This window comes from Scleropages formosus, chromosome 12 (assembly GCF_900964775.1).
Source record: "Scleropages formosus chromosome 12, fSclFor1.1, whole genome shotgun sequence".
Taxonomy (NCBI): Eukaryota; Metazoa; Chordata; class Actinopteri; order Osteoglossiformes; family Osteoglossidae; genus Scleropages; species Scleropages formosus.
The window spans coordinates 16918843-17161316 of record NC_041817.1 but is presented as its reverse complement, the minus strand read 5'-3'; the positions used below and the strand labels follow the sequence as shown (position 1 = coordinate 17161316).

Below are 242474 nucleotides of genomic sequence, written 5' to 3'. Positions count from 1 at the left end.
AGTAAGACAATTACACCTGTATGTTTTGGAAATGAGAAAGCCAGAACAAAGAATTTTAAGATCCCTGCCTGAAAGAGGTTTTATATTTGATATTGAAAAAATCTTAAGTGTAAGTACAACTGGGTGGCTTGGCAAGTGGCATTGTTGTCTCACAACTCCTTGGCAGCGTGAGAGGATGTGGCCTTTGTGTTCAATCCCTGCTCAGTCTGTATGGAATTTCCATGCTGCCCCTGTGATTGTAGGCGTTTCCTCTGGGTACTCTGGTTTCCTCCCACAGTACAAAGACTTGTTTCAGTTGAACTGGTGACTCTAAATTGCTCCCTGTGTGTGTATGAGAGAGAAAGCAAAGCAACTGAGCTTTGCTCTGGTGTGCAAATAAGTGACTGACTGTAGGAAGTGTACTATAAATTTTCCATACCTGTAAGTCTTCTTTGATGAAATGATTTCACCTAAATACCACATAGTAGTATAGGTATTGTTAGCTGCTTCAGCGAAAAGTGTCTGCTGCATGAATAAATGTACCTTATATCTTTTTGTTAGTCTGAAAAGTATTAGTATTGTTCTGAAGGGTGACTTGGTGGTTACGGGTTCTGCCATGCACTCAAAGGATCTGCCTTTGAATCCCAGTCTTTATGTGTGATCCTCAGTCAGGTTACCTTGAAGATGACCCTTATGTATCACTGGGTAAAACACAGCTAGTTGCTTAATGTTGTATGATGCCTTGAAGGAAAAAAACACCAACTACACATATACATATATACATACACATACACACACCATGTCCACAACCGCTTGTCCCGAGCGGGGTGGCGGTCAACCAGAGCCTAACCTGGCAACACAGGGTGTAAGGCTGGAGGAGGGGACACACCCAGGACAGGACGCCAGTCCATCTCAAGGCATCCCAAGCAGGACTCGAACCCCAGACCCACCACACAGCAGTCCCAGCCAAGCCTGCTGCCCCACCCCAACACCAACTAAATAAAATCAGGCAGGAATTGATGTCTATTTTGCGCCATTGCCATGTTCACAGTACGGGGTGCAGTAAGGAAGACTTTCTGACCCTTGCACCAACCCCAGCCCTAGCTCTAACCCTAACCTTAGCTCCAACCTCAAACCTAGCACAAACACTCACCATAACCTTGGCTCCAGCCCTAACCCTAGCTGCAACAATAATCCAAGCTGTAACCCTAACCCTAGCTCTAACCCTCGCTCCAACCCTAACCATACAATGAATCTTAACCCTAGCCCCGGCCCCAACCCTAGCTCCAACAATAATCCAAGCTCCAACCCCAACCCTAGCTCCACCACTAACCATAGCTCTAAAGCAGCAGCTAGGTGCGATACTTTAGGAGTCCTGCTTAACCTTTACAAAAGCTACATTGAACTTTAATATCTGTTCTGAAAAACAACCCAACAAATTGCTCAGTGTAAAAACCAAGGTTCCGCCATCATCAAATGGAAACAACTTGATACTGATGAAAGGACACTACATCAGCAGAGTTGTGCCTGAGACTTTGAACTGAATGCTTGTGTACAAAGCGGCACCAACAACGGAGCTGGAAGACTCGGGAACGCTTTTTAAGTATATTGGTGTGGCACAGTGACACAGCGAGTAGCACTGCTGTCTCACAGTGCCTGTGTGGTACGAGAGAAAGTGGGTTCGATCCCCGCTCAGTCTATGTGGAGGTCGCATGTTCTCCCTGTGCCTCCATGGGTTTCCTCTGGGTGCTCTGGTTTTCTCCCACAGTCCAAAGACATGCTGTTCAGGTTCCCCTATAGTGTGTGAGAGTCACAGAGAGAGTGTGTGTTCCACTGATGTAGGGATGAGTGACCCATTGTAAGTAGTGTATCTAGCAGTGTAAGTCACCTTGGTAAATAAGGTGTGTGAGCTCATAACACTACATAGTATCCATTGTAAGTCGCTTTAGAGAAAAGCATCTGCTAAGTGAATAAATGTAAGTAAAGGTGCATGCTCCTTACCGCATGCAAGGGGGCCACCGATGGGGATCGGAGGCAAGCAGATGGACAACGCATCGACAAGGGATGACCGGGAGACCAACGTGGGTCGGGATGGACAGGCATGGGACCACACATTGAAGGAGGCAGCGAAGGCATGCCTGGACACACGGGGATTACAATCTCTTCTGGTGGACAAAACGACACGGGCCTGCCGAGGGAGAGTTGCGGGTTACAAAAACCTCTGGGCGCTGCAACAGAGACACGGGGGGGGTAAGACTGGGGTCCTTCTATACCTGGTGACTTTTTGTATTGTCTCTCACTGTTGATGTGATTGTGTACATTGCTGTCTGTACCACTCTGAATAGTTGGGCCCCACATTGTGTTAGTTACTGACTGATATTTATTATTCCTATTACTAATAGTATAATAAAAAATGGTAAGTTTGCAGAATAGATTTGATGTTTTAACGCAACAAAGGGACCTGGCGGGGGTAAGCAGTCTTAAAGATAATAATGGACAAACACTTCATACCCCACACTGAACAAAACATTAACCAAAACATACTACAAATTAATACAGTCCATGCACCACTTAATCATAATAGAGGAATGCCTTAAAAAGGGAGATTTTCCTAAAGGCATGATGAGACAGGTGACCAAATTAACCGAATTTATTAAACCTTCATCCCCTAACAACATCACGTCACGGAAAGTGCAAAAAAAAAAAAACACGGAAACTGGATGAAAAATAACGTATATACTCCAGGCCCATTATGAAGGCATAATACACACAAAAACCCACTTCTGACTTAGCTAGGGAGGCAGAATGGGAGGTGGCGGTGAAGGGGGCAACAAATAGATACAGACACAAATTAAAAGAAGAAACACAGATCAGAACGATGTATATCCTGGGTCTTAATAAATGAACGGAAAACAGTGAGGAAGACGGGGTCAGAACAGTAACCTGTCCGGGGCCGGCAAACGGGCACCGGACATACGCACAAGTGCCAAACGCGGAACAGAACACAGTAGGAATGGGTAGGACAGGTAAAACAATAGTACAAGTACATAGGGAGGCAGACACACTACCTTGGGCTCCACAGGACAGACAGAGCAGAACAAAAGGAAAAACAAAGCAAACAGAAAATGGCTACAGTGAAGTAAATAAGCAGAATGACAAAGGGAAGGAGATGGAAGGAATGGGCAAGGGAACAGGTGGAAAGGGACAGAGGTGTACAGGACCCATAAGAACCAACACCAGCGTAGGGTCCCAGGAGGTAGCAGTAACTGAGGCCCTCCCAGAGAGCAGAACAGCTGTGGAAAAACAGACAAGCGGAGAGGGAAACAGACAGAGTACAGTGGAAAGGACACAGAATTTACTGAAACTAGAACAGGCCATAGACGGCAGTGCAACACTCGGTACAGAAAGGGGTGTGGAACAGGAGCAAACCGATAACATAAGAAACATGCACAGGAGCCAGAGCCCCCTCCGTCAATTCGGAGGAGGAATTGGTGCCACAGACTGCAGTAGCACTTCGGGCACCTGCACGACACTCGGCCACAGAAAAGGAAGATTGCAGAGTGGAAATTAGAAGTAAGGGAAGCGACCGTAATTATAGGAGATGAAAATATAGGAAGAATAGTAGGCACCACAACGAACGGTTCAGGTAGACAGTTACCCAGAGGCCAACTTCCTTCAAATAGCCAAAATATTAGAAAAAAACAAATGTACACCTCCACACAGAACAGGTAATATTAGCTGCAGGACTTCATAACCATCTGCAACAACCAGACAAGACAGTTATCAAGCAATTACAGGACATGCGAAGGGCGACAAGGGAAACTTTCCCGAATGCCTCCATACACACGCCCCTGATACAATACTCGGACATGTTACCCAGGGAGCAACAGAACACAGGACGCAATTAACAGATACATTAGCTTGCACCCTAACCCTGGCTCCACATCTAACCCCAACCCTAGCTGAAACCCTAACCCTAGCTCCACCACTTACCATAGCTCGAACCCTAACCCTAACTCCAACCCTCACCGTAGCTCCACCACTAACCGTAGTTCCAACCCTAATCCTAGCTCCAACCCTAATCCTAGCTCCAGTCCTAACCCTAGCTCCACCACTAACCCTAGCTCCAACCCTAATCCTAGCTTCATCACTTAACCCAGCTCCAACATTAACCGTAGCTGCAATCCTCACCCTAGCACCAACCCTAACCCGAGCTCTACCCCTAACCTGAACTCCAACCCTCACCGAAGCTTCACCACTAATCGTAGCTCCAACCCTAACCCTTGCTCTGACCCAGATCCTAGCTCCAACCCTAACCCTAGCTCTACCCCTAACCCTAACTCCAACTGTAACCCTTGCTCTGACCCAAACCCTAACTCTACCACTACATCTAGCTCCAGCCCTAAGCCTAACTCCATTTCTAACCCTAGCTCTAACTCTAACCCAATCTCTAACCCTAACCCTAGCTCCATCACTTAACCTAGCTCCAACCCTAACCCTAGCTCTAACTCTAATCCTAGCTCCAACCCTAATCTAAGCTTCAAGCCTAACCCTTGCTCTGACCCTAACTCTAGCTCCAACTCTAACCCTAGCTCCAACCCTAACCCTAGTTCCACCACTTACCCTAGTTCCATACCTAAAACTCACCTCAGGCCTAACCCAGTCTCCAACCGTAACCCTAACTCCAACCCTCAACGAAGCTCCACCACTAACCGTAGTTCCAACCTTAACCTTTGCTCTGACCCAAACCCTCGCTCTACCACTAACCCTAGCTCCAGCCCCCACCCTACCTCCAACTCTAACCCTAGCTCCTACTCTAACCCTAGCTCCAACCCTACCCCAAGCTCTACCCCTAACCCTAACTCCAGCCCTAACCATATCTCAAACTCTAACCCTAGCTCCCCCACTTACCCAAGCTCCAACCCTAACCCTAGCTCTACGTCTAACCCTAGCTCCAACCAAAACTCTTGCTCTGACCTAAACCCTAGCTCCAACCCTCACCCTAGCTCCAACCTTAATCCTAGCTCTACCCCTAACCCTAACTCCAACCCTAACACTTGCTCTGACCCAAACCCTAACTCTACCACTAAATCTAGCTCCAGCCCTAACCCTAACTCCAACTCTAACCCTAGCTCTAACTCTAACCCAATCTCTAACCCTAACCCTAGCTCCACCACTTAACCTAGCTCTAGCCCTAACCCTAACTCCAACCGTAGCTCTAGCCCTAACCAAAACCCTAGCCTCAACCCTAATTCAAGCTGTAACCTTAACCCTAGCTCTAACTTTAACCTTTGCCCCAACCTCAACCCTAGCACCAAAACCTATCCCCAGCTCCATTCCCTGTCCTAGCTCTAATCCTAAAATTAGCTCTCACACTAACCCTAGCTCCATCCCTTACCTTTGGTCCAACAGTAACCCTAGTTCCAACTGTAATCCAAGCTTTTATCCTAACCCTTGCTCCAACCCTCAGGCCCAGAAACTCAGAATGGAGTTGAAGTAAACAGAAAAAAAATGTTAGGATGTTCCCACTAAACATTTCAGAGCAGAGGTCCCACCTTTGTTTTCTTGAAACCCGCCTGGTATGTCTTGTTTACCCTGTGTGTCAACTCACCTTGACACTGTTCACCCCGTGTTCCCAAAGCAAGATACACTGGCCTCTCGTGATAGTCGGGTCACACAATTTCACATTATCCTATCTATGCATGTCTGCCTGTTTATTTGCAATGGCATTTTCATGTTTTATCAGATGCAGACTAAAAGCGATCGGTCTTTCTCTATCCATGGCATATTTAGCACTCAAACACACACAAAGAAAAAGTTGGCAACCAACTTAATCTGGCTTTCAGTTTTTTCAGGGGTATGTGAGAGTAGATGATGAGTAAAAACTATGACATTTCCTTTATTTCTGGGACAAACAGTTGTCATTCAATGGGACTTTTTGGAGACATACACTCATCACTTGTATAACAGTGCCTAGTACAACAAAAAAGCTACAATTTTCTTGTAAAAATATATGCCATTTTTCATACACTTTTTTTTTTTTTTTATACTGTACAATATATTTTGCTGATTCCGTAGCCATTTTGCTTCCAGAATGGCTATGTTATGATCAACAGGATAACTGCTTCTATGATGTGTTTTGGGACAGAGATGAACACTGTGAAACCCGAAAAGTGAAATAATCGGACAGGACGAGAAAATACTGCACACAAATTCGGAGACGGGGTCATCAAGTGTCAAACATTTGTTGGTAACAGTAGCTGCATAATGTGTGTGCTTTGCAATGTGAAAGATATAAGCAGTGGTCTTGTGAAATTTCTTTACATCATGAAGATTTGTGAGCCAAAATGTCTCTTGAAAAGGTCTCAAAATAAAGTGCAAAAGACCCAGGGGAAAGTTTCAAAGAAAGATAAATTAAAGAAAAAACCATTAAAAGATAAATTGCTGCCCAGACACTTTCTTTTTTGCTGTTCTGAACGAAAAGGGTTATTTAATTCTCTCATAATGGGAATTTGCTTAAAGCAGTGCTTTCATGGTACAAATTAACCCCCCTTATGAGGAGGATGAGTAGATTTGTTTTCATTCTCATTTTCAGTTCTGTCAGTTTTTTAATCTTGTATTAAAAAAATTGAAATTTATTAATCTAATATTAATTTTGTATGGATGCCAGCAATAACTATTTTGTTGTTGTTGTTATAGCTGCATCCAGGACTTTTACAGAATATAACGCATAAGTTAATTGAGGCTCATCTGCATTATCAAGCTTTTATTGATTGTGACTTAGCGGTAAAATGACTGCATTCATGAAGAAATCAAACTATGCGCACACTTCTGGTGGCTGCAAAGTGAGGAGCTGGTGTGTGCAGAGGTCAAGGTAGTAGGACCCATCATAACCCAGGTAAAGAAAGCGTGTCAATGCTCCCTGTCTCCATTCATGACTAGAGCCTATAAAGCAGTGCAGAGATGAAGCACTATAATTCCCTCAGGTGAAAACAATGTTTTAAAGACATTTTCCTGGACATTCTTTGTAAATTATGCAAAGCCTTGTGTTTCTCTGTTTACGTGTACCGGCCTTTGTGTGCATTTGGTATGAAGCCACACGGGTTTGCGGAGCACATTACTCCTTGTAATAGTTAAACAGTGCAGCAGGGGACAGTGTTGCTCTTTACTGCTCATCGGGCCACTCTCCTCAGCAAACTAGCGTCCCTGAAGAAGACATACGCTATATTATAATGCTTAATGTTCTATAATTACTTTATTCAGCAACGGTTTCTACAGCACATGTAGCAAAAACATTTTTTTGCGGTGGCTGCAGTCAATTTGATCTCGGACGGCATTCTCGATGGCAGCGGCCGTCTTCGGCTCGACACGGGCCTCTCCCGCGGCTCCGATGACGATGCGCTCGGGTTCAGGAGCTGCGGATCTTGTCTGCGTGCCAGGACTTAGTAGCTCCTGCGGTCGAACGCGGTTCGCTTCAACTTTCCCCTCATTAAATATAAGCACGGTGCGTTTCAGGTGAAGCCGCTCCATCCGCATCTGTGTCCGTTTAGCCTAAGAAGTGCAGTGAACGAACCGCCACTGATGTGTACAACTGAAAATTGCTGCTTCTCATGTTATAACCTCACTTGGCAGGAGCTGGTGCAAAACTTTGGGGTGGCAGTTTGTAGGAATGATTAACTGAATTAATTTAAATGCCTTTTCCCCCTCCTTTGTGGTTTTATAAGCACCTCGGTTTAAGTCCTCCACAGAACAGGGACACGTCATAATCCACTCCTGACACTGAGGTCACCAATTTTATCAGATCATAAAAAGTGACAAATGGTAAATTGTGTCACATTCTCCTTACGGTGCTCCTTATTACCACATCTTGTGAGGAAATTATCTTCATTTCTGGACTAAAATGACTTTTTGCCATATTTCTTAGTTATTTCTCAAGTAAAATTTTCTTGGACAAAGTGCTCTTTTTTTTCCAGCTACCTCTTGTTGGTGTTTGATCGGGTGGAACAGTTACTGATTAATTCCTGAAAACCTACGAAAGCTCTAGCGCGGTAACTTGGGCTGCGTCTCCCGCATGACTCCTTTACTCAAAGGTGCAGGAGTTGACTTCATCGCAGAGGTACGGGACCCGGGACTGCTCTGCTCGCTACCGCGTTCCGAAAAGGAACGTTCCGGTTAAACGGCATGGCAGCAGCAGCACCGTATCCCTGGACAGTCTGTCCCTGTCGTCCTCTGACTGACCCCGCTGCCTCCTGCTTCCACCCAGAACCTGTCCCCCGCTGGAGCTGAGCCCGATCACCATGGAGAACATGGTTTGAGTCCCAGACGTTCGCAGCAGTTTGCGTAATTACAGCGAAGCAGCACTGTGATTGCGAGGCCATTACGCATCTCACAAAAGCAGAGGGAGCGCAAGGCTCTCGGGCAACAAAATGAACTGCGGTGTCGACTTCGCCTGCTAAGTGTGCAATAACGAGGGAAGGCGCGCATTTCCAGACGATGTTTAGAAGAAAAATTCTGTGGATTTTGTATAGCCTGCACATAATGGTAATGCCACAATAGCTGTGGAGATGAAACACAATTACGAAAATGTCATACAAACATGGAAAATGCAAGATGATGACTAGATAATAACAAACGTTAGGAATGAACTGCACAATGGAACAAACAGAGGGATAAAACAACATGAAGTCAAGTCGGTCAATAGAAGAAATAAGACTGTATGAAAATCAGAAGGCGATAAACCCAGAATAACATCAGCGCAATTTCATGTGATATTGAATTTGAAGATCTGCATCGGCTACTAAGCAACACAGCAAGGCTACGCTTCTCCCAGGGAAGCATTGCTCCTGGCTCTCCTGGTCCCCTCTTGATCCAAACCCCCCGATACCCACAGACGAAGGTGAGCAGTGACCTGCTGATCCTTGTGGTGAAACGCTGTACCTCTGTGCCTTGCAGTAGAGTTGCTCTTTAAAGTAGAGCAGCAAATGAGGGTTCACCTTGGAGGCCCAGAGAAAACAACTGCTGCACCCTGTCTATCTCAAACCAAAAGTGTCACCCTGGAGCAGTCCAGTACCACATTAGGTTACGTTTATTGATTCAGCTAATGCTTTTCTCCCAAGCAACTCACAACGTTAAACTACTTTACAATGATTCACCATATTTATACAACTAGGCAATTTCACTGCAGCAGTTTAGGGTAAGTACCTTGCTCAAGGGTATTACAATTGGAGGTGAGATTCAAACTTACCACCTTCTGGGCCGGTGGCAGCAGCTCTAAGCACCAACCAGATTAGAGACTGCATAGTACAATGCTTGTTTTGCACAGTTATAAGGATTCCTGCGGGATGCTTTTCTACAAATGGACTCAGACGTACAGCTGTGCCTCTTATAAAACTGCATAGTTTACTATGGTTAAGAAGTACAAGAGCAGGGCCTCTCTCGGGACTTAAAGCTCAAATTCTGAGAGGTGAGTTAAGTTGACGCACATAGCATTGTTAGCTACAACGCTAACCGCTTCAGTAAAAGATGAACTGTGGAATAAGGCGAAAAGGCAAGCGGAGCTGGGCTCCTGAGCAAAAAGGTCTGGAAGAGGAACATGCATGTGTGCGACTGTGTGCGACTGTGTGCCCCCGTCAGGCCGCAATCGGCCAGCGTAATAAGATTGCAAAAAGAAAAATGAGGCCGCAGACCAGACCGCGCCCCTGTGCCGGAACGGCTGCGGCGATGGTTTCTCTGCAACATCCACAGAACCAAAAAGAGACGCTGTTCGCCGACAGCTTCATCTTCACGCCGGACGGGAAGCTTGACCCCGTTCTAGTTAGCAGGGTGGAAAGGTCTTGCCAGGTTGGTGGCCCTGCCCCGGCGGAGCATGGAGGAGGCCTTGACTGCATGAAAATCAACAGTCAAGCTGCTTCTGAGGATTTATGATCGTGCTCCGCGCAGTGGGAGCAAACAGAGTCCCCAAATCACAGCGGCGCTCAGGAAGTTTGGCACTGAGCTGAGCTTCTGCCAAGGACCGGTGTAGGAATGATCCATCTGGTTTTATTTCCGTTTCATAGCTCAGAAGAGGGCGCTGGCTCATCAAAAAATACAATTTATCTGAACAGAGAATCCCAGGTACGGTGGTGTTTATATGGAACTAAACTATAGAATTATGGCAAAAACACAACCGAGGAGATGTTTGGCGTAAAGTGTGTAATATGAATTTGTGAAAGAGAAAATGATGCCTGAGGAGCTTTGGACTGAGCTTGTTAGGAGGTGCAAATCTAAAGAAGGTTATAAAACTGGAGTAGTTAAATGCTTGTACAATGCGGCAATCCAGAATGTGTCACCGTGTCGAAGACGAGGCAATCCTACCAAATGGAACGAGTGAGTCGGCAGCAACGCTGTCAAAGAGCTCCCGGGCTGACGTGAGGAATATTGTCAGGAGACGGAGAATCCCTTCAGCTTCACGCTACGCAAAAGACTAGCTGCAAATCATACCCAGAGTTTTCTAGAGGATATGTAGCGGACCCTGAGTCCGTCAAGAAGATTGTGTGGTTTGTGACAAAATTTTAAACTCTTTACCTTGACCACAGCACACTATATTTGGCTCAAACCAAACAGTCTCTATCACCCAGGTAACAGCAACCCCACCATCACATATAGTGGTGGTGACTTCATGCTCTGCAATTGCTGCTTGGCAGGAGAGCCTGGGAAGCTTGTTGCCATCAAGGCCAAGAGGTGTAAAGTTAAATCGTGGTAAATCCTGCAGGATAACAGTTTTCAGTGTGGCAGGAGAGCTGCATTTTGGGTAAAAATTCAGTGTCCCATTTGGACATGACCCAGAATCCATCCATTGTCGACATCCATTTGTCCTAAGTGGAGTCGCGGCGAGCCGTATCCTAACCCGGCAACACAGGGTACAAGGTTAGAGTGGGAGGGGACACACCCAGGACGGGACACCGGCCCAGAATATTTACATTTATTCATTTAGCTGATGGTTTTCTCCAAAGTGATTTACAATACTAATCTACCTTCAATTATTTAGAGATTGATACAGCTGAATAACTTTTTATTATTTTTACTGAGTGGGTTTATTGATTTTTTTTTTTTTTTTTTTTTTTAATTTTATTGTTATTTTTAGGGGTATGTACTTTGCTCAAGGGTACTACAGCTGGAGGTGAAATTAAAACCTGCAACCTTTGGGTCCAAAGGCAGCAGCTCTAACCTCCACACTACCAGCTTCCCCACATATTTTGCAAAAACTATGATGCGATGACTTGACAAGAATATTAGTATTTGGTAATAACCCTGCCTAACGTGGCTTCGATCCCTTCAGTCTGTGTGAAGTTTACGTGTTTAAACTTAGTGTGTTTCCTCTCAGACCGAACACGTGAGGGTCAGGTGGATTGGTGTCTCTAAATTGCCGTGTAACCCTACTCAGGACAAAGTGGTTACTGAAACTGGAGGGAGAAGAGATATGTTGAATATAGTGTTACCGAAAGGGAAAACTGAAACGTTTCTAGTTATAGCTTAAAAAGCTTGAAATTTGACGAACTTCAGTACTTTCTGGAAGCACTGCATACGTGTTCCTATATTCCGGTATATAAACCGGGAAAAGACAAAAGTGGGGAATGTGTTTGTCGGTCAGGGAAGAAAAATCTTGTGTGATAACGTTCAATAGCCCGAGCCTCTCTCGCTCTCTGAGGGTTCACCGCCCCATCACACCACCGTGTAATGCTTTATATTTAGCCTTTGTCTCAGGAACGCTTTGATCCAGCAGTTTTTACGCAGAATCGATGGAGATTAAACTCTTCGCATGCTGTAGTCTTCATAGGCGTTCGTTAGCGCTCTTCCCAGTTAACGAATCGCGCTGTCGGACTGGCATGGGGGGTGGGGTCCATGTTGGGATGGGATGGGGCGTTGTTTCAAGCCCTTCCTTTGTGCTTGCCTCATCATCTTCATCTGCGTGACCGCCCCAGTTTGTCCTGTAGAAGACCGAATGAGGCGAGTCCTGGCCGTCTGCTCCTCGTGCGTACAACAGGAGGCTTCGCAACGGCCGTGCGGAGCGACAGTAGAATTTCACTACCTCGTACCTATTGTTTCTAGCGACGCAGAGAACCCCATCCAGGCTGAGGTGCTATTGTTCGTAGAAAAACATATCTGTCGAACAAGACTTGAGACATAAAATATGCACACCGGCAGTCGTGGGGGGAGGGGGGGGTCACACTGAGGTTAGGTGTGAGCTGCAGTAGAAACGCATAGCAGCTGGAACAACTGTTGGGTGATGCAGGCTCGATTTCCTCGAACCCGGTCCGTGTTTTTTTTTTTTTACACGCTTGATCTGCTGTTTGTTTATGAATCCCAAGGCTCAGGCTGTTTTGTCTCAGACATCAGGGAGCCAAACAGCATTTGGGTTCTCGATGAAGGCCAGCATCTTCCTATGGGGGATTGGCAGGTTCCCTTCAAAGGCTGTCTCCGGCTCACCGCGTTCTGATGACAGGGAGATGAATGTGCGCCGCAGCCTTCACTCAGCGGCGCTATTCATCCTCTGCAAAGCAGCACTGCGGTTTTAATAGCAAAACATGCCATAATGGACACTTCACTGGCCTGATTGTTGAGTAAGAGAACTTCATGTTTGTTTTGGTGTGGACCTCTGTTGCTGCAGTAAAACTATCCCTGTGAACTGCTCCACAGTTAACAGTTCTCTGGGTCACTGGACCTCTTTTTTTTCGGGATCCTTCTTCTTGGAGCGAGCGATGGCGGAGGCGAACCCTGCAAAGCGTACAAAGTGTTTTGGTACGGCCCACGGGCCTGAAGCCAACACCCTGCCGAAGAACTTGTGCGGTCTGCTGTCTGGCAGGCAAACGTACCCGCATCACATGAGATATGCGTGTTTGAGCTCATGGGATTTCTCCACCATGAGGTTTAAATGCATCACAGAAGCAGAGTTGACCCAGAGCTAGTTTTATACCATAATTCTCACATATGTGTCAAGTGTTTGTAGGGAACATGTGCATTTGAAAAACGTTAAAATAACTGCTTTTTTAACGCATGTAACTGTGCAATATCTATCTCATCAGTTTTAGTATCAGACATATTGACTGAGCTCCTTGCAGGCAGTGATTAGGGTCCTCAAGTTCTGTCTCTTGAGTGTGCTGCTGTGACACAGTGATGATTAGTCAGTAAGTGCTCAGGACCTCAGTGTTGAGTGATGCAGTTGGTGACATAACCAGCCATTTACAGCACCCTAAAGCTAAGCAAGGCATGCATTTATACATCCTTCACAATCTGTCATTTTTCTGTAAATTTGTGTCTATTTTTAATGTCTTGTGTTCGTTAACCACTCATCTAAGACAGGATCATGGGGATCTGTAGTTTATTGGCAGAAATGCTGGGTGCAAGACAAAGACAACCTGCACAGATGTCAGTCCTTTGCAGGGTAGACACACACGCACACACACAGACAATCATTTACTTAAAGTAAAAGCAATTTAGTCATCACTTAACCTGTAACATATCTTTGAACCATGGGAGGAAACCAGAGCAGGCACAAGAAACCCACACAGACATGAGGTGAACATGCAAACTTCATACAGACTGAACATGATTTGAACCCACATTTACATGGCCCAGGTGCTGCGAGGCTGCCGCACCACCCATGTCCATTCAGAATTGCAATAATCGCATATTAAGTCGTTCATCTGTTTTAAGAGGTTTGCTGGTCAGTCAAAAATGTTTTGCTGTCTTATGTGACAAATGTAGGACTCCCCTTCTCATGAATATAGAGAACAAATCAATGAAACAATGTTTTTGAACTAAACACGGGGATGCTACTGGAAAGAGTCTTGTGTCTTATCCCCAGTAAAGAAGAGGAAATGCTCTGAAATCTGTTCCCCTCTGCGCCGTGCGGGGCTAATGTCTGGACAGCAACGTTTCATCGATACACACCATTTGGGCCATTGAGTGCTCCTCTCCACAGCCATTAGGCAAAATAAGAGGGACCAGATTGTTTCCTGATTGTCTGAATCGTCAAGCCAGAAGGAAGAATTAATTCCCTTCGTCTGTTAACATGCTCAGAGTTTACCAGCATGTCTGTGAAATCTGAAAAAGAAAAACGGACTTTTTGTCCAACGGAACAGCTTGATCGTGATGGGTGTGTACTTCCGTAAAGTGAAATGCATGAGATCAATAGATGCTCGGTGTATACACAGGTGGGCCTTAATGAGATCTCTGGTTTTGCACGTCCCCCAATGTCACGCACAATGATCACGTGAAGAGCGTCCACATGATGAATTGGAACACCCCCTCTGTACATATGCGATACTTTTATCGTTGCTGCGATCCCGTTGTGCTAGTTGTGTGTCCGAATGCTGCTTGAACTGCTGGTATTATGAGTCAATTAGGAGCTCATTAAACACGACTGAGCCGAATTAAGGACCCACAGTAGCAGCTTCAGTTACAGACATGTGGCACAATAACCCTTCAGGGGTTTAGGGAAGTAAAAAGGCCACTTAATTTGCCTTTTCCCCCTTCCTGTTGTTTATTATATATACAAACCAACACATTTTATTAATAATCAGTTATTCTGGCTGGACTGGGGTGCGGTGACACAGCGGGGTTGGCCGGGTCTGGTGTTCGAGTCCCGCTTGGGGTGCCTTGCAGTGCGTTGGCGTCCTGTCCGGGCTGCGTACCCTCCGCCTTCAGCCTTGCGCCCTGTGTTGCCGGTTTAGGCTCTGGTTTGCCGCGACCCGCTTGGGACATGCAGTTTCAGACTGTGTGTGTGTGTGTCTGGCTAGTACAGGAGCAAAGATCATAGTCCTGATGCCTCACGGCTCACAGGCTGTGGGTCCATGTGGATTCAAATGAAGCTGTCTATGTGAGGTGCTCTGGTTTCCTTACACACTCCTAAAACCTCTATTTCAAGGGATGGCTGCTAGTGTGCTGGTTAGAGCTACTGCCTTTGAATGCAAAGGCCCCAGGTATGATTCCCACCTCCAGCTGTGGTACCCTTGAGCAAAGTACTTACCCTAAACTGGTCCAGTAAAACTAGTCAGCTCTATAACTGGGTAAATAATTGTAAATACCTTAACATTCTCAGTTGCTTTGGAGAAAGTGTCAGCTAAATGAATAAATGTAATTCAGCTGAATACGTTTGGACCTGTGTCTCATTCAGGGTGTACCCTGCATCAGCTCCTGTGTTTGTGAGATGGGCTTTGGAAAAACACAACTGAGCACTAAAGCGCTTATTTATAATGGACCAGCGGAAGCCATGTTGCTTTAGTATTGCAGTTTTTCTCTCCAATACGTTGCTTATTAATAACCCTTACGTTGTTCCTGCATTAGTACTTCTGAGCTGTGGTCCTTCCAGTGGTTTTAACTGGGGCGATGTTGAATGCAGCCTTTGACGGAAGAACGCAGCTGTACCACGGTCTGTTCTTCGGACACGTGGAAGCCACACGCCGTTGCACTCGTCGTCCTGTTGCTATGCTCAGCTGCTGAGAGACACTTAAGAGAGTCCCGCTCTCAGGGACCTCTGCTCTCGCCCGCTATCTGGTCCACAGGCACACATGGATCGCTCCAGGTGTGTGAAAAAACAGCGATTATGGAAGTGTGTTATTGCCTAATACTCCTGATGCAGAGTAGCGGCAGCCGTTAACCATCCGCTGCCTCCCCACACACTGGAAATAAACAAAACTCCTATTGTCCTACCAGGATAAAGCAGAACATTTGCACATTTGCTTATTAATTACGTCTGTCAATGGCAATCTGAACAGCTTTAATTCTTGGAAGGAAGTTGGATATTTAGTCAAGCACTTCAGATGCAGTACCTTGATTGAGGGTACAACAGCAGCACTTTATCTGTGAATCAGACCTCTCGCCTTCTGGCAACGCCTAATGAGCCCTGCAGAGCTGCCAACAAACGAATGAGCTCCATAAATATTAATACAGAAACGGCTCTCTGACGCGCACATCGTTGCTGCTGCTGTTCTCCACAAGGCTGCTGAATGTCCTTCCTAACACCATGGGTTCACAATCCTGTGTGTTCTTTCATACAGTATATGAACATCTTGATGCCACAGAGCAGCATCCGGAGCGAACGTTACTAGCAGCCACCTTCGATTTAAATGGAAAGTCAACTGCATGCGTGATGTATGGTAGGGGGTTCCTGCAGTTTCACTCAATATTTGAACATTTTGCACGACCAGTTTGATTACCAATCAAATCCTTTTCTCTACACGCCTTTTTAATTGTTTGGCTTGTGTGTGGTGTGATGCGTCGGCAGCCGAAAATACACACCGGTTTGTAATCCATGATTATCATTAATGATTTGCAGTTATTTGTGTTTAAAAACAGGTGTGTGAGGTTGTGAGGTGGTGGAAGTAAGGCATGCATTGTCTGCTGCGGTTGTTAGTGGGTGACCCTCGCATACAATTTTAGGTTTTCCAAACTGCCCCGCTCTCCCTTTTTACCATTTTTGCAGGTCTATTGTTTTTTTTTTCCCTGCAGAGAATAACAGTCAGCGTCCGAAAATTGTACTGAAAGCACATTTAAACCTGCATAATTGTCATTACATTAATAATGCCTTGTTTAAGGTGTGTGTTGCTTTTAATCTGTAATATTATTGGAAAATAAGGTTTATCCTCATCATCGCCATGAAGATGCTTTCAACCAGGATGGGAAGATTCAAGATTTGTTTTGTCATTCCACACACTCGCAGATCTACAAGACAGAATGACGTACAGTCCCCCGGGCCTTGGCGCAACGATATACTCGACAGACGGCGGAACATCGCAATGACGTATAAGTGCTCGTTGGTGGGGCAGGCAAGTGGTAATCACTTAGCAGATGGAGTAAAACAAGACGGGGGTACTACAGGTACGCATGTACATAGATACAGAGGTGTAGGTATAAAAATTGGAACGGTGTAATAGCTGAATTCACGAGCATAGCGGTGCTTACTGGAAGCTCACGCTGTTTTGGTACTTTTGGAATTCCGCTCGGTCACCAGCCATGCCTGCATTGACAGCAGCACGACCACACAAGATACAACAGAGCCGGACCAAGAGGTCCAGATCCTGCGCAATACCCCGACACATAAGAGACTGCCTTCATACCGTCAGAATTAATGCAGAACAGGGAATAGGCGATGACGTGTATATATGGTGTGGTATTTTGTGAAATGATGAGAAAACATCTATACTACCCAGCACACGCTCTTGTTCATGAGAGAGGAGAGTGAACTATGCTCATTTTTGCACTGCTGTCTTTGTTCACAAATCTTGATGTGCTGTATAATTCGAAATATCTCTCACGGGCAGGATTTGTGACGAGACCTTGTTCACTCGCTTGACTGTTGCGATTACTATGCTGATGTGAATTTTCACTGTGGCTTTTTTACCCAAAGCTGCCTGCAAAGCATTACACTACTTGTGGTCTTTCCAGGTTGCTCAACGGTCTTTGTTTTGGGGTGGTGAGGCAACAGTGTCTCGCAGGAGGGAATGGAAGGATACTGTGGCATCTTGGATCCCTCCCACACAGACAGAAAGGACGCACAGAACATCTCAGTGGCCGTGCTGCCCTTCTTACCTTCTCCAAAGCCACAATTTACAGCTGAGGACCAACTAAATCATCCAAAACCGCCTCTGCAGACCCGCCTCCCACTGCTGGCAGGGCATTAAGGATTACTTACTGTCAGGCCCTTGGTGAAGTATTTCAGTCCAAATATTGCCATTGGCAAAGAAGCATGAAGCCAGGGAAACTAAATCTCCAGTTCCATTGATAATATTTCCAAAAAAAAGGAAGAACATTCAAGAAAACAATTTAGGTTAGTATTTTTCAAAGTGATACACGAGCGAGCGCTGGCGGTAAAGAAGTCAGCAAAATTCCACGCGCATGTCAGAGGGTCTGCCGATGTGCAGGTGGTCCAACGTTTGCTGGAGAGGAAGGATTCTCGTCATTGACACCGTGTTGCCCTGGCTTCCAATTACATCTTTCTCCAGTGACGGAGGTGCCAATTGTCTCCGTTCAACATTTGTGGTACCTCACCAAGCATGACATTCAAATGTTACATTTTCTTCATATCCAGTGATCCCGAAGCCAACTTAATGGTGTCCTCCCCTTTCATAGAATTACGGAAAATTAATACTTGAGAGTTTAACGCTCTGTCTTATCTGGACTGTGGGGAAAAAAGTACGTTCTTAAAATCCAGCTTATTGAAAGAATAATTTCTGGTATAGAATACGAAAGCTGTGAAAAATGCATTGCAAACCCTTTAAAACAACTGTGACCTGTCAACATTTTGCGAATTTTTGCAACAGCGACTGATGCAATAGGGTTTCCAATACCATTGATTAATGGCATAACTGCTGTACTTGGGCTGTTACCGCCAAGCTATAAATAATCAGAGTTTCAGAAAAAAAATGTCAGTTTGCAAAAAAAGGGGAAATTAAAGAATTTTGGTTAGTAATGAAATCCTCAAGAGCCATGTTAAGTACGTTCCCCAAGAAATAAATAAACATGATGGGGAAAATTACAGCAATTAAACCCTTTTTAGAGTAGACAGCATGCAACACCCATTACCCCTTGTTTTTTTCCCCTGTTGAGCAGAGGTACTACATATATGACACAGCATCACCCTTCCATTAATGAGCTTTTGAACAATTCTCAACTGGTGTCGGAACCGAGGTGCCCGGTTCCCTTGGCAGGGCTTTTCAGACCCCTCAACCATGGTAGGTCTTCTGAGGAGCAGGCATAACCCCACTCCAGCCACTAAGTTCTGCTGTTGTTATAGTCCAGCATCTGAGCCGGAAGCCTAAAGTAATAGCCCCTTCACAATTGCTTTGGTGGCTGTGTTTTCTCTTCTGCATCGAGAATATATTCTGATACTCGCACGTGACACGTTTACATCACAATTACATTGTTAGATGGTCGCATCATCCAGCAGCTGCTGTAGATCAGTGGCGTGCAAACCTGTTCCACCGGCTTTCGCAGCTTGTGTGTGTGTGCACTGCTGAGGAACAAATGAAAACACCTGGAGTGCACATCAGGTTGCCAAGTACCTTCACCCACCCCAGTACTGCCACGGTGGAACAGTGAATGCTAATATCATGGCAACCTGAGCGGCAATTGAGTTTGCTACGAGAAGGACCGAAACCGCAGGACAAACAGCTGTGAGTTTGAGGCCGAACCAGGGCCCGCTCTCGTACATTTACATTTATTCATTTAGCTGATGCTTTATTCCCAAGTGACATACAATGACTTACCCACTTACACATGTGGGTGATTTTTACTGGAGCAATTGAGGGAACGTACTCTGCTCAAGGGTACTACAGAAGGAGGTGGGCTTCGGACCCGCGACCTCAGAATCCAGGGGCAGCGGCTCTAACCACTGTGCCGCATGCTGCCTCGTACATGACGATCAAAACCATGAGCTGATGCCTTCACACTTCCAGCGCAAGAAACCTGCTAGAAATTAAATTGTAACCAGAACACAAGAGGGAATTCGAACAGTATGCTGCGTGTTTAAATTACGATGGAAAGATTTCCCATTGCATTCCTTAATCATTGCGCAGTGTTCACTTGAAAAAGAGTGATGATTAAAAATACTGTCTATGAAGCAACTTGCAGTTTGCAAAACAGATTAATGTGTAATCATAAACAGATACGATGTGTATTGAGACGAAAAAGGGTGTGATCTTGAACTCCGTAACCTCAGTATTCCAGCCTAACTCTGCTGTCTTTTTGACAAGGGTGCGAACGAAGGCCTAATGCGAGAGTCTCGGCGCCCGTTTGTTACCCAGCGCCCACCGTGCGCGTAACACGGCAAGCGAGAGCGAGGTTATCCCCATTCCCCATAAAGATGTGCTGCTGCATAAATAATGAAGCTCCCTGTATTGTTTTTATTACCTTTTTAATTACATCTATCTATCTTCCTGGAGTTGTATCTTAACGGTTTACGGCGCGCGCAGTTTCACGCAGAGAGCTTCGCGCGTAAAGGCCTGCGCCCAGCAGCCGTAAAATGATTCAGTTTGTTTGTTATTGGAAAAGGCGATCCTACTGCGACACGTCACATTTCGAGCAGGATGTCCAGATGTTACAAGGCCCTGGATGGCCACAAAACTCACCTCTCCAAGCTTCTTAAAATCCAGACCACCCACGTTGCCCTAAGACACTGATGTCTCAGCAGAACCTTAGAACTTTATGCTCTCATTTCCACCTGTCCTTGCTTTTTACTCATTAATGCCTTTCTCTGTTTTCCAGGATAGATAAAGAATTAATATAGCACGTGACTGTATGAAAACACAAACGTTCCAGTTCGCCGCTGACTTGGCTCACCTCGCCTTACCTCAAAGGTCGGTTTTTACATAAGTATCTGAATGCATGTTAATGGACTTCTCCTCCAAGAGACTGTGACCATCATCTGATGACACAGATTGAAATGTGTCATCTTGGCCTCGTCCTGCTCTCCTCTCCACAGATTGCAGCACAGATTGGGTCATTAACATATTTATATCTTTCTTCCTGGAGATGGTGAAATAGAATGTGGCATGAGGACATTCACTGTAATTTGCTCCTCACGATGGAGCGCAACAGCAACAGACATGCTGTTTTGTTCCATTCCTCTCCCCGGCGGAATCATTCAGACCTGTCAGCGAAATGATGCAAAGGTTTGATGGTAGAACATTGTAGTCAGTGAGAACTTGTTATAACCTCTGGAGTTCTGGGGTGGGAATAAGTGAGATGACTCCAGCATTTTTCTCTTCGTGGAGTGGATCGTCTCCGAGTGGCATCTGTGAACTAAAGACGAAGGCACGCCGCGAGCTGACGGACTGTGATGAGCAGAGATACCTATCCATACATTTGCAGAAAGCTCTCGTCCAGCGCAGTCCAGAACCTATCCTGGAAACGCAGGGCGTGAGGCGGCATCAGTCCGTTACAGGGTTAACACACACACATACACACACTCACTCGCAAGCTACAGGCAATTCAAAGGTACAAACTCATCTGAAGTTCATGTAATTGGACTGTGGGAGGAAACCAATGCAAGCAAAGAAGAGAACACACGCACTCAACACTGACCGAGCCACATCCGAACCTATGTCGGAACCCCGAACCCAGCGCTAGCCTCCGGTCCGCTGTGCCTAAATGGAGATATGGCCTATGCATATTGGTACCGTCTAAACAAAGTAAATTACTGAAAAAGCACAGAATTTTATGGTCACGGGTACACCTGCCACATATTGTGACACTTACAGATGAATGATCGGTCTATTCCGGGCACCAGAGGACGCCGGAAAGAGCGTTAGTTGCCATGTTATGTGTTCATTCCAGACTGATCACAAAGTGGTATGGAAAGAGCTGTCGGGTGGGTGTCTGGTTCAGCTCTTATTGCACCTTCCGTTTGATGAGTTGCTAATTGAATTCGTACAATTGAGCATCATCAAAATGCCAGGAGACTTTTTGATTATAGATCTGAAACCTCCACAAATTACGAACAGGACTGAGCCGGGAATGCGTGCCTAATGAATATTATTACCCGCTTTCATTATGTGAATCGAATCAAGAAAACATCAGCTGGCACTCCAGAGTCTAGTTTGCAGATGTGCGTTGCCTTTTTGCAGTTTACTTCCGCACCCCTCCAACTCAAACGGGATGGTCTCCTCAATGCCTGTGATGCTGGGCTTTAACAGTGTTGGTTGGTGGTGTGGGGGGCGCGGTGGCGCAGTGGGTTGGACCATGGTCCTGCTCTCCGGTGGGTCTGGGGTTCGAGTCCCGCTTGGGGTGCCTTGCGACGGCCTGGCGTTCCGTCCTGGGTGTGTTTCCTCCCCCTCCGGCCTTACGCCCTGAGTTGCCGGGTTAGGCTCCGGTTCCCCGCGACCCCGTATGGGACAAGCGGTTCTGAAAGTGTGTGTGTGTGTGTGTGTGTGTGTGTGTGTGTGTGTGTGTGTGTGTGTGTGTGTGTGTGTGTGTGTGTGTGTGTGTGTGTGAGCGATGCTGCATCTCATATACTTGCACTGTGCAGCAAGTGTGTCCGTTCTGCACCTGTTAAATTCGCAGGTGAAAGGGGGGCTGTTTGTGTCGTGCTTTGCGATTCTGTAGCGTGTTCAGAGGCACGGCCTTACCAAGGCTTCGTTCCATCGCAGCACTTCGCCGGGCCCGTTCAACGCTCCTGCCTCGCCTCCATCCATCAGAGAACCTGACTGGAAAGCTGTACGTTTTACAGATTTGACGTCCGACATTTACGGAGATGCGCATAATCCGGACAAATTGGCTGTCTGCATGCGCGCGAGCGTCCCACGCGGAACTGGGAAGGATCTTCGCCATAATGATCCCCCCCCCCGTACGCAAGTCACTGGCACACTTTGTCTGTGCGAGACCCCTTTAATGATGGTTATGGGTGTTAACTGTCAGCCTCCTGACACGATTCATCTGCGCGTTCCGGGGGACAAATGACTATTAGCAAGTTTTATGCCCACCCCCGCCCCCTCCCACATCCCGAGGATAGGAATAACATCTCATTATACAATTTTTATTTAGCTCCGCTCATTAATTAAAATGTTACATGGCGAACAAAGAAACATCTAATTAAACAAAACAGGATGGCTGCCGTCTCCTTGCTGCTGGTGTTTGACGTACCTGGTGCGTGATAATTAGAGAAAACCAATAAAAAAGATGAACCGCCCCATAAATGTTCTTGCTGCAATCCAGCACGTCTGACACTCTGCCCCAAGAGAGGGGATCTCATCCGCTTCCAGCTGGTGTTAGCGCACAGTGTCTGGGTCCTGCCGTCACACCAGCGGCGGCGGTGTCGTCTCAAAAGACGCCATGCTTTCCGTGCGAAGTTGTGCTTCTCTCGTCCTTTCCGAGACGAGCTTTCGGCTTTGGGGAAGAATAAGAGCTCTTCCAGCTTCTCTCTGCTTGGCTGGAGTTCCAAGCACTGCGGTCAGAAGCACTCCAGCTTTGAGTGCGGCGCATACTCCTCGCACGCACACTCCCTCCAAGACCTGCTGTCCACCAGCTTGAGGAACCAGCACTTCTGGGCACAGAGGCAGACGTGGTTCACTCAGCTCAATGGATGGCAAATTTTTTCCACCGCGCTGCCTCTCTACTGAGTGAGAAAAGGCTAACGTGTCTCGGGGTTCGGATCTTCGCGTTGGCACTCTACATGGTGACAGAGTTGACGAGGGACGCGAAGAAGAGGCCACCAGCAGCGAGCAGACACGAGAAGGTGTCTCTTCAGAAGGCCCGCGTGGAAGTGTCCGAAAAGGATACAACACAGAAGCTCATTTGTGAACTAAACCAACGCACTTGCAGTTGTCCGCGTGCGTGAAAAGACAATGCGTGTCTCTTCATGATCTCCCTCGGTGATCTGAGAGACCTACGAATACGCTTTGTCCGTTTAGATATCGCCATGGGTCTTGGCTGAAGTTCAGTGGTACGGAATCCACGCAGAAATGAAGTTTAAAATCTTAGGTCGGCTTGAGAGCGAAAAACCTGCGACTGAACCCTAGAAATGTGCCGGCTGCAAGAAAGCAGCTCCCACAGAGACCAACTGCTTAGTGTCTTGATGGAAGGGTGAGGAAAGCAAGACAGGAGGCCAGCATGGAAACATTTACATTTATTCAGTGATGCTGGTGCTCATATACTGCAAGTGAAGGTACGGGGTCAGTGACAGCGCTGTTGCTCAGTGCTACTCTAGCAAAGTCCTGTCAAATCAGGCGATCTGCTGTGTGCCTGTTCTGGGCTTTGTCTCTCGCAAGCCTCCGTCTGTCACCGGCTCTCATGCGCCGCTCGGCACGCCAGGGGTACCGCTATATGCAGGTCCGGTCTGGCTTCTGTCTGCCGTCTGAGTCTCACGCGAATCGACAATTTCAAGATGTCTCAGCCAGCGCGGCTGTTGCCGCCGCGTTGACCGTCCAGGGAAAGTCCCGGCAGTCAGGTCTGACAGGGCCGAGTCCATCGGGCCCGTTATCCTGACCCCGCAGCCCATCCCCCGCCCAGCCGCCTTTCCACAATCGGCTCCAGACAGAGGCTGACAGCTTCTCAGAGCAAACCCAGATGACATCATTGCAGGCTCAGCACATTTCAGTGCTCCTGTATTAAATATTTCATCTCAGAGTCACCATAAACTGACTACGTGTCTGTGTCTGCTGTTTGCGTGTGTGTGTGTGTGTGTGTGTGTGTGTGTGTGCATTGGAAAACGGAAACGTCTAGAAATTAAACTAGAGGTTGTACTTCTGCAGATAACTCATAATTATCTGTTCTGGTTGTTAGAAGTACCTGCTGGAGATGTGAATTTCACTCTTTTCTAAAACTGAGGTATAACCAAGGGTTTTAAGAGAAATTAGCAATTTTAATTGAAAAAATGTAAATTATAAGTATACGTCTTACAGACAAGGCCATTGCAAACACTTTTTTCTGTTCTCGTTTTGTGTTGTGTAAGTTGATCAGGAATTTATGAGGTGCCCCAGGCCCTGAAAACCAGACCTGATTTTGAATTCCCAAGATGACAGATGGGGTGTCTGACTTGTTTTGTTTGTATGGATATCCATGGCTACAGCTGAGCTTTATCTTAGCAGTTTTTCTTCTTGCTCTGTGTCAACAGTGTCCTGGCAGCCTGGATGTGTGTGACATTGTGCACATTGTGTGTGTGATGGACCATTGGCACAATCTTCCGCAGAGGCCTTTTGTGTGTGCTGTCATGGCCATTGTTCTGCTGTAGTTGGTCACCTTGAGAGCTTCGGGTTTTCTGTTGTCTAGTTCTACTCAGAGCAAACTCATCAAAGGCCCCCAACCGCAGGAGACCAATTGAAGAGCGCCAACTGCAAAACATGGCAGAACACCAGTCGCAACAAACCAATCACAAGACACCACTGATAAAACGCCAATCACAGCAATCTAATCAAAACACACCAGTCATGAAACATCAGTTCCAAAGTACCAGTCACAAGACACCACGCACAGAACACCAACCTTAGAACACAAATCGTGCAACACCAATCCCAACATGATTCCTAAGATGGATCACCCGATCAACACCGCTCACGTCACGCCACGGGTTGTTGCTGGGGCCGAACTCTGTCAGCTGAAAGGTGTTTGGAGTGTGTGCAGAGACTCTATTTAATTCTAAAGGGCTGACCCATGCCATGGTTGTCACTGACCCTAATACCGATTGCTTTCACTCAGGTCAGCAGTTGTACCCCTGGCTCAGCGGAGCCCCTCAAATCTGTCACACACTTTCCATATATGAACAGCCCCTGGTAAATGAAGGTTCTGAGCTGAAATGGAGCGTTTAGTGTACGAGCTCTAGGGCACCTTCAGGAAGAACACTGGGTGCCCTCCCAACGTCAAGAGGGTCCTGGACTGTGTCTCAGGAACACTCCTCGAGCATTTCCTCTTCACCGGCAAATGCTGGAGGGCTTGTTGGCCACCTCAGCCCAGGCTGCTGTGAATCACACACACCTCCTGTCAGTGAAATGACAAGTCATAAAGCAAGACGCTGCTTCCTCACTATAGGAGAGGGAGGGATCTGGGCCTCGGAACACATCTCCGGTGTAGGAATATACATATAAGTACCCTCTTCCCAACACACACATCTGTGACATTTCACAACACATTACATTTTTTCAAGGAATTTTGCCCAATTTAGATTTTTTTCCCCCCATAAGCTCAGGTATCAGCTGCTTCAGGGTTGAGACTTGGCTTAGACTTAGGGTAAAGAAACAGACAGAAACCATTACTCCATCAGTACTCAACATCCATCTGCACAGCTACACACTGCTAAAGGTTGGGTTGCCTTGGCTGCTCTCTTTAATACAGTTATTCAGAAATGGGAGTGTGGGTGAATTCACTTTAGTTTTTGTGTTCTGCATGTGGCCATAAGAGCCCCTGCTATTTTTGTATTCGATCATCCAGGGTTTTGGTTTAATGCCCCTGCTGGGTTTATTCTAAGAATGACACAGAGGCAGCAGTATTTGCTCTGTTGTTTCTGGTTTCAGTCTGTGGGTTGTACTAGAGATCTATGGAAAGGGGAAGTGGAGTGGTGAACTCCCCGGGGATTTGCTGACGTGGGAGACCTCAGATCCAAGTCGTACTGTATCACTGAGTAGGCACTGTGTGGGTTTCCAGTCTGTGGATATATGGAAACATTAATTTTCATATTTTAGAACGTGTAGCTGTCGAGGTGATAAGACAAAAGCTGTATAGAGAGGGGACCACATTGCACCTTGGAGATAAAAAGACTGGTACAAATGGTACTCAGTAAGATTATTTGCACTGTTTGAAGTTATCAGTGGAATTTCTTGAGGCAGTGACTAAGCTAACAGCCCATCCAGGTCAACAGAGAAGAATCTTTAAATAGTTTACTGAATCCAAAAATGATGAATAATGTCATTAATGAATCTCTGGATTTGGCCTAAGCCTTGCAGATGACCACAACCACTGTGGTGAAGATCTGGCAGGAACCCCTGAAGAAATGATGGAATATCATAGACTCACCTTCACACTCGGACTCCCTCCTTCTGTTTGAAAGACAGACCGTCTCCCCATCACACTGTCACAGCTCTCTTAATTTCTGTGTATGAAGATTAGACGTGTCATCTAGCTTTCGAACTGGCGGAAGGCAGAAAGTCAACGCCGTAGGGTTCTGTACCGTGAAGCCAAAATACAGCAGATCAGGCATTCTTAGAAAAAGCAAATGCGCTGCATGAACACTATCTGCTTTTTATATACGACATTGACTATTATACCATTTATATGTACTAAACCTGTGCTGTTTTAATCAGAGGAACAGACTGGTGAGAGGAAGCAGAGCAGGCCTGGGAGGATACTGTAAACCAAATGAGGCCCACGGCAGAACGCAGGAGTGCCAGATAATGAACCCATAATTAGTACAACTGTAAATAGGCCCAGAGAGGAGTCCCTTGCGTCCCATTGCTCTTCCTCTTCACTCCCTTCGATTCTCATTATCAGGGCAGGTTCTCGCAGGGCTCCGGGATGAGCAAGTACTGAGGAGTGGTATAGAGTCGGTCTTCCCAGAGAAGGAAAGCACAGCACAGTCTGACAGTCTCTGTGAAAAGGGGACTGTAATACACACACACACACACACACACACACACACACACACACACGCACAATTATTGAGACATTTGTCTAAAGCGACTTACATTTGTATAGCTACCTATTGCATTGGAACAGCATTGAAGCGTGCACTCTATCTTTACTCAACATCCTGCTGGCTGCCCCACATAGCAAAAATTGTGCTCAAAATTCTTTACTGTTTACGCAACAGAAATGACAAAAAATACTCTTGGAAGCCGGTTGAGGATGAGTGCAGGCGGCTTGCTACGTGTTAACCGGTGTCGGTGTGACGGAGCTGACATGGCTGTTAGTTTTCCACTTGCCTTTCCCTGAGTAATAAATAACAGCTAGTCAGGGGCCTGAGGGCAGAAATGGGACTGTTCTGCACAGCAAGGAACACATAGAGGAGGAAAGTGGAAGGCAGGTCTGAAAACAGCATGCTGATCAACCCCTTTGTTCCATTTCAATGTAACTTTGTTTACAGGCTATAATTTGAGCCCCGGGAGACACTAAATTGGCTGTGTGGTGTCTTCAGCCCTGCTTCCAATAATCAGGCCCCATCTGGTGGGGACTACAAGAAGCAGGTATCCCCCCACCCCTCAGCATACAAGCATACACACACACACACACGGACACCTGTCCCATAATACCAGACACCAGCTGCTCACAATGCCTTTAATGAGATTGGGGGAGCAACCGAAGGCTCCTGTCCACCAGGGCACCATGCTCCTTCCATCCGCCACTGTTAACAGCTACTTGGGCCAGGAAACAGCAGATTCCCCGCATCCCACTCGGCACATGAGCTGGAGGATGTGGAGATCCCGAGGAGGGGCCGGATCCGAATGGGGCCACAGAACGACACCTGTTCACACAAACTTAAACGCTAAACACATACTTGCTAGCCAGCACACAAAAGCACTTAATGGATCGTTGAGAAAAGATCTAGAGCCATGTACACCAGAAGACCATGCTCGTGTGCTGTGGTGCTCAAAGCGAACCGGGGCCAGAAAGATGCGGTCTCTTCTGAAATAAAATTATTTGCTGAAATGCAGTTATATGTTATAACATTCAAATGGCCTCGTTAAAATAACTGTGAAATGGAGTCATATGAGAACAGGGAGGGTGTCAGAAAGGAAGATCCGGAAGGCCTGGATTTCTCCTCTTGTTTATCTTTGCACTGTTTATGGGCCCATGGGGAGCAAAGGGAAGTTCACAGTGTTTTCACATGAGTTTCATTGAGTCTGAGCAATTCTCTGTCTGCTGGAGGCCAGTCATCACACAGTCATTAACATGACTTATTAAGACTTTTGTTTTTGCTCTTGATTCATTCATTGCGCCCTTCTATTTTCAGTAGATTTCTCTGTCGGCCGCAGGGAAGACAGCGAAGCTCGAGAGAGCATGGGAAAGGCATACGCCATAAAGCATGGCTTGACAAATGGTTTTTATGAGCAACATCCTACACTTAGTACGATGTGTGGACCTCATCGCTGGCGACGGCCCCCTCTCATCTACCCGAACTTTGTCTACGCTCTTAGGAACACAACAACCTGGGAAATGCTTCACTGAGCATTTATTAAAAAAAAAAGAAAAAAGGTAAAAATTACCCAAAATACCCCCTGGAGGAGAGGAAGAGAGAGGAAATGTGCGGAGGTGAGTGGGCAGGGTTTTTCTCCTCTTCTTGCTGAGCAGTTAATTTGCCCCGGTGGTAACGGACAGGAAACACAGGGCGGTGTTGGGAAAGGGAGACATTTCCTGCCAAGGGAGACAGATGGAATAATAAAACATCCCCAAATTCACCAGCGCTCATTTCCATGAGATTAGTGGAGGGTAAAAGGTTGTGCTGGTGTCCAGGGCGTTCACATGTGCCAGTGAAGGATTCACACATTCACACTTCTTTATGCCTGGTGAAGCTGTATCCCATATGTGTAAAACTGAGACTTTCTATTTCAATAGTTACATCAGAGACAAGGTACTTAGTTCTAAACTTTGACGTTAGTAGGCGTTTTGGAGTACAGAAAATGCTAAAAACAATTGAAAATCTCCATTCTAAATCTTCAATCTTGACCATCCCAACTTTTCCCAGAGAAGGTGGCAAGAGCATGTCCTTCATTCTAATGGTGCAGAAAAAACAGTAAGAATTAGAAAGAAAGACTTTGCCTTTAAAAAGACATGGTGGCAGCTGAGGTTGTTATTTGAGGAAGGAAGCATGTGGGAATGGGACAGCCCACTTCAGGCCTGAGTTATTAACCAGCTCTGAAGCAAATGGCGTAATGGGCCCACACCAGGAGGTACAGATGCCTTGTTTACTGCCAATGCTGTTAGTATGGTACAGAGCTGTACAAGACCCTGCTGCTGGAGGGACCACTAGAGTCTCCTGTCATCTGTCTCTCCATCATGGTGTGTTTTATGTGATGCCCCACTGGCATCAAAGAGCATGCTACCGTTACTCCGTGTCATACACGATGATATTATGAACCTACCTTCAGGAGAAGATGGCATAAAACTGTGGTTTTGGCAAATGATGCGAAAATGGTTGTGGTCAATAACGATGGTCCTTGGCAACATCCTAGTTTTGACTTCAATGCTAGTGTAACAAAGGAGCTGGGTGGACAGTGGGAGGGGAATGAGAAGTTTTTTCTCCAAGAATTAACATCCAAAGACGACCTGGTCACATTTAGTTCGATACCCTTTATTATCTGCCAAATTTTCGCAAAGGAAACTTTTTGGTTAAAGAGCATCTGATGTACGATACTGGTGTAGACCGCTGCGATATCTCTGACGCCGGAGAAGGCAAGGGACGGACGGATGGACGGATGGACGGACGGACAGACAGACGTGGCATCGCTCACACCATGAGCATACTGGCAAGAAACTAGCCAGTAACAAGAACTACTCAACTTTTCATTTAGGGTAGATGTCCATAGAAAAATGAGAAGAGTGAAAAGAGAAACTTTAGGGTAAGGAGACCATATTTCACATCACCTTTAATCCTGTGTCACTAGTGCACATACAAGCCATACACCAAATTACCCATAACCCACCATGTCCCGAGGCAGTGCTCTATGCTTTATAACAGGCCCCAAATTAATCTCTGTCATTAATAATTCAATCGAGCCAGTTTTGTTTAATAAACAGTTTGTCAGTGATTTATTGTAGAGGGGCTCTAATTTGATTGCAGGAACAACAAGGCGGATATGCACACAGCTTGCTGTGTGGATAAACAGAGATGTTATTGCCAGTTAGCGCAGTGCAGGGACCGGGGCTGGGGGGTCTCGCAGGCATTTGAGGCAGAGCTGGTGACTCGGGCTTTCTTGGGGGGGCACAATTACCCCCAAATGACTTAATCAGCCCTGATGGATGACTTGCATCTCCCTGGCTTGTTTGGAACGTAATTTCACAAATACAATAACGTTAGGGAAATGATGGACTGCGTAATAGCTTTTCTCTGTGTGTTTCTTCTCTCTCCACTTTCTCCCTACCTCATTGTTCCTCTTGATGCGGTGTCGTTTCTCTTATTTGGAAAATGTAAAAGCGTGCTCATGAGCTCTGCATAGGCTGGAGGGAGGAGCAGTGTGTATGACAAACATGAGAGGGGTGCCTAACATGAAAAGACAGGGTGGGACTCCTGTCACTTCACCCCAAGCAAGGTCTCTGAAGGCAAAAATGTAGCCCCCTTTTTGTCAAATTAATGGAATGTCTGTTACACTGGGCACTGAATCGTGCTGTTGAGGTGGCAGCTGAGGTCAGGGTGTACTGGGCGGAACAGCACGATCGCTGATCCCATGATCCCTTCCTCCGTTAATTTTGAACATGTTCCGATCCACAACAGCCTGTAAATAACCATTAAATCAGTGCTTTGGGGGCGTAGAGGTATTAAATACTGAAGGTAATTTCAAACAGTTTATCATTAATATAAAGAGAGTGCCTTCTATCCTGCGGGGGCGCAGTGGCGCGATGGGTTGGACCACAGTCCTGCTCTCCGGTGGGTCTGGGGTTCAAGTCCCGCTTTGGGTGCCTTGTGACGGACTGGCGTCCCGGCCTTACGCCCTGTGTTGCCGGGTAGGCTCCGGTTCCCCGTGACCCCGTATGGGACAAGCGGTTCTGAAAATGTGTGTGTGTGTGTGTGTGTGTGCCTTCTATCCTGCTGATGTCTGGCTGCAAGGTGCTCACAGCTGATCTTCAGAGTCACTGCTGCTGTGGAAGGCGAGCTCTGCACCACACCTGGGTGGGGAGCTGACAATATGGGCTGGATTTGAGAAGGCTCACATGAACCTAAACTATTCTTTCAGGCAGTGACCTCATACTCCACACTGTGTTCATGAAAAGCCACGCTCACTTGTGCCCACCTTTTGTATCCATCCCTAAATTAAAAGGGACCGCACGGGCATGGCTGTGAGTGGCTTTGGCGTTCCCTAGCACTAGGTGGCACTATGTGACCAGGGGTGTATCCTAGCAAAGCGACTCTCCCACCCTCCCATGCCTTAGGTCTTTCATAGCCTGACCGCAAATATGGGGCTCTGCAGAGGTGAACGTGTTAGACCGAGCTCGTCACATTGGCCAAACTGTGTTCTTTACTCCGATTACATGAAATTCAGCCACAAAAGGGGAATAGCACTGATCTGGCATGTCAGTGGTACGAGAAGAGATGAGTTGAATTGTAAATCCTGCTCACTGTCTAACTCAGCCAAATTCTGTCTGGTGGACAACTTGTCCGTCTGGTTTCCGGTAAATCTGTTGAGGTACAATCAGTCTTTTCTCTGTGTTTCAGTCAATCAGCCAGCAGAACAGGCAAGAAAGAACATGTTATCCCCACAATTGTCTACTAATATCTTTTCACACTGCAAAATGTTTGTGTTCTGCAGTTTACTCAACGCAAGCCTACTTAGGATGGATGTTAATTTTCTAACACGTCGACATAAAGATAAATGTTTACAGGTGCGGTGCAGTAATACTAACAAATTCAGCAACACATTTTCAGGGTACAGAACTGCATCTGTCCCAGTGGCAAAGAGCATTGAGACGAGTGGTTTGTGCCGGTGCCTCAGTAGCTTTGGCCTGGTCTCACTGCAGTGAGCTCTGTGCTGCCAACCCTTGGAGACCCCAATGTGGGAGACCATGACAATGAACAGAGATACACCATTTCCGTATTTGGAGAAGAAGGACTCCAGCTAGATAGATAGAATTTATCAAAAAAAGCGTTTTTAATCCTGAAGAGCGTCACATCTTGGGTGTACCCACCTGCCTTGCGCCCAGTGATTCTGGAATATGCTCCAGACCCCCATGACTCTGATCAGGACAAGCTGTTAATCAAAGGAAATTATGACCCTCAGATGACCCTTCATGTAGGCAGAAGAGTTGGCCTTGGGTACAATTCAAAATGACATAGTTATGTCATAAATTGCAATATTGTGCACAAGCCAGGTTTGACCCCTTTTGTATTAGTTAGACTGCATTGTTAGTGCCATTGATATCTGACGTTGCCATGGCAATGGAGTTCTCATTGGCACACGATGATGAATGAATACCCCTTGCTCCTGCCTTAGGGTGTATCCTACGGGGGGTCGGGCTGAATCACGGGGACCGAATTCAGCCCCCGTTGAGCAACTCGTCTACATCCCCCTCCCCTGCACCCGCCACTCGATGCACACTGACTGCGCTAACTCAGAGTCGTGATTGGATATCCCGCCGGCCGCAATCACCCAATCAGGAGCTACAAGTCCCGTCCCCACTGAGCCCATCAGAGCCTCTGCTAGTCCCATTGTTCCGGAGTGTTCTGTATTTATAGGGCACCGGTCTGCTGCATTCACCTTCTCAGCGTGTTGCTGTTGGCTGTCTGGACGGCAGAACCGACCTCCGGTTATAACCTCAATCTGCCAGGCCTCACGAAGACAGGGGGTGGTTTGCCCGAATGGGGCAAGTTCTTTCGTCCCCAATTTGCAGGAGTAGCAGTGAGGTCTGTGATATTACCGAGCACACGGGCTAATTAGCTCTGTGCTCCAGCTAATCCTTCGGCCCTAATTGGCGTAATTGCTTTTTCGAGTGGAATCGTGAGCCTTAGATATGACCTGCCACTTGAAATAAAATTAGGACTAGAACTGAGCTTCCTCACTGTGGGAAGGAGGTCCAGTCTCTGCTGTGTCTGGAACGGGGTTATTGTACAAAAACTAAAGTGCAATGTGACTCGGATAGCAATCGCCCTCACTTATTTTTCTGCTGTTTTCATATTAAGAAGCATTTTTCCTACCCAGTGAAATGTGGCAGAATTTCATAACCGCCTGATGATTATAATTAATTTCATCAGCTGTAAATATTAAAGGCTTAGCAGTACCGTGGATGTATATAGTGGCCACACTTTAGAGCGTGATCTACGGGATTTATTGCTTGATCAGTGTGTCATTACTCCTTAACAGGATGAGAGACGAGGACCAGCAGGAAGGGAGTGCGATGAAGACCGGCAAAATAAAGTTATTGGGGCCATATCAGTACTGTATGGGGGTGAGCAAATGGCAGCTTATTGAGGCAGCCCTGTTCAATAAATCGCTCATTTACACATCTCTACCGGCCATGTCATATTTCGTTACAAAGCATTCTTTATTTTCCACAGGCAAACCCCCATTATAGCTGGCTTGAATCTCAGCATGGTGACCGAGAGCTGTAATGAGGGTGGTGGCTGTAGCAGGGTAGCTGGGGTGGAGGGATGGAGGGGTAATCATGTGGAGGGGGGGGTCCGCATTGTGCCATTATAGTGGATGAATACAGGCGTAGCAAACGGGAGGCTGGGAAACATTAAAGAGCAAGGAGCAAAATGCATCATCTCACTAAATGACTCAAGTTCTTCCTTTATTATACATAAAGGGACAAAAGCTAATGAAGACCCCTAATCAGGCCCATTGCTCCTCAGGCCCTGCTCTGCCTGTCCGCATCCCTGTTATGAAGCAGCCATGTCTTGCAGAGATATCTAAATAGGAGAAGTCCCCCCATTCTGTCGTTGGTCTACATGCAGGCATCCTGCTCCCCGTGGCTACCGGGTCCGTCCACGGTGGGTCCGAACTGTACCCCCTCTTTGAGCAGGACCCGCCGATGTATTTGCGTGGAGTGTGACTTAATTATGGCCTGCGTGTGGCAGAGAGCGGCTTGCCAGAGGTTCCTGCTCAACGATCCTCAGAAAGGGCCAGGCTCCATCTACCCCATCAGAAAAGCAGACTTGATTAAAAAGGCATTAATTAAACCTGAAAGCGTCCACCCTGGAGAAGCGGTCTCACTTGACCATTCAGACAGGGCCCCAGATTTAACCCTGTGCGGAAGCCTTTCGGAAATCCGCCGTCAGGAGGGGGCGGGAGAGACAAAGCAGAGACTCTGTCGGAGCCTCCGGAGTAAAATACGTCTCATTTATACTGTCTTATTCATCTTCGGCGCAGCCATTACTAAAGGAGATCTTAACAAAGCAGCCTAACATTATTAAAGACTTTGATCTGCAAATGGGCATACTCTTTTCATGATCATTTTATTTTCCAAAGAATAATAGAGCTTTGTCCATGAGTGGATCTCTGAACCCAGCTAAAATTAAGAGCATATATAGATAGAGGGTGTAAAAAAAAAAAATCGTTCAGCCTACCCAGTCAGGTATCTCTCAGGCTCTTTGCAATGCATTAAGAACATGTGTTGTTTTGACTTGGAGGAACACGGTGGCAGTCATTGCCATACGACTGTATTTTACATCATGTGCTCCTGCCAATTACGAGCAGCAAATGAAGACCGATCTTCCAGCGAAGAACAGGCTTCCTGTCGCTCCGCCACGTGTTGAGCTTGACGAGAGAAAGGAACCGCGCGCCAGCGTGCGCTAGGTGCGTGTGTCCGTTAGTAACCTCGCCGAGCACAAATAATCAGGCTTCATATATTCATAAAAACCTTTGTTTAGTTTCCTCTGTCTGACAAGACAGCCTAATTCCCCCTGCGCTGCTGATTAACTGCAGAGAGAAAAACACTTCATGTTTCCTTTGAGGAGATATGTCCTTTGCAGATGGAAAAATAAAAAAAGCTCCGTTCTACGCGAAGGGAAAAGCCGGGTGGCTTTAGTTCACATTTCTGAAAAAACAGTGGTATTGAACCAAGCTCTGAAAAACAGAAAAGAGTTAAGAAAACACTACGGTATGTGACATTTCAGCCATGCCTGCCTTTTAAAGATCTTGACATTTTGGTGTACAGTTTAATAATCAGAAATATAAATTACCATGTTGATTTGTTGTGCTGTCTCACAGGCCTTTTTAACAGGCTATGGATTATTCCTGGAGTGAGGACAGCAGGCCTCCCCTGGCGCTTGGTCTTCACCTGCTGTGGCTCTTCTCATGAAACCTCTAACACGTCACAAAAGGCTTTCTGGTGCACTCTTTCCTGGCCTTCTGCAAGCCCAGAGATGGGGGCGGGGGGAGGAGGACAGGTCTGACCTTCACTTGTGTTCAGTTTCGTAAATCACACTGTGGAAGGAGGAAGAAATTCATTGAAGGAAGTTCTCCAGAACATTCTGTCCTTTTCTTATGTTATTCTTTATGAGGCTGCCTTGATGCGAAACAGCTGTACGTCTCTTAGAACACTAGCGTTATGAGAGGAGAGGAATAACAAATGCGGAAAATTAGCCGGAAAATTAACCTTTTTTTTTAACCAGTGGAGCTTTGTCTCACTGTTGACATGGTGATGTCGATATTGTTTGACAGTGGTCTTTATTCGAATTGGCATCCTATCCAGTGAGTACTTGGTACTGGATGGATGGATGGATGGATGGATGGATGGATGGATGGATTTTAAAACCAGAAATTAAACATGAGATTGTAGATTGAAATTGTACAAATTATATGTCATTTAAAGTCACTGAAGAATAGGCTTTGATTTCTTGATGTTGACATTTTTAAGTTTTGTCAAGTGTTCCTATACTCTTCTCCTGCATGCTCTATGCTAAATGCACTGCGCTGGTCTTTCTGTTTCATTCATTTACCTCATTAGGTTAAGAAATCTACAAGGCAAAAAAAAACCCAGATAAACAGACCACTGTGCTTTCATCCTTCAAACCTGCCCAGTAGCTTCCTACTGGGATCATTCTCAACAAATGCAGCTCATAATTCGAAATTGTACACCAATAAAGCACTAAAATTGTTTCAAGCCAAAAGTAATATTTGTAATGTATATTTAAAGAGATAAAACTGTATGAATAGATGTATAATTAAAAAATATACTTCATCAGGTATAATAAATTAGACTCAGAAATGTTCTGTTTTCTTTATAGGTTCGTGTTTCATAAGTAGTACTATATTTGCAATAATTTAAGATAATGGAGCACGCATATTTAGTAATTTAGTCATTTAAACAGTGTAGAGACATACTACTGACTACCCTTTGTTTGCCATATGAAAAACTGATACTCCTAATAATCTTCTAGGGGGCTGGGGGGGTTAACAAGCATTCATATTTTTTATGTGTATTATTAAGTATATCATTACTCACATTAGTCTCACATTCATGCTGTCATAAATTAAGTGTTACCCGTGAGTTAAACGCTGGCAACATAGCCTTGGTTTATTCACGGATTTCATTGCCGCACTTGAGTCCACAGAAGCCCCATTGTACGAGCGCGAAACGCATCGCGCCGGGTGCCTGAGCGGATGCTCCCCATCAGCTCTGGAATGTGCAGTGTTGTGTGTACAATGGCTGGGTTTAGTGGGCAGAAACCAGAGCTGTCAGCTAGCACGCCACAGCATTCTGGAAAGCCACCCCCTTCTCCCAGTGCCCAACTGAGCAGCTTAGTTCCAAACAGGATTTTCACAGGAACTTGTGCATAAATGTTTAATTAGCAGCAGCTGCTACACAACGCATGCCGCACCGAAGGATCCCAACCGGGTTCTGGAGTCACATGAAACTTTAAGCTTGTCATCACATGGTCCGCTTGACATTTTTAAACGAAGAGGAATGGAGAGCGGCAGGTTCTCGCCGAGTAATTTCATTGGGCGGCTACTGCTGCTGTTTTTTTCTGGCGGTACTCTATGAGCCTTGTTTCACACTGTACCTTGTTGGACTAAATGTGGCTGTTGGGGTAACATTTTACAGAGACTTGAGCCTTGAGATTGGATAACCTGAAATCGTCTTCAACTATTGACCCTGTCACGTGCATTGAAATGTTAACGCCGCTGTGGAAGAGGCACCTTTCTCACTGCATGACAGTGTTGATGATATGGTGTATTAATGTGCACTATGTTCCTGGAGCCCCAGGCTGCCCCAGGCTGCCCCAACTATGTGCTGGGACTCAGCCAGAGTGATAATCTGGTGGCGAGGCCCCCATTTCCTTTCCACAAACACACCCCATACCTTCACTCCACGCACAAATCCCATGCTTCTGGGAAAATAATCCACTGACATCCAATTTGCTGGACGGATTTTATTATGACAAGGCAATTTGTCTGGATGGAGAGAGAAAAGTCTTAACCCAAACTTAGAGCCACTCTCCCAACCTGTTCTGTTCCGAATGTTGTTGACCAAAAAAAAAAAGAAGAAAAAAAAAGCAAATTATGAAAGTGTCACCTTTTGAACCAACAGGGATGGAGCGAGGTCGGGTTTGAAAAAGGTTTATTGTCCTTTGGTCTTGCTGGGAGGTTTCAGTGGAACAGCAGTAGCCCGTTAAGCCAATTATCCAGTCACACTCCTGGGCTCCCTGGGATGCTGGTGCTGGAGTCACGTGGCAACTGGCCGACCAACAGTAATACTGTGTCATCTTCACCTGAACGCCTCCTTGATTCCATGGAGACAAAGAAAAAGAACTTTAACACAGAACCCAGGGATTTTGAAGAGATTAACGAAATCATTCAAATTTTAAAATGGGCTGTTTTGTTGTCTTATGTATGTCAGGGGTTAGCAGCAACACACACACTTATCTGGCTGCCACACCAATTATGAGATGAATGCAAAGCTTAGCGACATGCCTTCAAATCAGAGCGAAGCTCAAAGGCATCTCTCCCTTGGACGTTATTGAAGTTAACGCTGGAAACTGTTATTTTCAGCTCTTTCTAAAGATCCACTTGTGTGCAGAAGCTTAGCAGCTTACCTCAATTCTGGAGTTTCACCCTGATGCCTGGAATCCAACCCCCACCTCCCATATTTATTTTCCCAGCCCCGTTAATTATAATTTCTGCCATGATTGTCAGGAAGTAGGGTTGCGTCAAGCATCTTTCCCTAGTGTACATGGGTGGAGATCAGGTCAGGACTGGTCCGCTGCACGTCTCAGAAACAAAGAGGAGAAATTATCCCTCACAGCAGATGGAAAAGAACTGCAAGCATGGTTAAAATCCAGGGCTTCTCACCTCTGAACAGAGTTGTTTCCCTGGGAAAAGAAGAGAGGAAAAAAAGGAGATATGGGAAATGATTTATAAACACAGCAGAAACCTGCCTTTTTAAAGCTTCTTTTCATCTCGCATTCTTTTTTTTTTTTTTGTTCCGAGCTCCACTGTGACTTGGATTGGAGAGATTGAGGGAGGGAGAGAGAGGGAGAACAGGCCCCGCTCCCCTTCCCACATGACGCTTATAAACTTCAAACCTGTCTGTTTAAACCCGAGACACGTCCAAGGTCAGCTTATCCCCAGCTTCAAAGGCACAAGAGAGACGGCAGGTCATGTCAGGGGAATGCGAATCATTTCAATTTTCTGACCGAAAACGATCGGTCTTTCTAATCTCTGCTGACACCTCGCCCCTTTGGAAGTGCTGGGGAGAGAAAGTGCCCAATTACAGTGTTGTATGTCCTGGAAGACGGACCGGGTGGAGCTTTACCAAGCATGTCTGGGAAGACAATAAATTGGGATGAAATCAATGAGTGACACCATGCTGTCCTCGCATGTCGCAACGTGAGTGCGTGCAGTTGTTTTGTCGAGCATTCACTGAACAGCTTCATTCATTTTTCGGGAAAAAGGATCATATGTCGGATTTTACCCTGATAAACCGAAGGTTAAAAATTGCAAAAATAGCACTGGAGTGAGGCGGCACCGTGGTAAAGCAAGGACCGCTGCCACCTCACAGCACCTGGGTGGTATGAGAGAATGTGCGTTCAGTCCTTGCCCAGGCTCTGTGGAGTTTGCGTTTCCTCCAGGTGCTCTGGTTTCCTCCCACAGTCCACAGACATGCAGTTAAGGTGAATTAGTGATGCTAAATTGCCCTTAGTGTGTGAATGGGTGACTGACTGTTTATGTATGGCTACCACGTGATGGAGTGGCGTCCCGTCAAGGGTGTACTTCCCCTCAGACTTGAGCCCAATGCTTCCAGGGTAGGCTCCGGATCACCGTGACCCTACTCAGGACGAGCAGTTATCGAAATTGGATGGATTGGATGGCTGAGTACTGGAGTGAACTTAAGACGGGTTAGAGCTCATTATATCCTCATTATATTTGTGAACTTGATGTCAATCAACTCTTGAATTTCCTTTCTTCATAACATCACCTTGTAACTAGATATGGATCCAGAACCTTGAAGGTTCTGTTGGTCCAGTGACATCTTTGAACTAAGTTTGAGCTAAAAGAAATCATTCTGACTCCCCTTGAGCGACAGCTATTCAAGTTATGTTTTTCCAGAGAACTTTTTATTTGTTTGCAACAGTGTTTGACTTGCACCTTCAATCTGAAGAGAAGTGCCCTGAATTCACAATGAAAATCACTGAGAAAGGTGATACTCGGGTGTCATGATCTTGCACGCTGCGGACAATACATTTCTTCCAACAACACACTTTGAAGACACTGTCAGAAATTCAGGCCAACAGTGAATATAATGGTCCGAAGAGTTAACGCTACCCAATTCAGCCCGGTGACACTATTCTCTGGTTTCAAAGAGTCACCTCCAGAATAACTCTTGCAACCTTTTTGGCAGTCAGGGAATGCTTTTTCAAACTGTTAATCTGGGACAGAATGGGAATATATCGGGACAACTAAATGTAGCAGTCCACCAACATGTCTGTATTCCTTCTTTTGTTCATTATCAGAGAGCATTTGTCCAACACAGGGTCATGGTGGCCCAGAGTCTTTCCAACAAAGAAAGGGCATGAAGCAAAGTACATGCTCGGAGGGTCACAGTCTATCACAGTCCATCGCACTCCATCGCACACACTCATTCGCCCACATAGCCACCAATTCACTTGAAATATGTCTTTGAACTGTGAAAGGAAACCAGAGCACACAGCATTACTCACTGCACCACCTAGAATGACTGTCTGTTTCCACAAATACTGTTATGTGTATTTATGGATCTGTGTGGACATTTCTTCTCTGTTAGGTCTGTTTGTTTAACTAAGTACGGTTAATTGTACACTGTTTGCCCCGAATGTCTACATGTGGCGTGTAGATGGGGGTGTGTTAGCCGGTCAAGTGAGGCCCTTGGATGCGAACTGAGCAAAAGTGCTCAGAAGTACGAACATACACGCAGTTGGTCCGGAACTTGTACCGTATACAGCAGATCTGTCTCAGACCCTCACACATCCTCTTTAGCATTCTTGGATGTCTGCAGATGTTTTTCGCAGATCCAGGAGCCCATAGTCTGACGGTTGTGACTAAAAAGCTTCCACGTGGCAGTACGTTTACGACTGCAGACTGCGGAAAGACCCAGAAGTCCGCAGTGTTTGTGAAATGGAGAGGGGACACTTGCTACACACATCCTAACTGTCAGAGCTCCACAACGCAAGCCCGCCGGGCACACGGCGAGAGGAACACCTCAGCAATTCGCTCCCGCGTATGCCATGCGAAGGGCGGGATTTATTTCCTCTTAAACTGTGCACGAGATGTACATGAATGAGAAGGTAAGGAAGAGCGGAGCGACCCCATCCTGAACTCTCTTTCGGTGCACTTTTACTGTCCCGCACGTGCGGTCGGCTCGTTGAAGATTTACGGCCGGAGCTGCCTTCGCGGCGCGACCCCAGCGCCCGCCCGCAGGACCTCGTCTTTCTCCAGGCAACGCGGCTCTCCGGCAGCGGTCTCGTAGGCGACCCCACAGATGTTAAAGCGGCAGGGCTGCACATTTCACTGACCTTAACCCTGTCTCCCTGTGCTTTCTGCCAGTCAGATGGACAGCGTTAAATGGCCGGAAATGGCAACAGCTGTCAAGGCAGCTCAGACACTAACGCCACCCCACTGGGACCCTGGCTTTTAGCATGTGTGGCGATATAGAGCAGGGGGCCGTGGCTTAGAGACCCCCTTGTCTGAGAGAGCTCCTCGGCGGCTGTGCCCTTTTGCCCTTTTCTAGTCCCCCGGCGCCCCCGATAGCACCCCGGTCAGGGCAATAGGAGCTCTTCAGTCAGTCAATCAATCAGTCAATCAAATTTTCATTAATGCACCGTGTTTGTACAAGCACGCTGTCACAAAGAGCCTCATAGTACATTTTCCAAAAGGAATCAATATGGAGAAAAAAAAAAAAAAAACCTGTCCCTTGCCTGCGTGCACAGAGGCTTTTCTACGAGTGTGTGCGGCGCAAGAGGCCTGAGAGCGGGTGGTGGTCGCTCCTGCTCCTCGCACCAGAGCGCTCCGTCACGCCGCTAGCTGTCACTCGTACATATGTGACTGCTGCGTCGCGGTTCTCGCCATTAGTCCTAATCAAGTCGAGTGTTTTTAATCACCCTCCCCTCCTCCCAGGCTGCCCTAAGAAACACATTAATGTTCAGTGAATCAAAATAATTGTCTCTGCTCTTCATCTACATATACATCTGCCCTCTGGTGACAGGCGTGAAACAACAGAAACCGCAGCTTAACCACAGAGGAGCTCAGGTCTGTGCCTGTGGATTCATTTACATACTTAATTGCAGCGACACGTCTGATGAACGGACTCCCACGTTCACCTCTGCTGTTCGCGCTCCGTCCTGCAGAGCAACGTCGCCGGGACACCAATTAATACAAGTGGGAAAAAGGAAAAGAATCCGGGTGCAAAGGGAGGCACGCAGCCTGTTTAGAGCAGCACTCAGACTGTCTCCACTTTATTCTGTTCATGACAATGACTATTAGTTTGTATTACCATTACTTACTGGTAAGGTTAGACAAGTTCATATAATTTATATAAAGTAAATATTATATTGAATGAATGCTATTATATCATATATTTATGTAGTAATATTTCATTGTATTTTACTATATACGTAGAATACCATGTTGTAACGGTAACGACACCGGTGAGTAACAGTGTGAGGCGCCACTAGGGAGCACCATTCACCACGAGGACATCAGCAGTGTCTCCTAACCTGCTGCAAAGCTTATTATTGTTATGGTATTCTGGGGTACGCCATACCGCTTTGCCCGTTTTCTTTCTGCAGCCTTTGGCGAAATGGGGGCCCAAGCTGTAGGTCTGCCACTATTCACTCATCAACCTTCTCAACATTCCAACGCAAGCGTTTGGAGGTGGACAATTCCATTTTCCACAATCACTGCATAGAACCATTGCTGTCATTTCTGAAACAAGTGCAACAAGTAATTTCTGCTTTCATATTGAGAAGAACGAGCAAGAATGAAACATTCCCATAAGCGTATCATTTTTTTTTTTTTCTTCTCAATTAAGAGACGTTGTAGTCACGTTTTAGATATGACAGTGTTTCCACACTGGGAAAGAGAGTCACCAGAAATAAACAGATTTCCAGACAATGGAGTAAGAGGAGTCGCCTGTAACCATAGTGACGCAGCTCTGCTGATTGTCAGAAGCAGCGGACAGGCAGACGACAGCGAGCCCACGGAACTCTGTCCGCTGCCGCCAGCAGCCGGTACGGCTCGGACCGGAGACCCACTCTCGCGCTCGTCCCCGGAAATGGGTTTTCTGAATCATCGGTCAGTCCGCCAAGCTGAACTGCTGGTCCAGGACCTCCTGCTGTCAGACTGCAAGGTTTCGTCTGAAAACTACAACTTCGGATCTTAATTATTATGGCTGTACTGGAGTTGGTCGTTACTGGAGAGGAACATGCTGCAGTTTGAATTTCTGCAGCCTGTCAGGACGTCTGCGTCTGTGCACGTGTGCCAGTTATCGTGCGCTCACGTGTCCGTATTGTGCGCATTTGGTCTCCGGGAAGCGCAGGCCCCCTCCGTACATGCCCCTGTTGCCCATTCCTTCTCTCCCCAGCTGTGTGATTCAGCGCCGTAAATGGGAAATATATCACAGTGTGAGCCTCAACAAATTGATTATTAATGAGGCTGTATTCGCATTATGGCCTTCAGCGAGGGTCAGGCACACGACAGGTTAAATTTGCTGCTATACTAACAATCCCGAGCAGCGATGAGGCAAAAGATTGGCGGGCTTCGTTGGATTCGTTTTACCGAATCCTCTCTTGCTTTTCCTCCTGGACTCCACGCTCAGATATCTCAGATGAAATGACTCATTCAAAGATGTGCTGGACTTTCATTTGACTTGACATCGATGTAATGTAATCTGGCTCCTGAATGCCTTTCTCTCAGGAGCTGTGAGGCGACGAGACGCGTCCGGGGCTGTGCCGCGTTGGCAGCCGATAAATTTACATATCTTAATTGACTTTGTTTGGTGTGCAGAACGCCACGAACCCAGAAAGAGCCATGAGCAGGGATCCCTTTGAGATCGCCGGAGATCCATGCGGTTCCCGCGTGAGTCCCTTCTGCGTTCTCCAACGCGGCTCCTCCGCACAAAGGAATAACACGCCAAAATGTTGAAATGCTTTCATTTCTTGACAAAACGGGAAGTGAGGGACACCCCGGGTCATCGCATTACACTTCCGCACGGATGGACCCTACAGCCACTGTTATTTGGCCCATCGTTGTTCATGGACCCCAGCTGCGTTGTTGGGGTCATCCACACCACAAATCAAAACACAAACAAGATCACGCTAAAACGGTGGTTTAACAGCTGGCGAAGGGGCACTTAATGATGATTTAAAGGCAGAGCATGTGGTGCAGCAGGTGGGTACGTGAACCTGTAACCTGAGGGCTGCTTGTCATAGGGCGAGAGAGAGAGAGAGAGAGAGAGAGTGTCTTTCCATCCCTAAGCAATTAGACTTTGGTTAAGTCTGAGATCCCCTGAAAAAATGCAGTCTGTAAAAACAGATAAATTGCAAGTGTGTTACATCAGCTACTCAAAATAACAATAACTGTAATTAAGCTGTTTTAGGAAATTTTTTGTGCGTGCGTCTGTGTGTGTGAGAGAGAGAGAGAGAGACCCCAAGTGTGGCACTTTGTATGAAGGAATGAGAGAGTTACCTTTGTGAAATTATTGATTCTTATATTCCAAGACGGTGTCTTCGTTCATTGGATGCAGGTTACCTTAAAGCAGCGGTCCTCAACCTTTTTGGCACCAGGGACCGGTTTCGTGGAAGACAATTTTTCCACGGACCTGGGGGGGGCGGGATGGTTTCGGGATGAGTCAAGCGCATTACATTTATTGTGCACTTTATTTCTATTATTATTACATTGTAATATATAATGAAATAATTACACAACTCACCATAATGCAGAATCGGTGGGAGCCCTGAGCTTGTTTTCCTGCAACTGGACGGTCCCAGAATGTTAATCACCTGTTGCAATGAACCCGTAATTTAAGTAGGACTCTTGGTATTTTCTTTTAAACGCAGCTTTCTTTTTGTTGGCAGTCTTAGAGTCTTCTGCTGTCTCATCACTGGGTCTTTCCCCCTTTTCGAAGAAGCTCTCCAGCGACGTTTGTTTTTTTACTGATTTAGGTTTAGCTTGCGGGCTTACCAAAACCGTGACTGAGACAAGTGCGCAGTGCGGACGGAAGTGGTAAATAAAATAACGGGTGGGCCACGCGCGGACTAAAATAAGTGTCGGATTCTGACTTAAAGCCTGCCACCAAATGCAGCTTAATTGTCACTTGCCACTCACCGATAGGGTTTTGATATGAGTCTGCAAGCAACTGATTTATTGTGGTCTCTGTGCAGTCAAACCTCTCTGCTAATGTTAATCTGTATTTGCAGCCGCTCCTCAGCGCTAGCATCACCGCCTCAGCTCCACCTCAGATCGGCGGCGGCATTAGATTCTCATAAGGAGCGCGTAACCTAGATCCCTCGTACGCGCAGTTCACAGTAGGGTTCGCGCTCTTATGAGAATCTAATGCTGCTGCTGATCTGACAGAAGGCGGAGCTCAGGCGGTAATGCGAGTGATGGGAAGCGGCTGTAAATACAGATGAAGCTTCTCTCGCTCGCCCGCCGCTCACTTCCTGCTGTGCGGCCCGGTTCCTAACGGGCCGTCCGCGGCCCGGGGGTTGGGCACCCCTGCCTTAAAGTACCTGTGATCAATGAGACCTCAGTAGGAGGTCAGAGCTTTAGCTATAGAGCACCTAAACTGTGGAATAGTCTACCAGTTACTGTCAGAAATGCCCCGTCTGTTTCTCTTTTCAAATCCGGACTAAAGACTTACGTGTTCACTCGGGCATTCCACCTCGAAATGTAATTCCACCTGCCTTGGTTGTCTTTACCACCTTTATACAAATGCATATTAAATTGACTTACATATTGACTCACAAATTGACTTACTTAGTAATTACAAATTGCTAACTTCGTTTCTTCTTCTTGTTGAGCACTACCTCGTTACATAAGACCTGAGGAGGGCGGCCAGTGGCGATAGACGAATATCATGCTGACTGAAGATGATGACCAACTGCCACGATGGACGAGATGTACCACGCTGAGTTGGGGATTCAAGATACCTTATAGCAATAATATTATTATTACTTGTTAACCGGCTTAGAATTGTTACAAAATTTTTAAACACCCAGGAGAGGTGGGCATCTACTGGCTCCTGGTCCCCCCCCCACATTTAGCTGGCACTTTCTGCCAAAGTAACTTACAATTAGTCACACATTTATACATGCTAGGTAATTTTACTAGAGCAATTGAGGGTAAGTACCTTGATCAAGGGTATTATAGCTAGAGGTAAGGCTTGAACCTGCAACCTTTGGGTCTAAAGGCTATCACAATTATCACTATGCTACCAGCTGTCCCAACCTCTTGCTCAATTTTCCATTGGGAGTTTTTGTTCCTTTTCTCCATGGCCAGTAGGCATACTTATAGCTCTATAAAAGTATTGGATTATGGTAGTCATTAGTCAGCAGTGTTCTTTGTTTCTTATATGATCTATTTGTTTTTTTTTTTTTTTTTTTGGCCTTATGCCTGTGTTAAAATGCTCTGTGTCCCTGCGTGAGAAGAGCGTTCTATAAAAATAAATTGAATTGAGGGTTCCCACCTCCGTCTGTCTCTCTTCTCCCTCGCTATGCTTGGACATGTGTGACCCTTTCACATCTTCATTCATCTCAACCGGAAAGGCAGCGTTTGCAGGCCACCCCGCCAATCCACAGGTCTACTCCAAACTCCTGGATCTTAGGCGTGTTGAAGGCCTTATGTAGATGCGCTAATCCCTCGGTCCCACATTGCCACCCATCATGACCCCCCCCTCTGCTAGAGACTCGCTGTCTGCGTGTTTGAGGGACTCCACAAAACGAGTGGATTTCTGACACGTTGCAGGTGTAGAACTTCTTTAAAAGTGTCTTGTGATCGTGAATCAGGAGGCAGAGGAAGTGACAGAGACATGAAGGTCTCATGAGGAATGTTGGCATCTCATCTGCAGAGTGAAGGTGCACAACACATGTTTGAGAAGCACCACCGCAAAGGAGTCAATGGAGGTGGGCTAACCACGTTTTCACTTCACACGACAGTGTTTCTACTTCCCGCTCCATTCTGTGAACAACAAATACAACATTTCGTATTTAGGTTCCCAATAAATGTGGAACTTAATCGTCAGTGTTAGTTGTATCCCAAAATTAAACGAACGGCAGAACCCCCATGGGAGGTTGCCATGGTTTCATAACTGCGAGTTTGAAAATTGGACCGAAAAACATAATGAACTTTAATTGAAAAGAAAACATTCTGTGCTATGTTTTAATTACTTTCTTCAGCTGCAAAAGTGAAACAGGTTTCTGTGACAAAGTGCTAATCCGACCCATTAAGATACCCTGTTGTTGGAGTAAAGCTTCTCATTAACAACAGCTGTTCAGTGCGCTCAGCATGTGTTCAGTTCACTGTATGTGTTCAGTTTGCTGTGTGTGTTCAGTACAGTCAGGACGTGTTCAGGTCACTGTACGTGTTCGGTATGCTCCGACGTGAATCCAGGAGTGTTGTTTGCCACCCTTTGGAAAGGGAAACACAGAGCGCCAGTATCTTTGGTAGGGGACAGCTGGTAGTGTAGTGATTAGAGCAACTGCCTTTACACCCCAAGGTTGTGGGTTTGAGCCTCACTTCTAGCTGTAGTACTCTTGGGTAAGGTACTTACCTTACCTTGCATTGCTCCACTAAAATTACCTTGCTGTATAAATGGGTAAATAAGTGTAACCTTAACATTGTAAGTTGCTTTGGAGAAAAAGTGTCTGCTAAAAGTAAGGAAGACATGTGTAGGATTCACAACAGCAGTAACTGTTCTTGATGTCTCTTGTTGTGGCAGAGAAGGTGCTGAAGAGCAAGTCTCATGTAATCCTTCTTCCCTGGAATTCAGCCTCGCGAACACTTGGCGAAAACATTTCCCATCCCCTAGTGTAAGAAGGCCTCCCCCCCCTTGCGGGGCGCTCGCTTTTCATTAGTATGAGCTCACGGCTCGGCTCCTGCGTCCCTCCTGCGTAACCCCGTGAAAGCGAAAACTCCTCGTGAGCGTTTCTCTCACAGCACCTGCCACGCTTTAGGTGGCCTTTTCCTCACCGAAGAAACATAATGCGCTATCGATTCGCCAAAAGTTTCAATCAGTGCTGAGTCCCGGGGGATGTTTGCAAATGAGTCCTTTCCACGGTAAACGGGGGCTCGCGTTTTACACCCGAGGAGCCGACGGCGGCTCCGGCCCTCACTCCGAGCTCCAAATCCATCTCTGCCTGATTACATTTAAACAGCTGACAGAGGCATTCCATTAAATTCTGCCTTATAAATCACACTCTGTGCTCCTTGCCGGAGATTATCGCAATAGTGACGAAAACTCTCTTTGAGTTCAGAGATATTCCTCAAACCCTTGCGAGAGCAGTGGGCCGCAGGGCGCCACCCTCTGAAAAGAGCACGGTCTGAACGGAGAGATGCATAGTTTGTGGGGGCAAAGCACGCTGCTTATGCCCTGTTATTGTGCCACACCCTCTGCTTCCCCTTATTACCGCCATGTCCTGCCCACGGGCCAGACGTCACCAGTGGGTGTGGTGTGGTGTTGTGCGGGGGAGGTGGGCAGGTTCTCGGCACCAGATTCCTGACAGCATTGCTCCCCTTCCTGTTCTCTCACTGTCCTTTAACCGTTTCTGCTCCAGCAGCCACACTTTCTGTCCGTTGCAAGGGATATATAGGAATAAAATCCCGAGGATAGATTACATTGTAATTAAGTGCAGGAAGGTGGGTACGCAAGGTATGAATAATAAAACACGCAGGTGAATGAGGAACACCAAATGGGCCTTTTCCCATAGCTCTTAATCTAAAGATTGTTTACAGGATATACGAGCTATAAACGTGACCAAAGACCAAAGGCCGGTTCAAATCCACAGGAATTATTCTAGCGCTTTTTGCAGAGACGCTGCAGCAGTAAGAGCTTCGGACACTCATGACCTCAATACTGAGCTCGCGGCACTTCTAGAGGAGTTTTTCCTTAAGCAAAATGATGATAATGGGAACAGTTACCACTGCAGTCTTCTGCAGTAGCGGGACAAAAGGAAAGATATATCGATTTATACATATTGAACACTGTACTTTATAACACAATCTCTGTTTTCTATTCTCTTGTGAAAGAACCCTTAAGTCAGAGTGAGATTTTCTCCTGGTATGCAATAACGTCACATTTACATTTATTCATTTAGCAGACGCGCATCTCGCAGAAAATACAATGTGTGCATTACATTTGCAGAAAGAGAGACTTAGATACAGATGCGTGATTCTAAAGCACAGTTAGTTACTTTCCACCATATGAACCAATGCACATCACGCATGCAGCTGCATAAAGGTTTATCCAAATAACTGAAAATTCCTTACAACAATTTTTAAGTATACAGCAGGTCATTTGTGACACAGCTGTATCTGAATAGGTATCACATTCAACATTTTAGCGCCCTCCTCTTTGGGTTCATATTTCCAGCATGTGCTGTATGTCCGATAGGAAAATCCCAGTTAGCGACACTCTCGGGGCCACCTTACACGGGTGGGCTGTGTTTGGGAGGACTCAGATCATGCTTTCCTCGGTCCACCTGCACTCTCAAACACAATTCTCACTCTGTGGAAACATCATTAAGTTCAACAAAGGATCGTGGTGGAAACACGCTGTTATAGGGTTAGGGTTTATTATTCTGGTTTATAGTAAAGTTGAATTATAGTTACTAAAAGCACTAATATAATATGAAATAAAGTACATATAACATGCAGATTTTTCCTTGATCTCTAATTTCCTGAACCCTGTAGCCTTGATTCTAATAATATGTATGATACCTGATACTATAAAAACCGTATTGTTGAATACATAACTAATAGAGGTTATCAAACGACAACGTTCAAAACACTCGTTTTCGTTGCTGAAATTTGCTGAATTTTAAAATGTTATACAGAGATCAAACCTACAAGTGGAGCTTTTAAAATCCTCTCCCGCATGGTACACACGATTAATCAGCTCCTTCCTCACTCACGTTGTCATTAAATGACGCTGATGGTTTTTCAGGATGAAAGTAAACTGTGGGATAAAATGTGAATAATTGCAATCAGAAGACTTTTCCTCAATATGAATTTTAATATTAAAAATAGCAGTTTATCCCAGTTTTGTACCTTGCTAAGTAGGGTGCAATTCATATGTCTCAGATCATAAATTAACATGGTTAAATTTTCAGCTGTAGACCATATGGGATCATGAGTGTGTTTTACCATTCCAGACTGTACTGTAAACTGTACACTCTGCTACTTCAGACTATTCACTATTTCCAGCTTCACTGCTGGATAGTGGATTTTAAGACCTTGCAGATGTAACATTTTAGATATGCTATGGACATCATCTCAGTTGGTTGTAGAACAGCACTAGAAACGAGGTGCGAACAAAGTTGATCCAGGGAGGATGGACAATACCAGAAAGATGGTAGAAGGATGTCTTCAAAAAAAAGTTTCAATGGTCCCATCAGAGAGAGAAACAGAACTTGAAGCAGCATCATTATTTTCAGCATCAAGAGAGCACAGATTTTTATAAATTGTGTCAGTGGGATGGGATACAGAACAGCTTTTTTATAAGAAATGTGACCCAAGAAATGATAAACAATCTCTGCTGGAGCTCTGAATCACACCTTTAGTACGCAATACCATGGCATAGGTGAACAGTGCGAAACCCATTAGGCAGTAGTCACATGTGGGTACTTCATAAAAATGTGTGGCTGACTCAATTTATGTTATGAACATTCCTGAAAATTTTGGAGTTGCTGTATCAGCGCATGTCATGGCAAGATTGTCTATCGAAACATTTATCCATGGCGTACGAAAATTACGTTGGATCGTACTGCCATCTGACGGCTTGCCGCAAAGCCAAAAGTCAGATGGCAGTACGCACATTGGGTTTTTGAATACAGTGTTTCGTATTTTGTATTGATTATGCCATCTATGCCAGAGCATTACAGAATGATAACATCCAACATAAAATATAAGCAAAATGACGGTTACAATTAACTGCAAATTACATTTTTTGAAACAATAGCGCGGCCATTTCTGTGGTTCAATTGGCGGCCCATCCCTGGTATAGGTCACATGCCTCGGCCGTGTCCTAGCCTGGCTGCGACGGGTTGCGATCATTGCTGACGGGCCAGTGCATACTGTCCATTGCTGTACTAGTAATACTGCTGGAGTGGGAAACAGTGCTGTGATACAGTACGCAGTGGAATCCTGACTGTACAGAAATGCCGGAGGTACGACATGGCCACACATTCCTGCGTGCAACTGTCACTTCGGGCTGTGAAGAACTGCTTCTTTCCTTCGAATTTCGTTGAGCATTGGAAGGACTTTTGTTGGGCAAGAATACCTGATAAGCAGAGCAGAGAAACAAACAGTGACTTTTCAGGTATAACAGGAACTGCAGATTGGCAGATATGGGCATTCGCTTGGATTTGGTCCAACCAGGAACACAAATACGTTCTCACGCATACTCACCACTGCTTTTCAAAACTACACCTAGGGGTCCTATTTGCTGAAACTAAAAAGTAAACCTAAATAGGAACCAGTATTTCGGGAACAGCGGGTGCGGTGGCGCAGTGGGTTGGACCGGGTCCTGCTCTCCTGTGGGTCTAGGATTTGAATCCCGCTTGGGGTGCCTTGCGATGGACTGGCGTCCCGTCCTGGGTGTGTTCCCTCACGCTCTGTGTTCCTGGGTTAGGCTCCGGCTCCCCGTGACCCCGTATGGGACAAGCGGTTCAGACAATGTATGTATGTATTTTGGGAATTAATCTTCCTGAAAAGAAACCTGCTGCAAGAAAACACGGCATGTGAATTTCCTTACTGCTAAACACAAGTAACTTAATTCAAAATATAAGGTCAGCAATGCAAAGTGTTATTGGTGGAAGCAACTCCTGGAAATCGTAGTAAAAATAAACACAGTTCCGGCCACCAGGAAAAAGCCGCACTTTCATATCTACAGCGAGAGCGCAGTTAAAAAGAGAAACTGACAAAAAAGGAAACCAGAGTATTCAAAGTGATCAGGAGTTGACCAGCTCCCATACTAAGGTAATTACTTCCCCATATGGGAAAATAAATAGGTCCCAGTGACACTTTGATGCTCATTCTTTTTATGGCCCACAAGGCTTCACTAACAAGTCTATTGTTCGTGATTCCCTTACTTTATAATATTCAAATAAGCCTCTGAATATTTATTTTCATTCAAGGTTTTTTGGGATGTCTTTATTGTTTAAACCGATATTTTGTGAATGTGTTGATACTGTTTTATGGGATAACATATTTCAGTAAAATGCAGTGATTAAATGCATTTGACAAAGTACTTACAGGCAGATTAGGGAAAGTAAGACAGTGGTGATGTTTTCTTTCGGTTATGTTTTCAAATAATTAATTTGTGTGCATGTTTGTTGTACAACTACATGGATTGGAGGCCAAATGTAGCAATAATCAAGGACATGAATGCAATCATTAAATTCTCTGTCTCTACCTTGAGTATACCTTCTTTGAGGTTGGAAATACATAATTTTTTTCCATTTGTTGGTCAATCCATTTAATTAGTATTTTACCCTATTGCTTCTCAATATGGTTGTAGCCAGTTACCCAGTTTTATGCGTTTTCCTTGAAGCACAACACCCACATCAGCTCAGGAACAGCGAACACACTGAAGGAACTTTCAGTGTAAAGCTTGTGAGCGACCTCATTCTTCTCACTTTGTGACAAGAAAGAAAACCCTTTTATTATTACTTGTTAGATGCCTTTGTCCAAGGTGACTTACTATGTTAGCTCTGTACACTTAGCTATTCATAATTGTTTACCCATTTATACAGATATGCAATTTTTCCAAGAGCAACTCAGGGGAAATACCTCGCCCAGTGGTTCTACAGTTGTAACCACTATGCCACCTGCTGGCTCTATTCCTCCAAATCCCAACACAACTCTACAACCACCCAGATGGCCATAGCTGTCACAGTGAGCAAAACCTCCAACCACCTCATCCACCCAAGGGAACAGAGGCCAGTTTGTGTTCCCTGGGCTTCCTCAGCACAGATGGCTAGAAAGGCATGGAGAGGATTCAAGCATAGGTCTTTAGTGCATCTGGCAATTCACTAAAGCAACACTGGGGAACACTAGGGAGCCCTTATTTATTTGCTTTCAACATACGTTTTTTTAGCAGGGCAATTAATAAAAGCTTAACAGCATTTGTCTTTCCAGTCTGGATATACAACAGTGTTTTATTTTAGCATAGATATGAAGGATGACACCTTATTCTCAGCTCATTCTGTCTAATGGAAACCTTTATAATGAAAAAAGTCAGGAGCCCACCCTTCTAGGCACCATGTGCAATGTTGCATTGTCTAGATACTAATTCTGAACACAAGTTTTAACAAATATTTTTGCAGAAGCTGCCTCATATAACAAGAGACACTTCTGTTTTTACTAGGGAAAAGAAAAATGCATTGTATATTTTTACACAGACTAACAGGCCAGTATGAATGACTACTGTTGTCAAAACGAAAATTCCAACCTAAAGCTATTTTTTTCCAGGTTGAAAGAAGACGAGATAAAATGTTAAATGAATTCTAATTAGAGGGGGTGCGGTGGCGCAGTGGGTTGGACCGCAGTCCTGCTCTTCGGTGGGTCTGGGGTTCAAGTCCTGCTTGGGGTGCCTTGTGGCGGACTGGCGTCCCGTCCTGGGTGTGTCCCCTTCCCCCTCCGGCCTTACGCCCTGTGTTGCCGGGTAGGCTCCGGTTCCCCGTGACCCCGTAAGGGACAAGCGGTTCTGAAAATGTGTGTGTGTGTGTGAATTCTAATTATTTGTATAAATTGAACAATACAAATACTCAGTATTATTAAACGCTTGAATTTCCCTAGACTGAGTTGTCATTAACCACAGTTCTGCGGTGTATTGCTGTTCTTTCCTAGAAAATGAGCTGAAACTTAATTAATTCAAGTTACTTTAGCAATCTCTTTCAATTTTTCTTTGAATAAAGCCATCTGCTAAAGCAATAATAAGTGTGTTGGGTAAGAATAATATTGAGAATTTATGTGTGATATAAATGCATTTGAAATTTTTAATTTTGTAATATAAGCAATATGAAGATCTAAGACTTTTGTTAGTCATTTACAGGATGTAGCAGTAGGCCTCTGTCAAAGTAATGTGCTTTTGATTTTAAAAATAGAAAAATATAAAACAATATGTTTTTGTAAATTCAGAGCTCATGAATGTTTTAACATGGCTGAAGAGGCACTGTTTTAATAAACAAGAAGAAATCAAATTTTATGAAACAGATGTTTCCATAATGTGTTATTATACAAATTATGAGCTGCAGTTTGACTGTAATACTGCATATAATTTAAGAAAACACTGCAAATCTACCAAAGTGTGCAGTGACAATATATTGTATCAGTCTCCTGAAATGAGCATTGCTGTTAAACGGTGAATTTTTGTTAATTATTTTTAATACTTCAGTATAATATGCTACTCAGCATGTCATTAGATTTATCAGAGCATTTGAAATTTCTGAATTTTTTAAATTATACTTTTTTTTTATTCAAATGAGTCATGTCGCGCAGCAGGTTTGGCCAGGACCTGCTCTCTGGTGGGTCTGGGGTTCGAGTCCTGCTTCGGGTGTCTTGTGATGGACTGGCATCTTGTCCTGGGTGTGTCCCCTCCCCCTCCAGCCTTATGTGACTCTGCTCGGGACAAATGGTTTCGGACTCTGTGTGTGTGAGTCATACATTTGCAGCAATATGTGTAATATTAAGTATATATAGCTGGGAAAACATAAAACTAGCCAGGCTGCAGTAAGTGATGCCATTGGGCAATATGTAGAGGTTTAATTAAAAGAAAAATAAAAGCCTGGTGACATCTTATAGCCCACTGTTAGAAATGAATGAGGGACGGTGTGTGTCCTCCTGCCCTCCGCCTCCAATTGGTTTATCGGCCCCTAGTGTTTCCAACCTCCCGTACTGTGAACCACTTGGTTCCAGGTCACCCTTGGGTGGTGTCTCGCTCTCAGGGGTTACAAATTCCACTTTGGTGCTGCCTCTCCATCCTTTCGCCCCTCCGCGAACCTGTCGCTGAACGGCGCTGCTAGCTGCGGTCTGGGCCGCACCTTGTCCTCTCGCTGCTCGGCGCGCTGCGCTGGCCCTTTAAGAAACTTCCAGCCACAAGTTTGTTTAGTTTGTGGAACGTCCAGGAGTGTCGGACACGGGCTGTTTGTTGCACTGGGAATTTGTCATGTATATAAAAGAGCAACTATAATGTAGGGTAATTCTTAAGCGGGTGTTGCTCGGGATTGAAAAAAGGGAAGAGAAAACGCGGGGAGTCTGAGGAAAAGAAAAAGTGGGATCATTTTGTTGTGAAAGGAGACGTGAGGCTCAACTTGTTGAATAGAGGAGCGATGGAGCTGAGGCTCTGTTCTTTGTATTTCTGAGAGAAAGATTTCACAATATCCAAACGTGTCAGCGGCTCGCCAGGCGACTCTTTATTTATTTATTTTTTTGACAACAGCCTCACGCTTGTGGTTAGTTGTTGTTTGGCAGCAGCCGTGCCAGGCTTCGGGAGCGGTGCCGTTGCTACTAGTGTTAGCCGCCGGCTAGCCGCCTCTTCGGCTGCGCGCGACCATGTTGCTGAAGGCTCGAGCGCTCGGCTAGCCACAGAGCGGGCTGTCTGTGTGTAGGTGTAAGGACAAACATCGCCTACTTTGGCAAGTAAAACTGTGCTACGGAGCGTCAGTTTTAAATATAAAACATACCAACATCATATTCCGATGGCGACAAAGGATCCCGGGAGCGGTTTAACCATTTAATTACTTGGGATATAACTTTTCGGCTGGCCTCAGTGCAGGGCGCTTTGGCTGATTTCATCTGCTTCCGGTATCTGCCTTTTCTAAAGGCTATAATAAATGATATATAGTAACGCACGTTTTCGTAGTTTTTTGGGGGGGGCGGGGGGGGGGTCAGATGTAAAGTTGACCGCTTTTGATCCATGAGTTTCGGACGCACGTAATCTGTGTGTGTTTAAGTAGGCAACACAGAAAGTTTGTGTGTGACTTGAGACAAGTTTGCACGCTCAGATTTTGCACCCCCGGTCGGTACACCTGTCGCTGCGGCTTCCGGCGAGCGCGCACTCGGCCTGAGGGGGAAGCCGAAGGTGGGAGGACTCTGAGAGCAAGTGGGACTCAAACTCAAGCGCAAGGATTGAAGGAAGGGGACTGAAACTGAGGAGGGGTCCGGTTTAAGGAAGGACTAGGGCTGAAGCTGGGGGCGAAGCTGAGGCCTCCATTCTTGGCTGCTTTGCTGGTCCCGACACAACAGGGAGTAACGCCAACAGTCACAGTGTCCGGAACAGCGTGGATGAAAGCCAGGAGATGAAGGTGACGGTGACCTTCGGAAGGACCGGCGTGGTCGTCCCCTGCAGAGAAGGGTGGACGGTGGGTGACCTGATCCAGCAGGCCACACAGAGGTACAGGAAGCTCCTGGAACAGGTGAACATTCTTTCTTGTTTCGGCCTGTTCTGATGATGCACATTTTCTCGCACGGTAAATTTATGGGGGGAAATTGAACCCTGCATTGACAAGCTGTTGTGATTCCCTCTTATTTTTAGTTTAACCTACATAGTAATATACAGTATAGATTGCACAGCTGACCACAGCTGTGTTCAGCAGGGGCTGATCACAGTATTCTTGTCAAAATCACGTTCATCGCCCGAGAACACTTTCACGCTACTTCAAATCTGACCTGCTGCAAGTCTGAAGAACTTAGAAACTGCTTGCGGTTAATTGCATACTTATTATAGAACAGTGTGGAATGTCCAGGTTAGGGCGGTTGCCTTGCAATCTGAAAATTGTTGTTTGGATTCCCACTCATGCTGTAGTACCTTTGATCAATGTACTTACCATTTATTTTACCGCTTATATCTTGCAATATACCTGGTCACATTATCAGTAATGTAACCTGGGGACACGGGGTATCTTGCGTCATTCAACATTAGACACCTGCTCCCAGGTGATCCAGCCAGGACTGATGAGGCCCCTGATACAGTAAAAGTACCTTGCTTTGTGAATGAGTCGTAGTTAACTTGGTTAAAATTGTAAGTCACCTTGAATAAAAGTGTCTGTTAAGTAAGGCCCTCCTGTATTTAATTGTATTTTCCACCACAGATAAGGTAAACAAGGTATGTGCATTTACATTTACATTTACTCATTTAGCAGACGCTTTTGTCCAAAGCGACATACATCTCAGCAAAAGAACAAGAACATTTCAAACATTTATATAGTTGTCATTAGTACCCCTAGGTGGTTCTTATTTCAGATGCTAAGGTGTTAGTGAGAAGTTTCACAGTATTACACAAATAACATTGATTATTTGTTTGTGAAACTTTTTTGGGAGTGTTCAGTTGTAATGTAATAGAGGGGGTGTCTTACAAAAGATGACACTGCTAACGAGTGCTTGTCAGGAGTATACAGTGCATATTGTTAATTAATATTTGAATCGTAAAAAGTACAGTATGAACTAATCCAGTAATATTCCAGTACCTTTCCATCTCAGAGTTGGATTAATGTTGAGGTCTGAAGATATCTCATTTGATGAGAGGGCTGACCCATGGGATGATCACATGGTCCATACCTGGTACAGCTCAGGGAAAACATATTTGACTTTTTGGTTTCTGTGGGTCTGTGAAAATCATAACCCAGTATCTGTATTTCATCAAAATTTATTTTCCGAAACGGCTGGGAAATTAATTTCTGCCTGAGAGGACTCAATCCAGTGAAATTCATTCATGAAAAAGTCAAAATTGACTTTCTGGTTTTCAGATGTAACAGATGGGATAGATGTGACTTTAAGTATCATTCTGCAGTCTGAATGCAAATCGCACATTCAGACTTATTAGCTATCTCTCTTCCTCCCTCTCTCTCACTGCTGTGAACCCAAGACCTGTGCGCTAGATGTACTCCACGCAGTGCTTCAGACCATGTTGGCACTATTATTCAGACAGCACAGGTGTCAGAGGAATACTGCTTACTTTGTCTAGGGGCCATCTCAGTAGGCTGTTATATGGACTCCAATGCCTTATTTGAACATTAGATTTGAGCTGTCATAGACAACTGGTGTCATCAGTTGTCTAAGACAGGGTGAAATGAGATTCAGAGTCTTGAATGGGGTCTTACTGTGTGGTTGGGTGGGTGTTGCATTAAAGGGTTTTGCTAGTGTTGCTATGTTTACTCGCTCAGTAGGGCTACTTGGGCTAGACCTGAGTAGAAATGAACTCTTTTGGAACCAGGATTGGTTCTGAAGCTGTTTGGGTTTTTAGCTGCATTGCTGAACTCTGAAGCAAGATAAATATCACCCACAGTGCATCACAGGGGCTTCCTCATTTACTTCCTTTAAAGAGGTTGCTTCAGTGACATCCTATTGTTTTAAAAGCTATAATCCCTTGAACCATTTGCTACCTGATTTAAAAAAAAAAAAAAAAAAAGGTTCATAAACATTCTCACAGAAGCACTACTGGTAGAAGTATTTGAGAGAATTGACCCATTTGAAATTATTTCTGCCATGGCTGCTGCTTATTTTATCCACCTGTTTTCTCCTATCCTCATACCACAGTATAACACACACGCACATTGTCAGAACCGCTTGTCCCACACGGGGTCGCGGGGAACTGGAGCCTACCCGGTAACACAGGGCGCAAGGCCGGAGGGGGAGGGGACACACCCAGGACGGGACGCCAGGCCGTCGCAAGGCACCCCAAGCGGGACTCGGAACCCCAGACCCACTGGAGAGCAGGACCCGGTCCAACCCACTGCGCCCCCCTTAAGAGAACACATGATTTTAATTCTTCATTTTAAGTTTCATAGTTTGGTCTCCATCCTCTCAGTTTTAGTCATTCACCTGTGATGGGAATGTTTGTTATTGTTTATTTTATATATGCTTGGCAAATTCCTTCCTAGTCACTGCATGTATAAGATTAGTTACCATTTTGAGCAGGGGTCTTAAAATCTCAGAGGACAGACCACAACACTCATGCTGAGCACGGGGGGCCAACACAGTTCTTCTATTATCCAGTAATGCAACAGGGAAACAACTTTCGTATTAAAGAACAATTTTAAATCCTTCTCTTTCACATAGTGACATTTTGACATTATTTAAACATGTGCCTTAACTTTCTCCTAATTTATTGATTCTTACATGTATTAATTATTGCTATTTTTGCTTTTGTAAAGAATGTAATAAAAATTTTATATGCTTAATCAGGTTCATCCTGCATGATTGCAATAAGCGTTTGCATGTCAGACAGCAGTGGATGTGTATCCATTCAGTCAGCTGTTACCTTCCAGTAGAATTGCTCCTTCATCACCCTGGTCCAGGTGAGAATTTAGGGGAAAATGGATTAACTGATTTTTGCTTTAAATCTTAATCTATTTGCAAAATGACTGAGTGTTCCTCTACTTCTAAATGACTGATTGTAGATGGAGATGCTAGGAGCATTCATCTGCTTGCGAGACAGCAGTGGATGTGTATCCATTCAGTCAGTTGTCACCTTTATGAGTAAAATACTGCAACTATGAATGTGGAACTAGTCAGGTCTGCAGTATTTTCATTTGTTTGAGAACTATTTCTGACAAATGACAGGTAGGCGTGTATTAGGAGTCAACCTTTGTTTTTATTTTATTTTTTGAGTGTTTCACATCTTTTCTGCCAACTTCTGCTTTTTCATGTTTGAGGTTTAGAGGAGCAGCTACAGTTGTTATATTCTATCTTTGTACCTGCGGGACAGCATAGGACTAGTTTCACATGACTGCATTAAGGTGCAAATCTAACTTCTGGTGCAGGTTTAATTTGGCTGGTGTGTTACGACACATTGCCCTGCATTTTCGGTGTCCTAAGAGGGGCCGTTACATCCCGCTTACTCCCGGATGCATGATCCGTTTGAAATCCAGGGACAGACTGGCTGCACCTTGCTTCCGAGCTGCAGCTGAAATACCCTGTATGGCAGATTGGTTAACATGATCTGCCAGTGGTCTAACACATTACTACCATGTCCCTTCATGTCTCTTTGGATGCTCTGCTTGATTATTGGGAGTCGCTTGTTCTTTGTAATCTGTTTGTCGGGCATATTCAGTCTGACACACATGAAAATAAGTATTCTAATGTGTTGAATTATTCCTGTAGTGAGCCAGTTTTTATATCTGAGGACTGTCAGTTGTGGTATACTCAATAAGGCATATTTTGTAAATTTACACAGAAATGTATAAATTTACATATTTAGAGTATTAAATATTATAGCTGTAAATATTACTGTGTAAATTCAGTGCTGTACAACATATTTCAGCATATGTGATCCATTAGTTGTTGTAACATATGATTCAATGTTTTAGTGTCAGTCTTGATTACATTCTGGAGTTCTCCGTGCCTGTAATGTGACTGGTTGTGCTTATGCTTACTTAATGTTGGCAATTTAACCAATGTAAGGAATGGCGTCTTTGGGTTTATGTCGGTGATGCTAGTTTGTGGGACCTGCTGACACGTCATGCTGCTGCTTTTACCGGGCTCCTCTGAGTCCCTGGTCTGTCTCAGCTTCCACTAACAGCACATTGACCACGGTCTCGATGAGATAAAATCTATGGAAGAACTTTTAATTGCCTGACATCTCATGAAAGTCCTGCTAACTTGTCAGGTCCCAGTTTTGTTATACTAATCATGCACATTTTCTCACAGTTGTGTAATTGTATGTTTAATGTGTTTCAGGATTAAAGTGCAGTCAGCAATGGCCTATATTTATTTCCAAACGATTAATCTCCAGTGCTCTGCCTCCCGGAGAAGCCTGGTATTTCCTTCTGCTAGGATGCTATCATTTAACTTGAGCTTGTGATTTGAAGGGATTTGCTGCTTAAATATGGACTGGATTCTCTGTAGGTCCAGCTGGCAAACCAACATTACTCTTTCATTTTCTTTTGACTCATGTAAGGTGCAGACAAGCTAAACGTCAACTGAAAAATAATTTTTGACTGTGCCTTCTTGTCTTGTGCGTGGCCCTGCTCATGCGTTTAAAGAGGGCTGCTGGGAACTGCCTTAGGTGGATGGAACAGGCATCCCTGGGGCCCACAACTGGAGTGTGAGCACAGGAGGGCCAGACCAAAGCCAGGAAGTGGTTGGGAGTTATTCAGGCAGCTGTTGGCCTGTTGAGAAAGGGCCCCTTAATTAGAAAGACAAATGTAGGCTGAGGTCTTGCTGCTGTTTTTTTTCATTAGTCCTAGGAATGTTGGAGGCAGGAATGTGGAGGTGGTGGCTGGAGGTGCTGATATCACAGAAACTGTGGTGCCATGCCATAAAATAAACAAATAAATCAAAGGCACAAATACAGGGTTTGGACTATGCCCTTTGATTCAGTCAAGAAAGGCTAAAAAGACTTTACATTTTTTCATTTAGCTGAAGTTTTTACCCAAAGCGACTTACATTTATTTATTTAGCAGACACTTTTTTTCAAAATGGCATCCAGTGAACACTATATAGTGTTATCAGCCCACACTCCTTATTCACCAAGGTGACTTACACTGCTAGATACACTACTTACACTGGGTCACTCATCCATACATCAGTGGAACACACTCTCTCTGTCACTCACACACTGTGGGTGAACCTGAATGCATGTCTTTGGACTGTGGGGAGAAAACCTACGCAGACACGGGGAGAACATGCAAACTCCACACAGACTGAGATGGAATCGAACCCATGTCCTCTCGCACCACCCAGACCCACTGTCAGACAGCAGCACTACTTGCTGTGTCACCTTACCGCCTGACTTATAATGTTAAGATACCAATTATTTATTTATTTATACAACTGGGTAATTTTTACTGGCATAATTTAGGGTAAGTGCCTTGATAAAGGGCACTGCAGCAGAAGGTAAGGTTCAAAGCTGCGACTTTTGGATCCAAAAGAAGAAGCTCTAACCGCTACATTGCTTCACCCTTCTAGCTGTTTGGTGGAAGGGAGTATCATAGACAGGACTTAGGGGGCCAAGAGGTTAAAGGTTTAAGTCCCAAGTGGCTCACTTGCCATTATATTGTAGGAAATCGTATTGTGGACCCAGTCAGACCTCTGGGGCTAATGGACCTGGTGTGTGGATCTCTCTGAAGATCTCTGCTGCTCTGTGTTTCATTAGGACTTTTTGGAAGCAGAATGTGTTTGAATGTGTCTGAGTCTCAGGGGTTGCTTCCAACTTAGTGGCGTCTCCTTTGTACCATGCACTAGGACACCAGTAGATGTCAATGGCCTGGCAGCGGTCCATGCCTTGCAAGTGTTGGGGCCAAAGGATTAAGAAAGAAGAAATGCCTTCTGGATGGCACCCTGCCTAGCTAAGCATCCAGAGGACATATCGTCTCTTTGTTAGTGGCGCTATGGTTTCTGTGGTCTTTTGCCTACAGTGACGTTTCTGAATGAATATAAAGCTACATAGCTCTGTTGACTGCACAGAAAAAGGCCTTGGTAGTGGAAAGACCTTGCTGGTACCATGCTATGAGTTAAAGCCTTATGTAAGTCTTTGACACTACTTTAAGCAGATTATGGGAGTTTTAACTAGTTTTGCCATCATCTGCCTTTTTTAAATCTAGTAACCCTTACAGACTTCTTGGTTCTTCTTCAGAAAGTTCTGATTTTCTCGTGTGCGGGCTCTGATTCGTCTGTTCTGCCCAGTCATCATTTTTGTGGTGAGTCATCTGGAATCAGAAAATAAGCAACATTTTCAAACACAGGGAAACAAGCACAGCATGTGTTTTAAAATGAGTCCTTCAAGCTCTGTCTGGTGAAACTTGTTTCCTGTGTAGTAGTCATGGGTGAGGGCCCATATTTCCCAAAGGTCAGCTTATTGGGCCTTGGAGATTCCTGTTGATGTGGTCTCTTTACTTGGCTCGGTTGCATACCTGTGTCCTTCATTTTCTGTTTGTTTCATTTAGTCATTCTCTAAAGGAGTGCTGATCAGACTGTGTGTTCCCCCAGTCCTAAATGACTGACTGTAGATGGATGGAGATGCTAGGAGCATTCATCTGCTTGCGAGACAGCAGTGGATGTGTATCCATTCAGTCAGTTGTCACCTTCTAGCAGAAGTGCTCCTTGATGACCCTGGTCCAGGTAGGGGTTTAGGGGAGCACAGCCTCAGTCATACTATGGGCCCCTGATTATTATGCAGCCCACAGAGACAGGCTGTTGGCGTGGCGGGGTCCTGTACTGCTGCAGAATCTCATTTAGCTGCTGATTAAGCCCCCTGCCCAGACACCGGAGTGCTGCGCTGAAAAACGGAAATATTCATTTCATTCCCTCTCTAACTAATAGAAAGTATTTCATTCCACTCGGGCGCATGTGCCCCAGTGGGGTGAGAAAAGGGGAAAAATTACTTTTATTAAATTCAATTCAAAGCCAAATTATGGGATTTTTATGTGGCTGAGAGCATGTCTCAAAGCTGGAATGATATGAGGGCTGGGGGTGGGGTGTTCAGCTGAAATAGGCAGCAGCTTCTGTTATCACATTCTTATTATTTTCACTATTACTGTTACCATCATCATCATCATCATCATCATTATTATTATTATGTTTGCTAAGGTTACGATCACATTAGGTTGGGTAATGGACCTCTGCCATATCTTAACAAAGGCAAAAACACAGACGGATCCCTGCTGTTCGGTGCTGTCTTTACATCACAAATGTTCCAGATATTGAGAACACCTCATTACTGTGCCCCAGGACAAACACACATCAGCCCTTATACCCCAGTGTAATGGTGTGGCCTGCTAAATGTCAATATCCCACATACCTTCACTCTTAGAGTGGACCAAACTCTGAAACAGAATCTCTGATAGTTTTAAGGGGAGTGTTCCTGAAGTGGCTTGGCTGGCTTTTCCAGATCGAAACAATGACAGCATCTGTGGAATGCTGCAAGGTTGCTTCTGGGCCTTCCTCTTATCACATACTACTACAGAGTAATGATTTTTGCACACTTTGTCTATAGCATCCTTACTTATAAACCATTACACACTGTACTTGTACCAGTGACTGGGAGCTAGAATGTTCTTGCTGTTCTTTATTTGCCCCAGGGGTTTCTTGTTAGTGTTCCTAGTCTGAGAGTGAATGTCTCTCAAGGTATCTTCTCAAGCACATCTCTCTCAAGAGAGGTCGCCTAATTAGACACATTGTCATCTCCAAGAGATGTTCCTCCTTCTCATGCTATTTTTTGCTAGCGTGTGAATATACAGCACCTGTCTTATCTTGTCAAGCACAGATGTGAAATCTCTTGTGTTTTTAATGTGTCAGTGGGAAATAGAAAAAGAACCAAGGGTCTAGGGGCATGTGAAAAGTCAGGAAGTCAGAACCTTGGCAGGACTTGGCCTATACACTAAGAAATTTAACATGTAATGTGACATATTAATTGGAGAGGATAGTCTAAGGCACCCCTTGTAACACAAAGCAAATAAGGGACACTCTTGTACTGCAGGATTAATCTGGAAATATTCTGACTGCAAAGTGAAACCAAAGCTGCACTGTAATGACCAAAAAAATATTATCGAAAATCCTGTCTTTAAAAGGGAATCTGAATGCTTTGGCTGTGTTGCAACCCATTCTGTACATCGGAGAAACTGTTCAGTACATCAGAGAAACCACAGAGCTATAACACATGGAGTTTGCTCAGACCAGGCAAAAAGACTCCTTGCCGTTTCTCAACAAAGATGTGTGTTTTTTCAAGATGCTGAGAACACTATGGTAAGGTGTGGATTTTTGTAAAACAGGAACTTTATTATAATAATAATAATAAAAAAACTGAACAATAAGGACTTGGACTAAGGGGTCTGAATTTATCAAGTGGCACACTCCCATTTTGGGTTTGAGTGTATTTTGCTGCCAACTAACCACTGGCTGTGGAAGCTCAGATTGTTTTAGGTGCCTGAATTTTGCTCCATTCCATTTCAGAAATTAGACGTGGAAAAACATTACAGCAAAATTATGCTTTTATTTTTATTTTTTTTGTTTTCTACGTGTGGAAAAAGTAAACCTGTGGAAATCCATAGGATTTTAGAATGCCTTTCTTACTTCGCAAAGGTTTTATATGGGTAAAGTCTTTCCTAAAGCCCTACTGTTTCTGAACTTTTCCATGTAAAATACATATTGGTCCTGTTGTCCTTTTACAGTTAAACTTGCTTGCAAATTTGGACAGAGCTGCCTTATTGGCATGTCATTTGAGTCACGTTCTTGTTTTCATTCTTGTGCCTCGTTTACAAGTTGCTGAGCTACATGTGTGGTCCACATTAGCCAAACACCATTTCCTAAGAAGTCTGTCTGTTCAATTGTTTGAACAGTGTTTGCTTCATGTATGTTCTTTATTTCATTTGTTTGTTTCTGCAGTTAGATTTGTCTCATGCAAGAACCCTTTTTGAGGAAACTGGGTAAGTACTTGTTTTGTGTCAGAGTCTTAAAGAGGATGCTGAAGTTCTTTTTTTACTTATAATGCAGGAGGGAGACTTCCTGGTCCGTACTCACCACGTTGAGCACAGCGATGGAGGCATCTTGGACCCTGACGATGTGCTTATTGACTTGGTCGAGGATAAGGACAGGGTAGGCAATTGCTTGTAACTCTATTACATACTAATCCCTGCTCAACCTAGATGCTTTGTACCATTGGTTTGGCTGAACAGCATCCATCTGCACAGCTGTTTGGCAGTAAACACTTTTCTGTCAGAAAGGGACTAGAATGTGACCGGGGGCTAGAATTGAGGTAATGAAAGTGATAAGATAACAGAATGATATTTGGTTTTGTGTGTGTGTGTTCTGGTTGCTTTTAAATGCATGGAGGGATTAGTGAGCTGTAGGCCTGTTTTTAACTGGATAACATGAGGACATTTTCCTTCTAATTGAATTGCCTCAGACATTAGGTCTCCTATCAGATAAGAAGTGTTGGATTTTTGTCTGTCTAATTAATACCACTGAAGGCAGCAGCAGACAATAGGTCTTCTCTGTATAAGTAAGGACAGAGGGGAATGTTGTGTGTGTGTGTGTGTGTGTGTGTGTGTGTGTGTGTGAGAGAGAGAGAGCGACACAGAGAGAGAGAAAGAATGAGCAAGCAGATGAGCTTTTCACAGAGACCTGAGGTCCTTTGGGACAGCGAAACATCGCACCAGTTGACTGTGTATCCTCTCTTCTCAGTGGCTCATTGGGAAATGGGTTTGTGTTCCTGAGTTTCCAGCTGTGAGTGATGGGGAAAAAATGACACTGACACCTGAGGGCCATGGAGATTCATTGGAGTAGGTTTTATCTGCAAGACATATTTTGGTTGTTGAATACAAAACAATGTGTAGTTGTTTCAGTCCCTCCCACATACACAAGGGGACAGCAAAATAATATTCTTTTTTCTTATTCTGCATGACATGATGCTTATACCCAAGTCCTTTCTGCACATGCAAATGTCATTAGCAGCTTTTATTAATGCCTTTAGCCCAAGCCAGTGTCATCTCCTGATTTCCATGTAGCTATTCACTCATTCTGGGAGGTTTTGTACAAGCTGTCCTGCAAAATGAGAATTTAATTGGAGAAAATTAGGAGGGCTTATATTCCAGCACTCATTACTCAATCATCTTGGAAGACAAGCAGAAGAGTGAATATTAATTCAGACATTACTGCAGTCATGCCATGTGGCCAGGGCTCAGAGATTACACTTTACCCCATCTTTACCATATATTTGGTTTTAGATTAGTGAGGTTATAGAGTTTCAGCTACCTTCTGCTGCAAACCTTGGCTAATCTGGGGTCACAGGGCAAACTTGCACACTCTTCTTCCTTTACCCACAGAGCTATGCTGCCCTGAGGAGAGGCTGGTGGTGTTGCCATAGAGACCACTTGGCCTTGATTCCACTGTGCACCTTCCTGCTGCTATCACATGAGCGCATGTGGTGATGTTGGTCAGCCAGTATCAGTGCAGCAGAGTTTTGCCTTTGCTAACCTGCACTGTTGTCCCATTCGCTTTCCACATCTTGCATTGTAGAGGTTAGTGCAGCTTTGAAGACATAAAAACGATAAGAATAGGGAACTAAATACAATTACTAATGCAGGGAACTGCAGATCTTCAGCAAACACAATTAGCCCAGAGGCTCTAATTAAAATGAATCAAAAGAAGGGCTTTGCTGTGCAATCCAGTACCATCGTACCAGCAGATTAGGTTTTTAAAGTATAATGGAGCATAGGCCGCAGTCAGTACGTCCCTGCCCTGAGGGTCATTAATCTTAGTAGCAGAATGTGTCATAAATGAGGGATGTGTGCTCAGATTAAGGTATTTTCAGGTTTTCTTTGTTTTCTGACTATTTTCCTTGGTGGGTCTTGCTCTATCGTGACTATCTTTGTGCAGGTCTTCAGTTTTCAGCCTCCAATGCCTGTAAACAGTTTAGCCACTTCATAAGAATCTGCCCCATTTTTTGTAAGGCCTCTCCAACACCTCCCTCAGATAATATATGCTTAAGATGTGCTAATGAAATGCTCATAATACATATTCATAGATCTGGAGGCATGAATGTGATATGGCACCAAAAACTTAGTCAGCAAGCACCAAATGATCCTAGAATATTCATTTAGTAATGGATTGTGCTTGACTTCTTTGTTTAAAACGATCTTTGAAGGTGAAAAGTTCTTATTAAAGTAATTTTTCTTTTTTAATTGAGAACAGTAACTTCTAATTAATTTGTAGAACTTGTGCGTTTGTGGGCAATTTTAAAATAGTCCAACTCAAAATTTGACCGTAACTGAAATGAATTACATTTACTGCCCTCTAGAGTATGATTACCACACAAAAACTTCACCTTTGTAGTCTGTTACATATGAGCAGTGTGAAAAATCCCAGTAGATGGCAAAGCATGTTTTTTGTTAATAAAAATTTTCTTTTTTTCCCCTTTCTAAAGGGATATTTAGGAAAAGGTCCTGATCTGTATTCCTTTAAAGGTTACAAAGTAGTGGGCTGTAAACTTTTTTTTTTTATGTGTTAGAGAGAGAAATGATATTGATTAGTGAGTAGGGGGTTAATTAAAACCTTTTGTCGATCAAGGTGCAGTTCGGGTCACGTGCTCTGCAGAGCCCAGAATCAATTTCCCCAGCCTTAGCACACCCAACCTGCTAGAAGGGGGAGCAGTCCCAGTTGCTCCAAGTCTCTCCTTAAGTCTCTTGTCCCCAATAGTTTTTTTTTTTTTTTTGGGGGGGGGTGTTGATTCATTTGGATCTGTCTGTCTGTCTGCCTGTGAGATGTTACTAACTATAACAAAATAATTAATAGAAAACAAAAACTTATTCTAGTTTCTATATTTTGTCTGTCCACACACAGAGGTTAAGATTACTAAAATAAAACACTTTTACATCAGCTCTTTGCAGCAACAAAGGAAGACTCAAAACATTGAAACTGCATTGAAGATATTGTGGGTTTGTCATGAAGTCATTGCCATTTGTTGTGAGTCACACTGTGAAAGTCATTGCACTGTCTCTTTCACTGCTTTCTCTGCCATGGGTCTTCACCCAATAGACATGTGGGGAAACCAAGGGGTATGATCTGATTACGGCGTTCTCCTGCATGATCCCCATTAACCCTCGGGGGGAGTGCTGCTGTGATTGGTTCACTTTCCAGTTAGGCTGATGAATATTCAACAGACGAGCTTAAATTGTGTGCAATGCCGTAATCAGTAGAATTGTCACCTCTGGACCCCACCCTGCAGGTGTCAGTGCTAGGTGAGAAGACTGGAAAACTGGCCATCTACTTCAGGCAATTAACAGTTACCCTAACAAACTGTCAAAGTTTGTGAGTAAGATGTAGAGACTTATTTCAATAATAAGTATAGATGAAAGGTTATTATGCAATTGCTCTTATTTGCACTGGCAGGCTGAGATACAATTTGCTGGTTTCAAGAGCCATTCTGAATAGTTTTCTGATGACCTATGTCATTGGGTTAGATTCTTCCATTGAATTTCATGACGGCTCAGACTTAAATAGGCGGAGAAATTGTAGGAAGAGGAACAGAGGATTGTGATACAAGCTTGGTGTCATTAGAACTTTCGGAAGCCCCTCTGGGGCTGAAGTGCCTATCTCGTCCAGCTTTTTTGGGATCTTGAGCATTGTGTTAAGTATGCTAAAAGGTACCTTGATAAAACAGGTTGTGCTGAATAAGAAAAAATTTGGTTAGACTAAAATTAGAGGAGCTCTTCAAGTAGCCTTCCCCCGCTTTGCAAAGGCAATATGCTCCTGAAAAACCCTTTGTGATGTGAACTTTGAGAAACTGAAGACATAAGTATAAACTGTTTTAATGCTAAATTTTGTTATGCTCTCCTGAGCCCCAAGAGTGTCACCCATTCACATTTACATTTATTCATTTAGCTGATGCTTTTCTCCAAAGCGACTTACAATGTTAAGGTTACAGTTATTTACCCATTTATACAGCTGGGTAATTTTACTGGAGCAATTGAGGGTAAGTACCTTGCTCAAGGGTACTACAGCCAGAGGTGATGTTCAAACCTGCTTAAATATTACCAGAACCAATTAAGTTACTTCAATAGTAACAGTAGTTTTCATAACACATCATAGTTAGGCAGTTTGCATTCATTACTGTTCAATATTGTAAATGCTCAAAAAACATGTGAGATTCAGTGTTTTTGTATTTAACATTTGATGCAAAAAGCAGAACCGTAAAGACAAACGAAAGTCATGAAAACATTGCAAATGAATTCACACTCACTGAACAAGTTGAAATGGGGTGTCATAGCACCTAGCTTATGCGACTGAACATGGGTTTGATCGCTACGTAGTCTTTGTGGAGTTTGTGTTTTACTGGAGCAATTTAGGGAAAGTACCTTACTCAAGGGTATTTCAGCTGGAGGTGAGATTCAAACCTACAACCTTTGGGTGCAAAGGCGGCTGCTCTAACTACTATGCTACCAGCTTCCCCGTGTGTGTCACATTGCTCTGGTGTATAGCTGAATAATTGTAGGCAATTTAATGTAGGGTATCTAGTTCAGTAAGTTGCCATGATGAAAGTACTAGCTAAATACAGCCATCCCTCAATTAACAGTTCTCTCTATATGAAAATATAGTATAATGGCCTTCGGTTTTTGATACTCAGGTCTTGCTGAGATGTACATCGCACTGGAAAAAAGCGTCTGCTAAATGAATAAATTAATGTAAATGTCTCAATTTCTGGGATAAAAAAAAAAAAAATCTGTGCAATTATTTTATCCAAAGCCTGTTCAGAAAGCATTTAAAAAAATAAATAAATAAAAAAACCCTTGTGAAGTGGAACTGCAGCAATGTACTGTTGGTGGATTGTTTGCATTTAAATGTCTCTGTCTGTTATGAATGTGAGACTGGTGCTTTAAGAGAGTGGGGCATTATGGGAAGTGTATGAAATTGTACAGGAATGCCTGATGGGTAAATTGGGTCTATTATTTAATGGAATGATTATGGAGACAGCATAGCAATTTGCAGGAAAAGTTATATATATGAGAGTATATATGCGCATCTTGGCAGCAGTGTGCAGTAACTCCGGTGTTCTACGGGACAGTTTGAGGTTTTTTCAATAGTGGGAATGCATTGTCACCTTTTCATTTAAAGTAAGGGGAAATACACTTTTGGCACCTGAAATTACGGTATCTGCATAGTTTTCAGGAACAAATTAATTTTGTTAATCGATGGATGCCTGTACTGCATCGTACGCTGATTGGGAGAAAAGCTTTTGCTAAATGAATAAATACAGTTGTCCTGCAGAGGCTCTGACAGTAATGGCAACACATTTTTCTACATTTTTGTCTGTAGTGCTTGTGCAATACTTAGCCAGATAGGATGCTGTTTTATACTTTGCAACAGCCATCCACAAAATATTGCTGGTGTCATTTGAAATTTTTGGTAGCTGTCTTTCTAGCTTGAATTTTACCTGTCCCTGCTATGTGCACATGCACTTCAGCAGTGTGTGTTGTGTTTGCTGACAAGGCATCAGCAACACGTAGATGTGTGTGTTCTGCAGCTTTATCACTGTTCAAACAATCAGTCAATGTGAAGGAATGGTCACAGGTTCTCTTAAAGGCCTGATTATTCTTACATGCATGAAAGGGCTCATGGTCTTGTATTTTCTGATTGCCCTTGGCAGCCCTCTTTCGTTTGTCATTTCCTTTAATCCCAGAAAATGGCAAAGCCTTATTTTTTTCCCTATTGTAGAGGATCAGGCTGGGTTCTTAGTTTACTGCTTTAAAACTTTATTTATTGTGGTAACCTAGACATACCTTACAGGGTGAGGTCAAAAAGGCATGCAAAACATAAAAGGTACTTTAATCAGATTTTAGGCTTTTGGAGGTTTAAAGTGGGATAAAATCCCAGATAAATGTTTGCTTTGCCTGTGAAACAATCTTTGTTTTTTACATGCTACTTTAGTTAGTGCCATGTTTGTTTGTTAATAAATCATAGTCAGATGAATTTACTGAATGTTTGTCATGTTCCTTGAAAATAATTTCACATCTGTACACAAGTCAGGAGCAGTTAGGTTTGTTTGTTCACACCTTTGTTCTGTTTAAAAGTGTGACTTTTTGCAGTCCTCCCATACAGCCCACATTTGTACTGGTCTCCCAGATCAGCCTCCAATTCACTTGGTCATCTAATTGGGAGGGACGGCCTGATCTGCTTAATGTCTGGGTGGTGTTATACGGTTTCCATTTCTTAATGATGGCCATTATTTTGCTCCTTGGGATACTTAAAGTGTTTAAAATGGTTAAATGCCCATCTCCTGACTTTTGCCTTTCCACAACTTTATCCCAGAGTTCTTTTGAAAGCGCCTTTCCACTCATTGTGGATTCCCTTTGAAATGTACTTTGAAGGAGTGGAATCCTCTAGAAATGGCTGCTCTTATTCTGAACTGCACAAAATCATCAGCAGATCACAGGTAGGAACCAGTTAGTTGGTTTCATTTGTAAGGTTATTGATTATACATGAGGAAGTTTATAAATGTATTTGCAAGTGGAGTTTTCACTTATCCAAATAAAGTATTTTACTGTTTTAATAATTTTAAGTTGGCTAATGTGAGTTATTGTGAGTAAATAGAAAGGGGACAAGCCTCATTCAGATTATTTTCAGTGTTATACAACAAAAGGTACACATTTTGAAACGAGGTGGTGACTTCCTGCACCCACTATACACTGTTTTCTTTGGCATCAGAGATCAGATTCTTGATGGACATCCACATCAAAAAAATAAATGCAATATTTGGGGATTAATTTGAAAATTAAAAATCTAATTTCATGGAGCATTTAAACAAAATATGACCTTGTAACATATTCCACCCCTCCGACCACCTGTCTTAATTTGCAGTTAATTGCAGAACGTCTCAACCATTAGGGTACAATTTATACATGTAAATGCTTGTATGGAGTGGGCAGCTGCTCCTTTGAAGTCTCTTTTGAGTTTAATTTTAGGCACTTGTACATTCCCATAGTAGCTGTAATGTCTGCCCCCTAAATGATGTAGTGGTTGGCTTAATTAGTGCTGATATAAATTAGCTTATTAGCAATGTATGAAAATGTTGGTTTAGTTGAATTGGTGAAGAGGATGATAAAGTGGCACTATGATTTAGCTCATTTTGGAGGCTGAATGGAGCTGCCACATGACATTGATTTCATTTAATCCTGCCCAGTCCCACCACCACCCCCCACTGACTTATCCTGTATTAATATTATACAGTTTTGGTACTAAAGGTTTTCTTTGGCGTCACATTGTGGCAGACCTTACCCTGATTTCTTTTTAGTAATATATATTCTGTCATCATGTTATGTTACTAATTTTTGACTATACAAACATTTTTCTACATATTTTTAATGGTATTTTCTTTATCGATTTTCTAAAATTTCTGTTAAAGGAGCAAAACACATTTCCAACTCCCATCATTAATTATGAGAAAAATGTTTTCAAGTTAAATTGGCATGCATGAGGTGTAGTTTGGAGGGAACCATCTAGGTTCAGACTCAGGTACAGTGTGCATCCATTGCATTTACATTTATTCACTTTTCTCCAAATTGAGTTATGATGTTAAGCTGCTTATAACTCTTTACCCATTTGCACAGCTGTGTAATTTTACTTGACCAGTTTAGAGTAAGTACCTTGCTCAAGGGTACTACAACTGTGCGTGGGATTTGAATCTCTAACCTTTGGGTCCAAAGGCAGCAGATCTTACCATTATGCTATGAACTGCCCCATGCAGACATTATAAGAACTATAAAGCGCAATTTTGGGCTACTTAACACTGGTGGCCCCACACAGAAGCAGGTTTTTAAAGATTGACCCAATGGTCATGTAAAATCATAAAAAAATAACCCAGTACTACTTGTAATTTTTGTATTCCTACTGGTTATGGCACTGCAGTGTTTAGGCACTGCAATATAATGACACGTTTTCACACAGAAAAGTAACCCGGAACAGCGATGAAAATAGGGGTGCAATAAGATCAAAAAATTTGACAAACTCCGTGCCATCAGGAGCAGAAGTATAACCAAGAATATTGAAACTGAATGATAAAGATCTAAAAGTTTTAAGATGTGTCGGAAAATGACCTTTAAAGGAATATGCTTACAACACTGAATATTGTTTTCCTAAAAGTTAGCTTTTTCCCCCCTCTTTGCACTGAGATATTGGGATGTGATTCAGTAAATGATTGGCTTATTGATATATAGACCACACACACACACACACACACACATTTTCTGAACCACTTGTCCCATATGGGGTCGCGGGGAACCGGAGCCTACCCGGCAACACGGGGCGTAAGGCCGGAGGGGGAGGGGACACACCCAGGACGGAACGCCAGTCCGTCGCAAGGCACCCCAAGCGGGACTCGAACCCCAGACCCACCGGAGAGCAGGACTGTGGTTCAACCCACTGCGCCACCGCACCCCCATATATAGACCAGTTACAGTGAAAAAGAGAGAGTGGAAATGGTAGCCTCAGACATATTGTGCCTTAAGTGTTGCTCAAGCCTGATAAGTTAGTATGCTGATGTGATAAAGCAGTTGATGGTGGGAGAGAAGGGCCTTTGTAAGCTTAGATTGAGTCATTGGACTATTAAAATAATTACAGTGATTTATAGTCCTCAATAGAGTGAGTTATGTCTTCCCATTGTTCCTGGATGACCTTTTCCTTTCTCTCAGTGGTGGTGTATATATAGAATTTCCACTTTTTTTTTTTTTTTGGTTCTTTCCCCCTTCTGAGGTCCTGTGAAAACTAGAAGGCATGTTTGGAATGCCTGTCTTTAGATCTGTCCTGCTGCACTGCTGAAGATTGGGTGGAAAGGCTGAAGGCAGACTATTCAATAGGAAAGGTGTGAAACGACTCTCTCCAGAGGACTTAGCCAGAGCCGGTGGAGATACGTCTCTGGTGACAGGCCAATGTCCTGACCCACGGGCCTCACTGTCAACGTCATTTGCACTTGCAGTTGGTTTGGCTGCAGAGGCTGTCAGGCGCAAGTCTACATAAGACCATTAGCCACTTACACCGTCTTTCAGATAATTTCTCTCAACCTAACAGCATACTGTGGACTCCTGGAACTTGTGTTGTCTATAGTAGTGGAGCACTTTAAATCACTCATTTTTTTTCTGCTGCACTCTTTCACTCTATTATTGCATTACATCAGGGACTTTGTATAAAATAAGCTTTCATCTACTATGGGGTGATAGATTAACTCTGAGCACTTAGAACATTTAACAGTTTTTTTTTTTTTTTTGTAAGACATACAGCCCTACACTGACATCAAGTATTTTCCCCCACCAGGAAATATGGGAGAAATACAGTATGAAGTGAAAGCTGGTAAAGGTACGTTTTTTTTTTTTTTTTTTTTTTTTTTTTTTTTAAACTGACCAGCATGATTAGTATTAGTCAGTTAATACTAGAGTTTTGCTTCTTTTTTCTACGGGCATAGGTTTGTATATTGTGTGCATCTGTATATATTGTAGCTGCCTTTGAAGTGCCGTTAACAAAATATCTGAAAAAGTTTGGAAGAAGATACATGCAGGCCCTGTGTAAAATTTTACTGGGATGGAGAATATCCCTGTGTAAATAATAAAGAGCAGCAAACTGAACAAATGTAAATTAGAATGGTTGTTTGGAGAAGAAATAATTCTTAGTCATTCTTTATTTAAGGCATGCAAAACAGAGAAAGGTTTTGTAATGAAGTAGAGGTTAAGAGGATGCCTGTATAATTTTCAATTACTTATATATGGGGGGAGGTGTTTGCAATGGTACTCTGAACATGTTCCTCTGATAACATGATATACAATTAAAATGATACAAATCGTTATTTGATCTCAAGCATTGTGAATTTTGTAAGATATTATCGTTAATGGCAAGACTGAGCATGCGAAACAGCTATAGGCTGTCAGTGACCCACATTTGTTATTTACCTCATTACGGCTTTTCACTGTCACTCAGTCTTCAGAAAGGAACATCGCAAGGTGACCGTCTTTGACCTTTTGCAACAATGCAACGCATAGACTAATTGCTTCAACCTGAGGACACATCAGGTTTAACTGCCAAGACAAATACCTCCTCCATATCTTTAAGAAGAGTCTGTCTTATTGTTATGTACTGATGGCAACAAAAGCAGATCCAAAAGCACAAGGATTTTTGGTTCTGGCTCCGATGTAATGGAATGACTTTCCCCTCTCACTCAGAACTGCTGAATCTCTGTCTACATTTAAAAAGGGCCTTAAAACTCATCTCTTCTGGCTGCGCACTGTGTGATGTACATTGGTTCATGTGGTGGAAAGTAACAAATGAACTGTTCTTTAGAATCACTCATCTGCATCTAAGTCTTTCTGCTGATGTAATTCTCACATTCTATTTTCTGTGAGATGTATGTCACTTTCTATGTCTTGAACTCTCCTCTCAAGTTTGATTGCATTAAAAACACCCCTTGACCTGTGACCTTTCCCTGCATACTTCCAGAACACTCTAATTAACACTGTGTGTGTTGCAAGTGTCGCACATTCACTGGCTTGCATGCCAGTATTTGCTTTGAGCATGCTCCACTGCTTAGTTAATCCCATTGCAGACTCCCACCTGTGACATTCTGCATCCTACAGTTTTGTGACCACAGATACAGTAGCAGTTGTACTACTACTAAGGGTATGTACTTGACCATAGTCATTTCATGTCTGTTGTGTCCTTGTTTTAACACTTTTCAGCAATATACTTAACTGGATGAAATCATAAGTTGAGTAAAAGTTTTGACTAAAGAACGGAAACTTGGAGCTCTCTGCTTGGAGTTCCTGGATTGTGAATGGAAATTTCAGTTTTTTTGAACCAATAAACAGGTATGTCTTCACACTTGTACTAAAAGTAAACGGGGACCTCTTTGTGTAGGAAGGCCTCTGAAGAGTAAAACATGGCCAGAACATGTGTTGGTAGCAAGCTCTATCAAGGGCACTCCTTCAACTTCCTGAACCACTTGTTCATGTCAGGGTCTTGGCAGTCTGTAACTGATCCTGGAAGCATAGGATGTAAGACCAAGCACAGTACGCCATGAATGGGACACCAGTCCATTGCAGGAAAGCCACACATGCACTTATAGGTAGTTCAGAGTCTCCAATTTACCTGAAATGCATGTCTGTGGACTATGGGTTATGCACCTTTTATGCAGTTCATATGGTAGAATGTGACAAATTAACTGTACTCTAGAGTCACGTGTCTGTATCCAAATCTATCTTTATGTTGATATAATGCACTCATAGTATTTTTTTTCTGAGATGTATGTTGCTTTGGGGAAAAGCATGCACTAAATGTAAACGTTGCACTAGGTGCTGTGAGGCAGCAGCTCTACCTGGTGTTCCACCGTGCCGCTCCATGAAGGGCAACAGAATAGAAAGTTATCTTGTCTCTGTGGTTCTAGGTCCAGTTTTCTGCATTAATCATGCAGTGTTATCTGCCCTCACAGTGATGGGTTGTGCTGCCATGCCAGATGGACCCATGAAGCTGTTCACTGGGATTATTTCAACTTTAAATCAAGCCACTCATTAAAGGCTAATGGAGTGAGACGCACGTTGCTGAAAATTAGGTGTATGTAATGTGAACCCTGGCTGAGAGTTCATTAGGTAAGCACCACTGGTCATGATTTAAATGAGGCAAAAACTGTGTCATGCACTATTCTTCTGATGATATCTCTGACTGAGGGTTGTGAAATGCTTGTTATCGCAGTGTATTATGGATTGGTGGTAGGGATGTCACTGGGGTGAGGTAGAGGTTTACGTTGGACTGTAAATTAGATTTTTAAGTTACATTGTCATGATTACTTTCAGTGAACACCTGAAGGGATGGAAAAAAGGACCAGGAAGCAATACTTAAAAGCTGATTTAAGTAGTCATGTTAATTTCTGGCATTTTTGAGATTGTCTGGTGCATTGACAGTGCAAAATGTGAAATTATATATGACTCATAGTCATTCTCTAATTCCTAGTAGTTATGTTTGTGTGTATATATATATATATATATATATATATATATATATATATATATATATATATATATATATTGAGCCTGATTCAGCTGCTGGTTTAATGGACACAATGCTGTCTTTCACACATGGACTATGCCCTTGAAAGGGTTTGTAGAGGAGCATATTGTACATAAAATCCGGCATGACTGGGAGCAGGTGCGCGGGGATATCCAACTTGTGGACTGCTTAGTACATGTGTACTTAGAGCTGTTCTTTAAGTGGTCTTTGAAACCTTTTTGCTGGTGCTTTACTTATTTTTACAGCATGCTTATATCAAATGAAAGTGTGAGATCCTGATCTCTCAAACATAAATAATGATTTTTGTTTTAGTAGACACAAGCATTCTTTCAACAGGAAAAAAGGTTTCAGTCAGGAAAATACCCTAGGAACTCTTTATAGATTTCTTTGGCTTGACCTGTAGTGCTTTTTTTTGCTATGAAACCACAATATTCCAAACAACCATTCTGACATTTCCTTGAGCGTGAGGCTGGTGTATCTGGGTTTGAAATACACAAAAGTGGTATAGTACAACCTCCAAGCTATATGATTGCCTACACTCTTGAGTCTTTTCTGCATCAGCCAAATTCTTAGACATGACCAAATGTGGGTACTTGTTATTAGAAGAACACGCCGTGCCATAGTATTAGCTAAACCTACCTTGTACACATTTAAAGGCTGGAATGACATCTAGTTTGTGGGCTATTTTATAGTGCATTGATATGGTTTTATTTTTTGTCTTTGGCATTTTATTCCCTAGTGTTTTAAGACTACTTTGTAACCCATTGTATGGTTTCTAGTTCAGGCTAGTGAGATATTTCACTCTACAGGGTTGTGGAGCCCCCCAGTCTATCTGTGTCTGTATGACTGTCCAGCCTGGTGGCATCTGGTCTTCTAGAATCACAGGGCCTACAGGAAAGCAGCAGACCCTACAGGCTGTGGGAAACAGGAAACAATATAGTGCTGTTTTGTGAGCTCCCGTGAAGGCTTGTGGTTTCCAGCTACGCATTATATACGCATTATAGAGTCACCAAAGTTCAGTCACAAAGTCAAGGGAATCTAGTACACAGGAGACCCTGTAACGATCACTTTCTTCTCAAGGAAAAGTTGACATGCCCACTGTGTGACTTCAACAGTCATCGTCCGGATTCCATTCTGTCAGGAAGGGAAGAAGGTTTTTTTTTTTTTTTTTTTTTTTCTCCTTCTTCTTCTTCTTTGGGACAGGGTGTTTGTCTGTATCTTGGAACTAAAACAGCAGGATAGCTTAGTGAAGTGGATAGTCCCAAATAACAACAATAGTAAATTCCAGTGTGGCTTCCATACATACCTCTCTGGATGTTTCTTTATTCAGCTATTAGACTGGATTGCAGTTCCTATCTGAGGCCATGTGAGGTATGGCAGTGGAACATTGGGTTAATTGTAGGAGTGAAGCAGGGAGGTGGTTGGTTTTTTTTTTTTTTTTTTTTTCTCTCCTCACTCTTCCCCTCCCCCCTCTCTCTCTTTTTCCCCTCCTCCGAGAAGCACCACCTGGGTCAGAGTGGCCTCTTCCAATCATAGTGGCACCATTATTATTATCATTAATTTTCAAAGGCCTCACAGACACTGCTTTTCATTAATTGCCTTAATTAATGAGATTTCTGAATTGCACTCTTAAATTATTCCTTGAATTTTGTGCAGCTTAAAATCCTTGTATTAGACAGCATGTCATGCTTCATATTGCTAGTTTGGTCAGACAGCTGTGTATGGATAATTTGTCTGTTTCTGTTACTTTCATTAGACCTGTCACTTCCCTAATAGAGCTTTTAAGCAGAAATATTTTAATAAAGGTTTGCAGTTTTTAGTGTGCTTTTAGGAGAGGGTTCTGTGGATAATTCAACAATGGAAGGTTCTAGATGTACTTGGATTTAAAAGTAGACCTTTTTAAGAAATGTATTTTGTCATTAAATTAAATCTGTGTGTTTCCTGGCCTGATCCTCGTCCCTGCAGTATGGAATATGCCTGAGATTTACATACATTGACACTAATTCTGCAGCAAGAGCAGTAAAGACTGGGCATCAGTTGCTTGAATGATAACTGAATCCTCTAATTACAGAAACAAGCAATGATGGCCTTTAAAGTTCTAGGCTGTAGCTCGTATCAGTCACCCTGAGGAGGTTGAGCTTGGGCATTGTAGGTGGACGAGAGAGATGGATTTAGTGGACATTTCAGCTTTCCCTCCTGCTTTTAAAATGGATTCACTGTGCTTCCACTTCATTAAGCCCAATCAGACCCCTGTTGTGGTCCCTGGGGCACCTGGTAAGGGATGGCTTTCATTACTATTGGCTCCTCTTGGGGACCTTCCACTGAGAGCTGTATCCCCAAGTCTTGCACCATTACACCAGTGCAAACATGCAAAATCCACAGCATTAGTGATCTGGGACATGTGTTCAGAATGGCCATCTTTGGTGTAAACTTATATTGAGCAGAGTTATGTGGCACATTTTTAACCTGTTGATTTTGTTTGGATCCCTTCATTGTATTTTCTGATAAGGCTGAAAACTAAACTAAAAAACAGAATTTCTGTAAGGTGAATACTCAGGTATGGGGAAAGATTTATGCTGTGTATACCACTCTTTACAGGGTCTGTATGTTTTGAATATATAAGAAAATTTCATGGTCTTGAAGGTGGTTGACACTTCTGGTGACATATGTGGTTGATTTGCAGAGGGACTTCTGGTTGCTGCATTGTAGAACAACTGGGCTGTGCTAAGACCACAGCTGAGACCTAACTTCCCCCCTGCTCCCCAAAGTCAAGGGTGTTTGACAGAAACATGGCAAGGCTTCAACACCCTCAGGTAAATAATGGTAAAAGGATGTGTAATTACTTCCTACCCACTTTCCCTTGTTTTACTTGTGATGCTCGGCAGGTTTATGGATTTTTTTTTTTTTTTTTTTTTTTTTTTTTTTTATAATTATTATTATTTAACAATTCATTGTTCTTGGATCCTTGTGGATCTGCACAGGAAGGGGGTGGGGCAGTGCATAGGTGGTGACTGAACCATTTAGGAAAGAGAAACAGAGCATCAAGCCAATGAAAGAGCAGTCTTGTGTTCCTCAGACTGTGTAAGAAGTTATCTTTTACAAAATGTTCATAAGTATAGTTTCCAAGGAGAAAATGAAGAAAAAATGAGATGCAGACTATGTTTTTATTGGTGACTTTATTGATGCAATTTTATATTTAAATCCATAGATAAGCATCTGATGATGTGGGGCAGCCCCCTGGAGAAATTGTGAAGTTCTGACTGGAGCAGCAGGAATGTAGAAACCTGTGTCACTACTCTGGATAAGAAAAACAACTGTAAATAATCTAAAGGCTGATCCAGTATAAGTAACTATTGAATATATAAATAATACATTTCCAAAGGATATGAGAAGGTATTGAAATAGATTTGCCGTTTATGCCGTATCCAGGCAACGTGGCAGTGAGGAGGCGAGGTGCAGGGAGGTTCTGAAATGTGTATTAATGCTGCAGAAGAGCAGACAAAGCAGCGCTTCCTGGGAGGAGGTACGAAGTTGCTCCCCACTCCCGGGCCTTTTCTTATTGATCCCCAGTGCCAAATTAATACACTGGTGGACTGTAATGAGTTTTGTCAAGTATATTTTATAAAACTACTTGAATAATAAATGTCAGAGCCAAATCCTCACCTTAGCACTGGAGGTGTGGGTAAGGAGATGTGGAGATAGAATACAGTGCAAAACAAACAAGTATATTTTGAACCATGGTGTTCTGTGTGTTTTGTAACACCAGACCTTACTTTACTGCTGACAGCTCAGAGGTTTTGTGGCTGGTGGAAGTAGCTACAAGAGAAAGGCTGAGGTGGCAGACAACAGGTTTTAACACCAAACAGATATCATTGTCAAACAAAAACGCACAAATACCAAAACAGGGAAAGTGACCTCTTCAGTGTGATAAACTACTCATCACTAAAACAGACACAAACCAAAAAACAAACAAAAAATGGCCTTCGTTTAACTGAGTTGGGCCAATCCTAGGGAGCACTCTTGCTCCCTGTCAGTGCTCGCCAATGCCTCTCTAGTCTGTCAGACCAGTTGCCTTAAATGTACTTGTTGAGTTCCTCCCAAATGGTAGCAGCTGGCTGTCATTTCTTCATTTATGTAAGGCAGGGGCAGGAAGTAGGGAGCTGTCCATCAGTCTATCCTGCCCCCTGCCAGGGTCTTACCACCCACAACCTCACAATGTATAGTTAATGTTATAATGTTTGCAGCAGCAGTCCTTCAAATAAGCAGTATTTGCATGATTAAACAAATTTTCATTGTTGTTGTTTCTGTCCAGGCTATCATAAGAAATCACCGTGCCTAGCTGTTAAAGGCTTGAAAATTAGGAAAATAGCATCAGCTGATGAATAAAATGTAATGTAAAGATTCTGGCAGACTGCTGCACAGATTAAAAACACCCAGACTTCTTCCAAAGCCGAGTAACCTAATTCATCCACGTACTGGTCAAAGACTCCACACTCCTTCACAGCTTGAAAGTCCCAGTCTGATGTACGCAGCCATATGACCGCAGATCCCCCAGTATAGCCCCCAAGCAAGGTGCCTTCCCGTTGAGGCTGGTGTGTTTATTTCCCCAGAAGTGATGTCTCCCAGGGGATTTCACAGTCACTTAACCAGCTTACGGGAGGTCACTCCACTCTGTTGCAGCTCTCCCTCTCTGTGCTTGTTTCGGTCTGCTGTGCTAATTTCTAACTTTTAATCTTCTTTTCACAGTAATTCTAAGTGGTGGATCATAGGCAAGCCACACTTCCTTTCCGGTGTCTTTTTCTGTTGACTACTTGACCTCCGTTGGAAAATCTCCCCCAGCATGTTGTTACTGGTATCATCGCTTTTCTCCAAAGCGACATACATCTCAGCGAAAATACAATTTGTGCATTACATTAAGAGAAAGACATAGCTGCAGACATGTCATTAAGTAAACCTAGTTTGTTACTTTCCACTCGATGCACTTATGTTCATTGTTTGAATAGGTGCATAAAACACAGGATTCATTAATCCTGATAACCTTTCTACATTTTTTTTCAAATGCCCTGAATTTAAAGATAACTTCAAAGTTTACTCACATTCTTCTGAAATTGAATATTTAGTATGAATAAGTAGGTATGAGAGACTAATGACAATCCAACATCTCTATGTCCAGATATCTAATTATGAAGGAAACATGCCTGAAATGCTAAATCCTACTTTCCTTTACAAAACATTCAGTTATGTAAGGAATGGTTGAGTCTTCCCTTATTATTTTTATGTTTATGTGTTTCTGGAATTGTAAGAGCAGATGTTTCATCTTCTACTGTATACATTTGGCATAAATTTCCACTTCATGCTTAAATTTGAAGTCTAACAGAATAGCATGGACTGCAATCCCAGAGCCAAAATTGGTCACCTGTAGTGTCCTCACTAGTTAAGCTTCCAAAAACTTCATGACAGCATTAGAAAATATCACACAATGCACTTTTGAGCTTGTGAATGCAGTAAGTATAGATCATAAGTATCAGAGTGCTCCTTAAAGGTAACCTTTGAAGAATATTTATCCATGTGTACCGAAAAAACCCTTTAAGAAGGAAGAGTGGAAGCATTTTAAGCTTGGATGCACAATACCCACATCACATTATTTAAGTATTTGATGGAGTTTGGCAACTGGCCTCCCACCCAGACAGCAGCTAACAGGAGTGAGGCTGAAATTAGATACACTTCAGGTTCAAAAGTTAAAGAAATTTAAAAGTTGGAACAAAACTACTGCAGCCACCCTAGGGACTCAACCTAGTACAAAGTGTAATGCATTCTGAATAGGCTTGCATCTCAAAGGAACATTTTCTCATGTCTAAACATAAATGTCATTTGTGAGGAAGCGAAATTGAGAAATGCAGTAATAATAGTTAATATAAATGCCATGTCCTCAATCTCTGAGTAATTTGGTCATGTGCTTGGTGTGTCATCTCGCCAAATTATGCTGGCTCTCTCATTGGCCCTCTGTTCTGCTCATTTGCCCGTTTGAAATGGCAGAGGAAAACCTGGCTGATAAAGAGTAAAGCCATTAATCGAGAGACCTTGTGAAGTCTTGAACTGTTGTTTTTGCACACTGCATATGTCACACCAGTGAAATGTGAAACTAGGAATGATATAAAACAGTGTGGATTTGTTGCTCTTACTAAGACAAAAGTTTATCTTAGGATTTTAGAGCATAGGAAATTGCCTTCAGTTTTTTTTTTTTTTTTTAAAAACTGTCACCGTACAGCATTGCATATCAACAGTAAGGTTGCCAGGGCAGCAATTTCTGGCTGTGTGGAGAGAACCTGTATGTTTGTGTTCTTGGTTAATTGGTCTAAAGTTTACACAGTTACCCTAGTAAGTAATAGCTTAGTTGTATAGATTAGATCTTGGGTTTGATATACATAAATTAGGTCCAGTGGTTGTTATTCAGAAATTGAACAGTTAAAACTGGGACCTCTATAAAGGTATGAAGAGGAGTAGAAGTGTTGTAATTTGGGAACTCATTTGTTTATTTTGGAATGGTGGTGTAGTCAGGTTTTGCAAAAGCTGACAAAAGTTTCCCCCTTGGCTATTTCTTCTCCAGATAACACAAAGAAGGGGCACTATGGGATGCAAAGGGAAAGGAAACAAAAAAAAAAAAAACAATGTGGAAGTATGTTGACTGCCAGCATATTTCACTATAGCACTAAATAGACTTTACCAAGATGCAAGTGCTACCCAGTCTGTACCTGTTGCCAAGATTTTCCAGGAAGGGAGGAAAGAAAGTAAAGTAAAATGAAGGAATAATCAAGAAAAATGGCTGAAAGGCTGCTGGCAGAGACCCTTCAATTATTCTGGCCCTAATAGGAGCTCTCCTCTGTGGTGTAGTAATAACCTGCTGCAGTTTCCCCGGGCCCTTTTCCTGATTCGGCAATGGCGGGAGCCCTCTTAATCGATGTGCCTGTGCTTGAAAGCTGAGGCATGGTGGGGGCCTGCCCAAAAAGCAGAGGCTAATCCCCCCCCAATTTCCCAGCATCTCCCCAGTACCCTCAGGAGGTTTAAACAGCTGGCTCCCCTCAACAGCACCACCACAAGAAGACAGCTGATAAGCAGCTTTTCGACAGAGGAGAAGAAGAAAGATAGATAGATGTGCAAGGGAAAAGAAAGTGGGGGAAGGAAAAAAAAAACAGAATAGTTTGTGATGTGTTTTTCCGCTGTTGGGGTGATGAATGAGTGTGGGTTTTATTTGTGTAAGGTGTGAGAAATACGAGGCGTCAGACCTCCCCTGCCTTTCGGGTGCATGTGATTTATGGTGAGTTTACCCCCTTTCTTTATGACTCACCATAAATAATCATAAGGCCTGTCATGTAGAACACTGTACAGTATGGCTTCATTTGGCTGCTGTGGCCTCTTTCTCTGGCCTTATGTTAGGCTTGAGTGGAGGGCCAGTAAATCACTCCTGTACACTGCCCTTCCATGTTTCAGTCTGACCCCTTGGCTTTCCAGTTCTCCTGGAGACTTGTCTAAAGTATTGCACTATGGGGAAATGATTCCCCTAAACTGAATATCTCAAGAAGCAATCAACAAAGAGCAGAAGATGACTGCTGTAAAGGGAGTAGCAGGTAGCCTAGTGGTTAGAGCTGCTGCCTCCAGATCTGAAGGTGGCAGGCTTGAATCCCATCTACTTCTGTAGTGCCCTTGAGCAAGAAGCTTACCCAAAAAAGGCTCCAGTAAAAAAATACCCTTCTGCAAAAACGGGTGCATCATTGCTAGCAGCTTAACAGTTTAAGTTGCTTTGGAGAAAAGCGACAGCTAAATTAATAAATCTAAAGTAAAATTTTCTCAAATCAGCATTAGGATAGCTATTCTGTCCTGTTTAATAAGCCATTGGAATGTTCTAGAAATAAAGTGCTTAGAGAAAGGCATCCAGGAGTACAGGGGTTTGCTGGCAGTTTGGTGCTTCTATGTTATTAACACAGTATGGATTGTTATGATGGTGTTGGAGGTCAGGTCATTGTTCATCCCGCAGGACTGCAAAGTGGCCTGCTGAGAGGGCATTTACTGTATCACTGGGGATACAGGGCTAGCCAGCTCTTAAGTAAGTGCTGCCGTATGGCCGTAAAAACAGTGAAGTTCATAATTATCGTTCTCATGGTGACACATGTCAAAGATACGGTGTCTCTGAGGATTTGTTTTAGATAATGGCTGAATCACTGTGCGTCTTATTTTGAATGAAGTATCTGACTGAATTGTGACAGCTTAGGAGTAACACCCTGTCCAGTAGTTCTTTCCTAAATTTACTTCATTTGCCACTCATACTCTGAATTTTTTTTTTTCCTTCACCCTTGTAAGAAGGGTGTCGGTGCCATTCCCCTCCTTCGTATCGCTCATGACTATATTCTGAATGTCTCATGCTGTCCTCCTTTTACATTCTATTGATTCAGTTTTATTCTCTCTTGGTATAACAATGAAGGAATCGACAGAGATTATTCCCTTCATGCTGCACACTTATTTTGTGTTTTGCATTTTCTTGTTCTTCAAGTGTGTGCTACTTTGAGAGTCTTCTGTCGACACACTTGATGGTCAGAAATATTGAACAGGGGATTAAGCAGTCACACAAAGTGGTTAACGTACAGATAAGGCATTGAGAGAAGAATGCCTGGAGTGATCCCTTCAAAAAGGTAGTAAAATAGAAAGGAAGAAGAGCTCTCATTAATATTTATACCTGCTGGTAGTTAAGGCTAACAAGAGGCAGTGGACAAGCAGGTTCAGAAAATGACAGAAAAGGTTAAGCAGTCTCTGCGTCTCACTGAAGAGATTATAACCCTTTCCCATTGAGGAGGAAGAAATGGAGCAGGATCTGGGATCGATTTCAGTCCATCTGGATTAAAGCATAACGTCTATTCTGACATCAGAAAAAGATCCTTGTGGAAAAACTAATGAGCAAATTCCTTCTTGTACAGAATTTCTGTTTATCCCACTTTCATCTGATCAGTCCTGCACCATCGGCAAGGTTGTTAGACAGGAAGATACCTAGTGAACATGCAGTGTGTTTATATGAGGGTGACAGATAGCTCTAATTAAACATCTGCTTGTTTGCTGTTTTGCTCACTTTATTTCCCGAGTGGCACGATGCTAACAGCGTGGAAGTGGACCGTGTAGGCGACTGACGTGTTGCACCCTGCCTGTTGTAGTGCACTTGCATTGATACTAATGGAAGGCCTGGAATCCATGTCAACCAGGTCTTTGTAAGAATACAATTGTGGAAGGATGGATGCCTAACGTGGCGTAATTACACAGAGCTGTTTTCTGTCAGAATATGCCCGTGTCTTAAACAATTTGCTGGCTTATTATGCTTGTCAGGAGGCAGCTGGTGAGTGTCGAATTATATATTTCTGTTGCACATAACAATTGGAACGGTCTCAATAAGTGACAGGCAAACAAAAGGCGAGCAGTTGAATGAAGCACTCCTTGAGGCTGATGTGCGACCCCTCAAACCTATGAGGGGAGTAGTGAAGGAATCACAGCAGCAATGGGGAAGACTTCTGAGCACACCAGCTGATTCACATCCAGTGGGCCTCAGGATCTCTTGTCCTGTTTTTTTCTGTTTAGAAGTACTCTGTGTTTTCTTCCCTTGGATGTACCAGCAGGATGCAGTTGAGCCTCTTGAGAGCTAGATGGTGCTATCAAGCTGCTCACTGGAAGGGGAGCGCTCACATAAGGGCTCTGCTGGGGGGGGGCTCTGCTGATGTCTGACTCTCAGTACCCTATATCCTGACAAACACAGACACGTGTTTTGAGCACTACTGCTCTGTCACATCTTGACATGCTCACACAAACCTAGTAATGCAGACGGTCCCGGAGTTCTGATGGTCAGACTCACGATTTTTCGACTTTACAATGGTGTGATAACGATACGCTTTCAGTAGAAACCATACTTCGAATTTCGACCCCCCCCCGAGCAGCGATATGCAGTACGATACTCTTTTATGATGCTGGGCAGTGGCAGTGATCCTCATCTCCCAGTCTGCCACACGGTCACTAGTGTATACAACTGATATTCTACAGTGTTCTGTGTTGCCAGCGTTTTTTTTGGATACCCCCCTGTATCTATGTTGTGTTTTGTGTATCTATCATGTCTATGAAACGCCCATCTGTGTCTCCTGCTTATGGTGAGAAGAAGAGGAGGAAGGCAATTACTCTTGAGGAGAAACTCAAGATAATTCCCCAGCATGAAGGCGGCAAGTCTGTATTGGCCATTGCACTTATGCTAGGCTATGATGTTTGGTAGGTTAGGTGTATTAAATGCATTTTTGACTTACAACGGGTTTAATGGAACGTAACCTCATTATAAGTCGGGGATCATCTGTAGTGCTCTCTAGCTTTCCTTGACACCAACCCATTTGGGGTTAAGAGTCATGTAGGCTGCTGCAGACACAAACAACCCTACTGGTTAAGACTTCCACCTGCATAGCCTTCTTTCATACCAGCTCTGCCTGTCAGCCCCGCAGTGCTGGACCTGTGCTGAAACTGTTCATGGGACCAGGGACCAAACTTTAAACATTTGTCTGCTGTGTATGGCTGGTGTGCACTTGCACCTCATCTTCACAGTGCATCACTGTGTGTTGTGTTCCTGCCAGGTTCCTACCAGGCCTGCTTAAATAAAACCAGCATTCATGTTTTGTAGACTTACTTTATATGATGATAACCAAAGATTCTACTTTCTATTCTAATGGCGGTATGAAAACACAAAACCTCTGTTTTTTTCAGCAGTGATGTATTAGTTGCCATTGGCAATGTTTTTAAAGTGGAAGACAAGTTTTTTTTTTTGGACTTTGTACACTATAATTTGATAAAGATGGCATGAAAGGATGACTTGAAACCACATACAAATGTAAACCACTATAGGTACAGTTGCACTGTGGAAATTCATTGTACTTAGTGCTATCACTGGGAAGACAAAGCATGCTCTAGTACTCCTGCCAAGTAGTAAATGAGAACCCTATTTTGTGCATTTTATTTATTTGTTCAACAAATGTTTTTATCTGCCATGACTTCCGGTTTACATATTTACCCATTAATCTAAATGGGTTTATATACAATATCTGATTATTTTGGAGTTAAGTGCTTTTTTTCAAGGTTACGAAAACATTTCCCTGCCTAAGATTTGATCCTCAGCTTCAAACTAAACTTTGATTTTTTTTTTTTTTTTGCTGCCCCTCATGAGAATGAATGTTTTTTGAGCAATAAATAAGAACTATGTACACCTGTCCCTCATGTAACATAATGCGTGGAAGGTACATTTAATTATTTATTACCCCGGCATAAGAAATGGAACCTCCGACCATAAGATTTTGCCGAATGAGGTGATTTCACACTATGAGTTAACCCTGTTGCATGAGAGGTTGGGCATGCATTTGATCACACGTTATACAAAATTGAGGAGCAGCTTGTCTTCTGTGAGTACATTATTGACCAGTAAAAGATGGCTAATGCACATTGTGCCAAAGGACTTGCTTTTTGAATGTCTAAGACTGCCACAGCAGATTTAGAGCTCTTTCTGACTTTTTCTCTTGCCTGCTCCCTCTTCTTCTGTCCCTCTTTGACTCTGTTGGTCACTTACTCTTGTTCTGTCTGTCTGTTTTTCTCTCTTGATCCCTGTGCTTAAAATTGTCTTCCGTCTTTACTGTAGTGCACTAAGTACCACTGGAAACTCTCTGACACAGCAGAATTCAACAGCTCTGAGCCATGGTTCCTTGATGTTAAATTGATTTTTGGAGAAGTTTTCTTTCTCTTTTCATGCCACAATGTGTTGGCCTATTTAATGTTCTGTTTCAGTGTTGGTCTTGTCTGTCAGCTGTAATTTATTTGATTTGTTTATGTGACAATAGTGACATTTGGCATACTGCTAATCAGTTGTGTTGGCTCCAGCAAGGCAGTAACCTCATAAATGCACCTCAAAAAAACCTCAAAAACCCTGGTGGTGGGCAGCCTTTCAGGGCCTCTTGACCTACACTCTTTCTCAGTATATGACCTGACTAGGTCGCTGTGTCACAGTTTGGGGAAAGTGCTCTTTACACATCATAGACCACCTTTGTATTTTGTGTATTCTTTGATTCCTTGTTTTTTTTTTCTTCTTCTTCTCCTCTCCCTCTCTTTCCTCTCAGGCCTTAGTAGCTCTCTTCCATTTGTGTTGGTTGTGCACTTGACTGGACCTTGCCTGCGAGACACAACATTATCTGTTTCTGGGTGTCCAAAGAGAACTGACAGGCCCTTGTTCTTTACCCAGTGTTAGACAGGAGCGTACTTATGGGTTGGAGGTGCACTGAAGACTACAGCTGCAAAAATGAATCCTGTGTAGAGCCCTGTATTCAAAACTTCATAGCTCTTTGGCTTTTTACTGTGGTTCCAATAATATTAAAATATCATAATTTAATCTGAATGTTTTACTGAATGAAGGCCTCAGAGGGAATAAGACATGTAAGATGCCAATCACTTGCCATAGCTGAAAGAGTTTAATGTCTCAGAATATAGGAATTTCCCTAGTGAGGCCATTTATTAATTTAACATTAATTAGAGGAATTGAGTTACCAAGACAATTCCTCTTCTTGTACAGGCACATGAAGATTTGTATAGAGCACATACCACATCCGAGGACACACTGACATTTTGATATCTGCTGGCTGTCACGTTGAGTAAGTGGCTTGAGTGATCACTTCCTCAGCTGTCATTTCCCAGTGGCATTCTTGCATGGCTCAGTGTTTTATGTCTAGACCTTTGTATTTGCAGTATGTGGTGTGTGCCCTTTCTCCATCTCCCCATCTCACCCTGGACATGAAGAGGTATCACTGCAGAGCCAGCCAGGCCTGACCATGGGATTTGACACTTTGCTGGTTCTGGAGACTGAGGGCAATCGTGACAGTTGAGGTGGTCTGCTTTTGCCTAGGTATATAGATCCAGCTTGAATCAGTAGGGTCTGGTGCCTTGGGAGTCTAGTATTGGAGATGTGGTGTTGGATTCTGTAAGGAACGTTACTTCATGGGCCTGTAAACCTCACGCTGTCAGAGTGGGCACAATTCATGTCACTGTGCTGCCATCAGTCTGTCGTCACCACCATCAAAGTTGCGTGGCAACCCATGAGGATGAGAATCATCATTTATGTCTTTGAGCTCTTTGCTCTTTGTGTTGTACTTTGTTTCCTAAGCTGCACTGGCACATACCCACTTACCCAACTCATTTTGTTCCTGAAAAATATTGCACGTTTCCAACATCCGTAATATAGAGGTACACTGAATTTATTGAAGCCACAGCCCATTGATGTTTTTACTGTACCTGTATGTTCTTGCTACACTCTTGGTGAGATGGTTTCCTCTTTTGTTAAGTGTTTTTTTTTTCCCTTGCCAGTATCCTGACATGATAGTAAATGGGAGCAGTTGCCAAAAATGCAGCCATTTATCATATGTAAAGGAATTCATTCATCAGAGAAGGCAGACTTTTAAACGATGTTTGTTACGTTGCTGAAGGTGGTCTTACCTTATTTTGTTTTTTCCATCCTTCCCTTCCTCATCCCTGTATCGTTAAATCACTCTCAGTATGCCTCCTGTTTGTTCTGTTGTTCCTCCACTTTCTTGAATAAGACTGTCGTGTTGCTCTGTTACATTTCAGGTTCTGAGTTCTCTTTTAATGTGTCGTTCGGAGTTAATCCCTTACTTCACACCTATCCCTGTGTGCCTGGGACTCTCTCTGCACACCCAGTTACAACCTCTCGCCCCTGTGTCATCATTCCTGAAAACTTGCGTTTCGCAATGCGTGTTACACAGCGCTACTAATTGCTTTCCTGGGAACCAGATTGTTGATCGTGGACTGAATTTTGCAGAAGAAGGTGGAAGGAGGGGGAAAAGATCACTAAACAATAAACAGACCGCTTTATGATGTTGTGGTGTGTGGATCCTAACATGGGTAGTTTTGTTTGTGAGAATGAGCAGTAGGTCACTTGTCCTTTCTGGTAGTTGTGTCTGCTGTGGGTACGTGTTAATGGAATGTATTGACAATGTGCTGGGGTGTGCCCATAAAGCTCAGAGCCTGCGGTCAGCCCAGGCCAGCTGCCGATTTGGCTGAACTGATTTAAAGGTGTTATGGTTAAGCGAGTTAAGACAAAATTACTCTGGTCTATCTTTCCCTGACCAGATTTCATCAGATAGAAGAGAAGTGACGGCTGCAGAAGAAACAATTTCTTAAACAGGTGATTTAATGCCTACAATGACTGTTGCTCAGTTGAGTTTCCCACTGTGCAGCCCATGCCCCTGGCCTCTAAACAAGGTTTGGTCTCCCAAGCGTCACTGAGCCTGAGTGCAGCTTTTCCAACTGCAGCCTATGCACTAAATGACAAGCTTGTTACTGCACTACTTCTTGCAGAGAGTAGACTAATTGGCTGTTATACTTGACTGAAAAATGTCATATTCATTTGCATATATGTTAATGCAAAAGGTGACTCATTTATTCACATTGCACACAATACAGGTGAAATGTATAAATATTGATGCTTGTTAATGCTTCTTTATCTGCAGTATTTTCTAGTACCTTTTTGTGTGGTTCCTTGCATGAAAGCAAAAACAGATCCTGATTCTTTCTCAACTCCCTCATCAGCCACATTAACACCATTAAGTTTTTGGACATTTAACATGTGGTTGTGATAATTACCTGGCCCAGTCTCGGTTTGGGGGTTGCAGGGGCAGGCACCTATTGGGAGGCTCTGATAGAAAGGAACTGTCTGTCTGAGACTGACTGCTGTTCCACTGCCCTTGTTTAGCAGTAAGTGACAGGGTGTGTGTAGCTGCAACTACTGTATGGTTTGGTAGAGCATTACCCAGATCCCCTTACACTTATACCAATTTATACACCGCCCCCCCCAACAAGGCAGATTGATAGTGCTTTGGGAAGCAGTATCCTGCGCACCCCCCCACTTACTTCCTTGATGTTGGGGTATTGGTGGGAGTGAGAAAATATTGCATTAAATGGTCTTATGCAGAGGAGGGCAGTGTCTCAGTGTGTGTTTGGTTGTGTGGAATAGTGTTTATATGAGTGCATGTGATTATATATCTGCTTGTGTGTGTGTGTGTGTGTGTGTGTGTGTGTGTGTGTGTGTGTGTGTGTGTGAGTGTGAGTGGATGTATGCAGGCTTGTATCAGCGTGTATCAGTAAATGTGTGCAGTGGCAGAAGGACTGTGACCGTGGTGTCCGTCAGACTGTGGCTGCGTGGGAAGGTTGGGATGGAGGTAAATGAAGATGGAGGAGGTTGTCCTAATGAAGTGCTAGCGTATCGGACACTCCGTCCATTAGCAGTGAATGAGCGAGAGGGCAGATCACTTCCCACTCTCTCTGTCACAACTGATGGGGTCTTTATGGAATAAACCCCTGTCCCTGCGGGTGCTCATGACTCCCAAGTGTTCAGTGTCAGCAAGAGAAAATCCCTCTTGGTCCATTAACGCACTGCTTTTCCAAGGTCCGCTTATTACAACACAAAAGTTGATGAAAGAATGATTCTTTGGAATATACTAAGTACCTGCTTTGTTTGATTTGTTCATATCCATGTTTACATTTGTGTTACTGCATTTTACAGTTTGAATTCTTGTATGTGGATGAGAGAATGTGCAGAATGTGGTTGATACATGTTGGGGTTGTGGGTTTGAGATAGTGAGGGGGGGGAAAAAAGTGACTTCTTATAGTTAATGACTTATGTTCCACATTTTTGACCAAGATATGTCAGCGAAAACAGGAAGTCTTTAATAAGTATTTGTATGTTCATTTGCTTAATATTTTTATGGTGAAAAGTCAGTATTTGCATTGCTTTTAACTGTTGTGTTGTTGTGTAGCCTAAAGTGTGAGCCTGCTCTGTTGTTACAGCTGATTGCAGTGTATGAGCAGCGGGAAGCTGTGCCAGAGGAGGCTGTGAGCCCAAGGGGAGGTGGCATGATGGGACACCGCAGCCCAGAATCCTACGACTCAGAGCTTCCTGGCTTCAGGCCTATCAGAGGAGGCGAGATTGAGGTCAACTCTTCCATCCTGAAGTCCAGTAAGTGGTTCTGCACCAGGAAACACTAACATGTCCAATTTCAGGATATGGGGGTACAAATGGCTTTCATTCATGATTCCCCCGCCCCCCTCCAAAAAAAAAAGAAAAAACAAATGAAGGAGGTTAGAAAAACTCTGAATGTTTTACCTTTGCATGGTGTTTTTTCAGGGGTGGCATTTTAATTCTAATCTCCAGCATCTGTATCTATACATCTTTATGCAAGAATTTTAACTATGATTTTATAAAAATATTTAAAAAAAAAAAAAAAACTGAGACAAGCTGAGCTCCTTATATCTGAAGAATAAACCTGCATTTCTGCAGCAGAAGGCTTCTGCTGTGGTTTTGCATCAATGGTCAAAATTCCTAATTGTCCTAAGATCAGTGTGCCTATTTCTAAAAGTTTTACTGCCAAAACCCCTGTAAGTATTTATTTTTGCATGCAGTATGGTCGTAGGTATTCCTTAAATTATGAGTGAGTTGACAGATTGGTTGGGGCAACCCATATGTTTCTTATCCTTTCTGGATCCTCAGTCAGTTGCATGGCCTGGCTCACTGCTTAGTATTTCCTCCTCCTCGTGCCTTCGATGTTTCACTCATGACGTTTGTAATGGAAGACAGAGTGGAGTCAGATGACCTTGCCTTGAAGAAGCTGATCATCTCCAGTTTCACTTATGTCTCTGAATTACCAGCGCAGGGCCTTGTGTGTGGGGGTTGGGGGGTGTCCTAGTTTTTGAGTGCATTACTGAATGCAACTTTGGCTGCTTTCATTTGCGTTTGCTTTCTATTTCAGTTGTGGTGAAGGTAAGCAGAAAGTGTAATTTCTACAGACTAGTGATGGGTCTGATTGATGGTGATGGCTGCACAATTCCTTTCTTTTTTTCTACATCCTTGTTTAAGGATCTACATTTCAAGTTCGAGTTGTTTTTATTGTCATTCCTCTATATAGCTTGTATACGGTGGAACGAAATGTCGTTCCTTCAGAGACCATGGTGCAACACAGAACAGGAGTACAAGACAATAAGTAAATACACAGGACAGGGCGTGGACGCGGACATGGGCAGTGAACTGTAGGCAGTTTGTAGTGTGTGGAGTCGTGCCGGGTTAGCTGTTTGACTATGCCAGGTGAGCGTTGGGAAGCAGCAGGGTGTTGAGTAATCTGACTGCCTCAGGGAAGAAACTGTTGCGGAGCCTGCTGGTGGTGGCACGAATGCTCCTGTACCTTCTGCCAGATGGCAAAAGGGCGAAGAGTCCGTGAGAGGGGTCATCCACAATGCTGGTGGCTTTGCGGATGCAGCGGCTTTTGTATGAGGTGTCTGTGATTTTTTCAGCCATTCTTACAACTCGCTGTCTGGTCTTGCGGTTGGAGACTGCAGTTCCCGTACCACACGGTGAGACAGCTGGTCAGGACGCTTTGTCATTCCTCTGTAGAAGGTGGTGAGGATGGGAGGGGGGGAGTTTGGCTCTCTTCAGCCTCCGTAAGACGTAAAGATGCTGCTGGGTCTTCTTGGCTAGGCAGGTGGTGTTGAAAGTCCAGGAGAGGTCCTCCATCATGTACACACCAAGAAACTTGAGCTTTTGATTCTTTCCACAGTTGTTCCGTTGATGTGCAGTGGAGAGTGGTCTACTCGGGTCCTCCTGAAGTCAACAATCATCTCTTTAGTGTTATCAGCATTAAGAGATAGATTGTTGTCTTTACACTGTTCTGCAAGCTGGTTCACCTCCTCTCTGTGTGATGACTCATTATTGTTGCTGATGAGGCCCACAACCATAGTGTTGTCAGCAAACTTGATGATATGATTTGAACTGTACTTTGTAGCACAGTCATGAGTCAGTAGGGTAAGCAGCAGTGGATTGAGCACACAGCCTGTGGAGCGCCGGTGTTCAGTGTGGTGGTGCTGGATGGACTGGGGTCTCCCAGTCAAAAAGTCCAGGATCCAGTTGCAGAGGGAGGTGGTCAGACCCAGCAGGTTCAGCTTAGTTATCAACATCCCTGATTGTGTTGAATTCTGAACTGAAGTCAATGAACAACATCCTTACATAGTTGTCCTTTTTGTCCAGATGGGTCAGAGAAAGGTGGATGGTAGCAGATATGGCATCTTCTGTTGAACGGTTGGGATGGTCGGCATCCTGGAATGGGTCCAGTGTGGTAGGAAGACTGCTCTTTATGTGTTTCATGGCTAGCCGCTGGAAGCACTTCATGATGATAGGTGTGAGTGCAACCGGTCAGTAGTCATTCAGATAGGACATAGATGATTTCTTAGGCACAGGGATGATGGTGGTCATCTTGAAGCACACAGGGACATCTGCCTGGCTCAGGAAAATGTTGAAGATGTCCATGAAGACGTCTGCAAGCTGAACATGGCATTTTTCCTTCCGTTGTTCTCCCTACATAGACCTGCTACGCTCAGCACACAGCCACCTTAGCCCCTCCGAGATGACTGAAACTTGCTCCCCCTAGGCTGTTTGTGCTCTCTGGCTCTGAGGCTTATCATGCCAGTATGTGTGGCTCCTGTTTGTGTAAACACTCGATTGTGCTTAATCACTTGAGCTGCACATGGCTCTGTGTTGTCTTTCTGGCACTTTTCAGCACTGCTAAAATAAGTTTTCATATGATTATTATTCTTGATTGTACCAAACCTGTCTCTCCTCAAGTCTCTTTTCCTGCATGAGAAGAGTGTGGAGACATAGAGGGGTGTTAGATTTCTATCAAAAGCTCACTGAATGGTGTCTTCGATCCCATGCCTAGTTGGCTTTGCTGTTTTTTCTGTGAATGTGAGTGGGTTAGTTCTGGGATCCAGAGACACTGCATTCTGTAATCTCTGGGATGTGCTTTAAGGGCCTGTCAGTATGCTCACAGAGGACAGCAAACCAGTGTCAGAGACATTACCGGGGGATAGAGAAATCTGTGCGTATTTTTTCTTTTTTTCTTTGCATGTCAGAGATGTGTGTGAGGTGCAGCCCTAGCACATACAGTTTAAACAGTAAGAGTATGGAATACATGATGAGCGCTCACTCTTCACCATTGTTGTTTCATTTCAATTCCTGGACATCACAACACTTGGTTCATAACGCAAGGCTTTTAAAGCTGGATTTGCACACGGGCCTGGCATCTGCTAGAGCCCTTCATGTTTCCTAATTCACCCATTGCGTGGAGGTGTCGGCTCGCAGAGTAAACTTTTCCCTTTCTGTTTGTTGTGGTGGTAAATGAGTAGTTTGTCATATTGGTTCAGCCCGACATCCATCTGGTTCTTTACCATCTGTGAAGCAGACAAGGATCTGTGGTGACCTGGAGAGGGGGGCATTGTGCTGGGAGCTTTTGGAGAAAGGGCACCTAGTGCTGTTATCTGTGGCACATTCATCTTGTGCCGAAATGTTTTATTTGCTCTTGATTTTCCCTGAGCAGGAATAAGGACTTGTCTTTTTAGTTTTCTACATACGCTTAGAAGTTTTGCATAGACAGTGCAATGGAACCCTGCTGAAATGACAGCAGGGACAACTGTGTAATGACACAGGCAGGCAATTTGAAGGTTCTGGGTTCAAATTCCTAGAAGGGTCCTGTTTTTAAGGGAAATAAACTGAACTGAATAAACTTCATAAATGGCTCACGAAATAAACTGAACTGTTTGAAGGTTTGTTTATACGTACGGTATGTTGCTTTCTGAAACGCAATAGAGGATGCTTTGTCACGTAGTATCTGTCTAATCAGACCTCTAGTCAGATTTTATTTCTATGAGATGTACGTTGCTTTGGAGAAAAGCATTTGCTAAATGAATAAATGTAAATGTATTAGCCTCTGGCCCAACATTATGCAGCAGTGCCAGCCCCCATGGTCTTCCTCAGTCAGTGCCCCAACTAGTCTGTCCCATGACCTGGAGCGCAGATTTGAATGTGAACTGCCTGTCCCCTCTGACAGCCCTACACCTAGACCCCACTCAGATCTAACTGGATTATCACTGTGATTTTAGGAGCTACTTAAGGCCAGACAGTTATAACTATAGGAAGAATGCCTGCTTTTCAGTTTGAGTTTTAACCTGGAAACACACCCCATACTATTTTAATGTAGCTATAGCATGACCTGTGGATTGCCTGGAGTTTGAATTTTCATTTGTGCTGTGAAAGACTTTCAGCTGGTTCCTCAAAGCCATTGTAGTCAAGGCTGGGCAAAACACAGCTGTGTTCATTCTCTCAGAGTGTAAATTTAACGACATCAGATGTGGCATGTATCTAAGTTGGAATTTTGTTAAGCAGTGTTTTCATCCAAACATACAACCGGACTCCTGTTGTATGGCTCATTGGAGTTGAAGTGGAGAAGGATTTCTTGATAAGTGGAGATTCATGAATTACTATTCCTCAATTTCTGCACACTAGAGGTATAGTTGTCTCTGTCCCTGAAGCTGAACACCCAGTGTTTGATTACTGATGAGGAGGTTAAGTCCCCTCAAGCCAGCCCCATCCTGTTATTCCAATAGCTCTAGATATTCCCCTGAGAGGATCAGAAAGCAGAGTCCAGACTGGGTGCAGTGGAACTAGCCTATGCTCCTGTACAGTGCAAATAAAACACTAGCGGGGAAAGTGAAACTCTTCATCCCAGCAATGAAATGACAAGGCCATGTGAGGGGAAGGCAGGCCTACAGGGTCATATTTCATGCTTTTTCTTGGTTGGAGTGATTAGTACTGATCTGTGTTAATGGATCCTCTTCTGTGTTGATGGAGAGGATTTCAGTCAGCAAGGGATGCTGTATTGCACACTAATCAGGGTAACTTGCCATGGTTAACGTTCTCCATGTATATGCCTTTGTGGACCCTGCAGGTGGTGGACTTTAGGTCTCTGGTTTTCTGTGCTTCATGGCTTTTTTTTTTTCTTTTTTTTTGAAAAGCCAAACTGGCTTCAGAGGTCAGATTTGGTTACTTTTTAACTGTTGCATGCTACTTACAGATGTTTACTGAAGCATTATTGTATTGTAGGCTGTAGGTGCTTTAAATGGGCCCAGTTCACTTAACTGTGATTAGCCTCTTCAGATTCTAGAGACAGTGGCTGACCCAAGGGCATGGAGGTTGTGTAGCTGTATGGGTCAAGAGGACTGTGATACCTGTATCGGAGCCCTTGTTTGTAGTGTGGCTCAGCTATGGGAGCTGTGACATCTCCTCAAGAGCTTGGTGGTTCAGACATCTTCATATTTATAATTACTGCCCATACTGCTTTCATTGTGTGAATGGAAAATTGCATTTAAAAAAAGGCATGTATTTTTTGGTTCTTGGGGAGGAATAAGACCACTCTCTAAAGCAAGGATTATCACAGAACATTTTGTGAACATGTTGTCAGCACTTTCATTCTACTTTTTTCGGTGAAATATTTGTCAAGGAGGTTGTTTTGAAATCAGTGTGAGCTATTTTTGATTAAAGCTTGACTGCTGGCAGTTTACAGTCCCTTTCACAATTAATTGGTAGCCCTACTTACTAATTATGCATTATGTTCTTGGGTTCTGAGGTCAGTAATTAAGATGTGGTATGTGGTTGACAGTTGCTAATATACACATGTCAGTGTAAAGCTGGGAGATTTGGCAGGTAGAGTCACCACCTCTGGGGACTAAATGCCCTCTCAGCCTGTCACAAATCCTTCCATGCCCCAGTGCTCTTTTTTATGACTCAAGACCCTTGATGTTACTTTTAGAAACGTCTTCCCTGGGAGTGGTGTTGAAGGAGCTCATAACATCCTTACCCTTTCCCCATAGACTCCTTTACCTTCAAGGCCAGATCCTTAGAAGCAACCTCAGATGTGCCAAGATCTTTCTGAAGTGGCCTGTATAACACAGGGCAGGAAACAGAGGACTGGCAGCAAAGAGGAATGCTATCTGTGTAGTCAGCCTGGTTACCAGGTACACACCAATTAGTCTTTGAAGGCTACACCAACCACACATATTCAGTTAGAGATATTTTCAGTGGATATAGGCTGTCAAGTGGCTATTATAGTACTGTGACTGTAGATGTTTAATTCTGCAGGAAAAATGTGTAGGGACAGAAAAATGTGAAATACCTTGCTTTAAAAACATAGTTCCTCCCTACTGGAGGTTTAGGCTGGACAAAGGTCAAAAGTCAGTCTAATCATTGCTTTTATCCCTAAAACATGTATTGTTTATGCATTGAGTAATAGTTGTACATTTGTCAATGTTAAATTTTTATTTTGCTTGCTTACTTTAGCTCCACAGATAGTGAAGGTTGTCCCAGAGAGTGCTGCAAGATGTGTACAGACAAGGGCATCCACTGTAGAAGTAGAAACATGGAGGTTTCCTTCTAATGACTAGACAAACTATTTGAGAGAGGTTGTGACTGATAAGTGCTCTGGGTACACTGGATCACTGGGATCATTAATTCCATTACATTGAATAGCATGTTTTTCTCAAGCTCTGCTCATCTGCTTTGTCACAGCCCCTGTTTGCAAGTGTAGAGAAGGGTAATGGGGTTTTGGTTTTTCTTGGGTTTGGTCTTTATTTATTTAATTTTTTTTGGAACAAATTTGAAAAGGTGGACAAAATACAGTTTGTATTGTAGAAAGTACAGATGCTCTCTTCACTTTTGTCACATTTCTGTTTGGAAGATGGAGAAATAGTATGTTTAAAGGACTTCATGTTGCTGTGTAGGTAAGTTAAACCTCAGAGTCTGCACTGAAAGTCTGAAATACAGGTATCCCCTCATCGGTGGTGTTTATTTGTCAGTGCACTCAACAGAGCAGATGTTATTTTCATAGCAAACGTTTGCTGTTTGTCTTAGCTAGAATGTCAGAGTTCCATCGTATTTCATCTGGCCTGTAATTTTTCCATTATATTTAAAATGTAAAATAGTTTGTCCAACTTGGTGACAGAAAAACCCTTTGAACAAGTGGAAAAGGCCTTTCCTTTCATGGTGGCTTCAGCCGTCCACAGCCTTTTATTTTTTTTTTGCTTGCAGTACAGGCTTTCTTTCTGAAATCTGTCCGAGGAGGGGATAGTGGGAATCCATGGGGCCCATGAAGAAGTTCTTCCCTAATTCTGAGCCCCAAGCCACAACACATGGAGTCAAGGATATAAAACCTTTATACTATCCCACAAGAAACAACCTCAGCCCCTTTGTCTGCCTACCATTTTGATGTCTCTGTTCCTCACCACCCAAACCTGCTGAAAGAGACCAGAGAGGGTTGACTCAGGCTGCTGTATTATTTCTCTATAAAGTGGACATAATCCTTCTTTAAGATTTAATTAGCAGTTTACTGTGTAGTATGATACATCTGGTCAGATAATTTCCGAACGCACTCCATTTGGGTTTTCTGCAGTCATTATTGAAAATGTTCTGTTTTTTTTTTTTTTTTTTTTTTTGAGAATTCACCTTTTGTGACGTTAAAGCTGCTTGCTTAATTTATATCAATGAAAACAACTTTTTACCCTGACCTCTTACCTCTGCATTATTTTACTTCTGCAGACACTCCACTTCTTGTAAGGAGCAGCAGTGAATCCGCTCTTGGCCCCCCAGTTGAGACTGGACCTCCACAACTTGAAGAACTTGAAAGAAGGCCACCACCTCTGGTGAGCACAGAGAGAGGGGGAAGGGGGTGTGTTTGGGGTAGTGCAGAAAGTAAGAAGATTATGAAAAGAGGAAGAATATGTGGTTGAGAGGAGTAAGAATGATGATGAGGTCTGGGAGTGTAAGAGGGATATTGTGCAATGGGGAAGGAAAATAAAGCAGGAATAAGGGAAAGGGCAAAGGAAGTTGGAAAGGCAGAACAAGACAAAGATGGAAGCAGCAGTAACAGAGAGAAAGAGCAGGAAGTTTGACTTCAGGGTGTCAAAGAGAACACAGTCTTCCACAGGGAGCAGTGGGACATCAGGAACAAGAAGTTAGGAAAATGTGTGTAGCTTCGCTTCATCCCACATGGATCAGTCTCACATCCCTTGGTGGATTTTAGTACAAGCTTTTCGTGTGTACAAACGCTCTGCATGCTCATCCGGAAAAGCGACCACATGATGAAAGGCTAACAAATAGAGCTGTCTGTTAGAGAGAGATCACCAGTCTCTCATTGGTATATGAAAGTGTTGTGTTGTATTTACTGAAGTTAACAGCATATGCACCTCCATTTTTCTTTGTAGACAGCGTATTTTCTCTCTCTGTCCTGGTTAATGGACTGGGTGGAAACAGATGGAGTCTCTTATGATTACCAGTCATTGCAGCTTTTTTTCCATTTTTTATGCTCGGCATTTTAAGGAGAGCAGCATGGATGCTCTTCACAGGGAGTGGAGCAGCGTGGATGTTCCATGTAGTGTCTGAATGCACAGCGTGTGTGTTCTGCCTCTCACTTGTGAGCATGTGTGTGCGCCCGCACAGGTCCTCAGCTGCCTGAGTGTGAAAATGAATGTCTGTGTTAGCGGCACAAGTGATGAATGCTCTGTGGGTGTGTGTTTTTTTATGTTGGATTTACCTGCCAAAGGTGCAAGCGTGTGTGTGTGTGGGTGTGTTTTTATAATTTGTCATGCCTCCAACATTGGTTTGCAGTCTACCTCACAGTTCCATTGCTCAGGTTCTTGCGTATTTCTCTGTCTGTACTGAAAGGAGAGAATGTGTGGAATGTGTATAGAATATCTGCCATGTTGTGTTTTAGCTTGATTTTTTTTTAATGTGAATTAAAGGGATTTCTGAGGAACCATATGACCTAAATGATACTGAGGAGGGTAAAATAAACGTGTGATGGAATAGAGAGTGTGGGTCACTGTTGATACAGTAGGGCAGTTCCATTGTTTGATGTCTGCTTCCTCACTTGTTAAAAGGGCCTCAGGTCAGACCTGTGATTTATGCTGCTGTTTACTCTTCATGGTTGTTTTGGAGAAGGAAGCAGGCACATGTGTCTGACTTTGACACCTGCCCTTACATCCCATACAGACTAAACCAGGAATATTCAAGGGGTGCTGGGTGATACAGCCCAGGTTCTGAGGACAGTCACTCCAGATGGTTACACAGTAGAACAAGCTGGAACATTGTTTTCACCTGCAAAATATAGACACATGAATTCCTGTCCCACAGCATGCTGTCCTGGTCTCCAGGAAGCAGCTGTCCCTTGGTCTCCTAGGGCAAAATAGGAGATCCTGGTTTCTTTGTTGTATTTCCTCACTGTGTTCTTTGTTTCTAAACGTTGGCCGAACACCCTGAAGAAGACTGTCTCTTGAAGAGCTTATCCACCCTGCTGCCCCCCAGATGGCCCCTCCCCTTTCCATCTACTGCTTGTTTGTAAATTCATAGAACATTATGAGAGTAGTTGTTTTTCTGTCTGGTTATTTTCTCCCAGCTTCACACACCTGCGACCTTCCCACTTGCCAATCTGAGAGGTGCGTGTCGCCTAGCAGCCCTGCTCCATGTTTTCCACCTTATTTTAGGGCAATTGTTCACCCCCAGGCACCTTGAGCACCTGTGAATCCTTGCTGGCCTGGACTCCAGCTGACAAGCTCTCTGCCCAAAGCACATACAATACACTGATTAATGGAAAATTCTCTTCTGAGACAGACACACACACACGGGATCTGTGTGTCTTTCTCACTACTAGTATCTGTGGTTGTCTTTTTTGTGGTATGAGGGATGAACTGATGGTAGAGTGTATAGAGGCAGCCAAAGTTGTCCTGGGAGTGTGTTTTGCTCAGGGTTTAGCCAGGTTTCACATTACAAACTCAGGTTTGTATAACTTCTTGCTTTCATGTGGTGTGGTCTCCCATATTTCACCCTAACAGTTTGAGTGAAATCTTTACAACATGATTAAAAGTTATGTTTTAAATTTACCTGAATATCTGGATAATTTGCCACATTAAAATAACTGAAAACACTATACATGAACTCTGAATGCTTAACATTGACTGGAGTTGTGCAGCAGTCTTATTATTACCTTATTTAATGAAAATGTTTTTTTATATTTTTTTCCTCCTGAGTAAATGCATATATGCAGCTAAATGGTTTAATAAAACCAAAATTTTGCAAGTACAATGACACAAGATGGGTTGTAGGTACCTGTTTGTACTTTAATCATAGAAGGGCTGTTTTTTTATTTAGCTGTTAATCTTCACATTTTGTAATAGGTAGCCCTTCTTGCTCCTTCCAGACCAATTAAAAGCATGTCCTTGGTCCTCTCTCGGGGCATGCTGCAGTTGTTTGTTGGTCTGATGGTGAAGACAGGGACTTTAGGGCCTCTGATTGGGTCTCTGTGGTGGTCACTCGGTGAGACCTTTGGTAGGAAGTATAACCTGGAGGACCTGTTTCTCTTTGGAGAACAAGTTTCTTGAAACTTCAAGAGTCAGATAGGAAAGTGGAGTCAAGTAGTAGTAGTAGCAGTAGTGTCTGTCGTCTTCACATCATATGTTTCTCAAAAAAAGGATGAATTTGGTTTGCACAGATTTGTTTAATTAGCTGTGCATTTGTTACATTTGCTACATGTTAGCCTTTCAACATTGATAAAAAGGCCCTTCTCACATTATATGTAGTATTTATGAGTTATAGCCTCTTGGGTTGCTGAAGTTCTAGTATTTCAATGTTATCTTTGGGTCTTACGACTGTCAGTAAATGCATAACGCAGAGTGGATTAAGCACAGGACACTTACATTTTGTGACTCAACTAGTGAGTCCTGAGGTGTTGCAGGTATACTTGGTTCACAAGTGATCCCTGCGCTGAGGCTGTTTGGTCAAAAGCTATGCAGGTCCTTTTTTTTCCCCCTCGTATTTGGTGTCCATGTTTATTCAAGACAAATTCCAGAGCTATTATTTCACTCCATTGCTCAAGGCTTTTAACCTTTAGTCCCTGAGCCCAAACCACATCCCTTCTGTATAGCTGTATAACTGTATAGCTTAGCCTGGCAACTTCTGTTTTGGTGATTTAATGGCTGGCACCAAACCATCTTGTCAAGAACATCCTGTGCTGTGTCCAGACAAGGCACATAGCATGCTGGTGTCCTATTTTTCTTTATTTTCACATTTTTAGTCATTAAATGTAGTCTATTAAAACAGTGGAAAGTGTTGAACTTGCTTTAAAATGATGACCTTCAAGAAGCAGGAGAGTGTGTTTGTGATCCTTTCATTAGCCTTTTTGCTGTATGGGTCACGTGAATGCAAGTGACTGAACTCTAAGGGACAATACCAGTCCATCTCTTGGTCTCTTGAACTTCTCTATCCCCACGAGGTCTTCCTATTGGAAAGTTGTGCACGATGAAGTGTTCCTAATATACTCTAGTATACTTTTGTCCCACCAAGAGCACACTCCTAAGGTGAAGAAAAAGAAAAGTAAGGATGATTCATTTACATGAACCAGCTTCTTACTTTCATGTCATCAGTTAACATGGTTTCCTTGAGCACTCTCTCATCAGTCCATTGAGAGTGATTAGACTGGCAGGTATCACAGGTGGGAACCTGAAACTGACAGAGGGGAGGAGAGTGCCACTGATCTTGTATGTAGAATGGTACATTGGTCTTAACCTTTCTTGTTAATCTCACAGCATGTTTACATAAGGGTTTTTATGGATCTTTCTGGAGCAAAACCTCCCTAACTTACCATAAGCGCCTGCTTCCAGGTCTTTGACATGTCTTCAAAGGCTCCCTTTGTTCCAGCCAGTCATATTACTTGACATAATGCCTTGGATGGATCCTCCTAGGAGCTCCTGGGGTGGGAGGGCTGCTGACCTGACCCCGGCACAGCTGGTGCTTGCTGCTCTCCCACAGTGTAGCTATTCCAGGCGTCTCCATGGTCTAGCAGCTGGAAAGGAGATTAAATCATTGGCTTTGTTTACGGTGCCCTATACCCGTGCAGTGTCTGAAGCTGCTGTCAGCTGTGTCTGTTAGGGGTTAATTCTTTGGGTCACTGTGTGCCTGAAGTGGCAATAAATTCCTTTCAGTTTATTAAACAGCTGCCATTTACATCTTGACATCCTTGTTTCTTAAGCAGTGTGGATATTGGAATGCAAAGAGCTCTGTGACACTGTCAGCTTTGACATCAGAAAAGTCTTTGCAAAAGCAAACCAGTACAAAATGCAATTCTCAGCCATGGCATTGAATGAAAGTTCTTATTGTCTGTGACAGTGTACTCTTTGTCATTGATCTATGAATTAACAGGCACAGATCTTATGAATGGCCAGCTTTGAAGCTGTAGACGACTTGAACGGTTAATCTAGGGGTTGGTAAAGTGGAAGTGTGCCGAGGTGATGGCACTTGCAGTATTCCTGTCAGGGCTCAGGAGCATTGTTGGCCTGGTGGAGCTCTGCCCTGAACTAGTCCAACTTGTGTCTCAGCCTCATCACAAATACTCTGTGGTTTAGTAGCTACTACACATTAGAACTAAGTGTTCATTTATTTCTTCTGTTAAACACCTTCTTATTTTGAAACGATTTTGTTGAATTTTCAGCATAAGCACATGTACATATGAGCTGTGTGGTCACACAACATCCCTATTCTATCAGAAACTAAAACCCATCTTCAAGCTCCTGAGACGTTTCTACTGCTCCAGTCAATCCTACATTTATTTATTTATCTACGTAGCTGTCCTGCCTCCCGTTGCACCAGAGGCCATTAGTGACATGCTCTTGGGAGAATAGTCTCCTGTCCTGCTAATTGGACTGGGAATGTTTTCGCAGTCTGAAATCAGGCCCCAGCAGTCAGAAGAATACACTGTAATACCAACTGCTCCTCCTTACCCAGTTGTACTGTTGTTCATACTGAGGGCAACAGCAGGGTTCTGCTGCCCAGCCTTGTAGCGCTGAGGTGAGAGCAGTGTGTGTATTGTGGGAATACTCAGGTACTACATCAGCGTTTGGTGGGACTGTTGCTCTGTTAGTTGCAAAGTTCAGCACCAGGCGCTGTTCCATGTTGGGATGTTAATGAGACATTCCCTACTCTGTAGAAAATTCTTTGGTTTTGTGACATTATTAACTTTAGGGAGATTGTTTCAGCATAGAGTGAGATGGCTGAAGTACTGAAATTGGGCTCAGTTGAGTGCTTTATATATGTCAACCCTTTTGAAATTGAGGGGGCTGCTGAGATTTTTCCCTACCCACAGTCTTCTAATGTACCAGAATCACTCTACCTGCCCCCTCACACTCTCTACATTTTATTTATCAAGGTAGGCTTTAAAACAAACAGAAATGAGCTTTGGGAAACAATGGGACATTCATGCTTATGATCTTTTCTCCAAATGCAGCAGACACTTTCAGAATTGGAATTTATTGGAAGCATTACTAGTGGTAGTCACCACCACTGATGACCCTTATCTTTGGAAACTTAGTAGATTCACATTATGAAAGTCAGCTTTTCAGGTGAAGCTTGTAAATATGGTTAATGTGAAAAGAGCAGCTCTAACTACAGTTTCAGCATTAACATGACTGTACTTAAGGCTGGGGCTTCATAAAACAGTACAGAGAACTTTTTTGTTACCAGAACAAAGGTTGCTCTTTAAATGGACATTTTTCGGCTCTCTGAAGCCCCAACTTTGTGTTGTGCACCAGTCAGATGTTGGCCCCTGACCCCCAATGTGCCTTTGCTGGTAGTGACTGAGTCCAGGTAGCATCAGCTTGCTGAAATAATACTTGTGAATATAAAAAGAACTAAAACTAATCAAAGCTCTAGTGAAGCAAGAGTGCACTTACGCACTTGAAAGAACCACTCCATTTAAAATCTGTACTTTGATATGTTGTATAATACACGATGTGGTTTAAAAAAAACACACACGTTCTGATTTTAAGCAGCACTGGTCTGTTGAGTCAACGAGACAGGGACCAAACTTCTCCCTGGGGGAAAATGTCTTGACCCAGATAAAGAAACACATGGCTCTCCTGGGTGTATAGACATGTGGAGGTTTTCACCTGCAGGAAAATGAAATGAAGGAGAAAGAAAGGAGCATGGAGCTCCTCTCTGGTGAGAAGCTGAAGCGTAGAGTTCCCGGTCTTCTCCACACACTGACAGAGGGAAGAGAAGCATCCAATCCTGGCAATTTAAAGCCGGTTTGAAAGAACAGCAAACATTGCCTGCATGTCATGGTGTACAGCATTTCAAAGTATACATTTTCATACAGTATCACTTTAAAATGTTAGTTTGAGCTTAGGGTTTGGTAAAAGAAAATAGCATAACAAAGACTTTGTTGTAATTCATGGCCATACCTGTTTATAAACATCAAGTAGCTACAGAATTGATTTCTACACTATCAAGAAATTCCAAGCTAGGTAAATGAACCGTAAATACAAATGTGTTCTTTCTAACGTATCTAATCGATTTGCGTGAATTCAGCCATCTCTCTCCTGTCCTGAGTGTTTTGCATTTAATTACTTCTCTGTTCTTTCTGTGACCTTGTGACCCCTGAATTTTGACTTAATATTTGTTTCATAGTTCATTCATATGTGAGTGGTGTTTATAATGTATTGGCCTTGTAAGGTCTAACCATTCAGAATACTTAAAATTTCATACCTTTAAACTTATTTAAATGTCATTTTTTTAACTTTATTCAAATCTTTAATTTTCTGCTGCACAGGAGTACATTATGGAAATGTGCAGTCCTCTTGCTGAGTCATATTTATGTATACATAGAAATGCACAGATACAAACTAATAAATTGTCATACTAGGAGCACATTTCACAACATACCTGTCTCCCACTGTTCTGAAGAAAGGTATGTATTGTGTCTGTTCACCTTGCTGTATTTCACTTATTTCTGTGAAAGTCTACCATATTCATGCCTTATTTCATGAGATATGGATGTGATGGCAGTGATCACAGAAAGAGAGGGCGCACAGGCTGTACACTCTGCCTGTCCCCCAATAACTAGGTCTTTTATATATATATGTATAAAAACACATGTAGCTTTACACACTGGGGATTTGGGGTCATTATGACCAGCATCAGAGATGAGGGAGGGGTATTGCTAGTGGGCCAATGTCCATCCTTACCAGGATTGACATTCAGTGGAACTGATGAGGCAGAAAGAGTTAACTGGATTGTTTTGCTTTTTTCTGGGGGCGCGGTGGCGCAGTGGGTTGGACCACAGTCCTGCTCTCCGGTGGGTTTGGGGTTCGAGTCCCGCTTGGGGTGCCTTGTGACGGACTGGCGTCCCGTCCTGGGTGTGTCCCCTTCCCCCTCCGGCCTTACGCCCTGTGTTACCGGGTTGGCTCCGGTTCCCCGTGACCCCGTAAGGGACAAGCGGTTCTGAAAATGTGTGTGTGTGTGTGTGTGTGTGTGTGTGTGTGTGTGTGTTTTGCTTTTTTCTTTTAAAAATCTTTTACTTGATTTATTTACCTTACCACAAATGATGGCTAATTTTGAATCTTGTAACAGGTTTCATTTGAGATAGTCATGATCAAAGACGGTTCCAAGCAGATAAGAGACGAGAGACACAGCAGTGGGAAAGATGCCAGGAAAGAGCGTGTTTTAGTGAAGGCATGTTTGTGTACAAATGTGCGTATGTGCATGGGACTTGGGGAGGAAACTGACACAGAAGAAGGGCCATGTTATTGGACTCCAAAGGTCTCAGTACAAACAGAACGTAACGTTTGGGGAAATCCTTGAACTTCCTGTGTTTCACAGGTGGAGAGCCATTCGCTGATGGACCAGGCAGTAGCAGAAGAAATCCACCGGCCAGATGTACTTTCCAAAACAAGCAAGGTCCTACTCAGGTAGGATGAGATTATGAGGATGTATGTGGTTGTGTCTGTGTGTGTCTTCCCAGTTGGGTGTGTCCTTGCACTGCTTGTGCTTTTTCAGTCCATATGTTGTTAACACAATTAGCATTTTCAGTATTTTATTTTTGAGAGCGAGAGATCAAGGCAGCAGTGAACTTGCATATTAAATGATAGTTCATTAAACAACTACAAAAGAAGGAGGAAATGGGGTCAGAAACAAAAACAAATGTGTGCATAAATCAGTATTTGGGTCTAATGAGCTGGCCTGGGATTTGGATGTGGTCCTCCTTGTATTTTGTTAGGCTGGTACAGTGTTCACAGGGAATGGCCTGTTGGCCTGGTCTGTGCAAACTTGGGTCCTGTGTATGTAACCAGTCCTTCCGCTGCCCTGCTTTATGGAGAAGCTGGTGCCATCCTCTTCTGTAGCAGAAAGCACTCATTTGGTTCTGGGTCATCAGCATGCATGCTAGTATAATGCACATGCTCCTTATCTTACCGCATGGGATACAGCAAGTCTCAAATGTTGGAAAATAGTTCTACTGTATCCATTTACCTCACACAGGACATTTGTACAGTTTCTCCTTTGAAAAAGCTATTGTGTACTTGCTAAGGTCTGATCAAACATTACTTAACACATTAAGAAGCCAGTACCAATAATTTAAATAGTAATCAGTCATCCTTAAAATAGAAGGTTAAGGATTCTGTGGTTCTCCATAAAGTTCCATGCTCTTTTTGGTGAACTTATCTGTGAATGTGTGTGAGTATATATGTGCATTTATGTTGTGCTTTCATCTGCTAAGTCAATAGGGCTGCAGCCCGTACCTTGTGTATCACTGAGGGCAGCTGGTACTCTCACCTCCCCATAGCAACAGAACGTTACTAAGCAGCTCTCTGCAACGTGATGCCCTCGTTTTAAACTCAGACTAAAAATCCACAAATGATTTTTACAGCAGAGAGTAAATGGTCCTTGAAATATGTATTTTTAAATGCGCAAGATGGTCCCATTAAGTATTGTTGTCGAAGCCTATCCATTTTTTCGACAGTTTGGTAGAGACGAATCTGTATAACGCTAACTGCATGAAATCTTGAGTGCATTGTGCCACGGGAGTTCTGGAAACCAGTATGAGTTAGAGGGAAGCTGTCAACCAGCTTCTCAGTGCCTCCCGGGCCCGGCAGACGGTGCACCCCAGGGACGAAGACAACCCTCCACCAAGTACCCTTGGGCATCTCAGAACTGTTCTGCCAGGAACATTCAGTGACTCGTGTCTGAGTCCTAGTGGGCCCACTCCCTGTTGCTTGCAGTTTTGTTCAGCTGCAATGGGTCCCAACAGCATCTAACCCCTCCAGGGCACAGCTGGAGCCAGCAAGGAACTTATCAGTTCCTCAGCACCTCCTTGTCACTTTCAGCCATGAATGCTGATAAAGTTATGGTCTTATCAATGAGAAGGGACAGAGAGGGAGCAGTGTGGGCCCTAGGCAGTGATGGAACCACACTTCCTTTATCATTTGAGTTTCCTGTTCTCTCATTTAGAAAACAATTAAAGCTGAAATGGAGGATTTTTTCAGCCTTTAATGTTGTCATGTTTGACATTTAAGATTTGATTTAGGCATAAAGAGCCTTCCCAAAGCAATTCAGGGAGAATGTGTGGAATATTTACTCCATATTGCAAAATTCAGCTAACACATACACATAGATGGCCAGCCAGGTCCTCATGCTGTCAGATGACAGCTGGACCCGAGCTTTTATGGCTGTGGTTTTAGCTTGTGTTTTGGTATGTTTGAAATCAAGAAAAACAAAATGTACAAATTTTATCCTCGGCTGAAGAGCTCAACAAGCCATGCCCGGTAAGATTGTCTCCCTTGATATTTGTTGTTTGGAGCTAAATTGATGGATAGTGTGTGATGTAACCTCTGGGACTAATGAGGACATGGTGACAGCCTAAACCAGCATCTTATTATCCTCCCATGCATTCTTTGCCTTCATGGAAGGTACAGCGAAAGTGAAGGTGCAAGTATGTGTTTCTATATTTTTGTTAGTTTTGTGGTGGGTAGTGTTTGGGTAAGTCACCTCCCTGCCAAACATCCTTAGCCCCTGCACAGGCCAATTTCCATTATCCACTCTACTCTGTATATTCCCATCCATACAGTGATAATGATAAACACATCAACCAGTTTAAATAATGCAGTACGGAGTAGAACTGTCAGCTATTCTCACTAAATCCCTTATAAAGCTCTGCACTTCACCAGTTTAAAATAACGGAAATCATCTCAGCCTTCAGGGTGTTCTTTTGTTAGCGTTATGTTTGTTTTGCATAAAGCTCTTTGGCTTGGCCCTCAGGATAGAGAGCAGAGAATTCCTAGTAAAGTAACATGCCGTTGCTCTCTGCCTCAGTCTGTGATGTGTAGAAAACAGCAGATAGAGGAAGAGAACACCCATTGCTGAAGCTCCTTGTCGTCTTCCCTCCATTCTTGTTTCTTGTCCCTTTGACATAAACAAGTGTGGCAAGCCTGCCTCTCTTCTCATTTGTTTGCCCATTAATGAGGCCTGCTTGAGATACATGGAAAATGGATTTGAAATTTCAGAGATTGGTACTACTGGGTGGGATAGGTGGGGGCTTGTTTTTGGGAGATTTATTTCACTCATATTAATTCATGTGGAATTTATTAAGGTCTCTTAATTCTTCCTCTCTTTCTCTCTGCTTCTTCCCCACCCTCATGGTGAGCAGGTCCTTTGATATCATCTGGCTTTGATTAATGATTTTGATTAGTTTGTTTGGCTGATGAAGCTGCAGATTTAAGAAAGTATTCTTGAACTCCCCTTCCCTTCCCTCAACCCCGCAAGTGGTCTATCTGCGCACTCTACCTTTCTTGGTTCAATCCGCCTCACTCTGTTCCACTCTTATCAATCCCTCTGGGCCCCTCGGTGTGCCCATCTGATGTTTCCTGAGCGCCAGCAAGCAATCAGGGTGTTGTAACAATTACAGAAAAGAGCAGGAGTAGAAGAGCGAGAGAGAAAAAGGTCAACAGGTGGACTAATGAGAAGCAGGTGCACGTGCAATCATCCCCATAAAGTCATTAACTTCCAAGTTTAAATGCACTGGAAGTCCTATTTAAGGTGATGCAGGAACTTGTGACAGGGTGTGACTGGTCCATTACTGTTGCTGTAGGCCAGCACTAGTGTTTTTGGTGCCCCTAGGCCACAATCAGTCTGGCACCCTTTAGACTTCTATTTCTAAATCAGTGAAGGTATATATAAAATATAAATAAAATTATCTTTTTAGAGGGGGTCATGGTGGTGCAGCAGGTTTGACCGGGTCCTGCTCTCCGGTGGGTCTAGGGTTCAAGTCCCGCTTGGGGTGCCTTGCCACCGCCTGACGTCCCGTCCTGCGTGTGTCCCCTCCCCCTTCAGCCTTGTGCCCTGTGTTGCTGGGTTAGGCTCCGGTTCACCGCAACCCCACTTGGGACAAGCAGTTTCAGACTGTGTGTGTGTGTGTGTGTGTGTGTGTGTGTGTGTGTGTGTGTGTGTGTGTGTCTTTTTAAATATAGAAATCGATCATGAAATTAGGAAAATAGAATTCTATATCTATAAATAATTGTTTTTTAATATACTTATAAGTAAATAAGTTGGTCACTCCACGGAGACAGCACTCCTGGCAGTGTCTGATGATCTCCAGTCGGCTAGAGTGGCCTCCCTCTCCTCGCTCCTCATCCTCCTCGACCTGTCTGCAGCATTTCGTACTTTCAGCCACCAGATTCTACTCTTCTCTTTTAGTCAGCTTGGAATCAAAGGAATGACACTAAGATGGTTCGAGTCCTACCTTTCTGACAGATTCTATAAGTGGTCTGGCAGGGCTCCCATTCCTCTCCTGTGCCCCTCTCAACTGGTGTCCTGCAGGGCTCGGTACTGGGTCTGCTGCTATGCTGACGACACCCAGCTTTTCCTGTGCTTTCCACCTGGAGCATCAGACATTTCTGCGTACATTGCTGCCTGCCTGTCGGACATCTCTCCAAAGCAGAGATCCTACACCTCCCAGCTGGCCTGTTTTCCTGTCATGATCTCTTAATCAAACTGGGCAACTCACTCGTTTTGCCTTCCTTCTCAGCTAAGATTCTGGGAGTGATGATTGACTCAAGTCCTGCAGATACTGTACATCCTGCATAACATTCGCAGGATCCGTCTCTTCCACATCTGCTCGCTTGGTGGTCCTACACGCAAAACGTAAAGCATGGAGGTTCTCGGTTCTGGCTCCATTGTGGTGGAACGACCTCCCTCTCTTACTCAGAACCGCTGAAATTCTGTCCACATTTAAAGAGTCTGAAAACTCACCTCTTCTAGACTCACCTCCCTCATGATCTCTTAAGTTCATGTAAGGTGTAAATGTTCATGCACCATAACTTTAAGATCGTACCCAGATAAGCCTTTACACAGTCACTACTCCTGCATTGTACATAAATGTTTATATGTATCTTTAAAAAAAAAAAAATTGTAAGAAGGTAATCAGGAATCGTCAATATTCTGAAAGTTTTATGCAGCTGCTCCTCTGATGAACATTGGTGTATATGATGGAAAGAATCAAACTGTACTTGTATGATATGTACGTGGCTTTGGAGAAAAGCGTCTGCTAAATGAATAAATGTAAGTATGTGAACTTATATATGCACAGAACACATTCATACAATAAGAACTCAAAACTTAGGTTTAAGGGACCAAATAAGCTTACCTAAGCTTGCTGCTAGTTGTAAGTCCCCCCCCCCTTCCTATCACCCTTATTCTTACTGAAACATGGATGCTCCTCACTCTGGGTTGATCCAGGGATAAGCCGAGGTTTACAAACACAGGGGTCAGTACACTGTTTCTCTCCGCCTGATTTTTAACTGTGCTTGAACTTTTACTTTTAGTTCCATTTGCAGTTTGCTTCAATCCTAGGTCTGCCCATGCTAAGAGTTTCAAAAAACACCAGCACAAGAAAGACTGGAAAAAAGAAACGAAAACTGAGAACAGCATCCCGTCTGCCAGTGCTATGGATATCATCAGCGTGGCAACTTAAAGGACGAAGAACTGATATCACAATTTGACAGACAGGCCAGCTCACAGTCATATTGTGGGCATTGTTTGTCACCAGGCTTAACACAAGCTGAGATATTGTTGATTGTTTCATTGCATCTCCTGTGTTTCTCTACAGCTTCTTTCCTGCCTACAGATTATGCAGTATGCATAGGTTGTGCCTTCACTACTTTGTACACAGTCTGTGTGTGTGTAACTCTGGGACTGGAGCAAGTGATGCCTTTACACTATGTTCCATGTGTGTCTTTTGCAGTAGCCTTACCAGGACAGTAGAGATCTCTGGGGAACACGGGCCATTGGGAATCCATGTTGTGCCATACTGCTCTTCTCTGAGTGGACGGTAAGACGTTATTCAACTCTCTCTGTCTGTCCCCTGTCTGACACCAAGTGGGTAATTTGCAGAGAGAGTAGAACTACTTGCTGTAAAATCCTTGACAACTGCTAACTGAGATGTGTATTTGTCAATTGTTATTTTGAATAAAAACTTACTGACAAAATTTGTGATGTGGTATGCATCTACACTGAAGTTACAGAAAGTAACTTATTTAGCCAGAACATAAAACCTACTGATTCCTTAACACTCTTTTGTTCTTTTCTCAAAGGCAACTAACTTGTAAATACAAAACAATCTACATCTTCAGATGGACAAGACGTAAGATGTGATAAGATCACATAAAATTTTTATATGGTGAAAAATGTAATTTAACATAATATACCCATTTCTCACATAATGGGTTTAATCACCCTGTTAGGCAAATTCCCGTTGCGAGGGTGTTGAATTACCATTATATCTTATGGAAAAAATAATCGGTTCCTAAAGGAGAAAGTGTCAACTAAAATTAATTTAAATTCAAAACTAATTAGACTTTTATTCAGAACAATGAAAACACCAACATGTTTTATAATATTTGAGACAAAGTATTGTTTACATTATTCATTTTTCTTAATTTATTTTTATTCATTATCAGTGGCTGCTTATCCAGTGTAGTGTCATGGTGGACCGGGGTCTGCCCTGCAAACACGGGGTGAGAGACAATGTACACGCTGAATGGAGACATTTTGATATTTTGGCTCAGTGATATTTATGACAGAATGAAACAATTAAAGTTCAAAAGATCACTGCTTATGTCTTTCACTCTGCAAAGCACATGCACAGTATGCTGTTAGATGACCTTCATTTGATCACAAGACTAAGACTTTATTCAGTGTAACAGTTTACATTATATGAAAGATGTTTATGTGTGGAAAATTCCTGGTTTTACACAACAGGTTGAGGCTCAAGCTCAAGGTAAGGTTTATTCATGTTTTATTGGTGCCATACAGAAATGCCTTTGGCTTTAGGTGTCGGTGGTGTGTACCCAAGGACTGGATAGGGGAATCTCAACACTGGGTCTCTACGTCTTCTCATCTGTCGTATTCTACTGAGAAGGCATGTGAAATAGACTGTCAGTGATTAATTACTGGACCTCAGCCAGTGTGCTCTGGCTGCTTGTTCCCTCCCCCTATTGTGCTGCCTAGTCAGCACATGCCATGATATAATAAAATTAATTAATTCTTGTGTTTTCCTACTTAATGTCTGAGGTTTGAATCAAGCTCCTGCTGTAGTACCCCTGATCAAGGTACACACTGTTTTATCCAGGTTAAAATTACAAAGCCTAAAGCTTAATATGTTAAACTGCTTTGGATAAAAGCATCAGCTAAAAGAATTATGTGGTGTTTAAATATATATTGTTGTTACTGTATAATAGTGGTGTTCAATCTATTTCCCTTGTGACATAATTAATGGGTGTTGGCTGGTTGAAACTGTGAAATGGTATACGCAGTGGTTGGTTTTGTTATGGTGGAAGCATTGTGTGCGCGCGCATGCATTGCACAGTGGAACACAGTACACGGTGAATAAAATACTCATTGTGGAAATGACCACGTGAAAAGCAAAAATGTCATTGTACAGAATGAGCCCATTTAAAAAAAAAAAAAAAAATTTTCATAAGTTGTCATTATTTTTTGTTATATAGGACCGCATTATGTGAGAGTTTAATGTACACATTTGAAAGGAATAAAAGCCATCATACAGTTGGGAAATGTCATTTGAGGAACTTTAGGTCTAAAAAAAGTATTTGCAGAAAAATATCTGTCACCTCTGCTCTATTCTGTCATATTTAAATTTTGGATAGGGTTTTGAATGGTTATAAAAAGCTACAAAATGAAATCTGTTCCAATTGTAGAGATGTACAGTTAAATACGAATTTTTATTTTGATGTTACTGTAATAATAATACCATACCTCTGTTTTTCCCTCAGTGATCACAGATTGCTTATAGAGAGGTAATCAAGCTAATGCCAGGAGTACTGAAGCAGTCCAGCTACTCCGTTACACACCTCATTTTGCACTTACCATTTGCAGTAACATTTCCATTAAGGTTTTCTCTGGTTTGCTGAACTTGCTGTAGGACATATATCTGAAGAGTTGTGTATATAAAAAATATGAGTATGGTGCAGTGATGTTCTCACTCCATTTCCTGTAGTCCAAAGGAAGTGTTGATTTTTTTTTTCCAGCAGTTGACTGGGTGTTTGGGAATGAGAATTGCCTGTGAAAGTGGTGATGTTGAGGAGAACATATGAAGGCATAGATGTGTCAATGTTTGACACCTTCTGTAACACACGAAGGGCTCTGTTCTTTGTGGATGCTAGTCCGTTAAATCAAACTGCCTTTGAAGATGTCCCCTGTGGTTCTGCCAGCTCAGAGAACCTCATTAGAATGTTATGCAGAAGATGATGGGATATGCAAAAAGTTAAGTACTGCTGAGGACCGGGACTGGAGAATACGTACTGGAAAGACGGACCATGATGGAGATGTGGTGCACCTCTTCTGAAGCAGAGGTGCAGGAATCTAACACAAAGGGTTCCGATTGGTGGATGTCGAGAGATGCTACATCAGGAGCAGCTCATTTTGCCTGTACCAGCACTGACAAGAGCAAGCGCTCATAAGGAATTCGTACTTATGGTGGTATTTCTAGTGGAAAGGGTTCAGACTGTCTCTAAATAGGTACATTACAATTTGTTATACTTTACATAAATGATGTTCATTGTTTTAAATTAACTTCTTCACATGTAGTAAAGATTAACAGAGAGAATTAGGGCTGCCTTTGTTGTGAGTCTTCCAGAAATTTCTCTGGAATCCCTCTCAGAGGCCCTCACGAGAGCAATGAAATCCAACTTAGTCTTGTTCATGGTTTCATGGGCTGACAGAGGGGATCTCCATCTGGTTCCTTTTGACATGCCTCAGATAACCTCCTCTTCCACCTTTTTTGCATCGAGGTTCCACTTACCTGTACGGTCCAATAATGTCCTTTAATCATATTGTCTGGAATACAGGTACAGTGTAATATCTTAGCTACTGCTGCACGTCTGAACGAAGCATCCCAGAGTGGTGTCAGTGGGTCATATTGAGGGACTTTTTCACCAAAATTATATGCCGTCTTATATATGAGTTTTTCTCCTATGCATTTCGAGGTGCTGTATATTTGCTTTTTACTAGCTGAATTTTTCAAGCATTAAAAAAATATTCCATTCATTCTTCCAGCATTAAATCACTGAAAGTACTTAAAACCCTCCATTGCGGATAAGGCCAGGCAGTTCTTATGAGTTAAACGTCTTCATTTTCACTCTGGTTCATTTAGCATTGCCCCAGAAATGTAAATGAGTTGGAATAAGTATTTCAAGTGATCGTCAGTAAATCCTGAATATCGAATGCGGTTCCAAATGTAACGTTATCTGTTTTGCAACTAAAAAAATTTTATTCAGTCATTGTCATTTCATGATCCAGTCTATATGTCTTTTTGTAGTTATACTGATCCAATGATACATGGCAGCAGCCAACTTGATATCCTGAGAGCTGCTTAACATGCGAACATGAGCATGTTTACTGGTATTGATGTCACTGTTGCTAGTAATTTCATAATTATAGTGTAGCCAGATTGCCCATGTTAATTGTGCCTAATTAATATAAACGAGAGATCTGTGGTATGTAATTTGGATGTTGAATTTCCTGGGCATTCTGTATTATATTCAGAGCAGGGAACTGTAATAACAGACTAGGAAGGAAAGAGAAAGAATACTGGCTTGCTGCATTGTAAAAACGTCCAGCAAAGTTTTTATTTTTTCCCTCTTCTGTCTTTCAGCCAAGACTTTGTGAGTGACAGTGCCATCTTCATTATATTATTAGGGCACAGGTTGCTGCTTTGGTAAATGCTTTTTTATCCACATTTTATAAAGCTTAACTTATTTCTGTAGCACTCAGTTATGTGTGTTTTACAGGAATGCTGCAGCACCTAGGGCTTAAACCAGCAACCTGTGCCTTTAACGTTTATGCATTTTCAGCTGTAGAAATATGTATTAAATGAGGCATCAGGTAGCAAAATGGTTAGAGCTATTGTCTTCCGTTTGAATAACCCATATTCAAACCCACCTCCTTCTGTAGTAGCATTGATGCTTAATCTGTATTTGTACAGTGTAAATTGCCCAGCTGTATCAACGGGTAAATCATTGTAAGTAATTTGGTTTACAACCCCGATACTGTAATTCTCTTTGCAGGATAGTGTCAGATAAATTAACAATTAGTAATATATTGGACATTATTTTGTACCATGAGAGCTATCTGTTTCATCAGCAAAGTGGTGAGCCTTCCTGGGACCAAATGTGGATTCCTTGACAATACCTGCCTGTTCTACAGCATTTTGTGTCTTCATACTTGTGTATTTTGTTGAAAGTTCTGTTCAAAGCTTTTGTGATGCACAAGCTTTACAAGCATCTCCTACACAAAGCAAAATCCTGCACTCTTGTGTTCTTGGAGTTTATTACTGTTTTCTGTTACTTTCTTAAATTTGTTCCTAAGAAGGTCCCATCTTTGTGAAACTCTTGCAATAGGTATTGAAACACCATTCTTTTTTATTATGTCAAACCTGAATATACTTACTATACTATGTAAGGATGTAATCTAACATCAACTCACTCTAATGAGGTGCACATTGTTGTTCTGAGCAATTTCTCTGAATTACAGCCGTTATTGTTGCTACTGGCATTTCTCTTATTTTTGTAGGTGGTCTGGGTACTTTAAAGACAATGCAAAATTTTAAATTTATTACTGCTTACCAAGGGCTCACTGGAGTCTTATGGAGCTTGCAAATCTGTTTTGAATGTTTAAGCCCTACTTAAACCTACATGTGGCCCTTGAAGTACAAATGGAAACGAGTGCTGACAAGTTGAAGTTTAAGAACAAGTTTCAAGCTCAAGATGAAAAGACAGATTGTGAGATTGGTGTTGAACATGGCCTTGTGTCTTGTTTCGTCCCTAAAACTTAGAGGGAGCCCTGTCCATGCCCAAGAACCCTTCTGTAGATAATCACAACCTGGGTAGAACAGATGATACTGAGAGCCCTTTCTGCACCTGGGTCTTGTGTTGTTCCTCAGAAGCAGAAGTATTTGTTCCAGAAGTGTTTGTGTCTCTGCCCTTGTCTTCATACAGAGGAGTTTGTTTTTGTTGTTTATTGTCTGAACTGCTGTTTGTCTGCAGGTCGCTGGGTCTGTACATCCGTGGTGTGGAGGAGAACAGCCGCTCCAAAAGAGAGGGCATCTTCCAGGAAGATGAGTGCATTGTGAAGATCAATGACACTGAATTAATGGACAAATCCTTTCCGCAGTAAGTACCATCTTGTGCAGCTGCCTGTCATTCTCCATGCTTTGTTGCCAAGCAGCGTTTTGTGCATCAACAAAAAGGAATCTCCAGACACACAATCTGCAGTATCGAGACCGCAGGATCTTTGCCTCACGTACAGCCCATTGTTGTGAAGAATAGCCCTATTTATGACCATCATGACACTGGTCAGACTACAGAAGGAGAACTGCCATCATTTAGAGAAGCAGGGGGGCCTGAAGAAGGGGTGCTACAGTAGCATGGAGAGGGAGACTGTGCTGCCACTGATGAGGAGAGAACTGTTGGAGCCGATTCTCTCGAATTCTGATGCTGCTAGTCCTGGGATAGAGGCAGTGATATTAATATGGAGCTGTCAGCATGAGCGGTGGAGTGCCAAGAGGGTTTTTTTTTTTTTTTTTTTTTGTTTTTGTTTTTTTACTGGTTTTTGTTCCAAGAAAATGGTATTATGGTGCATGTGATTGGTCAGGTGCAATCTACTGCATGTTTAGTGTGGTTTTTTTCCCCCCTCCCCCCCATTTAGTTTTGGGTAAGAAAAAGTATGTTTACTAATTTTATGTAAATATAATTTGAGCAAGTATAAAAATGTATATTTAAAGTTAGAATAGTTGTGTGTCAGGTCTGCTTTAGCTTAATATTAAGAAAGGAGCAGAAGAATATTAAATCATTTCTGTTTCTCATTTGATTTCATCATTGTAAAGCTTTTTTGACAAATTAAGATAAGATTTGAGATTACCTAAATTTTCCTTACATTGTTGGTTTCCAGGGAAATGTGTGATGTCCTATATCCTGAGGCTGGTTGCAGGAGCACAAACATGTCTGGTCCACCTTGCAGGTCACAAGATGTGTTCCGGATGGCCATGCGCTCTCCCACTGTGCGCCTGGAGGTGTTGCCTGTTGCCAACAAGCAGCTCTACGAGAAGAGCCTCATAGGTCAGCTCTTCAACCAAGAGGTGCACGACAGAATAGCCAGAGCTGTAGTGCCACCACCGCTGACGGTTAAGCCTGATGCCAAACACATGGAATCTCTAGCCAAGACCCCTGATCCCATGTCCCAAGTGGGTGAGGTTCAAGCCTCTCATAGCCTGGAAGGTCCTCGGCTGGGTCCTTCACAGCCAATCAGCCAGTCGCCCACCCCAAGAGGTACCAGTAGCAGCCCGCTGCTGAAGAAAGGTCCAGGCCAATCCCCTGTGGTGGCCCTGGCCAACAAGAAAGGTGGCAAGAAATTGAAGATCGATCTGCTGAAGGGTGAGGAAAGCTCAGCCATAATGGGCCTTTTGAAATGTGATCGAAGGGGTTACTTTCAGCGGATTTCTTTGCCAAGCTATTGCCATTGATAGGATATGAATTAAAATTCCAGAAACTGTAAAAAACTCATACTTAATGAATGTTGTAAAGCATAACCAGACCTTCCTGTTTTACTCAGTCGGTGTCTTAATTATTCCTTGAGCCTGAACTGCATTTCTTTGGAGGAGGTCACAGTGAACCACCTTCACATATCCTCTCTGCTGATAACCAGCCTCTCCACCTTCCTCTCTGCCCATCCCCAGACAGGTGGCATGATACACGGTGTTGTAACTCCCACCTCCCCAGAGAGCCCGAGACAGAATTCATAGGGCTGACAGCTCCTGCTTTCCAGTTAATCTGTCTTCCTCAGAATAGTCTGGTGTTTTAGTCACCCTGACACAAGCTCTCTGTCTGATCCTCGGGCAGTGCTTTCCCTGTCAAAGATGGTCTTCTTCAGGCCTCTGACTCTCTGAGTTCATGTCAGTGACCATATCTCATCCCAATTGAACCTCCTTCATATTCCCTGAATGCATTGCATGATGGGTACTTTACCACTTCAGAGGGAGATTTTCTCATGAGAACTTGGGGTCTCTTCCACAGTACCAAAATGCCTGTATGATGTGTCTTTGGGATGTGTCTTTGTCATTTGAAGACTGCTCTGAATGTGTGCTGTGATACAGCCATTGAGTTGCTCCCAGTTTTATGTCTCTGAAGCCCAAGTAGCTGGACTGTTGCATATTGTACATCTAAGCGGTGGTCATCATAAAAGTTGTTGGTGGAGGTATAAGAGGGTTTCCTGAAAAGGTATTGTAGAAGGAACTAGAAATTGCGTCAGGAAGAATTCTAGTGGCTGCAGATTTGTGTTGAAATTTTTGTTACTGTAACATTGTTCTCTTTCTTTGAAGGCACGGAAGGCCTGGGTTTCACTGTGGTGACCAGAGACTCATCAGTACATGGGCCTGGTCCTATCCTGGTCAAGAACATCCTGCCCCGGGGTGCTGCTGTAAAGGATGGACGTCTCCAGTCAGGTGACAGGATCCTGGAGGTGAGTAAGAGGCTGTAGGGCAATGGCAGTCCAAAGGATACCACTCCAGGTGTTATGGGCAATGGTAAATGGCCCTGCTTTTGCTCTTGCTACCTCCTCCTCACTCTCTTTTTCCTCAAGGTAAATGGCCTGGACATGACAGGCCGCACCCAGGAGGAGCTGGTGGCCATGCTGCGTAGCACCAAGCAGGGGGAAACTGTGTCGCTGCTGGTGGCTCGCCAGGAGGAGATGTTCCTGCCTCGAGAGCTGGTAAGGGTCCTCAGAACAGTGAGGTGACTTCAGTACCAGCAGTCAAAAACCATTTCATCTACAGCAATCAACAGATTTTGTGGGAGTCCAATAACAATAATCGTTTAGCAATAAAAATTCAATATAGTGTCATTTAAATTTATTAATTTAGTGTACACTTTTATCCAGAATGACTTGCAACACCACAAAAACAAGATTGCATTTCACAAATAGATGGAGAAACAGATGCAGAGACATGATTCTCGAAGTACAGTGAATTTGTCACATGTAACCATTTAAACCAGCATACAATACATGGTAGCTGCATGGAGAATTCCTAGAGTGCAGATTTTTTTACACAGGGATCATTAACAGTGACATGACATAAGTAGCAGCATACAGACTATATAAAGAATCAACTAAAGTGAGACTATTGAAGCATATTTGCTGTATTGCAAGTTTTATGACTTATGAAATAGAATCTAGGCTCTTACATGTGCTATACATACAGTTGAATACTTAAGCAATCCAGGTTACACTCAAGTGGTATGTACTGTTTCCCTTGGAAAGCATTTGAACCTTTAGATTTCCTGTGCCATAGTCACAATACCATCTTCTGTAATCTCTGAATCAGGGCTCTGCCTACTTTGCGTTTATATGAATTTTCTGGATGTTGGAAGTGGTGAACTTTAGTGAGGGAGCCATTGTCCTAGGGGTGAGAAATTGCTCCATCTGCCCATTCTTAGTGGGACACACAACTTCAGTCCGTTAACTGTCCCTCTTCCAGTCGCTGTTGCTCAGCTCTTCCCCCAGCCCAGACAGTTTGGTCAGGGGGGATACCATCTTTTTTTATGTTAAATATCCAGAAATACAGTGCATATTTTTGTGAATTTGCCTAATGATTGCTTATATCTTAAAATATAAAATGAATGCTTTTTCTCTTTTGTTTTATTGAGCAGTTTCACCTTGTTCTCTCTTCTGATGTAAATTCTGACCCTCCTGAAATAAGAGTCTGGACAGCGGCCTTTGTCTTTTGTTGTGTTTGTTACACAGAAAGTGTTTCTCTTGTGGGTCTGCAAAGCCATTTTCCTCACCATCAGAAGTGTCCTCTCTGTAGACTCACATTACTATTGTCCTCTCTCCATGCACATACTTTGCTCTTCATCTTACCAGAGTAGCAGGAAGCAATGTCGGAGGTCAGTGGGCACCACGCACTGGGTTCAGTGGATGCGCAGGAAGCGGCAATGGGCTGCGTGTGTTACCCAAACATCCTTCGGTGGGTGTTTTCCCATAGGAGGGCACTCTCACCAAGAACTGCAATCCTCATGCTCCTCTCAGAACTTCCTCAGAAGAGAGTGCCCTGCAGAGACATGTTCCTGTTTAGTTGCCATAGTGATACCACACCAGTTCACTGCAATCCATTTACATTTATTTATTTAGCAGATGCTTTTGTCCAAAGTGACGTACATCTGAGCAAAATCCAATGGTTTTGCAGTCCATTGTTTCCACATCTTCATGTTATTTTAGACTGTAAGTTTGTGGAAGTATCAAAGGGATCCAGTCTGCTGTATCCTGGGTCAGACATCCATATCAGATGCACACTCAGACTTACGGGCTCTCATACACAAATACAGTATTTTGAAAAGTGGGTGAAAATAATAATTCTGTGAAAAATAAGTGATTATAACAGTAGGAAGATGTGTTTTTCCACTGTGCTGATATGGTATGGTCTTTTGAGAGCTCTTAGGATGCTGCTTTCCTCTAAGTCCACCTTGAGGGTCCTTTGAGATCAGTTGCACACCACTGGGAGCACAGACATGTACAAGCAGGCTAATTGAGACAATGTAGGCCCTGCAGAAAACCATAGACTCCCTATCGTCAAATAATAAGGCAGCACTTTCTTGTTGTACTAAGAGGCATTCTTCACTGTTTTTTTTTTTCTTCCTTTAAAATAAACTCTTCAACCTGTTGAGTTTGATTTGCGCCATTCAGTTTGCTGAGATTGTCACTGTCTGCCCTTGCAGTAGAGGGTGCCATGCACTGTTTGGATTGTGGTGGCCCCGTGTCAGCCATGTCCCTTCCCATGGAACTGATGGCCTCAGACGAGATGTGAGATGCTAGAAACATCTTCAGAATGTCTGCAAACGTGTTCCTAGGTTTGATGTGCTTCTGCGGCACATGTTTGTGCAGCTCTCGCACCAGCTTCATTTTACTTTCTGTGATATGGAGTAGTCGTAGAGATGTTTATTTGGAAAATGAAGAATGCTATGGGGATTGGGGGAAGGCCAACTGAACCCACTTTGTTAGTAGGCATCATGGAGGGACAGTAGGATAGATGGGGATGGGGAAAGCTCGTTGCAGAAATGAGGGTGTAGAGGACTCGGTTGCTTCATGTTAGTTTATTGCTGAGAGATTCCCATCAGTTTATGTTCAAAGAACCAGCTCTTTGTGCAAAGCAATGCAATCATGGGATTTATGGCCAACAAAGCAGCCTGAGCACCTGTTTCAAAGTCCATTTGTGCTGTGTACTGCCCAGTCCATGCAGAATTTAACTTCTAAGAGAGATGGGGAAGCCAGCATGTGACAGGAGCTCAGGAGAGATATACTACAGTAATTCTGATAATTGGATTTGACTTTACAATAAAAGATAAAAAATGAGCACTAATTTTGTCTGAGTGTTGCTATGTCACAATATCCAATTAAACAAAAAAGTGGGAAGTATGTTTATTACAAGCAATCCCAGAACTTGTAGTGTTATTTAAAACAAATGTGGGAGCTATGACAGTGTGCGCCTCCTCTCTGCCATGGAGCTCAGAATGCAAAGGGATATGATGTCATGATCACCTCTTTGTTAGCTCTCAGAGTCCTGAAATCCAGCAGTCTTTTTTCAGTCCCAGCAGCCTCTGCCTTCTCAGCACAGCTTTGCTTTCCCTCACCAAAACATACCCAGCTAAGTCCCTTAAAGATACGCTTCCAGGCCAGCCCTGAGACTGGAAAGCGCAGAACACTTGTGGGTTTCATAGAAAGCATTACCTATGCGGAGAAATTGAGGTGGAAGTCTGTGTTGACCCAGTGCTGACCTTTAGTTATGAGTTAAACAAAATCCATTATAGCGTTCTCCCACAGGTAGAACATGGCCTTTTGATCTGCTGTCCAGAGAGAGGGCAGTGCTTTGGATTAAAAGCTGTTTTTTGTGGACAGTGGGTGCAGTAATTCTCCATTTTCTCCAGCTGCTCTGTCAATTTTATTGTAATGGTTTCCAGGCATGCTCAAGGTGTGTGTGTGTGTGTGTGTGTGTGTGTGTGTGTGTGTGTGTGTGTGGATATGTACGAGGGAACACTCCACATTTCTTCTGAACCTGTTAAGAGCTCCATGCAGTGTGTTACTGAAACAGTGGCCCATACTGTATGTATAGTGCACATGTGTATTCATGACATACAAGCAGCTGTGTAGAAGGCTATTATGTAACACATCTATCTCATCATGTACACGTGATCTGCCAGTCAAAGCTCATCATTAGTAGCTTGCTGTGACATGTCTTGAGTCTGTCTGCATGTGAGTATGTTGTGTATTTATGTAGAGGGGCAGAATGAATGAATTATTGTTGTGACAATGAATTGCTAAAGCTTAGTAGAATGACCATTATTACATTCAGCAGAGTGTACCTGAAATGTATGTATTTGGGGCTAAGATGGGAACACTGGAGATGCAGACATAAAATCAGATAATGGGGGTTGTTATAAAGCTCTACTTCTGCCCTTCTACTCCTTCACCATCTGTTCCTCTCTGTGTGTGTGTCTGTCTGTGTGTCTATGTGAGAGAGAGAGAGAGAACAGCGGGAAAATCTCACTACCTCCCACACATCGAAAACCAGCTATGAACCACAGACACACCTTAACTGCTGCTTATTCCACACACAAACACACACTTTAGCCACACTGCATATTTTATATATATACTCATTTGGGAAGAGATACAAATGATAAATATGTCTGGAAACATTTTCACTGTCAAAGATGCAGGGTTAGGGCTACAACTGAACTACTGGCTCTCTGGGTAACACAGCATCTCTCTAGCTGTGTGCTGGACTATGTGGGCATGATTAAGCTGTGCTTCTGCCACTCCCAGGCTTCACCTCTGTAGGCGGTGCAGTTGTGTCTGGAGGGTATCCATGCATCAGAGCCTGTGGTTTTTAGCAGCTGCCTGGCAGAGGAGAGTTGTGCTGACATGCGGGTTTGATATAGAGAACATTGTGAATATTCCTCTAGCTGTTTATAGGTTCTGAGTGGTCTGCCTCAGTACTCCAGATGTGCCCTGAGTTTACCTTTGTTTATGGCGGAACCCAGACTGCTTCAGTATACTCTAGTTTAAAAAGGACTAATTGGTAGAAATTGAAATTATCAGGTCTTTGAAACGGTCTTCTGTCTTCTATTTCTGTAATTTGAGACTGATAGAGTAACTTCTCTGTTTTGGCTTGTACTTTTACCAGGTCACGCAGTGGAAATACCCGTCTGGGAGAGGGAAAATAAACTGTGTTCAGACCACTCTGGAAAACAGGCCTAGCAACCCATATAAAAGCCTAAGTAGCCCAGCAGCTGTAGAAACACATGACCCCAAGCAGTTTGGATGTATTGATGAATCTGCTCCTTTGCTGCCATGTAGGTGTTCTGAGTGTGTGGGTTTATAGCACGCACTGCTTTTGAATAGAGTGCGAGCAATGGCCCCTTCTTGGCAATCCTGGAGTGCTTGAGTCCGCACCCCCCACAATGCTGTCAGTCCCAAAGAGAAGGGCCCTGGGTGCAGGGGCCAACAGCTTTGCTGGCACAGCCGCCGTGGGAGCAGTCAGCAGTGGATCGCTTTACAGCCAATCGATCGCACGATTTTAGCGCCCGCTCGCTGTTAAGCAAACACACAGCATAAGCCCCCTGAAATTCTATATCTTTTTTTTTAAAAAATTTATTATTTTTTCCCCCTTGTGGCTTTAACACAGACTCAGCCAGTTCTGACTCTTGTGTATTAGATTGTATCTTTTAAATGGTTGAATTTACACTTCGGCAGAATTTCAGTAAGTTTGTCTTTTTTTCCGAAATATTCATCTTTTTCTTATCTTGTTCCCTGAGAGCTGCTGTGCTCTTCAGAGGTCCAGGGTTCCTCAGTATACTGTCACCTGCAAAGTCAGATTGTATGTTTGCCTCATGTTAGTTAGAATTATCTTAGAATAAACCAGTAGGGGTGGTAAGAAAAAAGTGCTTTGTGTGTGTATGCTTCCTGCAACCATGTGCGAATGTGTGCCAGTCTGTGCATTTCCATGAGTGTATGAGGTTGTGTGCATGCATTTGTGTGTGCGTGTGCGCGCGCATTGTGCGCTCAGCAGTTCCCTGTCATTGCAGTCAGCAGGCATAGCATTTGGAGGGCACCGCTGAAACGGAAAGGAGCTGATTTCACCCGCATTAATGGCATGGGTCATTATAAGTGCTGTGTGCAGAGAATTGTCCCTGGCTTCCTCCTGTGTCAGCTTTGCTGTGGGCGAGGTTATTGGATCGCTGTGGTGGCCGGTGTACCATGGCCCCACTCGAGGGACCCCTCAACCGCCGTGGGCCTCTCTGTCAGCGTGTTGCTTCACTAAGTCATTTTACCCCCTTTTCTGTGGCTTGGTGGGAGATCCAGAATTTTTGTGCCACCACTATGGAAACAGCTAGAGATGTCGGGGTGACAGATCAGCCCAGCATTCCTCAGCATGGTGATGCTCTCCCCTCCCTATCAGAACATTAGGGCAGTGTGGGATGTGGGGGGGAGGAGCCCATTAGGAGGATTAATAGGTGCTGTTCCCCGGGCGTGTGTGCCAGTCTGGGGAACACACCACTCTGGATGTAAGTGCTGCAGATCTCATCTTAATTGAATGTCGCTCACACCTTTAATCCACTGCTTTGAAACTCTCATTTTAATTCTGAGTGACAAAGAAAGGGTGTGTAATCTCAAAACCCCCACCCTCAAGCCCTACCATACCAACCACCACTCCCCACAAAAATAACCAGTTCCTTTTGTACACTCCTTCTGTTGAGTGGTGTGTCAATCTTGAAAGCTTAACAGGCTCTTCCGCTGAAACAATAAACCTGGCTGTTCCGCTCCATAAACTGCTTTAACTAGATTTGGACTCCACTGGGGCTTGAGCCCCCAAGAGGTCCTCTGGGGGTACCTCCAACTGCATCACTAGTCAAACAGGGTGTAGTGGACCACCAGGAGCGCCCCTTAGAATCTTGCAGACATCTGTTCAAGCTCACGTATCTCCTATCCAGGTATATGGGTGCTATTTGTATGCAAACAGGACAGCTGTCCAAACATATTTGAGGTGCTGTGCTTAAGAATTTAGTCTTGTCATCAGATTAAGATCTCTCCTTTTTCTCTGTCTTTTTACAAACCTGTAGTTAACATGCAGGTGCCTGGGACACCTTTGGTCTGGCATCCTTAACAATCTCAGTAAGAACGGATAAACCTGCTGCATGTTATGCATTGATGGATATTTGCATTTATTCATTTAGTTGATGCTTTTCTCCAAAGCATCTTACTATGTTAAGCTACCTACAATCATTTACCCATTTACACAGCTGAGTAATTTTACTTTAGGGTGAGTTCCTTGCTCAAGGGTACTACAGTTTGAGATGAGATTTGCACCAGCAACCTTTGGGTCCGAAGGCAGCAGCTGTAACACTACCAGCCTCCCCACAGGAAGGGCGTTAGAGTTTCAAATATGGTGCTACCTTCTTCTTGTTTATCCTTGTTCATTAAGTACAGGTTTAACATCTTCTCAAGAATGTATGTGGTACAAAATTCAAAAATTTAAAAAAAACTATACCTAGAAAACAGTCCCACATGGCAGTGAATGCTTTGTATGTCTCTACATGGGTGAGATTCTCAAGGTCTTGCTTACAATACACACATTGCTGTGTTCTCCATGGATCTCCTGCAAAGGCTGTCTCCCAAGGCAGAAGTCCTGACCTTTCACTTTGCTTAAGTGAGTCTTCTTGTGAGGACTCTTGATGACAGCTTGGGTCAGATGATAAGACCTCGGTATTGGACCCTCACGTGGCTCAGGGTGGGTTTGGGTGTGTGTCCATTTCTGAACTCACTATATGTCTTTTTTCAGAAGACAGATTATGTTGCAACATTAGGTTCTTATTTGTGTGCCTGTTATGCTTGTTCTCTTATTGCATTTTTTGACCTTAATGTTGTGTTGTGAATAATGGAATTTGAGTTGTTTTGTTGCATTATGCTGTTATTGTTCCTTGTCATAACAATCCTGTAGGTCTTTAACTGTGTGAGCACCTGCTAAATAGTAAAATGTACAAAGCTGCAGATGGGTTCTTAGAAAAATGCTGATGAATGCTTCACACTGAAGAGGGTTAAAGAGGAACAGAAAGTAGGAGCTGCTGAACATCTGGACCTGACGCATCCCATCTGATTCAGTGGGCTTGCTGATACCACAAAGCATCAGTAAGCAAGCTGTAAAGGGGCTTGGCCATACATCAGAGGTGTGTGTCGGAGTTTTCCTTGAATCACACTTGCATGGTTTCTGCTGTAGGGGCTGGAGTTCCCAGGGAGCTTCATCCCTGGGTCAGTGTGAGGCCCACCCACATTGGGCTTTTGCAGATCTCTCACATACAAAATGCTTGTCACTTGGATCGTTCATGGATCAGGCAATGCTGGAATAGGAGGCAGTGTCGATCGGGGAAACGCATGATCCTGGTATCCCTGTTTATTTCTGTGCTTGAACAGCCTGTTGGCTGATTGTTTGGCAGACATTCTACCACTCTGCCCCGACACATGTCAACATAAGCAAGAGGGAAAATGGGAAAAGGATATTTAATATTTAAGTGCACTTGTGGGACAAAGAATTAAACATTTAATGATAGCAATCGCTCACATGCGCACAGAGGTGAAATCTGATTCTCAGTTGTAAAATATACACTATGAAGTTGTTGGTTTATGGTTTCTGGATGTGTAGGGGGAGTTCAAAGCATGCATGGTGTGGTGCACTGCTTTCATCACAGACACCTGAGAAACTGGAATATGCCTCCTTTTCAAATCTCTTTATCTAAATCTGACTGGCACCTTCCACCTGTGTGTGCACACTGACTCAAATCACACCTCTTTGTGCAAAGTCTTTCACCAAGCAGCTCTTTGTCCATTTCTATAGCTTTATCCTAGAATCTGAGCACCTAAGGAAGGTTGAATAAGAGGATAGGATGAAAGTGAAATTGGGCTGTGACAGCTTGAAATAGGAGGAAGTAGTTGTGTCACATTGATGTTTTTTCATTTAGCAGATATTTGTGTTGACAGCAACACTTTGTTTTTTTTTTTTTTTTTTTTTTTTCCTTTGCTTACTGAAGGCCTTGGAAGATTCAGGCACAGAGAGGTTAAATTGACTGTAGTTTAAAAGTGACATGTTGGCCTTTGTCTCTGCTTATCACTCTTCTTGCAGAAGGGAGAGCACACCAGCACCCTGATGTCAGAGGAAGGCAAGGAGCAGTTGATGTTTGAGATCCCTCTGAACGACTCTGGATCTGCTGGCCTGGGAGTGAGCCTGAAAGGCAACAAGTCCCGAGAGACAGGGGAGGATCTTGGTATCTTCATCAAGTCCATCATCCATGGGGGCGCTGCATACAAGGTACAAGTTTTTCTAGAGTCTCAGGTGGTGCCTGATATACTGAATATATGTACCATTCAGTCACGGTGTTTAAATGATAAGACAATAAAATACGGTACACACACCTTTTTACATTTTATACAACTGGTAATAAAATCCCCCTGAACTCTCAGCTCAAGCATTTTTTACACAGTGAAATTTTTGTTTGTGAGAAATATTGTGGAGCCTAGTGACTTAGAACCTGATGATTCAGTTGCAGTTCAGTTTAAGTTTATCATCTGAGTAGAGAGGAATGGACAACACCATGGTCATTATTCAGCCTTTTACTACATGTGTCAGAGGTCACTTTGGAAAAAGACATCTTCAGTTGCTCCCACTTAGTTTGATTTTACATCTACATTACACATTGTTCACTGAATAAATGGAGGGCAAATTTTGAAGGAAAGTTGTGAAATTGATTATTACAGACACAGGAAATGGTTATAATCATTCAAGTATTCGACTAGTGACTGTAAAATAAATAAGGCCAATTGAAATTGTCAGGTATTTCTGAATTTAGTGTACTACGCTTCATTTCATAGGTAGGCTTTTGTCTTAAACATCTGACTCTTATGTTGTAGTTTTGGGATTTAGTTGCCAACTCCCTGAACACAGAACAAACTGGGCTTTCCAGCTGACATCTGTGCCAGTTTTCTGACCTCCGACCTTTTTGGCTCAGATTATAACAGTCTTGACTGAGCAGCGTGTGCATAGAGCCGAACTCCCCGTGTCCCCAAAGGCTCAAACAGCAACTCACAGGGGGTCCCATCAGTCCTCCCACTGTAGGCTTTCATCTCATCACAATACCGATAAAAGACAAAAACGTCAACAAAAAATCCAAATCATGCAATAAATAGAAATCAATTTTTTAAAAAATTACTCTTCTTCAGTACTTTGTATATGACTCTGGTATATTAATTTAGATAAGGACAACTTTCATAGAGTAAATATCAGTTTGATGTGCAGGATTTATGCTTGTTTTCTTTTTTGGCTCTAATCTGCTAAATCCTGGACAAAGAGAGCACTGGTTCAACACATGGAAAATTTTTCTGTGCAACATTGAATGCTGATGAGAATTTGAGAACTTAGTGGCACTCCAATGGCCTGCCTCAGCTCCTATTCAGACGCATTACTGCTTATTAAAAACTTAGCAGTTTCCTGTAAGTGTCCAGAGATTGTCGGTGGGATGTTCCCATCTTCAGGGATCCACACTTGTTGTGGAACATTTATGGTCTGGAAAAGCATGTGCAGGAAGCTGTGAAGATGTGAGGTAATAGTATTAACAAAACACAGAGAGGGGACACACCATGATTCCTGATGAGGTATCCGTTTTCTTTGACTCCTTTATTCATTTATTCATTTAGCGGACGCTTTTGTCCAAAGCGACTTACAATGGATGCTATGTAGTGTTACTAGCCCACACCTTATTCACCAAGGTGACTTACACTGCTAGATACACTACTTTCAAGGGGTTACTCATCCATGCATCAGTGAAACACACTCACGCACTATGGGTGAACCTGAACAGCATGTCTTTGGACTGTGGGAGGAAACCGGAGGGCTCCACACAGACTGAGCAGGGATCAAACCCACGTTCTCTCGCACCATCCAGGCGCTGTGAGACAGCAGCGCTACTCGGTGTGCCACCATGCCGCCCCTTAACACTCGGTCCCTTTTTCCCTCCTAACCTTTCTTTCTGATGAACACTTCTACTCATGAGAATGAGCAGCAGCTTTGTGTACACAACAGTGCACATGTTGTAGCAAATCCTGCTGCTTGGATCAACATGTTGCTGGCTTTTAGGCAGCAGTGGGCAGCTCCCATTGTATCAGAGTGTGTAGCCATATAATCATTCCAGCATTTGTGAGCAATTATCTAACAAGATCCACAGGTTTCAGTGCTGCATGCCCCAGAAATGTATTCATTCACAGAAAATTGATTACAGTAGTTTCTTTTGGTTATGTTTTCTTGTGTATGTTGCTGACCTGCATGTCCCTGGCTGTCTAATAAGGCCCAGGCAGAATGTAGCATGCAATAAGTTCCGACCCATGAGTTCACCAGAAGTTTTTAGGTCATCTGGGTAAACATACTACTCGTCGTCTCCGAACCCACCTTTATGTTCAACGTCAGACATTCAAGATACACAGGACAAGGTGTTACACCCCATGCGTATCAGAATTCTTTCTGTAAGGTCTAGCGCAAGCATTCATTTCAGATACCATCAGGTTCCAAAGCTGAACGTTCTAATACCATAATGTCATATCTATGCATATATTTACACACATATTTCCTGAATTGGAACAAGGGAGCGAGCTAAAAGGGGGCCATGTGATCTGAATTCTCTGTGCGTACACTATGTTGCAAACCCCACTTTCAGCAAGGACAGTTACCATATGGCTCGGATGTTACTCAAATGTCTGGTAGTTCTCCTTGGAACCTCTCTGTGTCCATGTACCTGTGTTCCTGCTAAGGAGGCCTTCACCTGCATTAGTCCACTTACCTTGCCATTGAGCCTGCTCCATGGATACTAATGTCATCACGGTCAATGAATCAACCTCCCTGGGATCATTGTAATCCTCGGAAATCTTGATAGATGTTTGGCCTGATGTAAATATTTAACTTTACTGTGCCTGTGATTCTCCTCAGCACTACTGCAGTGGTTATTTCTATCACTATTGTTTTTCTGAAGCATATTTTCTATTATCAGGCTTCTATCAGGTCTGGCATGGAAGAACATCATATTGTAATTCTGAATCTGAAATTCATAGATGCAGGGGAATTTTTTGAAATTAGAATGCATGAAAACAGTAGAATGGATGTCAAGAAAAAGTACTATGAACCAAAAATGCAAATACTGTAAATTATTATTAACTTTTTCTCTTGATCAGTATTATGATTTATCTTTGCGGAGGCTTGGCATTACATTGCATTCTAATAAATGGCAGTGTTTGTCAGGGTGACTTTTTTTTTTTTTTTTTAATTTGAAGTCCACGACAACTTGTGTCTCTTTGACACAGTTTGAGAAACCGCTTCGATGTATCAGCCTGCAGATTGGACACTGAGATATTGAAGCTTTTTATGCATCTCTGAATAATATTTATGGTAAAGTTAAGGGCTTTTTACTTTCCATGTAATATAAATGGTTCATAATGTGGATATACCAGTGAGGCCCAGAGACCAGACTAGATGGACTGCAGCTCTGCACCCCCACCCCTCTATGCCTGCAGAACTTGAGATCTGTTGATCAAAGCTGTTGAAAATTTGCCTTCCACATGCCCAGTGTCATGTTCAAGCCATTGTATCCACATTTAAGCAGGTGTAACTCATGTCTGCTGAACAACAGATTATTAATGTGTTCATTTTGTGTCTGTGTATGACTTTGTGGACAGAGGCAGTCTTTGGCCACCTGTTTGAAGTGCTGTCTCTGCCTTCTGTTAAACTGTTTTCTGAGGTCCTGACCCATGACTGTCCTGCCTTGTGTATGCTTTCCAGGATGGCCGCTTGCGTGTGAATGACCAGCTGATTGCTGTGAATGGGGAGTCTCTGGTGGGCCGTTCCAACCATGATGCCATGGAGACGTTGCGCCGCTCCATGTCCATGGAGGGCAACGTACGGGGTATGATCCAACTGGTGGTGATGCGGGCCATGGAGCGGCAGGTAGGCCCCAGCAGCCAGTAACCTGTATCCCAGTCACGTATTTACCTCTCACAGCTTCCTCGTTGTCAGCTTCTTCAAATAGGCACCAAATTTCAACATTTGTTACCTGCTCTTTGCTGAGAATGAAAGTAGTAAATTAAAAAAAAATAAATAAATGTTTTAAAAAAATGTGAAATGGATATTAATTCTGGCAGTCCTTGAACACTCCCTAGCCCAAGGTGAGTTGGTTTGCTGTTGAAGTCCGGCTGTGAGGCATGTAGTTCTCGAACCATACATGGTTGAATGTATTATCTGTCTGAGGTGGCCATGTGGACGCCAGGGCATTGTGCTGAATATTGAAGGTGAATGTTAAACTCTCCACCGAAGCGTGAGCCGCCTGTGTCAGTAGAATAGGTGATGAGGAATAAACAGGCAGTGCAGAGATATGACTTCCCCTCCAGCCAAGAGGTCAGCCTTGGTGCCTGCAATTCAGGTGAATGCTAACTACAGGATCCCACTGAGCTGTAGGTCAGAAAGCAAAACAGTATCTTGCTATATTTAAAAAGCAGTCTTAAGTAAATGTTACATTATACCTGTCAAAAACAGAAAATTTCCCAATAAATAATTCTCTTTTGTTACAATGTGATTATTTTTGGACAGCTTCATCCAAATGCAGCAAGATATTTTGAACCAACTGACAACATGTATTTGGGGGACCATGTATGCAGATCCAGTATGGCATTTCTCTCTGTTCCTGTTCTTGTCAGAATGTGCAGTGGCTGTGCCACTGGAGTTGACAAAGCAGAACCTTGGACCACAAGGTTTAATGTCAGTGAGACCCATTGTACTGAGCTCTTCTGCCTGTGAAGGGTGGGCATAAGGAGTTGAAAATGTCCTCTCCAAAAAAAAAAAATCCCATATCCCAAGCTCAGTCTGTGACAATGTTGATTGGTAGTCCTATGTAGCCACCGAATGGGAGCAGCAGTTGTGTTTACAGATGCCAGTGACTTCTTTGTAAGAGACTTGTGTGCAGCAGTTTGCCTCCACTGGAAGGTGGAATTTTTCGGAGGAGATAACGCAAGTGAATATGAGTGATTTGCTGGGTGAACCACGGTCTTAACTGCTGCTATCAAGGGACCCAGTGGGGTTGAATTCCTCCGCTAGGGTTCAGCTTTGTTCAGTAATTGCTGGTTCAGGCAATGAAGAGGTGCTCGTTGCACCTGTAGAGCAGGAGAAAAAGTGGGGGTTACATTTTCAAGTTGGTCATCAGGCATGAACCTCTGTGGTTCAGGTTTGTTTTACATTTACATTTATTTACTTAGCAGACACTTTCCTCCAAAGCAACTTCCAATGAACTCTATGTAGTGTTATCAGCTCACACACCTTATTCACCAAGGTGGCTTACACTGCTAGATACAATACTTACAATGGCTCACTCATACCTACATCAGTGGAAAACACACACACACACACTATGGGTGAACCTGAACAGCATGTCTTTGGACTGTGGGAGGAAACCGGAGCACCCAGAGAAAACCCACGCAGGCATGAGGAGAGCATGCAAAGTCAGCAAGACAGCAGCGCTACTCGCTGTGTCACTGTGCTATAGTTTGTCTCAATGGGCTGAATCTCTGAGGAAGGCCAACATGTTTTATTGGTCATTTTCAGGACTTCTCCAATGTGTGAAGTACTCAGGAGTGTCCTAGAACAGTACAACCCCAGACTAATAAGCTGGATCCACCTGTGACAAACACATCTTTTGTATATCCACACAGATGTTTCTAGTGTCTGCAGGAACTATGCAGTTCTTTGGTGGGGCTATGTGAGATTCTGCAGAGGGTTTGCCTGTATCACCTATAATGGTCTCTGCAAGCATCTATAGGAAATATGTAGTCTTCTCCATCTTTTTTTTTTCCTTTTAATTTTTAAATGACTGAAGTTTTTAATCTGTTCATTACATATTTACAGTGCATTTATAGGCTATGTATTTTTAATAGAGCAATTCAGAGTAATTGCCTTCATCAAGGGTATTACAGCAGTAGCAGGCAGTAGGGCTTGAACTAGTCCTTAACTACTGTACCGCACTGTCTGCACAACAAAATGAAATTTCCAGGTAACTACAGAGATTACAAGAGCATGTATGGGGAATATACTTTCTTCTGCTGGGACTTGACCCGCGTAGTCTCTACAGATTCTGGTATTCATTCGACTTTGCCTATGATGATGAAAAACTGCCATGTTTCACACTGTACTTCAGTATGTTTGGTAACAGGTAACAGCAGCTTCCATGTAATTCAATTACACCTCATTCTTCCAGACAGTGAACCTGAAAGGATTGAAGAGAGCCTCAGATGGAGACAGAGTGCTGCATCTTGAAGCCTTGGCATGGCTACTGGGGCTTTTAGCATCTTGTTACTGTGGCTTTCATTCTGCCTGTGCTCACTTCTTCAGAGCCTGCAGAAAACGCTATTACCCCACCTACAGATCTAATCACACCCTCTCTCTGACACTTTTTAACAACCATCTAAATGCTCCGGTCATAATCTGATTACACCCCAAGGCTTGCTAATGAAATTTATCCATCAGAATTCCTGGAGGACAGCCGCCTTCCGAGCCCCAAGGACTCTTTGAATCCCCAAAACTGCGTACGGCTTGGGTTTGTGCTTCAGTGGGAGCTGGGGTCCCTGTCGGGACTCATTGTTTCCAACAGCAGGCTGAAATCCCCCTCATTGTTCTCTGATTAAGATGCTCTGATTAGGGAAGTAAGCTGTCACCTAGGGGCTCTGGTTCCAAGGGCTGTTGCCATAGTTGCTAGTGCTCTGGAAAACAAACTGAGAGGATCCAGGACCCCTGCCTGTCAGTAGCATTTCTCACTGAAGCATTTCGCATTTCTCTCCTCGTTGTCTTTGCTGTGTGTGGACCACTCACCCCTGTCTTCTCTCAAAATGACTGTTTGCAAGTAGTTTCCTGGATCTTTGTGTCGACTAACCTCCCCATTTCCGCTGCACAAGTCATGGCGATGAGGCTTGACCGTTAGTCCAATCACATGGCTGTGTAGGCCTCCCACTTCCACAGCAAATCTTTAATGATTCTTTGGAAAGATTTCTTTTTTCATATCTGCCGAACAGGTGGGCTTCTCTGAAATCCTCATTTTCCCGTGATGCAACGCTCTTGTCCACTCTCCTTGGACAGCCAGCCTAATAGCGTGCTGCATCACACAGTTGTTTCTCCTTGTGGCACTCATAATGTATCCAAATGCCTGAACTAAGAAACAAAAGCTTTGTGTGTTTGTGTGTCTGTCTGTCTTTCTCTGTGCATCCTTGCATGTATACAATGGACATTATGGTATGTACACGCAGTCAGACGCGGTCGCAGACAAGATTACATTACATAGTCGCTTAGCAAGCATGATGATCAATGAATAGTGTGTGCTTTGGATTATTCAGTGATTCCTCTGGAAGAGGTTCGTTATGCATGTGTGGTGCGATGCAGTACATCCTGCCTTTTACCCACTGGCATGCTGAATAACAGGCCTTCTCAGCAGGCTATCTGCTTTGACTTATTCATATATTTGTAGTCATACATTATGGTGCCAGTGAAAATTACCATTTAAATTGTTATTTACTTTTTTAATTTTCATAAAATATTTGAAAGCATAAAACCAAGGAGAATCATGACTCAAAAACGACATTTGTTTTTCAGATGAAAAGTAGTGGCTGCTTGCTTTTCTCTGGTGGATCTCATTCCCATTTGCAAGGAGATGAGAAATGAGTGAGCTGGTCTTTCCTAAACTTTAATTGTGTGTTTGTTGCTTTGAATCTCCTTATTGCTGAAGCCTTGATTTCCATATATCTGTGCAACAAGCAGCTTTGCTATGCCAGCGTGCCCCTTACTAACCCCACCACTACCTCGCCCTCTTTGACATGCTGATCTTCTAAAATGTCCCTCTTTCCGTTTCTCCTGCCTCCTCCATTTCCTGTTCATTTTTGTTGATGCTCTTACTTTTTTTGACTGGACATGCTCTTTGGAAAATTGCAAGCTCTGTGTTCTTCCCTTTTTAAGAGAAAACAGGCAAATGGAAGAGTTGGCCCAGGAATCGTCATTGATTGCCCACCTCCCTCCACCTCTCCAGTAATCTCATTTACTGGCCATCACTGTTGGATCCTCTGGCAGGCTGCTCCAAGAGCTGTTACCCCCATCTGGGAGTGTAGAGCTCATTCAGCACCAGAAGCGAGGCAATCCCACTCTTGAACTTTGAAGCATTATTGTGATTAGAATCAGTTTACCATATTACTGCTTTATTAACAGCCTTTGTGGCTATCAAAGAACCATTTTAGCATTACTGCAGTTTCAATTTTGTAAAAAGACAGTGAAGGTATAATCATAGTAATGGTATGATGATTTCCAGCAAACAAACCTAGATACAGGTGGGCATCCAATGCCTCTTTCCTATTTCGTAGCATGGTCCCAGCCATCCTCAGTGCCCTTCCTAGTTAGACAAAGGGACAGTGAGTCACAGGAAGAGCAGCCCTCGTTTGAAACATATAACAGCATGACGTGTAGTCTGGACGGCCTGACAGTTTCTCCGTCATAGTGTCTGTGTGTCAGATCCGTCGGTTGTATTATCATATATAACAAGGTAATTATCAGCCTACGGTGGGACACTGAAATGAGTTATCATTATTTCTCAGAGAAAAGGACAAGGGATCAGTACATCTGCCCAAATGACTGTGAAAGAACTGACAGCTCAGCTGAAATTGCTCTGTGAGGTGCAATTTAATATTTGGGTCATACATTTCACCGATTTTATGCTTTTGCGTGTTTTGAACTTGGGAGTTCTGTATGAAATTCTGCACCCAGTGAGGTTAATGCTATATAGACCATTACTTACAGTCTGTTCTGCTGCAAGAGATCTCGGATGTCACTTCTACTACTGGACAAGAAGTGCACATTCCCTGCCTCATTGACATCTCCATGGCAGAGCATCCATAGAAATGGCTGAACTCTTACTTGCATAGCAACCTTTTTCTGGGTCACTCATGAGACTAGCACACACTTTAATTTTTCTGAGAACAACACAAGTGTGTGCACCCTCAGTCCTGGTCTTCAGGTATCCTCCTGTATGCTGCTTTTTGTTTAGTGAGCTTGCAGTTCATTACCCTGGGACTGGACTATCTGCTGAATTACTTGCAAGATTCAAATCCTGTTAAACTGAAAGCGATAGGTCTGATTTTCATTACTGCACAAATATTTGTAGTGGTAAAAAGATAAGTATATTTGTAACTTTTAGCCCAAAAAATATTAATCATTTTAGCTTAATCAATGATTTTAAGTTATTACATATTCCATCGTTTCTACCCTTAGGTTAATTAAATATCAGTTTTTGTTAGGTACTAAGTTATTCTGTTTTGTGTTTCACAAATACTCGAAGGGAGTATTATTAGGAAAAATGTCTGCAATAGTTTCTAATATCTAATAGGTATTCCTCAATACAAATTTAGTTTAACTGATGAAAAATTATAACATCTCAGCTTATGATTTGAATCATCAGATTTATTTGCTGGAAAGCTCAGTTAAAGCTTATTAAATATGAGCTCTTTTCAATTAAAAAGTGTACACTTGGGAACACCAGGGCTAGGGCTAAGAAACAGTAACCTGGATTGAAGTTGGATGGAAAAAGATGTAATATTTACCTATTAATCTAAACCGTTTTCCAAAGAGTGGACATGTTGTTGAGCTTTTTTTTTTTTTTTTGGATGTGTAATGTGTGATAAATGAATTCACTCTAATCACACTGTCACCGTCTTGTTTAAGCTCACTGTTCACTTCTGACAGGAGAACGAGGGGACCATTGCGTTGCAGAACCAAGTCTCGTATAGCTCCTCTGCCCAACCAGTGCTAGCCAGCAAATCAGATAGCCTACCCCAGCCTCTAATGGTGAACAACATCCTCTATGAAAGATCTTCAGGTAAGTGCTTGTGTTTGTCCTGTAGGTCCTGCATTGTGTTTTCCTGTGTGAATTTGGGTCCATGCTCAAAATGTCATGTGTGGGACCAGCCTTAGAGTGAGATCTGATGTGCATCATATATGCCTGGAGCTGGATTTTCACATGTATACATAGTGTTGAGGCCCTGGAGTGGGTTCTATAGTGTCTGCATTAAGGTATTACTTCTGAAAGAATGTACAATTCATTAAGTTCATGTCAAAATCAGTGGTCATTGGTCAGTGTTTTCATCTATTTATTTTGCCTAGTTATTTTCTGTTTTTGGTTGTCTCACCATAAGTCTGTCTCACTTTTAGATGTGCTTGAAGGTAAAAGGAAAGTGTCAGTTTACTGTACCATGGCATATTTCATATTATTTTCATGTGGAATGACTGCTTTCTGCAGCTGATTTTGCACACAAGACTTCACTGAGCTGGAAAAGCCTCCACATCCCTCCCAGGGCCACTCTCCAGTCCCTGGAGAAACATCTGCAGTGATACTTGTCTCAGTGCTGCCTCGTTTCCCCTTCAATGTAGATACGTATCACTGCCTGTGCTGAACACATCACTTTATTCATCTGTTAGAGCAGGCCACACAGCAAGGAAGCAGACAGACAAGCCTCAACTGCTAAGCTCCGCTCCACATAAACTAGTTGTTATATTTCATTTTCTCTATAATGCTCTCAAGCTGGCAGAAGTTGGGATTTTGCATACTGGTTTTCAGCAATGTGGATGTTGAAATAAAGTAACGAGCTGCATTTTCTGTTGTGTTTAAACAGCTTTTATGTAGTAAACATTAAGTTCTGACCTTGGAATTATTATGCTGATAAAGTCTGTTCTAAATAGGGCATGTTTGTGTGTACGGTACTGTGTGCGGGGCTTGTGTGATATTCTAAAAATAGGGTTGCAAACTGATTAAAATGCATACTTACTTTTCCTGGAAATTTATTCAACAAATTCAAATGATTTCAAAATTCCAAGAGGATTAATCCAACTGGCTTTGAGATTGTCAGTGTTCTATTCTTACAGCATTGACAAAATTGGCGTCTCAGGTTTAATATTTGGTAGCATAGCCATTACTGTAATGAATCACTTTTTATAACCTGTAGTCATACATGGGTCTCCTACTTTATATCCCCCTTTCATTGAGTTGAGACTGTTGTATAATATGTCTGAAGGTTAGCTTGAGTCTGCGTGGTAGTTGATGGAGGTGCTTTCTTCACCATTCAAACAAACCTTCACTGCAATCTTTGACCAAGATTTCTTTTATGACCACAGCAAGGCAGTTGGCTATATTGCCATGGACCTTACATTTGTTGATAACATTATGTACGCTAATTATGTGCTTGAAATCTAGCCATTTTGAGCTTCTTGTACAAGGCACCAGTGAGATTGTGTAGAATATTTAAGGATTTAGCTAAAATAATTTTAGCAGAAGTAAGCTAAAACTTAGTGAATTATTCAACTATTTTTTCCCCACTGCAAACAAAGTAGTACTTATGTGGATACCAAAAGATTTTCTTAATTTCCACAGCTTTCTGGAAAAAATTTTAAATCATTTGAAAAATGTGCATGGGTGGCATATTTTTGCCCACAAGTGCATGGCTTTCATGAAAGAAAAGCTAGGAAAAAACACCTATCCTTCCAAAAAAAAATACAAAGGACAGCTTAAGTTGCAACATTGCACCTAAATGAGCCATAAGATGCCTGTAACACTGTACTCAAAACAGAATAGAGGTGATTTGTTTGGCTGTTAAGAACAACACCATGTTTGGCAAACCACCAACATCACATATCACTACAGGAACCTCATACCAACCATCAAGCATGGGTGTGGAGGGGTAATTTTGCTGTTATGCACCAAGGGATTCTGGGTGCCTGACAATTGCTGAATCCATCATGAAGTCATTGCTGTACCAGTGTATGGTAGACAAAGTGTGAAAACATCTGTATGATGGCTAAAGTTTGTCTGAAAGTAAATCATACAGTGACACTGTACATAGAACGATAATGATGCTATTTGGCGTTAATAGCGTCAGCATGTTAAATTATAGAAAATATAGATTTCTATAACAATTAGCCTCAGTAATTACATCAGAACTATTTTCTATATTTCTAAATAACAATGGCTCCTTTTCCCTCTGAGAAAGCTTTGTGCTTCCCAACAGCAATCAGTGTCATATGACCAAGTCGCCTCACAGGGTCACCTGGGTGAGGTTTTGTTCATTTGAACATCCTGCAGAGAACAGTTTGTATGCATGTAACTATCAGTCAAGCTCATAGATCCCATTTATCCCACCAACTGAGCCATGGCTGTCACACTGAAGATGTGTAAATTCTTTTGAAGCTGTCTATTGTCCCAGATAAGAGAGACCACTTAACAGTGACCCCAGAGTAGTATAGGGTTCGTTTGGAGCCAAGAACCCCTGGTTAATGAACCTTGACACCTGTACAGGAGTATTGATTTATCATGTTCACACAAAGTCCCTTCTTCAGGAGTGTGGAGCTCACTAAGTAACAGCTATTTGGAAGGGGCTGGCAATCTGCAACTGTTTTGTTTCACTTTAACACCCGTTCATCTTTGGTGAGAGCCACCATTTGGAGATGATGGAGGATACAAAGGAGTGATGCATCACCCGTCCACCATGTCACCCAAACGGATGAGGGAGGCTGTAATCGTGATAACCAGTCGTCTGGATCAGGCATTATGAGGAATGATGGCTGTTTTTGCGTATGCCTGTGCTGATAAGCCATCCGTTTGTCAGCAATGATTTCCAATGTAGCTGCTCCACAGCCCAGGCCTTCGATCACACAGACGGCCATGGACGCATGAAATATATCTGTGCATATTCTCTGTGTAATATATATCCGTCTATAGTCTTCACACTGCCTATCCTGCAGCAGTTCATGCACTGTACTACAACTGGTTTAATACAGAGTTGCGTCTATATTGGCTGTCCAGTGTCTGGTTGGCTCTGTATTACAAAAACATCCACGTATTTGTGCACGCAAGACATAGTGTGTGAGCAAAGGGCCAGCATATCTTTGAATTCTCTCTGTGACCACATTCTATGTTGCTTCTCCCAAAATGACCATTTGCAAAACTTTGTGTAGAAGTCCATTTGGTATCTGACACAAGCTGATATGTTGTCATAGAATGTCCCAACAGCCACAAGCAGTTTTTATTTAAAAAAAAAAAAAAAAAAAAAAAAGATATTTCTTCCCCAAGGGTTGAATCCCACTGCCTAAACAGATCAGTTGTTGAAGCCTCTATGCTAGCTGCTTCTTCACTCCAGGTTCATTCTAATTTCCAGCAAATCAATAGCTATACTGAATAAATCTATTCTAAATATCTGAGAGTGCACAGGCTAATTGTTGGGTTATGGAGGTAATTTCTTCTACGTATAAGTATCACAGCTCAGATCATCATCATTCTGATTAACTCCCCAACCCAACAGAGGTGTTTTGTACTGTTTTCTTTTTGCTTAAAAACAAATTTGCATGTTGCAATTCTAGTAATTTCTTCCATCATTACCTACAGCGGTTAATATCCTATAATATCCTAATATCCTATTCTGTAGGTTCCACAGAAGCTCAGCACACACATCTGCACACAGTCCCATGTCAAGCTGAGAAACAGTAGAGCAGTAAGCTAGCAAAGAAAGGTGTTTATTTTCCAGTGATGTAGCTGAGATGCAAAGTTCAGGTTGTTAGGTCATTTTGATGTATGAATGCATCCCATTTCTGTACAGCAGAGCCACATTTAGTGCTTGGATGCTAAACGTGACATGGAACTCATCTCCTCTCACTGTACGACCCTTGCAAGCATCCTGCGGTCTTACCTGTTTCACCATCACCATATAGGAAGGAGATGAACTTTTAAAGATTCCTGTCTGAGATCCTTGTCATGACTGCATATTTTTATGTCTAACATTTTGGAGGGCTTTCAGGTGTCTGATTTTGGTTCTGTTTTTTTTAGCTATCACCCTTGTGACCAATGGTGGCATGGACCATGTGGAGGAAGAGGAGGATGAGGAGGAGGTGCCTCCTCTACCTAGCCAACTGGAGAACGACAGAAACACCAGTGCCAAACCCACGTACTCTCCTCGAAGGTAACGAGGAGCTTTCCCACGTAACTCAGGAGTATAGCTAAGTGCAGGAGTTATTGGATATAGCATGGGTCTGTTCAAGAAATGAAGGAATAACTTACCTTGTGTGAAGGCAATCTGGAACAAGTGTGGAGTCAGAGGAGCAAAGCTTCTAGACACCTGAGGCATCACAGTTTTCATACTCTGCATCATGAGGTGTTTGACAGAGAGAGGATTATTCAGAATTATGGAAACTGCACTGCTTGATGAGCTCCGGTTATGCCATTTTTTAAACAATACAGGAAAATTTCACGCTTTCTTCTAGTCCAAAGTGGGAACAAGATTCACAAGCAGCTGAGGCCTCTCAAAGCAGAAGGCAGCATAACCACGTCAAGTCCTCAAAGAGTATGGATCTAGGTGAGTACTTAGAGCCCCCTCACCATAACCACACCACACATGGCCTTTGCCCACAGCCACAGCTATGCCAGGTCTGCATCTGTAACCCTAGCCATACCTGATGTTGACACAGGAGTGCAAGGCTTTCTACTGGTAGGGTTTAATTTGCTTTATATTTATGTTACCCTCATTAGAAACTGCACATCACTCAGCAGGAATTAGCAATGAGTTTGTGGTCGAGGCTGCCACTCATCTACGGATTTAAAGGCAGCAGCTGTCTGAATCAGTAAATCCGTACTCCCGAGTGACCAGGTTCCCATGGTTCCTCACTGCCTAAATGGCTCATCGCTGATGCTTGATATCATTGCAGTGCCTGCCCTTTCCATCCGGGTGCACCACTGAAATATCTGTCAGTCTGGTCTTCTGATGGAAAGCAGAATAAAAATATACATTTAGGAAGCACACGTCATCTCTGCGATATTAAATGGCGACTGACAGAGCTAAGTGCACGTCAGGATGCGATCAATGTGGCTCTCAGATATAACACAATTAATTCCTGCCATATGCTCAGGCATCCAAAATGTAGTAATATGACATGCATCTGGCGCGTATACTTGCTAGTTCAGCATCACGTGTGTGTACGTTCAGACCCTCATGTCTCAAGGCCTCGGAAAGGCAAGGGTGACCCAAGCTGCTCTATTCTGCAGAAACCAGAAGCAGTTTGGTTTGGAGCGCTTTGCATGAAATTGACTGTCTCTGATTTCAGGATGCCTGTATCAATAATGCATGTATGGAATTAGTGTGCCACACTTCATGAATAATAGAGGGTTTGAATCCCAATTTTTAATTGAAATTTCAAATACGCTGCAGTTCACCTTGGCAGCACGAGAAAGCTCTCTGAGAGCCGGCTGCTGTTTTCTTTCCTCCATGCGCCACAAGAGGCAATCATGACTGGGGAATGTTAACTCAGAATATAATATTTGCACAGAGGTACTAGTCATGTTTTTATGAGTCATGATCTCCAATCCTCCAAGATAAGATCCAAACACCAAGTTCCCCGGACCTGTTTAGCATGAACCGCAGTTTGCTATTTTCGGCACTGGGAACACATCGGACCAGAGCTGGTGGTGAACAGAGCTGCAAAGGCAGAATGGGTGGGTGCTGAAGACGCCTGAAATAGTTTCTTTGCCACACGTACCGCTGATGTGATCCTGCTCTGACTGTGTTAATCCTGTATACACTGCAGTCTGAAATGCGTGAAGTAACTATGGATGGCAGAGGTTGTAAGTCCATACAAATAAAAGAATACATGCACTATCTTCTTTCCCTACACACAAGTTTATTATGCTGAAGACAATTTTTCAGTCTCCACAGGGTCTTATATGTACTGTTTTTTTTTTTTTTTTTTTTTTTTTCCATTTCTGTCAGTAAAACACCTACAAAAGTTTTCTACCACAGATTATTCACAGTGCTGTAGTGCTGGATGAAGTACTTGCTCTTACTGCAGGTATTTGCAGTATCTGGCAGTGAAAAACCATAATATGATTGAGAGACTATGATAGTGCTCAAGTATCAGTGACACTGTCAAATAAGGGCCAGTGTTTTCAAACCTCAGGTGTTGGAACATGCCCTGCAAGTGGCACAGATATAGCTTGTTAAACTCAAGCCTGCTGGGAAGAAATAGCCAGTTAATTTTTACCTTGAAGTCCAGGAGCCCTTAGCCAGTGTACTGTTCTATCTTTGATTATTCTCTGTAATGACCAATTTTTCCCACACTTAATGATATCGCTTGTTTGACCTTTATTCATGTAGTTTCAGTGAAAATACATATAGGATAAACATGACATTGAAAACCTCAAATGACACGTGGTTTGTCTGAGGTCTTTGGAGGTCTGACTTCAGGATAATTAATGATGAATAGTTGAATTACTTGGTGAATTTTGGTCTGGAGTATAGAGGATTTAAAATAAAATAAAAAAAAAAAAAGGCAGAATCACTGAGAGCTTAATGACTACCCCACCTAATGTCTTTGGCCTGTAACGTAGCATGATCCAAGCCATGAGAGCTGGAGGACACCTAAGTGACACCTCTCTTCTTGAGGTGGGGGCTTTGAGGCTGTTCTTCCAACTGTAGGGCCATGGGCTGGCATGAAAGAAGTTGCAATGTGATGAAATAGATCTCCTCTATGGATTTGATGGATCTGATGGCCATAAGAACTGAATATGTGCCATAAAAACTGAACACTGAGACACATCTCCACCTATTATCCAAGAATGGCCCTATTAACTTTTTTCCATTAGACAAGAGTGAGGAATATTTCATTCTACCAAAAGTGCAGATGCTGCAGATTTTTGAATACAGTTCATTAGGTTTCCGGATTGGGTTTCTCTGGTGGAGCCACTGCCTCCAATTGGGTCCTGTTACAGGAGAGGGGTTCATCTTACTAGTCCACTCCCCTTAGTCCTAGCTCACACACAAGAGCTCATAAGCTGAAATGAGCTTGTTATAAGATTTGGGTGTGTGTGGACCTTCGGGGTTTATTGCTGTTACCAGGCCTCCCAGGTTAGTGCCAAGCCAGACCAATGGTTCAGCCCCATTTGTCACAAGGCACAAGTTTCCATTCATGTATTTGCTGAATGGAGTCACAGGGAATGGAAAAAGCACATATCTTGGCAGCATGTATTTGATCAAACTGGCTCAGGTTCTACACAGGTTTTGTAAAGATCTCTGGTGAAGTGTGTGGAATACTACCCCTTGGATGCAGTAGTGGCCAAATTTACTAAAGTAGAAATCACTTGTACATAGTGTAGATGTGAAGGAAATGGGACTATAAGGTTATTTCACTTACTGTTACAGCATTGAAGGTGCTTTATTGAAGAATTCCTTCTTCAAATATCTTTTTCTGAATGGAGAAATGCTGTAAATTAGCTGTGGAGGAGTGTTTCTGGTAGAGGGGCTCTTCCTTGCAGAAGATTAATGAAAAGTGCTGTACTAAGTTCTGTCTTATTAAAATACAGATCCATGTCTCTCTGTGACAGAAACAACAGTCACATGAGCTGTAACAGAAACTCCGAGGAGGATTCCACAGTTCCGCAGGCCTCCCAGTGTGTTCCTTTCACCATAACAACATGACACAGTTCTGCATGAATTAAAGCCATCCTTCTGTTTACCAGTGCCACCATGCCTCCACCTGCCCAATCCCTCACCTCGTTCCTAGCAGAAGAAAAATATGTCTTTACCAATCTGCTCTGAGAGTGCCCTGCAAGGCTCGGTGTAATCCTGTAAGCTCTTGATTCAGAAGCTATTTGTGTTGGAGACCTATTTTGGGTGCCAGTGCTAATCATGCAGCCTTTCGGTCCCCATGCAGTGCGCTTGCTCTCCAGACTCGGGAGTTGGGTTTCAAACAGCTCTCCTTGGTGCAGCTGCAGGAGATGGAAAGTGATTTGATTATATGCAGACCTTATTTGTGACTGTGTCTTACTCACCTTGCACTGATACTTTGTGTATTACGCAACGCGAGTTTTTCTTTTCATTTAGTAACCACAGTTAATAAGGTCTTTCTAGAAAATACAATCAGTAGTAGTGGCTTTTTTGTATTTACAGGACACCCCTTTTACTGTAGTTCTCATGTTGTTCAACTGTTACATTAAACAGTGTGTAGTATGTACTATTTACTGTTCAGTGGGTTTGGTGGTGTGTTATTAGGCTGTAGGTGCCATGTCTGTGTATAACTCGATTTTGTAAAGCTGTATGTATTATATTTGGACATGACACACAGCAGGAGAGCACAATGGGTTTTTGTTTCCAGTAGGCCTGTCTCATTCATTCCAAAGCTGGGCAGTCTCAGTCTATTGTTCCATTTGGCTGAGAGGGGTCTCTCAGTGATCCATTTGGCTGAGAGCATAGTCACATCAGAGGCATCTCCATTCAGTTCTGTATGCTCTACTACTGGTCAGCCCTGGTCCTGTCCTGGAATTGTATTCGCTGTCTTTACTTTCATTGGCACTAGCCCTCCTTTTCCCTATTTTTGAGAGATGAGATACTTTGTCATTGTGTGCAATACAAAGAAATTTTGTGTGGCAGCTCTCAGAACAGCAGCAGCAGAAAGAAAGAGCACTTAAAATAAAGAAATAAGTAAATAAACAAACAAGAATTAGATTGAAACTTTGAAGTCTTTTCATGCAGCTTTTCTAATGCTAACATAGCCTCAGTTTGTGGGGGGATGCATAGCCTACTGCACCAACAGTTGTTCACATAGAAGCACAGTCCTCCTCCTCTGCTCTTCCCCGAGTCTCTCATCCGATCTGTTTCTCATCTCAACCATCTTGCTGGCAATCGACCTGTAGGTAGCGAGGAATAGGCTCGGGAGTGCTGGTCCATACGGGTTAGCCTTTAGCCGAGCATGTGGCCCAGGCTTGTGTCCCCGCTTCTGTTTCCTCTCTCTCCGCCTTCACTCCTTCGCTGGTGGGATGGCAATTCCGATGGGCTCTGGGGGGTGCAGGATCTCCGAGAGGTTTAAGGTGGTGTTAAATCTTAAAGCTGTGTGGTGGTGTCTGGTGAAAAATGACTGAGATTGGTAATATGTGGCACGGTGGCACAGCGAGTACTGCTGCTGTCTCACAGCGCCTGGGTGGTGCAAGAGGGCATGGTTTCGATCCCCACTCAGTCTGTGGAGTTTGCATGTTCTCCCCATGTCTGGGTGGGTTTCCTCCCACAGTCCAAAGACATGCTGTTCGGGTTCCCCCATAGTGTGTGAGTGACTGAGAGAGTGTGTTCCACTGATGTATAGATGAGTGACCCATTGTAAGTAGTGTATTTAGCAGTGTAAGTCACCTTGGTGAATGAGGTATGTAGGCTGATAGTTTGTTGGAAGTCACTTTGGAGAAAAGAGTCTGCTAAATAAATAAATATAAATATATGTGCGCTAAAGGTACTGCTGTACTGAGAGAGAGCCAAGCTGCAGCATGTGCACATGCCACCATCATCTTTTCTGTATTGTGGGGAGATGATTGTTTAGTTTTGGACCAAAAGTGCATCTGTCTACATTTGTATACATCCAAATGTATGTGGATATACAGACCAGTTTGTCTGCATGTGTGTAAGCTGTGCTTTGACTGAGGAAGTGTTCATATGTGTCAGAGGTTCCACGAGACTTTTCCTCTCTCCCCTTTCAGTTTCTTTTTTTTTTTTTTTTTTTCTCCCCTTTTCATATTTCTTCTGCTGGGAAAATTGACCTCATAAAAAATGAAAAGGATTATTTAAAAGAACTGGAAGTGTAATGAAAACCTATTATTGTATCCCATGCTGCTGCTGCGGTGACAGCTTCTGCTCTGGCTAAATCCTGTTCGTCTCGATTAGAGCCGCATGTCGCTGGCTTCTCCCAGCAGGCTTCAACAAAGTACACAGTAGTGAAAAGTCTTCTGAACTACAGTACGGGCACTGCCTTCCCTCTCATTTGTACTGTAACAATGCATGTTGTTTTCATTATGTTAGCTGCATTTCAGCCTATGCACACTGTTCTGTAGCATAGCTACAATCATTCTTTACTGTAATGGTGGCAGATCTTTTGCAGCCAAAACACACAATCATTATTGTGAACAGGTTTGAGGGCTACATGTGTAAAAATCACAATAAGTGACACACTGAATTGTAGATGTCTAAAATTTAAAACAAATTTCTTTTATTGTGTAATGGCAAAGTAGTAAATACTTTAATATTATCATTAATTCATTTATCTGATAAATAAGTGCATATAGGATACTAGTCTTACAACATAGTTTATGTAAAAGTCTACCTCAAAGAGAATTTTTTTTTTTTAAAGAACTTTTTCTTCACATTGCGCACACACACTGAAAATCAGCACACTACAATGATAATGCTGCAATGGTCTAGAATCCTGTCCAGTATGTACCTTGCTTAGCTTAGTGCCCTGTGCTTCTGGGATAGACTCTGGACCAGTGCAACCCTGACTTTGATAAACATTTCAAAGACAGCAAGTGAGTCCAGTAATAATTCTTATTATAATAATTATAATAACAGCACACAGAACAGAGCTGAAGCCACTGAGGATAACTGAGGTGCATCTTAACACTGCGCTTTGATTGCTGGGTCACCAACTAGGGACAGTAAATCAGTAAATCCACTGTCTGCTGTTCTGTCACTCTGTGAATCTAACTATAACTATATTATTTTTTCATCCAGTACAATTTATAGGATTTATGGTAGGTAAGGCATATATTAATAATTCAGATTCTCTCGTGTACCACTTTACGTGAAATGGCACGCCATATGTTGATGCAACTGCATTTACCTTATGTCTTCTGTGTACTCAGACGTCAGATCACAGCGCTGACTAAGTTGGCACTCAGACCTCTGCACACAGAGAGCTACTGTTCTCTTTTTGCCCCTCTCGTGAATGCTAATATAGCCATGGCACAATGTGGAGTGAGTGTAAGCAGCCTGACCGCAGACGGGCTGTGTGTGCTGACACAGACGCAGAGCAGGACCACTAAATAGGTCCCTAATTAAAAAGCAGCTGCTCCACTTGCGGGAAGCTAATTTGTTTCGCTTTTAGCTGAAGATCGTCGTGCAGGGACTAAAAGGGGGGGGTGAAATCAACTTGTATCCCTTTCTGAAAGTGTGTTTTAAGCGGGATATTTTAGTCATGGCATTACTTCATATCTGTGTGCAGTGAATCCCACATCTACTCACTGTGGAGAAAAAAAAAAATCCTGCTGTGTTTGTTTTTAAATTGTGGTTTTTTTTTTTTTTTTTTTTTACCCCTTTCCGAAGAAGTGCGTTGCTCCCTTACCTTTTTGAAATGATTTTACCTTGTTGGTGTGTGGGCTGCTTTTCAGCCATGGAAAACCAAAATAGATTGAGGATGAAAATAGCTGTGCTCGGCACTCGATTGTTCCCCATCTGTATCCTGCTTGTATCAAGCTATTCACTTACACTCACGTTGTCTCCTGTAGCACAGAGAAGCTCCCTCCCTTGAGGGATTGGGAAGGCTGAGATTCTGTGAACAACATCTTGCCCAGTGAGAGGAGGCATACATTCTCACAGATTTACAGTTGTCTCACTAAGAATACACACATACACCCTAACACCTATCCTTCCTCCTCCAGAGAGCACTATACATTTGCACTAATTGCAGCCTCATACCCCATACCACACACTGTGTGTCTGCTGTCACTGAAAGTGTTTCTTCTCCTCTACTGGTTTATGCTGTTTCTGCTGTCACTTAATGGTGTCTGTGTTATTTTCTCAGTGGCAGATGAGAGCAACGTGGGATCGCTAGCAAGGCAGAAAACAGGTGAGTTATGCCCCCATCCATGTTGGTATCATGCTCTGCATTTATGACCCCCTCAGCACGTGCTATAAACACACTGAACACTCAGGGAACCTTTTCAATTGACATTTCAGTCGTGTGTTTTTGATTGTTTCTTTACATTGCATATTAGCGTGGTTAGTTCCAAGAAAATGCAAAATTAAGAATTCTGATTTAAATTGATCTTTAACTTTGAGCTGACTGTTGCTGGCTTATTGATATTCATATAACATCAGTATGTGTCTTTTTGATTAGTTAATTGGCAGTTTGTTACACTATTAGGTTTTGTTCCACTAAATGGAAGCAAAGTCAAACCCTGTAGGCTGTGTCCTGTTAATGTATTAATGAAGCATCCTGGACTTCAGTTAAAGGCTTGCCTGCAGCAATTGGAAAATGTTTTCCCCCCAGATGGTCTGCAGAAGCAGGTCTTTGTGAAATGGGTCTCCAGTCAGGATTGTTCCTCTGAGTCTGGCTAGTTTTCATGAAAGGAAAAAAGTTTGTGTTCAAGTCCTATTTCTGTTTCCTCCAATTAAGCTATTCACGAAACGCTAAAGATTATACTGGAGTTGGGAATTAGCCAGGTACCAGTTCAATATGCAAGCACACTCTAATACAGAGCTGCAGCATCAGTCTTGGGTGAAGAAAGCAGGAAGAGGAACACTTACATAATGATTTTCTCTGCATTCAAGTCTCATGAAAACACATTCAGGCTCCAGGACAGGGAAAGAAACAATATCCATTAAACTGAAAGACATTGTAACACTAGTCCTGGCCATATAATTTTGATTAATTTGCAGGAGGTTGGAGTTTTTTGAGCCAAGTTCATCTTTGTGGATAGATAACCCTTTATGGCACCTTGGTTTGTTACCGTAACAACAGTATATTTTAGTATTCCTTTTTCTGTGTGTCAGAAGTACCCATTATAACAAGAGATGAAAATGTAACAGTTTTGCTGCCTTCGTCTTGCAGTGTTTTTTGCTGTTTCATAACTTAGCATTTAATATGATTCCTGTTGAAGCATTGGGTCAAGAATGCAGTGGAACTTCCCCTAATGGGATTTTAACTTACAGTCACGGTTGTCACAAGTCAGCTTTTTTCGATGCAACATGGAGATGATGCAATGTTTTGATGTGCTTTTCTTCCTTTCAGGTGTCATGATGGCTACACTTGTGTTACCAAAGCTAAATGTTGTACAAACTGGTAGTTAAAGTATAGAAGTAATTTCCCCATCAGTGTGTTTTGAATGTGTTTGGGTCATGTTTTTCTTGCACGTATCTTTTGGCAACAAAGAGCTGCATGATTCCTATGAGCGTGACTTCTCTTGTTTACCGTCTTCGTATGACAAATAACAATGTTACTTAGGCAGTAATGATGAATGTGTGCACGCATATGTGCAGCGATACACGGAAGTGTTCCGTGTGTGCGATTTCCCACCCCAGAGTCGAGGCAGACTGTGAACTGCAGCTTGAGTAAGAGGCAGCATTTTTCTTGTCTCCCATGGGTCGGTACTATAAAAGAAAGCTGGTAATATGTTTAATAAAATGATCCATTTTGCTGGGGTTTTACCAATGCATGGGTTAATGTTTATTGACAGACTGCTGGGTACTTTGCTGACAACGTATGTTTGATAGTCCATTGCTTTGTAAAGGCCCCAAATTCTGCTTTATGAGCTTTGACATATTTCATTAGCAGGATGGTCTTAAGAGCCCTGGCTCTCTGTTTTTAATCTGCCTAAAACCTCCCTTATGGAGTAGGGTGGGGACAAGGGGCAAGAGGTGGCTGCATTTTTCTCTCAGGTGGGGAGGGGGTGGACTGACATCTCCTTCCTGGTGGCTTGTCAGGACAAGACCACTGCCCCCCCAGGGATAGGCTTTTACCTCCCAAATCCACTCCTCAAGCGATTGGGATGGTCCTTCATCATCAGGGTCACCATCATCAGCAGGGGCTCAAGTTTCATGTGTTCTCTGGCCACCCATGAACTCTCTGGTACCAGCATCCAATGAAAGCTAAATTAATGATTGTAAAAGGGAAATGCTGGTGATCAGCCCCATTGCAGTAAGATTAATCTTCAGTGAGCTTTGTTGGCATATAGATACACTGTATAGTTACTAAGCCAGTCAGCCATTGGCCTTTTAGCTGGTAATTCCTGTCCTGCTTAACAGTGAACCTGAAGTTGTTCTGGAGCCCAGGCAAGTACATTTATATTTACATTTATTCATTTAGCAGATACTTTTCCCCCAAAGCGACACATATATCTCAGAAAGAAAAAAATATATATAAAAAGTGCATTACATTGACAGAAGGAGAGATTTGGATGCAGACACATGATTCTAGAGTACAGTCAATTTGTCACAGTCCACCATATGAACCAGTATACATCACACAAGGATCTGCATAAAGGTTTATCCATTATTCAGCAAACTGTTATTAAAAAATGATTAAACATAAACACGTACACGTTTATCATGCACTTATAAGATCAGGAGAGCAGTGAATTTCAAAGAGGTGTTTTGAGACTTTTCTGAAGTGTAGAAAGAGTAGAGTACTTTTGTTTGCAGTTATACACTCAATCTTTAGAAGGTTGTCTTTGAGCTCCCTCCTTGCTGGAGAAAGAGAGTAACTTGACAGACATGGAGAACATAGCACTGGTTGATTTTTGGCCTTCATCCTGCTCTGCTTTTCAGCAGTACTCCCAAGGTTTCAGGCTGTGGTGGATCTCTTGGTGCAGATGCAAGCTGCAGCCATAAAGCAGCATGGGATTCCTATCCCTTCACACTCCTCTTTACCCCTCTCAGTCACATGGGCCCCAGGCCGAACCCTAACCACACACTCAAAACCACAGACCTTCTCTCTTGGACAGAACGCTTCCAATTACCCACTGAGGTCATGGAAATGCTGCAGATGCCAGCGTTTTACTACACATGGAAAATATGAAGTTTATCACTTATTTAATTTTTAATTTGAGGACGAAAAGAAGGTAGGAATAGAACCTTCTGAGGAAGATGAAGCTTGCTTGTTTGATTACTAAGACTAGTGAAGGTCTCACTACTACCACTTGTTAATAGTGTTGCAGACAATGTTGTAAAACCACAGTAGTGTATGACCACATTTTAAAAACAAAAGGCGTTCTTAATTTGTTTTTCAGCCCAAATTTAATTTTTATTTTATTCAGTTGTATTTCTCAATTATTTAAAATATTTCCTCATATTCCTAAGTATTTAGAAATGGTGTCCTAAAATCAGTTTCCAGAAATGACATGCAAGGTAAAGGTGGTTGTTACTTTCAAACTTTTGCTCCCTCAAGTCTTTCATTCTACTTTTAATTATTTCAAAGTGTGTTCTTTTGTTTGCAGCAGGTGTGCGTGCGTGTGCAAAAAAACGTGTTTATCAGTGAATCGCTGACTGTTTATACAACAGCTCACTGAGTAATTAAGGAACTAACCAACCGATTGCAGGCTTAGGGCTGAGTTAAAAACCTTTATCCTTGATTATGGGTTAAAATAACCTTTTCTGTTATTTGGTCTAAACTCTGAATAACTGAACAGTAATGCTCAGTTGGGATTACGCCTCTTCCTGTGACCCCTGGGTGTCTGTCTGACCCCCAGCCTGTCCATCCAGTGAAGCAGTAGTGGAGGGGTCATCTGACCCAATCCCTCTCATCTGCCAAGCATGTCTTTGCCCACAGATTGTGGAATCCAGAGTTTATTTTATTACTCTATAACTCCCCAGGGCACAACACAAAATTGCTGAGAACTCATGAAATAGTCACTTGCAGATGTGTTTTTCTTTTTTTAATAATCCAGCAGACATGAGAAAATTGTAAGATATTAGTCGGAGGTTTTCCGAATGCCAAGAACACTTGCAGATACAGCAATGAAATTTTCTGTAAAAGACATAAATAAAAATAGCCCTTAGGAAACAGGAGAGGGTTCAGAAGTTTGTGGTGGTGAATTGTGCATGTGTGGGAGTGCAGTGTTCTGATTAAGTGCAGTGTGTGTAACTTGGCTGTCTCTATACTGTAATTTTACTGCAATTGACACTGAGGAATATGTGTCCAAACACAGATGAGCTCTTGTGCCAGGACATAAGTACCCACTGTAGCAGTTATTTGGGTGCAGCTTCTTTACTGAGGACTTCAGATGGGATCCTGTTGCAGGGGATCCTCGTTATTTTCCCTCTAGATCCCATTTGTCTGATTCTCCTACAAGTGTCATCGTTTCTCTCAGTTGTCCTGTTCCAGTGCTTTTCTGCTCGAGTGACACGCTGAGCTGTTTCTTCTCTGGCTCTCACTGGTGCAACTCGGTTTTACGCCAACAGAGACACTTACAGATATTCTCACTGCCGCTCTCTAGTGCTCTCGCTGGCACATCCTCTGGCATACTCTGGGGCACACTTACTGTGGCAGTCTTTGACACACTTACTGTTCTTTTGCTGTACTGGTGCTGAAAGGGTTTGTTTATTTTAGGGATCCTCTGCTTGTGTGGGCAAGGTCATCTCATGACATCCATTAGGAGATCGGGGTAGTTCATTTTCTTGTTCTCTCCGGTCTTCAGAGAGGAAACTTCAGTCTTTGCCCCCACACTCTCTATGGCACAGGCACAGACTGGCAACCTTCCAAGCTCTAGTGTGTTTTATTGGCTAGCATGGATAGGACTCTCCTTAAGGTAATTTGGGTACCGAGAGGTGCATGCAAAGCTTGCAGCTCTGCTTGGGAAAGAAACCAGAATCAATCCTGCAAGAACTGAACTTTGCTTTAGCTGAAGTTCTGTGTTGTCAGCTTTTTGCTGTAGCTGTAGGGTACTCCTTAGAATTCCATGTCTGCAGTAAAACCATAAAATTACTTGCACATTTGTGAGGCGGAGCTAGAGAATATTATTGGCACCTTAGAGAGGAATTTCTCTAAAATCCTGGTTTACACAGGAGATTCAAAACAGAGCAGTGCTGTCCTCAACAAAAACAGGACCAGTGATGGGGTAACAACCCTGCTGGTCGGACAAAGTAAGTGGGACGATGTTGCCCTAGACCAGTGTGTCGCTCTGACTGATGACTTTTTTTATATCTACAGTTCAGCAGTGGGCTGAGCTGATACTTACTCCTCACACTGCACATCTCTACCTTACTCCAGCACAGATGCCCACTTACAAAAGGCCCAATAGCTACGCTCTTCTGTTTCTGCCATGTTTGTCAGACCAGAGGACTGTATACTTGGAATGGCTGTGTTTCTGTGTCTGCAGTAGTCTTTGTGACACTGGTCACAAGGTGGTTACACAGAGCAGTTCTATCTTTAGAGAGACAAGCTGCAGAGAGTCCAGTGAGGATCAGCCTCTCATTCTCTCCACTAATACTGTACAGTTAATGCTCTGGTCTTGCTAGCGAGAACCGCATTTGCCAAACCGGAGCTGGATGTCACCAGTTGAGAAGACTGCTCTTTGACCGGGCACGAGTATTAAGGGGCATGTTGATATGACATGCACAGTGACGGCACTGACAGTGACCACCCCCAGTGCAGTGTACATCAGACAGCTGCGCAGTGACGGCACCGACAGTGACCTCCTTCAGTGCACCGTACATCTGACAGGGCCTTACACGTATAGTTGTGCTCACCGCTCTGAGTGCATGGGGGACAGCTGTGCAGTGACACAGCCTTGTGCTCACAACACCCCAGCTGCCAAAACAGGCTGTTTATCTGTACAGAGCTGAACACTTAAAGCTGCTTAATTCTATCAGCCTGCAGTCGGACAGCAGTAATTACATTTGTGACATAAATCCTGCTCTCAAAAATGAGCATTTTAGTTGCACTATTTATAACCCTTATTTCAAACAAATCCCATTAACCTCTTGAAAGTCAGTTTTTGATTTTGCATACAGTAAAGAGCTATTTCTTCCTGTCTGTTGCATCATCAAATATAAGCTTATTTTTTTTAGTTTTTAATATGCCCTTCCGTGACAAATGTAGCGGTAAGGAGAGCCTAGCTCTGCAGGCAGGTTCATAGCAGTGCCATATCTCCCTCCTACCTATACCTGATATCATGTTAGCATGAATTAGATTCCACATCACAGCAGTCGTCGTCATCATCAGTGCCTTCCACCCCTCTTGGGGCATAGGCCACCAACAAGGGCTCTCCAGGCATTTCTATCACCTGAGGTTTTTTGAAGTTTCCTTGTTGGCGTTTCTGTAGCTTGCAAGGTTTTTACAGTGTGGAGTCACTAGCCCCACAGCCAACCTTCCTCCTCCTCAGCCAGGTTTGGAACCGTCCATGGCGGAGTTATCACAGCAGTACATCTGTGAAAACATTATCTTACATGTAGAAAATATGTATAGATGGCAATGTTTCGGTCCATTTCGTTTTCAGGTGCTGTCTCATACCTGCACTGCGTTTGGGCTCTTTGTGACGACACCTGTTGAAGGTCGCTGCACCTAGTGTGGTGTAATTGAACATGTTTTATTACTGAGTGTGTAGATGCAGGGGAGCATCCTGCATCATTCTCCAAAATAGCACTGATAATAGAGTAGTTTCGCTTCCTGGGTCATTTAACCCCCCCCCATCAGCTGAACGATGATGGAAACAAGACCCTGAAGGAGAACCTCACTGGGATTCGGGCTCCTCGTTGCCATCACATTGGTTACGATTTTTTGATTAATGAGCATATTGATGGATCTTCATGATCTAGCATTTTTCCCCATTGTGATGTGTAGTGCTGCCCTTGGGTTGTGAGAAGAGGCTTCTGTGAGGGCAGGTCAGGACAGCATGCATAAGCTGTGATTGGTCAGAATAATGATGTTAGCTCTGCATTGGAATTCATCTTTCTCAGCAGTGGAGAGCATATTAAAAATACTTTCATAAGTTGAGTATGGAATTCACCGGGGATTTGTGGCTGTAGATTTAACCTTGTCTACTTAGCCTAGACTTTACAGTGTTTTCAGTTTTAAAACAGTTTCCAGAGAACTTTTTATTACTAATAAATATGCAAAAATCTAAATCATCTGCTTATAAATACATTTGAATGTAGATTTTGATATATAAACTAGATAAAATGATTAATGGGACATTTTAACACTGCTCCATTTGATATCTCTATAACTGTAGTTGTTACTGAATGTTATAATTTACCAGATATTGTCTTGCCCTTCAACTCCCTCTCCTGTGTCAGAGACATCCCTGTTTGAACTTCCCGGCCTCTTTGTCCAGCGCACTCATAAGTAGTTGCCTGGAAATGGTCCTTCAGCTTAACAGACTATCAGGGAGGAGAACGCTTGTCAATAAAACAGCCATAACTAAATCTGCCTTTAAAACCTCTTCTCCTCAGCCTTTCTCAGCTTGTTGTATACAATTCCATTGTTTATTCCTCTCCCATCTCTATAACTTTCTCCTTATCCACAACAATTTTGTTTTAAATAATTTTTCTTGTTTTGATTCTTCCTGCTCCGTTTTCTTTTTTGAGCTTTGTAAAAGGAAGCTGTAGTCGTAGCCCTTCAAATTTACCCCTCTCATCTGACATCTGACCTCTCTCCTACCCTTTTCAGACGTGTCCACCGAGCTAGAGCTGGGCCCGACCCTGGGTTTGAAGAAATCCAGCTCCCTGGAAAGCCTGCAGACTGCTGTGTCAGAGGCAAGAAAGAGCGAGCTGCCCTTCCACCGACCGCGTCCGCACATGGTACGCGGCCGTGGCTGCAATGAAAGCTTCCGTGCTGCCATCGACAAGTCATATGATGGCCCACCGGAGCTAGATGATGGTAAGTCCTTCAGATCTCCTGTCCCTAAAGATGAGTAGTAGCAACTAGTAACAATTAAATTCTTCAACCATATATATATATATATATATATATATATATATATATATATATATATATATATATACACATACATATATACATACATATATAAGAAAATGAGGGACTCGTATTCCAGGATAGGGGTGGCATGGTGGCACAGTGAGTAGCGCTGCTGTCTCACAGAATCTAGGCAGTGTGAAAGATTGGGAGTTCGATCCCCTGCTCAGTCTGTTCTCCCTGCCTGTGTGGGTTATCTCACACAGTTCAGAGACATACTGGTTAGGTGGATTGGTGACTCTAAAAATCATCCACATTGTGTGTGTCGGTGTGAGTCACAGATAGAAAGTGTGTTTTACTGGTATATGGATGAATGACTCATTGTAAGTAGTGTATCTAGCAGTGTAAATCACCTTGAGTGAATAAGGTGTGGGCCGATAACAGTACAGTGTTCAGTGGAAGTTGCTTTGGAGAAAAGCATCTGCTAAATGAATAAACGTAAACATATAAGCATTAAGCTGTTTCATTGTTTCAAGAACGCTTGACACTTTTGATTGTCTGATTTGAGTCGCTAGGGGTTTCTTCAGCTTCTGTGAAGATTTCATGAATGCTGCATGGCAGGCAAGCTGTGTCCTCACCATGTGGTCCATGATGCCTCATGAATCCTTGTGTGTTGATGTGTTGTAATTGACAATGCGGCGAGACCAGGACCATCTGTGGAAACCAGAGTGACCCGCTTTGCTCAGGGCTCTCAGTGCAGAGAGTTCGGTCCAAACAGCCCATATGACTGACACTTCACAGATGGCAAACAGAACCTCTTTCCACCCCCATTCACAGCAGCAGACTTCCCTGGTGCCTCAGCAACCTGGCAAAGATCTCTCTGCAACCTGTGGAAGGTCTACAGTGTTTCTAGTGGGGATCTGATCCGTCAAGCCGATTTGTGTTCCTCAGTCTCTTTTCAGCAATTCATTCGGAGTTAGTTCCTGTGGAAAAAAAAAAAATAGGCTCAGTAATGTCTAAATGTTTTTAAAAATGCTCTAAACATAATACATAGAAATGAAAAGCAGTACATTGCCTTACAGAAATTTATTTCACACTATATGTAGGAATTTGACTTCAGTCTAAAATATTTCTGTAACACCTGTACTTAATGATTGTTTTGCTTTGAATTTACCTTGAAAAATTATACTCAAATGTTCAATACCAAAATCTTCTAACTCCACTTTTGTGTTGGCTTATGGCCAAGAATAACACACAGTCCTCTGAATTAATACATGACCAGGGAACCAGAAGTCATTGCCAACCGTGAAATAGGCAGTTAATCCTTTTCCTTCTCAGGAATGAGACTGTAAACTCTTCCCAGTGTTACATGTAAGGACCTGCAACTTCAATCAGCAACCAGCCTGTTTGTGTCACCTGTTGTATCCCCATTGTGTGACCTCCACCCCACCGCTCCCGTCTCTAAGACTTCTCTCCTTCAGCCTTGATGTCCCTGTTAGGGATCAGAAATGTGGCCTGCTTAATGTTAGGACTCAAGGATTAGAGCTCCAGCATTAGGCAGCAGTATAATCAATACTCTTGGGGGGTGGGGTGTTGGGGACCATGAAAAAATAATATCGAGTGTCACTCAGAATAACATGGGTGAAGTGTCAATAATGTAGGAAGGTGTACAGATCTTGTCAGGTGGGTGGGGTTAATAATGGCACAAGCACAAACAGAGGAAAGGTATCACCTGACTTGTGCATTGCTTTGGAGACTGAATGAATACATGGAAATCTAAGGTAACACACCCACAAGTCAAAAACTGGTGCCAACTTCAGTCCAGGTTTTACCCCCCATCCCACACTTGTCTTGTCCCATGGCAGGCTTCGTGGTAAAACTGGCTGACAAATTGGGGCTCAATGTGGATGCAGAACTTTGCATCAATTGCTTCTCAGTTATTAAATTATCTTCATCACTGTATTTGCTACATTTTGAAAAAGGTAAATTGCATCTAATCATCCATGTATGTATAACTGCTTGGTAGTGATTTACTCCTCTTCATAGGTTTTAAGTTTTCCAGATCAACGTAGCCATTAGTGGAAAAAGGGGTCATTCTCAAGCAACTTCTGAATGAAGAGCAGCTCTGATGCAGCTCCTTTCTGGCAAAGGGCCTGATATTGCAAGCATTGCAGGGCTTTTAGAGCCATTGTTGTGATCTTTCCTGGCTGAACGTGAGGACAGAAGGGAGACCTGACTGATAAACCAGGGCATTATGGGAGTTAGATGGGAGATGCGCGCACTTGCCAACTCCCAATACTGTGTGTGTGTGTGTGTGTGTGTGTGTGTGTGTGTGTGTGTGTGTGTGTGTGTGTGTGTGTGTGTGTGTGTGTCATGGCGACCCATTTAATAACATGAGAGAGAAGTGGCTCCTGTGACAATGAGTGTGAAATGTAATCCCATATGATACCTTTGTGATTTTCTCTTTATTTGCCAAAGAGGAAAGGAAAACATGATTAATTGTAGAGTCTTGTACATTTGAAAAATAGGAATGTGAATAAATGGACTGTCGGCCATGCCACATACTATGGTCCCCAACACCCCACCCCCCAAGCAGGGCTCCTGTCTCGCAGCTATACTCACCCTTCCATTAGCACCAAGAAGATTCTCCATCTCCCACAAACCCAAGGAGATTTACATCTGTTCTCCCATGCTAGAGTATGTGTCTGACAAGCCTCAGAGAGCAGTGAGACAAACTGGTCAGCTTGGGGGAGAGCAGGGAACGATTTATTGCCCAGCAGTGCCTCACTGCGGCCCAGCCGCTAACAGATGGCCATGTCAGCGGGTTCTAAATGATAACCCTCTCAGTCCCTTGGCAAAAGTGCTTTCAAAAGTCAGTCACTATTCAATGACTTAATCCTTTACAAAAAAGTTCTTTTCTTGCCAAAGAAAAGTAATTTTGTGTGTGTTTAATTGGTTTATGCATTTTAATTAACAGATTTACCTGTTGAGTTCTGTTGTGTCAGTTTGTTCCATACATGGCATGGCATGCATGTGACTTACATAACTTTTATAGTGCCCTGTGGTGCAGTTTGACAACTCTGTTCTTAATCTAATGTAAGATCTATTTTGGTAATTCAGACTGCAGCTGGGCTTTATGGTATTCTTTATCAATGCATCCCTTAATAAAGGGGGTAAAATTAGTTTATCTTGTTGACCATATAGAAGTCATAAATGATTTGTGGAAAATTTTCCCCTCTTCTAACAGATGAACTGTCAGACCAGAGTTCTGGACGTGAAACACCTGCCAGCGGTTCTTCTCGCCAGGGGCTTGGAGACACTGATGATGGCAAGAAGGACAAGAAGAAGTCCAAAGGCAAAAAGAAGGACAAGTCTAAAGGCAAAGGGAAGGAACGAGACAAGAAGAAGTTGGAGGACCTTGAGGAGAGTGATAAAAAGACAAAGAAGAAAGGGTTTACTTTGCTGAGGTAGGACCCACTTAGCAGTTTTGTGTTGGTGGAAGCCACAACAGGCCTTGAGGTCATTTGCTACCATATAAAAAAACACAAACCAGTCATTCCAGAACATATGACGGGGCAGTAGCACCTGGTCCTGCAATAGGTAGGGTAATGACTACGATGTAAACATTGCTGGAGAGCTGGGCTGGTGCTGAGTGGTTTGTTATGCTCAGGTATAAGGTGATGTCATCAAGAGCTTTGGTGGGACCTTCAGCAGGCATGGGCCAAACTCCAGCAAGCAGTAGGCTCACAGCCCAGCCCCCCCACCTATCAGCCCTCTCTCCCAGGTGAATCCCCCCCAGCTATTCATCTGGTGCCAGGCCACATTCGTCTCGCACGTGGCTGCCATGCCAGGAGCAGCACCAATGGAGCCAAATGGGCGGATATTTCATCACAGGGGACACTGTGGATGATTGACTCTGCAAACTAGGTTAGAACTGACAGCCAATTACGTTTTTAATTGTTTTCATTTGGCTTGCTGGCTGTGCTGGTTATGCCTGGCATGGTGAGTCAATGGCTGTGAGATCCTGCGTTACGGATGTGAACACACCAACTCTTGCCAACTCAGAAAGATGTAGGGGTCAATGTCCAGGTTAGCAGTTAAATAAAGGGCATTTTGTGTTTATTTAAGCATATACTTAACAAGCATGTTTTCAACTTCACCCATGTTATTCTGAGTTCCACCTCTGTAACATGCAGCTTTTGTGTTTTTGGACAGTAATCACCCCTGGATCTCTTTTGGCTTGGAAGAACAGGTCATTCAGGTTAAAGTCTTAATTCTTCACTCAAATTGCCCTCAGTCTCTCATACATAGCCACAGTAGCTCCTCCTACCCCAACACCAGCAGTTCCCAATAGCCTTTGAAGAACCTCTATATGCCTGCATGCTCCACTTTGGTCTCTCAGAATCTGCGCAGGATTTGTAAAACTGGTGTTCTTTCAGAACTGCAGTTTCAGTGTGGCAGGTACTGCATATCAGGGGTGAACTTTACAGATGTCAAGAAATCACATGGACTCACTAGTACACTAAATAGATTTAGATGAAAGGGTTCCATTTCTTTCCATGCTGGTGACAAGGCATTGCTCTGCGGCTGAGCAGAATGCTGATTCGGCAACAAGGTGAGCCCTTGTTTGTTGGCTGCACACATCACGGCCATGAGTGCAGCTCAATTAACACAGTTTCCATTATGCAGAACATTCCCTGTGTTCACTTCCCAGTGACAGATGGGGGCAGCTATTGTGAGGAGTACGGCGGGTAAATCCGAACCCCCTCCTCTCTCTAAAAACCTCTTAATGGTGAAGCACAGAAGGTGTACTGCAGTCATTTAGCCCCATAAGCATGAAATTGGCGCTGCATCTCCGGGAGCACGTTTGGGCCTCAACTTGGGGGCACTCTTTGCCCAGCGGCAGTGGGCCACATGCATTAGCCTGGGCGAGAAGCAGCCTGTACCCCGGTCAAGGTGATTGTTCCTCTTCCTGCCCTGGCACGCTTCTCACTCTCCAGCCCAGTCTGACTTCCTGAGTGCTGCCCTCATGCCTTATTGTCTCCATGGAGATTGTGACCTGGTACCATGTGGCTCAAGCGACCACAGGTGTCTCCGTGGACCCAGGGGAGAGATGCACAGCCTGGTGGCAGCTGAAACATTGAGGAGACGAGCTTTACTCAGTTCTCCTACCACCTTCAGGACAGTTCAGGGAAAGCAAGGAGGTACAGCAGAACAGTCCCCACCCCTAAAAACCCCTAATGTCGCTCATTTAAACCCAGCAACCAGGACACACTGCAGTTTCAAATATAAAGAGGCAGCCAGCCCTCACCAATAACCCGCACGTGTGCAGAGCTGTTGCCGATGACCATGGAGTGAGGCAAGCGAGGGCCCTGTGTGCACAGGGGCCCAGGTGGTGGAGAGGCTCCATTAGACTCCATTACATCCTCCAAGCAGATGGAGGACAAGGGAGGCTTTGCCAAATTCGCTCTCTCTCTCTCCCCCTCACTCTCTCTGACACACTCACATAGACCAAAGACGTATACTTCATATACAGAAGCGTACTTAGGCATCATTTTAAAATTATTAATGTTAAATGACCTGCAACTGATTTTTGATCTTCACAGTGGTAGTCTTTTTCCCTCAGAATTGTTAACTGTGTTTTATTTTGGTTTTGTTTTTCCACTATCATTCTGTGATATGTTCTGTCGTGTTATTGTTAGTCATGATAAAGATCCCAAAAAAAACACTTAAACGCAATTCAATCTGTAGCCAGGCTAAGATTTACAAACGGAAAACATTACTTGTATAAGGGTGCGTGAGGTTTAATCACTTCCAGATTTCTTTCAATAGCCTGTTCCTTTTTTTTCTGGACTATTATTTCCTAGAACTCCCTAGCATTGAATGAAATATGACATAATTAACCTTAATTTGTGTAACTCAGTGTAATTTTAGCTCTTCAATGCTGCTTTTCTCTGTTTGCAAAAAAAAAAAAGACTTCTAATTAAAAGCGTATGACTATGACTCCCAATTGGAATAAAATATGTGTAGTACTGAACCAGAAAAAAATTAGCTGGTAATTTTCTTTTTTCTTTCAAGGCTTTAAATGTTTTGTTTGTCGCGCTTTTAAACACTGCTTTGAAGGTGTTTGGATGTCGTGTTTGTTCCTCTTGTAGTTTTGAATTCCATTGTAAGAGCAGGAAAAGCTATTTTCAATTTCAAAACAAATGAACATGTCTTTCTAATGAGGAGTTTGGCTGGCGGGTCCTTTTTCTCACTGTCTGCCTCTCATCCAGTGCTGGCTGCGATGCTCTACTCCAGCCCCATCTCTACTTTCACTCCTGCCTGTTCTGCCCGGGGCCCGACAGGCCTGCCTGTGAACAGCCTAATTACTCCATTAGAGCAGCAGATAGCGTGCCATATTGTTCGTTTTTTGGGCGCTCGCAGCCCAGCTAGATCCTTCTGGCTGTGGCCAGCTCACTCCTTCTCTCTGCAGTGTGCTTCCCTGCCATTCCAAGCAACTCCTCACTTGCTAGTGTTTAAAGCATGCTGCTTGGTAGGGTGGCGGGCAGTGGTCAAAGAGCCTCTCACCTGAAACCACTGAGAGGGTAGTCTTCTGAATCTCTCTTTCAGTTCCCAGCCCTCACAACTGGAGAAGAGAAGAGGCTGGGGCAATGGGGTGAGGATGAGTGCAGGAAAGCACACGTCCCTGGGTGTATGCATGCTAAGTAGAGGAGGGCTTGGCAAAGGACAGAATGGCACCATATGTGTACATCAAAAAGTGTTTAAAGGTATCTCATAGGATGCACTACCGATGGCCCCGCTTAGATATTCCCTTTCAGAACCTGCTGGGACTCAGTGAGTCACTGACAGGGGAGCAGACATTAATAAGAGGTGTGTCCACTCCCCCTCTCCTTTTCCCCCTCTTCACACCTCCATCTGAAACCTGATGCCTGCCCTCTCCCACAGGCAAGCAGATCTGGCTCAGCTCCGACTGTGTCTGACCTCTGGGTGCCTGTGTTCTAGGGGGCTCAGGACAGCATTATATACTATATAAACCCTGGTGCTCAACCAGTACAAGAGGTCTTCACTTTGACACAGTTTGGGTTTGTTCTCGATTGGTTGTCTTTGGTGTAACCCAGGTTTGCCAGGTTGTCACTGAGTTTGTCTCTGTGAGTCTCAATGCCATGGCGATGCCTTTCATGGCATGAACCCCAGTGGTCTGTCTGCCCCCCTTCCAAGTAATTACCATGGTAACATCTGTAGCAAGCAGCTTCAAGGTAATTTTTTACCAAGAGGCAGCTTCAAGGTCTCCCCCCTTAATTAGATTGGATTAGTATAAAAATATTTTTTGTATATTTGAATCTGAGTTGTCTTCAGTTTTGTGTGGTAGTTTTATTATAGAACTCCACTCCCGACTTTTTCCTCATTAGGCAGTGTTGTAATGCCAGGTAATAAATGTTTAATCTGATAATACTTCAGAAAAACTTCACTTGGGTATTTTCATTCTGCACGGTCTGTGTTAAATTGTACGCACTAGGCCTAGTAACCTTTGGTTCAGTTTTTTCTAGCACAGTGTTGCCATTTGTTGTTGTATCCCATGGAAATTTTAACATAGGAAATTCAATAAGCTTGACAAGCTTTGGATTAAAACTAGAGTTTGTAGGATTTCATCACAGTGGGAAATTTGAAAACAGCCTCAGGTTTTCAAGGCCTCTTGTCATGGAGGAAGCTGTTGTTCCTTCAGACAGAAGTTCCACGTGGTTTTATCTAACTAGGAAATAAAATTACTGGGCAATGTGGTTGACACAGAGGTTCATAGACGCTTTCTCCAAATCACTCTGAAGTGATAGGGAAAGATTTAGTGACAGGCTGCAGTTACTCTGCACTGTTCTGGTTAACAGTCTCCATCCGTGCGCGTGTGTATGTAAAGGCCTTGGAATTAACATCAGGCTCTACTGAGCAGAGTTTAGGTTATAAGCATCGTACTGCTGACTCTCTTTTGTGCAGGCCCTCTCTTTGAATCATCATATGTACAGAGCTGATGCTCTTTTAATGACCTTGTTGATGTTTCTTTGTGAGTTCTGTTTTCTGCTGCGGAAGAATGAATTAATCTGCACAAGAGTTCTCCAGTGTCAGCATCTCTTATTTCACAGTAGTGTATTACAATGTCTCAGCTCCTCAGCTGTTTGCTTCTTTATCCTTTTTTTTTTTCCCAAGGTGGTGCTTGACCAACCACCACATTTGCTTCCTGGTATTTATTTGTTTACATTTGTAGCCTAATCTGTACTATCTGTTCAAAGCAGGGAGCCCATGGAAATACCTTGGCACATATGAGAATGCATGTGTCTTCACTGAAGAGAAAGGACATGGACTTCTTCTTCTTTGGTCCTTAGCTAGCGATTTGGGGGGCAGGCCGCCCTCTCAACCAATACGCTGCTGTAGGTGCCGCTGGATTCCGTATGTCATTCACGATACACTTCCACTTCTGGCAATCGGTAGTGATAATTCTAGCCTCGTTGATGGTCAGTCACTGGTTCTTTAGGTCTCCTTCAACATGTTTAAGCCATGTTTTCTTTGGTGCTGTTTGTTGAACCCTCCAGTGGACAGGTCGCTCTCGCCAGAGGAGCTTGTGTGGCAACCGATTGGTGTTCATTCTGCATACATAGCCAAACCATCGCAGTCTGCGTGTTTGGATTTGCTCTTCGACTGAGGGTTGATTGTCGCACTTTTTCCGAATTATCTCGTTACAATGGCGATCACGAAGAGGGACACCCAGGATCTGTCTCAGGCATCGCATTTGGAAGACTTCGAGCTTGTTGATGTCTGATTTGAGCAGAGTCCATGTTTCCGATCCGTATAGGAGGATTGGCAAGATCAGTGTTTGGAAGAGGCGAATTTTGGTCTTGGTGGAGATGTTAGCCTTCTTCCATAGGCACCATTTGAGCGAGGTGAACGCTGCTGTTGCCTGGCCAATCCTGCTGTGGATTTCGGTGGTGGATGCCACTTTCTTCTCCTGCACCAGCGATCCCAGGTATTTGAATTCTTGGACCTGCTCAATTTGGATTCCATCGAGGTGGACGTTGGATTGTGATCCATCGGTGGTCATATCTTTGGTCTTGTCTGCATTGATTCTTAAACTGTAGGATTGGGCGATGCGGGTGATTTGGCACAGAATGTTGGTGGCCTCTGCATCTGTGTCGACGAATATGGCACTGTCGTCCGCAAACATCAAGTCGGTCAGGAAGTTGTTTACATCGTATTGAACTCTGCATCTGCCCTCGAATGCCTTCCTCATAATGGCATCAATCACGATATTGAAAAGCGGGGGGAAGCGACATCTCCCTGGCGGACTCCAGTCTGAATAGGAAATTCCTCAGACAGTTCGTTTAGACCCTCACACTGCTGGTTGAGCCATTGTATGATGCTTGGAGAAGTTGGATGATCTTCAGTGGTACGTGCTCGTTTTCCAGCACCCTCCACAGAGCGGGCCAGTGAACACAGTCAAATGCGGATTTAAGGTTGATGAAGACGATGACGGTTCGCTTTCCACACCTGATCCTCTCCTCCACCATTTGACGAATAGCGAATACTTGATCGGTGCAGCCCCTTTGTGGTCTGAATCCTGCTTGCTCTTCTCGACTGGTCTGTTCACGATGTTTCTGCAGCCTTGTTTGTATGACCTTCATGAATACCTTGCCGACGATTGAAAGGAGGCTGATGCCGTGGTAGTTCTTGCATTCCCGGCTATCTCCTTTCTTCAGGATTGGCACGATGATGGCTTTTTTCTGCGCTGGTGGGACGTATTCCGAGCGCCAGATGCGCGTCAGAAGAACGTAGAGCCGTTGCAGTAGGACGTCTCCTCCGGCTTTGATTGCAGTAACTTGGTCCATTTCAGGAACTTTTCCATTCTTCAATGATCTTATCGCACTCTTCACTTCATTGACTGATGGCTCATCGTCAAGGAATGGATTTTCTGGAGGGTCGATGGGCGGTGGCTCTGGCAGTGGTCCCCGAGGCGGATCGTGGTTATACAGTTGTTGGAAGAACTCTTTCCACCGCTGCAGGCGTTCACCAGGGAATCTCACGAAGGTGCCATCCGCTTTCTTGATATTGTTGTTGGTCGGTTTGGATCTACCACTCAATCTCCTGAGGGTCTGATGCAGAGTCCGGTATTTGTGCCTCGATGCTGCTTCTTCCAGGTCGGTTGCGACTCTATTCCAATAGGCTTCTCGTTCCGCTTTCTTCTGCTGTCTGACCTCTAGTTAAGTCGCCGGTACTGTTCGAAGTCGACATGTTTGTCATGGATACCACAGACTTAATTTATCCCTGCCCAACACAGGGGTACAATGAAGGCCAGGAGCTAGAGGTAGTGTGGTGAGGACTGTTTGCGTAAGGCCAACCACATTGGATGGGTTTTATTCACTGCAGCCAGACATATTGTAACTTTTTACTTTCTTCCTCAAATTAATAAATATATTGCTAGTATAAAAAAATTAAAAATGATCTGCAAACATATTATGAACAGCATTAAAAGGGCAGGGTGTTAATGAGCATGGAGATCTGGATGCTGGGACCTGTAATGATTTGAAGCTGTGTAAGTGGGACCTTTTTTTGAATCAGCATAGCTGAAAGGGGGGGGAGTTACATGAAGGGTAGGCTTTTAATGGTATCTGAGTTGATAGGAGAAGGGTTTGGGGTGGGGCTACTATAAATGCTGAGGTGATCTGGAGACAGTATGTGAAAGGGCTGTAATGAGTTCTGAGGTGACTGGAGGAATATGTAGGGCGGTGCTTTAATGAGTTCTCAGCTGATTGGAGGAAACCATTGGGCGGAACTTTAATGAATGCTGAGATGATTGGAAGAGAATTTGGATTAGGGGTTTAATGGCTTCTGAGGTGATTTGCAGCTAGTGTGGGGCGGGGCTTTTTTGAATGCTGAGCTTATTGTAGGAACTTGTGGGGTTTTAATAATTTCTATGGCAACTGGAGGAGTGTGTGGGGTAGGACTCTAATGAGCACTGTGGTGATTGATGGAGAACTTGGATTTCCCACAAGTTCTGAGGTGATTTACAGGGTGGATTTTAAATGGCCTGATAAATAATGCTTGTCTCTCCCTTCTTGGGAAACTTTATTAATAAGTGCCTGACAGGTGGCCGTTGCAGAGCTCAAAGGGGACAGTTGTGTTCTGTTGTCTAATGGATTCCAGCTCTCATCTCGGGCTTCACGCTTTGATTCTTCAGAAAGGGCTGAAGCGAGCCCGCTCACCTGCTTGGTACTGTTGGAGTCATCCACTTGTCACTGTCACGCCTCAGTCTGACTCCTTTCACCTCTACCTGACACTGGACTGGAGAGTCTTGGATTAGTGCACAGTGTGCTTGTTTAATTTATCAAGAGAATACGCAAAATATTGAACACATGGATTAACTACAAGGATAAACTGTTCATACTTTCTTGACAGACATAATTGTACCAGCTCATGTTGGAATTTGTGCTTTTTTTTTTTTTTTTTTTTTTGAAGTGATGGGGTGAAAAAGTTTTTGAGGCAAAAATAGTCAGAATTTGAATATGAATACTTCACTGTGTTAAAGTATAATTTTCACCCAATGACAAAGTGTTGGTTTTAACCGCCACAAGAGCCAGCCCGTGTCTTGAGAGACTATGGGGATTATTTGTCTGAAGGAAAGTGTAATTTGTGTTATTACTGGCTGTGTGGTTAATGGGACAAGATGGTGTGGTTGGTCGTGGCAGTGAATGAGGCTGTTTAGTTTATTGCACTTGAGGGTAATTATAGTTGATTAATCCTCCTTTGTCTCTGTTGTAAACCCTGCTTCCTTGTGCTCAGACTTGTCCATCTACATGTGTCCTAATGCACTATAAGGCTAAATGCTAAAAGGCGGTTATGAAGGTTACAGAAGATTGGGAGATAGAAGGTAAATGACAGGGTTGGCCGATTTTAAATTAGTTTAAATCATGTTTTAAACCAAATTACTTTTTTTAATCATTGATTTGGATGAAGCTGACAGTTTTTCGGTTTTTTTTTTTTTTTTTGAATATATTTATTTTTCATCAAATCTTAGATTTATTTGGTAACATATCTAGAAACACTTGAAAACACCTTTACATTTCAGGAAACTATCAGCACAAAGTACTTAATAAAATGAATGAATTAAATAACATCAATTAAATGACAAGGACTCTAGGATAATTAAACCACAGTGTTTAATACTTAAGTCAGCTTTAAACAGCTTATAACACATCAAAAAATATGTTAATTAAATTACCCCACAACTTTTGGATAATGATATTATAGTCCGTCATTGACACCTACAGTGTTACGAGAAGTATGGATTATTTATGGCTCACCCAGCTCAATGTTTTTATTTAGGGCCTTGAAGAGAAACACAAGTTTTGCCACATTTTCTGTGCCAAGCCAGTTCCTAAGTTTACACTGGACAAGCCCATATTTGCTAAAGGCACACAGTATACCTGCAGAGAATGCAGTGGCATAAAGAAGCTGGTTGACTGCAGCTACAGAATCTGCATCAATGACTTTAAACAGTTAAAAAAATTTTTTTTCACAAACATTTTCAGGAAGAAATATATATTAGTACCATTGCTATTAAAACAAAATTTAGAGGTACAGAGAACACTTGAGATAATAAACATTTAAAAATTTGTTTTAAATTTCTTTAAATCTTTTTTTAATTTTTAATTTATTTATTTATTTATTAATTAAAGAAAATCGCAAACCCTGGTAAAGGGTTCTCCATTCCCTCTCAGTAACCCTGTGGACTTGTTGGGATTCCGTATAGCTTCATCTGCACCCTGATTTCATCCTGATAAAATATTAGTTTTACCTTTGCTCACACATAAAGACATTCCTAGATATTCTTAGACTTTTGCACCATTTAAGAAATACTACTTTCATGACACTGCATCATTATAACTGTTTCAACCATCAACAACCATGGTGATCTCAGGCCAGACCCTCAACAAATATGCCCCCACTTCTACTTTGGCTCCATGCTCTGACTGCATCCTTCTGCATATGACCCCACCATCTCTTAGGATGAATAGCATGTAATGTGCTCTAATAGCTGTGGGTTTTCAACTTTTGCTTTGACATGTCGGTGTTTTCTACCCGTTGCCAGCACCCAGGACAGCATCTCGATACATAATTAGCAGCATCCTCATCGAAGGCTGCTGGAGACGCGCTGGCACTCGCCACTCGTCAGAACGAGGTGTGATCAGCAATTACCCACTGCTAGGGCTGAAAACCTGCTAATGCATTCACAAAGTCCCGTTGATGGGTCTGAGAGAGGGAGGAGGGGTGGGGGATTGTGGTAAAGAACAGAGTGCAGATGTGGTGATTTTTCAGAATGTGGGGGCAGGAGCAGCAGGCCGTCTGTGCTCTGTTGCAAACCGCGTTTCAGTCCCAGAACCAAGCGTTGTGTACTAAAAAGGAATGTTGAAGTTCATGCTCATGAGTTTGGATGAAAGTAGTCTGGGTGACTGGTAGAGCACAGATCCAACCATTTGGGTGCTCACGGTTTGTGAAGTTTGTACTGAGAGATGAAAGGCTAAAGACCAACCTTTCATTCTTAAAGGGCACCAGGATGTAATTACATTGTAAATGACTCTCATTGAGTTTTGGGTAAAAACATAGATTAAATTCCTCGACCATTATACCATGATCGGCTTAAATAGAAATTTATTTGCACTCCATCCATGGCAAGGTTAAGCACCTTGCAGAACTGAGGAGAATAAAGGGGAAATAATATAAACAGTAAGTAGTTACCATATTAACTTACAGATGCAAGCATCCCTAATTTTACTGTCAGTGGTCTTCAGTGTGCTGTTCTTTCTGTTCAAACCCCTCAGCTTGCCCTCGCATTTTAAGGTTGGTCAAATTTAATCCTTTACTGGTTCCTGGTTTTAGACAAGTTTGCAAGATGTGGCCACCTTACATCCATCTGTGATTGGCATGACTTGCTCACCTGAATCACCTTTCATGACCACAAGAGAGGAGCACTGGGACAGCTAATTTCATCTCCCTTTGAGTCCACAGGAACAATGAGCCTTCTGTCTCGAACTTCCAGGTCAACAGTGCAGTCAGGACACAGGCGGTCTATTCTGTTTCCTGCTGTATAACATCTTAAGTACAGTTGGTCCACTACTTTTGAGCTTAATTGGTATAGAGAGTTTTTGTTTTTTCCAATAAGGTCCTAAGTTGAATGCGAAACCATGTTGGCATGGGGATTGTCATTTGTTCCATGTGCAGCTAGTTGCATAATGTACACTAGCAACAACAGTGGTGTTAGATGAACTGACTGCTACAAGAGTTGAATAACTTGAGAGAAGAGTCTGGTAAATGAGTAAATGTAAATGAATAAAAAATTTAAATGTAAGCAATCTGGACAGCTCCAAGGGTCAAGAGATAACAGCAGGGTTTGTCCGATGGAAACGACGTCACAGCAGACAATCTCTCTCTGTGTACCTTTAGCAGGTTGAGCATAGAGAGGAGATATACAGTCCCCCCTTTTGGTGTTACAGAATGCCTTGTGCGCTTGCCTAAGTGGTTTGAGTCCTCTGGCAGGAGTATCTTATGGCACAGTGTGTAAAAGAAAGCCCAACGAAGAGCTCAGTGATACTCCATACATCACATGAAATTAATAAATAAACCCAGAAGGAGCATAATAATAGGTTTAAAAAACAATGTATGTTGTATCTTGTTGACCATGAAGCACAGACAACTGCACTTCAGCTCTGAGCTGGAGATTGTGCATGGAGGTGGAGAATGACAGAGAAGCAGCTCTTCACTGAGAGGCTCAAAACTGGCATATGTAGGATCAACATACAGCTTGTTCATCTTCTGTTTGCTTCTAATTTCACCTTCTCCACTCGTGAAAAACTTAAAACAGTGCTTACTGTTTGCAATCACTATGTGTTGATGCACAGTTTGAATTAGGTTGCTAGCTTTCATTTTATTAAACAAATAAATGGTAAATACTTCTCAAAAGTTTACTGGCAAAAAGTTTGTTACTCAAAAATGTGTAAGTGGGGAGCCAACTGTATTCACAGGGAGTATTTTTCTGGGAAAGCATGAGAAGAGAATGGCAACGACCTGTGTCATGTTGAAAAACTATTTGCTGCGCAAAGCAGATTAACAATTAAAATGAATGACACATTTTCCTAGCTTGTGATGTGCACCCTGTGTGATTCCATCATTGCTGACCACAAAAATCTTCCTTGGGTGGATAGATGGTTTATTATTTAAAAGTGACTGGGCAGTGAATAACAAAGAAGGAAATTATTCAGATTTTCACACTTAGCTCTAGTAATTAAGACTCCTGAGGGTATTATTTCCACAAATTCCTCACACTTCGAAATCTCTTTTGTTGTCTCTTTTTGCCCCCAAAAAGACAGTTTCTTGTATCTGCATTTCAGTTTGGATTAAAAAGTTTCTGTCTGGATTATACAACCAGTAGAGGTACATTACAGCTGTAGCTTTCCCTCTCCACCTTGTGGGTTTGTAATGTGAATGATACCTCAAAAGTTAGTCAGCTCAGTTTTTGTCTGCTGCTTAAGTTTTTATATGATTATTATGATTAGTTTTGTTTATGTGCAAAGTGATTGATTGCAGGCATAGGTCCAACAATTAATAGTTTTTGCTTGACACCGAGTTCAGTAGTTGCTTTATGAAGCGATCAATCTATTTTTATAGTGTGATATAATGATTTACCCAAAGAAATAATGTATAAATATTGAATTAAATCCAAGAAAAAAAAATCTTGTGGGTGGAGCATGCTATGAGGGAAGGTCTACTTTGAAAGAGAGCTGTTACTGACTTCAGTGCTGCTGTGGGACACATCACTTATGTTGCCCACCCTCTGTCTGTCGTGTCAGGGGCTTTCCAGCTAATTGGCAAAGTGGTGTGTGTGTGTGAGTGTCCGTCTGGGTCGGTGTGTATGTGTGTGAGAAATACGGAAAAAATTTAAGTACGTGCGTGAGAGCGAGCAAGGGAGAATTGGAGTGTGTAAGTATATGCATGAAAAACAATGTAATGGTAAATGTGCATTTTTAGAAGAAGCAATGACATCTGTACCCAACTCAGAGGAGCAGCACTTCAGAACCCTCTTAGCACTGTTGCATTTCTCTTTCAGTTCAATTTCTTTCTTCTCTGGAGGCAGCTGTGCTGCTTTTCTCATCCATTTCCTCCCCAAGCTTTTATTTCCTCAGTCTTTCCACCTGCCCTTAGTCCAGGAGTTTGTATTATCCCCTTTTTTCCTTTTTTGGCCAGACCTGCACCTTACGCAAATGATTCTCTCTCCATGTAAGCCTTCCCCTTTTGCTTTATGAATAAGATTTGGTTACACAGCATGTGACCTCTCAAAAACTGGGCTGAAAGGCCTGGAAGAATACACGCTGAAAAGAAAGCGTTTCCAAATAGCGTCACTTTCCTGTTTTACACTCCAGTATGTGAGCTTCTTGAGTGATCATGTCTACATTCACATTCAACAGTGAGTTAAAAAAAAAAAGAAAGGAGTTGGGTTCCTCAGTCACCTGTCCACAGCCAGTGAGAGATCAGGGGGTGAAGCTCTGCTCCAGTTTTTTTGGCAGACAGGTAATCATTGCTTTACTGTAGTATGGCTTTTCAGTTTACTTTTAATGCCTCTTGTATACTCCTACAGTTTAATGTTTAATGTACACTTATTGTTCTTCAGTTAGGCTGTTCGTGTTAGTAAGGTCAATAGTTTTGGTCAGATTAGCTTAGTCATTTTCTTTCTTTCTTATCTATACTGAACATATGTATTTTGTGGTAGCTAGGTAACCAAATAGCACTAAGAACTTTTTATGAAGCCATAAATAATTTTGCAACCCTGCAGTTTTCCCATTCAACTGTAACCTTATATTTAAGGGTCTCTACAAGTGTGGCAGTATGACTTGTGTATTACTAAGAATTACCCAGTTTCAGTATAGCTACAAATTATTATGATGACAAACGCAAATGCACATGTAAGACCTCCAGTGAACTTCCTTCAGTCTAATATGTTAGTACTGCTGTGATCATTTCTGCTGTGATCATATATGTGGTCACGTGCTATAGCAAGTGTGAAGGAGGAATGTCTCTATGGAATCAGTGTCACAGTATCAACTGAGCATCATATAGCGCCTTCATATAGTGACTCTCAGCATCGTGCATCCACTTCCACATACCAGCCACTCCTCATCTTCCTAATGCACTGAGGACTGGCTGTGTGGAGCCAGAAGTCCCTGTCTTATTCTGCTTCTTCAGGGTCTATATCTACCAAAAGGTGCACAAACAAGGAGAGAAAGATGAGCAGTGGGTTTTTTTTAAAGCCTTTATCTATAGAACTGATGAAAATGTATAGTGCTGGACTGAAGTAGGAAGCTAGAAGCAGGAAAAGAAATAATTTCAGTAATTTTCCCAGGTGATGATGTAGGGTAGGGAATGGATGCTGTAAATGACACAAATAAAAGCATCCACAAAAAGAGATGAAATTACTATTAATCCCCCCGGCCTCAGATTTGTCTTTCAGCTATAAGTTCTCCCTTTCTGTTGTGAAACACCAGCTTCTCATGTTTGTCATGCATGTGCGATCATGTAACCTCTTACAATACCCCACTAAGGTTCAAGCATTAGGTTCAAGGCACTCTAATTATTGTGGACATTTTGGGCTGTGGGAATAAATGCTCAGGGCCTCCCCTGAAACTGAAACATTGTTTATCTCCCTAAGCTACTCATGGTATGAGACAGCACCATACTTTAATGAGAGCTTTTGTTTTGTCTGTTTTATACTTTTCTTGTCTCCAGTTGGTATCTTGCCAATGGATAAAGTTTTCTCTCTTGAATAGAGGCAAACTCTTCTTCGCTCTTTTATAGTAAATTTAAAGGTGTGATGGAAGGTCTGTGTGTGTGTGTGTGTGTGTGTGTGTGTGTGTGTGTGTGTGTGTGTGTGTGTGTGTGTGTGTGTGTGTGTTAGGTTGAGAGAACTGGAACAAGAACACCACAGCAGTCATGTATTCATGTGAGACTGTTCAGGTGAAAGACTCTTTTCCTCCATTACTTACTGCAGTAACAAGACGTGCACAGTAAAAATCACATGGCACCTTCTAAACTTAGACACTCCACATGTTTGCTGAGAATAAGTAATGTTTCGTAACTCTGGGTTTTAGTGAATCCACCTGCACTGTAAGCAGCTGCTAACAGCAGAAAGGATATTTATACTCCCTGTTTGCACTCTGCCTCAGTGATGAAAACTGGTGTTTATTTCCTAAAATGCCCTCTAAGGGAATCCCTGTCAGATTCAACAAGGCTGAAGAATAAGTGCAGGAAATGGAGGAACGATGGGAGTTTGGAAGGCTTGTGTGACGCACTGACAGGTCCCCTGAGCCAAGAACCCGTCCTGCGTGCACCACCAACTCCTTCTCTGCTTTCCTGCTGAATATTCAGTGTGCAGCAAGCCATTTCTTGTGATCACTAGAAACCAGGTAATGAATTCATCACAGTTAGTGCTAATTGGCCTTTTTAACATGCCCTTCTACTCCACAATGGACACCACTACCGATCAGAGGAGGCAGTCCATTTATATTTACATTTATTCATTTAGCAGACACTTTTGTTCAAAGCAACATACATCTCAGCAAAAGTACAATTTATGTACTATATATATTATATATTGTATTATGCATTCATCTCTTTTTAATGGATTTTTTGGTTTTATACAAATCACTAATGCTACTGATGATCATTTTACAAAAGTGCGTGCACTGCTTTAGCAGACATCTTCTGAACTAGTCTTTTGAATGTGCTCAGGAGGCTGAAGGAATTAAGTTGATAACGTCAGAATATATTGAGTACACTTGCTTAACTTAAACCAACTGGTGAATATTCATTGTGTCAAGCTGAAGGCTGTTGGAGCTCCTGTTTTGTATAGCTTTTTAGGAAGCTCCTACAACTGTTGATTATGTAGTCATGGAAACAGTGTCTGTTGGGATCAGAGGCCAATCACACGGGTCAGGGTGGTGACATCATCCTTCCTGGTTCAAGTCTCACCAGGCTGCGGGACCTTATAATGGCCCTTGATAGAAGAGCACAAAGACAAAAGCACAGAGGGACAAGTCCACAGTGTCCACTTTTCTCATACACAGTTTGAGCCTCTCTAAGCTTGCGTGGTGGAGCTCCTGATAAACGTGGAGCGGCCGCTGTGAAGGATAATGAAACCAGTAAGGGTCCTCTCCAGCTCGCAGGTGTCGGGGCCTATTCCGTATCTCAGCTCCTGCATAATAGCTCATTTGTGACCATGAAAACATGACTCAGTTCCTGCTTCCGTTCCCCTTCTGTTTTTAGTGGCGTCTTCAGGAAAGCCGCAGAGCAAGCAGTCAGCTCTGAGGTTAAAGCAAGATTGTTTGCAGACACAAGAACTCTTACTAACCTGCAGCATATTACAGCAACGTTGACTCTCTTGCTTTCCGTTGGTCTGTTTGACCCCTCTCAAGATTAATCTGTTATGTGAACTGTAAAGTATGATTAAGCTTGTTCTTTACACCCTGTGGAAGAAATAGTGTTTTCTGCCTGCATGGAGTAATGGATGTCCACTTACCATGACATCCCCTGGATGTGCACAGAGAGCACATTAATGTGGTAGAACTCTTATTTGTCAGGGAATTATGATGGTATTATTACACAGCTGGGTTTTTTACTGGAGCATTTCAGAGTAAATGCCTTGCTCAAGGGTACCATCGCAGTAAGCAGGGGCTAGGGCTTGAACCAGCAGCCTCCAGAGTACAACTTCACGCCATAACAGTTACATTATCAGCTGTTGTTGTGGGTAAACAGGTTGCACATTGCAGAATGCAGAGTAGGGTGACATTATTTTTGGGCAAGGTCAGTACACATCCAGTTGTATAAATAATGGGCACAAGTCAGGAGGAGGAGGATTAAACTATGTAAATTGCCTGGGATTCAAGCATCTGCAAAGTAACGAGTAATGTAATTTAAGATGCCCACCATATGTGGTGTGTATTCCTAATTAGGAAAGTGGAGTGTGTCTCAAACGGCCATGATAAATGGCTTAATGTGTGCTGATATAATAATCAGCACAGCTGTGGGCCTCTGTTGGGTGTGGAGCTCCTTGTCTCTGAGTATATGCGAAAAAGCTCATCATTTGTCTCGTAGCAGTTTCGCAGTCTTCTTGGACCTGTATGTTCAATGTGTTTTCCTGTTTGTTGTGACTGGTAATATGGAGCACAGTGATTACATGTCCCATCCTGGTTGCTGGCATATATCAGTAATTTGAGGAAGACATTTTCCACAGTGCAGTCTGGGTTTCCTGTTGTTGTTCTTGTTGCCCAGCACTTAATTTATGACAGTTTTACTTTGGAGTATTTTGGTAAGTTGCAAGTTTTTTTTACATTAAAGACAACCCATTTTTGAATGTGGCTATTTTGTTTTGACTGGGCCAGCTGAAGTCCTACCCAGACGAAACATCCCTAGGGATGGTTGGTTGTTGCTATCTCACCCACAGTGATGCATCCTTGGACTGTTTCTCCCTGAGTGACCAAGGTTGTATTTTATAAGTTCTCCTGTTTTTGTGTGTGGTGGTGTTTGAAGCCAAAAAAGTTGGTTTATAGCAGCAACAGCCACCAGAAAACAGCCTAATTATTGCTTTTAAAGTTATTCTCTACTTTCACAGGCTCCCTTCATATTAGTTGTTGACATCCTATTTTTCCCTTCCTCACCTTGGTATTAGAATTCTCCTTTAAGGTAATGCTGCTTCAAGAAAGTCATTTAATTGGGCTGGAAATCAACTGGTCTTACAATTAACATTTTTATCTCTATGCATCAGGTACCCCTCTAGCAGCCAGTCTTCTCTATGTTACCATAGTATGTATAAATTACCATCCGTTGGCTGTTGTGGGCTCAGACCAATTGTCACTGGTTGTGATTGGATATCAGTCATACAGCATATCATGGCATCGATGTAACAAGGAGAGGTGAGAGGATATATGAACATCGGTGCATAAAGTGGAAGAATCATATGTCCGCAGCTATGTCTCTCTTTCTCCTAATGTAATGTACACATTCTGTTTTCTCTGAGATGTATGTCGCTTTGGAGAAAAGCATCTGCTAAATGAATTAATGTAAATGTATTTCTCCAAAATGTTCACGCAAACCGGTTTCCCCAGTATTTGTCTCTTACTCCTCTGAATACTGTTTTGGATGTTTCTTTTTGGCCCCTCAATACCAGATGCATGTATCTATCGCTTGTCACTGAAATAATAAAACTGAATGTATTTGTAAACAGTTTTTTTTCCAAGTAAAAATACGCTAGCATGAAGAAGTTTGGAATCACCCAGAAATGTTCATGTTTTTGACAGAAATTGATAGCATTGTCTTCCTGTTTTTTCACCAAATAGGTTTTGCATCTCTTAGAAGTTTGCTTCGGATCGTTGTCCTGCCCTGTTTGCCCATTCTCTCAACACAGTAGTTGACACCTTTGTACAAAATCTTCAGTTTCTTGGCATTAAGAAGAAACTTGCATTTCTGATGCATTACACAGTAACCATTTGCAACATTAGTAATGATAATTACATTACATTTACATTTATTCATTTAGCAGATGCTTTTCTCCAAAGTGATATACATCTCAAGAATACAGTTTGTGCATTACATTAGATATCTTGGCTATGTTTTTAAATTAATTTAACAGTACCTTGATAAAAGGATCAATTATTTAAAAAACTAATTTCTGGGTGCTTCCAAACTTCAGAATGCTAAATTAATAAATGTGCACATTCTGTGTGAGCTTCAGGTGCTGTACAGCTCATCAGTTTGTTGGTTTCATTACTTCAGTAAGGACCTACAATATATAGATTTAAAAATGTATGCAAGGTGCAGAGTCAAACATGACCCATAGCGACCACTCGCGTGGTTTTCAAGGCAAGTCAAGGGAGGAAGAGAGGTGGGTTGGATTTAAAAATAAATCATACCAAATACTGTACTTTTCAGTCAGGGTTTATGCATGAAGCACTGTCACCTGAATAGGGTACCTGTGACTCATTAAGAGTGAGTGTAGGATAAAGTTGGATAAATCTCTCTTAGATATATTCAGGTACAGTGCATAAGATGAATTAATTCAATGGCAACTTCTTTAAGTTTCTGGTTACTGTGCAGCAGGATTTATAGATATATGAAGGTTCTATGATGTAGAGAGAATGGTCCTATCCATATGTGTGAAGGAACAGTTTGTGACAGTCCAGAAAATGGTTCTATGTGCACATGTGGCTGAAGGTTCTGTCAACACTATGTTAGTAGTGTTCTGTGTACTGTATATACCCACTGTTGACAAAGATGCAACGTATGATTGCTTGGGCTTGTGACACTTCCTGATACTGACATCTGAGAGGAGTACTTGGCCATCTCCTGCTTCATCCTCTTGTTCCTCATGTTTGGGATGGCTGGGGGTTTTTCTGTATGGGGTTTACCAGACAGAAATCATATACCCCTTCCTCTGTCTTCTCCTTCATCATGTCCATCTCTGTCTGCTGCTTTCCCCATTTTTCAAAAATTGCTTTTATTTAAGTGGCTCTACCTGCAACACAATATTACTAAGGTTCCTTGTTTGGATTCTTGCATTAGTCCAAAGAAATGTGAAGTGATTTCTTTGGGGGTTTTTTTGTAGTATTGAACTGTAAAGCTTCTTTCTTCAGTCGATGTCCATTGGAGATCAGGGAAAGATGGAATTCCTTCTGTTTGCGTCAGAGAGGAACAAAGAATAGAATGCATGGAGATAGAATGACATACATTCGCAGTCTGGAGCAGTATCTTAATGAAGCACGGTATTAACCCCCCATGCCCCATCCCACTTTGTCTCTTTCTCGCTTTTCTCTTTTTTTTTTTCTCAACCGAGTCTCTACCATATTGGTTCTTGTACATGATATTCAACACTTAAAGATGACAAACACTTTTCATAAGATGAAGTGTCCATGTTTTGTCTGATCAGACTTAAAATGATATGCATTTCTTGGAGATTGCATTTGTGGCCCCTTGTTTTCCGTCACCTTAATGCGCTTGATCATGAAAAAAGATACCTCTTGAACTTGCCTGCCCGCGCTGATCCAAAGAGCATTTAGTAAGTGCTTCCAGTGCTCCCAGTACTGGAGCTTTGAGTCTTTTTGATGCACTGTGGCCCCATAAGCACCATGAGCATGCCAACATGTTTCTCCACATTTGGTTTCCTGTTCTGGCCTGGAGCTAGAAATATGCTTGGAATATTAAGCAGGAATGTGCCTTGAGGTGTCAGTTTTCTAAATTGTGATTTGTTTTGTCTGATTTTGGTTTTAATCCTTTATATATTGACCTCATTAAATTAGTGATGGTAATGCTTCCATTTACAGGACATTATATCATTTGTTTCTTCACCAGCACTCCTTTGAAACTAATCTTTCAATGTTAGCTGTCTGTGGGAATGGTCTCATGATGAAAGTTGACACCGGTGTTAAGGTATTGCCATCAGGCTGTGAGGGCCAAGCTGTCGAATGCGTTGACAGGGAAGGTGAGAGGCTGGTTATATTTCCTTGACTGTGGTACAGCACACTTGAGAGATCATTCTGCATCACATTCATTCTAATGAAGGTCTTGCCAGGTCTGTTCTCGTTGCTGATGTGCAAAAGTGTGACTGACGCTCAAGGAACAGAGTTTGCCAAGCCGTTTTTTTTTTTTTTTTTTTGGGCATAGGTTGCTCTTTTAGTTGTTAATTAGCATTTATCCTTCACAAATGCTCATTTGCCCTGTTTACCATTACACTGATAATGAAAGCCATTGTTGTTGTTTATAAATTTTCCATTGTCATTAGGTATGGACATTCAGCAGCTGAAGTGCTGTCTGTGTCTTCATGGCCCTTGTGTTCTGTTTGTATTTAATCAGGTTTGGTAAGAAGAAAGAGGAGAAGAGCAAGATGGATAGCAAAGCCACTGTGCAGAAGCAGAAGCCCGAGGTGCTGAGTGAGGAGGAGCTTGAGAAGATGAAGGATGAGAGGGAAAGGTAAAGCCAAACCCATGTCCACATGTGCAATGAGTCCTAGGCTCTTCCACACAACTCACTGTTTAGTAAATCCTTCATCTGGGAAATTTTCCTCTTCCTCTGTGTTTGATAGAGAACATGATGCTTCTTACACTGTTGTTGAGAAATTTCATGTGGGCCCAGTTTTATTCCCCAACCTAGCTTCCTGCTGGTGCTGTAGATGGATAATTCTGTCTCATGGACGAGCCAGGATTTTCAATTATCCTTTTCACTCAGAGGCATCATTTCAGGCTCTTACCTCTGCTCACAGGGCTTAATTAAGCAATTAGCTAGATTAATCACTCCCCTCTGTCCATCCAGGCTTTAAAATGGGGATTTCAGCAGAGAACTCCTTTCCAGACGATAAGTGTAGATATTGGGTACTGTAGATATTCAGTAGTGGTCATTTTCCTATTGATTTCAATAGTGAGTGGATAAATCTTCACAGGGTTTTAGTAAACTGTCTCCTACAAGGAAACACAGTATCTCTCAGTGCAGGCAGGGCTTGTCAGTTTGCTATAGAAGAACGTTAACGTCTTACACTACAACTTAGTTCAGTATGGACTGCCTGTTCCAAGGGACAGCTACAAGTTACTGATGCCCATTTTGCCACTGTTATTTCTTATTTGCAAAGCATCCTTGTAACTGAAAAATTCCAAGAGGTTTTAGAAATCAGTCTCAATCATATTCTGTGAGTCACTGGATGACACCTGATCCAGGAGAGAGGTAATTGCCTGAAAGTTGTTTCAGTGAAGCGAGAATCTTAATTTTTGTAAATATCCCAGGCAAGACAACAAGAAAAGATGCTCTCCTCCTCCAGTTTGATTTAATTCCGTGGTGACATAACTATGACAGGCACTTTACACTGGTCCTCTAGAATTTACATTTATTTACATCTACATTTATTTATTTAGCAGACGCTTTTCTCCAAAGCGACTTCCAGTGAACTCTATATAGTGTTATCAGTTATTAGTTAGAATTAGTTATTTCCCTTTTTATATCTCATGAACTGACCAGTCTGTTTTCTGTATGCTGGTTTGATCACCTGTACCTCCCAGTTTGTGGTGGGAAAGACTGGCTGCTGAGAGCTGTGTGACACAGATTCTCTCTTGGTGGCAGGATCGAGGCCAAGCATCTGGAGCTGCGGGACCGCCAGGCTCATCGCTTTCCTGCGCCTGACATGGAAGATGATGACGCAGACCCAAACTATGCACGCATCAGCAACTTTCGGGATCCACCAGCACGCAGCCAGTCACCCCACAAGAACCGTACACCATCCCCCAGACTGCTCCCACCTGGCATCTCTCACAGCAGGGAGCCATCTACTGAGGACCCCCTCAATGGGCTGTATGCCAAAGTCAACAAGCAGAGACCCCCTCCACAGCTCGCCGACAGGTTAGATGCTTATCCACTCAGATTCATGCCTCTACACACATACACACAGATTCGTGTTCACACATACAATCACAGAAACGCACCGACTCGTGTGGACACACTCAAACACAGACAATTTTAACTACTTTTTTTTTTATCCCCGTTTGCAATCAGTCATGTAAATTTAGAAGCACACACTGATATCAAAACACATAATGCGGTTTTTGATTTGTAATCTGAAATATCCACAAACACAGTAATGCTGTTCTAAGCTTCTAGTATTGTGGAAGTATCAGTGTTGAAGTTGCACTGTTAAGTGAACTGAGCTGAGACCCAGGGAGTCGTTCATCACACACACCCACCACCCTGCTTTCCCTAGGCCTTCATGACACCCACGTTCCTGTTGCTGCCTTTGATTAAAGAGACGATTAGTTCAGGATGTGCTTCACGACAAACACAAACCACATCCCTGATGTCTTTAATTAAAATCTTTAAAAATTGAATATTTCTGCTTTAACGCTTCTGTTGCCACCCTCTTAATGTAAACAGAGCCCCCTCGAAAGGAGGAGAATGCTACATTACCCCAAAGGGGCAATACTTGCAGTGCAGAAACAGGCAGCCCACTGGAACAAACGGCAACATAATGAACTGAAGTGAACTGCACTCAAGTGTCAGTGTCAGGTGTTCTGCATCACCTTTATGAAAGGTCACTTTGTTTTCTGTAAGAAAGGTGCAATTGGCTCAGCAGGGTTACAAGCAAGTAAAGGAAATTTAACCTAGAAGAAAATATGCCATTGTTTTTCTCACAGAGGAGCAGTAAAACAATTATCCTTGTGAGTTATAATGGGTTGCAGAGAATATGTAGATGGCAGTGAATCTCTGAAGTTACTGTTTATTCTTATTGTCACTCTGAGGTCTCTGGTTGGAAGCATCATCACAGCCACCTGTAGTTTATTCAGCTTGAACGAATGGCAACAATTGTCATATCCCTAGGAAAAGGACCTAATCTGAACCACCTTGGTTAGTCACACTGAGCAAGATGAAGGGAGTAGTGTGTAATAAGTCATAATAAAAACAGGTGTAGTATCTACCTTATGAATGTTTCAGTCTACCTGAAGCTCAACACGTTAAAGTGAATATAGGGACAGCAGGTTGGGTAATGCTGAGCTGGTCTTAACAGCATAGCTTTCAGTAGAGTCTTTGTTCATTGTGTACTAAACGCCTGCCGCACTGCAGTGTGCCTGTGCCACCAGCTTCGATCACTAGTATTGGTGGCCTGTCATTTTAGCTGTGTCACCAGAGGAGTCTGTGAAGGGAGGAGTGGGGCACCGCATGTGTGATTTAAAGCCAGGCATTGGGAGCCTTGTTGCAGAGGCCCAGTTATTTGGAGAGTGAAGCAATTAAAAAGCAAGTCTGCCGCTCGCCACATCTGAAAAGGCCACTCGACAAAGTGTCTCATCTCTTTGGGAGTTTAGCAGAGTAGTTAATCGCCACAGTGTTCCTCATCTGCCTTCCCGTTCTCCTCAGCTGATTGACCACGCTGCCCTTTATTCTGCTTGATATTTGGTACATGGCGAGTGACTAATGTGTGTTAACTAGAGTAAAGAGCTATCAGAACGACTTTATTTGGCTTGCAGAAAGCTGACAGGCTGAGTTTTGTGATGTCTGAAGTGCGAGCGGTACTAATGACGGCTGAGTGAAGAGAGCCTGGGGACAAGCCGAATGGAGCAAGATGGTTCCTAACACTCAACAGACTACAGGGGTATTTTTACACAATTACATGTCTTCCAAGAGTGTGGGGCAGCATTTAGCAGTGACATAGACATAGCTGTAGCATTTTATTATACACCTCCTGCACTTCTCCTTCTACCAGACACACCCTATAAACCACTCTGTTTTCTGTCCCTTTTTATTGTCAAGATCCAAACCCCTCCCTTGACCTTGTTGCTTCTGTCTCATTCTGGGGGTGAGAGAAGAGGCTAAGCTGTGACTGTGAGGCCTCAGCTTGGATGAAGCAAGGCAGCCACTTGAGCATTATGGGGGTGGGGGTCCATGGTTGTGTCCTCCCTGCCCTGCACGCTGAAGAGCCATGGTTCCACAGCCGAGAGTGGCTCCTTCAACCCTGAAGAGGTCCACCCCATTCTTCTTTGAGAGTTACTATAACAACCATGGCCCCCTAAGCATTCCTGAGAGAGATCAAAAAGGAGGAAAGAGGAAAGGGGAAGCGGAGAGAAGGAGAGAGCAAGCAGTGGGCAGCAGGTGCACCCCACGCTACATCCCCTTCTGTGGCTGCACCCAAACAATAAGCTGAAGGCTGCTTTTGAGCTAACAAGTTTGCCCAGTGCTTCTTCCTATCTATGGGTCATGCATGTTTGCCAGAATCATTCTTAGGCTTGATGAATATGTAATTATGAAAAGCTTGTACAGGAAGGGGGAGACATCTTTTTTGCCTCAGTTTTTATGGAGTGCCCCCATCCTCGCACCCTCCGTTTTCTCCTGCTTCCCATTTCACTCCCTTGGCAGAGAAATAATTATATAAATGAACAGAGAGAAGAGAAAAGCTTTTAGTGTTGCTCAGGTAAGCAGTGGAGTGCTTCTCTCCCTGTTAATGAGTCAGCCGTCCTCGGGCCTGATTGGGCTTTAAAGGAAGCTGCTTCAGTCCGTTCGTACGCCTGCAGGTAGCTCTCCTTAGTCGTCCCAGCACACCCACCCCATCTCACCTGCTCTCCTGCACTGTTCTTTCTACTGTTTGCTTTTTGTTTTTTATTTTCCTTCTTCTTTCCCATCTTTCTCCGATTTTCAGCATTTTGCTTGTGATTCTTATACCATCGAGATCTGTTAATTACTTTCACACGGAACATGCAACCTAACACACAAGCTCATTCATGCAGATATTGTCACAACACACACCCACACACTTCTCTCATACATTATTTTCTGTAACTTTAGCATTTAGTAGCCTAGCAACGAGTCTTCCTAGCATGTGCAGAAACCCTGCAGCAGCAGAAAGGTCTCAGTCTTGAGCCAACCAGTGATGTAGGTTTCACTGGCTGCTGGGGCAAATAGTATGTGTGCTCTGACTAGTATCATTATCAACATATTTCTCATGTTCTGGAGCCTGGAGCTTTGCTCTTCTTTCATTCAAGAATTCAGTTGAACTCACAAGAGAGACTGACAGAATAAGAAAGCGATTAATTTGTGTTTCCTTATTAATTTGTGTTTCCTTCTGTATGTGTTTTAAGTAATGAGATTTTAATTTATTAAACTAGGTTATGTATATGAAAGAAGATTCTTCATGTCTTTTTGTAAGTATTTGTATTTTCATGTGTTTCTTTGTATGTGTGTTTCCATATGTATGCCTCATTAGGGTGGTATAGAAACTCTGCGTGCAATCTGTGTATATTCATTCTGTGCGCAAACAACTGTAGTGTGTTTTCACAAGCCTGTCAAATGCACAAAAGGAAAAGAACATGCAGGCGGTCAGCCGAAATAATGTTATGCCAGCCAAAGTCGTTATCATTATTTCCCAAATTACGAATGACGTTCAGAAAGAGGTGTCATTTCCATTTAGGAATGCCAAGCAACCAGCTGTCAAAATTGGCTGTCTCTTGTTGTCAAATTTAATTTGAGAAAATGTCACCCATCCAGGGACATTTTGTTTGGGAAGAAAATTTAAAAAGGGGAGGAGAGGAAAGAAAAAAAGGAAGGAAAGGGAGGAGCTCCTCACGTTTCTCAAACTCCCAGGGAGGCCGTGTTAGACTCTTTCTTTTTTTTTTCTTTTTTAGCTGACTCCCTCGACCCTCTTTAACTCAATTTCTAAATATGTGAGCCTGGTTTAAGTGCTACTTCATGGTCTAGCAGGCTCATACAGTCTCACCTGGCAGCAGTTTGCAGGTTTGCTGATATTATCTCTGTCAGACCTTGTAGTTAGCCTCATCTTGATTGACGGTGTTGTGGTGATATGTCACTTAACAGCTCAAAGAGTCCCGTAGACAGGCACAGGAATCAGACAGCCAAGTTCACTTATACATGCACGAACTCAGCTCTCACACTTCTCAGGAGAATGTGACATGCCACACGACTTGCTTTCTATGACTTAGAATTATTTCAATGAATGAGATTAATAAATATGCTTTAGGTAACATCTGTACAATACTCCAGGCAGATATGGGTACCCATTTCTCACATGTCAAGATGTTCTAGGGTAGAGGAGAAAATGTCCAGTGTTTTGAGATAAAGGTCACTGTGACATCTGGTTCCTTCTCACCTCGGACATGTCAGCGTTGTTCGCTATCTTTAACCAAGACAGGTTGCCAGGTCTGAGTGGTGTGATGGATCGTGCCATCACGTTGTGCATCGTGTCAGTGTGTCATAGATGTGGCTGTGTGCCACAGTCATTTTTGCTGCATTGCACAAGGAGCTGGCTGCATCCTCAAAACTGTTCTAACATATCAGCACTGATAACATTTCCCTGTATTATTGAGTCTCCGGATGTCCTGTTACTTTGCATCAGTGGAGCATCAAAAGAGTGACTTACATTTTCACAATTGTAGACTAATTATTCTGTACATATCCTTTATCAGATGCATGGTCAATATAAAGTGGCTATGTATTGGAGTGCCACAGCAGGGACTCATTTGTTGCCTACTGTCTTTCTCTCCCTACTTCTGGGATCATGGTGCCCCCTGGTCTCTGAGTGCAAATTGGCCTCTCCCCATCCAACACCCTCTGTGGCTCCATGACTGCGTGTGCCTTGGGCAGGCATGTGTGATTGAGCTTGGCACTACAGGCTTCATAAGATCCTAATTAAACATTGATAGTGTTATTCATTTCGACAGCAAGATGTGCGCTCAATCAAAATGGCAGCTCTAATTATGTTCCTCAGGATTGGCTAATGGATTTCTGAAACGATATTACACTCGGCATGTTCTGCACCAGCTGCTGTGGCCTGGGGTGGGGGGTGAGTTAGGGCAGTTGGGGGGTCAGGGAGATGAGAGCAGGAGGGTAAGAGAGTGAAGTGTCTGAGTGTAGATGAGGCTAGTATTAATGTGTTGGGGGATTTTAACTATCATTTTCAAGTTTGTCATGAGAGAAGGGAGAAGTTCACCTCTGATATGGAGAGACAGAGTCCTAAGCAAGAATTGTCAGTTGTCTTTACTTCTCTGTAGAGTAGTTTTGTGATGAGCCATTGACTACAAAAGTCTGTATAGACAATTGTACAGTAGAACAGGGGTTTCTGGTTGTACAAAGTAATAACTGCTGCTTGATACACTTTTGAAATATGTCTCTCTCTTTAACTTCTACAACTTCCTTCCTTCCCCCTGTTTCTGCAACTCCTTTTTTTTCTTTATGTAATGAATAGGATGATTGTTGCCATTCTCAATAGCATGCGTTTGCATCTTAGTCCAGTGTTGGTGTGGAGGTAGTATTCCACAAGGTGTGTAAACCTTCTTGTGAAAGAGTGAGTTTCCTGTTATAGCTCTTCCTGGACCACTCAGTATACTGTACTGTGAGCAATGCCCCCTTTCTCTCTTTCCTGCATGTCTCATAAACCAATGGATTGGAGAGTACAGGCCAGTTCCCACCATTTAATCCCTCTGGTATGCTTGGCACTTATGCATCTCCTTAACACGATTAGGAAAAAAACATGGTAATTTTTTGTTGTTGCTGCTGTTGTTGAACCTGACGCTCGCCAAGAGCTTTCTGAGTGAGTCTGCCTCAGGATATGTGTAGAAGATTAGGCAAGAATGGCAGCTCTGAGCCACGGAAAGGACCAAGTACCCTATTTAAATACGAATCTGCTTGCTGTGTCTTTAGTGGAATTAAAGGGAATTTGTGTTGAATCGTGAGTTATTTCATTTTCACTGTTAAGAAATAGCAGCAGATATTTTCCATTTGCAGTTCAAGGGAGGAAAAAAGAAAATGGTAGCGTATGTGTTCCAGCCTGGATGAAATATGGCATACTGCAGGTCCCTGGCTTTATTTTATTTCTGTTTTACTCTATATGAAGTATCACTCAAGTTAGACAGGAGCATGCAGGTATTTATAAACATTCATATTCAAGACCCATAGAAACCTTTGTTTTTATGGCCCCACAACACCCAGATAGCATATTGAGTATTGTCCATTGTAGCTGGACACCTTTCACTGTTTCTATATGAGGTGCCATGACACACACAAGGTGGAAGAACATGGGAGGGCACTGCCCCCCTTGAATAATCTGGTATCGGTGTTTCAGCATAATCCTGATTTAACCACAGCGAGTTTCTTCCCTACTGTTTTACACACACATCCCGCACACACTCACTTCTTCTGAGGTAAAGAAAACAGCACGACTTTTCTGAATGACTAACGTCACGATGAGATGCGTCCATGTGAAACTTTAGGGTCCATTCCAGAGGTGCTTTGTTTTTGTTTGCGTGTCTCTGCATCTTAGCAAGGCCTGGTGGACCAGCAGTCTGTAGTTTAATGTCAGTCAAGTTATGGATATGAGCAAGTTGTAGTTGGCCTTTTCTTCCTCTGTAAGATTTAACAGTGTCAAGCTGTGTTTCAGCTGTTGGCATGTTTACGTACTCGGAGATTTTAACTCACCTTTTAAGGTTTCGCTCCACTTCTACTACTGCCTTCTAAATGCCATGTCTGTCAGGTGGAGTCTACTTCAGGAGCTTGATACAAAAGTTGTGGTTTTTTAACAGGAAAAACTGGGTGTGGCCTGGGAAAGATTTCTGCCATCTTACCTTATTATTTCTGTACATTATTGATGATGTTCACTCCTTTTTCAAATGCCACACATTTCAGATGATGTAGAACAGCTCTTCTTCCAATATTCATTTTTTTTCTTTCTTTTTACGCACACGCGCGCACACACAGTGAGCCAGAGCCTAACCCAGCAACACAGGGTGAAAGGCTGGAGGGGGACGGGACACACCAAGGACAGGACATCAGTCCATCTCAAGGCACCCCAAGCAGGCCTCGAACCCCAGACCCACCACAGAGCAGCCAACCAAACCCACTGCGCCACTGTGCCCCCTCTTTCTTTTTATTTGATTGGAAATCAGAACAAGTTCTGCTGGATGTAATGAAACGTGTTAGTAGGAAATTCTTTGGGTAAAGCATAAAGAGCTGATGTCCATAAACTAACGCTAACTACGGCTGATTGCATTTGCTGTTTAGGCATCAAGATAACAGCAACAGATAGGTAACATAGCTAGATACCACAGCTTTAATGGTAAATTGTTCATTGTTATGAACTCAGTGTCAGCTTCTTGCTTCTAGACTTTTTTTTGGATGTCTCTGGGTTTTCAGCTTCAGATCAGCAGAAACTGAATCTGAATGTTGTTCTTGTAACACAGATGGGATTTTAGAGTGCCGAGTAACTAAAACAGCTTCCCAGGTAAATGAACTGTTATTTCTGTGTGCAGCAATGTGGACCGGATACAGCAGCTGAGGAGGGAATATCACCAGGCCCGCCGAGAGGGAGCAGCACCCCCCTACGAAGAGCTAGAGTCCCGGCGCCGGGTCCTGGACTATGACCCTCACCGGGTAGGTGGCAACCCTTCATTGTTGACATGGAGTCATGACACAGCGGTTACCCCATCCTACCTTAATCCATACCATCCACTCACATCACACCCCTCAGATTCATTTTTTGTTTATAGTACATTTCTCTGCTTGGATGTCCAGGCCTGAGGTCTCATTACATTCTCCTTCACATTCCCAAATCCCGGCTGATTGTCCACCCCAAGCAACAGGCCAAACACTTCGCTTTAGAAGGTGTGTGGCCCAGTGCTTGAGGCCCTTGGAAGGTGACAGGAAATGCCTGCAATATTAGATAAAGGCCTGTGCTGTATTTCTGTTGTTTTTCAGTGAAAATGTGAGGCAGAGCATAGTGCATCCCCCTAGGTCTGTTCATTGTTCAGTGCTGTCAGGAGCAGATTGCTTTGTTTAGAGGTGTGTACTGCCTTCTGAAAGCTTAGATTGTTTTTGCATGTTTTTGCTCTTCTGTGATGAAGAAAATGACCACAAGAGGATTATTTTAAATGTCTTCAATTCCTCTCAGTGCATCACCATGGTAAAGTCTTGTCACCATTAATTTAAATGTCTTTTACACAAACTCTTTGATAACCACATGTCTGAGAAACACGCATGGCGGTGTGAATGCTACTGCTATTCAATGTGTGATTGATTGATTGATTTTATTTATTTATCTATTTATTTTGCGTTAACCTCAAGGAAAGTCTGTTGGAACTTACAGGAGTAAACAACTCAACCACTGATGTCAGTGCTCTGTTTTCATTATGTTTATGTAAAGAGCAGGTGGGATAGGAGATGTTTTTCAATCTCACTTTTCACCACTGAACAAACAGGAATCTCAGAAGAAGTGCTTGCAGCAAACTCCATAACAATGAACCAAAATCCTCACAGCGAGGGCTGAGCAGAGTTCTTTACCTGGCCGATTTGCTTATGAAAACATCACACAGGAGGGATTGACCTAGATGCAGAAAGCACTGTTTCCTTTATTTATTTCATATTTCAGATGTGCATAAATACCAGGGATCAGCACTACACAAACGCACCTAGTCTTCTTTTGTTTGCGATCAATAACTTTGCCTGCAAGTTTGGAGGAAATCACACTCTGTCAAGGAAGGAGAGCAGAGTGCTGAAGCTGTGGATATGGTATTATACACATACGCAGGATTAAACTGACTCCGAACGCCAAACACAAACAAGGACTAATGGGCTGAATCATTAAAAGATACACTGGTTCATTTGCTTGTTTGTATTTATCCATTTGTTCGGTGCTGCTGGTTTTGAGAAACTGTTAGTATGAATAGAAACCTGCACATTAAGCCCTTCTGTACCTTTGCAGATGAATTATTCACAAGGGTTTTGTAACAGCTGCAGTTATACATTGAGAAACACTGTTCCACAAATTTAGTGGGAGCTGTTATATGGTAAATGAGACACTGTGATTGAAGTATTTGTAGTGAAAAATCAACATGTTCATCCATTGTAGGTTCCTCTTGTAACACTTCAAATTTGCTTGATCTGCAGCAGTCCAGCTTCACAGCGTCAATGCCTCGTGTGTCAGCTTGCTAGTTTGACGTGACTTCGCTAAAATCCACTATAAATTCTATAAATGGTCTCAAAGTGGCATCTCTCTGTTGGTTTTTGTTATCCTTACTTTTTAATTATTTGGAAAGTGTTCTTGAAATGCTTTCACAATAAACAAAGGGCAGTGATTCCACATTATACTGAACATGTTTGTTGCCACCCAACAACAGAAGGACAAATTACTCTGAAATTGTCTTATCTGAATGTTTCCATAAGTGCTTATGTTTCTGCTATTGCTTTTTAGATTTGTGAATAAAAATATGTGTAGCGCTTCCCAGAAAAGTACAGCATTATCTCTGTCGCTGGCATAATTTTTGTTCCTCACCATTTCATTGCTAACTCAGCTTTCAGCCCTGTGCACTCTGTCCTTTAGACATGTTTTACTGGGTTCCTGAAATCTAGGGCCAGCAATGTATTTCTCCCAATAAACAGTGCTAAATGTAAAATATTAAAAAGCCATTTCTTACTCTATTATTTTTTTAATGTTATTTTAAATTTCTAATATTACACTTAGTTTATTATTATTTTGTTTTAAATGTGTAATGTTCTGTCTTCATTATGGTGTGTTTTTTGTTGGAATATTGTTTTTCTAGTGTATGGAACAACATGGCGTGTCATGCTTACAGTATGTGTTCTGTTTCACTGCAATCTATCAGCACATGGTAAATAGTGACAGCAAGTGGATAAGCAAAGGGTGGGGAAATTCCTTGATGGCCAAAGATGGTTTTCACCTGCAGTACAAAAGCTTGACTTGTGGTAGTAGGTCTTGATGTGCTAAGGTTATTTCACTTCTTTAGGTTGTATTGTAGCCAGCACTTCATAAGAGTAGCACTGTGTGCTTCTGTTTCTAAGTGGAGACATGTTGGACCGGTGTTCCTTTTAATATGGTCTCAGACTAACCATTGCCTCTTAAAAGTACCTTACATTCTGTACTTAAACACAATTGTGTTTTTGATTTGGTCAGAGACTTTCATTTGCTGAGGCCCTAAAGTTTTTGTGATTTTAAATTTTGTGATTATTTTGAGGGCCTCTAACCTTGTCCTTACACGAGTGTATAACTTGACTCTGGGTTCTCAATGAGCTTGATATGGCATGTAGGTAATACTCCACAAGTAACTCTAGTTCAAGGGTCAGCTTCACTTTATGATTCTTGCCGTGGTCTTTTTTGTTCTGTGTGTCTGCCCTGAATCTCTGTTTTGTATTTGCTTGTTGTATCGCTTCACAAGTAAGAATTATCTCAATGTCTCCATCACAGCATGTTAATGTTGGTTATGGTGGTTATGGTAATGGTGGTGATATGTGAGATGTTCCACAAAGCACCAGCTGTGAAGTGAACAGTTTCACTCTGAGACCAAGAGTCATGGATGGACTATCATATGAGATCATTCCTAACTGGAACGGAGAAAGAAATGTTTTTTCCTGAGCAAGTCTACTTTGCACCTTCTCTTTCCTCATCCCAGAGTTGGAGCATTAAGCTGAACTCTTACTCATGGTGTGTCACAGAGACCTCAGGCAGTCAGGAGGAGTTGAAGTTATAAGTGGGACAATGAATGGCACAATGTCATTTCCTGCAACTGCGTAAGTGGCTTGCCACAGCTGTCCTGTGACTAACTGACCGGCCATCATCCTTTCCACCCTTCAGCTAGAGGCAGAGACGGCTGTGGTGAGACCAAAGCTCAAGGTTGTTTGAAAGAACTTGGAATTTAGACTCTGAGGCAGGCCTGCTGAATTTCTGGAAGCAGAATCTTTGCATGTGTTTGTCTGCAAGACATGACAAACAAGAACAAACCTGTGGTTCATGTGGGCTTTTATCAAAAATAACCTTTGCAGTGGCCTCACACTTCACACTGTAGTGTGGCTGCTTCAGCAGTCCAAGACACTGAATGAAACACTCCACTAATTTCATTAGGTTAATGTGGCATGTAGATATTGTATAATGAAAGTTAAAGTGTCAGAGAATCCATTTACGGAATGATAGTTCCTTTAATTTACAGAAATTGCTTGAACTTATAGATGTTTGTAATGTATGGGTAAATGTAAGTGGCTTACTGTACAAACTTCACACTAAGTCAGAAGCATCAGCTAAATGAAGAAATAGTAATAATATATAATTTATGTAATATTCTTTAATTACATGCCCTCAGTACTGCTGCATTGTAACTCAGTCCTGTAGATGTGAGCTGTTGTATTTTCACCCTGTTCTAGTTCTCTGCTACAGTGCAATACCAGCTCTCTGTGGTGGGTCACTTGGTTAGCCATGATCACAGGTATCCATAAGTGGCAGGTAATGTGGTGGTGTCAGGCAGCCTGTAAAATGCTATCTGAACTCCTCATAAACACTGCCACTGTGCAGTCAGTGAGTCTGCAACAGTCGATGCAGCAACCTGTTCAAGTGTCTAAGCAACACATTGAAAGTGTTGTATTTGTTTTTCTTCAAAACACATCTTTTTAACCTCCTTATTAATAAGCAGAAAGCAGATGAATCATGTAAATGGAAGAGAAAATGTGAAGTCACTGAGGCCTCTGGTGCATGTCTGGGAGGGGAGGTTCTTGGCATATCTGTAAGAATTAATCACTGCAGGAGGCAGGCAGACACGGCTCATGCATCTGTGGCGTCATGATGAAGAAGTTAGAGAAGAAAACACTTAGTACATGCACTGGCTGACCTGGTAGCCAGGCCCACAGTTGCCTCCCTCCCTGATGATGTTGCAAATGGATCAAGTAAATGGTGTTTTAATCTAAACGCCAGCAAGGGACTCTGAAATATGAGTAAATCAACCAGCGGACATCCCTACGAAAAAGAGATGAATTTAATGATTCAGGCCTTTGAATCATACAGATGGATTTGTGTGTTTATTTTATCTCCTCTTTTCCTCTCACTTCCCAAGACCTAGTGCAGCAATTGAAACATGGGGCGTCACCTGCCCCGTCTTTGACTGTGATGTAACCACGGTCTAAGGTAGGTCATAACCCCTCACTTTTCATTACAGCATTCAGGCCCCACTAATGGGCTCACAGCTAGAGCTCAGAGGACTGGAATCTGTCTGGGACCAGCCAGCCGGTGCTCATACTGACTGCCTGAAGGACCCTGTGAACTCTGACCCTAGACAGACATGAAGTAATCTTTACACTATCCCTGCCCATTATGAAATGACACAATTAGCTGCAGGCCCTCACCTTGTTCAAAGCCTGAGATCTAAAGGCTTTAACCAGCAGAGGAGGGTTAACAGTGAATCATCAGTGTGCCTTGACCCACCATAGTTACCTGGTGCAAACGATTATCGCATTAACAAAATGGGCTGCATGGTGGCACAGCGAATAGTGCTGCTGACTCACAGCGCCTGCGTGATGCGAGAGGACGTGGGTTCGATCCCCACTCGGTCTGTGTGACGTTTGCATGTTCTCCCCGTGTTTGCGTGGGTTTCCTGTGGGTGCTCCGATTTCCTCCCACGGTCCAAAGACATGCTATTCAGGTTCACCCATAGTGTGTGTGTGTTTGTGTTCCACTGATGTATGGACAAGTGACACATTGTGAGTAGTGTATCTAGCAGTGTAAGTCACCTTGGTACATAAGGTGTGTGGGCTGATAGCACTACATAGAGTTCATTGGAAGTCGCTTTGGAGAAAAGCAACTACTAAATGAATAAATGTAAATATAACACTATTTTGTTTGCCAGTTGAAAAGAAGGATATTTATGCCATACAGTAGCTGGAGCAAACCATTCTTTATGCAAATATCTATCAAACCAAAGAATGGATTAGTTGTGTCAGAAGTAGAGGCATGTGTACCAGGCCCAGCTGAAAACATAACCACCTACAGCGCATCAAACTGAGTGCCAGCACTGTAATTCCCCTTTAATGTACATAGATGTTGCAATTGCAGGAATTACACAGCCATTGTTGCCTTTTGTCAGGAGCACAAAATGGCTCTGCTTTTGTATCTGGGTAAAACCTGCTGGAAGGAAGCTCAATGTAGAAAGCTTTGGGTGTCTTTACTGTGCAAGTCCTCAGTACTGATTTACGATCATCCTTCAACCAGCAGAGACATGCATGGCATTCTTCTTTGCTGTTGTCCACTTTGTTTTTGTTGCTCTCAATGACTGTGACTGGTCTTTTTAGCAGGCTGGTGGTGTGCACTGTTGTTGTCTAGGTATTTATTGTTTGCATGTTGTGGTTGGTTTGTGTATTGTTATTGTCCTGTTTTCTCATGTTTGGCGCTGAACCATAACCAATTCCTCTGTGTTACACATAGTGGCAATAAAGTGTTCTGAGTTGTTCAGCAGTCCTGGTGGAGTTGTGACAGCCCTTTCTTCTTCATTATGAGAGCTCCACATTATTTCAGGACCTATACCAAAAAAGGTCCCTTCCGACCTTGTCTATTTCAATTTGTGAATGCTTCTTCAGTGCATAAGTAACACAGCTTTTATGTTGGGTGGTGTTGAAACAAAAAACATGCTGTCCTCTACAGTTGTTTCACATAACTATGATCTGTATTTTAAATATCATTTATCTTTTTTGAAATTAAACTTTGCACCTTATAGACTAGCATGTATTAGCTAAAAAGAATGACTTGAAGAAACATCTTCCTAGTTATCTCTTCTGTTGAAGGTCTGGATGCCACCCTAAAGGGTAGGTGGTCCCCCCAAACAGCAGATGTCCTTTCACACCCCTATAGATTTAATGCAGCAGGGGATCTGTGAGAAGTGAAGAGCTGGGCAGTGGGCCGGATTGGGAATGAAAGGGGAAACATTCACTATAAGCCTATTAGCATCAGATTAGCGTTAATGGGGTTACTGTGTGTGCCACAGTGCACGCAGTGTCCCTGTGGGCCCATTGCCGACATGGCACACCCTGCCACCGGGCAGGAGAGAGGAGGCCTGGACCCCTCAGACACAATTGTTTGACTTCCCTTAGAAGGCTCTAGTGCCCAGATGGGACTCGTACCACTTTAGACTAAGTTAATGCAATTAGCCTAGGCCACATGTTCCGGAGGCAAAAGCTTCTTGGTTCCGGTCCGCAATGCGTGAAATTCAGATTCTTTGATAGCTTTTGAAGACCCTGCCACAGAAACAGTATTTAAGCCTGCCAGCAGTGTGTACAGAGCAGTGAGACAGTATACTGCCCAGAATTCATCTGGGTTTGTGCAGCGCTTCAGAGGTCATGAATGTGAGCACTGGGGGTCAGGTGGGGGATAAGTTGATCAGATGACTGTCTGGGGAGGACTAGTGGGGGTGGTGAGTAGAGAAAAGAAAAGCCTGCGTTGAGGGATAATTACAGGGTTTTAATTTGATTACAGTCAGGGGTCGACCTCAGCTTCTGACAGGAGCACTCTTCATCCCTGGTGTAGAGTGCTCTCCCACTGAGGCCCTGTTCCTGATGCTCTCCCTGCATCGTGTCCAATGGAGGACAGCACAGTCCTGTGGTGTCTGGCTGCCACCTTAGCACCTAGTGACTATGATTACCTGTCAGTTTGCAAAAATTATTCAAAAATAAACCAGTAATAAAAGTCAGTGTAATTTATTAAGACTTCTATACGTCTTCTAAATTTTACCAAATCGTGTATATGTTTGTTGCAAAATATTCTCATTCAGACCGATTGCTCTTGTGTTTAGTAGAATAAAACTTATCATGCCAAATAAAAATAAATCCATTAATTGAAATTTGCTGTTGTCTGCCATGCAGTAATTAGCTGCTCTCTGATAGGAGGTATGTATCATGTTTTATCATTTTTCTGGTAATGTTTTCTGACTGTCACCTTCCTGTGATTTGGTTGCGTGTGTGGCTCCACAGCTCAATCTGGGTCGGACACCAGAACTCTTTCAGATCTCTTTGAGGGGGGCCGTACTCATTTACATTTATTCATTTAGCAGATGTACTTTGCTTCGGAGAACAAAACCTCAGAGAACAATACAATGCGTGTATTACTTCTACAGAAGAAGAAGCGTATACATGATTCCAGAGTACAGTTAATTTGTCACATTCCACCATATGAACTAGTATACATCACATGAATAGCTGCATAAAGGATTTTCCATTATTAAACATAAACACATGTTAATCATGCGCTTACAAGATCTTTTACCCCCATAAACCTCTGTATGCTCTACTTTGATGGATCTGGATGGTGATCATACATCTAAACACTGAGACATCAGACCCCCTCCTCTGTGACAGTGCTGTATGAGAACAGGGCCTTTGATCCACCCATCAATGTATTTGTATGTTAAATGACCATGCTGCTGAAACTTCATTACCTGGTTTGAATTTCAGACACTAGACCTTTTCCCACTTCTACTTGTGTATTCTGGATTGGCTTTGTGAGTTATGACTGGAAGCAGTATAGGATCTTCCTTGCTTTTGTTTTTCATTGTTGTTATTGGTTCAGAAATCCAGCCGCAGTAGTATCTGCTGTCATATGCTTCCTTACCTCAGCCCCCACTATCAGCTCCTATCGTAGTAATAAAGCATTGCTTATTTCTGCTTGTCCTCTGCAGCAATGGGAGACCCAGAAGACAGGCTCTTTTTCCCTCTGCCTCTCACCACATGTTTAATGGCTGCAGTGAAAACAGTCAGTGTTTGTTTAATGGGACGACACGCATGGCAGCATCCCACCCAGCTCGTTGTCCGTGTCCCTGGAGGAGATGAGGGGCTCTATTCCCCTCTAATGGACAGCATTATCACCCCAGAGAAGGAACGCTGGCCAGGGCTGATAACAGCCCCATATTGGACACTGCCAGGGAGGGCTGAAGTGTTGGGATGAGGGTGATCTTGTTATGAGTACAAAGTCTGTACTTCTACAACTGGTTCTGGGTTGGTCAGCCTCTGCACTGGGACTTCCTAAATACCCATATTTTCTGAATCATAACTACCCACCACAAGAGCAGTTACAGACATTTCATAAAGCAAAAGAAACTATTTAAATGTTTCATTCAAAATGCCAGTTGAAGAACTTGGAATATTTCAGGAGTTATTTTTTACCCCCATCTGTCTTTTATAGGGTTGAGCCAGTGTGGTTTTTTGTGTGGTGTACACCACCACAAATGAACCTCATCCATATCCTTTTGTACTATATTCAAAGTCTTTTCCACAGTATAATCTGGTTGGTGCCTTGTATGACTATGTCTGTACGTGTCTGCCTTTATGTGCCCTTAAGACACTATCAGTTTAAGGTGCACTAGGTCTGTGAGGCAGGAAAGAGGCTAGTGAAAAGAGAAAGCCAGTGCTATAGTCTCACATTACCATTTGTTGACAGGGCTGTGGCACTGCTCTCTTACTGCTTTAGGGCTGGCTATAGAGATTTCAGGAAAGGAAGAAAACAACATTAACATCAAGCTTTTGTTCTGTTAGATCAACTGCTCTGAGTTCAGTGTGCACAGCATGGTGCTAGCCTTAAGGCAAAATAGAATTTAAAACAAAAAAGAAGCATGCAGCAAAGATGTGTAAATGTTCAATATGTTACTAGATGTCATCTTCTATGAGTCACTCGACTGCTGAGGGAATGTGTCAACGTTTATATCTCATAGTGTTTATAAAAGCCACAGAAGTAGACTTAAAGCCTCCAACGTGTCTGCCTTGGATCTGAGCAGCTGCCCCATTTTATCCAGAACAGCAAATGGAGTTGCTCCACTCATCTCAAATATTTGATGTCAGGCTTAGGACCCTGTGTTGTTTTGTACTCTAGAACTAAATGAGATCTTGAGAGGCATAGTTGTAAGTTTAGGTCCCAAAATGTTGAATTCTGCATGAAAAAGTACGTGAAACATCAAGAAACCCTATGAACAGAAGGAAGCTTTTTCTCCTTTTCCTGAAGTGGAAGTGCTGGATGGGACAGAGTCCTAGTCTACTGCAGGTGCTTCAGCAGTTAAAGACAGCAGGTTCTCCAGACAGACCACTCCTTTAACCTCAACTAGCAGCCACACAATGAGCTCGGCTTGCTTATTAGATACTGATGACCTGACCCCGACTGCTAGTTGCACCCACTGACTTTGCCCTCCCCAGCTTTGTGCTAGCACTCACCAGACAGGATCAGGAGGTGGTTCCTCAATGTCTCATGGAAGTTACTTCCCAGTTGGTTCATGTCGTTCCACTACGGGGTTAAAGTGAGGTCACATTGTAGTCAGTATGGTACTGTAGGCTCTGTAGTTACATTTACATTTATTCATTTAGCAGATGCTTTTGTCCAAAGCGACGTACATCTCAGCAAAAGTACAATTTATGCATTACATTGAGAGAAGGAGACATAACTGCAGACATGAAAGTCTCAAGCAAACCTAATTTGTTCCCTATCACTTACTGCACCGAGGTTCATCGTTCAAGGAGGTGCATAAGACACAGGGTAGACAAATTCCGATACCCACACCAATTTTTTTTTTTTTTTTTTATTATTATTTATAAAGGTTGTATCTGGGGATGCTTCTGGAGTTACGATGTGTGAACAGTTACACCATAGATGAGCTGGAGAGATCTTGGGCGAAGTGAATCTGGAAAAGGTGGGTTTTCAGACCCTTCTTGAAAACAGACAGAGTTTCCGCAGTTCTGAGTGACAGGGGAAGGTCATTCCACCACAAGGGATCCAGAACCGGGAACCTCCGAACTTTGCCTTTCGTGCGCGGGACCACCAAGCGAGCAGAAGTAGATGAGCGAAGGGGCCTGGCTGGGGTGTACCGGTTGATCAAGTCCTGTAAATAGCCGGGGGCAGTTCTATTGATGCATTTGTACACAGTAACCAGGGTTTTGAATTTGATTCGGGCAGCTATAGGAAGTCAGTGCAGAGAGATGAATATAAGCGATACATGGGAGCACTTTGGCAAATCAAACACAACTCGTGCAGCAGCATTCTGTAGAAGCTGCAGAGGTTTGATGGCAGGATTAGCAGGAAGGCCACACAGAAGAGAGTTGCAGTAGTCCAGGCGGGAAGTCACCATGGCCTGGACAAGTAGTTGGGCGGAGTCAGTAGTGAGGTAGGGACGGATCCTACGAATATTATGCAGCTGTGCTGTGCTGTGTGTGTGGACTTGAATCTGATCTCTCACACACACCCGCACACAGAGAAGGAGATTACCACTGAATCCAGGCGTGATAGAAGTGGTCAGTTTTTCCCACCTGTAATTATAACTTTGCCTGATAACTATCCATGGGAGCTTGGGGTCTGTGGCTGGTTAGGGGCAATTAGAGGTATGCACTGTAGCACCAGGTTATAGCAACAGTACATCAAAGGGGCTAATGCCACCCAAAGAGCTCAGAAGCAGGAAGTGCCTTAAGTTCAGCCAAGAGTCTCTACTCCCCCTTCCTTCACCCAGCTTCCCCAAACTCTCCATCTTTCCTTAATATCAGTTGCTGTGACACCTTAATTGATTTATTGCTGTAAGTACAAAAGAAATTGGACACTTTCATAGAACACAAGTCAAATGAAAATGACCATTTAGAGGAATAAGGTCCCATTGTATCTCTGTTGTATGAAACTAATGACCCTCAAGTAACATGGTACAGACCTATGCTATAGCCCCCATTTATGTAGTATTCCTTATCTGGATCTCCTCACAATGTCTGAAAACTCACAGAACTTAAAAACCACTTATTCTCCACAGTGATAAAGTCACTCTATACATTTTAAAAGATGACATGTACCTTAACATTATGCTCTTAATTGCAGTGTATGTATATATCTGCCTGACAGTGCTCAGTCGCAACGACATGATAACTTGGAACAGTGAGGCGTTGAGAAATCTGTAAAGCAGTTAGTAGCGAGTTGTATTCTGGGTGCATTTACCTTGAGTGTCTGGTGCTGTGTAAAATAGAACATTGTTAGACCAATGCTGGTGAATAAAATCTGCACCACTGTCCGTATAACCCAATGATTCCTTCCAATATGCTCCATGAACACGTACCTTTAGGAAACACAAGATCTTGTGGATTGTTAAATGTAATATAATAGAAGAAGGAAGAAGGTAGACGGTTCTTGCCTGGAGGTGTGTTTTTCCTAGCAATCACCCGATTGTGGGGGACAAATGAGTGTTCCTTCCACGCATTACATCATGAGCTCTGCCTGAAACTAAATAATCCAGATCAATTCCTATGTATTTCATTTGTGTTAAAGTATTCTGTGAAAGTTTTTTTTTTTTTTTTTTTTTTTTTTTTTTTATTATTATTATTTATAATTATTAATATTATTATTTTAACTCTAATGAACCTGTTACAAAAGAAATGGTAAAAAGAACTGGTACAAAGTATGAAATCCAGGCACAAGTGGGACCACACGACCACCCTCTTTAAAGAACTTTTAGATTTTGGACATGCTGAAAAAATCACAGGAGTGTGAGATTACTTTCGCCATCCTGTCACGTCTAGATTGCCTGTACTTTTTTTAAAAACCTACAATTTGTCCTTCAAAGCCTTGGAAGGATGGTTGATAGAGAGCCTGAGAAGGGATGTGGGGGTAGAAGGGGGCGATAATTTCTTTAAGTCAAGGCCACTCCAATAGACTTTCATCACAGAGTTACCCTTCTTAGAAGTTCCTCCTAAGGATTACAGGAACAAAGGAAGTTGAATTCCTGGGAAGTGTAGGAAGTCATTGACTTTGAGAGTAACACTGCCCTGATTTTTCTTATTTATTTCATTTATTATTCTGTTTCACAAGCTTTAGTTTAAGAATATAATCACATGAAAGGAGATACAAAGGGGTGAGGTCATTTAGTCAATACCACTCACACGGCTGCTTGTTGAAAGCCAGTTCAGAGATAACATTTAAAATCTGTTTGGGAAAGGAAGCCTTTAAAGTAAAAGCCAGTGAGGAAACTATACTTTGTTTTATTGTTCAGGGAGCATAAGTAAATAAGGTCAGCATGTTCCTTCACATTGACCTTCATCCTTGTTGATTGCTCAAATATGGGTGAACAGCATACAGCACCTCTGATTATCCTTTCTAATTAGTTTGGTTATGTAGCAGGAGTGTTTGACATTTTGAACGTTGACTTTGAATTTAGAGGCTAGATTTTTCTGACTGCATTAATGTAAAAAGCGTGTTTTGCATCTGCAGTGAACTCTTATAAAGATGTCAAATTCTGAGTAATTAAAATTCTAAGATCCAAGTTGCTGAAGCCCGAACAGCATTGAAACATCCCTTAGGTTTTATGTAACTAACTCCGGCTGGTAAAATTAGAACTGGGGGAAATATGCAATGTTAGTTGAAAAATGCCAATAATTACGTAAAAGGGCGCTTTCTTCTGCATATAGCACTATGTGTTCTGTTTCTTCCAGTGTGCCATCAGTGTAGATGGGTCACATGGGACATCTACTGCCCCTTAGTCTGAGTTCTGCCTGTGACCTGGAGGTCCACAGACAGAGTCCTGGGTCCTCACATTGCGTGGAGCTCTGTGAGACCAGGCGCAGCTTGCGGCATGGCTGCTGCCGATGCCTCCGGTCTCCCTCCAACTGCGCTCTATCCCCAATTAAAATCAATGGAACTTCATTAAAGGAAATTATAAAAAATTAAAGCTATCAGAGGAATCTCGCCGGTGCTTGCCAAGCGTCTTTTGGCCGTCCCGGCAGCTGCCAGCAGGAGACATGTTCAGAGCCAGTTGGTGGGGCTTTGTCGCAGGCCTCCGCTTAATTAGCATTGGAGATGGATCATGCTCAAGAATGGGAGCAATTACGGCACTGAAAAGGGAGGCGCTGGGAGATGGAGGGCTCGGTGCATGCGCTTGTTTTTCATGGCTTTGTTTTAATAAAGCAATCTGTGATGCTTGAGGTCAGAACCCCCTCCAGTAGTGCTTGGGGTTATTGTATGTGTTGTGTGGGGCTGAGGAGCCAGGGTGGTGGGGAGGTGGTAAGGGAAAGGAACTTGTGTCTTCTGGAATGCAAGCTGTGTGAAAAGGACAGCTGCGTTGCTGTTGCATTCTGAATCCATGTCATTCTGCTGCTAGGGCTGTTAAACAGGCCTGGGGCTTCGGGAATTCTGTAGTGGGGCTTTTGTGTCATCGGAGCACTGCCTTTGTTGGGCCAGGTGCTGCTTTTTTCTGAGGTTCTGTATAAAGGCCAATCATCTTCATACATCTCTCTGTGTAAGTGCAAGTAAGAGGCTCGGGGGGAGCAGGAGGAAATGCAGGTCAGAAAATGAGAATAAAATCATAAGGCACATGAATGGTACAACCTGTCTCCTTTGTACCATAAATAGCCCACCACATGTGGGATATTGCAGGCCAGTGCATTCTTTTGAAAACATTCTAGTTTGATTTGAACTTTGAGTTTGAGTTTGCATTGAGACACTGCATCTGTGCACGTGTCGTCTCTTTTCTGTCTTTTATGTATGTGTCCATGTGGGTGAAGGTGGATGCACATGCACACATATGCAGAGACACTCTTTAACAAGCCCCACCTCAAGGAGTGTTGGGAGTAGTAGGAGTGATTAAGGGTAAAATGGATGGTACCAGCCATTAATGCCTATGTCCAGAACACTCTTATTATCATGAGGCTGCTCCTGGCAGGCCACAGGGGCTATTATGGCCAGATTGTTTTCTGAATTTGAGGGTTTTCTTTCACTGCTACGTGCTGGGACATAGTCTCCTTCAAACCTATTCACATTAACTGTCAGTTAAGTAAAAACCTCTTAAAGGATTAATTTTTCATGCATTTAGATCTTCAAATCTCAATTGAGAAATGTTAGTCTGGAATGCAATGAAATTGTGCACAGAGGATTGCCATATTTTTTTTGTCAAAATAATGGACACAGCACGTTGCGTGTTTAAGTTCGACCCCGTGTAGCACAATTCTAAATTTAGTGCTTAACACTAGGCCTCTGATTTCACATACTATGAAAAATCCGGGATGTTCTGCTGGAGCTGCCATTTTCAGTACAGTTAGTTTCACAGACATCAAACAGCTTTACGTGTTATTAGCATTATTTCCTTTTCAACATATTTTAAACTGCTTTCTGTAATCCCTGTGCCGACATGTAACTCACTCTGTTTTACGAGTACAGTTCCTGATGGATTAAAGAAGGCCATTAATCAGCACTGATATTAATAAGAGCCCAGGTCTCATGTATGTCAGAGCCGCACAGCTCTTTAAATATTACCTGCCAGGAAAGAACTTTGCATATTTCCAGTCCCTGCTTCCACTGGTACTTCTTCTGCTGGCTTTTCACTCAATTATAAGCTTCTGCACGCAACACTCCTTGCATATTGAGCCTCTGTCAACTCCTCCTTTCAGCCCACTTGCATGCCACTTTTATAAATCATCATCGCCAAAGTGGTCACACTCTCTTGAAGAGCAGGTGGGTGGATGGAAAAGCCTTCATTAAGATGCAAGAGGAGGGAAAGGTATCCTCCTGGAAGAAGCAGTCGGTCAGGGTGTCTGTCTCATGCGGCCAAATTACTTTTCTCTCACCTCTCTCCTATGCTCGTGTGGCATGAAATGATTTTCTTTGCTTGAAAGATATGAGCCTGCTGACCCCACCTCGCTCTCCATTTGTTGGGAGGGCTGGGTGAAATCAGGCAGTTCTGGGGATAACCTGCTGTCCAAATTCAAGGCTCCCTCACTTAGGGAACGAGATTTCCATCAAAGCCCAAGATTTGGTGGGGCGCAGATGGAAGGATTTCATAATCATCTCTCAGAGCAGAAGGGTCTCGCAGAGTGCTCGGTGCAGAACTTGTGTCCGGTGGGCTTTAATCGCTCTGAGGTTATATGGTGTCCTGCAGCAAAGCACTCTGGGGTCTCATTAGGCTTTTTTACGGTCCATGGATTGGCTAAGTGGCTAGAAAGAGAGCTGTGCCCATTCTCCAGATCAGAGCTGCATCCGCCAGCCAGAACCTGTCCTAATGCTTTACTTCTCTCTTTCAGCTGCTCTTGTCATTCATACAACTCAGGGGATACAGCTATTGGTGCATGTTTCTGGATATTTCCCCCTGAGATTTGCTCATACTGACTAGGACTCAAGTGAATCTCAGGCCATAAGCCCATTGTTAAAATTAAACAAAGAAGTACCATGGCCTTCAAAAGGAACAATAAAATGACAATGTAAGGTAGCTGTGGTGTCCTTGTTCAGAATTATTCCGTCTGTTTAACTTACATTTTTCTTTTGTTTCTGAGTTTTGTTGCAACTCTTAATACAGCTAAAAAATTTGCTTGCGTTGTTTTAATATTAAAGGTATCACTTGGATATTTTTAATAATTGAGGTTATTTGCAGGTCCGCATAATACCAGATACTGTGCTAAGATATAGTATTGTTTGAATTTTTTTTTTTTGGTGCAAGTATGCAAAATGGGTCCTTGATGAATTATTGAAGCCCTCTACCGACTGATGATCTGTAATGTGCCACTTTACCATTTCCTGTCAGTTTGATTGTGCTTTGAATACCCATGTTATTATTAAGTGAACACTTTCATTGCCAAGTGCAAAGATGAACCAAGACTCTACTGTTGTGAAATCATGTCTACATAACAAGTAGGGTTCAAGGAAGAATGCGAATATTCCTAGTCTACTCATGAAGAGATGGTGATTAGATTCTGTGCTATAATTAAGCTATGCAGAAAGGTTCACCCTGAATATACTCATTTATACGATATTAACATTTAACAAGTGCCATTTCCTTCCCCGCGTGTTTAGACAACTTAAGTCAATTCCTGGGTTGCTGCGCTGATGAAGATATTTGTTTTCCATCTTGACTTTACTGAACGTGGCCAGTGAATACATGAACTAAAATGAATAACACTTCTATACTTAGTGCAAGATACTGGAACCCAGGGTGAACTGGCTGCATCACAACTTCATTCACTTCTATCTCTTCATCCTCTGTTGCACAGCAACATGTGTTTCCAGCTGTAGGGTAGTATTTAAGGACATAGCATTAAAGTGAATGGCAATGTTTCAAGTTTTGGAGCACCTTTCTGTAGTGTCTTAGTGGATGGTGCTTAACCATGGTCCAGTGAAGTACCCAGCTATATAAGAACAAAACTGAAAATCAGTTTGGATAAAAGCATCAGAGAAGCAATGAAGCACTCATAGTATGTCTTCTCACAAATCATGATCTGCAGATACTCCCTATCTTAGATGTCCTCCTTGTGTTTTACTCCCAATAACCTGTCTACTAGCAGATGCCTTTGCTGCCAGAAAAATGTCACCATAAACTCAGAGATAAGCTTGTTTCTTCCATTACATTCTGATTAAAGAAATAACCAGATAAGTTTCAAACTTCTGTCTGCTTCAGGGAAGTGTTACCATGGTGAGAAGCTATAGCCAGTGCCCACAATGTCCAGCATATCCAGACAGGTAGCTCAGGGCTTATACTGAAGGCTCATTTTGAGATCACCTGACCATAAGTAGTGACTGGTTACTGTGGGTCACCCTGTGAAAGAGAGAAGACCCATTTGCCTGAGTCTATTGGAAACCAGTCGGTCCCTGCTTTTTCCAGTTGTGAATTTACATTTATTCATTTAGCTGACACTTTTCTCCAAAACAACTTACAATGTTAAGGTTACAGTTGTCACAAGCTTACAATTATTTACCCATTTATGCAGCTGTGTAATTTTACTGCAGCAATTTAGGGTAGGTACCTTGCTCAAGGGTACTACAGCTGGAGGTGGGGATCAAACCTGTGACCTTTGGATCCAAAGGCAGTAGCTCTAACCACTACATTCTGTCAATAGATGCCAGCAAGAGGGCCTGACATTCGGATGGCACCCCGCTATGAGGACGTGGAACGCCAGTATGCCTCACTTCCCAGGTAAGTCCATCTCCAGTCAAGTCTGTACCTGTGACCAAGTGTTTAATGGGAGCAAAAGAGGAGACAGGAAACCAAGAGGGACAGTAATCCTATTTAAAGCTTATAATTATACCTGGAGTGCTCACATCTACAGGTCCTCTCACCCTTGCAGTTCACCTGATTTCCTTTTTGGAAACAAGGAACTTCAGGAGACAGGGAGGTGCTCAACTGGAGAGGTGCACAAGTCCAGTGCGCACTGCACAGCAAACCTTTGCCTGCAGGACAGGAAAACTAAGCAAAAGTCTTGAACATTATCGAGTCTTTGAACGTAAGCAGACCATGGGTTTCTGGATGACTAAATAAGCAGCTGTTAAAGAAATGGAAGACTGTGGAGAGTGTTGGCAAGTATGGAAGGGGTAACATCCAGGAGGCTTGGATCTTGCATCCGTGATTGAGAGAACTGAGAATGCAGTGTGTTGAGAACATGCAAAATATACATTTTTACTACATTCCAAAATAACTATATTCTCTAAAGAGTGATTTATCCCCTTTGTACTTTGACTTCTGATATCTGGCTTTTGTATAATATGGCTCTTCGAGTCATGTTTTGCATTACTTAGCATCAATGCTGCTTTGTGCTGAGGTCGCACCACATGTGATCTGAAAAATACAGTTCTTAATGCTGAACTTTGTGTGAAACCCCTATTTGGGGTCCTTATTGAGACCTATTTCCTTTCAAATTACTTCAATGCTTTATTTCCACTCCATTACATTACCATGTTCCTCCTCCGCAGCAGACGTCCCAGACCTTATGCACACTGACTTGGAGCACCATGCACCCTGGTAATCATTCCCACCCTGCCTTGAGCAAGAACCTCATTTTGGACTGATGGTCCCTCAGCTGCCACAAAGCCCTTCTGGACCCTTGGTGGCTATGCTGATGTTGGGGGCGGGGGCACCATATGCATCCAATTAGGGTGATTACTGAAATATGGCTGAGAGTTGTACCCAGTGTAGCTCAACTCTGGGTTATTCAATCAGAAGAGTCCATAACCCTCTCCTACAGATTATTGGATTATCAGGCTGAGTCAAAGTTGTGCACAATGTGGACAAGCCCTCATTTCCTTGCTATGAGTGCTAATGGAGTGATTAATCTGCAGATGGCGGCGTCTGCATCTTGTGAAAGAGCTTCATTCTCTTCTTCATCCCCTTGTCCTTTCATCCGCACTGTTGCTATATAGTGAGTGCAGTTGTGCTACAGCATTTCAATCTTTTTAAAGTCTGACTGTTTTTGTTATAAATGTTGAACACCCCCATTCTATTCTCTTTCCCTAAGAGAAAACATAAGACCTGCTGGTGAGGTCCTGTATGTGAGTGCAAGGTAGGATCAGGACTGTGAATACCCTCTACTGAGGTCACCATAGAATCACCAGCACAGAATCTACAATTTTTCTACTAGATAACTCTAGAAACCATGTCCTACATGAGCAATAGCGATAGCATCATTCTCCATGACACTGCGGATAGGCTGAAATAGTCTTCCTTTTTTTAAGGAAAAAAAAAAAGAATTTTTGAAATTGGAGAAGTGAAAACTGGTGTGGGTGGCCCAGTTCAGTGGTGGGCTGTGGAGGTCAAGTGTAGTTCATACCTCATGGTTGGTTAGATACAGGCAGATTCTTCAGATTGACCACTTTGCTTCATAGACGTGTGTGTGTGTGTGTGTGTGTGTGTGTGTGTGTGTATATATATACACGCACACACATACACACACTTGCACTGATGCACTAATGCTTCATATATTTTTAAAAATTATATATGTATATATGTATGTGTTTGTATATATATTTTTTATTTTAAATATATGTAGCTTTAGTGCAGTTTTTAGCATCTTTTCTCGTTTTTGCCCAGCTGTCCATTTCAAATGATTGTAGAACAAAGGTACATAATGGAAACTGGAACACAGAAATGAGTAATTGAGAAGACTAAATGACTGTCAACCCCAGTATGTTACACTGTCTGCTTGTGAACGAGGATCCCCAGATCGGTGTTCTTTCTTCACCTTTGTTTGTGAACATTCAAAAGTATACACCAGTGCGTACACATATTTGCAGCCAAACACTTACATATATTGTGTATTCTGATACACACACCTTCATAGTTCCACTTGCAAATATATGTACTCATAGCTGTAACATTGCACTAGTTTAAACTGCTTACCCCAGTTCTATATATGTACTTACACACTGGAATTCTTAGTGCTTACTGTCTCTAGTGTGTCCCCTGAGGCAGGGAATTGGGTGATAGTGTTTCATTATGGTAGCCACTTGCCTTTCTAGTACAAGTATCTGTCCTGAAATTGGAAAGCTGTGAGTTTGCACCTTGACAAAGTCTCTGTGGAGCAGCCCAGCTGTTCCGGTTTCTGACCCGGTGTCAGGTAGGCTCGCATTTCCCTGCATGTGCAACAAGCCACACGGTTTCTCACTGGTTGTGAAATAGGACCCCTGTGCAAGCTAGCTCACAGTCTCTCACACACTCTGACATACTCTTCTGACACACACCCATCTACAATCCAATGTGCCATCTCTTAAAGGTCTCAGGCATTCTAACAGTCAAATGGGATTATGATTCTGATTTTGATTCTGATTTGAAGTCGTAGGACAGGCATTGTCGACACGTCTTTGATTAGAATAAGACTCATTTGACACTCTCACCTCCATGCTCATGTGAGATGGTATCAAAGGTATACAATCGTTTACAAAGCAGTGAGACTTCAGGACCTTCTGACCTCCTCAAGGCTCAAGTTGCAGGTCTAACAGAACTGTTGCTTGACACTTTTGCCCAGTATTTCCAGGAGTATGGTCTGACAATATTTCCTTTTTTGCTTCTTACTCCTCTCCTTGTAGGCTTTTTCTACTTATTTGGACAAACAACAAGACTGACATCATCATGCATAGTGCAAGCTACATCCTGCTGGATGACCTGTTGTAGACTATATTAATGTTGTGGTGACTTTGTGTATGTATGTCAGTGCTGTTATTCATTTTGTGTGAACTCATTGGACAGATTCACATCCTTGTGTCATCCAGGCCCTTGCAGTGTCATCTTTGTCCTAAAGACCATAAAGAAAAAATCCAAGACTTAAACTTCCATTATTCTTAGAAATTGTCTGTGAAACATCATTCAAGTGTAAAAGATGGTTTATATTTAATGAGATCTGAAAGGTAGTCACCGTGGTCTTTGAGTAGTAGCATCATGAAGGTCTGCATATCATCATTTTATTGTTTATTTAGCAGACACTTCTCCAACAACTTCCAGTGAACTCTATGTAGTGTTATCAGCCCACACACCTTATTCACTGTGGTGAATACTGCTAGATACTGATGAATACTGCTACACTGCTAGATATACTACTTACAATGTGTCACTCATCCATACAGCCACACTCTGTCACTCGCACACTGTGGGTGAACCTGAACAGCATGTCTTTGGACTGTGGGAGGAAACCCACGCAGACACAGGGAGAACATGCAAACTCCACACAGGCTGATCAGGGATCGAACCCACGTCCTTTCGTGCCACCCAGGCACTGTGAGACAGCAGTACTACTCACTGTGCCACTCTGCCGCCCATGTGATGATTAAGGGCAGATGGTAGATCCTTTTAGAAGAATCAAAGAATTACCAGTGATGAGATGTAATAAAGCCAACTACAAGTAGTTGGCTCAGGAGCCACATGTTTTTGAGCCCAACCCAGCTGTTCAGTAGGGTGACAGAGACAGGGAGAGCTGTTTGTGGGAAGCTAAACTTATCTGTCAGAGAAGTGGCACCAAGCATTCACACATGCAGGTGCACTCTGGGACATTGGTGCTCCTGGAATTTGAGTGCCAGCAGTGGTAGTGCAACTCTCTGTTGCAGGAGGTTTGCCCAGTGGGTGTGCATCACACCATACCTATGTTGTTTACATCCAACGTCTCAGGTTTGATAGATGGCACGGCTGTTTTTCTTTTCATCATTTCTCACTTTACCTTTATTGCTCTTTTGTTGTGGTTTCTGTTTTGCTTCAAATAAATAAAGTGTTATTTTGCAGTAACTTTATTACAGGGGAATGGAGATGAGGTAATGAAATCTAATTTCAGGAAGCGGAACTTCGTTAGCTCAAGTTTCATACATTCTAAACTGCATCGTCGAGCCCTGGCTGATGAAAGACCGTCTCGTGGTTTCTTCCACTAAGACTTTAATTTTTTCCCTTTCAAATTAGATTTTTATTTATTCATTTCTTTTATTTATAACAAAGTCATTCTTTTTTCATAAAACTACTTTGAAAAACTTTACCTAGAGAAGAAACAAAGGTAACAAGACTTTGCTTCCTGTCAATTACAGGATTGCCACAAATAAAATATGAACATGCATTCCATCCTTAATTTTAGACTGCTTTTTAGATGCTTGCATTAGCAACTGTAAACACCTCATTCTAAAATGTTTGTAATGGGTAGGCTTTTAATGACAGCTGTTATACGTCCTGGTCAAACATTAGCAGGGACCCATTCACAATGATGCCCATTAACAACCTGAAAATGGTCAGGTGCTCACATCTGGCTATTGGATGGACACAGTCATTAAGAGCCCCTGTGAAGTCCACACATGGGTTTGTACAAGAGACCTATAGGTCCTGTTGTATAGATAACGCATGTAAATACTTATCATTTCCACTGGGAATGCTCCATTATAGCTTGTGCACACTGATTTTGATCAATTTTAGTATTATTTTGAGAAACATTCATTTTTGATAACTTTATGGAAGCAAATACGTATGTTTGAAATGTGTATGACATCACGTAGTTTTTGAAGAGGAGTGGGTTTGTGTTCATTACATTGTTTAATAATGGAAAGCCTTTCTGAAGCTACATGTGCTGGTTCATATGGTGAAATGTGACCGTATCCAAATCTCCTGTTAATGTGATGCACACATTGTATTTTTTTCTGAGATGTACCACTTTGGAGAAAAGTGTCTGTTAAATGAAGAACTCTACTACATGAAAAGTAGCTCAGCCTAAATTACTTATTTTATCAATCTATGCTTGAACGTTTCTTGTTTTTTTACTACATTTATTCGTTTAGCTGATGCTTTTCTCCAAAGCAATTTACAGGGTTAAGGTTACAATTATTTACCTATTTATACAGCTGTGTAATTTTACTAGAGCATTTTTTTTAGGGTAAGTACCTTGCTCAAGGGTACTACAGCCGGAGGTGAGGCTCAAACCTGCGACCTTTGGGTCCAAAGGCAGTAGCGCTAACCATTACGCTACCAGCTGTTCTTTTTTTTCTACTTTGTGGGGGAAAAGTTGTTTCAATGTTTTCATAGCATTGACACGATTGTTTGGATGCTGTCACTCCTACAGCTGTTGCTGGATGTTTGGTAAGGGAGATATGGATGGTAGAGGGCAGTTAACAGATGTCCCTTCTCCTTTCTTTGGCAGATGTAGAAAGCCTCATTGACTGCACTTGTGGAATTTGTCCTTGTCTCAAGAAGGCAACATATTTAAAATGTAGTTTTAAAACCATGCATATCAAGAGTTTGAGATGTTTGAAATGCACTTTCTGGATCAATACAGAAACCAGAACAGTACAAAAATGGCAAAAAGAGTTGCAGGGGTTCACCCTTATGTCTCTAACCCACTACGCATACAGTCTGTACATGTGCTCTTCAGAACAGGGAATTTGTACAGTGCACCCCCCACTGTGGTCTACCAGAGGGGTTGGGATTGAGTTTTCATCATAGTTTTCCGTTTTCAGTCTGCACATTTAGCCACTTGACCACAGAACACCTCACACACATTAGACCTCACCCACTGCTCTAGCATACTGTCTCCTAAAGGTTACTTGGTTTAATTTCTTTAATGACCTGAAGTCTTTGCAGTCTTCAGATGCATAATACTGCTTATTAATTCTCACTGTAAACAAACTTAGCAATGGTCTGCAGTAAGAGGTGGAGCTAATTTCCTGGAGATCGCACCATTGTTTGTGGTTAACCACAAGATGTCTGTTCAGGGCCAGGTATGCTCTGTGTGTGGGGCTCTGTGCTGTGAGCCTGCTGTGGTAATGGTGTTTGTGTCCTTCATCTGTCCCTGAACTCCTTTTATCTGTGCTTTGGGATGGGGTGACATCACAGGGACCTTGGCCAGTCGTCCATCAAATGACAGACAAGTTGCCCCCAGCGGCCCTCGCTCAAACAGCAAGTGTTCCGCCATTTGGGTGGTCGAGGCTACACGTGATTTAGCCGCATTCTGCTCATGTTTGGGATGCTTTTGTTCTCTTGCCTCAAGCTTCAGAAGTAGTCCAATTGACAGTCAGCGTGAAGGCTTTGGAGCTCATAAGTGTGTGGGACTGTATAAGGGCAACATCACACCCAAAGCTATAGTGCTCATTTATCTACTAAACATAGCAGGAGACATAGTAACGACATTTGTATCTTGTCCCGAACTTGTGTCTGTCTGTTAGCCAGTTATTTTAGAAAGTCAGTCGCTCTTCCCTTTCCTTGCTCATAGACAAGCGCTTTGCATTTGGCCAGAGTGACAATTGAGGCATGGAACATTCTCTTCTCTGGCTCAGGCACGCTTTTGGGTTGTATATGGTCTTTATGCAAGCCACACCCATTCTGCTGAGCCAGAGGAAGAGCCACTCTCTTACCATGTTTTAGGGGAAGGGCATTGCAACTGGCAGTGCAGCTGGTATTCAGTATTTGGTGTGAGTCACCCAATCCGGGAGCCCAGCATGTAAGATGGAAGGATCCAGATTGCACGACCAATCTCAAGGAGTGCTGAGTTATGGCTCTACACGACTCAAGTTACCAGGGAGATCAGTCGTAATGGCTCACTCAGGGGAGATGGAGATTGAGATGGCAATGAAGAGCGAACTTTTTTCGTGCTCTCTCCTGGACTGGTGGTGCATCAACCAGTATTTGCCGCAACAGCGCCATATTAGTCTCCATGCAGACAGCTGAGCTGCTCATTAATGTGTATCATTGCACTTGCTTTGTAGCTTTTGCCCAAAACACTGTTGGCCCTGTAGCACCCATTAAGACCCTGTTAGACAACAAGCATCATTCCTCCACAAGGAAAACTGGAATATACTACCCCTCTCCTTAACTGTGCATTTATTTTTCTGTCACAGACGTGGCCTTGCAGACCCAAGTGATTACCCATTACCATTGCGTACTGGACACAGGGAACCTGCAAACTACTCCAGCCCACAGCCCAGCGTCCCTGGCTATGGCCCTCAGGATCACTACCCCCGTGGTCCAGAACACAGAGGCATCGACTCCCGGCAACCTGACCCCGGGTTTTATGCACCTCCGCCACAAACGAGGGGTCCATTCCGACAGGATGTCCCACCGTCTCCAACCCTCCCACTCCGGGCACCCCGCTACGACACTGTGAACCGCAGCGGGTACCGCACTGGCAGCCCGGAGCGCTATGGCTATATGGAGGAACCCCAGGGCGACCCCAGACAGAAGAACCCCATGACTGCAGCGGTGTAGGAGACTGCTGCCCATTCTCTGAGACAGGAACACAGCTGAGCTCAAAGGCTCATACACATAATCCATAAAGCTGAACACATCCTTCTGTGGGTGTGTTCATATGTACTGTACACACAAACTGTATGTAATATCACATTAAGTAGACTAAGCGACTCTGCCATATTGTCTGGGTTTAACTTCCTTGGTTTTTTTTTTTATTGCCAGTGGGTTTTATACAGTGACAGTTTCTTACTGTCTGACAGCAATACTATTGTAAATTTCCTAGAAACCTCTAATTGATTGTCTCTACTGAATCTGTGTTATGGATGCATTTGGAGGGAAAATTTGAATGCTGACCCCTGAAGTTGAATGTCTGTGAGAACTAGGTGTTGACTCTTGTCTCTTTCTCCTTTCTTCTGGACAGCAAAGGCAGCAAGTTTTACAGCCCATACCACTGCACTACGCTAGGCATTCCAAGTGGTCCAATGCTGGCACGTCTGGCTATTCCGTCAGAGCTTTGTAGCCTAGGTCCTGCTTTTTTTGGGGTGACTCCCAAGGGCCTGGCCTACAATGCATGATCATTGTCCTTATTCCTGTCACTTTGACGCCTAATGAATTCTAATGAAGGTAGCTCACTTTGCTCTCAAAAACCATGTTGCTCACATTTAATGACTGGAAGAGCAGTTAGACTGATAGTAATCAGTTTTTAAATTTTAATTCTTTTGTCTATGGTAAGCAGTAGAAAATGATGAAATCCTACCACATTTGACAAATATCTTGACCTTGTAGCATACTGGGGGGACAGTAAGGTGTGACCATCAGAGGTAGCAGCCACTCAGCTGAAGTCCTTTCACATGCAGAGCTGCATGGATGGCCCATGTAGGATACTCGACTTCCTGGCTGCTTCGCTGTCCTAGTTGCTCCAGGAAAGACTGGCCCTGGTCTCCCTGCTGTTGGGTTTACACTCGTCCCTCTTGGTGTGTCATTTGGGAAGGATAGGCTTTTGTGGCTCACCCACATGAGCTCGACACATTCAAAGAGCTGTTCTGTTCTTACTGCAACTGTGCCTTTATATATCTTTTCAAATGTGTATTAAGAATGTGATGTGTATATCTTTAAAGGGTCATCTGTCATGTATTGCTGTCCTGCTAGGAGCGCAGAAACCAAGATGTGAAAGTATACTCCAGAGCTGCCTCTTAGACATGCTAGAGCTGAAGGAACAAAGGACACTTGTCATATGACAGAACCTAGCTATAAACATTTTTTTTTTTCTCTCTTTCCTTTTGCTTGGATATAGGGTTTCCTTGCTGTGACTACAAGACCACTTTGATATTGTCTAACCATTAATAAGCATATTATTTTTCAGTTATGTTTTGTATCACTGTTATGCTAAATATACAATTTAACGGTCAGTTACCTTGAGCTTTCTTATCTTGAATGTAGGACTTTTATCCCTCATCTATTCTCAGTTTGGCTAATCTAAATCAAAGTTTGATGTAATGTGGGAAAATCATTAAGAATTTTAACATTTTAATTTATCAAAATGAGCATACATTTAACCTTTGTGATATCAGATTAGCGCTAATCTCACATTTTAATAATTATCTTTAACAATTAAGATGTAGCGATATGTACTGACATGATTATGGTCTGAAGGAAATGTGGCTGATCAGAAAATTAAAACCATTATGCCAAGCTTTATGTGTTTAATTACCTGACTGGACAGATCCAACTCCTATATGTTCTGGGAGGAGGTAGAGGTCACAGTTTTCACCCCAACTCTCAAGGAGTGTTGTCACTAACCCTTTCAGGTTTGCTTTTTAGTAATTGTACAAGAAAATGTTTTTGCAAAATATTTCTCACATGCACTGATTTACACAGCTTTGTCCATATCTAATTGGAAGTCATTAATACTGTGTACCACATCATTTTCCTGACAGATTTGAACCTACAACTCCCTCTTGACCAGACCAGTTCCAAATGCTCCACTTTCCACTTGTTCAGAAACAGGGTCCACTGTATTAGTTGTTGATATTGGTTCCAGAATTTGTTCTAAATGAGCAGCCGCCCACTTGTTTTTTCCTGAGCACGTCAGCTGGGGCTTCCAGTGGATTGAACAGCGATGGTGCCTGTGTAGCTAATTCACGACACAGATGTTCGTTACTGTATTTTGTCATTATTCAGTTGCTGAATAGCAAACAGAGCCTTTAGAGAGGGTCAGGAATATATTAAGATCAAATAATATTCTACTTCCTGTCCTTTTGATGCCCATATTAACTTTCCGAAAAAGGACTGAACCTTGGAAGGGTATTGTTGAGTGCTGGCTTTCATAGCTCCAGAATGCATTAGTCTTGGGGTGGGAGGAGTTTAAGGGAAGGGGTTCATTTTGCCCCAAGGCTTTAATAATTTTCTGAGAGGCAACATTATAATTTCTAGCTTTCAGCTCACGCCAAAGTAATTTAAGAGGCATAGTTATTCAAATGTGCTTTTAGAATAAATTTCCATTATTATTGACAAGAACTAACACTGGACACTTTCATTGTTACCATAGCTTTTCATCTACTAACAGTTATGTTTTTAGCACAAACAGGAACATTCTGAGGCTATTTGCTTCTCAGCCACTCATTATGGGTCACAGCCTAGTTTCACAAGGAATGCATTTCCTTTTACTGTTAAGATTTTCTGAGAGAATAACTGCAGATGCTTCCAAAGATAGAGAGAAAGCAGCTGCTTAATGGTCTATTAAAGTGTCTGCTGATATGTTTTTGTGGCAGGTGTTCACCCCAGGTCTTGTGATGACTTGTAATGATGCGTGCGGCTCGCTTTTCCTCATAAGATGATGAGCAGTTGTCTGAAGGTGTGCAGTCGCAGCAGTGCCCAGTGTAGAGGGTGTTTGGTCACAGCAGTTTCTGAGGATGTTAATCCAACACAGAGGTTCTTCACCTTCTCTAGGCCACAGATCCCTTTAACAGGCTGATAAACATTAAAATAAAGTCCATAAATAAATTCAAAAGATCGCACACAGTTTATTGTACTGAGACTTGATTACCTTCTCATAGACTTATGTCACTGGCAGTAGTAGCATAGTAATATTTGTCTTTTATTTTTCAACACTTATTTAGTTTTATTTTCAATGCAAGTCTGTTCTTTACAGACCCAGAGGAAGTTATCCACTGATACCCCAAGTTAAGAACCTCTGGTGCACGGACAGTGCCCAGTATTTGAGGATGATTGATGCAATAGCACTGTCCAGTGTCTGAGGGCATCCCGTGAGGCCCAAGTCCCTACATACAGTACTCTGTGCTTTACTGTGAGAGGGGGACTTGCATTTTGTTCTTTCCTGTGCTTTATGTTCTTTAAGATAATAATGAGGATAGAGACCGCAGTAGCCTTTATGAGGCCCTAATGGGAATTGGGCTCTAGATCCTCAAGTCCCCAGAGTCTTCTGTGCCACCAGTCGTATCAGCTGCTCCTGTTTCCTCGACACATTGCTGCCAGCTTGTCTCAGCATGAACACACCATCGGCGTCTCTGTGGGGTTCTTCATCTGGCCCCTTTATTCCTCTTCATTGTGGATTGTTTCGTGCCTGTTGCAGTCTGGAGTGACCCACATGCCACCAGTACAGTCTATCATCCACTTCCCGACTGCTTCTGCATCTCCATACTACTTCCCTTTGTCCAATTTTTTCACTATTTATTGAGTATCCAAATGATAAAACTGCCACTGCTGATTATTATAATTATTTTTAAGAATGTGTGCATTTAACATATTTCCTCTCAATAGTATTGACTGTGTAACACAGAAAATTAATATCTCATTGAAGATGATATTCCCTACATTAATCATTATCATTACATGTCTCTGCACAGTATGAAGATGAAGTTGTTTAGAAATAGTCTCCAACTTGCACAGTGTAGCCAATCGGATGCGTTTAGAAGGATGCGGTCTTGATGCAGTGGCCCTGTGGGATCCTCTCTGATCGTTCTTCTATCATTCATTGTCGTCATCATCTTCTTCTTCAGGTCCCGTGGAGGGCTGAGACCTTCTCAAGTAAGCATGAGCTCACAGCAGAAACCCTGTGACCAGGCACTGCAGGGTTCTATGTTCCAGATGAGCAGCATATTAAAAAGCATTTGGACCCCATTCCCTTAAATAACGCAGCTGTGCCACTGATGCTTCTGATTCCTAGGTCTCATTGTTCCCAGTGGACAGATTAGGCCTCTGACCTCTGTGAACTGTGTGCCGGCTGTTCTCACCCAGACGGCGGCAGTTGCCTCGGACCCCCGCGCTTCAGAGCCTCATTAAGTGGGGGAAAGAACGTCTGCATGGCAGCGCTTCATTGAGACTGAGCGCATTTGGGAAACATCTGACTGCTCTTCATCTCCTGTGGCTCTCTTGCATTGCTAGAGTTCCAGAAACCGATTGAGTTCCTAGATTCCTGTGGTTGGGCTGATTGCCAGGGTCCCATGATTCAGTTTCGAACCCAGAACCAGGCACTCAAGTTTTCACCCCGCCAGAGGGACCACATTCCCCATTGCACTTCTCTTTTGTTTGCAGCTAGTAACCCACAGCGTTTTGCAGACCCTACGTATCCAAAACATGGAAATCTATTGTACAACTTGACACGTTGGATGACGTGTTGCTACAAGAACGCTCAAATGCTAGAGGTGACTGGGACTTACCTGCTCAAGTTGTACAAGTGGTCAGGGGTCAAAGGCCTTAACTTCTTTTTATTGAATTTAGGAAAAAAGCATTAACAGATTGAAAGCCTTATAATAAGGTTTTTAATCAAGTGTGTACACTTGAACCTGTAATTGTACCTTTCAAAGCCTTGTTCCCTTCTTGAGCCAACAGACTCTTCCACATGGTCATTTGTGGTGGTTTATGGTGAATGTACTTCAGCGACAGCACAGTGTGATACTGTACGATTTTCAGGCTTATTGCTTCGAACACTTTCGGAAGTCTTGGGAACGCATTCATCAGTTTGCTTGCGAGTTATTCATATGTTTTGTATCTGAAGCTGGACGACGCTCAACTTAATTTGACGCTTTTGGTAGTCTTGTATTCATGTACAATGTTCTAGGTTAATTTTCAGGCTAAAATGTAGAAATTGTGTAAATTCTCTCAAAAGTGTTCGTGACACAGAGGTGACAAGCGCTGGGGGTGACGGGTGGGCACAAGGAGTGTTGCGCTACAGTTGAGGTCTGGAAAAAGTGGGAACAGTCATTGCATCACCTGACCTTCCATTACACATTATAGCCAGATATGAACAGATGTGACCCTGTCTGCTGCTGCTTTGCCACTGTCCCCACTTGTCTCAGTTCTTCTTAATTAGGTGCTTTATCATCTCCTCTTACACCTTTGCCCTGATTTGTTAATTTGACACCAGACAACGAGAGGAAGCTTTGGGTAGAATGTTTACCGTGAACCATTTCTGACCTTACTCAGGGTTACGGTTGCTGTTGTCTCTGGAGAAGTGTCACCAGTGCTGATCAATGAGTCCCGAATGTGTTCTGCGAAGGCTGCGGTCCAAGGACCCTCTATGCTGGGCCCAGATACTCCCCTTGGCCATCGCGTGTACGCACTACACACGACTGCTCCTGATGCCTGCATCCTTCATGGCACACACTGACACCACTGAAAGGCTGAAGGCGCTGCTTGCTGGAGCAGCACAGTAAAATGTCATTGTCAAGGTTTTTTTTCTCTGCCAGCGTGACTTTGATGAACGAGTGATGCTGATCGACTGTGAGCGTGAGAAGCAAAGATGTGCCATCTTCACTGCTTCTCTTCCTTGTGTAGCACCTGTAGAAAAGCACCTGTAGAACGCCGGCTCTCTGCACGGTCAGGAAGGGCGCCTGGGGGGAGGCATCACATGGACTCCACCACTGAAGATGCCTGGGACAGTTTGTATGAGTCCAGATGAGATGCAAAGGACAGGGAGGAAGGGTCCACCTTCACAGCACTGGAGAGAATCACGAAGAACAGCTCTCCATGGATGCACTCAGCATTAGAAAGAGGCTTTTTCTGTCGAATAAAAATTCATTTTCAAAACACACGTCAGCGAATAAAAGTGTAAATGGCTCTTGTGGGCAGTTTACACACCAACGTTGTAATAAATTCCTCTGAAGCTGCACTCAAAGGGAGCCGTTTTGCACTGAAATATTACCCAGCTCATATTTCACCATTTATACAGCACCTGCATGTTTTGCGTTCTTGGAAATGGTTGTTTGGTAGAGAAACGGTTAAATCGGGGTAAAAAGGAGAGGATTTAAGAGCAAATAATTTCCACTGGCGATGACTGCATCTGGTGTTTTGTGGTGAAACGTGATAATGAAAATGAATAAATAAAGTAAGTGCACGCAGTCGGCAGTGCGCTCAGCCTTGTGAAATGGGAAATGATAACTTGTGAACCGAATGCTCACCTCGCTCCATAAGTACTCCTGAGGGAGGATGGCACAAGTTTCGCTACTCCAGCTAGGCTGTACACTTACGGCTTTAATCCTCCCTGTTGTTGAGACTTATCCCGGTTGTTAACAGGGTGTAAATTCAAATCCTCTTCAGCTCTAGCACGTGTGCCCATTCTCCCCCCTGGAGCAGCGAAGGGATACTGGAGAACTAGCGACCATCTTTCGACCGGCAGGTTGTCATGACAACATCACGGCTCCAAGTCTCTCGCTATGGGCCAGAGCTGGTAACGTCGCTGTGGCAATGGCTGGAGCATTCCTGGGGGCCTGACATAAAGCCCCTGTCATCTGCTGCAGGACGACTCGGAGTTCTGTGCGAGGATCCCACTGTGGACCGTGACGAGGAAGCCGAATGTGGGATTCGTCACAAGTAAATTAACATGTGTTGCCAAACACCACTTGTCGCCAAGGTGGTGAGCTTTCCAGGGTTGACAATTATTGCAAAATTACTGATGTTTCTTTTTTTTTTTTTTAAAAAAAAAAAAAAAAACAAACCCTGTTTTTAAAGTAAAAATGCAACGTTCTCTGTCCTCACTGTGTCTACAAAGGGCAAGAATCACTGTGGGCAAATTCCACTTCTGGGGAAACTCATCCATCATCTTTTCATTGCGGCAACGGGAGCGAGAAGAGATGGGGTCCAGAAGAACGTAAACACCGAAGGGGCAGAGCTTGTGGCAGGTCTCTCCTCCCCCCCACCTGCACCCAGTGCGCCCCCCCCAAACCCAATGAGTTGCTCAGGCTTTGTTGTTGGCCTGAGACACAGTGGCCTCGCACCCCCGTCCCGGGTGTAGACTTTCTCCGTCATGCTATCCAGAGCATTCCCGGCAGCTTTGCACTTTGACCACAGAGCGAAGCCATATTTCCACAGTCATGGTTCATTCCCTGCCTTCTACGGCCGGCGCTCCAGCGGGGGGAGTAGTGGGGGCGGAGTCAACCTCACTGGGGCATGGCCAAAGCTGCTGTTGAATTGTCTACAGTAGAAAGGTTGTGGCTGGAAAAAGAAAAGCCCAGGAAACCCCCAGAGCATGTATGCAAAGAATGTGGACTCGGCACACACGTGACTGGCATGTGACGCATGCAGATCTTTTCCCAACAGTCTTACGGCCACATAACCTTAAGCAGGCTGGAGTTGTGAGCCAGCATAACGAATGCAAGGGTCCTCCGGGTCTTCATCCCGGGGCCGTAGCTGTTGGTGTGACACTGCCAAGAGTTCCTCTGACGCAGACGTCACAGAGTCTGCAAATGGCCCTGGGAACCATCTCAAAGATGATCAATCTGTGGAAGAAAAACGGTTGAGTTACTATCACAGCAACAGTGTGCAGAAAGGTGTCGTTTAATCCCATGATGTGCCTCGTTAGCAAGTGAACATGGGAACCATTCAAGAAGGTGAGGGTGGGTTGATTTTGACTATGAATACACTGAGATGGATGAGAAAAGTCATCCAAGAAGTTGACATCCCTGCTCCTCTTCGCAAGGTAGCTGTGTACATACTGCTCATAACATCCAGGAGTGCTCAAGTGCAGGTTCATCAGGCAAGTCCTCTGCTACCAGGGTTCTGGACAAAAAATATAGCAAGTGGCTGCCCAAATGTTTGGTCCTTTTACAAGGGTCTGGCTGTAGGCGCTGCATCAAACACACGCACTGACTCCCCATCTTACACGAACAGCTGTGACTGGAAATCTGTTCATAGCTCAATTAGTTCCTAAATCCAAAGTCACTTTCGCTAAGTCACAATCAGTAAAAGCTAAATAATGAAAATGTCTCTCAGTTTATTTATGGGTTTGGTTCTGCAAAAACTTTAGTTAAAGCTGCAATAAATTAAAAACACTGTAGACTTTTTTTTTTTCTTTTTACTTCGAGCTGCATTGAAATGAATACCACAGACATTTAAAATAGCTAAAAATAAAAATACATTCTCTCCATGTTCCTATTCAGTACAGGCTGTTGACCAGTTTGTTTCATAAATGTGCAACATGGTCCCCCATCTTGTTACTGATCACCAGCAGTGAGGGACACCAGACACGAGCGGTAAAGTCCAGTCCAGCGTCACACTGGATCCTGTTATGTTTGGGTGTGTTTTACTGCCAACTAGTGGCTGGGCCCAGAAATGCAGTTAAAATAAAGTGAAGAAAATGAGTTAGAAATAAATGAATGAAGTGAGAAATGTATTGTATGCTGTAACTCAGATGTTTGTAAGTCAAGGAGCCAGTGTACTTCCTTCGGAATCAGATCTTACGTGCCGGTATTTCTGGCTGTCTTCTCTTTAAAATCTTAGCAGCTTCAGTATACAAGGCACTTACCAGCATGTGTCTTCTCACACCAACTTGTGGAATGAGCCAAACGCCGGAAACTTCCACACACAAAACTAGTGCAGTCTGATCCATATAGAGAATTTGTGGTACCGTCTGGTAAGTACAGCTTCAAATGGGTTTAGTTCCTATTAATCCAAGAGAACCGAAGGAATACTCCCAAGTGAACAATTTGCGACCCTCCCTGACCGCACTGCGCTGGCAGCACCTTCTGGTCCGGCAGCTTCTCTTTTCTGACCACTGTTTCTACATTTTTAAAACACTTACTGCTTTTTTATTTATTCAGTTTTCGTTCACAGATAAGAGCTACAGTGGCAACCCTAGGAATGTACAGTATGTACAGTACATGATCAATTATACATAAATCACATTTTTATAAATGTACATCGAACGATACCGGAGTCTTTCCTCAGTCTCTTCTTGCATTCCTGCACAGGTCCCGTCCAGTTCATCACTCGCTGAATAATGCAGCCTCTGCAGACCGAGCGCACGGCTGCGCTCTGACCCGCTCCGCACTGCTCTTTGATGATATACCGTGGAAGTGGTTATCGTGATCCATACCTGCACAGACCTCCTTTTGTCCCATCTTTTAAATAAATATTACCTGTCAAGGCTACATCTGAAGTCAGATCTGAATTATGGCTTCCTTTATTATTACTGAATCTGCTTTTTTCTTTCTGAGACTGAGGCTCAGCTGCGTTAATGTGTTTTGCATGTTAACATGTCATGCAAAAAAAAAAAAAAAACTATTTTGTTTCTTTGAATGCTGTGTGTGTGTGTGTGTGTGTAGGACAGTAAAAAATGGTGGATAAGAGTACATCGCAGTCAAACTGCCCCGTATCTCACCAGCCTGTGTCTTTATTTCACCACAGCTGAGGTCTAAGAATTGAGACAGAATTAGGACCCCCATGTCTAGCCCGCTCTGTGTCCCTCCCACTGCTTCCTCATGCCAGAGTTCATCAGTACCGGTGTACAATTACTTCTCGGGCCATTACTGAAACAGTCCAAGCTGGAATGTTAAACAAACTGGAGGGAGCAGACAGCGAGTGAGAGATGGATCCAGCGTGGGGCGGAGGGATGGATTTCACGCCGCAAAACTGGTCTTTGTTATGCCCATACCTTCGAGAGATTCATTAACCCCCAAAAATGTCACCGTCGTTAAAGCAGGCAATTAGCGTTAATTGAGACCTAAAGTTAAAATAAACTCTGAGGTCATGTTTGTTATTCCACCTTCACCCAGACATATTTAAGTCGTTACCAGTTTTCAGAATGTCATTTCCCTCTTGCTTATTTTTCTGTCCCGGGTGGAACGAGGTCTCAACACTCACGCTGTCATTTAACATTTTGATCGGTATCTTTCAAAACAAGCGTTCGCAGTCATACGTAGCGAAATAGTTTGAAAGACCAGGGCAGTTTTGAAAATGTTCAGAGAAATCGCTCCAAACACGCCGATTCAGGACGAAGTTTGCAAAAGGCACAGAGCTACACGACCTGCAGGGCGCTATTTGTGGATCTACTGCACGCAGAACGGAGGAGCCCGCGAAGTCAGACGAGGCGTTTTGGAAGAGGCCTCCTCTGATGCCAAAGGAGAGCATCAGTGTTCTTGAAAAGCGTAATTACGGCGATGGACATTAGCAGAACGCGATTCGCTGGAGCTCCAATCCGTACCTTCCCTCCACGGACAAACGTCGCGTGGTATTTATTCTGAAATTACCACGACTAATTTGTCAGATTAAAGACGCCCAATGACTCCTGTGGAAGAAAGTAAACATCTTGTGGTAAATTGATTTCTTTTCGAGAAGACGCGGCGCTTTGTGCTCAGCGGTGCTTCGGTGGATCACGTTGTTAAGTGTGACAGAAGCCCAGACTTCGCTAAATGAGCCCTAAGAACAAAAATGTTCTAAACCCATTTGTTGTGGCATTATCAGTTGCCCCGTAGAGCCATTTTCAGTTGTCCCTAAAGACATTTACTTTGATTGTGTAATTTACTTGACATTTGAAATACACGTCGATTATAATTCTTTTTTTATACGGGAGAGTAGGTGTAAGCTTTTTTAAGGTTATCTAGCTATATATTTAACTCCGCATTACCTGTCTTGGAAATGTTCTTTATATATATTTTACAATTTTTCTTAGTTAATCGAGTGACTTTTTCCCGCAAGTAATATTCACTGGGTTTTTCGTTGCATGTAAAATATTAAATAGCTTATGAAATGTTTTAATCATAACTGTTTTTCTGCTTAAAGCACTCTGTGTGCTGCGGCGGAATCAAGAGTCTCCCTGTTTTCTGTCTTTTGGTTTTGGTTTCAAGTTTGAAGAGCAACACTAATGATGATTCGAAGTAACAGAAGAATATAATTAGCCTCTTTCGTTCGCCTTTGTGCACGGATAGCTGTAACTTAGTTTACAGAAATGCCTTCTTAGGAATGTTAATTTCATTTATAGCACATACGGTATAGACATTAAGGCTAACGATTACTTACAGCATGGCTGTGCTGAGCATTCGTCTTTTTGGACACGCTGTCCCTCCGAGCACAGCGGACCTCGGTGGCTCTCGTCTTTTTCTACTGAACGTCTCGCCCTCTCTTGTTGGCGCAAGAGTAACAAGGGGAGGACGGGAGGAACACGTCTCCCCGTGTTTGACGAAGACCGAAGAGTCTCTGCAGTCTTTGCGCGTGAATTCAAGGAGTAGCAGGCCTGATATTTTTGGTCCCCAGTACAAGACCAGCTGTTACTTCTCTCATCCTTGGTATCATTCCACACACAAACACACACTGATCTTTTTTTCCCACTAAATGGGCTCAAAGGTGATATAACTAAGTGCTTCTTTGAAGGAGATGGTCCTCCAGTGTCAATTTACTCATTTCTCTTGGACTTTGACCTGCATTTCGCAAAGAGTTTGGGCCTCTTGACCTCCCAGTAAACATTCCACAGGTCCTAATGGATGTAGCAGAACACATGGATGTAGAAGCAAACTTCGAAGCTCCAAGGCTCCTCCTCGTCCCCGTGGCCCGGAAGCCGACAGCCCGTTTTGCTCGCTGAAGTTCCCATCCCTCCTGTCCGCCGTGACAGCTCGTCTCTCCTGTCCGATGTCCCTGCTGCGCTCAATTTTGACTCCGGCGACCCGGTCACCGGCCGTCTGTCCGTGCACGGCGTGGGGATGAGAACCCAGAGCAGAGGTGTCAACCCTCACCCTCACCTCCACCCCCATGACACCTGCAGGTCCGTTTGCTTTACCGGGGTTGGGGCAACGTCGCCTCGGCCTGCGTTCATTTCCCTTGACGCAGGCGCTCCGTGGGTGATGATTTAAAAGGGTCGTAAAATGCGCTGCTCTGTCGACTGTTCCGGACCCGTCTCCACCCAGCCTGCTCCAGGGTTTGATCCGCTGGGGCTCATTATCACCGATTTCCAGTGAATGGGCTTTAGTGGATTGCGTGGGCATAAAACAGCACACAGTGAGGTGGTAAAAGGGCCCCCCCTGTGTTGCTCTGCCACAGTTGTGGATGCTGGAGGAGCCACAGAGCAGGAGATCCTGTCCAGTGTCACTGGCAGAGCAGCCCATGTGAGAATATACATAGCAGCCAGCGCTCCAAGCAGCACAACACCGTACGTTTACTGGAATTTTGTCCGTGTAATGAAAGAGGAATCCCTGGCATTGCTCAGCGCTCACCAAACTTTGAAGGACCTTCTTCATGTGAGGACCTCATTACATGGACAAAATTCCCGTGAATGTACGATGTTGAAGAAGGTGCTTCAAAGTTTGGTGAGCGATGAGCAATGCCAAGGGATTCCTCCTTCATTACACGCGATTGGTTCGTAGGAACCGAGGCTGCCTGCGACCGCAGCGCTCGCGTGCGTTCCTGGATAGCTGGGGTTCGGCAAGTTGAGCGGGTCTTCGGGATTCCCTGGGGTTCCATCAGAGAGCCAGCTGAGAAAAACCCCTGGACCCGACCGTCCAGATCAGCGTGTTGAGGAACACTCATTCTGCGCTTCAGCCTAGAGCTTCCTGCAGTTTTCACGCTCGCTCTTTCGACCATTTCGGACGAATGAGCTCATCCTGCACAATGGATGGGGGTTTCCAGGGAAGGAGCTGGTCACTTCCAGCCAGTAGGGCTGTCAGGGCGCAGTCGCCTGACTGAGCTCTAAACCGATGAACCTCGTTACCGGTCTGCGACACAGACTGTGGACGTCCACGTACGTCCCGGACCGTTCAGCTACAGAGCGCCGTCTCTCAGCTTCTGTCCATCTCGTGCAGGCATCGATGGAGGAGCTACACATGAGCGACACATTTCACGTTGAGTGTGAGGAGGCCTTTTGGGTTATTTAAAACGGGCTTTCTTGGAAATTCGTTTTCAGGGCGAAGATCGGCTCGGCGTCACATGCACAAATCTCTGCCGATGACTTCCGGCTTTGCTTGCAAATTCTAAGTCTGCTTTTTTCAGACTTTAAATATCATCTGCAATCACATACGTACGTGTGTTTTTACCAGCTTGAACAGCTGAAATCTGGCAGGTGCTTGGGGTTTCTCTTTTTGCGCCCAAGCAGAGGAGCATGATGAGAAGCCATACAGGGATAGCCACCTATTACACCTATTAATATGTCTCACTCAGAAGTTTAGGATGTTGTGATTTTTCCCTTCACACAATTGCTGCTGGGACAATTTCACATTCTGTCCCGCAATGAAGGCTGGGTTGTTGGAAAGATAACCGGACCGAGCCCCCGTACCAGATATAACATATTGCCTCATAGCCGACCTTCCGTAATCCAGCGTGCACGTGACTCTTCCAGTTATGTGCAGTTAAGTATTTCTTCAGTTGTTTTACGCATTTAATAACCTGAGGCATTACTGTGGTGTTTATCGTATCTTTTGTCCTAAAGAGAAAGGACTGAAGTTTTCACGGTAACACACGCACACGCAAACTCCCACGAGGCCTCGCTGTGAGGCACCCCTCCGTGCGGCGCTCGCGAAGCGGCGTGTCGCGAGAAGATTAGCGATCTCCACGGAACGCGTGCCGCGTCCCGCCGGCTCCCCTCCCCGCAGCAGCCCCGCGGAGCCTTGGGTAAAAAGCACAAACAGGAATCCGGGATTCCCGGGAGGCCGACCGCAAACCTGCAATCGGGCCGCGTTACGGCTTCTCTCATCCCTTTGAACGAAGAGCCGCGTCCGCACGCTGACTGACGCTCCCAAAGGGGTTTTTGTTCGGAAGAAATAAAACAAACACTTTAAGAGCATCAAACCGCGCGCGGATGCTCCTCTTTTGTTCAGAACGAAGGCTTGCGCCCAGCACGTGGGTAAAATCCTCGGAGCGTGCATGAGAACCGCTCGTCTTCTCACCTCCAGCCTGACCCATCGCACCCCGGCGCGCCCTCCTCCCAGCCCCCGCAGACCCAGACGCGCCGACGGAGTTCCCGAGCGCCCCCGTGCAGACTGAATGCGGCCATTGAGTCGACACCCGCCTCTCACACAGGCCCGTCTTGTTCCCGTACCCCGGCCGCACCGGGAATCGGCTCGGCGCGTCGGCGTCCCGCGGCCGGGCCGCCGGGGGGGCCTCGCGAAAGACCTTTTATGGCTCGTTCTGCTCCGAGTCTCGAGCGAGGCGTGATGTTTCCCCCCGTTGCTTTTTTGGATCCAGATAAGTGCGAACCGGGAGGTGTTTTGCGTTCGTGCAAGGACAATGGCACCATTCTGGAAAAAAAAGTGCAATATCTTAACTCGAGATCTGAAATAGCTGAAAAATTTGTTTGGAGTTAGTTCTCAAGCTGAACTCTATTTAAAGTAGGCAGGCGTGACGGCACTGCAGCTCCAGGTAGCCGGGGGTCGGTTTTCTTCTTAATCAAGCGCTTGGTCCTCAGACTCTTCTCAAACCGTACTTTATATTTATATTTAATACCCAGAGCCCGTGGTTAGCTCTCTAACGAAGGCCTCTGAGCTCAGCGTGCGTCTCACGCAAGTGCGGCAGCGCTTAGTGGCGTGGCACTACGGGAGCACTTCTTAAATTTCACCTTTCATTTCTTCCCTTATACAGGATCGGAAATCCTCTTAGCCAAATCCACTCGCAAGATTTCGTCTCTCGGGAAGACAAGAGATATAACGTGCGCTCCACGAATAAGGTCTCCTTTCCCCCCCATTTCCTCGTTTGCGTTTGTTTACCGAGACGTGACTCTCGCAGTGCGGATCAGCCGCTCGCTGCCCTGCCGTGTGTTTGCCGTGCGTTTTTTTTTTTTTTTTTTTCCTCCCCTCCTTCCCCCCCAGCTCAGATTAGGCCGGTGCAGAAGGCAGGCTGCGAGGGCCAAAGCCATAGCCTGTTTTTGTCCCCGGTCGGAATGAGCGCGGGCGCGACATTCTTCCGGGCGGCGCCGTAATTGACTCGTTAGAGTTCTTGTCAGTTCTGCCATCGGTCACCTGTTGGGGTCACGTCAAGACGCCCCACTTGACAAGCTACAGCTCCTTTTTTTTATGTCTGGGAATCCAGCGCCTGTCCTCCCACGCACGCATACAAACTTAGAGGGAATGCATTACCCAACGCGGAGGCTCCACGCATCATAACTTAATACGTCAGCGTTTCATAGTTTCGCCGTTTCACGGCGCACCTACATGGCTGCTACAGGTGGAATGCGAACGTGAGAAGGTTCTCATTCGAGCTACGAGAACTCGGTATTTGTGACATAATTCGTAACACGGTGCAGGTTCCCCGGTCTCTGTTCGCCTCTGTGTTCCTATTTCGGTCCAGGACGTGGTCTTGGTCTCACCGACCTGATCGTTTCACTCAAAGTTCCTTCCACGGCATGCATGTGTCTCCTTTACTCTACAGCGGAGTTTATACTGAAGCTGTTTGTCCGAAGTATCTTAGCTCCTTTCCTCTTGGGTCTTAAACCCATTTGACAAAGGGTAGAAAACAACGAAAAGATGTTCCTGCCCAGAGAAGGATTGTCTAACGTAGTCATTTACGTGTCAATCCGTTCCGACAGAATTTTGTACCCCGCACGTTGTCCTTCTCTACGTGCGTTCGCTCCCGGCTCCTCCGGGGTCGGCTGAGCCTCGGAGCTGTAGCGTCAGCAGGCGGGGGAACGTGAAGCCTCTCGCCCGTCCGTCCATCCGTCCGTCGGCACCGGGCGGTCGGCTCCGCCCGGGGAGCATTATCTGTTTAGAAGGCTAATTCCGTGGATTAAATAAAGATCTTGTTTCTTAATGGCCGTTTTGGCAGCTCGCACCGGTGCAATTATGTGCTTCGCCCGCACAGGGTCACAGACACACGCCGGTTGCGCTCGGTTCAGCCCCAGCGCCATCCCAAGCCCCATCCCAAGCCCCATCCCTTCCCTTGACTGCCCACGCAGCACACACACACACACTGAGGATTCATTCGAAGCCAAGGTGTGTGACTTTCAGAGTTCGAAACTGCCACGTGGATTGAGTTGGTCTTAAGAGTAGCTTTCCCTCTGGTTTTTGTGCAAAATGGCTGTCGTTGTCAAAGAAACTGGATTTCTTTAATCCGTCTTCTCTTTCGCCTGGATTGGATAAAAGAATTATGGGGGAATTATTTTTACACCGGCTGCGCACTGCAACAAACATGTCTGTTTTTAAATATTCGCGCTGTGACTAAGATTTAATACACACGGCTAAATCTGACACGCGCCTCACGCAAACGCAAACGCTCGCACAACTCCACTTTACCGGGATGAGGGAGCGGCTCCTTGCGTCGACCGGAGCATTTGTTTCGGCACAATTCATCGCGCTCGCGGCTCCGAATGGCCCGATAATGAGATCCGCTCCCGCTCCGTTAAATAACGGCACGCATCAATTAAGAGCCATTAGGAGACTCGCGCCAGCGTTGGCGGAGCCGGAGGATTTGCGCGTTTGGGTTTGTTTGCGCGCGTGAGAGACGGAATTATCTTCGATTGCAAGCCGGGGAGCTGAGCGAGGGCAGAGGGCGTTCTTGTCTTCCCGGGAGAAATGCGTATATGTCCGTACGTCACGTCCGAAAAGAGAAGAGACAGAATAACAGCAAGGACTGTGCTTTTGATACCGGATACTGGAACGACGACACACTGAACTTTAGCAGTATTCCACACACACACACACACACACACACACACCCTTGTACGCAAACACAAACGTGATTGCAGAGTGCTCGGCGTGTTCATTTTGGGTGTGACGGGGTACTTTGCCTAATGACCGCAAAGTTAGAGCGGGGGCTGGTAAGGGCAGGACACCCGACTCGTTCTCCTCCAAACACGTTCCGGGTGTCAGGCAGGGGCCGCCGGCGCACAACTTGACTTCGGCTCTTGCGTTCAGCTCTTGTGCTCCGCTCGCGTTCTGGCGCCGCCGACGGTTATTCGTGCCGAGCGTCACGCGACGAAGGGGTTAACGCGAGCCGGCCGTCGCTGCCGTAAACACGGAGGAGCGCCCCGCGCTCCTTGCTGCGGGCCAGGCAGCCGCTGCGGCATTCTTCCCCGGAACTGAGAAAACGCTCGGATTTCGTTTCGCGATCGCCTCGTCTGTTAACCGTCACGATGGATGTGTTTCCATTCCTCCGCCGCGACGAAACTCAAACGTGGGCCTGAGCTGAATATAGAATGTGGGATGTAGAGATAAGTTCCTGTTAAACTTTAGACCTCCACAGCTTTGCTATGTCAAAATGTCAGACTCCATTAAACGTGACGGGGCGACCGGGCGGCGCCGGGGGGAGTCCGGGGTCCGATTCGCGTCTCGCCGAAATAATCTCCCGTAGATGTTCTCGAAAAGAAAAATGCCCGTCCTCAGTAAAGCCTCCGATCGGAGCCTCGGCTGGGGGGCGTTTACAGGGGGCCATCCGTCTCTCGTCTGTGTGTTTACACCGGTTTTACGGCCGCGTTACGGATGCCGTGGAAAGTGACGTTTCGCGTGTTGAATTGGTTCAATAGATCCATTGCGTCAAACTGGGGGAGCTGAGCCGCTGAGCCTCTGCCGTGACACGGGCCGGGAGAAAGAGCGAGGAGTTACTGTTTCTTGCGGTTTCATTAGTTCATCAACTGCCCGTCCACATCATCAAATAAATTAGCCTCTTTTCGTGAACTTATTAGCCCCTTTTCAGCAATCGCTTCACCGACAGGGTCCGTTTAGGCAAACGGATCTAAATTTCATCCCATTCAACGATACATTAGGCCCTTTTCTAAGCTGGCACCGTCTCAGCAGTGGAGATTGAAAGGAGAATGGTTCATGTAGGAGGCTGGAGTGCTGGTGTGCAGTTCACCATGTAAGCAGACATACATGCTGTATTCAGCTCAAGGATTCAAGTGGTTCGGGGCCCAGTGGAAGGTGTCTGCCTTGCTTTTTACCCTCTCTCTTCTGTGAACGGAGACAGCCGGGCAGCGCAGAGAACAGGTGTCGATATATTGTGAATAAGGGCCTGGTGATTTGTAACTCGAAGCATCGTCGCTGTTCGTCCTTTCCAGTCCTATCGGGTGTGCGTGTGCAAAATATCTAAAAAAACGAAGCTAAAACAAAGGCAAGTGGACTTGCATGAGTTTTCTTGAAAACGTTTCACCGCTCATCCAAGTGGCAGAACTGAAGAAGCCACTTGGATGAGCGGTAAAACGTTTTCAAGAAAACTCATGCAAGTCCAGCTGCCTTTGTTTTAGCTTCGTTTTTTAGATATTCCGTGACCTGGATGATTGAGAATCTTCACAGACGTGTGCGAAATATTTCCGAATCCCCCTCTTGCTGCGGTACGCTTGAACCAGGTGCTTGGGCTGACTAGCTCCACTAAGGGTGTCCCACTGTATAAGTGAGTAAATCGCCGTAAGCGATGCTAGACAACGGTGTCCGTTGAATAAGTGACGCATTCGTGTCGTGGTGAAGTTTTGCAGGGAGCCTGCTACCCTCAGCTTTGAGGAGGATTCGCTCTGTTGACCATCACTCTTTCCATAGCGACCCCAACAGCAGTGCTCCTCCTTTCCTCATGCAGCGGCATCAAAGCCTCCTTTGAGAAGCCTCTACCCTGGTTTACTCATCTCTTCGGAATTGTTCTGCAGTCCATTCAAAGCTGCTAAACCCCATCCAACGGAACATCAAAGAGCCTTTATAGGTTTAATGTAGGTATTATACTACGTTTAAAGGGGAGAACAGAAGTAAAGGCTTGAGTGGCTTTATATTTGCAGCTTTGAAAGGGAAACTGTTTACTGTATTTGTTTGGGGTGTTACGACGTGTCGTAAAGGGACAGCTTGAAATCCCAGATCCCTCTGAGGTTTGTTGGCCAAACCCTACCCACACAGGGTGGATGGGGTTGAGGTGATGGAGTGTTTGTGGGTGCGGGGCCACAAAGGGGTCAGAGGTTGAGAGCGTCAAGAAGGCCCGGGCCTTTCGGCCGTGGCGACAGGTGCGTCGTGTGCGTTTGCGGCGTTACAGCTGTCATTACGTGCACTTACTCCCAGCTCGCAGACGGATAACTCACTCGCCCATCCCGCCGCACTGGCATCAGCCCTGTTCATTTATTCATCAACAACTGCTGATATGTTTTTCTTCCTTGTTTGTTTCTATCTGAGGAGAAAATGATTAATTAACGGAAAGAAATGCAGACACCCTCTCTGAATTTCCAGACGCTCTGATGGCAGCATCAGCCCAAACTTCATCCCGCTTTCACTGCCTGCTATTTTATCATATCAAATAACGTGAGTCACCTTCATTCCATCAAACTATGCCATTCTCTCTAATCATAATATTCCCTTTTTTAATAATAATAATAATAATAATAATAATCTTCCCGCTTGTCTGCCTTGGCCCCTCCTTGTCTCCGTGCCCATCAGAGTGTGTGAGGCTAACGGCACGTGGCAGGCGGAACGAGACCGGGGGCAGTGACGTGGTTTTCTTTATTACTTCAGCGAGATCTGTCAAGGGAGAGTGGTGCGATGCAGCTTAATCTATACGAATTCATTCCTGTTTGTTGCGTGAAGCCCATCCTCGCTTCCGATGGGGGCCGACACTCTGTGGGTGACTGCACGTCGATGGGGGCATGGGAAGGAACAGATGTTGCCCCTTCAATCAGATGGCATCTGTCAGCACACGCTCTCCAATCAATTAGGTCTCGTTAATGGGCCGCCCGCATCAGATGGGCAGCGGGCCGTCTCCCTGACGGAGCGCCGCATAATGCAATGTGAGAGCCCCCCCGCCCCCCGTCTCCCTTTGCTGTCCTCACCTCCCGTTTGCTCATTTCCGCCAGCGGATTGCATTCGCGCACACACCGGCACGCATGCAGACACCTGTGCGCGCACCCGAACCCCTACACACACCCCTTCTTACACAAACACAAATACAGTACTACGGTAATTCATCTCCGGTCTCCTCCTCATCAGTAGTTTTGGCTTCAGGAAGTGAACTTCAGAGCAACGTAAAGCAGCAAGCTGTGAATCTCGCCTGTGCTTTCCGTTCGGGGGTCTCCGCTCGTCAGACACCAAGCGGACCTTTGGGGGTATTTTCTTTCTGCACTGGGTGACTCTGCATTTCTTGTTCTGTGCCCCTAATTCAAGAGTAAGTCTCCCCTCCCCTCCCCTCCCCTCCCTTCTCTCCTTTTTCAGCTTTTTTAAGCAGCCGGGCTAATTGCCGACTTCTTCGCCCAAACAACAATATCGAGCGATTCACTCGATTTAATGGCTATCGACATTGACTACGGATTAATTTCCACTTTTTCATATCTTCTACACTCTGAGGAGGGCGGGTTCGGTCTGAATGAGGTAACCAAGTTGTCCAGCATGAAAAGCAAACAGCGAACGTAGAGCTTTATTGAAGTTTATTGGAGCTCTTCGCTTTTGGACCCTTTCGGCACCATAAAAATTAGATGAGACAAAATCTTGCGTGTTTACCGTCACCGAAGCCGAGGCTTTTGCACCGATGGTTCGGCTGTCGAGCGGCAACGCGGCTCTCTGCGGAGCCGAGCCGGAGAGGGCATCGGGTGGCCTTTGTGTCTCTGAAGCACAGCTCATTGGAACCCGGTGTCTCACTGTCTTTGACAAGCCCCGCCGGCACTGTCCCGGCACACCTCGCAACCGTAGGTCGGGGTTGGGGCTCATAGTCACCGATGACCCTGACTTTGCACGAGGTGCTCCTATAATGGTCCCGTATTGGCGGAATAGCACTTACGTGAGGAGGGTCAGGCCCAGTCCCGCCAGGTCGTGCGGTGCGCTTGGACATGGACGTACCATCTGCTCACCCTGGTGTGAAGCACTTATCATCTGAAATCCAGTCTGAGGTAGCTGTATGTCAGCAGGCATACTGAGCAAAGGCAGCTGGACAGCAAAGGGGCTGGGCGTGAAACAAATACCTGGGGGATACTGAGCCAGGCCCTGTTTTACCGCCCCGTAACCTTAGAGGACAGGAACATCTACAGTAAACAGACCTAAGAACCCTTGTATGCCTGAGTGACCGAGCCCTTGCTGCTTGGGGAGCGGCCGGCAGAAACAACAAGAAAAACAAGAGACGCGTAGAAGGGGAAAAGGAGGAATTCTGAGCAGCCTGTCAGTCTGCGACTAAAGTAAACGCGCAGAGGCGGCCACGAGTAAACGCTGGGCGAGCCGGGGGAGGAGGCCCTCGGGGCGTCCGATCGCTCGCCGTTATCTTTCACGCCTTCGGCTCCGCCCGTAGGCTCCGAGAGGTGTCCGGAGGCGAGCCGGAGGGGGCCGGGGTCACCCCCTTTCTAGGTTAAGATCCCCGGCCTCCTGCCTTATCGGCGATCGAGGCGCGCGATGAGGGGCGGATGAGCCGAGCCGGAGGCGGCTGTCTCCGCGAGCCATCCGAAGCCGCGGGGGGCTTTCTCGCGGCAGTCCTCACGTGCGCTTTCTCCCACTCCCTCGGAGCGGATGGTGCATTAACACACAGTCAGCGTCGCGTGGGTGGCCGTTCGGCTAGACAGAAGAACAATAGGTAACGGTTCAATTGTCCGTCATTGGCGCCCAGAGAAAACACGCAACTAAGTACCGTACAAACGAGTTCCGTGTCAATTTTAATTCCCCGGACATATTTAGCGGCGCTCTTACAAGGGAAGAGCCATTATGCTCGAACGCAGCTCACGTTTCAGTGCAACGCGTTAAGGAAAATAAACACGGTAAATCAATTTTTTTCACCATCATTTTTTTTCTTATTGCAGCCAGCAATGGACGGCCTGCTTTGATCCTTTGGTACAGTATGTAACACAGCGCTGGTCTTGAAACGCGTTACAGAAATACGAGTGCACGTAATACCCATGACATCAAATTTTCCTCCTTAATCTTATATTCCAAGGGAATTGATGTCAAAAAATAGCAAATGGTGTAGTGGTTAAGGACAGTTATTTGTAACTTGAAGGTTGCTGGTTCAAGCGCTGGTTCGGTCACTGTTAACATTGCCCTAGTAGTGGAATTGTCCAGTAACACGTCCACTTGTGTAAATGGATCCAATACAGTAAGTTCTTTTGGACAAAGGTACTGGTCGAACAGCCAGTTTATCATAATAGATACAACAAGTGTGTTACGTGTACGGGGGTCGGGGGTGAAGCAGACTCCTTCATCCCATTTTCGTTTCTCTCAAAAAAAAAAAACAAAAAAAAAAAATCCATGCAGTCACTCTTTGTCGTCTTTCTTCCTCATTTTCAGGGATGTCGCCTCTTTCCCGTCATCTGGCAGAGACCTGCCCTCTAATGGTCGCAACTCAAACAGCTGCTCGGGAGCAGAGCGGTTCAGAGGCGCCGGCGCCTCCAGATTACACACAAATTCGATTAACGAGGAGTTATCAATAGCGCTCGGAGGTGATGTTGTCAATTCGTAAATGACAGCGACATGGGCGGTTTATCAAGGAAAAAATAAGAGTCTGGAAGTGCGTCCTGTAACATCACCTTCAGCTCTCATCCGGAGCGCACCCATCCACCTATCTTGTTGCTCCGCACGTTCCCATCCCCGTCGATGTTCTCCTCCAACTTAAACTGAGCCCGTGGATTTTCTTCACATGATCTCTACCCAGGTAGAACAAAGGGCCCCTTCGGGAGCTGGGCAGCATAGCAGATAACGGAAGCGCCGGCGCAACGCAATCCTCGGAATCACCATCTTATCTGAACCCCGAGGAGCCGCCGCAGCTTCGACGTATAGGCTCGACGCGCACGCGACCGAGTTGGCGGCTTCGCTTGCTGACGCAGAGATGACGGCGGTCCGCGGGTACGTAGCGCGTGAGAAGACGGCGCACCTGCCACGCAGGGGGCGGGACTTACAGGCCGTAAGAAACGCCTCCGTGCCCACAGGCGACTTGCCACATGAGGTGGGAAAAAGTTCCGGTGAACGTTGTCCGGAAGCATTTTGGGCCATGAAAATGCTGCGATGTGATGGAGGGTATTTTGAAGACAAAACGGGAGGCTGCCTACTACCAGACACATGCCCTAAATCAGTGTCGGTAGTGTTCACGTGTCGTGGACATACTACTTCAACACTCGTGTACGAGCAGACCGCAGCGTTCTGTCGACAATGGCAGCACAGCAGGGATGGGCGGCAATGGAGCGCTCCCCGCATGAATCGCAGTCTCTGCGCACACAAAGGGACCTGAGCGCTCTGCTCGCGTCGGGGGAGACCGTGCCGCAACAAGATTGTGGCCCGACCCTCTCAGCCTTAGCCCTCTGTCGAACGGCGCTACGAGTGCGACGCACGTCAATAAACTGAGAGGACCAAAAGTACTTTATCGCAGAGCTGAAAGGAAGCTTGTACTGTTAATCTCCCATGTAAATACAGATAACAAGTGCTTTGTGCGTGTCCCTCGCCCAACAACAGCCGCTATCTGTGCGCCGAGCCCCACCGCAAAGCCCCTTTATCGCCGACTTCAACGCCGCGTCCTGCCTCGCCGGAGCCTCATCTCGCAGGCTGAAGAGGAGGCCCTCGGAGACGGCACGGATCCAGATGCTTAGCAGGAAAATCAAACCGGGGCTCCGCGGGAAAAAAACGATACAAACCTTCAGCGGAGCAGAAAAGCGTGATTTACGTGTGAGATCTGCGATCTTCACCGTTTACCTTTTGCAGTACGAGGGCGACTGAAACGTACGATAAGAACATTAGATGAAAGGACTGCATCCGGGTGCAACGTTTTCAGCTGAAAACCCCCAGCGAACTGCGATTGCGAACGTCCCCCCGGGCGTGAAGGGTGGATGATCTCCAGAGAACGACAAGCTCCGCGTGTCATTTGGGACCGGATGGAGGCCGGTTCTGCAGCTCAAGGCCGATGAGCGGACAGGTGGGGCGGTACCCGTGGCGGTGAGACGTATGGATCGCGGGTGTGACACCGGCCACCTGCGGGCATCAAGAAGCCTGACCGACAGAGTCGCTCGCGCTGGGCCGTCTTTCCAGAGTCACACCAGCAGTCATATGACTTGTACTGAACCCCAGCAAAAGCATGTCTGTGAAGAATGGGTTCTGGTTACCAGAGCTGGCCACATTTATGAGCATCACTCACCAAATGAAGCCCTGCATTCCGATTTGGAAAGAAATAAGATGGGGCATTTCGGGTTTTCCAGCCCTCAATATGATGGGCCAAAAAAAAAAAAAACCCCTCATCCCTGATCCTCTGCCGCTAGCAATAAAACTGGTCACAAGTCCCCACTTATACGCTGGGAATAAGGTAAACAGAGAGCTTGTGGGCACAACTATGAGGATTTCTAAGCAGTTTATTTTGAGAACTGCAGGGAGCTGCTGTGTCATTAAAACTCCCAGCATTGTAGTTAGCGTAGCTGATTGGAGAGCAGTGCCGGGCCAAGC

General features: G+C 43.6%; 1 protein-coding gene across 2 annotated transcripts; it reads left to right on the top strand.

The window, feature by feature from the left end:
* Window positions 1-54893: 54893 nt before the first annotated feature.
* Window positions 54894-219656, top strand: LOC108920701 (partitioning defective 3 homolog B-like). 2 transcript variants are annotated; one of them, XM_018729654.2, is made up of 23 exons: window positions 54894-56194; window positions 65208-65309; window positions 93159-93327; window positions 100780-100883; window positions 108886-108974; window positions 114299-114385; window positions 119616-119741; window positions 120589-121001; window positions 121946-122085; window positions 122206-122334; window positions 130793-130978; window positions 134489-134653; window positions 140468-140600; window positions 144594-144726; window positions 145028-145119; window positions 152369-152413; window positions 159953-160162; window positions 163446-163665; window positions 184130-184246; window positions 185384-185659; window positions 193060-193180; window positions 210395-210471; window positions 217620-219656. In XM_018729654.2, the coding sequence occupies exons 1-23, from the start codon at window positions 56078-56080 to the stop codon at window positions 217984-217986; spliced, it is 3618 nt and encodes a 1205-aa protein (XP_018585170.1). In that variant the 5' UTR covers window positions 54894-56077; the 3' UTR covers window positions 217987-219656. The 2 variants fall into 2 exon arrangements, with proteins under 2 accessions (XP_018585170.1, XP_018585172.1); XM_018729656.2 differs by lacking the exon at window positions 54894-56194 and adding an exon at window positions 74517-74558 and having other exon boundaries at window positions 65278-65309.
* The last annotated feature ends 22818 nt before the right edge of the window (window positions 219657-242474 follow it).

Excerpts from the sequence above, each read along its gene's own strand:
- LOC108920701 (XM_018729654.2), top strand. The coding sequence starts at position 56,078 with ATGAAGGTGACGGTGACCTTCGGAAGGACCGGCGTGGTCGTCCCCTGC. Across the intron at positions 114,386-119,615 it reads TGCTCTTCTCTGAGTGGACG|GTCGCTGGGTCTGTACATCC; the intron begins GTAAGACGTTAT and ends GTTTGTCTGCAG. Across the intron at positions 145,120-152,368 it reads CTCAAAGAGTATGGATCTAG|TGGCAGATGAGAGCAACGTG; the intron begins GTGAGTACTTAG and ends TTATTTTCTCAG.